The 288,358-nt window shown below is 39.2% G+C and overlaps 1 protein-coding gene across 4 annotated transcripts; it reads right to left on the reverse strand.

Moving 5' to 3' along the window:
- Positions 1-20,186: 20,186 nt before the first annotated feature.
- Positions 20,187-156,266, reverse strand: PDGFD (platelet derived growth factor D). Of its 4 annotated transcripts, none has more exons than XM_053935692.1 (8): positions 155,572-156,266; positions 78,373-78,559; positions 74,223-74,403; positions 73,511-73,552; positions 49,557-49,616; positions 44,137-44,338; positions 33,061-33,275; positions 20,187-23,651 (listed from the first exon to the last, which is right to left on the reverse strand). In XM_053935692.1, exons 1-8 carry the CDS (start codon positions 155,699-155,701, stop codon positions 23,517-23,519), a joined length of 1,152 nt encoding a protein of 383 aa, XP_053791667.1. In that variant the 5' UTR covers positions 155,702-156,266; the 3' UTR covers positions 20,187-23,516. The 4 variants fall into 4 exon arrangements, with proteins under 4 accessions (XP_053791667.1, XP_053791666.1, XP_053791669.1 ...); XM_053935691.1 differs by having other exon boundaries at positions 78,373-78,577; positions 155,572-156,264; XM_053935694.1 differs by lacking the exon at positions 73,511-73,552 and having other exon boundaries at positions 155,572-156,262.
- Between the last annotated feature and the right edge of the window lie 132,092 nt (positions 156,267-288,358).

Here is a 288,358-nt window from a genome sequence, read left to right on the forward strand (position 1 = left end):
CATCACTGATAAAAATACAATCTAATGGACTAATTTTGGAAACAGTCATGGCTCTCGTGGTCATAGAGAAAGCAAGTGTGGTTTTGAGTAACTTGGCCATTATTTTGATTTATGAATTTCTTGTGTTCTTGTTTACACAGAGCCCTGTTAAGGTTCACTTTCCACCTGCTCTGGTTTGAAACAGGAACTGAATAGTTATCTACAACAGAGACAATGCATGTCCCCTATCTACTTCTGCAAGTTGCTTTCCTGGGCACAGGTAAAACAAAGCATCCACAGATTAATTTGTTCCATGCTCAGCAAAAAAGTGTTAATCATTATGAACTAATACGATTTTAATGGGAATGTCATAAGTACCCCAATGCAAATTCTATTTTAATGTACCCATTAATTGTGCTGTAATTTCACCAAATGAGATAGCTTGCAATGCAGCATTAGAGCTGGTGCACTGAAATGATGTGACCTTTAATGCAGATCTGTGTTACTGACAGGGTCTTTCTACATAAACCTTGAAAACAGTGTGGGTCAGGTGGCTGGAAGAGGGTACATACAAACCAAATTTGATTATCTACTCTTGTTTCTTACATAGTAATTAATCCAACTGAAGGAATCAAAAGCAGGCTACTAGAGGATGACTGGCCGATATTTGTGGTAGAGAAACCTAGTTTATAAATCACTTAAGACAAGAATCCCTAATTCTCACAAGGAAAAGGACCTCTGTCTCCACTGACAGAGTGGAATAAGCACGACTTATTCCTTTCCACTCATTTACCTCTACTGGCATTTTTCCATCACTTATAGATTTTCCAAGAGGCATAGACAGACGTTCCCATCTCACAAAGAATTATAGAAACTCCCTCTGTGATGCTGCTGAAAGAAGGCCATCTTCCCAGTGAGCTGGAACAGTAACAATAGCCCTCAGTACCTGCATCAACAGCTGAGAAATAGGTGTTTGGAGAGGTGTTTTGAGGCTGCAATGCTCTGTCCCACACTTCTATGACCACCTTTCACTGAAGCGGTCTTCTCACACCACCCAACTCATGTGATATCAGTCATAGAACTGCAGTGACCTTCAAAGAGAAGAGAGAAAGGAGCATTAACTTTTCACAGCTACTGATAGACACAGGTGGTTGTCCTGTCATTAAGCAATCTGTCAGTAGGAAAGGGAAAGGCTGATGTTCAAGTCACTGGATACAAGCAGGAGTCAGGCTTCCTCCCAGACATATTCTGTCCTGTCAGCTGAAATTTGACTTGCCTTCTTGTGTAATACCCGCAGTTCTGCTAGTGTTGTGGCATTTTTTTGTGACCTAAGAGCATATTCTGGGAAGGGAAGGGAACCAGGAACAAGGAATTCAAACCCTCAAAGCCTGAGAAGGAAAAAAAAATCCCAAACTTCTTTTTCCTAGGCAGCAGTCTGATTGATAAGTAGTCTTCCAAAATAGACCTCTTCTGAGGAGATTTTGAATGGTCAAAAGTGCTACTGTGTATAGAAAGGGTTTAAAGGTAGGTTGCAAATAAATTGATGCTGGCTTATTTTGAAAATATGGATAATATTTCTCCAAGGCAGGTAAGAGTCATTTGAACTCTAGGACTTCTCTGGCAGAAAAATTAATTGGTGTAAGTAAATTGGTTATAAATAAAAATAGGTCAGAATTTACAAGAAATTTCCTAAATTTCTAAAGACTGAGTCTTTGGTAGACTTTTCCAAAGCTCCTCCAACTGGGGAAAGAAGGCAACACTCTTTAAGGCAGAGTTTGTTAAAGATAATTAGGAGAAACTTTTAACTTGGCTGAATGCAACATCAAGAGACTGGACTGAGTGAATCAGGAAAACTTTTTGGTTTATATTCTTATAGCTATCATCTTAGCAAGTGCCTTTGGGGTAAGACTTGGCAGCTTACATGAGAAGATTATGAGGGAATTGCTATTTTTCATCCAGTCAATTTTGCCTCTTGTTTCTGCCATTTCATTTCCACTTTTCATCCAAAGTGATATGTGTGATCAGGTTTTGTTGTTCTTGTTTTCAATCAGGATGAACAGAGGCAATAAACACCTGAGATAATCCCACAGCTGTTAGCAATTGGATTTCTTTTTTTCTTTAGGAGAGACAGCTACTGAATTGGAATCAGAAATGAATTTGGAAGTCAAACAGTTCCCTGACTGATGCACATTCCTGTTTTCTAGATGAGACTCCTGTCCCCCAGGGCAATGAGAACTACACACAACTCATACAAAGTTTGAGCCTTCACTTGTGGCTGTTTCCTGCAAAACGTTTTCAGAGCAAATTCACTCTACAGCATATATCTCAATTACACATTTATTCCAATTGCTAGATGCATTGTCAGGAGGATAATAAGGATAGTGGGGACAGGTAAGATTTATCTGGCTAGGAAAAATCACACTGTGTTCAAACTCCCTGTAAAGCTTTCATTGACTCTGCTGCCAGCACAGATTAGTGCAATGCAAATATGTTAAATACAAAACCAGCACTTCCCATTTAAATGGTTCAAATAATTAGCGGTTCTGAACCTTTCCATTTACATCTTTTTAACAGCTGGCAGACTTATTTTCAGAAATATATTTTCATGGACTTGTTTGCCCCTTCAGCGCTTCTGAATTCAAAGTCTTTTACTGGGCAATCAATAACTATGGATAAACATCATACCTAGTGCAACATCTTCAGAAGAATAACAAAGGCATTAAGTCAATGCCTCTTCACAAAATTAAAGAAGCCACATTTCATACATAAATTAATTTATTCATTTATATCAGTCATATAACTCCTGTACCTACAGGGTTTTACTTTGTGTGGTAGCATGAATACAAATTACTTTCTGATTCTCTTCCAATCTGATTTCTTTCCACTAACAACAGAGAGACTCTGAAGGTATTCAGTCCTATCTTGACTTCAGTATCTAACAGTTTATAGAAAGCTGTCAATGTTTGCTCTCAGGTGTGAGGCAATGCCCCCTTTCCAACAGCCTGGTGTTCAGCACAGGATGGGAAGGAAGTGAAGAAATAATGGGTCTCTGAAGTGTATTACAGTATATTGGGTTTTCATGGACAGGTTTTGGAACTGGGAGGTACCACAGGAGCAGTGAGAAGCCGCCAGAAGCTTCTCCCATGTCTGAGAGAGCCAATGCCAGCTGGCTGCAAGATGGACATACGGCCACTGGCCAAGGCCGAGCCAACTGGCAATGGTGGTAGTACCTCTGCGATAACAGATTTAAGAAGGAAAAAAATGTTGTTACATAGATGTAATTGTGGCCAGAAGAGACAGTAGTGAGAATATGTGAGAAGCCTTGCAGACCCCAAGCTCAGTGGAGAAGGAAGAGAACGAGATGCTCCTGTCACTGGAGCTGAGATTTCCCTGCAGCTCCTGGTGCACACTATGGTAAGGCAGCTGTGCCCCTGATTCCCCATGGAAATCCATGATGGAGCAGAAAACCACCTGCAGCCCCTGGAGGAACACCACTGGAGCAGGTGGATGCCCAAAAGAATGCTATGACCCTGTAGGAAGCCCACATTGAAGAAGGCCCTTGGCAGGACCTGTGGCCCCATAGAGAGAGAAGACCACAAGGGAGGAGATTTTCTGGCAGGACTCCTGATCCTGTGGAGGGACCCAGGTTGGAGCACCTCTTCCTAAGGACTTCACCCTGTGGAAGGGACCCATGCAGGAGCAATTAACGAAGAACTGTAGCCTGTGGGAAGGGCTCACTGAGGAGGAAGCAGCAGAAGAAACAACATGATATGAACTGACCATAAACTCCATTCTTGTCTCTGTGTGAGGGGAGGAGATAGAGAAATGGGAATTAAGTGAAGCCCAGGAAGGAGGAAAGGCTGGTGGAAAGGTGTTTTTAAAATTAGTTTTACTTCTCATTATTCCACTCTGATTTTGATTAGTAATAAATTCAACTAATTTCCCTAAGTCAAGTTTGTTTAGCCCATGACAGTAACTGGTGAGTGATCTCTCCCTGTTCTTATTTTAACCCATAAGAATTTTATTACAATTTTTTTTTCTCTCCTGTCCAGTTGCAGAGGTGAATGATAGAGGAGCTTTGGTGGGCACCTGGTGTCCAGTCAGGGTTAACTCCTCATATACAATTACCATGTTGTCAGCTCTTTTTCACATCCCAAGGGTTATACTTCAAGACGAGGAGGGTACAGAAGTAAATTGTTTCTGTGTGTTCTAGGGTGTTTCATTACTACTGTGTATAAGCAGCACTTTCTCTGCATTGGTTTGTACAGTGCCATATAAAATTTTCCTTCTTCTGTCTTCTTGTCTGGCTGAATGATACTTGAGATTCGCAATAGAAGAGGCTCCGAATTTCAAAGATATGTGGAGAAAACAGTGATGGAGAGGAGGTGCATGCTGTGTTTAAATTGTCTACCTAAGAGCAAGTATTGCTTCAGACAAAGTGGGACCCTGAGGAAAAAAAAAATATATAAATAGAACTCTAAAATATTCTTAAAAAAGGAAAAACCAATGTGACCCTGCCAGGAGCCTACCCACCAAGCAGGTCAACTTCCTTTTCTTGTTTGCATAAGCCCACTTTCCTTAAAAAGCAACAGCAGCAGGATTAAAGAGAACAGCATATACATTGGCTGTAACATGCAATGACTGCAGATCCAGCACTAAGTGCAGTGCTATTTTATTTTTTTGTCTTGCCTCTTGCCATATTCTTTTGAGCTTGATATTTGACTTTAGAGAATAGCCTCCATGAATTTGCAGGAACCTCTTTCCTTAATCTGTTTTGAAGCTGCAGGTGACATCAGGGTGTAAAATGGGAGACTTTAATTGGTAGTTGTAATGACCACATGGCTGAAGTCCAACCCTGTAAAAGTTGCTGCCTTCAAATCCTCCAACTTTGGTATCATTGTGTGTTCCCAGGCAAAAGATCTTTACACTGGTAGCTGTGGAAAATCAATTTCAATTCCCTAAAGATGGAAGTGCTGTTGCTAAATGTCACTGAGAGTTAGCAGCTGCTTTCCACTGGCTGTAGCTTTGAAGAGAAATATTGAAAAGTAAACACTGGTTTGGGGACTGCATTTAGGTTCAAGTGTTTAGGTTGATGTTTCAACTGTGATTTTAAATTTTTGGTATCTTTATCTAAAGAGATTTAGTCTCAGTGTACACTGTTGTCTTTACCTCTCCTAAGTTTTTGATGTCTTTTGGGGGTCATCTGCAGAGCTGTCGGTGTTGTGGGTTCTCATTCCAGGTAGCAAAACTGAGTGGGACTGATGTTCACATTATTTTGGTCCAATAAATTCTCTGTGAATAACTGGTAAAACAAAAGACCTGAATTCATGAGAATATCTTCTTCTATTTAATTTAACAAAATAAAATTCAGAACCAAAATATCTTAGGAAAAAGACCCCCATGAAGATCAATTAGTACAATTGCCAATTAGAACATGCAAATGTGTACCAGTGTATCTATGTGCTTTCTTCTGGGTATAATAAACAGTGATTGAGTTAAATTTTTATATCTTTGTTGGTTTTTTGATGACTGGTATTTTATAAGCATAAATAAATAAATAAAACAAAGGAAACCCAGGAACAACCAAAGGAAGAAAAACAGTACAGGTGATTCAACATGGAATTAATAATGAAAAGTTCCAGAAGTCCCTAGACTCAGCTAAATCCCTATATTTCCGCAGTGTCTTTGGCAACTCCTGAAACCCTTTTCTCTCGGTAGCATGGGCATAATAAGAGCTATTTGTCCAATTCATTGTGAATTTGAGACTTTCATAATACATATTTTTTATGTCTTAACTGTTTAGCTGTTGTTACTCCATTTTTTTAACACTCAAAACAGCTGAAGGACAAAAACTTGAAAAAAAATAGCTATGCTTCTCTTCTATTTGTCTGTAGATATTTCATTTCTCCTTAAATTCTGAGTTGCACACCAGCAAATTATAACCCTGCCCAGATAATCCTGTATCTTCCTTTTCTTCCAATTTTTAGTATTGCAGTTATTAATTTGGATGACTGTTATTTATAATCACTGGTATCAGTCGTGAATACACAGATTGCAGGGTTAAAGGAAAATAATAGTTAAAATGTAGTTGTGTTCTCCAGGATATTCATAAATCCTTTTCACTGTGTTTGATGACAAATACTTGAAGGAAGTAGCCTAAGACCCTGAAAATTGTTTTAAATGAGATATTGCAATTTTATGTTTTAATCAGCAGTATCAAATTATTGCTAGCATTAACTATCTGTCACAACTGACACATTTAAACAAAAAAGATTCACTGAAATGTTAGCCTAGCCATGTGCTTTCTCAGAAATACAATAAATTATTTGACTAATAGGGTGGGATGCAGTTTTCTAAGTACAGGTTTCAAGCTGCCTTTCTGCAAGGGTTTAGAATTCTCCAGACCTTGTTTCACATCTGCTGGTCCCATCTGGGTGTCTCAGATACCACAGAGCACCTGAAAAATGTGTTTCTGAATATCAGTGTTCAGGCAACTGGTCTCCTCTCAGTATGTGCCTTATCAAGAAGGTCATCTGCCCTGGGAGAAGGAAGGTAGAGAAAGAGGAAGAGGATACAAATTAGTTGTCATTTCCATATGTGGTACAGTTTTAAAAGGTCTTGAAATCATTGAATTAATTTCTGAAAATTAAGTCCTCAGTCATTTATACTTTTCCTATGCATCAGGACTATGTGCAAGTCTTGGAGAGTGACTCAAATGGTTGGGAGGAAGTTCTGGGGTCTTCTTGTCCAACCTCTTGCTCAAAGTAGGATTGCTGCTGACACTAGTTGATGGCTATGTGGCTTTAGTGAGATGAGTCTTGAAAGCCTCCAGGGATGGAGGTTTGAAAAACTCTTTGGACAGCCTGTGCCAGGGCTGCACTGCTGCAAATTTTTCATGTCCATTCAGAATGTCGCAAGCCAGGAACTGTGACAGTTGCTCCTTCTTACACATTCTTATATCAAAATGAGTTTCACACTGCTGCTTCTCTAAGTCTCCTTCAAGCAGCCACTGACAGCTATTAGCTTTTCCCTATCTCTCCTCTTCACCAGATCAAAAAAACCTATTTCCTCAGCCTTTCCCTATGGGCCATGAGCTCAAGGTTTCCTCACCATCTTGTATTTTTTCCAGTCTTTCAATGCTTTTTTGAACTAGAGGGACTAAATCTAGATGTGGGATTCCTGGTGTTGCCTCATCAGTGGTAAATGTTGGGGGACACTACCTTCTTTTCAGCTGATGAAAAACACCCTAATGCATGTCAGGATCTAGTTTGCACTGTTTGCACTGAGAGCACACAGCTGGCTGATGTTCAGCCTGGTGCCAATAGTAATTGTCCTTTGATCATGGCTGCTACTCAGCTGGTCATCTCCTAGATTGTATTGGTGGACTGACTTAGTCCACCTGGGCACAGAGATTTTTGCTTCCCACTACTGAAATCTGTGTAATTTCTGCTGGCCAGAAATGGGATCCTCCTGGACTGAGACTTTGTAATGCACCATCTTCACAGTGCCTTCCTTTTTTTTCACCTCCTATATATTGTCATTTAAAGATATGCTAAAGATTTTACTTCTCCATATACAGGACAACAATGAAGACACTAAACAAGACTGCTTTTGTACTGGCCTTTGGGTATCGTGTTTACAGTCTTGCAGACAATACACAACTGTTATCTGGTTTACATTATTTCCCCGTCAATACTTTGTTGTTTGTTCACATGTATCAGATTACACTGGCACTGCATATTCTTAAACTCAATAGACCTCTTAAATTAAAACAGACAATTAAGGTCTAAGTGCTGGGAACATATGCTTTCTGCAGAAAACAAAGACAGCTGGGTGAACTCAGTAATTTTGAAAGAGAAGAGAAAAAACTAGTTTAAATATGGACTTAGGTACTAAATTTTTGTGATTAAATGTCATATTATTAATGAAATTTAGGACTTGTACAGTGTCCAGAGAATACACTAATTTCTACAGTCAGATACTTAACTGATGTCGAAGGTAGAAGCTGCATTTCATTACTAAATTCAGTAAAGGAAGATAAGAAGATAGAAACAGAGAAGCACAACTCCAGTCACATACAACTTTGTCCAGCAGGTACTTCATCCCACCTCAGAGGCACCTTTGACTCCGACAGTGGGATTCACCTCACCTGTTGTTAAAGGTCTACAGGGCAGGTACTGAGCATGCTGTTAAAATTGCTGTAGGGAAATAAGCATTTTCAGGCATAATTCTTCTGACTAAATCTGCCTTTAGGTTGTCTGTTTCTCTCTCTTGGTTATATATATGGGATGTTCTTATTGTTGATTTACTTGTGAATGCTTATGTTATGGACATCTTCACCTGGTCAACTAAATCTCACCCTGTTGACTATAGAGGGATCTCGTGGTTTACACAAATTCCAAACTTCCATGCCTAAATGTAATTTGAATAAATATGTTTCTTCTTTATGTTCTGCAATGAAATGAAAACTGTCTCTTACTGATTTCTGTGACCTCAGATCAAGTGAAGTTCATCAGTTGCTGTCAAATATCTCGTCTAAATGCTTTGTAGCAACTTAAATCTATCTTTGCTGTACTCATTTCTGTTTTACATTTTGGTCATTGTAAGAATGGGAGTGGCTCCAAATATCAGAGTTATCCTTTCTCCTGTACAGCCATGATGAGAGGACACCTCTGGAGATTATCAAAATGCATCCTAGAAAGATATGTAGTTTATCCAAACTATAAAACAAAGAGTGATCTAATAGTAGTTGAAACTGCAGGTGAAGAAAATAAAAATCTTGGATAGAATCAGAGAGGAAAGAATCAGGAGGAACATCTAGAGGGATAAGAGAACTCAATAAAGTTCACTGTCTAAATAGAAAATTAAATGAACCTTGCTTTTACTCACTTAGGCAAGACTGACTCCATCACAGTGAATAAGCCCTTACACAGCTGTCATTTTAGCATTCAAACATATGCACAAGGTTTTAGTTTCTTGTAATTGTACACAAATTACTAGAGATCTTGAATCACTAATATTAACAGGATTGAAGAAGATACTTGCTGCTATTGCCATGTGGGAAGAACAATGGACTGTCCATAGAAATAATACGGTGTAATACCATTAGTAGTATTAGGTAACTACTAGTATCAAAGAATGACAGAATTATAGAATATCCTGAGTTGGAAGGGACCCATCAGGATCATCAAGTTCAGCTCCTGGCCCTGCACAGGATACCCCAAGAATCACATCATGTGCCTGAGCACACTGTCCAAATTCTCCTTGAGCTCTGTCAGGCTGGTGCTGTGACCACTGCCCTGGGAAGCCTGTTCCAGTGCCCGACCACCCGCGGGGTGAAGAACTTTTTCCTGGTATCCAAACTAAACCTCCCCCAATTCAGCTTCATGCTGTTTCCTTGGGTCCTTACTTTTTTCTCAGCTATTTCTTGTTACTTGGGATCTGCTACCCAGAAAAAACTTGCTTCTGCTTGATGTGGAACTTCTTTTGCAACCCTCAGCTATGTTCTAGCATAGAAGAGCCCTGACATCAGCCTGAGAACACTCAGAGGCCTTTCTGTGTTATGGAACCACAACTTTTGACTTCAGTGGGAAACAGGATTCTTCACAAGGCAATGCCAGCCACTAACTAGAAATCATAATTTCTTAGAAATAAAACTATTTTCTACTGTTCCATATTCTGTTTGTTACATAGAATTCTAGTCTGGGAATTGGAAAGTTGCCCAGTTGATCTCAGTGGGAATTTTCATAGTGAAAAAGGAGGCAGTTTATGTAGTGTTGCATATGATAAAATTCCTTAATGAAATCATGCTTTTATTGGCTCTAAAACATACCCCTCCTGGTGTAGTAAAATTCTGTAGGTTCTATGGAAAGCGCTGGTGTGCACTGCTCAAATAGTATTTCTTCTCTGGCAAGCTGTTGAATCTTGCCTCAAAATCCAAAGTGGTAATGTATGCTTTTGGCAACTAATAAAGTGGTTAAAGTTTCACCTCTTTTAAAACTTACAGCATATTTGTTCTGACTGCAGAGTTTTAAGAATCATTTGCTGACTGCAGCACAGCATTACTCAAAAAAATTGTTGAAAAATTGGCACTATTTACTGTGCAGTCAGCAGGGGTGGCAGGTAACATTTAATTACATATTTAAATACCTGCATGTTCTGCTATGAACATTCAAACAAGGAAAAATATCACATTTTATTAATAACACTAATTCCTGATCTGGCTATTGTTCCTCAAAGCAGCTGGTGTTGCTAGGATCACAAAGCTGTAATCAAAAGGGCATTAAAGCAAGACTGATCATTTTCAGAACACTTACTTTTTTCAACTTGCAGGATTTTTACAGTTTTTCACAATTGTCTCACTTTGTACCATTGCAACTCCATGCAAAGGCATAATTTTCTGCAGTTGCAGCTCTCTCCTTAGCCATTGGATTTTTAATTTTTTTTTAATTTATGTGTTTTCTTCCTTCCTTCCTTCCTTCCTTCCTTCCTTCCTTCCTTCCTTCCGCAACTTCCGCAACTTCCGCAACTTCCGCAACTTCCGCAACTTCCTTCCGCAACTTCCTTCCGCAACTTCCTTCCTTCCGCAACTTCCTTCCTTCCGCAACTTCCTTCCTTCCGCAACTTCCTTCCTTCCTTCCTCCCTCCCTCCCTCCCTCCCTCTTTAAATGCTTAGCAATAAACTTGAGTTCAACTAGCTAAAACAATTGATTATTAAAATTACCTCATTTATGATAAAGAATTTACTTTCAACTGCAAAAGTACGAAGCTGAATAAGCTCCACAATATGCTGTCAGAGAACAAGGTGATACTGCCTTCCCCAGCCAGCCTTTCCCAACAGCTTAAAGTCACGATTCTGAGGTTTTGGGTTTTTTTTCTTTTCAGTTAATTTTAATGCAGATACTTCCATGGGGTAGCTTATGAATATGTATTAGCAACAGTGGAGGTCAAGCAGAAGAAGTTAAAGTCCACTAGGCTGATATCAAACCTACTGGAACTTAGCTTTTTGGATGAAGTACAAACCATCCTAAGTCAAAGTGACAACATTAACAAACCTCATTACCTGCAAGAAATTAACTTAAGCATGCACACACAAGCTTTGCTGAAATTCTGCTGTGAGCAAGCCTCTTTGAGATTCAAAGATTCAGAGATGTACCCGCTAGACATGCCCAGATCCATGAAACCAAACCAGAATTAACAACACACAAATTAAGTTGTTTTCCAGCTTATGATGAATTTTCTTCTCAGCTTCCAGCTTTGGGACACTTGTATCCCTCTGGCACTTCTCTTTTTCTTTGAAGTTATACCTTAAACCCAGAATCTTTTTAACTGCAGGAAACTGATGCTTTACATATTCTGTATATAAATATTTCTATGTCATTGTAGAACAGTTCTTGCAAGTAGTCCTTTTGGATAATGTTGTTTTCTGCCTCAAAAACTGCACAGGTAATTATTTTTAAGCTCACTTATGATATTTACTGTCTAAAATTTAAAAAAAAAAATGTTTTGCAAAATAAACTGCAGCACAAATTTCTTTTAGTGTTTAAAATCTGTCTCTGTTTACTGGATCAAAACAAAATTAATCCAGTCTTTCTCTACAGCATGAAAGCAGCATTAAATTAAGTGGTATCTTCTCTATCATTCTGCCAGTGCTGCTAAGAAATACAGCACGAGAAATGAGATGCCATAGTACCTATCTTGTACTTTAATTCTTGCAAGGCTTCTATCATTTGTTTCTCTGCAATCTAGGATTTCTTTAGCACAGTAAGAAACACAGAGAAGATTTTTGAGAGAGCAAAAGCATAATTTATAGCATGATCCTTGACCCATTCCTCAACTAATAAGACCAGTTCTACCCTCTGTGTTACCTGAATGTCATGGGGAGTTAATCATCAGAGCTTTTGGCTGTTACGAAGTTCCCACCAGGCATACTGCACCATGGTTTCTCAGTCTAATATCTCTTCTCAAATTCATATTGCTTATCCTGTCCATATTATTCTGCTAAATTATTTCTTTGGGCTTTTTACTAATGCACCACACACTCCAGTGGGCCCAACACTGAGTAAATGAGCATATTAGATTTCTACAAAAATTATGAATTTCAAAGCTGATTTTAAATATCTAGTTTGTCTTCAATGTGACTGGGAATTTATAATCAGCTATGTTAGACAGCTAGATAAATATTTTTATTTTTCTGGAACTAGAATTAGCATATCTATGCCTCTTAAAAAAATAATCCTGTGAGTGCCAGCTTTCTGTCATTACATCTGCAATATCTACAGTTTCCTGGAGTGCTCTAGAATTCAGCCTCTTCTGGCAGGTTTTATTGGCACCCATTGCGCAGGAGTGAGCACTGGCAGATGACGATGAGGTTTGTCTGAGCAATGTTGCTACAGGGACAGTAGGTGGAATCAGGGGCTGCAAATCACCAGCTGTGCACAGGTTGGAAAGGAACCTGCTTTAAAATTTGTCTGTTTTTCTCAGAAAAAAAATGTTTTAGGTGGGATTCAAAAACTCAGGAAAGTCTCTACAGAAAATAAGTATTTGTGAGGAAGGTATCCATGTATTTATTCTAAGTTTCACTATTTTTCCAAATAATATCACACATCAGGAAATATGGGGAAACTGAAACCCTGAGTTGTGTTCATTTTTCAATGTGTGCTCTTAGAATGTTTTTCTAGCTTGTGGTGATGTCACTTTGATGCATGTAAATAAATACTCAGAACAAGCTGAGAACTATGGCTCAAGTGAAGCATGGCTGCTCTGATTTGCACAGAGAGGTTTGCCCCGTCATTCCACCAAAATAAATTTCTTGCAGTCAAGATCTAATGTAAAAAAATAATCAGCAGGACTACCACAGAAAGAGTAACTTTCTTTGTGGACCAGAATCAGTTAACCTGTCAATCCACTGGGGAAAGCAACTGACATGACATGGGTTTAAAATTAAATCTTTCTTCTGCATACTACCTGATATGGAGGGACCTAAAAAACCTGGAGCAAACAGGTTGTGTTAGAATAGAAATAGTAGAAATTCCAAGCTAAGCATGTGCCCCAACTAAGCTTGGGAGCTTAGGGATTGGTATTTTCCTGTAGAACTACCTCTTGAAACGATAGTAATGATCCACACCACGAATGACATGATATATGACATTGTATGCCTGAATAGAATTAGTACTCTACAAGCATGATAAATCCATCTGCCATCCTTCCCAAAGGAAAGAGGAATTTCTATAGCTTCCTCAGCCTCACACAATCCATTTCAGCTGATTTCCAAACAACAGCTGGGCAGGGTATGTTTCCCAGGCACTTGTACATTCTCATAATAATTCTTTTAGGGGAACTCAGTCTTCCTGCTATTAGTCAGAATGTACTTTAGAATTGCCCATTGCTTCATTCTGTTCTAACTGTTCAGAATTAAGAGACAGTTCAGAATTAATAGACGGGAAGCTTCTGTTTTCTGCAGTTTTTATGACTTTTTTGTTACATTGCATCCTGCCATTCAGTCATCACTGGAAAGAACAGAGAGCATTGTTTGCCAATAGATATGGGAGAGGACTTTGCAGTGATCTGTCATTTATTTTTAGTTTCAATGGATTGTAGTGTGAAATAATGGATGATGTAATCATCATGGCCAGTTTAGTTGGCAAACACTGCCTTGGACTAAGCAGTGTGAATAAACAGCATTGTATGAGTAATTTTCTTCAACGAGGAAAATTATTTATTTGCAATGCAATAGTGTGCTTGTGCTTGAATTTACCTTACTCTCTACAGAACATGCCAAAATATCTGCATTCTAGTCTTGTAAATGCTGCCAAGGCCTGCTCAAGGCCATATTTAACAAATATAACTGCATTTAACCTCATATTCAGTTCAGGCCTGTGTAGCAATAACATGTAAAACTGCTGTTTTAGAAGTAAGAGGTGGGGAATGGTTACACAGTCAAGTAGGAACAGTTAATCTACATGACCTTTATTCAAAGCTCAGGCAGAGGTGTGTTTAGTTACCAGCGACAACTCAGTCCAATTATTCAGCTTTCCATCTACAAATGTGTCTATTGGGACCAGCCTTCAACCTTCATCAAAAAGACTTCATAACCCTCTGTATCACCTTGTATGAGCTACTCTTTCCATGCCTCACCAGTCCCTACTTCTTATGGTACCACCTGCTATTTAGCCACATGCATTAGGAACCGAAGCTGTAGAAGTTGTACCAAAGGGAGCTTTTGGGTGACCTTGACAAGGGAGTGCTTCTTCCTCTCTGTTCTCCTTCCCTGACCTGGTTTAGATATTTGTGCTATGGTCAGGGAAGTTGCCCTGCATCAACCTTATTCCCCCTTGTGACTGTCAGAGGATAAAAGGCTGGGCCAGAGAGGTATTACCAGACATTTTAACAATGCTGGCTTTCTGGGCCAAAGATTCCATTAATTATCCAGTGCTAACAGCAGATAAGCAGTGTACAATCGATATCGAATCGAATCAAAGAGTCTCAAAGCCAGACTAATCTTGCTGCTTTTAGAGGAAAGAAGGTTCACCTTCATCATTCATCCTGTGTGTCTTTTCCCACTCTGTCAAGATTGGTGTAGTACATATTGGATAACTTCTTTAAGGTCTCCTCTCTCCGTAGGTTGTGATCCTATGAACCTGAGACTAATTATCACCGTAGATGAAAATGATAGTGCTAGAGGGTTTTCTAGGAGTTACAGCTCAAGGTTGCTGCTTGCAAGTGAAATAAGGTAAGGAAGATGTTCATGCTTTCATGCAGCTCACCATTTCCCTAGGATCTTCAGGCTTTGCTATATCTTGAGACAGTAAGACCTCAGGGTTCTTCTAACAGAGATCTGAGGTCAACAGCAATGCCCAAGATTCAAAGACCTTGGCAGAGGTATATGTAGCATTTCCTCTTTTCTTGTGCACTGAATTTCTCTATCAAAGGCACATTTCTTTGATGTAGGTTTAAATACCCAAAAGACAAAGTGTAGCTGTTGGCAATCTTCCAAGTCTTGTGCAGAAAAGCCAAACTGCAAAATTCACAGAAAGAAATTCAACTGAAGAGTTTCAATGAACTACAACTAACAACCTTCAGTAACTGAGCTGAGCAGACATCTCAGGATTTCTTCTGTGAACAATGGAAGACTGGAAGAGAAGACTGGGAGAGAAAAATAAGACTGTCTTGCAGAGCACTTGTATTAAAAGCCTTCTGTGATTTTTAAAGAAAGGAAATTTACCTACAGTGTAAGAATATTTCTCTTTGCCTGCTGATGAATTTTCTGCCTATTTTTAGAGTTATGGAATAGTTTGTATACTTGTATATGAAAAAAAATTATTTATATATATTGTGGCTGCATTCATACATACACAGATAAGTTCCCAAGATGCATTTGATCAGGGAAATGTTGTTTTTTTAAATTAAACTGAGGAGAAACAGCTGCTTGGAACAAAATGCAGTTAAAGAAATTACTCTGGAAAATTCCTGAGACCATAAAAATCACTACAACTTAAAGAGTAATTTATTATACACTATTGTACAACAAGTTTCTCTGTTATTTGGTACCTTATCAGGTGCTCTACATGCAGGAAAGTTCATAAAGTCCTTTGCAGTTTTCAAGGACCACCTAGAAAATTTGTTTTTTCTGGAGTATGCAGCCTCCATAGGTTTTCTCTGAGTTAAAGGCTTTAGAATGATCTTTTAAAATTTCCAGCATTTATCTACAGGTAAATTTTTACCTGTTTTATGTTGCATGTGATTTTGTGGCTTACACATATTTTATAAAGAGTAAATAACAATATTGTGTGTCAGCCTTCACTTTGATAAGCTAAAAAATGTCAGGTTGATTCTTTGGTCAAACCAGTTGTCGAGTGTTTACTTGCATGTTCCTGAAGGTCAATGTCATCGGGGATCAGACATCGAAGTTTGTGTAACGTTAATCTGGTTTCGTGTCAGGATGCAGTGGAAAAGGCAGGAAATGTTAGTGGGAGGAACAGTTCACTTAGCAGATGCCTCAAATATGGTTTATAGGTGAGTTATCACTTTCAGCTGATAGGTGGGTTATTACTTTGCAACTTGTAGCCACTGTTGATTATTCAGTAGGGTCCTACATGAATATTCCACATGGTGTTTTGGAAACTAAAAGCAAACTGCTGCCTGTAAACACATCACCCACAAGAAAACTCCTTCAGCACACACCCACAAATCCTTCTATTTTTTTTTTTTTTTTTTTATGTATAGATTTGCATGTCCATGGGAGCTGTGGTCTATCCATGGAGTACCCTTAGGTTTTGCAATAAGCACTTTTGTGATGGGTAAAGAACAGCAGTTTGGTATTTGATGAAAGCTGCATAGCTTCTTAAAATGCTTTTTAGACAGAACTCAGATAAAATAAAAAGCTCTTGGTGCTGGCCATAGCCCATTGCAATCAGCTATGATATTAAAATGCAAGGACTAGTTTTCATTGGCTCCTTGAATTAGCTTTATGTAGAAGGACTTTTCAAGGGATACTTCCATTTTGATTATTAAAATTGCTGACTCATTTGCTCCTGAACATTTCAGGTATGCGGTAGCTGCATTTCCCAGTGAAACTAATTTGCTTACCTTTTCTTGTCAGGGTCCTAATTTAGACCCAAGTGTCTTTATTTTAATTGAAAAAAACAATTAGTCTTCTTCATGCAAGCCTACATGGCTTATCTTCATTTAATAATCACTTGTGTAATTGGTGCTCAGATACAGTTTAACTGAGAAAATTGCAGTGTTTTGCCAGTGTGGGGTTATTTGAGTACTGAAAGCGCAGCTTCCTATAATGCGATCAATTCCTTGAGGGCACACAAATCCTTGCCTGACCTTTTGAAATAAATTAGCAACAGAATCCAAGGGTTGGTATTTTGATGTAAAGGTTGCAACGAATGCCATCTGTCGGGTATCAGAACAGTTTAATGAAGGCCTCTTACATCAGAGTGCTCTACAAGTCCAGGAAGATGCTCTGGGGGCTCTGCTCTGTGCTGCATCTGACCTGCATATTCTGGGAAAGCCGGACAATTTGCTTTCCTATGCCTTAATGAGAGAATCTATCTGGAAGCTGCAAAATAACTGCAGTCTCCAATCTTTCCCTGATGTATAAAGGATCCCTGTGACAGCTTGCTGAACAGTGTTAGTGGCTCCTGAATCTGATGGAGGCTGATCCACTCACCCTCCCATACTGGTCCCCTGGCAGTGACCACCTCTCCCTCTGTGGCGTGATGGGGACCCTGTCCTCTTGGCTTCTGGTGATGGGTATCCTACCTCTCCAGGGCAGCCTGGAGTGAGGGTGTTGGGGTCTCCATTGTTGTAGTGAGGCGACTGGGGTTCCCTCCTGTACCGTGTCCCTCTGCTCCTTCTTGTGCACTGGCAGAAGTCTTTAGTCCTTTAAGCTAAAAAATTGTTACTGTACCTTGGGGGAAAAATCCTCTGGCATGGATGTTTGGCCCTTCTCCCCACACCACCTAAGATACACCTTGTGCTCCTGGAATTTACCATCCTGGTGATGCTGCTGGATATATGCGGCAGGGAGAAAGGCCTGGTCATCACAGACTAGAGAGTCTTCCATGAGCCACAGCCCTCAGTGGTGGTCCAGGGGTTCGTCAGACTTTTCTCTGTCTCCACACAATTTGTTGAAACTAATGCCTCACCCTTCCTCTATATAATCTAGTAAAAAGCTGAATCTCCACCCTTGAAGAAATTCAAAACTCAACTGGATAAGACTGAGCACTGCTGTAGTGCTGTAGATGACCCTGCTCTGAACAGAGGGCTGGACAAGACCATCTGCAGAAATCCCTTCCCAACTTAGCCAGCCTGGGATTCTTCAATGTAAAATGGTCCCCCATTTTTGGGGAGGGGAATCCTCTTTTTTCCCATAATACATACAGGTGGAAGGACAGTATTACCAAACGAAATGATTTTTTTTTAATTATTTGACAAAAAGCGATGAGAATGGGAGCACATAGAAAGATTTGACAGAATTGCATTGGTATGAAGGGTGGTTCTCCAGACCACCTTCATCTCAGGAAGGGTAAAATAGTTTCAGACTGAAATGAGAGAGCTCATTTCAGTGTATCCCCTACTTGAGATGATACTCTCCAAACTCAGAACAAAAAGTTTGAAATGTCTGCTCTTATTATTTTTCTAAGGACATGCAATGAATAAAAATTAAGGGGTTTTTTCTTATGTCAAAGAATTTGATCCTTTATGTCAAAATATTTGAAGGTACCCAGTTGTTTTTATCCTGTTTGCTTTGTACTAGCACTGAAAATGAAATTCTTTCAAGTGAAGCAGAAATCTTTGTCAGCTTGAAATTGGAGCATCAAATACATTAACTGTTATTACATAACTATTTCCATTTTTATTAAAGCATGTCTGTGAGACAGCAAGTTTCTATAAGCAATACATAAATGAGGCTTTGAAACTCAGTTTCAAAAATCAGGTTGTATAAACTCAGTTTTGAAATATCATTTTTTGCTACAAGAATTTCAGACCATCTTAAGTCAAATCAGTATTAGAAGACAGACTAAACCTAGAATATTACCCTCCTATTATTCATGGCAGAACATTTGCTGGTTTGGAAATTCCATTTCTAGGAGAAGTATTTGGAAACCAGATGATCTTTAAGTTCCCTTCCAACCCAAGCCATTCTATGATTCTTTGAAAATAAATGGAAAATTGAATTTGGACTTTGAACATTTAAAGCAGATTTTCACAGCCTGTCAATGAACAACCAAATAAAACTATGACTGTTTATTTCAGCATATTTGACTAAGACCGTCAATAAACAAAGTTAAAACTCCTAGAATGAGAGACAGGAATACTGATTTCTAAATTTTCATTATGTGCTGCACTGGAGCCCCTGGGAGAATAAGCACAAATTGGACCTCTGCTGAATTTACATTAAGGCAGTGTGTAGGGGCAATGCACTCCGGACAAAAGCAAGAGAAATCTTAACTGAATTTACAGGCAAGTATTTTTACAGCTGTTACAGATCTCAAAATTAGTTAGAGGAAGAATCTGTGTTCTTCAAAAAGGAGAAGATGAATATTTAAAAAACCCACTACTTTTAGAAAATGGTGATGGTGAGTTCCTGAATGATGTTGTGAAGCATATACTTTTACAGATGAAGAGATGCAGAGCTGCTTTCCAGGTTTCAGATTTATTTAAGCTTTCACTCACACACTCCTTGTCCAGTAAGCGTAAGGACAAACTAGTGTTAGCTAGCCATTAGTTATGGAGGTGTGTAGCAATGTCAGGTGGGAAGAGCTTTATGCCCTCCTTGATAATTCTGCAGTTGCTGAGTTGCTGTCTATGACGTTTATTCACTGCATTTCCACTGCAATTTTTTTTTTCTCTGAGTAACAGGGACCAAACCAAAGGGGATAAATACACTCATCTGAATGGCTGTTTCTGATCAGTAGCATTACTGTATGGAGAAAGGTGCTCATGCATGTAGACAGACCAAAAAGCTGGGTTCCCAGACTACTGTATACTGCCTGTATTTCCCTTATCAGACAGGAGATCTGGTTCGTGAATAATCAATTGGGCAAAAATTTCATGTTCTTATTCAGTCCAAGATGCAGTGAAGGCCTAAGGCACCTTCAGCTTAACACAAGAACCTTAAATTGAAAGTAATTACCAAAGCTTTGAAGGTGATTATTTGCCCCAACACAGCAAAAGTTGCTTCTGGCAAAGCTGGAGGAAATGCCCAAACTCAGAAGCACACCTCAAATTTGCCCAGCTCAAGAGGCCCTGGGCTGCTTCAGCTGCCCTGCACGCATTAGCTTAGCTCTGCCCTTGCTAAGGTGAGAGGCAGAGCTTCTGCAGCAGCTTCCTTTGGCAGTAAGGAGCAGCTATAGCAAGATGAATGCAGACATCTCTCCTGGAGCCAAGCCAAGCCTGCAGGGGCTGAGATCAGCACCAAATATGAAGGGGGGTGCCCTAATCCAGCTCTAAGAAATGATGTGCTGCTGTCACTCTGCTGCTGCTCCACAAGGAAGCTGTCAGCTCTGCCAGCTCAGGGGTTCAAACTCGATTATCCCAAAATTGCACTTTGGTCCTTCCCTGATGCTCCTAGGAATATCTGCTAAAATTCAAAAGGAGACCTTGTGGGTATGCATGGTGTCATGTTGTGGAAATGACTTTCAGCAAATAATAGGTTTTTCTTCATCCAAATATGAATAATCACTCAGACTATCTTCTTTCAAAAGCAGTATTTATTTTTTCATCATGATAAGACACATTACATACTGCATCAAGTAAAAAGTACTGCTATGAAAGCTGCATTTAACTGAGATAAAAATAATATACATAGATTGCACTTGAGAAAGTAGGCTCTATCCCAGAAGAATATAGTAAATAAAAAGCTGATGAGTGGTTTGAAATTAGGAATCTTTCTGAATTGCCTTTGATAATGTATTTATTTTGGTGCTTTCCAATTCCACAAATAAAACTGAACCAGATTAGGTTTTTTTAATCTTTGCTCTTTAAATTAAAATAGCATGTAAACAACATAACAATTATACAAAGACAAAAGAGGAAAAAAGTATGAAGATACACCTTTGCAATTTCTGCTAATAAATAAAAAGGAAAAATTTTACTGTTTTTTTGGGTTCTCCAGGGTCACTGCATTTCAGGGCTTGGGTTTCGGGGAGTTTTTCTTAGTTCACATGTATGTCATCATCCCCACACTGCCACATGAAGCCCATCCTTGACACTCCTGCACTGGCTGGGAGCATGGTGTCTGTATGGCAGCAGGAAGCAGTGAATGGTTCCATTAATTAGTAAGTGTCCCAGGAGTAATACTTCAAACTTTGTGACAAGCTTAGCTTATATTAAAGAAGGTAAACCTATCATTAAGTAAGAGGACTTTTTTTTGACTTTGCATCTGAATTTTTCTGTTGAACCCTGGCACATCCAATGCTGCCTTTACTTAAACTCAGCTGAATTCTCAGCTGTTCAGTCTTTTAAAGGAGTATTCATATTATCTACCTCTGTGTATCCCACTTAGATGTCCAAATCAAATTTCTAATCTTTCTATATAGTCAAAGGAGAGAAAGAAATGCTCCAATGTGATTTCAACCTTTGGACTAAGGCACACTACGGGAGAGCCTCTCCCAGTTGCCTCTAAGGGTAACTCAGGCTCCCAGCCAAGGCTGAATCCCCCCAGTCAGGAGGCACAAGTGCCCCTCACAACCCGGGGCTGTTGGGGTGGGCAAGCAGTCGGTGCTGCATGGCACGCGCCTGGTGCAGCACTGCCTGCTGCCTGTTTCCCTTGGAGGGTGGGAATCAAAGGACCACTTAGAGCACAAAGCCTTGTGAAAATTGTGTATCCTGCAACCAATGCTAACTATGAAATCAGAGTGCTTGGGCATGATTCAGTCAGAGATACAAACAGGTGTACAGTATTGCAAAAACAATCTGTATCACCAAGGTCTTGCATGCAAATTTATTCCAAACTTAGCTAAAACTTATGGAAGGGCTGGGTCAATCTTGTTATTAAGCTAGAAACAGAAAAAGAATGAGATTTCTTTAAATAGTCCTGAACTACAAAATGAAGGTGGTAATCTTTGGTTACAGGGCTGTTCTTTAAATGTGAATTGCTTTGAAAAATGATGAATCACTTCCCAAGAAAGCATTCAGGAGCATTTTTAAACAGACATCTGGGAGCCAGAGAGGAAAATTAATATAAATAATAAAACCCCCACACTTTCTGAATCTCCAAGGTTAAAGTACAGGAAAGAAAGTAACACAACATTTCTAAGGGCTCTTTCAGCAAAGTTTTGCTAAAATTATAAAAAAGCACTTACAAAATACTTGAGCTGATGAAGACGGAAAATGAGAACATTAGGGTGCTTTTGTAAAAAACCTGTAGAGTACTAAAACATACTGGTTTGAAGGCCTTGTATTTTATAGCACATGCCATTTTCCACTATTTATACTGCATTACTGTCAACCTACTTCACTCCTTCAGAGAGACAGAAAGACAAGAGCACACAGACAAGATGCTTTGATGCAGCCGATGTCTACTATAAAAGATAAACCCTCAGCCATTAAATGTGACACCCTATTCCTGCTGTTACATTCATGATCAAAACTCGAATTCTTTGTGAAACTTAAATCTGCCTCGTTTTTACATTTTTGGAGCAACATTTGAAAATCCTTAAAGCTAGTTTGGAAGGATCTTATTTGTTTTTCAGCTAGAGCACATTTGTAATAGTTTAAAAGGCATAGGAAGCTATGCTGTAGCTTTTAAAGTACTAATTTTATTATGAGGTGGTATTTAGTAATATTCTTCTGGAAGTTAATAAATGATGCACATTTTCCATGACTGGCAGACAGTACTTAATGACTTAATATGCTTCAGCAAAATGCAATTTAAAAAAAAAGAAATTCACTGTCAACACTTTAACCATGGCAATACAGAGAGCTGGAATGAGACAACTAACCTCAGATAACTAAGATTAATGCATATATGACAAAGTTAAAAAACAAATAAAGAAACCCCAAACCAAATAAAGATAATTAAATCTCAAACACAGTTTTGTTTCCCAATAACACAACTGCAAAACAAATCAATATTTTCAACAAAGAAGTGCCCTATCTTCATCCCCTCCAAGGGGAGGGCTTTCTCTCCCTTCTTGTATAGAGGGGGCTCATCTTGGGCAACTGTGGGGCTGCTCTGGGCAAGGGGCAGGAATCCAGATCAGGTACGTAGTGACCAAAATCAGGTCCAGTCCACAGGTATTAACCTGGGGAGCTGGCAGGAGCCCCCTCTTGCAGAAGCACTTGGGTGATGGCTGCCATGTAGCCACCACGGCAATAGTGCCAGCCTCAGCACCCCCTACCACCCTCAGTGTCCTGGCTCATGCAAAGCGTCGACTAATTTCAGCACAAGATTTGCTCGAGTACAAGCAGTGAGATTTGACTTTACTGATGGTGTGATTTTATGTAATGATGGATTTTAAGCATTCTATCTCACGCTGTTGGGCAAAAATGCTGGGAAGTTCCCTCTAAGAGTGGGGCAAACCATTTTGACTCCTACAGGATCAAATTCTCTCCTCATTTATACCCACCATAAAACCCTACCTACCATCAGGAGAGCTGAGGAGGTAGAAATGGGAGCGGAATTTGAGTGTAGGAACTGGTGATTGAAACAGAAACACGATGCTATTTCATTGCCAGCTACCACAAATAACTACATACCTGGTATTTAAATTCAGTGGGCATTGTGTGCCTAAGGACTGCAATTGAGCTTTTCAAATCTCAACCCTCAGAATCTAGCTATAGATAACCACAATCCTAAATTCTTGGATGCTGATACATAAATGTATGATATATCTGTTTAGTTGCCATGACACTAATCAGCACAGCAATGATTTTTACTAATTGCAAAGGCAGGCTAGTAGCAAATTTCAAATAATTACAGAGTAAAGGTCCGCAGAGCAATCCTGCTTCAAAGTAAATGTCCAGTAAGATGGACAATTAGTGTGTCTGGTTTTTAATTTTCTTTCTTTGTTTTTCCTTTTTTATCGGGGTGGTCTTGAACTGCAGACACAATCACAACGCTCATGGTGATCTAGCTGTATGTCTACCAAGGACATGTTGTTCCTGATTCTGCCTCTTCTTCTGGCATGCCCAGCCTCAGGGACGAACTTCAGCACCTGGGAGGATCAACAAAAATGCATTGAATTAGAAAACTGTTGGAGATCTGAGGATTAGAACGCTGGGGCCCCAAGGGCACCAACAGCCCTTAATGGCCCTGACCATCATTAATTTGAACACATTTTTGTTTTATTTCCAGCTTTTTTTTTTTTGCACACTTTGACATCCTGCTATATTGTTTGTCCTGGAGCTTGGACAGACTGTATTTTTTCCTACATCAGGTATCTTTATATCATGCAGTTTCCTAACCATGTCCAGAGCTGCTCCTTTGCATGCGAACTACCAAGCAGGTTTCCTCTGGCTCATTTTTGCAGTCCCATTCCTGTTTGATTTGCCATGTCCCTCCTCTCCCTTGTAGAATATTTCTACTCTTAAGAACAAGGAACGTATTTTTATGCAATTTGAAATTTCTGAAGCACAAATCATTAGGATTGGTCCTAAACTTAAATACTCGTGAAGAGCAGAAGGAGATGAAGGAGCTTGCACAAAATATGTGTCAGATACCACTGAGTTTCTGTGGAATCTGAGTTTTGTTGGCTCACCTTAAACATCTCTGCCTCAACCTAAATGATTTCTGAAGAACTGAATGTGAATAGTATCAAACAAACAAGAAAACAAAATTACTTCCTAGGGAAGTATGCATCATAATAGACACTTCTGAAAAAATTCTGTCTAGAGAAGATGATCTTGAGACCCCTAGGAAGGTGGCTGTAGGTTGTAAAAAAGAGCTCGCTTGGCCAAGTGACTCCTAGATCAGCTGGATTTCTCTTTCTTGTTCAAGGATGGAGAGATGTCTGTTAAGTGCATGACTTCCCTAAGCCAGTGGCCAACTGGGCAGAGGGACCTAAATGTCTGTAACACCTCAACCACTGAAGCACCCACATTTCTGCCCTAACAGTTCATACTGGTTTATAACTAAGAGATCAGTCTGTTACTTAACAACCCTTTTTTTTTTCCTTTTTACAAAGCAGTTTCTGTACCTTGATGTTGTAACACCATACAAGAGTTGAGATGGTTTCAGAAATGACATGGAATAAGAGGCTGTGTGCCAGATCAACAGAGTATTAGCATTTTCAACAGAATTAGTCCCAGAAAGTAAATGTGAAGCAGTTGCCAAAGGACAACCAGAGACGCTGTGCAGGGTGGGTGGGGAAGGGCAGGTAGGTTAGCAGCTCTCAGGATGAGACCATTTGTTCTCTGCCCTTATTGCCTAGAACAGTCATGAGATATAACAAAAGTGATTAGCACTGAACACAGCCTATTATTTTGTTCTCTGTTTTGTGATGAAATTTATATTTAGCCTATTGCCGTGTCTCGTCCCAACTTTGCAAGAGCAGATCCCTTGCTAGCCTCGGCTAGCTCTTTTCAGGGCGAGAAGGGCAGCGAGAGGCACTCCCTGCTGAACCCAGCTGGGCTTTAGAGAGTGCCTTCGTGGGTCCGAGGACACTGCTGATCCCACCGGCAAGGAAGGAGGTGACACCCTTCTGGGGGTAGGTCCAAGATTTATTGTGACTCCGAGGACAGCCCCAGATCCCAACAGCACTCAAAGAGGTCCCAGAAGAGAGTGAGCGCTGGGCCTCGAGCAGGCCCTGATATAGGGAGGGCGGGGAAACTGATCAGGCAATGGGAGAAGCCATGGGAGTGGCCCTCCGAGGGAAGGACACCCGGGGTATCCACTTAGCAGGGAGGAGGGGAGGGACCCCAGGCCATTGTCCAGTTACCCAGCGACCCCGGCAGAAGCTTCCAGACAGAGGGGAAGGGTGGACAAGTCACCTGGGAGGGTCAGGGGCATGAGTCAGGGTTTTTGGGATTGATGGACAGACAGGTGCTGATGGGATGAACCAAAAAGGCACAAGGGGGGGTACAAATGGATAAACCATTTTGAACATACATACAGTGAACCTAAAAACACAACTCCACAGCCTATGTAATACTGAAAGGAAGGACTGTGCCTAAGCGAGGTGCAGACATGCTGCTGTACTGTGTTGGGAAAACAGAATTACTTTGCCCTGTTAGAAATGCAGAAACATAATTTTTTTTTTTTTTTTTTTTTTTTTTTTTTTTGAGCAACAAAAATATAGTATCTTTGAATTGATTTCAAACATTGCTTGCATCCATATATGCAATAAATCCTGATGGACACTAGGAAAATTTGCTGTATCACACTATCATCCCAAGCACAAAGGAACAACCCAATCAGGCTGCTGCAATTATTACAGAGCTAAAAATAGCCCACAACTTCAAAGATTTTTTTTTTTTAAGAAAATGTAATTTAAAAATCAAGTACATATGCTGACACTGAACCCATGATAAATTCCTTATTTAAAGAAGTCTTCCAGCAAATTATGACCAATCCAGATGACTGGCAGTTTGCAAAATCATAGGGCAGGTAGATCTGATTTTTCCCAGCTGAGAGCAAATCACAGTATGCAGTGGGATGAGAGTAAAGATGTGGACTGTATTTAAGCTAACAGACCATCTGACAGCTTGGGGACTTTCCCTGTGTTTTTTGTCAAGAAGCATGAGCAAGGTATATAGGCTTTGCTGATAAGAAAATGAACTGTCAGGCACTTCCTCAGACAGGACAGGAAAACAGTGATTGAACACAGGTGAAATTATAAAATCACAGGGTCCTTTAGGTGGGAAAAGACCTCTGAGATCATTGGGTCCAACCCTCATCCCAGCACCAGCAAGTCAACCACTATCTTCTGTCCCCTAATGCCACATCTCACATGCTCTTTGAATACTTCCAGGAATAGCAACTCTCCCACTTCCCTGGGCAGCCTGTTTCAATGTTTGACCATAGTTGCAGTAAAGAAAATTTCCCTTATATCCAGTCTAAACCTCTCCTGGTGCAACTTGAGGCTATGTCTTCTTGTTATCTGGGACAAGAGGCCCACCCCACCTGACTACACCCTCCTTTCAGGCACTCAAGAGAGAGTGATAAGGTTCCCCCTGAGCCTCTTTTGCTCCAGTCTAAACACCCTGAGCTCCCTCAGATGTAAGATTTGTGCTCCAGACCCTTCTCCACTGCTATTCACTTCCCTGGATTTGAGGTGTGACCTCACCAGTGCTGAGTACAGGGGGACAATCACTGCCCTGGTCCTGCTGGACACACCAGTGCTGATCCAGGCCATTGGTCACCTGGGCACACACTGAATCACATTCAGCTACTGTCAACCAGCACCCCAAGGTCCTTTTTCCTGTGACAAAGGATGGTGAGCAACTCTGGATGCTATTTTAGATAGTGAAATTTGTACTTTGCAGAATTGATTTTCAAATTCTGCTATGCCGCATTATCTAATCTCCTGCACATCTAAAAATAACATCATTCTAGCATGAAAACCAAATTATATTTGTCTGAGATTCATGAAAGAGGAAGCATCAAAAGTGCAAAACATTCAACACAGATCCAAGGTCTGATAGACATAAAAAATCTTACTTTGCAATTTTTGAAAGTTATCTAATCCAAAGGTCACACACAGTTTAGCTGTGCTCTGAGTATAAGAAGCCAAGTATTATGGGAATGTGGTTCATAATTTAGCACAAGGACCTTTACTCTAGTAGGAACATAGCCTAAACCAATGACATAGACCCAAAGATGTATTCTGTCTTACAGACATAATTACAGGGTATCAGGGACAAGAAAAATGAGTTGGCTTGCTGATCAGTGGTAGCAAGCAAACTAAGGGATTATTAAATATAGATGGGATTATTGTTTCTATTTTTTTATTTGTATGCATAAGAAACACCTGGTTTTAATACAAGAAGCATGGGAAAAATTTGGCTTAAAAATCAAGTACCTGAAGCACTCACAAATGCTATGATGTTTTTGACATATGTGACATCAACAAGACCCTCACTTCTGCTGATCTTGTCAGGAATTATGTGTGCATTATGCTACAGCTGTTGTTTTCTCACTGACTAGATACAGGTGTTCCTCCTTCAGGAACTGCTTCTCTGTCCTGACATGTATCACAGGATGTCTCACTCAACTTCCAGATGTCAACCCAAGAACTTAATTTTTCATCTAATTAAAAATGAACCTTTTTTTCTCACTGCACTTCTGTGCTCTCTCTGCTCATCCCGTGACCTAGCAGTCATTTCTGACTCATTTTGTTTCCTTATACTTGCATTCCAAATAAATCCCATTGCTGCTTCTTGTACAATATTCCATGAATTAACTCTTTTGTCAGGCTAATTCTATGTCTTTATTACCATAACAACCTTTTATCTCCTTTAAACATGTGCTATCAACTCCAGGACATACAACAATCAGACCATATTCCTTGCATGCAGCTTTGATGATTCTAGCCCTTTTTAATCCCTTAGCAAATTCCCTTTGTTGTGTCAGCAGCATTTGGATCATTTTTTGACCAGTTATCCTATGTTTTCCTGTGTAAGGATAGGATGAGAATTATTGTCTTCTCTCTCAAGTGCCTCCTTAAGGTTTGCTTCTCATTTCTCTAAAAATAAAAGAAAAGAAGAAAAAAGCCCTGACAGCATCAAATTGTATTAGTTACATTTTTTAACTCCATTGCAGTAACTTTGTCTTACTGAAGTTCCACTTTTTAATTCTCTATTGCGCTCCTGTGTTCTTTTCTCCCATATAATATTCCCTCTGTCTTGCTTTCCCTTTGAAATGTTGGGCTCAGTTGAAGCTGTTTTTTATGCCCCAGCAACTTGTGTCAAGAGACAGTATCGTGTGCTCTGGGGTACCTACTGCTCTCTCTCAAGGCAACCGAAGGTTATGAAATTGCCAACCTAATCAAAACCTTCTCTTTGAGAATTAACTGAATGTATATCCTAGACAAGCTGCAGTCAACTTGAATAGAGGCATAATGCTTCAAAAAGGGATAGGATGAGGGAAGAAGCACCTTATAGACAGTGGACAACACATCAGGCTTTACAGGAGAGACAAACAAGTAGGTAAAAGTTGCAATCAGCTATCACCACTTTTCTTTTTTCCTTATATGTCCCTTAGCTGCGCAGCTCAGCACTGTGTTTGCGGAGTTTAATACATTCTGACAAATTCTGGTTGCTACCTTAAGAGCACTTATTCCCCATGGAAACTCGTTTCACATCTCATCAGTTACAGCAATGAGATGGGGAAACTGATTTCTTATTTCTCTGAGGTATGTGCATGCTGGCTGGATAGCACAGCCACAGTCACAGCCACAGCTGAACTGAGTCCTGGCCTGCTTCCCCCACACCTTCTCTGTGCTGAGTAATCTCCAGGTTTAGAGCCTGTGCCTCTTTGAAGAAAAGCGCCAGGCATTTTTAAGGAAATGAACTGCAATGGGAAACACACTTTTATATCAGGTCCAACAGCCATAGGGCTGAGCTTTGATTAAGGTGTGCTGCATTCATTTCCATGTATTGCTTTGTCTTTCCCTTGCACAGAGCATTGCAACGTAACTCAGTATCACTTAGGGCAGACTATGCCTGAGAGACGTTTTCAGACACTGCCAGGACTTGGCCTGCTTGGTTTGAAGGGTTCATGACACTATGTGGTAAGTCATGAGTATTTGTCCAGAGTATTTGCTCTGCTCCAAAGCAAACCCAGAAGCCATGGAAAACCACAGAGCATCACAAGACTCCTGCAAGGAAAAAAAAAAATAACCCACCAATAAAAATATCTGTTTTCCCAAGTTATGACCCCATCCATTTCTGAAAACTGCTATTTTGGTAAAGTCATGGCAAACTTCCAGGCTATAAAGAAGACCAAAGATCTCATGATTAACATCTCCCAGGGCAAAAAAGAAAAAGCTACCCCTTATTGTGGCCATCTCATGTTCTCATTTTCCCTGCTTTTGCATCACTTCCTACAATCAGACATGATAGAAAAGAGCTGTACATTCCATTTAGGGAACTGGAGCAGCACTCTCAGCTTGGGAAAATTAAAGGCTCCACATGACAACTATTAGTCCTGAGAGGCTAGGCTAGGAGAGAGTGCTCAGTGATTACAGTGGGAGGCTTTGAACAGGAACTGAGAGGGAACTAAAAAGCATTAAGAGCATAAGGAGAAGATAACCTTGAAATCCCTCTGAACTAGAAGCCTCTCTTTCAAGAAACACCCTGGACTTTAAGGTCCCCATGCAGCTACTCCAGCACTCACCACAAAGCCAAAAAGGAGCCTATCGCTTCCGGAAAATTTGTCTCTCTTTCTCACACAAGAAATATTGAGTAGCTCAGAAATGCCAAGGAACTTTTAAGTGATGTCCAGAGATATTTTTACTTTTGAGGACAAGCATATCCATGTGCAGGACACAAAGCTCTTGCAGGTTCAGGAGCTCAGTAGATAAAGCTCCAGGATAGAAGTTAGGGAAAATCAGTCTGGCAAGAGAAGGGGTCTGGGGTCTTCAGGACTCAGTTTCAGCTACTTCCAACACTTTCTTTGCTCCACCACCTAATATTTCCTTCTGGTGTCTTCTGTATATCAAATTAACTGAGTTTTGTGTTTGAATCTGGCCTATGTCCTCCTGCAGTAGAAGACTGAGCTTTTTAACCAAATTAATGGTGCTGGGGATTCATAAAGTGTAAAGCTCCATCCTTCGTTATGCAACTAAAGGCTCTTTGGATAAGGTTAGTGGGTTTCAAATTGGCTTTTAAGAGAGTAAACTGTCTCGATGGTTCTAAAACTGGCATGTGGAGAGGCCTCTCCTCAGTGCTTTTTCCACCTGGTATTTAAGTCAAATTAAAGTGTCAAAGGAGAATAAGAATAAAACTGATTAACTGTGTGTGGCTAATAATAATAATAAAGTTGAAAACATTTTGGACTAAAATTAATGGACACATCTTCAGTATGTCATACATGAATTTATCTGCATGACTTCCACTCATGTTAATGGGAGACACTTGGCTAAATATCTGCTCAGTGAGCTGTTAATTCATCCCTAAGGGATAAAATTTAAATTTAAACTTACAAAGGCCATTTAATGTTAAAGATGAAACACTGTCTTGAATTCATATGGTTTTCAGAGTAGAAATTAGTAGGAAAATAAATTAGCAGTGATATATTTGTGTGAATATTGAATTTCCTGAATTTAGTGATTAATTTAGGACAGTCATAAGTCATGACATTTTGATGCTGAGCAATACCTGGCTACTGTGATATTCTGGTGTTCCAGCACTAGCTGTTTCCAAACACCTGAAAAAAGTAAGTGCTTGACAACATATTTATAATCAGCATTTTTCTTTCTAGCTACTGTCAACAGTTGACTTAATTTCTGATACAGGTGTAACCCAGGATTCCTTGGTTTATATTTGACTTCTATTTTTTTCAGAAGTCTTCTGAATTATGAACAACTCATATTTAAGTGTTGAAATTCCATACAGATTTACTGTGAAAAAAAAAAAATTCCTTTTTATAACTTTAAATTAGTTCCCTTCCAGTCTCTCTCTTCATAAGTTCTTTTCTTAAGGAAAAGATTACTTAGGAAGGTCTATTTTTCCTTTAGCTACTATTCATCATATCCTATCTTTCACTGTCCTCTCTTTAGATTTTTTTTTCCTAAATGAAATAATCCAAAACTTTTGAGCCACTTTCCTTAAAAATGTTTTTGATCTGTATCTTCCCCTGCATCTCTCATGATGTATGCTTGCTGCTTCTATTTATTTTTGCTAGTGCTGCCTTGTCCTTTTAAGCACCAGTGGTCAAAACCTAGTATAAGTCCCCCACCAATTTATCCAGACCACAGTATTTGCTGTGTTATTACCCCTTCATCTCCATTCCTGCAGAAGACCGTCACTTGTCTTTTTCTTATCACTGCACTAAACAACTGTTTTCCTGAAGCTCTTCACAGTGATTCACTCCTTGACCTTTAGCCCAATTTCCACCCCTCATTTCTTCCTCCTCCCCTCACACGCCCAGTGTTATATGGATAAATAGTTGAGACCACTCATCCTTAATGCTTGCTGCTTTTCTAACCTGCATTTATAAGCACTTACAAACACCTGAAATTCCTCACAGCCTTCTCTGCTGTTCAAGTATGTTATCTCCTGTGCCACCTGTCATTTTTGCCACCTCTCTGTTCACCACCCTCCAGACTAAACACACATGAAATAATAATCTTTATACTGGGGGCACCCTCAGATGGCCCTTTCCCATTTAGAAAATTGCTTGTCTCTTCCAACTCGTTGCTCTTTATCTCTTAACCAGCTTCTAATCCATATCTGATCTTGTCTGGCTGACTGTTTGCTCTCTGCAGGAGGTGCCAGTCCTTTTAGCATTCTTGTACAATATTGTGGTGCTGTATAAATAATTATTCACATATAAGGCATTCCGCGTTAATTTTACCAACTCATAGTCATCTAGGTGCTTTATACTGTTAATTTTTTTTCCAATTAACTTTTCTACCACTGAGATAAGGCTTTCTGCTCTATAATTACTAGGGTCATCCCCTGCATCTTGTTTAAAATTAGAGAAAATATTAACTATTCTCCAGTTCTGGCATGTGGAGTATGCTGTATTCTGACGTTATGTGTGAGAAAATATCTCTTACCTTTGAAAAGAGTAACCACACTGCTCTGGCCTTCAACAACCCTCTGCTATTGCGGCCCCAGGGTCTCTCAAGATAATGCCTTAATGTAATGAGCCTATATCGCATGCGGGGTTAAAGTTCCTGAAGTTCATTTTCACTTGGGCCTTAAGCCAAGTGGTAAATCAGTCTCTTACAAGAGATATGTGTCAGAAACAAGTCAGCACAGCATGCAGCTACCCTACCTTCCAGCAAGTGGAAGGCAACTACCAAGTCACTTCCATAGATATGCTCACTTTAGGGAACATTGCTCATGTCTTGATCTGAAAATACTGCGTTAGTCGCAAGAATACAAAATGCTCTTTCATTGTGTGCTCTCTAGATGAATTCTGAATGGATTAAAATAATGGGTGTTGCTCCTACGCAAAAATTTTGCCCTCCTGAAAATTGCTGAGTAGGGAAAAAAAGCTAAGGCTGAGTGATTCAGCTGCCTCCTATAAGTAAGAAATCTGGAAGGGAAGAGAATTCACAAGTGACATAATTGTAATTTCCAAGTGTGAGTGTAAGTTTAAAGCAAGAGGAAATGAAGTCAAATATCTCAAGGAACCCAAGTACTCTGTGTTACTAAAAAGAATATTTCCAGTGGTGTATACATTTACTTTGTATTAGTCCTTGACTGGGAAAAATCAGTCCAACATAAGGCTCATTCTTGAAACAAAGTTCACTAGGATGCTGTGGTGGCATCCACTCAGAGGTGGCAAAAGTTCTCTCTAACTTCTTCTAAGTTAACTTACACATAAATACTGCCAACACCCCTTTCACATATATATTCTATCAAAAAGCAGCACACTCAGGTCTGAGAAAAAGACTTCAGAATCCATGGAAGCAATAAATACCCAAAAGAAGTAACAAAGAAAAATGAAAATACCTCATGATACTTTTTCACTGTTTTCCCTGACATGCAGGTGCAGGATTTCCAGTTTGGAGTCCCACAGCCACAGTTTCCGCCACAGCGCTGGACAAGGAGGCAGCGGGGGAAGAAAACGACATTTGTCAGCTTCAGCTCCTCCCTTAAATTGACAGAGTAGTTCCTCGGAGTGCAGCTGTAACGCTTCACATCATCATTCAACCTGTCCAGGTCAACTGCAATGCAAAAGAAGTTTCATTAGTGAGGTTAGTGTGGGACATTCCTCTGGTTTATACTGCTCCCCAGGCAGTCAATAACACAGAGTGATGGGGTGCTGGTTGAAAAATATGTGAACTGTAGGAATGATTTCTGAACAGATAAACATAAAGCCACCAAATTTAAAACATTACAGGTGGCCATCCAGGCTGTCATCCTTCTCCCACTGACTGCCATAGCACAGATCACACTGACTATAAAGGTGAAAGGAAGGTTTGCCGTAAAATACTGGCCTGAAAGCGGAAGACTGGTCATTTTACTTGCTTTGTCAATCATCATTGGATCCTTGGGCAAGACATTCCACCTCTGCCACTCTCTTCCTTTCTCTGTTTATACCTGGTTTACTTAGATGCTAAGATCTATTTTTTTATTATGAGCAAAAACAAGGCCCTTCCTGTGGTCAGTAGAGAAACATTTTTGGGGAGTGATTCATCCCTTCTGTGGCAAGAGTATTTAGGACAGCCTGCCTGACTTTCTTTCTCAAGTTGTCTGTCTTATGAATAGAATTTAGATAATTCATTTTTAGATGCAGAAACCAATCTAAGCAGTATTAATTTAATCTGGTAAATGTTACTATAATAGGCATATAAATAAATATAATTAAAATTAATAGGCCCATTGAATGGTTGATGTTTAAATGCCTAGTATGTGAGATCGGTCATGTAAACAAGTGGTAAAGCCAGCCATAAAAATAACTTATAGACTATAAAATGTGAGTTAAAATGCTGTTTCTAGCTTTAGCTTGTAAAACTAAAACAAAACCAAAACATACCTTTATAAATATATTTTCCACAATTGTGATACAGACAAAAATAACACACTTAATGAGTTATATTTCTATATGAATAGATTTCTTTTTCCTTCCTTTTCTGTCTTCTTCTTTCCTTAGGTTTCTGTCCACCAACTAAGTGTTCAAAGCTCAGTGATTCATTCAGGAGTGGGAGGTATGTGAACTTGTGTTGAGTTAGACTCCAAACAGTATTTGCTAACAGAAGCATCAACAGGAAAATAGGGATGGCTCAAATAAGAACTGAGGTAACAGGTTGTGAGCATATGAGATTTTCAGAGCATGTTTAACAGGTCAACATAACCTCTGGTTCTGAGAACACTTGTGCTTTAGTACAAATATGTGAAACCATACAACAAAGACACTTCATACTTTCTGTGACTCAGGCCATGTCAACATCACTAAGTTAATTGTGGAAAAACCTGTTGATTTGTAAACATATGCACCTTTACATTAACCTGGAGTTATTCACAAGGCTGATATGCAAGAGGCAAGGGTACATAAATATCAGAAATGCTATTATAGAAAATCGTAGCAGATTCACTTTCCTGACAAGGTGCTATCTCAATGGGAATTTAGCAGATAAACTGCTATTTTATAGCAATTATGATACATTCCCCCATGAAATCTCAGTGGTTCTCCCAGAGAGCTAACATCTCTCCAAAAGAGGTATAGATCATCTTCCTGCTATAAGCACAAAATCAATGGGACTGGTGGTATACTCATGCACTGAGAGAAAAATACACTGAGTGTCCTTAGCCACGACTGGCAAGTCCAGAGTATATTGATTTCTTTGTTTTAACAGATGATATTTTCTTCTCCACTGTCATTCTTCAAAGCCATCTCTTCTCACTGCAGGCTTTCAGGCTAATTCTTTCCACAAGGAAGTGTTTCCCACACCTCTAAACTGTCTCATCAGGACCTTTGCTATCAGCTTTGCTAACTGGTAAAGCAAAGCACTATCTGACTACTATTCACTTCAGCCAACTGATGTGAAGGAAAAATCTACTAAAGGAAGAAGAGGGCTGAAAATTTTCTGCTTCATCACTAATGAGATTGCTTGAGGGGAAAGCCTGGATCATCCACACTGACACTGCAGCAATCCAGGGGAATATCTATGAGATACTCAGATAAGCAGAAAGGTCTTATTTAAGTGATGTTGAAAACATGAAAATAAGTAACCTCAAGCAGAGAAGAAAAGCCCAAGTAAACAATTTAAGAGATACACAAGTCATCCTCCATTAAAATTCATTTGGAGGTAAACACCTACACTCCTTTTTACTCTGGTCTACAGAACTACAGTGCTTGGTGGGAATAAGGTGAGCATGCAGAGTACTCTGTGAATAATGCATCCTCTACTCTGGTAGCACTACACTGACACATAAGAACAGTTCCCATTGCCTAATTAAATCCTTAACTCTAGATCACAGTTTATTGCTCCCCAACAAAAAAAACACATTTTATTCTGAACAACTTTCTCTGCTGAAAGCTTCAATATGCATTTTTTCCTGTCATTGGATTGTTTTACTGTCTGGAGCTAGTCCATTTCCTCATCCATATAAGAATGAGATTTTACAGTACAGTCAGTTTCATGCATCACTTCACTGCTGTGACTAAAATGTAACTGAGCCTTGGTGTGATTGGTGTGAAATCCAGCTGCTTTACTTATCAAGGACTGAAACCACTGGAGTCCTTAATTTAAAACTAGAACTAAAACATTCTTCAGACTGGATGCAAATAATTCCCAAGTATTATTGCAGAATGTCTGCATCAGAGACAGCGTAAAAGTAAGGCAAACATAAAAGAGATGCACTGGAGCACTAAACTGGATACTTGGGGCCCAATGTTTACCCCTTCCTTCCCTTAAATCCTCTGATTAAAACCATCCTCATTTCACATAGCTTTACCTTGAAGCATTCATTAAAATATTCTGTGATTCTGTGATCTTAATCAGAGGTAGGCACTGAAATCAGAGACTGCAGCTAATGCCATGTTTTATTCTGAAAAAGGGAGGCCTTAAAGATTGAGGAGAAAATCTCTGCTGCTGGTCACTGATTAATTTTAAAAAGACAGACAGTCTGTTAGGGTTGCTTTTAACATTTTATCTGCTTCAAATTCACACATAGTCTTTGCATCATCGTATCCGAACATTCTATACTTTTTTCATGCATCAGTCACAGAACAGAGCTAATGTATAAGAGATGGTAGCCACCTTGCCATGGTATTCCTATACTGCATGTCAAAGCCATCTACAAGCAAGGCAAGGAGGATTTGGGTAGCTTTAGACTGGTCAGCCCATGATAAAATTAAGGGGCAAAATCTTCTTGGAAGCAATACCCAGGCACAGGACAGACAAGGGGGTGACTGGGAACATCCAGAATAGATTTAACAAGACCAACCTCAGAGCAGGCCATGATGAGATATCTGTCTTGCTGGATGAGGTGAAAGCAGCAGAGGCATCCACTGATTTTTGAAAGTGATCCATAGAATCCTTGCAGCCAGATTTCTGAGATATAATGGAATAGGTGGACTACAAATTCAGTAGATAACTGGAATATCTGAGAGACTTGATGAAAATGGCCAGCAATTCCAAGTACAACTGGTAGCTGGTTAATATTTGTGTTCCCCATAGGGTAACACTGGGGTCAATACTGCTAAAGATCTGCAGGTAAACTAGAGGCACTGTAAAAGCCATCAAAGACATTCAGAGCAGTGCTGTATCTTACTGAAGCTAAGGTGTGGCTGAACTTGAGTTGGGAAACTCACAAATAAGCTGGAGAGGGACTTTTTACAAGGGCAAGTAGTGATAGGACAAGGGGATATTGCTTCATACTGAAAAAAGGTAGGTTTAGATTAGATATTAGGAAGAAATTCCTTACTGTGAGGGTGGTGAGACACTGGAAAAGGTTATCCAGAGAGGTTGTGGATGCGTCATCCCTGGAAATGTTCTAGTTTGGATGGGTTTTAAGCAACCTGGTCTGGTGCAAGGAGTCTCTGTCGACAGCAAGGGCATTGGAACTGGATGATCTCTAAGGTCCCTTCCAATCCAAACCTTTCTGTGATTCTGTGATCTCAACAATGTAACAAAGAACATCTGGATGACCAACATAATGATATCCTCACAATTATATGGCAATAACAAATGAAATATAATCTCCCAGTCTCATCTTTTGCTGGTTAAATCATCTAAATGCTCTGACACTAATTAAATAATTCTTCTCTATACCAAATTTTGACCAAACCCTGTGGCTTTTAGACTTCAACACAAATGGCTGATGGTTTTGACTGCTCCACTGCGCATGCTTAATGATATCACAATAAGCAATTTGTTAAATATACCTGGAAATGTGGGAGCTATCTAAATCCTCCTCATGGGAGCTAAGAAGATCTTGCAATTTGCATTTACTGCAGAATCACAGCACCAAGACAAACCTCCTCAATACAGCAGCTATTATTTTAGAGGAACGAAAGATCAAGATTTCAGTAGGATTATAGCTGTTTTCATGGAACAAAGGGCAAAATATATAGGCCTATTATGGACTGGCAAACCAATTACCAGCTGTGGTACAGGTCAAGTAGCAAAAGCAGGCCAAACTATTGGACACAGCTTCATTGAAATCAATGGAAAAGAGCAGCTTATTCCAGTGATAAATAACATGGTGTAAGTTTCACTAGCATTTTAAAAAAGGCTTTAATAGGAAAATCTTTCACTGCAGGGACCAACAATTACATCGCATAACATGCGAGGGAAAATCTCATTTGTCACAGAGAGGAAAGGTAAGAATGTAGATCTGAATTAGATTGTGAAATGAAAGAATGTGTGCAGTTTGCATGCAACAGACAACTTGGCTCCTAACTGAAGAAGGGTGGGAGAAATATTCTGGTTTTTAAGCACAGAGAATACTTTAAATTATCAGCTATTTAAGAAGATATTCCATGTACTTGGAATATTCAAATTTGCCATGAGAAGGAGCATTCAGCATTTGTGATGCCTGCACTCCCTGTCTGATGCACTGAAACTTGCTGGCAGCCATCCCAGAATCTTTCAAAGAAGAGTGCATGGACGTTTGCAGTAATTTATTTGCCACTGCTTGCAAGCCTCTGAGAAATAACATTAAAATTTTAACTTCTTGCTAGACCATTTTAAGTAATGACAATTAAAAACTATTGTTAAGGACATGGTGAAACTTGCCTGGTGTTGGGAACTGATTTTTGGCAATGAACAGCAGAAACATTCTGTGAAGACCCATGGTCTGACCTCACTACTCCCCTTCCAGAGAGCAGTGTGGCTATGCCAGCAAGTGTTTATTTATTTAACTTGTAAAGCTGTCACTGGAGACAGATGCTATTGCAAGAATGTCCCACCTGATTAATTTCCTCTGATAGCCAAAGGCTTCTTGTGTATTATTTCTAAAAAAGAAAATGAGCTCAGAGGAAGGAGTAGTCTTGCTAATTATCAGAATGTATCTATCTACATGTGCTCCTGCTTCCAAGGTTTATTTATGGGAAAACAAACCAAAACACTCCATTTCTTTCTAAAGACAAGCCCTTTCTTTGGGTACCAGACCCATGTCATTTGGATTTACTTCTGTGATGAGAAACAGTGACCTTGATCTCTTTCCTTTCTTTCTTCATTTGTACAGAAAACGTTTCACAGATGGAGGCCTTTTTTTTAATTAAAAATCCTTATTCAAGGGAGGTAAAAAAATCAGAGATAACAGCAAAACATAAATGCAAACAAGTATGTGGGAAAAGTTAAATAATGTTTAATTGATGGATTGAACTGCTTGTAATGGTATTTCTTAGAAGTTCTTCTAATACTATTAACTAGATAAATTCATGCTTTCAGCAATTTAAACTAGGATGAAGATGCTTCCTTGAAACATGTCTGAACTCTCCTCACGACTCTTTAGAAGAACATAAACCTGTTTGTGAAGCAGTTCAACATAACTGTGAAGCATGGATGTTTACTTCTTTACCTCTGTTCTCGCCATGAACAGTTGTTGCAGTTTGACAGGGAAGTGATTTTTTTTTTTTTTTTTTTTTTTTTCAGGAAGTTAGTAGTCAAACCAATCAGTGGTCAGGTTTGGATATTGGCATTTAGACTGACCACTGAAGGCATGGACACGCCTCTGAGAACACAGGGGGTTAAAAGCAAGAACTCCCAGGGGAACTCTCTCTTTGGTTCCAGTCAGAGTGCAGTGCAGAGTTTCTCCTGCCCAGCCACAGGCTGGATGGAGGAGGGGAAGCCATGTGGCCTGGGAGAGGTAGGCTGGAGCTCTAGAGGGAGAAGGGGGTGGGGGGTGAAGGGAAGAAAACCAGGCTGGCCCCCGCTCACACAAGACCGAAAGGTAGAAGAACACTGAGATGTCCCAGGCAGCGCCCCCGGAGAGGAAGAGACAGAGAGCCTGAGGCACCTGGAAATCGCTGCAGAGAAGACAGAGGTGTGGGGGGAGACAAATGCCCAGCTTTGGAGTGTGGGAGTTCGGCAGCCTGCTGTGAGATCTCAGCTGGCCTGGTCCTGGGAGCCTGAGACTTTTTCCTGAGAAAGGAAAGCTTTGCAAAACACTATTCCTCCTCTATGTAGAAGAGAAATGAAATAACCCAAAAGGCAGTGATAACTTACTGGACATGCTTAATATTTGTAATAACCAAATTACTATGACACTGAGATAAGCAATATGTTACAGCAATGTAAAATAAACGTACTTCGGTATGACCTGCTTTTTTCTAAGAGCCTAGAATTAATATAAAGCTGAATATTTGTACTTACAGAGTTTCTAAAATGCAGAAATTGGTAGCAAACCTTTATGAGTATATTTACAACCGCAGAGGTTATTTGAAATAACTATAATATTTTCATGTAGGTGTACACCATAGTTTATAGCTTATACAAGGCCTTTCATTTCAGAATTGTGAAAATCTGAATGTATCTTGTCCTTTCTTTTCTGTCCTATTCTGCCAGTCTGGATTGCACTGTGATTTTATAGTCAGCTTTCACTGGAGTGGTTAACAGCAAACCTTGCTGAACATATACAGAATTAAATTTCAAACTTCATGTGTTTATTAGTGAGACACATTTCATACCAATATCTCATTTCAATAGTGAGAAATGCAATAGAAATTTCAATAGAAATGCAATTTTGATTTCAGTAGAAAGAAATGCACTTAACTCAATAGAATTGCATCAGTATTGTGGAGGTGTGACATTTTGTAGACTGAATGGAGTTACCTTAAATATAGATTTAATCCACAGACTCTTCAACTTTTAGGTACTTGCAAGAGATGTCCAGGAAGGGACTGTATATGCATATATTAATGTGTACAAATACAAAAAAAAATCTTTTGGCCTGGAAAAGACCTTCAAACATCAAAAATACAACCATAAATCAAGCATTGCCATAATCATCTCTAAACCATATCCCCACACGCCACATCCACACACCTTTTGAATATTTCCTGGGATGGTGACTCCACCACTTTCCCTGGGCAGTCCATTCCAATGCTTGACAACCGTTTCTGTGAAATTCATTTCCCCAGTATCCAATCTAAACCTCCCCTGTTGCAACTTCAGGCCATTTCCTCTTGTCCTGTCACTAGTAGCATGGGAGAGGAGACCAATCCCAACTTGGCTGCACCCTCCTTTCAGGCAGTTGCAGAGAGTGATGAGGTCCTCCTGACCCTCCTTTTCTCCAGGCTGAACACCCCCAGCTCCCTCAGCTGCTCCTCACAGGACTTGTGCTCCAGACCCTTCCCCAGCTCCATTGCCCTGCTCTGGACACGCTCCAGCCCCTCAATGTCTTTCTTGCAGTGAGGGGCCCAGAACTGAACACAGGATTGGAGCTGTGGCCTCACCAGTGCTGAGTGCAGGGGGACGGTCACTGCCCTGCTCCTGCTGGCCACACCAGTGCTGATCCAGGCCAGGATGCCATCGGCCTTCTTGGCCACCTGGGAACATGCTGGATCATGCTCAGCTGCTGTTGACCAGCACAGCCAGGAAAGCTGGGCAGCTTTCCAGCTCCTGTCCCCAGCCTGCAGCACTGCCTGGGGTTGCTGTGCCCCAAGGGCAGGATGCAGAATTTGGCCTTGCTGAGCCTCATACAGTTTGCATCAATGCAGCAATGATGGGAGGAAGCAAAAACAGAGCCAGAGACTACTTGTAAAGAACAAAAGGTTCTGGACTCAAATTTTAACATAGGAAAATCTATTCAAATGCTGACAACTAGATTTTGGGTTTTTGTTTGTTTGTTTGTTTTTGTTCAGAGAGTGGTTCCAGAGAGATTGAGCAGCCTCCATGCTTGGAGATGTTAAAAACCTGACTTGACATGGTCATTGAGCAACCTGCTATTGATGACCCTGCCTTGTGGAGGGGCATTTAAGTTCCTGAGGTGTCTTCCCACTTCATCTATTCCGATTCTGTGAGTTTCAGGTATTTCTTATTTGATTTCTTATTTGCTTGACTTTGATATTTGTAGATTATCAATTGTCAAATTAAGAAAACATACCATTTAAATATAATTTATCACCTATCCCTGTTATCAGAATTAGTATCCAGCTACACTGCCTCTCTTAGCTCAATTTTGTGCCAGAGTTTGGTATGGGAAGAAGGTTGGATAGGAGTGAGATTATTAGTGATTAATTTATACCATTTATATGGCGTGATCTGAAAATGCTGTGAAAGATAGGCAAAGATTACATCAAATTGTTCTTACCTGCCTCAGGACTGTTCTAACTTAGGATAAAAAAATAAAACCCAAGCTGTAACCTGGTATTTCAGATAGGTATCTGAAATAAATTATGATATAATCTACTGCTCTCTTTGCTGCAAGGTTACCCCAGTGCCTATAAACATTCCTCAGAGTTCCACATTGTGTTTAAAAGCCACCAAGCATTTGTAATTTAAGGATTTGTTAAAGCTATTCCTTACTCCTCACATCCTCCAAGAACAAGCCTTTAATCTTGTCAGACGTTTATGACTAAATAAAAAATCTTAACTGAAATTTTTAAAAGATTTCACAGTGGTGAGGTATTTTAGCCCAGAGAGCTGCTAACAGGCAGGGAATTTGGCCTTTAGTTTGAAAACAAAAGGAAAACTGTTATAAGACGTTTTTTTTTTTTTCTTGTAACCAAACTACCACCAACAAAAAGTCCTATTAAAATAAATCAAGTATTAAAACTGTAACTGGAAAAATGTTATGCATCTGAATTTTCTGAGTGCTATCATATCAGTTTGATACCTGCAGCCTGCATAATTAGCATCAATAAAGCCTCAAATGTTATTTTATATTTATGTGGTTATTTAAATATATGTGATACTGGGCCAAATAGGATCTGAGAATGAAATGGTATCTGGAGAACAGAACCAGTACAGGATACAGGATTTTAATCAGCTTCTATTAAAAACAGAATAGTTCCTTCATTTCTTTTTTATACGTATCTACTGGTGCCAAATCCAGCCTGAATGAATAAGGGACACACAGATCAAGTTCCACACACCCACAAAGAGATCAAAACACTCTAGAAAGTCATGCAGTGACACTTATGTCAAGTTTTTCCCCAACAATGGCTGTGGTGGTTGCCTGAAATTTTTGACTTGCCAAAAGGGAGCAAAGTAAAGGGGTTCACTTTTTGCTGAATGGGTGCTCAGGGCTTTATCCTTTGAAGTGCTGAGTCCAGAAACAAAGAAAGCCAACTTGTCTTGGAAATTGTACACCAGTACTGTGTCTACTAATGCACTGTATGTGCCTGAGGTTATTCTCCTGCTTCAAGGACAACAGCCACAGGACAGCACACATTACTACCATTCACCTCTTACTCTCCAAGTCAAGGTGAGCACATGAATGGCAGATGGCCTCTGCCAGATTCTGGTTCGTGCCCAGCCATGACCAGGCTGACAATTTAGCAATATGGTGATTGCATTTCAGGGCCTGGGAACACTTCTTGACACAGTTTTCCCTAATACAGATGCAGTCTATATATCCCTTTTAAGAGCAAAGCCTCATACTTTGATAACAAGTAAGTTACAAACATGGAACTACAATTCTCTCTTGCTCCTTAGAACATGCTTAAGGCATGAGGATGGGATTTGAGATGTAAATAAATGGAAGACTTCACAGAATTTGAACTGTGATTTGGTAATTATAATTTTAGAGTTACAAATAAGAATGTGATTGCACAACTTGAAAATAGATGACAACATGAGAAGTCAAATAAAATTCTTCACCCCAGATCTGCTCTGAAAACTACAGTGACTGTCATCCTGAAGACTCCTAACAGACCTCCTGCATCTATACTGCACATGAAGGGCAATTTCATCAGGCCCTTCAGTGCACAGTTACCCCAGAGCACAACTGTGACTTCTCAATAGTGTTTCTTTTTCATGATGGCTTTGTACTGCCAGCTAAACACCCCTTTGCTTTGCCATTTGGTGGATGATTTGAACTAACAGAAGGAAACAAGAAACATAACCCAGAAATGCGTGCTTTGCTCAATTATAGACAAAGATGTTAAATGATAATAATGTTCCCTGCCAACATAATGAAAAACAGTGAAATGTTCACATCCTAAAAAAACAGCTGCACATACAGGTGTCTGCACCAGATGCTTCCCTAAGCATAATGTGATAAAAGAGATTATTTCTCACTCAACAGAGAACAGTCCCTAAGCAGGGTATTTAAAGAAGGATGATAACACAGGTAATTAGGAGTCCCACGCTTTACACACAAAGCAAGGATTTAGAGGGTAAATCTGAGAACTATCTGTCTTTACATGTCGACCTGTGTTTTTATTTGTGAATTTATCATAAAAAGGGCAGTTTTCAGTCTGATTTCTCAAGTGAGATCCTACCTGGAAATTAAGTAAGGATTGAACAACACATTCCTGGTTTTAATGGGTGGTACCTTGCCCTGTGACTCTAAAAGGAACATGAGCACCAGAATGTAACACCTGACTAATGGACTTTCCTATGTGGAGTGAAGGAATATCCTGTCCTTTTCCCAAAGTATGTGTAAGTATGTCCCAAAGTCTTTTCCTACCTTTGGACTTCCTGTCATGGTAGCTCCTGCCTCGATAATGGTGCCCACTGTCTGTGTACAGATTCTCAAGATCTTCTTGCCAGGAGTCCGGGTTAAAGTGTTTGAGCAGATCCTCCACCGTGTCAAAGGCAGCAATGGTCTGATCCAGTGCTTCTGCCGTGAGCGTAGGGTCAGTCACTGATGGAGAGGGATAGGATACCCCCTAAGAGTGACATACATCTCAGTGTACTTGGAAGAAATTACAGCACCACTTTAAACAACTGAAAACAGTTATTGACAAGCTTGTTTCATTACTGAGTGAAACAGTTACTTTGGGCCATCTTTTCAAGTCTTTGGGCCAGGACATTTTTATACCTGTGTTTTCTTTTTATAAGAAGAGATACCAAGAAATTCCTAAATAAATCCCAGAGGAGATGTAGGGAGCAAAAGCACTGCCACTGGTGGACTGTCCGTATTTACATGCACTCCTCAAAAGGAATGATGGTTTGCACATATACAAAGATGTAATGAAAATGTCTTTTGAAAGCACTGTCATTGCCATGGCCACAGAAATGGAGATGCCAGTTCTGTTGCTTATTTCACATGAGGCAGATCCGAAACTACAGCAGAGAAAGACAAATGCAAAGAAGTCTACTAGACTATCTTTCTCTGGTCAATTTGGACAACAATTTTGGCATGGTTAGAGACTTGGAAAAATGGCCCTTTATTACCCAAAAGTAAATGTATTACAAAACAATGATGAATTGACAGTGAACAGACATTTTACCAAAAATACAACTTACTAAACAAACAGATAAAACATGATATTTGGATCCTGGAGATGCTGGTGGGTGAGAGGCTGGACATGACCTGGCAATATGCTTGCAGGCAGGAAAGCCAGTGGTGTCCTGGGCTGCATCCAAAGCAGCATGAGCAGCAAGGCCAGGGAGGGGATTCTGCCCCTCTGCTCTGCTCAGCCCCCACCTGCAGGGCTGCATCAGCTCTGGGGTCCCAGCACAGGGAGGACAGGGACCTGTTGGAGCGAGTACAGAGGAGGGACACCAGGATGATTAGTGGGATGGAGGAAAGACTATGACAATTGGAACTGTTCAGCCTAGAGAAGAAAATGCATCAGTGTGACCTAACTGTGGCTTTCCAATACCTGAAGGGAGCCTACAAGAAAGATGAAGAGAAACTTTTTACAAGAGCAGCTAGTGAAAAGACAAGGTGGAACTGCTTTAAAATGAAAGAGGGCAGGTCTGGATTAGATTTGAGGAAGAAATTCTTTATTCTGAGGGTGATGAGACACTGGACTAGATTGCTGAAAGAGTCTCTGGATGCCCCATCTCTGACAGTGTTCACAGTCAGGTTGGAAAGGGCTGTGAACAACCTGGTCCAATGAAAGGCATCCCTGCCCACTGCAAGGGAATTGAAACTAGTTAATCTCTAAGGAACCTTCCAATTCTAGACATTCTATAATTCTATGATCTCAGTAATGTAACAATGAATATTTGGATGACTAACATAGTAGTATCCTCACAATTATAACACCAAATGGAATATTTATTTTCTACCAAGTACTGTTCTCTGAATGTTCCCACTGAACTTCTGGCACAATTTGACTTTGACAGAATGATTGCAGCATTTTCAGTTTTATTGGAGACAACTTGAAACATTTTTAAAATTCTTAATTTAGAATCACAATACTCACTATCCTGACATCACTTTTTCCCTTATTCAAGCACAGGGCTGAATAGTATGTAAAATATGTACAAGAAAAGCTATTAATACAGATCTCTTACTTTCTGAAGGACCACAATCAATTTTGTCCAAAACGAGGCATATTTTAGCACACAAATTGTTTGGTCTCGTAAGTTAAAACACTATTTTAACTTACTTATGAAACCCCATGAAACCTAAATTCTTTCATGGAAACCCAGCTCTGAAGTAATCCAGCAGAAATATGCCAGGTAAAATTAATGGCTTCCCAAAATATTTGTTTTGTCTCATCTCACAGGTAAATGTATATGTTAAATTATTAATCTTTGTGATTAACTTCACTCAATTGGTTCATGATGGGAGGGTCAACTCATTTGAGTAAATTCACTCGTTTGCAGGATTGTGTCCTTCAATTCCTCCTATAATGGTTTTAAATTATATATATATGTATGTATTTTAAAATAAAACACTTGTCTTTAATGGTAAGCTGTATAACAAAACTAACAATTCTTTATGTTTTCCTGCATATGTTTGCTGAAAATATGGACAGTCCAAATTATTAAAAATTAGGAAGAGAAGAAACAGCAAACATAACAATAGTGCAGTCAAGAAAGCATGGCTGCACTTTACAGCTTACCACCAACAGCCCAAGACGTTTCAGTGGGCCCACCTGTGACTGCAATGCCTCTCTAGTGCAGTGCCAAGACACAGTGCAGAGGCCTGTAAAAATTCATGACCCCTTAAAAATGAAGGCACACCTTGAAGCCTCTCTCCTGACTTCTATGTGGCTGTTAATAGAGACTATCAGAGACGTGGAAGTCCCAGCAGTGGAAAAGCTCACACCAGCAGAGAGAACACAGCATTGTTATCTAAAGCAGTGTTGCAGGATAGACTATGCTGCAGCCAGCATCACACAGTGTGCTAACACAGCTGCTGGGGCTACGAAAGGAAAAGGCGCCTAAATGCCACTTTCTTACTGAGGAGAGCTTGGTGGAGCTCATGGCAGTCCAGTAGGGAAAGATCAGCCCCTGACTGCCTTTCAAAAGTGAGAAATATGGTCCAAGGTTGTTGAAGAAACAGAAGCATAAAAATCAGGCCACAGGTGTGTGGCTAACTCAGTGCAGGAAGTTTTTTCCCACTTGTTCAACTGTACATTTCATTACAGAAGGGGAGGTCAAGCTGTGAATATGTAGGGCATTTCAAACTCATACAGGCAGCTGGGATTCCCCATTTTCTTTTCAAGTAAAAGCTCCTACTCAAGAGATTTGTGCAGCCTCGTTCAAACAGAGAAGAAAGCTTAACTTTTCCTCAGTGACAGCCAAATCAAGAGGAATTATTTCAACAGCTGAGATAGCCTCCTGGCAGCAACATCATGTGACAGGCCCAAAAGCAACTTCAAAGTTGCCAACCCAACTGCTTCTCTTTTGTCTTGCCAAGAATGAGGCGCTGGCTTTGGGAGAGTTTGTGCTTGTCATAATCTGACTTCTGAGATCACATCCAAAGAAGGGGCAAGAGGAAATGTAAGGAGCAATGAGGAGTGAAGATCTTCCACGTTATGTACTTCCTTTGCATTTCTTAAAAGCACTGAGTAAGTTTTTAATTTACTGGAACACAAAGGTATCTTTTTTTGGTATGTGCTCTTGCCCTTAATTTCTGTTCACTCATTCTTGTAACTTTCCTATCTCTATTGTGAGCCTGACAGGCAATTCAATGTGCATCACAGTTTTTTGTTGGTCATAAAATTACTTTACATATAGTGGAAACTAACCTTATAAGGAGTTAGATTTTGTTTCCTTTTTTTTTCTCCTGAGTTTGCCATGATGGGTTAAGGGTAGAAGCATTTTTTTAACTTTCTGAGAAAAAACCCAAACAAAAAAACCAAACCAAAACATAACTCTGTGATATGACTTCAGACATGGAAGAAAAAATTTGCTCACGCTAAAATTTTTATTCTGAGTCTTTGGGTTACTTGTGGGTTTGAGAGAAGAAACTCAGACCTGCCATGCTACCTGAGCATCAGCAGAACTGCATGTCATCTTGTCCAAGACTCACAGGTCTGAGTTTGTCCTTCTGCCTCTCAAGACCATAACAGAATCCCTGAATCTTTCTCTCCTGAAGAACTTGGATTTCCTCATTTTCCTTGGTGCCTTTGTGAAAAATTGCTCAATCTCCCTGCCTTATTTTCTCTGAGGATAAAAAGGACTTGTGGGTGCAATGTGCTGGAGAAAGTATATTTTATTAGACATGGGAAAACCAATGAAACCTAGGTTCAGCTTCTGGTTTAGCTGTAGGTTTCCATGTGACCTTGGGCATCAGTCTGCTACCTGTAATATTTGTATTGAACCTCCTTAGCTGCAACACATTAAAACCAATTTTTAAGGGAAAAAAAAACCAAAAAGATGAACTTGATTTTTCAATATGAAAAGGATACTGGGTTATTGTTTGGTATATTGTGCGTTTTCTGATGTTAAGGATGATAACTAACATGGCGTTTACCATAAGCTTAATCTCATTTACATACTTACCTGATGAGGGAGCCCTAGGCTTACTTTTTCAAACATCAGCTTACCATATTTTTAAACAAAATATTCCATCACATTGATTTCCCCCCCCCCCATGTCCACATTAGAATGAAAAATGAACTTGTGTCTTTTAGTAAAACTGTTCTAGCATCTCATACTTGGCACATCCAGTAGATCTCAGCCTTGCTAACATCCCTCCTCAAGACTTTCAGCACAGCTGATTCCAGGCAATCAGTGAATCGTATCATGAAGGTGACAAGTGACATTTGCAAATTCAAGAGTAAACACACATGAGATTGGCTTAACCTTCTAATTTTGGCAGCACAGAGTTTTCTCACTGCTTGCTGCCTTGATTGGACCCTGATCACTAGAATTTACCCATTTTTATTTACTGCTCCTTCATTAGCTACTCCTGGCAGCTACTGTAACAAAAGTGCTATCACTAAGCTCTCTTCCATGAGTGCTTCAGACACTGGTTTCAAGTCTACTTTAAGTATTTACCCCCATCTCATGTGTTTTAAGAGGAGTTAACAAGAATCATGACATGGTGTGGAGCAGGCAGCAAAGCACACAGAAGAGGACTGCCCATATTATGAATTCTCATGCTACTATGCCATTCCCCAGCACTGGGAAACAGCAAAGAGGACACATTTTTTGCCAATGACACAAATCAGATGTAATGAAGAGAAAATTAATTTTTTTTACTAGATTGCTTACGTTTTTTCCTTTCTTGATTTTTCTCCCAAGTTGCAATTCACTGCTGAATATGGAGTGACTGTATATGATTTCAGAAATAATATTTTATTTGAAACACTTTAAAAAAATTCTCAGTATTGACAATGAAATGCCAGATCGATTTTCTTGCCAGCCTGCTTTACATATGGTCTTCCATGTAAGTCAAGACATTCAATGATTAAAAATTTTAGGTTTGTATCTGGTATTTTCATACTGGCAGGATAAGTTCGAAAGCAAGAAATGTTTTGCAGTGGCTGCCTCATGTGTTCACAACAGCTAAGGGCATATTCTGAATCTTTTATCCCTAAAAGCATACTGTTTGCATCCAGTATCAGTTAGATAAAAACTATTCATCCTCTTTCAAAGGTGAATACATGGTTTCTCTGTACAGATGCCATTTTATCGAGTTGGATTCAAGACACCCTATCAATCCATCCATGGGCAAAACAGTGAGAAATTACTTACTGAGACAGAGCTTGTGACTGACTCCCAGTTGGTTTCTGAGGCTGCATGCTGAAAATCATCCTAAGGGGAGAAACACACAGGAAAAATCACCATTAAGGCAATATCCTAAATTAACTCCAAAATCTAAAAAATTTTCAGCATTCAACATCTGTCACTTTTTCTGACCCTTTTTTAATGCAAAAGTCCCTCGCTATGTGTCACTTCTCAATAAAGTTACTTTATTCAGGTTCCTCCTTTTTCAATGTTTATAAACTCCTTGTGAGCTTGCTTGGACAAGAATGGGTGAATATTATTATTGTTACTGTTATTATTATGATTATTATTATTATTATCATCATCATCATAATCATCATCATCATCATCATAATCAACCACAATAACAGTAATAATAATACCAATCTGATATATGCTGCTTTGCATAGCAGGACCTAATCTGGTCAAGGACATTACATTCATCTGCCAACATAAATATTAAACAACATCTCTGTATGTCTACAACCAGAGTATTAATGCAGTTGCCAAACTGATCTGTTGGAAAGAATGTGAACATGCTAATTCCCTGGTACTACTTAGTCAAGGTGAAAAGCAGGGTAATCTAATCCATCTGAAAAGTAGTCCTAACATGACTGTACTGCTTTTGGTACTTGTGCTGAACAGTACACGATCATCACTGCACTATGTTTTGTTGCATAAAAATACCTAGCCACAGTACATGCCTGTTAACAGCGCCATTGCACAGAATCTCCGGGCATTTATGATTAATTTGAGCATAGGGATGGGATTCATATAATCTATCTTTGGACAACTATGAAGCCAACATCTAAGCCAATTAGTCTTGTTTCCATTTACAATCAACTAAACCTGGCATTTCTGGGATGCAAATCATCTGATCTGTTTTAGAAGCTTTACTTGGGATGACAGTGCACCCTGAAAATGCATTTTTGTCTCCATTGTCTCTATAAAAGGAACCTGGGAGGCTGATCTTAGATACAGATGTCAAAACTGTAGATATTGACATGTGGTCACTTAAATCCCAATCCACTTGTCTGACCAGTGATGAGCAATAACTACTGAAATAATGAAGAAGCCATTTCTTTAATCTTTTGGCATCTTTACTCATTTCCAACAGGAATAACTAAGCTGTGAAAAATGGAAAAAAAAAAAAGCAGCATTACAGAATGGTTATTAAACACACACATGCAGTGAATAGCTAATGATTGGCGTGAATATGCAGGTAAGGAAAGTGGGCTGAAGTGACAGAATACCAAGATTTTAATTTCTAATAATAGAATTTATAATGAAGAGGTTTAAGGAAGATGGATCAATGCCTTTGCTCACAATTTCATACTGACTCAGAATCTGATAAGTTTTTTTTTTAAGCTGGCAACTGAAAGGGGAAATGGAAAGGAAACCGCACAGCTGATGCTTGTTAGACTTGATCGTGCATTTGATCATACATATATATATATGCATATATTAAATTATTTCTTAGGAATGGAAAACAGAAAATTGATCTCATAATTTGCTAATTCACCAATAAAATGTTCCTTTAGTCAAGAAGGAACAGAGCTGCTTTCAGATCCAGAATCAATATACTTGGTTTTTTAATGTTTTTCATTTGCTATAGAAAAATATTTATATGTCTCAAAAGTCACAAGACTGTTTCTTCAATACTGTTACTGTTTCTTCTTCTTCAGCATTTAAGATTAATAGAAATTAAAAAAAATCCCATCAGTAAGTGACCACTAAAGCTGCAGAGCAATAAAAACATTAATAATTATGTAGTCATTTTCTGCTAAGAATACAGAAGAAAAACACTGGTAAAAATTTCAATGCAGATTTTTTTCTTAAAAATAGTAAAGAGATATGCAAGCTATAATCAGATCATACACCATTCTGAATATGCCTCCCTTGGCCACATTCTTTATACAATTGGTTGCCCAGTTCTTGACAAGCAACAATTTAAATTAAATAAAAATGTATTTGAAAAGCTCATGAATCCTCTGTTAAAGTCTGCCAGTTGCAGAACTTGGAAATAATTTCCTCTCTGTCATTAGCTTCCATTTAGCACTTCCAGGAAAAAAAGTGGCATTGAGCTCTAAAGCATTATTTTAAAACAGAAACAATTTGCTTCACTGAATGTTTTGAGAAGACTGTAGTCTTGTGTTCAAAGGGATGGGCCACTTGTTTTATCTAAATGCAGATATCAAAACTGTTTCTTTAGTCTGTGATTCTTTGAGTTGGTTCATGCCAGGAAACCCCTCCAAAATCCTGATATAGACACGTGTACCACCTGCTTCTTGGATCTCAAACCTGATGACTGCACATTTCAACTCCGATTATATTCAATCTGTCTAAACTATTCACAACTCTATGGCTTTGTTCCACCGCCACTCAAGGCAGCTGCAGTCATTCTTGGCTTCTCAGCGCTTTCAACCTCTACAGTTTGGAGACTATTATCTATGGCTTCTGCTTGCAGCTATTTCAAATAATAATATCAAAGTGGGTCTCATCATTACAAAACCCTCTCCTCTTTCTCACCATTGCCCCTAGCAGAAGCTGAAGGACAAATCTATTTTCAGTGCTATGAATTCATTCTACCTCATTCTTATGAATTTGACTGTGATTGCTTTGGCTGTTGTTTTGCTGTTGTTTCTTCATTACTTAAAACAACATTAAAACTTTTAGTTCAAACATTAAAAAACCCACCAAAATTGTCATGTTTTCTTACTGAATCAGGAACAACAGGGTGGTAATAATTTGGCTACATCACCTTGACAACAGTGTTTCTATTTTTGTATTTTTGTCATGGTGACATAAAAACTTCACTAGAGACTTCAGCAAATTATTGAATTAACTGTTCTACAAGCAGCAAAAATACAGGCAAAACAACAGAACTACCAATCTCCTTCTGATAGCAGCTACACTATTCACTACAGTGAAGAAAAATGACTTCCAAAATTACACCTCAGCAAGTCAAATTCTGAGTCAGTCCTCAGAGTTAAATATGTATGGACATTGATATATTGTTCCTGGCTCTGTTTTGGACAAAGAAAATCTACTCTCTCCTTCGCAGATGGACTTTATAGCCTATCTCCCATCACTGATGGCCACTAAGTGACAAGGAGTCACAGGGAATAATCCCTGTTTCACCCAGGACTTTTGCAATTGGAGATCATGATGCAAAATCACAGCTATCAATGATATATGAGACTGAAGAGCCAGATAGCACTGGTTCCTGAGGAAGATGATTTGCAGCCTGGGGGACCACGACCTGCAGCAGCACAGGCTCTGCTGTGTTGAAGCCATGGGGCTTGGCAGAGTCAATAGGAACAGAGAGGCATCAGGAAAACACTTGGGATGTGGCTGAGACACTCTCCAGTTTGAGAAGCATGTTGTCATGACTCACTTTGTTGTACCACCCATGTGGCAAAACATGCAAGTCCTCCCAGCTATGCTGAGTTACTGCCTAGTCCTCAAGTTAAAAGCAAGAAGCATTGTGATTATTCACCTTTTTCACTGTAGTTTAGTCTTTTGTCATCTTGGTGCATGACTACTGTGAGGAAGCATGCCTGGGATAGGCAATAACCACCACACGACAGGCACAGCACACTGACAGCTCTCTCTAGTGCAAAGAAGCAGCCCCACATCTCTATAAGCTTCTCTGTCAATTCTTTTCCTTAATCTGCATGTTTCTGGGGTGATTGGATTAGATATAGTAAAAAAAAAATGTTCATCTGACAAAATAACTACAAGATATTGCTCATGAAAGCTGAGGCAATTCTCTCCACTTCAGTGAGTGGGAAAGGTTCTCAAAGGAGGTATGATTAAGAATTAAGAGTCCAGGCAGCACCCCTGATTGATGATTTTGGCCCACTGGCTCAGAAAGGTCCTCTCCTAAAGGAGCCACCATCTGTACTGTGCCCTGCTACTCAGAAGAGAAGTGATGGAGAAAGGGTCAAAATGCAGGCATGTTCTTGGGGAAATAAGCATGAGAAAGGGGAAGAATGAAGTAAACTAAGAAAAAACTAAGAGAAGCTGAAGTGTTGAGCTCTGCCTGTGGTCATTCCATTTGTAGTATTTAGACACCATAATTATAAATGATCCAAAAGAAAAGCAGTTTCTAGAAATTTACAGAAAAACAGGACTAACAGATGTACTGAGACACAGAAGATCCTGCAGAAACAAATCATGGGTGAAATGGGGCATATTAAAAGAAGTCCAGTACAGAAACAGAAAGAAGTTGTGAGCTCTCCCTGTAATGAAAAAATTAGGGATGAAGGACAATGGAAGGTCTGTAGGGAAAAATTACAGTAAATTACAACTTGGAGAAAAAAGAGACAAAGTTATCCTAACATTTAGATTAATAAACAGATACTCAATGATAACCATTGTTGAACAACAGTCAACATGTACCTATTGCATTCAGAGCTATGTGCAGACAGGTAGCCGATAAGCAGATAAACTTGTATTTGTATATAGTAACAACAAAATATAATAACCTGTAAATCTTTCTTCTTTTTTCTGCCACAAGCAATAGTACCTATATTTTCACTAACAATTAAATTTACAGGCATTACATTTTCTCTATAAAGCAACACATATTTCAAGTAAATAAATACCAAACTCAGAACATGCTGTATAACAGAAATGGTGTTATATAAGTTAGAGGTAAAAGAAAAATCATAGTTCCATTAAAAAAAATGCTGCGACACACATTCAAGTTTGTACATTTCAACTGATTGAATTTAATTTCTCATGTAACATTTTAGGACACTCCAATTTCTATAAATATAAGCATATAGATTTACACTTTGAAATATCTTTTTCTTGTACCATACTTTCATTTTGTCACATGTCTGGGTTTTAATTTAGTATCAGATTGATATTTATTAACACCTCCTAAGGATGCTGAAAGATACTTATAGCAGGCTACTAGAAAGCCAGAGGCTGGATTTTTCTTACAGTAATGGTCAAACCGCTGCTGCTCTGTTCAGCTCTGATGACCAGACATTAATAAAAAAAGAAGTTTCTGAATTTGGAGAGTGAGCAACAATGATGGTTTGTAGTCTGGGAATCATGCCTTGCCATGTAACATTAAGTGCAGGCCAGTGTCTTTAACGAAGGTTAGATGTGAATTGACTTTGCCTCTCCAGATAATAACCCATACTCTGCTAAAAGAGACAATTATCAATGTCAACAAGCTCTTTCTTTTGGCAGTGCAAGCATTAACAAATCCAGGTAGCTGTAAGTGAAGGCAGCAGTATCCAAACTGGAAGTATGAGCAAATTTTACCACTGTCACCAGCTATTACTGGAACAGCTAAGAAATTAACAAATAACTTTAATCCTATTGAATTTTCTTTTCTACTTTTTGATGCAGTCCCATAAAGGCAGGGTATCCATGACAACAGTATTTTAAAGTCAGTTACAAAAGGTCAGACAGCCACCAAACTGTCTGATCTCAAGTGTAATAATGTGGTTCTCACTGCTCAAAAAAAAAAAAAAAACATAAGTTGAGTTTCTGAAGCCCAGTTGCCACTACATATCAGTAGTTACAACCTAGTTACAACCTTACCAACCAAATTAATAGTAGTTCAAGGTAACATATAAAATTACTCTTGATTTTTTCTGACACATTTACTAGCTAAAAATGAACAGGAAGCATAAGATACTTAAAAATTCAGAAGTATAAGGCTGTAATAATGACTTAGGTTAACTGCAGTTTGTTACATTTATTTATGAAAAGCTGAAGTAAAACTGAAGCAGAAGAATATATTTAGTAAGTTATGTTTCATCAGTATTCCTCTTCATCCTTCACCTAGCTCTGGAAATAGGCATTGCTGGGTGCATACTGGAAGAATGTCTGAGACACTGATTTTTAAATCATCTGTCTAAAAGGTCATATAATACTTGTTCAAATGAGATGACAGTTATCCCTTTGAGAAATCAGATGTCATCTGGCACTATTATGCCTATGAGCATCCTGTTTGCTACTCATACCCACAAGAAAGTGTGCAGGACTTCATTACCATGCTGTGCAAATTGTGTATTACCTTTAGTTTTCCGTTTATCACAGAGGCCTGTCCTCATATTTCCATGTACAGGGATTTGCTAATAGCTAATCTGCTGCATACTGCAGTTAAGCAATTGTAAACAAAACACAAATCAACTAACATTCATTGCAAATCTTCTGCAATTCCTCCTTTGCCATTTTTATCTGAATGGCAAATTTTGATTCTGCAGTTAAACACCAGGACACAAAACTTGAAAGGCTCTCTCAGGCTGTCTCTTCCAAACCCCTCAGACTGGTTGGCTGTTTCCAAGCTAAATTTATCTTTATTGCACTTATGTAAGTACCAGCTTTATCCTTTTCTTCCCCTCCCAAGTTTGCTTCCTGCAGTAATTCTGAAGAGATGTTATATCTCCTTTCAGCATCCCTTTTATTACACTAAGCAAGCCAAGCTGTCTTGGCCCTTAGTAAGAAATGCCCTCTTCTCCCCCATTGTCCCTGAACTCACTCCAAGAAAAATGTGGTTGCTCTGTACCTTGGAGACCAGAACTGTACAAAGTATTCCAGAAGAGATGCAACTACAGCCTCATTGGTCACATGCCTAGTACACTGAAAAATTTTCTTTTCCCCTCTTCAATAACCAGTGATATGCCATTTAACAGCAAATACTTTTGCTATTAATCTCTACATGAGTGACCTCTTTGCTCATCTCTGGGCTGTTCCATTTCACTGCAAATCAATTCTGTGCTGCTCAAGGTCATCCAGCTTGCCTCTCCGATACTCTGGTTTTCCCATTCATGATCAATGCACTTCAGCGCTGCGTGTTCTGCAAAAACCACTAAAATGCTACTCTGCAGATTGTCCTCTGGTCCCTAAAGCATCCCCAAAATAAAACTGACCATGAGATTAACCTTTTAGAAACTCCTATTAGCAGGCTGTCCCTGGCTGGATACTCCCTTCTGCATTACAGGACACTGCCTGCCCTTTGACTGCCATGTGCCATCTTCTCCAGCACAAGGGACTGTTTCCTGTGTGACACTGGGTGAGATGCTCCTCTGAAGTCCAATTACATTTGCTAGACAGCATTTCCTTACATTCCAGGCTCTCCTTCAGTCTGGATGAGTTTCTTTGATAAAGAGATGTGGAGTTTTACTCCTAGCTTCCTGCATCCTTAACCACCTTTTTTCTGACAAGTGCCCTGTAAGCATTCTAGGTCAGACTTAGAAGCGTGAAGGTGCCCTGGCCACTCTCCTGCCATTGATGCCATAGGCTGCCACCGTATTCACCATCTCCACGTGAGCCCTGGCTCACCTTACTGCAATCCAGGGATGCAATCAAGGTACATTACACTTACATTGCATCTGCTCCTCACTCCCTTTCTATTCCTATTGTGTATAAAGGAGACCTGCTTTCAGAAGTGACTCTTTGGTGCCTTGTGGTCTGCAGGTCCCATCTTTTGGAAGTGGCAGTGGAGCAGTCTGAAGGCAACTGGGCTCCTTGCTCACCTTGGGTCTGTGTCTAAGCACACCTGGGCCATGGTGGCATCTCATTTTGTAGGGCTTGCTGGTCCCCCTGTGATGCCCCATGCTGGCTCTGCCAGGGCAGTGGAAAGCAAACATCCAGAGGGGTCCTGATCAGCATGATGCTGCTCATCAGAGTGGGAAAAGAGCTTGGGAGGAGTGAACCCATGAGCCTGAGCAAAAAAATTGATGTCAGGTCAGTATCTAGTGCCCTTGTGAGGACTTTGGTGAACTTCTGCCATGCTGACTGGCAGGGTTTTGGACGCAGCCTCCTTGGTAATAGGTGACTCTGCCCTGAGCAAAACTGAAAACCTGATACTTCACTTGCCCGGTAGTGTCCAGGTGGGCAAAAAACTCTTTCAGGGTTAACAGAAGGCAGTGACAGCTGGTTATTTCAGGTCCTCCTTCTTGGTGTGACTCATACCAAATGGGAATGTACTGAAAGGCCCCAGTACTAGGGATAGAAGGAAAAATATTAATGAGAGAAAACCTCCTAGGAGCAAGCTGTTAATTTTCTGACTTATTTCCACTTGGGTTTCTACACATTTTTATAGATTTAAACATGGTCCATAATCACAGAAAAATTATCATTAACAAATACAGTGTAATTTTATTTAATATTCCAAGTTTTCCATTGTTCTACTAGGAGGATTTACTAAGTGCTTGGACATGCACATTTACATCTTCAGACGTGATTTGGGAGAAACATGGAAAACAATAATAATAATAATGAAAAAACTCTAATGGAGCTAAGCATATTTAATTCTGAAGCTGAAAATACAATGTAGAAGGGTACTAGTAAGGGACATTAGCTATCCTAGCAGCAATCCCAGCCTATTGATTTTTTGTGAAGGATCCATTTGTTTTTGAGCTCTCTGTCAGAGGATGGTGTTTAATTCTGCAGTAAGCATGCAGCAGGAGCATGTGTTATGTTTCATAGATAATGCAAAACAAAGCAATTTGTTCGCCCTCCTGCTTTGACTGGAAGGCACTACATTTTCTAGGACAACAAAAAAAGGACTGCTATCCAAGCTTTCTAAGATGTTCAATAATCATAAAAATAGCGAGAAAACCCAATCTTTGAAGTAGAGCCCAATCTTTCTCGTAGCTTTTCCAGGTTTTTGACGTGATCAGAAGCAATCCATTTACTGCACACAGCACAGGATACTGCTTTTTGGGGATTTTGTTTAACATGAGTATCATCAAACAGCTAAATTAAGGAAAATTCTAAACTATTCCAACTGAACTTCCAGATCCAGATCTATTCCTCAGAAACACCACTGCTGTTATAGCTAAATACAAGTACTTTAGGAGCAGTTAAGCTTCTTATTTCTCTTATGCATAATTTTACAAATATCAATTGTAAGTGAAACTATGAGTAAAGACCAGGTAAAGAACACCTTACATTTGGCACCTTTTGCAAACAATCTAACTAAACCTTGTTATCAGTTTTGGGATCAGCTTACCAAAAAATGGCCTTGAAAATCCTTCTAAACACAAAACTGAGACCATCATCTCAGGACCAGGAGGGTGTGTACTGGGCCACAATTAGTGTGTGACACATTTTATTTGAATTCTGGCTAAACATAAGCATAACCAAATAGACTAAGGGTGACTGTAAAATTATAATAGGCGAAATATTCTCAAGCAGTGAAAATACAGCCAAACAGTTTAACTCAAGTTTTATACTAATGACCTGGAAAAGGTTACAGAAAACTGAACTGGCAAAAAAATAAAAAGAAGTTGTAAACATCATTTAATACAAAGAAAAATGGTAGGATTACCAGAGGTCAGAAGCGGTGGCAGGTAAGAAAAACAAGCTTTCACTTTAAAGTATGTAAGTGGAGGAAAAGCTGCAAGCCATAAACTCTATTTGATGGCATACATGGACTCTGAAAGGAACTGATGCCAAGAGACTGAATGGAACAAAGATAAAAACCCATGACATTAATCTGAAATGTAACAGTGGCACAGCATGGAGGGTGACTTATGCCTGCATCCACAGAGATCTTCCCCAGGCACAAGGGGATGCTCTCCCCATACCAAGGGGACATCCACTACCACAAATCACCACCAAGGGGATACCACCATAAACTACCACCTCCCAGGGAAGCATGGGTACAGGTAGGACTTCTCGCTGGCAGGGATATGTGAGCATTTGGACATCTTCACCATCTTCCTATGGGTGCAGAACAGGGTTATGCTCAGGAAAAAAGCAACTTTTGTGGGTGCAGCAGCTCTTCTGGAAACTGAAGATGGGTATTCTCAAGACAACAGGCACAGGTAGGTTTATATTACATGGGTGTGATATCAGTATTGATAAAAATTGCAGGAAGTAGCTACATACCCCATCTATTGGAGATGCCAAGGTGACACCAAATCCCTGCCATCCTGGCCTTGCAGTGCTGGTCTGCACAGGCCAGTCATTTCAGTTGCCCATCTCCATCAGCAATGCAGGCTTATGAGGAGAAAACATTGGAGAGGGCTCTCACACACTCTGGCAGAAAGACCTTGCTCTATGGTGTAAAAACTCTTGAGCATTTCCTGAACACCAGACAGCACTTTTAAAGTACCAGACCCACAGACTGTTTAGTTTCTACTGCTGGTTTTTAGCATAGCTCTCCTGGCCACCTTGTCCATCTTTGTCCACTTTGTCCAGGAGGACTAGACCTGGACTGCACCAGCAATAGGCCTGCGCCCATGCAATACTCCTAATTTCAGCAGCTGCTATTACAAGCATTGTCTTTGCTTTTAATCTATTCCTTAATGCACCTGGAAAAAGTGTCTGAACCAGCATGGAACTAGCACTGTCAGCACACAAAGTTGCTGCTAAGGTGGGAAAACACAGTGTTTATTTTCACATATTTCTGAAAGAGATAAATTAGGTGTATAGGGAGCAGAGTGTCCCATTTCTCCTGCCTTACATTATCTTCTCTGAGTTAGTATTTTTGCTTTCTCTTCAGAGCTCAATAATGCCAATTTTTCTGCATAAACTCATGCATATGCAAAAAGAGGTGGAAGGCCTGAACAAGAACATGACCGATACATTCAGGTTCTTTCCTAACCATCAGCATAAGATAAGCACACAAGACCTTGTGTACACCACGTCTGCTTAGAGGAGAGGCAGCTCAGAGATTAATACACACATGTAAGTACAAAGCACATTTTGAAATAGGATCTCATTTCCAGTCAGAGACAAAAGTTCCACCTCATCTGTAAAAAACAGCAATTGCTTTGTGCTTGGTTTAGGTTTCCAAATTTCTTGGGAGTAGAGAAAGCAAAGTTTTCAGCAGACTATTTCTATCACTAGTGGCCTCTTCAGCATGCAACACAAACCACAGAAAGCAGTCAGACTACTTGTCCTTATGATGCTCAGGTTCTTTCAGGAATTTTTTTTGTTTCAAGTTTATTGGCCAGATGTTGGTGTGAGATAAATTTTTGCAGTCCCAAGTTGTTTTTTTTTTTTTTTTTTACCCTACCCTATATCAGTGGAAAAACTAGCCTCATACATTCTAAGCTGTTTTCTCAAGTTTCAGGGGTTTTTTGTTATTTTCATTTTTCTTTCCTCAAAGATAAAATTATTTTTCAAACTTACGCATAAGTCTGCAAACATCAAATCCCAAGGCTCGCAAATGCTGTTAACTGTGTCACTCACAGTGTTGTCAGGAATGACAAGAAAAGGAAGAAAAGATGACCTCCATATAAGAACTTCTGGGCTACATCTATGTTAAGTGGTAAAATGAGGTAGAGGTAGAGATTGACCAGATATGGTGTGACTCATGTCTTCAGACACAACTATTACCCCATAAAACAGAGTGGCCACAACAAACTGCACATTAGAAACAGCCTGGGGCCTGTGCCAGTTCCAAACTAGCCATGCTAAATATGTGGTGGGTGCAAACAACCTTGTGTCTATGCCTTGACTTACATACATCCCATTAAAAAGCCTCTACTGACAATTCTGGATACACAGACTTCCTTATTAGAGGGTCTGATCCTTCAAGAGTGTGCATTTAGGCTTCATTTATATGGTTGATGGCTGGACAACAACAGTGCCAAGAATCAGGAACACAAAATGAGACAACATAGAGCCTGATTCCTACAATCCGAGGAAAAGTTTATTATTGTTTTTCACAAAACATGACCTAAGGAATACATCAGGACACAAATATTGATTGAAAGGAAGCATTTTTATAGCTGCCAAGATCAGAAGTATTATTAAAAAAAAAAGCTTCGGGTTAGGAAAGGGACCTGGGAAGTAAGTTTTATCTGCCACAAAACACCATTTTGTAAAATTAAGCTATATTCCTGAACAAAAACTATTAAAATGAAAAAAAAAAATCCTGTTGTTACAGGTCACAGAAAAATTGGATGTTATTTGATTCTGCTGAAAATGATCTAACAAGAAGATACACTAATTCCACAAATCTAAAAGCTATTTTTAGCTTTCAGTGCTACAGATAAGTTGCAAAATCTGACCCTGAGTTGTTACAGGCTTAGATCTTCTCTAATTAAGCTCTGACTAGTTATCAAACTGACAATTGAGGAAAACAGAACTGTATTTTCTTGCTATTACAAGAGATAGGATTTTTTTTTTTTTTTTTGGCATGCCATGTATGTTCAAAATCAGTTCAACATGGGGAGCAGTCTGTGGGTTGAAACAGAAATGAGGTTGCAGGCAAAGAATGATGATAACAACCCAAGCCCTGGGCTTGAGGAGGTGTTCAATTCAGTACCACAAAGCTCAGCAACATGCAGGGGGTTATTTTATATAACAGTGCCATTTAGCCAAAAATTTTCAACTAAGATTTATCCTATCAAGTCTAAAAAGGACAGGAACCGTGCAACTAATAAAAGATGTGCATGTAAATATACATGTGTAAGGGCAAACCAAAGACTGCCATGTCTGTCACCTATTTTATTATGAAGACATGCATGGACTTGATAAAGTGCTCAGGGCAAAACCAAAGGTTGTAAATTTAATAAAGATGTATGCATACAAAACACAAGTCAGATTTACACAGCGCTGTCTTTGGAAATGTGGTGTAGAGTGAGAAGGTTATTGAAACCAGAACCACTGTGCTGAACAAAGAACAGCAGCAGCCTTCGAGCAAACCAGCTTCCCCAGCAGGGAGGAAGGAGTGTCTCTGATGTCCTGTACCTGAGGCTAGAGAGTCAGAACAAAACTAAGCATTGTTAAAAGGAAGTGTGGAGATCCCAAGTGCTTCAGTCATCATTGCCACCTAAGAAGGAAGGCTGGGATGAGAATAGCGACAAGCTTTCTCACACCCACCAGGCCAGTGGCTCAGTGTGGTCTGAAGCTGATTTTTGTTCTTTCATCTTCCTGGTTTGGAGACCGGGATTGCTGTTCGCTATTTTGTGGGCATGCAATTTCTTCCACTAGAGAGGACCCAGGTAAATCTGGTAGGCACAGCAAAAGTGAGCATCCAAATAAAACAGCACAGCAGACAAACCCCTTTGCTCATCACTCTTGGTCTGGCCACGTGGCCCACCCTGCTGGCAGTGTCCCAGACTGGAAGCTGGAACACCACCTGCTTCTGCAGTGTCTTTTAGAAGTTAATTTTGTGGTATTTTACAATTGATGTGCCTGTATTTGAGGTGAGAAGGTCTCAGGCTGTGAGAAGGTGCTAGGGCAGTGGTGGAGCCTGGCCTGGAAGCCAGCACCCTCCCTGAGGTCATGATGCTACATCCAAACCCATGGAAAATACAACTTCAGGTACAACCATCTTCACTGAAGACATGCAAAAATCACTGCATGGGTATCATAATCCAACACAAGGCAAGTTTGCTGTGGAAAGATGCAACTGAATGTGTTTCTAGATTACGTGCTGAAAGGAAGGAGGTGCATAGGAAACCTGGGAGCCCAAAGACGGACTGAGCTGACAAGATAAAACCCATTAAAGGACACATTCCCAGTGTTAGGGTAGACAGGCTGGCACCTGTCATGCAGACCTGCCTAAAAAGGGTAACCTGGCAGGTGACACTGATGCCAAAATGATTATTGACAACAACACCACCCATAACACAGCCCTGGTGATGCCTGAACCACCAGACCCAGTTCCGTTCACTACTGTAGAGACACGGTAAAAAGTTAGGAAAATCTGGGGCAGTTCTGATAAGAACGTCAAAAACTCTGAGGGGATTAAATAGTCTGAGCTTTTAGATAAGATTAAAAGCTAAATAGGGACATCATTGCTTGACTAAGCAAAAAGCAAAGAAGCATGAAAGCATAGTGCAAATATCTAAGGGAGATATACACCCACAACAAAATGAATAGACTTCTTTATCATAAATCAGTAAGAGATATAATTGCAGGCAATGGCATGGCATTAAAAAAAAAAGGAAATTAAAACTTATTATAAAAGAAAAAATGTCTTTGCTACAGTGATTTATTAGTCCATGGTTAAATGTTCTGTATGTGCTTGTTACATTTAAAAATTATACTAGATGATCAAGCAATGAATTTACAATACAGAAAATTCTTGTCCTGAAGGAAAGTTGACTGAATAACCTCACATTAGAATTCTAGGTTTGTCTGCATTAGACATTTCTGGGAAAAAAAAAAAAAAAAGCGCCTAAATTTAGATTCCGTAATCTTAAAACAATCAGTATCATCTGATCCAAAGATGTAAGTAATTTACAGCAGTTACAGCTGCTGCAACAAACAAGGCAAAGATTTATTATGTAAGCAATTAAACACCCATTATACACAATGCATTGTGTTCCCTGGCTTGCCAAGAGTGACAAAAACACATTGAACAGTGCTAAGGTTGAAACAGACTCTGCAACCCAAACTCAGCTAGAACAGTAGAGCAGGATTGTACTGCCAGGCTTTGCAAGGTGCTGACACACAGTCAAATAAATAGTATTGGAGGAGCAGAGAACATGAAGTTGCGCCTTCAAGCCTCTCTCTACACAAGGCTGTGAAGACATGCAATCCTTGTTTTGATTTAAAAGACAACTTGCAACCAACACCTGCTGTGATGGATTTTCACAAGTTCCTCAGTGCAGTTGGAGGTCTAGCATGTTTCAGTGCACCATACCACTTTTGGTATCTGCTTCTGACAGACTTCCAGAGGAAGCAGACTGACTTCCTACTCTTTTCCAAAACAGTTGGTACACTTAAATTAAGCTGTGCACCTTCATCTTCTGTAGAAAATCTAGAGCGGAGGCTCTAGACTCAACAGGAACAGGGCTTGGGAAGAACAGGCCATTTCCTCTTCCCTTGTGGCCATGGCAGTAGGTCAGACTAGTGTTGCCACATTGAAGAACCAGGATGAGTTAATTAACACCTCTTTGCAGCATTGCAATAGAATGAAACTTTTTACAGAATCAAGCATAGCACCTCTCTTCTCCCAAAAAATCTTCCATTTTAACTAACAGGATCTAAGCCTCCAGATTCACCAAATCAAAATAAGTTCTTCACATGTTATGATCATTTCACATGCCAAAATTTTTCAGCTGTTGCTGAAGTGGAAGTGAAGGACAGAAGATGGATTTACAGAGACAGCATTACATCCACAAGTCAACAGTCTAAAACAGTCCCACTTTTCAAACAAACAGCTAATGTGATCGACAGGTTAATAATGAGTGCTGTTAAAAAAGTCTGACAGTGTAAACTCATCTCATGTTCATGCATACTGATGTGCTGTTTAGGGTTAGTTAACGGGGGAGAATGGTTGGATTTAACCCTCCTCTTTAGTGCAGATACAAAAAAGGATCACAAGTCTACCAGCAGCACTGATTGGGTGTTTATGTTGGCTCAGTTTGCTACTGCATTTGCCATCTCTCCTTCTGGCATCTTAATGGTCAACTCCAAGCAGACAAATTACCTATGAGGCCTTTCTATGTCTTCTAACAGAAACTGAATTAAAGCTGTGACTGGTCTGTGTCTTGTACAGTGTCAAAACACCAGGTCCAAGCTACCTATATTTTCTGTTTGTTTGCACAGACATGGGAAGCAAAGTCAGGGAACAGAGTGGTCTTTGCCCTCTCCCAGGTTATGCTCATTATGGCACATAAAATGTACCCCTCCATTTTATGCACTATGATTTTGGTGCTGGATCCATCCTAACTTTCTGCTACCTACACATATTTAATGTTAATTAAAAATATTGCTTTATAGATACCACAAGAAAGCTGTCCAACACACCTGTAAGTAGAATTATAGATTTTAACAGTGGAAAGCTCTAAAAAAGTCTTAAGTATTAAATATATTTTAAAGCTGACTGGTTTACCTAGAGTAATTTTAATAAAAAATACCTTGAATATTTTCCTTCCATTTTCTAACCAAAATTCATTCTAAAGATTTCCAAACTACTAGGAATAATTGATTTGTTTCCCTAATTAAAACAACTACATAAGACTTTCTCAAGTGTGGGAATGGGCTTAATTTCTTACGTGTCCAATAGAACAATTTTGCCACAACCAGTATCACAAACTCTGGCTCACTGGAAATCTGCTTTTCTTGTACTCTGCATTTTTGTTTAACAGAGATTGCTTGACTGTAACTGAAATTTGAAGAACAAGGAAAAGATTAGCTTGCATATTGAATTTTATGTATCCAGGTATATTATGACTAAAATGTGACTATGAACCAGGAAGCAATATAGGCATGTGTCCTGGTTTCAGCTATGCTGGAATTAATTTCTTCTCAGTAGCTGTTACAGTGCGGATTTGGAAAGACAGTGGTGTTGAAAACACACAGATTTAGATTTTGCTAAGTCATGTTTATCCTAAGTCAAAAACTCCTTTTTTTCTCTCCTAGTCTCATGCTTTGCCAGTGAGGAGGGAGCTGGGACAGCTGACCTGAACTGATCAAAGGGATATTTCACACCACAGAACATCACTTTTTGTTTACTGTTTGTTGTCATCATTATTACTGTATTTTACTTTATTTTCAAGTATTAAACTGTTCCTATCTCAACATACAAGTTTTACTTCAATCCTCCTCCCCATTCCACCAGGGTGGCAGGGTGGAGAGAGGAGGGGAGTAAGTGAGCAGCTGTGTGGTGCTTAATTTCCATCCGGGCTTAAACCACAACAGCATGAAATCTAACAGGCCAGACGATTTACTGTGAATCTTCACACATGCCCTCACTTAGTCAAATACAGTGGCAAGATCATGGCCAGTTGCTATGATACCATGGCTCCCTTCATTCAATTAAAATACTGAAGTCACTATTCTGCCAGTATTACACACTTCCCAACAACTGCAACATTCCTGTGGCTCTTACCTGCTATTCTTACATTCTATGATCTCATTGCTAATATGAATGTGTGCTTCTTGCAATTTGCATTTTCCAATTTGCTTCTGCTGTATTTTGCAGGAAATCATCTTCATACTGAATGAGGCTTTTAAGTCTCTGATTATTTTTGTCTAACACGGGTAAGTAACCCCCTTGTACTGCACATGATGATCTTTTCCTGTTGGTGTGTTTTGTACCTTTAACTTACCTTGGTAAAGTGGAAATTTCTACTGGGTCACTAATTTTGTCAGGAATTCCTTAAACAGGTAAGTTCTGACTGCAGGAAATGCAGTTTTTCAAAATCTAAAGGTGTCCTAAATGAGCAATGCCTCTAAGTCTTGTTAGAATCAATTATTTGAGACAGGATACTGGATTTGAAAATAACACATTTGTGTTTGTACAGTCCTTTGGAGGTGCAAGGTGCTGCATTTCCTTGTTCTTGGCCACCACCACGAGTTTGGTGCATTCTCATCCAGTGAATAGCACATGACTGGGGTTAAGATGTAGCATTTTCAGCAGGAATTGGTTATTAACAGGACTACCGCTATGTTAAGACAGATCAATGACAACATCCTGCAAAGAAGCCACACTTTAACTGAGCTGTCAACAAATCAAGGACAGAGGAGAGCAAATGGCCAGTTCTCCCTCATGCTGTTCAAACAACAAAACTGCCAGGCACACATGCCTGCAGCTGAGAAAACACAGGCATTAAGATCTATTTTCCTTTTTGATTAAAACAGCTTCCAGGAGCTTCTGTGTGTTTATATGGTCCCACTGCTTCTGGTTCTGCTATCTTCCTTGCAAGAAGGTCTGTATTTCCCTGGCCTTAACTCAATTCCTCATTCATACTGCCCGTTGACTCTTTTCACTTTTGATATATATTCAAACCCAGTCCTCAAGCTCACAGCCAGAAGTTTTGCTAAAAGAAGCTGATCTAGTGAAATGGTCTTACTTCTGTCTTGCTTTCTACCTGATCCATACCCGCCCTCCCTCCTTTCCTGGACACAGTCTTTCTTACTTCAAGTATACTGCCTCCTTAATATCTCCCATTCATTTTCCTCTTTTCCTTCTGAACCATGCCACCATGACTCTTCTGGGTTATGCAAATCCTTCCTTCTCTTCATTGCCTTGTTAAAAATGTTTCCTTTATTGCCATTCACCCTTTTGAGTTCAAGTGAAACTGCATTCATGTGACTGAAATGAAGAAGTACCATGTGGACACCTTCCTAGTAAAGAGGGAAGGCTCCTTCTTTCATGGTGTGCTTGCCAAGTTTGATACTGTTAGTCACAGCCTCTCTGTCCTCCGGTTTTGTAATTTTTCCTTTAGTTTTCAAGTATATTTGCTTGTCGGGGGCTTCACCAACCTTTCCCACCATAGCATTTTGGTGTTTCTGCTGCCTTCTCTCTCTCTGTGGACTTGACTCTTCTACTATGTATGTTTGCCTTATCCACAAAAACTTTATTTCTAAACTTGGACTGTATTTTACTGTCCTCCTTTGTCTTTGCTGCTGCCACTGTTTCATTGCAATTCCTGGATGATCCTAAATCAGTCCTTCCCTCTAGCACTTGTAGCATCCTCTAATGCCAAGCTGGTAGGTGATTCCTCTTCTCCCCGAAACCTCTGAATTTTGAATGGCTTTAAAAATTAAGATACAAAACAGAGACTCCTAACAAAGTTTAAAATTTACAGAGTCACATAGCAGAAGGATTGGGACCAATTTTAGTGTCTGAGACAAAAGTAAACATGGAAGGGGCATCAGACCTTCAGGAGACCTGCCAAGAGAAGGACCACGTTAGAACCACAGCCTAGGGAACACTGGGGGACAATGCAGTCTGGGACAACCGACTGTGAAGCACTGGGTCATGCCAGGTTTGGCTGCTCTGGCTGCAGAGCTGTGATTCATGTGCTGCATTCAGCTGGTGCATCTCAGACTTGAAAACCTGCAAGTTTTTCCACTCTGGAGAGAAAGAGATTGGGTGGACAAGACTTCAGAGTTAGTCAGTAAAGGTTTAGGGTTTTGGAAGGTGTGACAGGATGCTGAAGGCAGAAAAAGCTCTTGATTTAATGCAAATGTCAGCACAAATCTTTTAATTAGAAACTTTGACTGTACCTGGAGCAGCCAATGCTGCCTATGAAACTGACCATCCAGACATATCTTCTGAATCCAAGAATACCCTTTCCTTATTACCAAGCTATGTGACTGCCACTTTTGCTTTTTTATGTATCTTTCACTATCTTTGGTTCTGCTCTGAGTGCTGGGAGAACCAGAATTTTTCTGCCTAGCACACTGCTTTGCTTTTCTACCATGTCACCTTCATTTCTTCATCAAATTTTGCTGAAGGACAGGTTAGGTCTTGTGAATTAAGCAGCAGCCTGAGGATTGCTGGAGTCTCAGAAACCTTTATTAAATGGAAAGCATTCCTCCTCCTCCCCCCCATACAAAATTACTTTGATATATTCCATGTCCCAAGATGCACCAAGAAGTAGTATCTCTTTTTAATGTGCTGTCATCTTATGTTGGTGTTAAAAAATTTTGCATCTTCCAAAGCAAAAACAAAAACAAAAAAAAACCCAACAAAAACAAAAACAACAACAACAACAAAAAAACTAAAAAAAAAAAACCCAAAAAAAAACCAAAAAAAACCCCAACCAAACAAACAGAAAAAAAAATTGTGCATAGATAATCTCTTAAATTCCCTGCTTATGTGAACTTGGAGAAGTAATGTTAAAGATTTTGAGCAAGCCTTATCTAAATTAGACCCTAGGACTTAATTACTTCTCTCCTGAAAGATGAGCCTCTGGGAGATAATTTTATGAGGATAGTATGCCTTGAGCAAAACACAGAAAATAGTTTTCTGTCAAAACTTAAGAAAATAGAAGTTCCATCATATAGATTGTTATGTGTTTTGCACATGGGTTGTATTTATAAAAAGTCTTTGCTGTCTAGCATAGACAGGCAACCAAAACTGAAATCAGAGAAAGTAGCAGAAGAATTGATAAAAGGTCACAGTTAAGTTCTTCTTTCTTCATTGTGAAACCTATTTCATGTTCAACCACTTTATGAACCAAGACATCCCACTCCACCCCATTCTCTTTCTTCTGTACGCCCAGCAATTTACTGGGATTCCTTCTGTGGATTATCTAATAGGAGGGAAGGTACAGATGCACCAGTATCACTCCTGTTGTCACATGAGATATATTACATGGAGTTTTAGGCAGAATTGTCCTGGATACAGAAATGAATTATCTGTCCATTCTGTGAAAGAAGTGACAAGCTGAACCAGAAGTACAGTAGCAGACTCGTGCACCTCCCAGACTGGCTTCAGCTTAGAATTAATCATTACTTATGATCTGTATGGATCTGCATTCCCACTGGTGAGTCTTTTTATTATCATATTAACTCTTAAGGGCATTTATTTATTGACTTATTTAAAAAAACCCTTAAGCCTGCTGCTGCACTACTTGTGCAGACAAGTGTAGTAAAATACAGGGAACCCGTCGCTTAATTCAGAGTGATAGTAGTGAGTACAAGTATCAGGATCAGCTTCTTTTTTTTTTCCCATTTTCATTTTCTGATTGCTCTTCCAATTTTCTTTGTTTTCTTCTGAACTTAATAGGCAAGTATTAAACAGTTTAAGCCTAGAGCTTGAGCAAACTTTGGTCAATATTCTTTGTATGGAAGTGATTGAAACAGGTGTCTTACCCCTGTTTGTGACTAATGCTCTCTTTTCGATCATAGGTATGTTCACCTATATACAGGGTGTTTAGCAGAAAGCTATTCCCTGTAAAATTTCACATAAACTCAAAGTTCCTCCCTCCTCCATTGCATTAATTTTTATGGCTCTCTTATCCAAAAAACTTCATTTTTAAACAAGCCAAAACTAATTAGGATTTAACACACTGATACATATTTTGATGCATAAGCTTATCTTGGGACAAATGCTCTTATGTACTCCTGTTTAATACCACATGTCCACAAGTATATGTGTTAAAAAAGAGGTATATGTAACCTTACACCTCTATAAACATGCATGTTTATAGAAAGTACATATACATATATTCCTAGGTATTTTTGGTAGCCCTTGTTTCCAATAATGATTTTAGTCAAAATTCCAAAGTACGGATTTAATTTAGGATTAACCAAACAATTAGTACAGCAATAGGAATTTATTGTTATAAATGTACAACAAATATGTGCCTTTGACAATAAACTTAAAATAATGTTTGTAATTAGCAAATGGAATCCATCATTTTCTAGCTGTCTCATTAAAATGAAATTAGATGCAGAGTTGGGAATTTTAATTCCAAACATTCACCTTTATTGCTGAAACATGTTCCTGAATGAGTTCCAAGACTATTTCACTAAATGTCCATGCAAATGAAGTTGTAAAACATGGGACCGAATCTTGTTAACATCCCTTTCCAGAATTATGACACTGAAAGAACTTCAGAAGGAAAAAGGGGATTATATAAATTTATCCTCCTCTGCTTCATGGATTTCTACACTGTGTATTGTGAATGATTATGTCCTTAGCGTAAAAATAACGTAACAAAAAAAACTTAAAAAATCCAAACCCACCCCCCCCAAAACAAACAAAAACAAACCAAAAAACCACCACCCTAGAATACCTCAGTTCCTTCTATAATACAATTTAATATTTCTAAGGCAACTCAAGAAAAGGATTAAAAAATATTAAGAAATAATGGTTTTAAGTGATAATGGTAGGGACGAGTTTCAAACAAATTTGCAATCACACGAGGCTCATGCGTAATCACTATCTAGGTGTTGCTCCAGACCATTTTTGCTCTAGATCTGTGAATTTTAAAGAAAAAGGCAATTTTTAAAGATCTTCAAGGGAAATAATTCTCTATGTGGATACCCAGTCTAAGCCAACAAACTGCACAGCTACAGCTGGGGACTTTGAACACGAAGCGTCAAGTGTAGAGACCGGCCTCCAGCTGTGCACACCTACCTCCTCCGGCAACCAGCACACAGGAGGAGGGACTTTTTCCACAGGTTAGGACACTTTTGACTCTTAGGCAACTTGAGGTCAGCCATGGGAAGTGGGACACACTCAATTCACTAACAAACTCCTGGAGTCAGGTCCACCCTGGAGCTCCCACTCCAGGAAGTGCTACTGCTTTGTGAGGGAAGAGCAGATCTGGGACAGGCAGCAGGCAGCAGCATGCTGGACCTGTCCCGTGCCTTCAAGACCACCATCACCACTTCCCTTCCAGTCTTCTGAGTCCCTCAGACCCACAGAGGGGAGAGCAGAGGCAGAGGTGCCAAAACACAGAAGATGAGGAAAGAGGAGGAAGAAGGAGGTGGGAGACAGCCTTGGCAAGCAAAAGTTGCTAAATGCTGTTAATTAGATGGTCAGACTTTATTGCACAGATTTTTCTCCCCTGTCCCTTGTCCCTTATCTTATATTGGGACAGTTAAATATTCCCACATATCCTTATAGTTTTCAACCTTATACTGTTAAATACCATTCTTGTATCTTTTTGGTCTAATTTTCCAGAATCAGTCTGAGTTCTGATCCCATCGAGCCCTTTCATCCTACATGGGGTGTTTACTTTCTATACCTTGTTTCACAAAGGCAAATGTGATACAAGTGATACAAGTCTAATTTATGTCTTCTCTAGAAAAATAATCCCCTTTTGTTTCTCTAAATGGTACTGAAATGTGCAGTTAATAGAAAAACACAAATATACAAAGATAGTGAAGGATTTTTCTGCTAAGAAAAATCTCTGGTGCCTTATTTGTGCCTCATGTAGAATGCTGACCTAAGTAAAAGCTTGATCTGCATCAAATATAGTGAACTTCACTGACTTCCTTGAAGATTTATTAATGAGAGGCCAAAGAGTCAGGCTGCAAGGCTGCTTGGCTGCATGAGTAACTGAGAAATTCACCCAGTCATTCTGGCATGATGCACAGAAGATGGAACTGATCAATAAATTCCAAATCACTTGCTTTATTTTCTCTGGGAAATTATCAGAGTCTGGTATACAAATAAACAACTACCATGCAGATCCAAACTCCAAATATTAGAAAAAGCAAGGGAATTAAGAAATTTGCACATATGAAATTTGCACCATGTTTCAAGAAATGCCCCAGAAGTAGCCCTTTGTTGGAGAAGGTTACAAAGGGAAGCAAAAAAGGCAATGTAAAGGTCCTTAATTTAATCTCATAGAAAATACCATATGTTTTTGCATGCTTCATTAATGCTCCCTGGTTTACTGACTAGAAACACACAGAAAGTCCAACCTTCAGGGGTCAGCAGTGCTCAGGATATCTATGAACTGCACTCTAGGTGACTGTGGGGGCTATGGAATAAGGGCTGACTATGCTCAGAATTAATCCTGCACTTTTAGGTGGGATGGTTCGGAATCTGAAGACCAGCTAAATACAAATCACCCCCCATCTCACTAATACCACCAATCACCTGTACAGGGCTCTTCTCTGAAATAAAGTAGTATTTCATTCAGAGGGTGTACTTAGAGATTATTCTTGTAAATAGATATGCTAGATTGCAAATTCTCTGTTTAGTCATAGTTTTGAAATGAGATAAATACAGGAGCCTTTTCTGAGCTTTCTAGTGCAGAGAGTCCTGTGTCTTAAGAGTGATAACATTAATTTTTGGAAAGCCTAATACTATCAGACTATCTGTATATTCTCTGGAATAAAACTTGCTAAATGCAGCAGAGTTTCTGTGGCTGTGCTGAAAACAGTATAAAGAAAGGCTGCTTCTTCACTCTCATTTTTATGCCCAGTGGTCTTTCACAGACTGTTCTGCCTGAATTTGAGTTTTAGTAGATTATCTTCAAATTAGAGCTCAGGATGTACTTACAATTTAATGTCTTACTCCACTAGAAGCCTAACAATTTAAATGCAAGGAAGCAAAATCTTTATAGCTTTGCTCTGTCTTGACAATGTGCTGTTTATGGACTCTTTTTAACACATACAGGCATACATGCATGCAAAGAGGTGGAAGTGAAATGACTCAAACAATGAATCTTTCCTGTTACAACATTATTGCTATCCCAGACTTTCTTATTCTTGTTAAAGGACAGTGGATTAAATAAAAAGGGAACAAGAAGTGTGATGGATAGGAAAATATAATGATGACAGTATAATAAATTATTGCTTACCATTTCCTGAGTGTTTGCAAAATCTGCCTCTTTCGAGCTACACTGCACCAAAAGCATTATAATATTAAACAGGGCAATACAAAGGAATACATATTCGTATCAAAATCTACTTGAGTGTACTCAGCATTCCTGCTCCCTAAAAGCAAAACCAAAATTAGAACAAAAAAAAAAAGATGAGATTTTCATCTCACTGAAACAGTACATGATACACTACTAATGCTTCTGCATATAGAGAGGTATGTTGATATCTGATTAAAAATATAGTCTGAGCCTTAGCACGCTGTCTTGCATGCAGACTTCTACTGAATACATGATAAACTACTCTTTATCTCAGAATCACAGCCATAACCCCTCAAGGTATTTTTATTTGACCTCAAATGAATATGAAAAAGGGGTTCACAGAGCAGCCATTTCTTTGCTATTTCTGCAGCATCTCTCAAGGCAGTGGCAGTGCAGCTTTAGTGTGGAAAGTGTTAGTGCTTCTGAAACACGTTATTAGAGTAAATCTTGAACTGAACTTGACTTTATTTTATATTTAATGACACCATGTCAAAAATACTTTGATCTGCATTAATGCAGTTGCTGGAATAAAATTACTTTCAGTCATTTAGTGTTTTGATCCCACGTTTAGCTACATCATTCAGTCTTTAAGAACTGATGCTCTTTTACACTGCAAGCTGTCTCTTACTCCTGTTAGCCCTAGGAGACTTACCACAAGAGAGTAACATATCTTGAATCCAGGTTTTGCTACAAAGTAGTCATCGGATTTGAAGGTTATCTTAATGTGATTTGTCCTTGATGTTATTCTTGGAGGTACTTCCTTGTGTCCACACCACCGTCCTCGAATAACTGTGCTGGTCTCTGACACATCTTCCACTTCCACAAAGTCATACCTGAAAAAGAGTATGAAGAATCAGTTTCTGCTGATTCTGGTTACAGAGGGTGCTTGCAAATTGACAGGAGCACAGCTGGCAACACAAAGACAACTGTCCCCTGTTCTCCACTCCAAAACATCAGACTAAATATTACAAATGGTGGACAAGTTCGTGGGCCACTAAATATACTGAGCTGCAAGCAACTGCCTGAGTGCTCAAATGACTGATTTCTGTGCTCCTGGAACATGACAGTATTTGCTACCATGTTAAAATAGCAATAAGAGGCACTTGCATGTGCTTAGTATACAGTAAGCATACGCATTGCATTTTATGTGGTGGGTAAATAATTTAGAGACCTGATAAAATATTATTTAAGGCAAGCTGCCCAACCTGAGCAGCTGCAAGCACTTGTGCACTTTCTGGTGGCCACCCAAGTTCCTGCAGCAGCAGCAGCCACAGGCGCCCGCCTGCTCTGTCAGTCAGAGGGCTAGAGAGGGGCAGCCACTGTGCCAGGAGCAAAGGGAGATGCTGGAGGGACACAGGGCAGTGCATTCTACTGAAAGGTGCTTTTTAGGACCCTCCTTGTAGGTGGCACATTGCTCATGGAATTGGTTTGGAAAGATTTATGTCTAGCTTTCAAGCAGGAAAGCATGCTGCCCATCGGGAAGTTCATGTGTATGCTGTCACCAGGGAAAATGCAACAGCACATCTTTTTCTGTGAGAAGTCATATCTTGGCCAGGCACCCATACCACAGCAGTGGTCCCTGAGCCCAAAGAGGGCTCTGCCAGGAGCAGAAGGCACTAAACCCCAGGGATGAAGGAACACAGTGGCAGCACTCACTGCTCCAGTCTGCGCATTCGCCTGCTTGGATATAAATGACCATATAAATAGGTAAATAAATGAGTACAGTTATTGAGCTGGAGAATAAAGGGGGCAGAGAATAAAGTTCTGCTTTTACTGAATCTGTGACAAAATGTCTCTCAGTATCTTTGGAGCCAGAATTAGGCCCCACACATTGCTGCCAGTGAGGCAGAGGTGATGACAAGAGGGACAGCTTGAGTGCCATCCTCACAGTACAGTTAAGCCTTAAAACTCTGGAAGTCTTTACCAGCAATGTTTTGTATTATCAAAGCATCTGCTCCCTCCAAAGAAGGAGTTCGGGACTGTTAAGTGATTTCTTGCTAGCAATGCACTTCTTCCCACCCCCAAGGAGGAGAGCCAAGCACCCTCCTCCTTGCCCAGTTGTGGGAGCTGAATAGCTCTGTAAATAACAGACCTGCTTTTCTTTTTCTGCTGAGAGCCCATGAGAAAAAAACCACAAGCACTATGTGGTTTGAGAATATCAGCTCTGCTGCTTTTATATTCACCAACGCCAAATTGCACAGAACAGAAAATAACAGATCCACCATGACCACTTAAATCTGCCCAAACTCTGCTGAAATATTCTTTTTTGAAGTACACCAAAATTTAGTTCCAGGCAGAGGTAAACTTGTCTCAATCTCTCTCCACCATCTCAAGCTCCCACTCCCTGGTGGTGATGGATGTGGTACCCAGCAGAGCTCCCAAGGATCCACCCTGGCCCCCTGGGAAGCGCGTAACTGAACGCCTATTGCAACACAAGGGGTTGTGGTGCTCAGCAGGAGATAACGTTGTAAGCTTTGGTGAAAGCTGTCCCGACTGGCCTCCTCACTTTTAAAAGCCAGACTAAGCAGCAAAACCAGGGAAAATCCATGGACTTTCAAGGATTATATCTGCTTTCAACAGAAAAGGCTTTGCTGCAACGATCATGGAAGTAGGTGTATTTTCAGTTGCTTCTGTGCATCCAAGGAGCCTCAGAGGCTGGGTAATTTAATTGCTTTTCAGAATCATCTCTTATCAAGTGCCTGTGGAAATGCTAACAGCACTTCTCGAACATTCTGTAAGACCTTGAATATTTCCTCTCCTTCTTCAGAAGCTCTGAAGAAATATAGCTCTGCTAAAATATACCTCTTAATTCCTCAGCCTGAATGAATTTCAATCAGTTCAGTCTTAACAGTATGCAAATTACAATAATTAGCATTAATGAAAAATGAAAAGAAAACACTAGGAAGTTTCTGAAGAAAAAAGCTTAAGGTCAAAAGCAAATACAAAAGCAAGGTAAGGTGCAGAGGTCCTGAATTACTTGTCCAGTATGCCCAGCCTTCCAGCATGTGCTTAGCTCTAGACATTCATTTCAATTAAACAGTCCTGGCTGTCTCTCTAAAGCAGCACTGCAGGGATTGTCAGGGACTGAAGCTGCAGAAAGGATCTAGTTTTGAAAAATATATTGAGCATTAGCAAAACATCCAACTGCACACAGTATTTAACAGACTTAAAGCCATCACAATCTGTCTGACCAAAAAATTCCTCACTCTGGAAGTAATACTACCCAAATAAAGGTCTTCCAGAAACTCTAGGGGAAGTTTTACTGCAGAAAAGGATGTGATATTTCTCCAGCTTCTATAGACACTATGGATGATGGAAAGTCTTTGCTTTTCTCTGCATTCTAAATTAGCTGCTCTGGAAAAATCAAGCAGACTGTCTTCCAAGATGCACTCCAAGCACATAATGCCAGTTAACAGCTTGACTTTCCCTCACTGTGCCACCACCTTTAATGGCTTTTGACAGAGAATACTTCATCTTTTTTTCCAAAGTAAATTACCCCTCTGTTTCAAAGTTGCAATGCTTAAGGTCAGCCACAGTTTATCCACTATGTAAATATTAACAGGCTGCTTCTGTGTGCATTAGGCTCTGAATCTGGGAAAGCATTTGGGGTACTGGGAGGTTACTGTTGTTCCTGACTCTGCTGCTGATCTTGGACCAACATCACCAGAGCAGACCTGCCAAGAAGCAGGAAAGGAGAGCCAATTTTAGGCTGCATTCTTTTATTGCGACATGGAAAACAAACCTGCAGGAATGGTTCCCTCTATCAGTAATGCAGAAAATGTAACAAAGAAAAATAAGGGAAAAAAATCCGTCCTGTAAAATGCCTGCGGAGATGCCAAACCCTACAAACACAAATTAATTGACAAAGATAAGATAAGAATGGGCTGGGTGTGTGGAAACACTAACAACCAAGTTCTGTGCATAGATAAGGTATAAGCAACAACATGATCAGGCAGTGTTGGAGGCTGAGATTTGAGCATTTCAAGTAAGTAGCATCATAGTAATCTGCCTTTTGGAGGGCATGGGAATCCTGAGAATAAAAGAAATAATATAAAAGAAATATAAACACATGGATTTATGCTGTTTTAGTGAATGCTGGCAAGATTCACCTCTGTACTCTACTAATGTAAAACAGTTTATCCACCTAGGTTAATCAGCCAGATCAGCTGAGCTTAAGGTCACTTTTGCTTAAAAGGGGAACCAAAGCAACTGGGATATAGTAGATATAGGCTTTAATAGATTTATAGATACATCAGCATGCATCAGTACACTGATGTTTGTGGACCTATATTTAAAAGTTTTAGAAGGAATTGTACCGGTGAAGAGTAAAAATAAAGATAAGCAAGTAATTTGGAGATAATTATATTTTTCAGTGCATTTTTATCTGTCCCTCACACCCCAGTATAAACGCTTACCTATCACTCAAACCTCCTAGAGCCCTCCACTTACTGAAAAATGTATTTCTTGCCTGGCTGAAATGCAACAGAGGTGATAGAGGACAAAATCCTATTAAAGTAGCACCTATGTTGTTAGACAGCTGGATTTGAGCATACAGGTACCTTGTGCTTAAAACATTATAGAAGGACTAAAACCTGACAAAACTGCTTCAGGTCCAGGACAGCTCAGTTTATTTATGAACTCAAAGACCAATTTCAGCTGGAAGGGCCCCTTAAAGGTCTGTCCTCCTTGCAAGGACATCCTAGACCTGGCCAGAGATGCCCTGATTTCGCTTTGCAGTCTCATGCAAGTGAACTCAAAGGTGGTCTTAAGAAGCCCTTTGCAAACTTTCACTTGGCACTCACCTGCAGATCTCATTTTCGGGTTCCTCCAGCCCAAACTGATTATCAAAAGCCAGTTGGATCCTGGTGCTCTCTGGGGAGTGGAGCCGCCACGTCAGCAGGAGGTTCCTGGGGTAGCTGCTGGGGAAGCGAGGACTGTGGATGCAGTCGTTCCCTGCCACGCTGATGGTCTCTTCTTTTCGGTACAAGTCTGTGAGGTGATTGCTCTCTGTTAGTAGTCACAACTTGTAGAAATTAGTATGTTGTTCCAGTTACAGGAAGGCAAAAAACACAACAGTTTATAACACAGCACAATTATTTGCATTTCAAGTCTATAAAAACTTGGGTCTAGGAGCAGTTATTATTCAATAGCAAGTACAATGTATTTTCTCTTAATCCAATCCCCTATATTAAACAGTAAAAACAACAGAGCTCAAGTATATAGACTCTTTATTTTACAAGAAATGTAAATTATTTTTACATTTATATTGATTATATAAATTCATTTTCACCACTTTGGTTTTAAAACAGAATTAAACTTTAATAAAAGCTTGAGAACAATGAAGTAAGACAGACTGGAATAAAAAATGTAAATAGTCCTGCTTCCCAAATTTTGCGCAGTGGGGAGCAATGACCTCTAAACAAAAGCAGCAATGAAGGGCTGCAGGAAAGTGAGTATGGGTGAATTTAAATTTCTTTACTGTGCTTAAGCATTTCTTCCCAGAAACATGTGTAAGGTCATGTTTTGATTTTATTTGTATGGTTTGAACCATTTTCTGCCTATGGTCCATTTACTCAAACAGCTACTCCATGCTTATACTGATGCAACTGAGGCTAAAACCTATCCCATCAACCATCTTACTCAGTAACTTAAAGACAAAGAGCCTTTGTCTTTACTTTAACTTTTACTTTTACTTTAACTGTAACTTTACTTAATTAAAATTCCACAGCTTTTGCCTGAGCAAGTATTCAGTTGTTCCTAAAGTTTACTTATACCGACGTAAAACCTCTGCTGCTGTAAATCCATGGCTCCAAGGATTACAGGAACTGTGTCAAGACTCATATCTCTAAAAGTCAAAATGTCTTCTCAGTTGCACCATGCACTTGCACTGCCCAGCTGTTTCTGATACTAGAATTTGGGTCAGTTTGCATCAAAGAACTGCAAACAACCATTCTTCCGTGAATTGACAACTTAAGTATGGGGAAATTTTGAGGATGAGAAGGCCCCAAGGCAACATTCAGATCACAGCAGGTTTCAGTTCCCAGTCAAGACATGCACCTCTGAACCTCCACCTGTGGGACAGCTACCTGTGTTCCTTCCCCACATGTGTGGGGATCTACATGAATTTGGACACTTGTTTTCACGTAAACACCCAAACTCTGGTGTCTTTATCTTAAACTGAACATCACTCTGCTGAATGCCACCTCAACCTCCAGTTCCACTGCAAGCAATAGAAATAGCAAACTGGTGCCTTCTCCTGAATCTGGCTACTGACGAAGAACAAATGGGAATAAAATATCTCCACCAGGCCATTCTGTGAATGCTGGAAATACAAAACCAAAGCAACCAGCCGCAGCCATCTGCCACACACACTAAGTCTTTACTTTTAAAATAAAATCTAACGTGTGACTGAATTTTTCTAAGTTCTTTATATGAAATAAATATACTTGTTTTATAAATGCTCACTGAAACCAGGAATCCAGACAAATGGTACAAACTTCTTGATTAGTACATCTATTTTTCAGGTTGCTTTTCACTGGTTCCTGGCTGTAAACACCACCCTGCATGCAGCTATAAGCAAAACATGGTTGTCTAACCATTCATTGTACTCTTCTGACAGCACAGTAATTCTAGCTTCCAAACACTCTGAAACTTGGAAGAAAAAAGTCTGTGTTTCTTATAAAACTATCTCTATAGACCTAATTGTGACATCTTTCTAAGATGCTTTCACACTCTGAGCCACCCTTTCTAAGCAAACACAGTCCTAGCTCACAAAGTGCAGAACTAGCCAGTTTTGTTTTGTTCTGTTTTAACCAAACAATTTGCATTGGAAAAGTGCCAATTTGGTGAAAATAAAGACCACCCACCTATTAGTTTTGTTGCAATTTTCATCAAGGACATCTATGTTGAAGTCTGGTTTTTTATTTGCTTTTATTCAAAAAAAGGAGGGAAAAAAGACATCTGTGCATTTTTTTTTTCCTGATCTGGAATGAAACAAAATGTCCAGCCAACACTACTGAGTTCTTACTGAAATCCTGAGGACCTTTGAACTCTGAAAACACCCAGTACACTAAGAGGACACTATTTCACATGACTGTATCCAAAACGTCCAAGAAAAGAGATAAAAATAGAAGAGATTTGATGATAACAAATTCTAGTAAAAAACAATCATTCCCTAAGTCAGAACAAAAGTTACTGTGTAAAACATGGCAAAACTCATCCTGTGCCTGAGAGTCCATTACTCTTCTTTCTTGAACAGCAAACTATTGCCATTTTCCCTTTGTCACTGCATTTCACTATGTGGTTCAATCTGGTTCATGATTCTGAGGGAAAGGTTCCATTTTCCCAGGCAGTCCTAGCACAAGCTTTATCCTCACGTCATCAGCTGCTGAAATTAGAGTTCTGGGGACAGTATCTCTGAATGTGCTCATACATATACCTCCAAAGAAAACATCTGTGCACACAGCACACCAGCTGAGAATGAACACTACATGCTCTCTTGTACATCAAGAAGAGGGTCTGTCACAGCTTTTCATTTAAGTTAAACTCTGAATCACATGGACTACAGCACTCTGCCTGCAAGGCAGTCACACCTGACCAAGACTAGTGCTGAAATGTCATGGCTGGCACAGCTCTACAGTATCCAAGCTGCACAGGTACATGAAGCAATAAAGCTGCACGTGTTATGAAGCTTAAAAATCAAAGCACAGTGACTTGTTATTTCCATCATGGTAAACATGGCAATTATAAAGTCATTGTAGAGGAAAGGCTGGAGAGAAGCACGGGGATAAAATTCTCACTATGGTAAAACAAGGGATATTCAAATATTCCACTCTGAGGAAAAGTCCTTTCCACAAAGGAATAAAGTGTGTTTGATGAGAATGGCCATAAATACTGTTTCTATAGCCCACATGAGATGAAATCTAAAGCTATTCAGAGCCTTCACCTGATGCTGGAGCAGACTCTTCAGGAGCTCTGAAACAGCCTGATTCCCTCTCACCCTCCTCACCATGCACTAAATTACAACCTGAAGTGGTGTAGCCAGCACTGTAATCAAACACATCAGAATGTTCTAAGGTGATTTTCACTGGGATTTCACAGATAGAACACAGTCAACACAGAGTTGCTCCCAGGAGGTTGGCTCCTCATGAATCAAGCATCTGGGAAACAGCTTGAAGAGATGTAAGCAACTCTTGCACCTTTTGTATCAACAAAGCTATGAGACTAAAGTAAGACCTTTCCAAGGAGACGAGCATTGTCCTCATCAGATACATTGGGGGAACTCGTGGAACACACATTCACCAAGGGGAAAGTCAGAATAAAAACACTTAATAAAAGATACAGGCAAAGGAAAAGACAGTGTGTCTTTCAAGGCACTGAACTGTCCCATGTTGCAACATAACACAAAGCAGCACTACACAGTGTCCTGGATGTCACATTCTAACTGTATTCCATAATGCTTTATGGGAGTAAATAAAACACGACAGTGCATAATGCACTGCCTGTCACATTTACTAAAAAGCATATAAAATCATTTCACAATGAATAAAAGCAGGTGCTAAGTCATAAGGCAAAAAGGCCATTTACGCCATAAACAGAAGGAGGATATTCTAGATGGCAGAAGCCACAAACATATCCTTGCACTGGGAGAGAAAAACTATCTCATAAGGAAGATGAGTGGGAAGGAATCTGGAAGACATCCTTTTTGGTGAGGCAATTTCCTGAGAGAGTCTGAGCTGATTGTAAAGCAGCTTGCTCTATATTTTATTTATCTGAACTAATCTCTCCCTTTTTTTCCCCCTCTTCATTCTTTCACAACCACTAATTTTAAACATAATGGCATACATGATAGTCCAACTGTCCAAATTAGAGGAGCTCCTATGTAAATGCTCAAGACAACTGCATTTTTCCAAAGTGCTTGCCTCACTCCCCCTGCAAGGAGTGCAGCTGGGTGTCAGAGTGGGAACTGGGATGTACAGTTCAAGATTCAGGAAAAGGTGTTTGTCTCAAGACAGTCCCCAACATAGGTGCCCAGTGCATCCAATATTTTTCCCTTTCCCAGTGAGGTTATGCTGCAGGAGCAGCAAGAATCAGAAAGACAAATTTCATCCTGTGTTTTCTCTGGATGCCTGTGCTTCCTTGTGAGCTTTAGCAACATATCAACACTTTCCTCTTAAAGCTACTCCTCCTCGTCATGACATGCCTATTTACTACGGACAGAAGTCTGCTTCTATCATTATCATTCAACAGACAATGAATTCCTTCACTAAAACAACAGTAATAATAATTTAAAAAATCCCAACCAACCTAAAAGGGATTTTCTAACTGATAAAAGCTAATCTGACATCTGTTCTGTAATATATCCAGCAAGGAGAGTCTGTAAGTGTCAAGTCCTTTAGAAACAAGAATTAAGAAAATGACTTTGTCTAAGGACCTAGCCAACAATATGGAATACTTAGCTCCACCCTTCCAAGGTTCCAACACTTCTAACACTTCCTAAGATGTTGTCTTGTGTGTAGGTTTGCTTCTGTCTTTCCTCCCCTTGGGAAAGTTGGCCAATCAAGTTTGATACAGCAGTAAAGGCTGAAAAAATACCACACTCTGAATGTATTATGACAAGAAATACACCCTCCAAAATGCCATGGAGCGTAACCTCATGAGCTCATCCTCTGGTACAGCTGAGGAGAGAGTTTCTGAGAAACATGGTGAAGTTCATTTTACTTATGAAAGTATTTGTTATTTCAGGAAAGGACCTTGGGATTTTGCATGTGGGAGTTTTCCAGATATAACTCTCCTCCCCCACTGCTGTTGTCTTAAAAAAAAAAAAAAATACAGCAGTCAGTGGTTTGCCACCAGTTTTTAAACAAATGAGATAACCTTCAGGGAGAATAATAGCTCTTCAGCTCCTCCAGTTGAAAATTAGCCTGATCTAAATAGCTGAATCCACAGAGAAGCAAAGAACAGTAAAACACTTTTGAATCCAGACCACAAATCAGTACATCTCAGGGACAGGCATGCCAAGTGAGTTGTATTTATGGTAGCCTGTTCAGGCAGTCACTGGCTTTTTTTCACTCCCCACCCTCCTGCAATAAGCAGAAACTTTGTTATCCATAAGGTTCTGTGTAAATCAGATGAAAAGATGACAGAGTTAATTGTAAAAATAGTGTATGCCATAGCTGGTCACAGCTTATTGGGAAGATGTAAGACTGTAAGATGATTTTCCTTATTAAAAATAGAGGGTTTTTTTGGATTTGCTTTTTTATTTTTTGTGGGTTTGTTTGTTTAAATGGATATAAACAATAAAATGAATCCTGGACAGTGAACACAACATCCCACTTCTGCTCTCTAATGCAGAATATAATCCTATATGGTAGTACCAGTCCTAGACATCTCTGTCCTTTTAATGACAGAGGTCCAACTCACTCAGAGGTCAGCTCCCATCACTATTCACCAGTAGTTCTCCCAAGAAGGCAAACCAAAGAAGGGAAAGGATTGGATGGTCATTGATAAAACAGGTATAGCACACTCCCAGCCAGGCTAAAAGATCCAAAATTGTCTCTTATAGCGGCGCTAAACTGAGAAACAGCCAATCTGGTATAAGGATGTATATGTAGGAGTATATTAAAGCAGTGGATCCATCCAAAACATCACTTCAAGTTGCTTTCAGCTTTATATAACTTCAATAACCCCATTTATTTCAAGGACACAACAAACTTACAGTTAAGCTCATACTTAAGGAGTTTGCTGGATCAAGACTCAAAAAAAGAGAACAGCACTTAACACCACCTAGCATGTTACATATCACCCAGCAAATGAGCAATTAAAAAGTGAACCTAAATCCCACAGGAGCTCATGAAAGACTATCAGCTTGGTTGGTTTGCCACTGGACTTCAAAGAAGAAGCTCCAAGTACCTGTTCCTTCTCTTATCAACAGGCCTCTTCTTTTTATCAGGAGCATGAAAGATACTCCAAGGAACATCACAGTTCAAATCTAAAGCATGATCTGTTCTGTCACAGAAGCAATACCAAAAGATGCGCTGTGCATGTTCAGCTAAATTCAGACCTCGCCACGTAATCAACTCACTCCAAGTCCCTGAGCTGTGTGCAGATCTTTGCTAGAAGAATGTATCCAGAGAGGATTTACAAAAGAAACAAAATTGAGCTTTAGTTGAAAGAAACAAAATTAGATAGTGTACAACACCAGTACAGAAGGTATCAAAGAATGAAAACACTTCAGACATCTAAACTTCAATTCAGAGCCATCATCCGTTTGGTAACAGAAGGGTTAGTAGTCTGCCTGTGGTTCTGTGCAGAGTAACTCCACTAGTCTTGGTGGTACACAATCTGTGGTTGAACATGACCTCAGCAAAGACCACTTATGAGAACAGTAAATGAGCAATTGATAAGGAAGTCCAGGCACGTAATTCAATGAGACAGCCCGTCTCTATGCTTCTCACTATAATAAGCATAGTTTTATTTGCATTTAATAATACTATTTTTTCCTGTGGTCACCATCATAACTGCATTTTTCATACAGAACTAAAAAAAAGTCCTGAAATTAAGAACAGGCGGGACTGCATTTTTGTGGGGTGAAGGCTGCCCTTCTGTCTGCTTCAGTGGGGGCCTTCCACAGATGACTACTGAGAAAACAATTCCTTAATTATGTTTACAAAGATACCAAACTCTGAGCAGTTTGCTTTTAGCAGTGATTTGTATTATTTGCTTTTATTTGACTTCTTTTTTTTTTTTTTTTTTATTTTCTTCTACACAAAAGAACATCCTGAATGCCTTATAATAAAGCAAAAGTGTCTTTAGAAAAGTAACATATGTTAGGCCAACATATAAAACACTTTGTTAACTGCTAGTTCTTTCCTGATGGGTGGTAGTGCTGCAATGCACCTCTGTTGGACTCTTAAACCAACAGCAAACTGAATGCTGTATATTTATGTATTTTTTTCCTCGGGATTTCATAATTAAGTATGAAAGAAGAAAATGTGTGTATCAAGAATGTCTAGCTCTAATGATGTGCTGTAAGACTAATGCACATATCCCCATGATTATGAGCATAAAAACACATAAAACCTTGAGAAACCATGAGGAAAAACATACAGAAGGAAATGGTTCTTCTGGTGCTGCAAAGAGCTTAAGGGAAACATGATAACTGAAACAGATGTTTGCAGTGAGTGCCAACATCTTTGTAAGAAGGCTGGTACATAAAACTTGTGTAGTGCCTTGGACAAGATGGTGCCAATTAGAGACACAATTGCTATTAAGCACAAATATCAACACTGGAATCGGCTCACAATGTTTTGCAAAGAAATAGCAAACTGTGAATTTAGACATTCTGAATTTTCCTGTTTAGACAGTGGCTTCAAGAAAGTAGAACTTTATGGGAAGTTTCCTTCAAATTATCCTGAAAATATATTTTCATATATATACAAAAATATATTCCTTTTCCGTTTTCCCTTTGTTATTTTTCAGTTTTTTTACAACCAAACAAAGACTTTTTGCCCATAAGTTTGGCATCGCTCAAGTCTTAAAAGAGAATTTGTTTTAAAATACTGTTTTAGAAACTGTTTCACTCAAGCATTTCTACGTCTGAATAAGACAAGGAATTTTCTTAAAGAAAAAAAAATGCTGATAGAAGGAAAAAGAAAGTATAATCAAAAGGGGACAGTCTTTTCATGTTGAACATATTGTAGCAGATAGATAGGCAATTACAGAGTGGAGGTCACATGTTGGGACATTAGGCAGTAAAAGGAGATCTGTTCCGTAAGACAAATCAAGGCAATTTTCTTTTGTGATGTGATGTTTCCTTACCCTCTGTGTCAGCATTGAAGATCCAAAATCTCTGAAAGGGAGTGAAAAGTCACTTCTTATAATGGAAAGTCTGGCAAAAGTATTCTAACAGACATCCTTTCCTTGGACTGCATTTGCCATGGGCATGTTTTTTGTCTCTTAGAGTCCATATATCAACCAACTGTGCAAAGATAAAAGCTTGTGGGCATACTTCAGTCCCTTTAAGTCAGGTGCATTAAATACCTAATACCATAAAGTTACCTTAATCTTTTTTTAAAAAAGGCAGATTGTTAGTAGTCTGTTCTTTTTTGTACAGTACCCTAACAGCTAAAAAATAAACTCTATTCTGAAAATCAGGACACAGCTTAATCTCCTCCAAGGAAACAGAAGCCTGTGTTGTGATTCTTCTATTTACTCAAGAAAATTCAGACCACTTCTGTCTCCTCTCAAGGGATGGATAGGTTCTGGATATTGCTTCAAAGATGGCTTGTCCATTTTCCAAGGAATGGATGGAGGTACAATGCAGCAGAAATTCTTGGCACAAGGACCAGAACTCGAGATTAAGCCAAAAAATTAAAGACCCAGCAGCTTTTCTACTCTCTACTCCAAGGCACTCTGTCATCAGTCTCTGACAGTTCAGACCAGAGCAGAGCACACCATAGCCTCCTTTCTGCCCCCATGTCTGTTTCCCTCTTCTGAAAACCACAGACAGCACTGGTGCAAGGAGGGCAGAAGACATTGAGATCTTTTCCTGGAATGAAGGCAGAACATGAGTAGGGCCACTGAGGCAGCTTTACATCATTTAGATAAAACCCATGTTGAGAAACTAAATTCCCTGTCTGGAAAGTAATTTAAGTTGTGCATACTGAAAGTACTGAGAATTTGAAAGGGCAGGGGATCTTTCCTGTAAGTGCTTAGGACTTTCTCTGGAGGTTTGGCATCAGAATGCTGCAGAGCTGTCATGTGGATAGATACTGCAATTCAACAAAGTTTCCAGGCACATAAAATTCTTGGCTGTGGCCTTCTTTTATTGTTACGATCTTGTACTAAATGATCATCTAGACATTTCCTTAGACCTTCACCTAGGAACAAAACTACATGTCTTTGGAGTGCAGGAGAGCTCATTCACTGCCAATATTTAGGGACCAGTGGCTGGGAAGATAATACTGGTGTGTATCAGCATAGCCCACAAGCTCAGGAGCTGCTCTACCACACGCAGCAACCATCTCTCATACCAGTACAGACACATCCTGACCACCATAAGCCAAAACCAAAACTGGAAGAGGAACTTACTCCAAAGATTTGATTTACACACCTCAGCTTCCCAAGTCCTTTCTGGAAAAACAGCTGTTTGGCTCATTACCAAGAGGAACTTATTGGAAACATTCCTTCTAGGCTGAAAGGGGGGATTGTTGATGAAAAAAAGGAAGAGCCTAACTTATTCTTAGGTTTGTTAAGTTAGAGGCACAACAGATCCTATGTGAGCAGATGAAAAACACACTGAAACCTGTGTGGAGGCAATGATAACCAAGACTTTGCTAAGACTCCACAGGGAGCAGACATTATGTATCTTTATGTTCTGAGTAGGGCTGAGTACACTGTTGGCAAATCAGGATGTAATTAAATAATCCTTCACTTTCATAGACCTTCAATGAACTCTCACTTTTAAACGGAAAGCTGGAGTCCCCCATGCAATTGCACTGGAGACAAAGCCAAACTTCAAAGTCATCCTTTGACTGTGGATTCAGTGAAATGTTTGACTAAAAAAAGAATGGAGCAGTTACGATGAAAAATTCAGCAGACTTTGCCTACAGATCTAACCAGCAGGAACACAAAGGGACACATTTCACTCCTCCAACTTTCAGAAGACACATGAGATGACTTAAGGTTAACCAGCAGACACCACCTCACATTAAAGCTTCCAGAGAAACACGGTGCACCAGCCAAACCCAGTTTGCTCCCACCTAGCTGAAAACATAATAGTGAGGAGAAATGCCTGTAGATATCATGTCAGAGGATTTAAGGGAGCAATCTCAGGTTCTGCTTTACACTTCCTGATTGCACAGCAAAAAAAAGGAGAGATGCACACAGCGATGGCATGCATGTGCCTGCATAGCAGGCAGGATTTGGATGCTTGGCTGAGGCATGACCAGAATAGGTCCCTAAGAGTATCTGGAACCCAAGAGATCAACACCAAGCCACCAAGGCTTGTACCCTGCAGGTGAGAAGGTCTAACCTCCATCAGTTTCAGACAGGGAGGTCAAAGGGGACTATTTTACTCCTGTGTCATCCCAGTTCTGTGATGAAAATGATGCTGCACATCTGGGTGAACACCATGTGCTGAGGTCCTGTCTGCTCACATGGCATAGCTGCATGTTGACTATTCAACACAGCTCTGAGCAGCTGTTTGGCCAGAGAGGAGACAGATAAGAGGCTTATGTAACGGAGACAAAAAGGGTGAGAAAGTCCAGTAAATACAGTACTCTCACATCATTTCATTAACACCCTGTATCAGAGCTATTGAATGGAGACAGGGACATGCTGCACCATTTCCTGCAAAAACTGTTTTCCACACTAATTCTTGAAATGCATAAGGATACCTTGGCACTCTTTGGACTACCCAAAAAAATGGCTTTTACTCAATTGGCTTTGCATATTTTTTTTGGCATCTAGAATTACAGTCCAGTAAGACAAAAAAAAAAAATCTCTACTTATAACAGCAATGGAATATACAATGTCAGAAAAATGTTTTTGTTCATGTGTTTGACGCAAGAAAGAAAAAAAACACATTAACCTTGGAAGAGTAAATATGAAAGTTGGATTAATGATAAATTTGGTGTCAAAATTGTATTTTTCTGATTTCTATTTATTGACAAGAATTCCAGAGACCACCTTTTTTTTTTTGTTTGAACTTCCAACCTGCTTCATTTATTTCGTCCTTAGCTTATCTCAGTCTTTTCTATGGAAGCCATGGAAGATGGAAGTCCATCAAAGGATGAAATTTTAAACCTTTCTTGATTTAGAGACTTCAGAAGCCCTACTTTACAGCAGACACTCTAGAGTACATAGCAGCAACCATTTTTGGATTTCCTAGGCTGAAATGTTCTGGGTCTTTTTATAGTTTAGACTGTAAATAAGAAAATAACACAAGTATGACCTTAAATAACATCTAGGAGAAACTATAATTAAGTAACTGACAACTTTGGTAAATGACAGCTTCATTGCATGTTACTAAAATCAGTTGTCAGCAGTTTAAGTACTATTTGCAGCACTACTGTCCTATCATTTGCTGGCCTATGGACTGATTTATTTTATTTAAAGTGGTTCACCTTTTTTATTTTCATGGTGCTCCCCATCTCACTCAAGCTCCATCTTTCTCAGACCTTCAGTTCTCATTTGCTACTAAAACAAAGTTCCCACCTGGTAAACCTCATGCGCTGTTACAGACACTGATACACTCCATGATTCTCCTCTCAGATCACAGCTGCATTGCACAGCTGCGAGGACCAGTGAGATGCTGGACTTGGCTACAGTGGTAGGGGAGGGGAGCAGACACCAGCTAAGAGAGGCTCCAAGAGCACTGGTGGAATCACAGCAAGACATTTCACAGCACCTCCTTCCCAAACAGCAGATTTGCCAACCCAGTTTTTGCCCCTTCATTGCCCAAAATGAGGGGCAGCATTTCAGAGACATTGTTCTCACTGTGCTCCCCAAGGGCATCATGGGCTATGGACAGGATGGAGTATGCAATGGCACAGGCTGCCCACATCCATACTCTTTCTTCAATCACAGGTCTGTAGGAGTTTTTTAAGCACACACTGACAGATGCAAACACTATCATGATTTGTGCAGCACATATTTGCCAGGGAGAAGGCAGTCCTCCCTCTCTTTCCCTCCTTCCCTCTCTCCCTCCCTGCCAGGAGCAGCAAGGCTCAGTCCTGGCATGCACTGGCATAAGGTGGTGCCATTCCCCAAAAAGCATCCAGAAACCCTAAAAGCCCAGCAGAACCCCAGGTTCCCACCAGCTGAGAGTTTGTCTGCTACACAGCTGCAAGGTAAAGGCTGAGAGTCTTCCCTGATTCATTCACTTTAATTAAGGGACTGGTGGTCCCCCACCTACCAGTTCAAGTCTAGTCACATACACATTTACTTGGTTATTTCATACATAAAGCTTTAAATTAAATGCTTTTCTTCTGTCTTCCTACTTTTTAATGGATGCAGAGAACCATTCTGTCAAGAACAAAACAAATGCCCCACTAAACCCATCTCAATGGACAATTTGTTTCCCCAATGCAGCCTTTAAGTAATAAAGAAAGAATAAACATAACATTCTCCTAAGAAATAAAAATGAAAACACTCTAAAAAAACGCTGCTTGTCTGAGGCATACTAAGATGTTAATAAACTCAGCTCAGACATTTACAAAAGAAGCTTGCTCACCAAATCCATTTTCATAGAGCAGTAAGACAGCCTGGAACCAGACCACCTGCTTGTGTAAATCAGCAGCATCCCTACAGTGATCACAGCTATTTACACCAGCTGAGGATCTGACCAGAGCCGCAGGTGGAAAGAGGAAGCGAAAACTTTAATCTGAGCAGGACCAGCAGCAGTAAGTGCCCAGTGCTGTGATACACTGAACTCATGAGAAATTGAACTAAATTGGCTTATAGGGAAAATTCAAGTTGTGCTTCTCTGACCTATTAAACAGAGTTGAAGAACTTATGCATGGGTTTTTTTTCTATTTGCAGGTTGAGTTGGGGAAGAATCCTAATTATATCAACATGGACTGAGTTGTTTGATTCAAAGGAAAGCATTTGCATTTGTTTCTACACAAATATTAATATATTGGGTTTTTTGTGATTTCCAAATTATCTTCTGTACATAAACGTAATAGCTGAATTCAGCAAAATTAGTGATTTTCATTCATTCTTTTCACACTTTTAGTGCTGTTAGAATTTGCTAGGATCAGCAAGTCAGGCACCCTTGAAAGTCCCTCCCACATGCACTGGGGACTTCCATGTGATTCTGGAGAATGTCAGCTCCTCAACCAGTACAAACCAGTATTGCTCATGTGACCCAAATGGAGCTTTCACCCAGGCAATTGTTCCTATCATGGTTTTTTCCTTTCCTGGTCACACCTTTTGAACAAATTTGCCACTACTGCACAGAGCTAAAACCCAGATTTTGAAGTAAGAATTTGACATTGAAATACACAGTTTACCATTTACAAAAACACTCAGATGCTATACCATTTGTGGATGTCTGTTACTGATGTAAACACATGGATACTTTCAGGGCCTTACTTCAAAATTCACCTAAAATCTTGTCACTGGCAGTTTCCCTTATATGATACTTTACTTTAGGGAGTTTTTTCCTCCCTTTCTTTAATCATCTGAAATATTTCCATATGGCCATAACAAGACTGCTTTTGAGAAGCGAGTCCTGAAAGAAATGCTAACTAGTCATTAAAAGCCTATGAATCAATTATATATGAACTGAGTTCTTCACATTCTCCAAATACATGTTGCTGTTTTGTCAAGATGCAGAATGATCAGTCTTTATGTACTATAGCAATTAATGAAGAAATCCAAGAGCTGAAGGAGACAGCTCAAAAAAAAAAAAAAAATTGGAGGAGGTGGTTTCAAAAAAGTCCACTGGCAACACCATTTTTAATAAAGAAATATTAACAGAAAAAAAAAGAATTAAAACTCAAGCCAACTACAGGTTTGAAAAAGATAAACAATGAAAAGAAAAAAAATTAAAAGCAGAGATTTGTTTTCTTAAATGAGAATGAACAGAATGGATGTAGGGGTTACTTCTTTCTCCCCAAAAAGACAAGAGTTCAAAAACTGCATCAATTGCTGGAGAAAAAAAGTTTGCAGAGAATAGCTTTCTACCCAAACACAACACATGGCTGATTATGGGGAAACCAGAAGACTGTATCTTCTCTTAGAAATTAAGGAGCAGGACACAAAGACTGTCAAGGCACCTGATGCTACTATAAATATTCAAGGTTAGTGGGAGAACATGAAAGAAAGTATTACTCCTTAAAGTAAACAGTGGCAGATAAGAGAAGGGAGTTTTCTTGGCTGCTGGAAAAGATATGAGACACATTAGAGCTATATATTATTAGCATCATAGTAGTAGCAGAAATATTGCTAATACATAATTACTTCCTGCAGACTAAGACCAAGGAATGGGAAAAAGACTGTAGTCCTAGGAGGCCATGTGTTGAAGAGATACCACCAAAGCAATCTAAATTACCTTGGGATTCAGACAAAATTTGCAGTTCATGGAGATTGGACAATGAATTACTTTAAAAGGAGAACCAATACATTTGTCATTACTCATTTTATTCGTACTCCAAATTTTGGCTGGATCCAAAAATACCACTTGGGCATCACATTTGTTCTACAATTCCGGCAGAATTGTATTTCTTAACTTCACTGTAAAATTACCACCTCTCTTCTTAGATATCTGTGAACATCACACCTTCTCCAGGTCTTTACTTTCCACCTTCTGCCCCAGCCCACATCCAGGAAGATCCCAAAGAGAGACTGACTGGACATGAATTACCCCTGATTCTGTGTTTGTACGAGATAATAGTTATTTTCTGGCAGATCACAAAAGCTTTTCATCAGGCATGCCATGGGGCACGTGTACTGTGACAGAAGTCAAAACGTTGGTAGTTTGAATTTCTGTGCATGCAAAATTATACATTCACAGCCCTTTTTTTGAGAATCTGCATACACAGCTAAGACATTTCTGCATGCATGCCTCTGGTGATTTTTTCCCCTAGATGAGTACATCGATGATTAAATTATAATAGTTTTCTACATAGCATTCTTAATGTCTAGACAGATTGATAGAAGAATATATTTTACTCCCATTACTTGAAAAAACTCTCTTACTGAAAGTAAACAGTGATTAAAGAAACCATAAACACTGCTTCTTCATTCAGAATTAAAGCCACTTCAGCTACTTCTTTCGTAGAAACTATGGAAAGAAGCAAGGCAAACATGGTGCTGTTACTCCATAGAATCTGCTCACAGCACAAATAATTTTTAAATGTCATCATATTTTAGCAGGAAGAAATGCAGTTATCAATATAGGTGTGGATCTCAGTATGTTTTATTATCCCACTCACTTCCATTGCCAGGAATAAGAGAAACCAAGCAGAGAGAAACTGAAAAACTCCAACCACAATTAAGTAGCAATTAGTTATGAAAGGCTCCCTTGCTATAATATTCTTTATTCTAGATCCTGTTTGATTATTGCAGAAGACACCCAAAGGCTTAACCACATTTTGAACAAAAAATAGAGATCTGGAGAGAAAAAGCCCCATTTTCTTGCCAAGCAGAATTAGGGGAGGACAATATTAGGGATATTCGTGTAGACTTTCTTAAGACATGATTTTATTCTTCTTGAAGCTGTGCTAGTTTCTTCAGTAACAGGACTGGGCTCCAATTTTTCATTCATGATGGATTTTGTTTCTGTGCTTCTTTTCTTCTCATCCCTGCTTCATAGCTGGGAAAGATGTAAACCATATAAACAGATGGGATTTTGCTACACTAGTTAACATGTTGATCAATCACATCTGCTGTGTGAGCCTTCCTTCTCCTCCCTCCCCTCCTTTTGCAATCACACAAAAAACCCAGCAGACTGCTTGTACATAATTGGTCAGGATGACAGGCAACACACTTCTCAATCTGCTTCTCCCTTTGAACATAGTAAGGTCTACAGAAGGTTTTCACACCTAACTCAACCACAGATACACAATACTCCAGAAAAAATGCTGCACTGGTTTCTGCTGTGCAGTGTACAATGCAGGACAGACATGCCCACAGCTTCCTGGAAGCCTTCCTCCTGGCCTGGCAAAGGAGCACACCACAACTGCCTGGGGACACCTTCCGTGACAAGATGTATCTCCTTGACATGGCTGTTGCTTTTAAAATGCATCATGGCAGCAACTTCTAGTCCTCAGGATTCAAGGCGTTTCCTGAGCTAGGCACCATATGATTACATAAAACCCTTCTGCAAAAGCTGCTGTGATCACAACTGGCAGGACAGGAAAAGAACTGGAGATGGAGCACAGAAACCAGGTAATTGCAAAAATGACAAGTAATAGAAGAACATATAGAAAGCAAGTCACAGTCACATCCGTTACTAATTATATGCCCATTATTTGCTAGTAGAAAAACACTACGTGGTCTGAGGGTAGAAAAGGAAGTTCGCAAGAAAAATTAACATTTTTAGTTAGACTAATTGAATTGGCTTAAAAAAAATCAAAATGCCTTTGGGCACACAGGATTTTCATTGATCCTCTCTCTTTTTGTGTCCGAGTCCCACTGGTGAGGTTTAGAAGTGGATTTCTTAAGATCTCCCTCCTTCTCATGCCAGACTGGGGAGTGGAGGAAGGGCAGATGAAGTACACTCTCCAGACCACTGGGACCAGAGCTTTTCTCCTGGAAGTGAACACCTTGAGGAAAATGGAGAAGAGCTAAATCACTCCTGACTTAAACAACAGGCTTCCTTACTGCATGCTAATGAGAAGTCACGGATGGACTCCATTTTTTAGCAAAACCCGTAAATAGAATCATACCTACTTTATTATAAGAATTTCTAGCAGTAATTAACACAAACAGTTTGCAAAGCTCTTCTAGGAGCTGTAATGCTGCTGTTCTCTAAAGATGCTCAGGAAGACATCACACTGCTCCCTGCCTTAAAAACTGCTAATAAAAGCAGCCTTTAATTCTGAAGTGCATTCAGAGCACATGGGGGAGCAAAATCAATGCTTGGTTAAACAGATCAAGGAAAACAACTCCTTGGCAAAGTAACCATGTTTTTCAGACTCCTATGTGCCCTGTTCAAACGCTACTAAAGTCAATGCAAAAACTCCCCAGGGAATTTAAAAGATAATAAAAACAAGAAAAAAAAAATCTAATCCAAACCCAAAACCTTGACCAAGTCACATTTAAAATCCAACCACTATACACGTCATATTCTCTAGACCCAAGTGTTTTAGTATGAGAATCAGAATAAGGTGTACAAGGTCCCTTCAGTGGGTTCACATATGAGTGAGAGAATTCTGCCATCAAGATTTCAACAGAAATATCACTTCTGTTTAATGTTATCTGAAAGATAGCTTCTAATATTCAAATATCAATGGAACTGAATATATCCCAGCAAAACTATTAATCTTTAAAGTCAGAATAAAGCAAATATTTCCAACACAATGGGAGATTGAAGATTTCTCTGTATTATCTTACTATTGTTCGATAATCTGTGTCCATTCAGGGGTTGCAACACATGCTTAAAATATTGAAGAAAAAGAAATTGCATTACAGCCATGGCAACAGTATGGATGCAACTGACTCTTGACTTTGTTTCTTTTGAAGGGAAAAGGCTGAAAAATGGGGCTGTATTTATGGAAAAAGCAGTGCAAAAGTAGTTAGAGAAAGATAGGAAGAAAAAATGATGGCATTTCCCTTTTAAAATGACATCTGATCTGGAATATAAAGATTCAATTATTATTTAGAAAGCTGTGATCTCAACAGACCTTTTCCTAAACCCATAAAGGAAAAACACTCCAGCATTACATCAATAACTGTTATTTCACCTTTTTTTTTTTATTTTTGTGATTAATTTACCACTAGAAAGTGGTTGCTAAAAACATATATTAATATCAGAATTTCTTTTAAAAACTTCCAAGCCTTTCTTAAAAAAATACATAGAATACAGGCAAAGAAATTAAAGAGAAGAGAAGCAGTGGACAGAATTCATAGTATCAAAAATTACTGATCTTGCATAAGCATTATTCACTATGTAAGAAAAAGGACTTGCTCCTCTTCAGAGTACATTTTTTTTATGCAATACTCATTCATTTCTGCTAAAGAGAAATCATGGGCAATGGTTTCTCACCAAATGTGAGAAACTTCATCACCAAAATGTGAAAATCTTATACCTACTGTAGTCTTACATGTATTTGTGACTAGATTCAAACCATTCAGAGCACTTTTCTTATAACAGTCAGGTTCTTATGCAACATTTTCAGTGACATTTTCTATGTCTAGATATTGCAATTATATTAGAGAAAGAGACTCAAGACTGACTAGGGACCCAAGATCTAAACTGAACGCATTCTTTCTTGCACTGTTTGCTTCAGCAAAATCTTTGCACAATACCAAATTTTCAGAAATAAAAGTTAACAATTAGCAATTGGGATTAAATATATTTTTGTGACAATCAACAAGCTTTATGGAGCACTAAGATAAATAATTCCCAACGAGAAAGAATTTCTACAGAGAACAATCTAGTCGTAACCAAAGCTCAGAGCAGTATTGTTTCTCTGTGGTTTTTTTACATGTGTCACTGGTACAAGAACTGGTGAATGCTACTGTGAAAAAGAAACTCGATAATGTATGAAAAGAATTATTGTTCATGCCTCTTAGTTGTTCCTAAAGGTGCTAAAACACACTAAGACAGGACAGTAATACCTAGACAGGTCTCAGAGACACGCAGGACTGCCCTCATTCAGCAAGTCCATGGCCGAAGATAGAGAAAAATACACAGACAAAAGAAATAAAATTTGGGATCCCTCTCTTCAAACCTCACAGAAGAGGTGATTTCAGAGCAGTTGTGAGATAACAGGCAGCAATTAGCTATCTAATTAATAAATAAATAAAAATTATTTACCAAATTAAATTACAAACAAAATTACACCAAACACAAATAATTATCTAAACCCAAATAATTATCTAAATCCATGATCTATAGGTTGTAATCACAGTGTCAGTAAACAAAAAGGAAAGAGAAAAATGGGGACAAGGTAAATATTGATATGTATCCAAGAATCAACAAACACATTCTTGCCAGACAAAGAGTTCACAGATGATAAAATCAAAACAGAGCATCATGAACATCCATTTTAACTTTGACAGGATACAGGCTATAGCCCACAGCCAAAATGGTTCTGCAAACACCAGAATGAATGAAGATTGGCTTCCTTCTGTCTCTCTTGCTTGCTCAACTCCTGAACTGAATTATGCTAAGACATTCTGCTATCTTTGCCTTTCTCCTTATTAATTTTACTTCACAGCACTTGGCAACATTCTAAAGACCACTCTGGCAAGGAGGTCCCAAAGATGCTATGCCTGTAGCACTTCATTGATCTCTTCAAGATCATGCAGTAAAACACTGGCAGAATGGGCAGAATAACCTGACATGAGCAGCAAGCTCACCTGACTTTCAAGGGTTCACAGTGAGCATTTTCCAAGGACAGTCCCACTCTCAGTTTCAGACTGAGTGTCTTAATAAGAGGGATCAGAGAGATCTGCGGAAACCAGATAATGCTAAAATTGCCCCTTCTTAACCTCAAATGTGAAGATCAGAGAATCAGGAGTTAAATGACAAAATGCTGTATTCGATTTTGCGTGGCCAGGTTTTGATAGCAGGGGTGGCTTCTCTGAGAAGCTGCCAGATGTTTCCCCCATGTCTGGCAGAGCCAATCCCAAGACAGATGTGCTGCTGGCCAAGGCTGGGGCAATTAGAAATGGTGATAAGACCTTTATGATAAGGTTTTTAAGAATAAGAAAATAAAAGTTATGGCAGAGATGTAATTGTGGCCAGAGAAAAGCAGAATGAGAACATGTGAGAACAGCCTGGTAGACACAACTATTTGTGATAACTGCTTATGGGAAAGATACAGCACTTGGCTACTTACAGGAAAGTATTAACAACTCAACACACAGGAGTTTCCCAGCTTGATTCCAGCAGCAGGATGGAATATATGTTCATGAATCTGACTTCTAGATGCCTCCAGGGATAATTAAACTAATTAAAACTACATCAAAAAAGTAATGGCATTCTTTCTCCACTAAATTCAGGTATAAATTTAATTCTCCAAATGCTGTGTCAATGATGGACTCTGAGAAGGATGTAACTACATCTCAGGAACTGCACATGGCCTCTAAAGTATCTTTCAAATCAGCAAAATAAAGGATGGAAACGAATGTAGAGCAAGTAGTTCCAAGCTGCATTAATTTCTAACCCTGTCCTTCCCCAGAAATTATCTGGCAAAGCAGACAACATCTCTACTTCAGTTTCATCCAGTGTGACAGCATATTTATGTGTTTGACAGGTATGAGGATCATTACTTGTCACCATTCATTTTGGAACCCAACCACTTCTCCTACTTGCTGTTTTGAAAGTACACACATAACAAAAAAGCAGAAAAATAGATCAGCAACTGTATCAATTTATTCCACTTTGGATCCTAAGCATTGGAAGGAGCATGTTTGTCACTGCTTGTTCTGTTGATAGAAAAGGTCAATGTGTACAGAAGGAGCAGTTGCTAATAGAGTATTGTCTGATCTTTCTGTTGTAGGTACTTTTTAGTGTATCCTTCATAGGGAACCCACGTTTAGAGAAAAGGAAGGGTCAACTTAGCAAAAGAAGCCAATTACAATATTGGGTAAAGAAAAGAGGGTTAGAACAAATAATCGAACTCACAGTTACGGTGGCAACATTGTGAAATTTTGTGCAATCTAGACAATGTCTTAAAACAGCAGTAGTAGAAGCAGACAAGCAATAAAAAAAAAATTACTGTGAGGGGAGAAGGCTTTTGTTTGCAGTCTTTTTTGTGAGTTTTATTTTTTTTTTCTCCAAACCCCCCCATTTTATACAAATGAAGCAAAAATTTCCAATTTACAAGACAGGTATGTACAGTTCAACTACAGGGGAGATAGTTTTCTGTGACCCTATAAAAAAATCCAGGAACCTTGCAGAATTTTTCCTTTGCAGCAGCACCTTGGCTTTATAATGTGAGTCAGATAAAACTCCTATGGGACCCAGCAGCTGCTCCTTAATATTCTGAAGACATTCAGATCACACTTAGTCATGCATATAGCATGGAAAATATATATTTTTTTAAATAAGCTATTTTCCTAAATCCATATTCAATAAGAAGCACTTTTGACTTTGAGAACCAGCTAGCTATTCACAGAGCTTCACCCATGCTCAGGGCGAGACTGAGGTGAAGGGAGCTCCTGTCCTTTGCCAAAGGGATCTGAAGCCCCTCAACAGCACTTAGTGCAATCTCTCATGTCTCTGAAGTTACATATGGACCTGAACGCCTGGAAGAAGACAAGTGTCACAGTATTCTCTTTGTTTTCTAACAAGCATGAACAATATCTGCAAAATTCACTCCCTGCACTCTCAGGATTATCTGTCCTAGCAGACATAAGGTTGTGTGCCTTTGGTTGTCAAAAATTAAATAATGGGTTATACCGTATTTGTAGCCCATGCTTGCTGGAAGAACTGTGTGTAGCTAAGCCAGCCCAATAATGGACCATGGGATGGTGGCATTCTGCCACTAATAATTTGTTTTGGTTTGCTCTGGGTCCTGAGGTCCAGAGCCAGGTCAAGACGCCAATCTGACAGAGCTGTCTTGGTGGAAGCATGTGGTGCTGCACACCCATGTCCACATGCACTCAAAGCAAGCAAGGCTCTATAATGTAATTGAACAGCATGTTGGACTTCAGGTCAACCGCTCTGATATGCTATAGTCAGCAAAAAAACCCCAAAAAGAGCAGCTTTAAAAAAGTTATTTAGAGCTACAATGCAAGAAAAATTTTTTCCAAGGTAAGAAATAGCCCAAAAAAGGGGATTTGGTTTTTTGATTTCAGGAACAAATACGACCTTTATGGAAGACTTGCTTTGTTCCAAAGGTAAAATTCTAATAAAAACAACTTCAAGTTTTATTAGTCATGTAAGTCCTTTTGAAGTGCTTTAAAACCAAATTTATGACAGACATTTATTTTAAAAGGCTATGCTCATGGTTTTCAAGGGCCAGAGTCTGAAATTCCTTGTTTGCCTGCTTTCCCTCATTCAAAAGTAAGTTGCAGAGTCAACAGCATGCCAAGCTGACAGAGTTCCAAGCTCCTTTCTGATGTGACAGTCACAAATATTGTACAAGTGTCACATTTCTGAGGATTCAAAACATTGATATTCTGCAATTCTAAACAAGAAACTGGAGTAAATCACCAAAACTGACACTACAATGCTCACAGACTTCTCTGCATAGTTTTTCACATAATACAACAGCAGCCATTAAGAAACCATCACTGCCAGGCAGTGAGACATGCTGCACGCTCCAAGCCTGGGATAATTCATTTCAGTTAACAGCTGACATGCTGAGCTTTGCTGTATCCAATAAAGTAGATATCTGTGACAAAAGATGTACTGATAAGGAGAAAAAGAAACAGGTAATCCCTTACATCTCCTTTATTGGAGTTCTACCATCATATTTCGGGTCTGTAGTGCTGGCAGCACCTTCTCACTCCAGGTCCTCTATTTGTTATGTTTGCCATGCATAAGCTGTAGCTGTTGTCTCACAGCAAGCTGTATAGCTGAAATGTGGTCTAAGCTGTCATCCCTATCTTCATCGTGTGGACTTGTTCACCATTCACATCTATCCTGAGAACTCCTGCAGACATCATTTTCTCAGGCCTATGCCTTTGACCACATCAGGTCACCTACACATCACTTACTGACCCACTCTACTCCGCTGTAGCATGCCCACAGTACTTGTCCTGACTTCCAAAGGCTGTTTAATTTATTATAGCTTACTCATAACCTCTTGTGTGCTATCAGCTCTTGATTACAAACTGTGTCTTATCATCTGCAGTCCTTGACTGCCATAATTAGCTTGCTATGTAACTCAGAAACATGCATGTCCCCATCAGCCACTGAGGAACTGATTTATGCTTACACTCTTCTACATATAATACCTACGGAAACTTTACAATGACCTGGTCAGACCAGATGCTGGCTATTAGGCTAACTTGTTTCAGAATTGCTTGTATTGGAGGGTATCTGGTGACTAGTTAACTTTTGGAATGGTTTGCAATGGAGATGATCTTCCAAAGATCATCTAGTCCAATCCCCCTGCCATTGGCAGAGACATCTGTCATTAGATCAGGTTGGTCAAGGCTCCATGCAACCTGGCCTTGAAAACTACAAATGATGGGATATCCACAAATTCTCTCACCAGTGTGTTCCTGCATCTCACCATCTTCACTGCAGAAATATCTTCCTTACATCCAATACAAACTTACCCTCTTTTTGATTTAAAACCATTGTCCCTTGAACTGTCACTACATGCCCTGGTAAAAAGTTTCTCTTTTTTTTATAAACTCCCTTTATTTGTTGAAAAGCTGCAGTAATATCTCCCAGCCTTCTGTTCCCCAGACTGAACATTTCCCACTCTTTCAGCCTATCTTCATTGGAGTTGTGTTCTACCCCTCTGATCATTTTCAGGGCCTTCTCTGGATTTGCTGTAACAGATCCATGCTTTTCTTTATGGGCTCAGGGCGTCAGAGCTGGATGCAGCACTTCAGGTGGGATAATATCTCAGCCTGCTGGCCACACTGCTTTGGATGCAGCCTACAACACAACTGGCTTTCTGGGTTGTGAGTGCACATTGCCAGGTAATTTTTAATTTTTTAGCCACCAGTACCTCGAAGTCTTTCTCCACAAGACTGCTCTTAACAGTTTGTAAATTTAATCTGACACTGCTTGCATTGGACTCCATCTGGTCAGAGTAACCTCCTCTTCTTTTTCATTCATGCTGCACTCAGGACAAAAAAGATGCCCAACAGTACTGATGGCAGAAGATAAGACTGGATTATCTTTGGGAAATGTGACCTAAGCAGACCCAGGACTGGAATGTGAACATGCTGAAGAAGGTCATACCTTTGCTGCTGAAAATCCCACTAAACCTGTCACATAGGCTCCATTTACATTCAGTGGATTCAGAATTAATTAAGATATTTATCTGCTGGCAGGAACACGTGAATCAGCTCAATTTGGTGCGGCAATGCCCACCTTGAAGTAGGAGGCTGCAGGCAAGGGCATGGGGCTGTTGGTTTCTCCAACTCCTCTCTGGAGACTCTGTGGAGCACCCATCCCATCCACCGAGGACCTGCTCACATGTGGGCAAGGTCCAACAACCTTCTGTGCTTCAGTCCCCTTCATCACAGGTGGGTAACTTGACCAGGACCATCACAGTATCTGGTGTTACCAAAAGGGCTGAGGACCTGGGGGACTACTGCCACAAGTTTTAACCAGCTAGTAGAATTTAACATAGCTTCTATAACAACAGCAAGTGGGATTTCAGGAAAGATTAATTGGCTTTCTAGTCTGCCTGCCCTGCTGTCAATACACTGCACCCACTGGAGTAACAGGAGGCTTCTCACACACAGCTTGAAGTGAAAGGCAGAGAGCTAAACCATCTCAGGAGTACTTTGATTATGCCTAACTGGGGACTGAAGAAACTTAAAAAAGATTCACTATTCTTTTTCTTCTGGACAAGACCACATATTTCAGGTCTTTTTCTTCCCTCCACTAACTCAAAACCACAGAGACAGCACTCATGCCTGTAACAGACTTGACACAATCTGATACACACTGCAATACTTGACAACACTGACAACTTTATCTGATTTTGTAGAAATATATTGTTTCTGACTCCTTGAAAACCAGGTTTGGTTCTGTGTTCTCACCAAGTAGCACAAGCTTGTATATGCAGGCATTTCTTCCCCCTTGTTTATTATCCATAAGGCTCCCCAAACTCGCACAGTTCAGGAGGAATAAAGAGGCTAAAAAGAGTAGGGCTTGATTTATGTTTTTTTCCCCTGCCACCATTTGGTGCTGCTGTGGCATCACAAACCTTGGCTCTTCATCTTTTTTTTTATTAACGTAAATGTGATGGCCAGCCCCCAAACCATGTGGTAACTCTTTACATCTGAAAAACTCACCTGCACACATGAGATGAAGTGCTTAGTTCATCTAAAATCACTCCTGGGGTATATATCAGAGTTACCTCACCCTCAAGATAAAGCTGCTAAGCACTTACATATGTTAGAAACAAACCTAAACAGGGCACATACCAAAACAGGACTCCCACCATCAGGGACCACTGCTGGCTGGGTTCAGTGACAGGAAAGTGATTTCCAGCTTCATGCTGCCAGTTTTGTATATTCTGAGTACCATGACTTGAGAGTCAGGAGTCTGTGAGGAGTGAACCAGAGACCCCAAATGCTGTAGAAGCCAGTGATGCATGGGTGCATGCTCCAGTCCCTGTGCTGGAGACAACACACCCGACATAAGGCAGAACATCACCCACTGCTTGGAGATGGAGGAGCAAAGTGTGGGGCTCCCTCCTGAGCAGTCCCTTCCTCCTGGTGATCACTGGTAAATCAGTGCTTCCCTTACACAAGATAGCACTATTCTACACTATCCAGCCAGTTGGGATGTCACAGAAATCACAGGTAGCCCTGTGTTCCCCACAGAAGCCCTGGTGTGACCACAGGGAAATTTGTCTTCAGAGATGCTCCACGTGGCTGCACTCACAGGAGCTCCATCTAATATCCACTCAGCAGACACAAACACACAGCTTTTCTCTTGGATACAAGTAGGAGTGGCACAACAAAACCTACTTTTTTATAGAAAATTCAGCTCCTCATCCACACCACCAACCACCCCCTGACAAATTTCAAGCCTTCGTCAAAATAAAGAGAAGTTATAGCTACTCAAAATCAACACATTTATCAAGATCAGAAAACAAACTCTTTTCCTCCCTGCTTTATTCTCAGAAATTCCTGGCATTTTCCGGTCATGATTTTTCTAAAGAAAATAATTAAAATAATATGGCTTAGGGCAGATATTCATCTTGGAAAAACTCATCACAAGCTGTCAAAGTGTAGCACAGTCATCAGTCTTGAGGGAAAAAAAAAAAAAGACAAAGGAGGAAGTGAATGAAGTCTTCATAAGAGATGTCATTCCTAAGAATGCTCAGTGGGACTGTGAGTGGACCTGAGCTGAGCCAGTCCTTCCTTCCAAAACACATTGGGTGGTGTTTTGTGGGTGGTGCAAACCGCATGGTGGGTGGTGTGCCAGCCAGCTCCAGAGTGTGCTGAGTGGTGGCTGCCCTCAGGGGCATGGTGATCAGCACTTGAGCTCTCTCTCCAAGCACAGAATTAGAAGGATAAACTCCAGGCCATATAAATGAATCGAGTGTAGCTTTAAAAGTAAATAGATATGAGCAATTATCTTACAGATACTTTTAAAGAGCACTGTAACTGTTTGTCCAGGAGCTTCCCTGCTCCATCTTCACCATAGACTCCCCTCTGCTTTGGTGTGACACAAGGGTTTATCAGCACTCTTCCAAGAGAAGTGCATAGTTGTGCCATGGCTCATCTCCAGCAATACAGACAGACCCCCATAAGACTCACAATAAAATTCTTATCTCATATTCCACAGAATACCTTTTTTTCCCCCTTGTCCTCACCCTTCTCTCTACCTATAAACACATGCAACTTATGAGTGTAATCTGGTATAAAATATGAAAAGTAAGACCACCATGAAGTGCTGATCACATTACAACATTCAGATTTTGGAGATTAAGATTGAATAAAATATGCACACATCCGCACACATCCACACAAACTGAGAAGCTGAACATGTACTCCCAGAGAAGAGACCTTCAAAGGAAAATTGCCTTCATATTTTGTTTCCTGCCAGGCTATAGTTCTAAATGCTGGAAATCTAAGTAGAAAAACCTGCATTACTAACTAATATACATCAGTCTCAACTTATTCTACTCCTCAGGCATTGATGCTTTTGCCCTTTAAGTTAATCATTTAAGAAGACAATATTATGACTTTTCAGAGCACTGTATATTACAAGAAGTGTTGAAGAAAGAACTTCACTGAAAGCCCTTGATGAAACATTCCTCTTAAAAAACCCCAAAAATCAATAAAACCTTTGAAGTGTTGTTTTGAAGTACAACTGGTCTCATTTTCTGATGTGCCAGCATAAAACTGTCTTCTGAGCAATTTTTAAAGAAATAAATAAGTAGGAATTCTCTATATGAAATGAAAGCCATGATAAAATCAGTAGAAAATGTATACAATCTTTTAGATAAATGAAGTTAACAATTTCAAAAATTAATGACAGAGACAAATTCTTGAATTCAGTGAGGCTTCTTGAACTCAATGTGTTCGGCATTTACCTGGAATTTTGGAATGGGGAAAGATTTGAGCTTCCTGTTCCCAGGATCCTGACAACTGTCACAGAAAGAGAGTTTAAGTGGTCTCTTGGTAGTGCCTGCAGCCTCCCCTGCTTTCCCACCAGTGTTGGTGTGGCTCAGGAAGATGACACACATCCCGTGGGAGAGGGCACACCCAAGCCCACAGCTGCAGCCGCCTTGGCAGTCTGTCTGTGCTTAATAAATGTCAGGTTTTAATAGCATGCATCATTACTGTTAATTCTACTCAAACCCCCAGCAGGGCCCGTGCCCATATTGCATTCATCAATTTGTACAAAAGCTAACAAGCTTTAGCCTCCACATGTGCAAAAGCAGCCTGCGTACCTGGCACAAGCCCAGGGAAGCTGCAGCAAGGTGGGAGTCAGCCCATTTCTGCCGGCAATCAGCAACAGGACAAAAGCAAATGGAGTCACGCTGCACCAGCAGAGGTTCAGGTCAGACATCTGGAAGAAATTCTTCACTGAAAGGGTTGACAAGCATTGGAATGGACTGCCCAGGGAGGTGGTGGAGTCGGTGAACACCCTGGAGGTGTTCAAGAAATGACAAGATGTGGCACTTAGTGTCATTGTCTTCTTGACATGGAGGTGCTCAGTCACAGGTTAGACTTGATCTTGGAGGTTTTTCCAACTCTGTGATTCTATGATTTGCACCAATGATCTATTAATTCAATTCTTGACTAGAGTGCTGTATCTATCAAATTATATATTCTCAATTGATCCTAATCAACTATTAATAATTGCAAAGACTACTGGAGTAATTTGGAACCACTAAATGACAATACTACTTGATAGGGCTGCAAAAGACTTTGTCACCCTTCCTTATACAAAATATGTTACGCTACAATGAGAAATTGAAGGTGTCCAGCTCACTGTTTTTCTTCAGAATTTCAGCAACATCCACCCATATTTCCAGGACTATCATAGCACTTATGGGATACTCAGAAGTAACAAAGTAAGTGTTTTAGCTGATTAAAATATCACCACATTTTCATGTTGCATTGGTGAGAAATATTATTGATTTAACATAGTGTTTTTAGGCTTGTCACTCCCCTAATGCATTTTCACACAATTGTTCCCTTTTTTTATTTAATACCGTGATTTTTTATGTATTAAAGTACCTTTGTGAGATTGCTATTCAAAAGGCACTCCTGGAGCGAAGGTTAAAAGCAGTCAGGAGAAGAGACTTCTTCCATTTTCCCCCAAGTATCCATCAAGAGGTGAACAATTCACTCTGACCACTTCCAAGGGACCATGGGCAATGCTTACGTTGCCCCTAAGTATGGATCACTGCCCTGTTCATGCCTCACAGCTCTCACCTCTGCTGAAGAGCTGCTTCTACTCCCCTTTTGATGTTCAAAGTATTTTTTCCTTTTGAAACATAATTCAGCATCACCCCCACACAGCAACAGTCTGTGCAACCTCAAAATTAAATAATTTTGAGTACACCAATGGGCTGGCAGCATTGGCATGTCCATGCCACCCCAGGCTTATGATGATACACAGTGTCCCTCTGTCCAACCAGATCTGTCACTTCAGGCAAACACTAATGTCAGCAACTATTAATTTTGCTAAGTTCATTATGCATTGAGTCTTTTCCTTGAAATTATTCGTTTGTAATCTTGCACTGTATAATATTATACTCAGGAATCTATTATTTTCAGAATGGTGTGGAATCTGACTTTGAATATCATTATTAAAAAAACAGAATAGCCATCTTTTTATTTCCTCAGTTTGGAGATAAATAATTGCAAATGACAGAGAAGAAACAGATGGGCAAACACAGCAAGCAGAAACAGACATGGTCTCTGTTTAAACTGTCGCTGACTCATGCCACCAGAACACCACGTGTGCCAAAATGAGACAACATCCCACTCTTCCATGAGCTACAGGATTTCATGCAATCAGGCAAAATGATAGGAATTATGCAGATATTATAATGAAGTCTCAATGTGTCTAATTAAATATGTCATAATTTCATGACTACTGAAATATTACAGGGCTAATTTGTAAAAGAGACGTGTCCATGCAGGTAGTCGTGGACGTATTAAGATCTCCAGGTTCATGCAGTGGACTCTGTGCCTTCAAAATGATCTTTAAATGCCTAATCTTATAATGATCTCTAAATGCCTTTTAACACCTTCTGCAATATTGGAGGGTCCTGGTAGGGTTAATGGGAAACAACTATTCTGAAATAATGTGAAAGCGCTCTCAATATTTCTGTTGCAGCTTGTCCTTAATAATAGGTCCAGACTGCATTAACAGTTTTTGTGTCTTAGAACAATTCCTAAGATATTCCAAATACTCAGTCTGATATGTGTGAGTGATATAAGGGATCTCACTGTCTTTCACCCTTTTTCATGCTTCTGTGAGGAAAAAAAAAAACTGGCTTGATGCCTTCATTAATATTTTGCAGTTCACTAATAAATGCTATGAAATACAGCCTCAAGTGAGAGGGAAATAAATGAAGTTTCTGAGCCACTGGCAATTAGTTTTGAAAGACTGCGTAGATCTAGTGAGCTCCCAAAAAAAGAGAAAAAGGAAAATGTGGCCTCTGTTTTTCAAAAATAGAGTTAACAAGCACCTGGAGAGCAAAGCAATGTGCCTCTTACCCTTCCAAAGGCAGGCAGCTGAGTCCCCAGCCCCCTACTTAACCCACAGAGTGAACATACTACTTGGGTGTCATATTGAAAAAGCATCAAAAGAACAGAAAATTGACAAACTATACATAGAACAGTGACCAAACTGTGGCATGGAAGGACAGCATTTTTCTGCATCACGACTGCTTTTGCAAAAGCAATAAGGAACATGGAAGTTAATTTACAATGTAGAAAATCACATCCAAGAGGACAATACTATGTCCCCAAAATAAGTGCTCCACATGAAGTATTTGCTTTATTTTTAACCCATTTAATAATTTACAAAGAAAGACTATCAATGAACACCTAACCAGAATTTTACCTTCTTGAGTTTCAAAACCCAGCAAGTCTGTCATTGCAAACCATCTGTTAGACACAGCTGGCAACTCCTCTGCTTATAAATCTGACGCTGCCTTTTACGAGCCCTTGCTGAAGTCATGATGATGAGGTTGTTACTTCATAACTGAATAATGCAGTTTTATAGCTTGTAAATTCCCTGCTGAATGGCTTGAGGTGAACTTGTGGAAAGCAGAGAGAGACAGAATGGCTGAAGAAGACAACTGCTGCAGAAATCTGCCATGCCACTGCCCAGAGGCAACTTCACATTCTTGCTCACCAAAGGCTGAGTCTGCAGCTTGAGAAGGCACTATAAATTTGAGAAATATTTCAGATGCAAGACAAAAATGGTGCAATGTGTTTTGTCCCTGTTTTCTGCATTGGTTTTAGAGAGCATTCAGAGGCTGTGCTGTGTTTGGCTCATTGAATAACATTTTGCTCTCCAAATTAATTTCTGTTATATTTCTGAGTTACAAACCCAAAATTTTTGCAGATCAGGTCTGGGCTTCTAGAACTTCTTGGATTTTAAAACCACCCTACTACATACAACTTCTGTTCAGAATAGGAATTGAGGGTCCTGGAAAAAATACTAGCAGAGAAACTCAAATTATTTATAAAGAAAAGTAAGTGATTTATTGCAAAAGATAAAGAAGTGAAACTGCAATACAGCATTGCAGCAGAGAAATGCATGAAGTTGAATGAAACACTACAGCATAAGGGGGAGAAGAATTCACCGAGAAACACAGTAAAGAAAATTATTACAAAGTATAAAAGATTAAACTGTATTTCTATACTACATGTTAGCCCCTAAGGTACTTAAGGGTATATATTTGCAGACAGTGTGCCTACACAGGAGTCTAGAGAAAATTATTTCTGTCAATGAAAGGCAGATTTTTCTGTCACCAGTGCTGAAGTAGCCATTTTATTCCCTGCCAAACTACAGATTGCTTTGAAAGAAAAGAGGTTTCCTTTTTATTATGAGGACTCTAAACCAGTTACAGCTGTGCAACAAAACAGATGTGGGACTGCAGAAGTGGAGTAAAGTTCACTGGATCGAATGTAAAGGAAGCAATTATGAGACAATACACTATTCTGGAACCTGAAGTCAGTGCAGAAATGCTGACACCTTTAATTGGGTTCCCCCTTCTCAGTCCCATGATCTGCTGACAAATGCAAGCACTGTTGAATTGCATTTCCCCATTCCTGAAAGGCAATGATGCCGCTCCTGTTGCTGGGATGATCTGAATTTTAATGCTGCCCTTTCACAAGAAGAAACAGACAGTAGTTCTTATGATGGTGTCCTGCACTTCCCTCCCATAATTTCCTTCACCTTTTTCATTCCCTACAGTCAAACTGAATACCTGCAAATGGAGAAAAGCACTCTTCCTTTTCCATTTTCCATTATCTTGTCAGGTATACCACATATATTATATAGAATACTCATTCACTGTGTAATCAGAGTACTTTTTCACAGTCAACACTCCAGGAGTCACCAGAGCTCAAGGGAACATATTGGAGCTATCTTTAAATTAGCTATCTCAGCACTGATAGCAGGATAGCTAACATAGCACACAGCACATCACAGCATGCTGAATATTGCAGCTCCTGGAAACTTACCACAGGTATTTCTAAGAGAGCTATAACCTCAGCAGCATTTGTAAAGAGGGTTTCTTTATTTCCCCCCCCCCCATATTTACCCTAACTATTTTAAGTTTACAAATGAAGAAGGGAGAATAATGAAATAAAGAGAAGAAAGGATGCAAACCAACATGAATTAGCTGAAGGGAGAAAACAAAAAAACAGGCTTCTTCATCCCTTAAGTCATTCAGGTTATTAAGTATTATTTTTACCATATTACCAGGTAAAATAATCTTTTGGCCTAGATCTGGCCAAATAGAAGTAAACAGCTAAAAATTAAAAAAGAAAAAAAAAAAAAAAAAAAAAACCACAAACAAAATGAATGGGATGACAATATCAGGTTGAGTGACTTCCCAGGGCTGGGAACTACAAAGAAATGTGATGACAAATGATAGGAAGTTTGGAAAGTCATTACTTTCAGTAAAATTTAGGACTCTGAAAGAAGCTAAATTTGCAGTTATGTAATAGAGTCTTACAAATTTGCTTAAATTCTCCCAGAAAACCAAGAAAGCATATGCTTACTTTCAGGTGAGAGAGGGATGACTTTTCAGGTAACTGAGTCCTGGTCAGTAGAATGAATAGATTTGAGGGAGGCCCTCAGGTATGATGCAAAAAACATCTAAGACTATTTGTTTCTTCAAGATAAGAACATTTCCAAGCTATTAGTGCTGGGAAATTGCCCACATCTGGAAATTCATATCAAGCATCATGTACACAACAGAAAGAATATCAATGAATTGACAACATAACTTGCAAAACAAACTTTGAAGTTTCTTACTAGTCAGCCTTGTTTGACTTAAACCACTATCTCAGTGACCCAGTGTTCTGGATCAGAGGTCTTCACCCAAGGGAGTATACATAGACAGATGAGCTGTCAGTCAGTTCCCTCTCCTCCTGTTTTGAGACCTTTGATCTATCTACTTTTGTTAAAGAAATATCCCTACTGACACATTTTCAGTATCTCATTCACCTAATCTTCATTTTCACCTAGGTAGATAACTTTTTCACCTTAGCTAGATAACTTTAATGATCAATATGTTATGAAGCCAAGAATTATCAGAGTATATTATGAAATATCTGGAAGACTTCAATAATGCTACTGGAAAAAGTTGTTTGAATTATGTTCCCAAACTTGCACAAAGCCTCAGAACTTATGTAAACCTGTATTAAACTGAAAACTCTTCTCATTCCACTGGATTACCACATGTCACAGCTCTTGTGCAACCAAAGTAGAGATATGGAATAAAAATAAGCCCAAAAGCCGAAATCTATCACAAGAGACTTAGTTTAAAAAAAAATACTGCTATAAATACCCATGAAAAGCATTCCTGGCAAGTACTCACTAGAGGGAGTGCCACAGATCTAGGAAGAGATACCAAAGATGAATGTTGAAGCTTAATTTTCTAAGAGATATCAGCTTTTTAATCTCTGTAGCCTCTAGACACAGAAAGTGAATTTGATCATGTAAAAAGACGGTGATCAAAAACTTGGACAGTCACAAAAATGTTCTGGGGGAAAGGGATAATACTGAATAACACAATATTGCCCGATGGTCTGTACAGCTTCTTATCAATAAAGAATTTACTTACCTAAACATATCCAGAGCAAATATTCTCCCCAGCTTCACCAAAGCCACTCAACTGAGGTCCATGAGTTGAGACAAACACAGAAAAAGGCAGGATTATGTTATTCACTGCAATTCATCATTTATGAACTGTGCTAACAATATCCACTTGCAATAAAAAAATAAATGGAAATGTCTATATAGATGGTTAGTGGTTAACTTTTTTATATAAAATTATCTTTCTCTTTTGGAGAAATTAGTATTTTATAAAATAATGCAGTATATTCATGGGTGACTATGTCCTCAGAGAACAGTAACATTAGAAATAATTATGAACCATCTTAATTAATTAAAGCTGGTTTTCCACCCACTTAAGTTTTTAATCTATTGCTGTGGTAGCCAACTGAAAAGTGACACACTGACAATAAGGAACTGATTATATCACCACCAGCACTTTCTGAAAAAGCCAAGAGCCAAACATTGGCTTGTCCTTGGGCAAGAATTCAAGTCTAGGAAAAAAAATCAAACTAAACCTGGTAAAAGCAGTATCAGATGAAAGACTTGAGGTATTTGTGTACTAATGTCTCTTCTCAAAGCCCAGTTTCAGGAAGACATGCCCATACTGGCACAGGTAACAGGCCAGGAAGAGATCAATGTGATAAGCACACACAAAAGACAACAGAACCAACTTAACCTCTCTGCAATGTGAGGGAACAAAGACATTATTTTCCTTATGTCTTTAATTTTGGCTTATCTTTAAAAAGGCTTTTCAGAAAGAATGATGCTCACATACTCCACATTTGAGGCCACACTGTCTCCAAACAATGTTAAAAATTTTGGCCAGGAATAACTATACTGTGGCTCTGCTTCTCTAAGTGCCACTGCATAGAAATACAGGATAATATTTAGTGGATGAGAGAAGTAATGTTCCTTCAATGGCACCTACAAAAACAGAGCAGGCCATAGTACAAATCTTCTGGACCAAGACTTGTGGGGAATGGTGCTGTCAATTTTCATTCATGCAAGAAAAATAAAAAGTATCAAATACAAGATACCAATGGCTCAAGAAAATGTAACTAATTTCACAGACAAACTTTAAAACCCCTGTGTCTGAGGATTATTTAGTTATGTCCAGCTCTGCTGGACCTGATCTTCATCAACAAGGACTGATCAGAAATGTGAAGGCTGGGGACAGCCTTGGCTGCAGGACCATGAAATGGTAAAAGTCAGGCTCCTGAGAAGATGGAACATGGTAAACAGTAGGATCACAACCCTGGACTTTGAGAGAATCAACTTTGGCCTGCTTGGAAGAACTTCATGGGGTATCATCCTGGAGCAAAGAGGTGTCCAAGAACTGGTTGGCTTTCAAGAATCACCTCCTCCAAACTCAAAATTAGTCCATTCCTAAAATGTAGGAAGTCAAGTGCAGGTGGCAGGCAGCCTCCATGCATGATAAATATCCTGCTCAAATATAAAAGGAGGAGTATAAGAGGTGGAAGCAGGGACAGGAGAAATGCTGAAACATCTTGAATGTGCAGGAATGGGGTTGTGAAAAACTAAAGCCAATCTGGAGTTTAATCTGATTATAGGCAACAGCAAAAGCTTCCACAAGTATATTCACAACAGAAAAGCTAGGGAAAATGCAAGCCTGCTGCTGAATAGGAATTGAGATCTGCTAACAAAGGACAAGGAAACAGCTGCATTTCCTAGCTACAAACAGATGAAGCATAGTCTAGGTAAGTGGACAGTGAGTGTGACTGAAAACTGTCAAGCTCACAGGGCTGTGGTCAGTGACATGAAATCCAGACCAGCCTGAAAGCCAGTGGTGCACCCTATAGTTCATGCTGGCATCTACTAAATACTGCCTAGTATCATCATTAATCACCTAGATGATGGAGGAGAGTGCAACAGAAAGATTTGCTGTCATTCAGAGACACCTCAAAAAATGCAGAAATTGGCTGACAAGGACCCCATGAAGTTCAACAAAGAACCTGTGAGGAAATAATGCCAAGGAACAAGACAGACTGATCAAACAACTGAAAAGCAGCTCTTCAGAGAAGGTCCTGGAGGTCCTGGTAAGCATCTAGTTCAACAGAAGCCAGCAGTGTGTCCCTGTGACAAAGGCCAACAGCTCCATTTGGCAGAGTACTGCCAGCAGGTGGCCCTGCCCCTCTGCACAGCACTGCTGACACACTTGGAGTGCTGCACCCAGTTTTGGGGTCCTTAGTTTAAGGGAGACATGCATATACTGAGAGAATCCAGCAAAGGGGCTCAAAAATTATTATGGTCTTGAAGCACCTGTCATATGATGAGAGACTGTAAGAGTTGGTTCTGCTCAGCCTAGAGAAGGAAAGGCTCTTACCAATGAATGTTAATACCTGATGGGGGTGAAAAGAAGATGAAGCTAGAATCTTGTTCCTGGTGCACTATCAAAAAAAAAAAAAAAAAAAAGGGATAATGAGCACAAACTGAAATGCATGGAACTTCATTTAGTCTCTAGAATGGTCAAATTTTATAAAGGGCTGCCCACAGAAAGTGCAGTTTTATCTCCATAGATATTCAAAATGCAGCTGGTCACAGCCCTAGGTCATCTGCTCCAGCTGACCTTGCTTTGAATGGTCTTGAAGATTTTCAGAGGTGCCTTCTGACCTCAACTATTCTGTGACTTCAATTCTGTTTCTCCTAGTATCCTGATAGTTGCCTTCCTACAGTGTGAAAACACACATTTTAAGAGCACAAAAGCACCAAGTGCATATGTGTTTGCACGCACACAAGCAGTCTACACAAGCAGAACAGCAGGCTTGCAATACTGTGTGGAAGTTGTACCACAACCTCTGCTCTTCTGCCAAGAGAGAGAACTGACCCAAGTTCCTACACAGCAGAAAAGCAGTGTATTCATCATTTTTCAATCAAATGAAAAGAGAGAAAGTGTGATGAGCATGCTGCACAGATCAGGAATGTTGGGACGCAAGCGCCAGCCATCAAACCACATCTGTACTGCTGGTGTATCATTTTACACTGCTCATGGCTGGAATGTGCAGCAGCAGCATGGCCCAGTTGGCAGCTGGAGTGTCAAGCCCAGTGCCTACATTCAGCTGGCTGCCTTTTCCCGGAACAGCACAAAGAATGTCTGGCTGAGCAGCCAAATGCCCCCTCCCATGCCAGCTCACAGGCCTGGCTCTGAGGGAGCAGATGGGAAGAGTTTGCTATTTCAAGGTGGAAAGAGAGAAGGAATAATCTTTGGTTGCCCATGGGCTGGGCAGCATACCTAAGGAGGGGAAAGGAGTAAGTGGGTTGCTGCTGCCTGCTGTTGCCTTGGGGTGGTGGGGAAGGCAAGCTCTTGTGCAGGAAGCATGGATATGGGATGATGCTGTTAGAAGAGTAGGTGGTGTTTCAGGGGGAGAAACAGGGAGTAGCCCTCTCTGGGATAACACAGATCCAGCTGTCGAGATCACTGCATAATTGCATCTCTATAAATTCCTTCTAACAGCACTGGTGATTAATGCCTTGTTTCTAGTATCACAGTCCTATGCTATTTAATTTCCCACCTTCCCACTTCAGGTGTCAGCACATCACTGCCCTGCTCTGGTCAAAACCCAGCTTCTCTGCTACACGCACAACTGCAGCCACTCTGCCGTGCAACCACACATGCAAGATCACAAGGATGGAGCTACTAGTCTAGCAGGCCTCTTCCAAACCGCACATTCCTTCTTTGACATAATATTGTTTAAGCACCTTCAGTGCTTTGCCTGAATCCTGTACACAGATAGATTCCTGTAAATAAGAAGAGGCATTAGCTTTTTCTCTACCAATAGACCATTAATAACTTTTACTGGAAGTTTCCTGTTCTTCTCAAGTCAATTTTTCAGGTTAAGTTTACTTTACTATAGCTATGCAAAATGATGAGGTAATTTTCAGCCAATGCATACAAACTTATCTAGATACACGGACATATGAAGTATCAAACAGAAGGGACACAGCATCAGAATTTATGTTAAAATATAGTTAGTAACTTGATTAACCCAAGAGAAAATGTGTTGGACATGGACAATCAAGAGGAAAATGCATTTGAAGCTCAGATTCTACACATTCACTGTGTCCGTACTAACCTCATCACTCCTGGGCAGGGTAGTACTCTGGCCAAAGGCATAACTTTGCTTTCAAAACAAAGGCAAAATCTAAAGCCAACTTGCTTATAAGACAGACTCACAAAGCTAATTCCCCAGAGAGTCTCAAGTGAGGTGTCCATCTGTTCCTCTCCACTGGAGATATACTTCCACAATGATAAACAGCTGCTAGAAAAACTTTGAGAGACAGTAACTGAGAACAATATAAATTTAGACAAGTTATATCAGAAAAGTCACTACAAAACCCCATGCATTTCTGATAACAAACCAAAGGGCCTGCCCAAGATATAAAGAGCTTCTCCAGCTAGTGGCCCCATAATGGCACCCCTAATCCCCTATGATCCACAGCTCCAAGGAATAATTTCTACCCTGCAGGAAAATTATCCATTTCTAATAGCTGCAGGATCCTAGACAGATGGGGAATTAAGGGCACACACTAAAGACATTGAGTTTTGTGTGGCTATCTTTCTTGTTTGTCAGTACAACTGCTATGCCAGACAGGGGGATATGGCCTCAGCTGTCAGGAAGGGGAGAGTCCCTACAGGAGGTGTCTGGAAACAGCTGGGAAACCTCCCCACACTTTCTACCCCATGATAAATCAGCAATAAAACAACGCTTTGTAAACGAAGCAAATACCTGGATTTAGTGTGGGCTTTCTTTCCAGTGACCCTTGCAGTATTGTACTATGATGGGAAAGTGCCACAGCGTTCATTTTACATCAGGGGAACAGGCAGTACTTCTAATGGCAGTAATGGAAACTCAATCCAAAGTTGCAACACTGGCTCCATGGTTATCAAAGAAGTTTTACCATTAATATAATTCTAAATTTCACTTAGTTCCTCTGAGATCTCCACATTCCTTTCTGCCTCCTTTTTTTGGTATGAATTTGCTGTAGTTTTTTAAGGTGTGGAAAGAGCTCTCTTAGCAGTACCTATTTCTTTTTTACAAAAACACTCAGTATATACCAGAGAAACAAAGACCACTTTTGCACTTCTTAATTCAGGAGTTGTAAGGTGGATATAGAGAAGGAGAAGCTGAGAAAAGGAAAAAAGCCTGAGATTCAAAACAATAACCTGCAAAAAATTATTAACCGCTTTTCCTTGTATTTAAACTGGCAATATGCATGCACCCAATGCAAACATTCTCCATGATATCCCCAGAATACTCTATCTCCTGGATCCACTGGAGTCAATTCTAGGAGCACGGGGCACAAAGATAACACAATGCCTGTAATCATTCATGTTGAGGCCTCTGAAGTGAGGCACATGGCAATGTCAGCATCACTATGCCTTGTGCATGATGTAGCACGTCTCCTGTTATTTTCTGTCTTATAAAATATTCATTACTTTTTTTCTATCCTATCACTAACTTCTGCTGGAAGTTCTCCCATATGGCTGACTCTCTCATCTTGTCTTTGATCCCCCTCAAAGTCTGCCCATGACTTTCTGTTCCCACCACGTTAACAATTCTGCCTTCATGCTTCCCAAGAGTGCAGTCCCACTGCCAAGCCCTCCTTCAGCTCCATGGACCCCCATCCTGCCTCCTGGCACTTTGATCCTTTCTGGAGTAATTTTGTTGGTTTAACTCCATTAACATTTACAGAAAAACCATGGGACTATTACTTGAATATGGGCTTTGCCGGAAGCTCTGGATTTGGCTCGCTGAAATTATACACCTCCAGCAGAAACCAGCTCATTGATTTAGGCACAGTGCCAGAACACTAATCCTGATATGTGGATAAAAGGTATTTCTTGAATTAGTGTCACAGAAGGGCACCGACTTCTCTTGTCACCACAGACAACCAGAGCACAATCCCTCCTTATTCCAAACTCAAAACCCAAACAAGCAAAAAAACTCAACCCAACCAAAATCAAACCAAACCAAGCAGATCTTTGACAAGTCAAGAACTGTTCTCAAAGGCATCTATGTCCCTAAAGGTAATACCATACCTTTGAGCAACATTGAGCCACATCATATCAGCAGACCTAATTAATTTCCACTCACCACAGTGCTTTAAAGAAGGTTGCAGGGAACAATCCTTACAGAAGGAAGATCCACTCCATACCTGGCCAGCACTTAGGGCAGGGCCATCACTCACCATCACTTGGAAAAGCAGCAGTGTTCACCACCACCTCTCATCATGGGCAGAGGAGTAAAGTAACTCAGTTTGGCTGATGCCAGGATGCAGATGTGATGATGGCTTGATCTGCCTGCATCCAGTATCGTATGTCATCAAATACAGTCAGCATGCTACAGACTTTTTGAAAGCCACAATGAGGAGACAGCATGCTCTTCAATGATAGATGACCCTAAATAAGCTCATACATAAAATTAGAAGCCACCTGTAGAACCGCAGTTTCCATTCTCTCATGGAATTGAAAGGAAGATGATTATTATAGCAGCAATTGTTAGAGCTGCTATATCAAAAGGTCAATGTGCAATTACCTGCATCCCTCAATACATACATACAGAACAAACAGCAAACCATTCCCATTTCAAGAGCTTGTAACTCCTCCAGACATGTCATGTAGTGTACAAATCTGAGCCCAAGAGCACTCACTCACCATAGTAAAACTAGAAGGTCTATTTGTAGGTATATTTGAAGCTGAGAAGGGCTTATAAAACCTGGGTACATTTTCATGTCAGCTTGTTCCAAACACTTCAGCAAAACAGCTTTTATTTTTTCTTACTGAGAAATTCTGCACCCTATTAACCTTTTTTTCTATTCTATCAGGAACATGAGCACAGCAACATTGTTCGCTTGTGCAGGAACCAGAGGCCAGACTTTGAACAGGGACTGATCCTTGTCATTGACCTTTTCACCCTCAGTACATTTGCAGAATGTAACCCACTTACAAACCACATTCCTACAGGATTGAAATGTCTACCCATAGTAAAAAGTTAACTACTTTACTACAACAAAAACTTTAAACCTGCATTGTCCCTTTAACATTGCAAAAGCTACTTCTGAAATCAAAGCCATAATATCTACTGGTTTTAAGACATTTTTAAAATTGCTAAATGTTTTGTGATTGTGATCGGAGAAAATTAAATTATTTTATTTCACATAAGAGCTTCAACTTCTAAAAATATTATCTATGATGAAATGATATTCTAGTTCAATAAGATGCTCCACTACAATGCCCCACAAGAATACCATTGAAATTTTGGTTGATGAACACTGTAATATTGAAGATTGTATAAGACTGAAGGAAAAAATATGAGGGAATCTTCAGTGCATTAAAAGCAATTACCAACTAAACTAAGATCAATGATGTGACAAAGTACAACATAGGAATGATTTTGCTTGCACTGCTTCATCTACTTTCAAGTTCCAAACAGAAATCTTGGAGCTTTTAAATTTCATGACCTTCTAGTATAATTTGCTTAGTCCACAAAACCTTGCAGATAAATTTATCAGTATAGCTATTTTGGTGGCATAAAACTAGTCTGATCTGTTGCATTTCTTTCTGTTTCAAAGCGACAATACACTACAGATCAGACACTGACATTATCTCAACCTAAAATGTACATTTACTCTTGACACCAAACATGGCATTTATTTTTAAATGGCAGTAGCAGTTAGGTCATTATACAAAAGTACAAGAAAATAATCTCCAGTTTTCAACAGCATCATAGAGCTTGGGGTCGATGGCAAGCTTTCTGAGAGTGCACTAAATCCCACTGTCTCCTCTTGGACACTGAGCCACTGACTGTAACTCTTTGAATGCAACTATCCAGACAACCCTTTTAAAGCAGCCATACTCCTCTCCCACTCTACTTATGCAGATCTAGTATTTCCTACCTTCAAATCTCCTCTGAGCTACCTGTATTTGCCATCTGCATAGAACTTCACAGCAAACTATTATTACAGATCTACTGTTCCCCCATAATTATCAGTTTAAGAAGAGAAAGGGGAACTCATATCAGGAACTCAAGCTTCTTTAAGTTTTTAATGAGGAAGGAGAAGGAACCTAGGAAATTAATGTGGAACTGTATTTTGATTTCCAGTTTATGTCTGGCATCTTTTGCCTTATAATGACTGTTTCTACACTAAAAGAGAAGATACAAAGGCCTCACCTCGGTTACAGTCTACTGCCTAAATGCATTGGGAATAATTTTTGTGAAGTGTCAAAAACTATAGCAAAAGCTAGGCCATTAAAAAAAAGAAAGTACATATCTAAATAGCACAGTTATGTTAAGGTTAAAAAAAATGTATTGTGGTTGAAGTCTGGCATGTGTTTGGGAATGTAAAACAGAGCACACTTGCAGAGGAGACATTGGCAGATTCTCAGTTATAACACACAATTATTTCCACTATAATATAATTTAGATATTTCAAATATTTCAAACATTTATACTTTTTGTACAATTACAATACTTTTGAAAATTCACTGTGTTTGAGCAGTGCATTTATGGGGCTGAAGGACAGGACGTCGCAGGCAGAGATGACATTCATCAGTCACGAAGCAGAGGGATGCCTCTGCCGGAGGCAATGACACAGTTCTAATACACATTTTTACATGCAGCTACAGAATTTCAGACAACACATAACAGAGTCAGCTTTTACTACCTTTTGTTTAAAATAGCTTTGTCAAAAGGTATTAAGTACCCTGGTCTTTTGCTTCGGAGTAACAATTCTTGCACAGTAGGTGCAATTTCTTCTTGATCACAGCTAACTATTAAAGTAGTATTAAATTTCAGTACAAAAATTACAAGGACCTTATGAGTATTTCCTATTTAAAAATGGGACCAAAAAACCTTGAAGCAAACAAAACTTAATGATAACATCTCTACCTATTCCTATTAAAAGACTAAATTAAAAATAAAACCATTTAAGCATTTAATTCATTTAACAATGAAAATCTTACTCAAAAAAAGGAAAGAAAATGGAATATATTAAAAATTGATTCACTTTGCACTTGATGAAATGCAGAGGAAACCTGTATCTCTGAAACCAGCAGGTTTTAAATATGACTGTGCTTTGTTTTCTTTCCATGCAAGGCAGTATCTAAATCATTGCTCCACACTACCCACACAGCCAGACTCTTATGCCCTTGCCAGAACCCAGCTTTATTCTTGTCATCTCAAAGAGAATGAAGGCCAAACCTTAGTCCTATGAAATCAAGCTGAAGCTTCCCTTGCTGTCACCAGAGTACCAGATATACACAGAGGATGGTTCACACCACCCAGCAGAGATACTGATGCTAGGACTGGATGGACCCCCTTACAGAGGTGCATAGCTCTTTGCATCGACTGTGGAGAAAGACTGATGAAGCCTTCCCTAGGTTTGACATGTAATTTTAAAATCTCCCAAACCACATGGATACCAGTCTGGGCAGGAAAGAGATCTGGCACTTGTCACAAAGGAACGTCAGATTCCAGCAGTCTCCTGGGGCTGGCTGGTGAAAGGCCCAGGACAGTCACTGGGCTATATTTCTTGGGGCAAGGACCAACCCTAATAGGACATTTACAACTATGACTTCTCAGAAACAGAGGCTGTTCAGCACAACTCCATAACAACTTAAGGGAAGCCATAGAAGGAGGTGAGGTACAACAGACACTCAATAAAAAGGTGCGTATGAACGTTAAAAAAACAACCCTTACACTTCAAGTCAGTTCCATCATTCCCTGACTAGCCAAAATTGTTTTACCATCTTTGCAATCTGCTTTCCCCTCCCACATGCATAACTGAACAATGCACCATGACCTCCTTGATGCTACTGACACCAATTTCTTTGGAGCATAGGTAATGGATGTCAATGGCACCAACACAATCTTGCAGTTTCTTGTGTTGTTCCCTCTAAATAACCTGAATTCACATCGTGTCAGTGAGGCCACTGTGAGGCCACAGTGAGGCCACTCCTTCCAGTACAAGTTGATCACACAAATAAAGGTCACTTCCTTGACCCCAAATGCAAAAGATGTCTACAAGAGTAGCACAGCAATTTGAGCTGTGAGGCTGTGAGAGCCATATTAGTTTATTAGAGGACTGGAAAGTGCCCTGCATCAGTACCAACTTTCTCATGTCTGACAATATACTGCATAGAGTGTTTGGCTCTATATATTTAAGCAAGAAGAGAAACCTAAGACACACTAGTCACTCCAATTACTCACCAAGATGTGAAGAATCTCTCATCTCATGAACATAAACAACAGTTGTAACACATATTCCTCTGAAAACAAGCCATGGTTATTCATAAAGCTTTTGAATTGCCTGGCAAGTCCTTTCTGCTTACCGACAGGCTGTAATTGCTGCCTCTTAGCTAAAGTGAACCTTCAGCTTGATGCCTGACCTTGTCCCTGACCCCTGCTTTAGTATTTTATATTGACTTAGATACAATCTGGGCCCAACACATTTTGTCAAAGTACCACAACTTGATACTGTTTTGCTTTTGACAGGCTTCTCCTAACTGGCCACTTCTGTGGTTTCGCTCACTGCAACTATCTGGTATTATCTGGGGATTGAAATGTGCAAATGGTATGCTGTTTGTAAAAAAAAAATAAAAAAAAATCCCCAAAAGCCTCCTTCAGGCCAAAGAAAATTCACTGCCTGCCCTTGAGCTGAGCTCTCCTCATTCTTGGTCTCACTGGGCTTGAGTCTGGAGGCAGAGATTGGCTCCAGGTCAGAGCAGAGGCTGCCAGCCCCCAGCAAGGCTCAGGTCTGGCACAGACCCCAGCAGAGACCTCAGCAGCAGGCGTGACAGCTGGGACCGATGACAGAGGCAGAAAGGCTGGAGCTTTCAGAGCAACCCCAATAAAAATGCTGGCAGTTCTGCCGTTAAACAAGATTTGAAACAGATATTCTGGCCACTCTTTGCTCGGACGTTTGGAAACAGAAAGATCATCAATAAGGTTTCTCAACAAGAAAAGCCACAATGAAATCAACATTGCAATGGAGAGGAATGCAGGCCTTTTACAAAGATCCAGGATTTCTAAGTAAAAAAATCCAGAAAAAGAAGGCAAAGCTGACACTTACTTGGTTGCTGATGCTTTCTGAGCAGAAAAATTGAACTGGCTTCTTTATGACATGCAAATATCCCTGACCCAAAAGTCTCCCAGGGGGGAATGGACCTCTCCCTCCCTCTTCCTGCTTTGAGTCCAAGATACTTACCAGCTTGAGCCCACACAGGTAATTTTCTCTCCTCTCTCCCTCTAAGTAGTAGTAGAAAATAATGGATAACATGTTATGTTACCCAAGGTGGGGTTCATCTAAGAACAGTCATCTAAAGCCAAGGTATCTCTGTCACCTCAAGGCTTTTTCTGTAGCTGGCCAAGAGGGGCTGCCTTGGAAAGGAGCTCAACCTCCAAACACCTTAGAACAGGAGGCATTTACTTTTAAATGGACAAAACTGGATAACAAATTCCTACTAGACTAAGTGTGCAATTTTTCAGGTACCTTCTTTCCTACACAAGACAATTGCGAGGAGTGAAACAGTTGCCAAAATCATACTAAAATTGAAGTGGTCTACATCAGTTCAGAGTAATCCCAGATTCAGGAATTTCTGTAGCAGTGAATGGGAGATCTCTGGATTTCACAATGAGGTCTGTCATCTATGTGACAAAGCTACCAAGCTGTTTCTGTGTCATAGGATTGCTCTTCTAGCCCTATTGCAGTGTGTTTGTGGCACTTCTAGGCTGGCAGGAGAGCATACACAGACTGTCTGGGATGAGAATCAGCTGCATTTAAATGTTAGAAAGCAGCTGGCTTCAGCTCTTTCATGCCAAGCAAAGTGATGGAGAAGAGAGACAGAGGGGAAATGCACTACTTTAGCTGTTCCTTGCAGCCTCAATCCTCTGCTGCCTTGGTCCTCGTTAAATGTTTTCTCAATCCGTCAAATTTATTCAGCTATTGTTTCCCTAGCTTGGCTGTTTTGCAGGGACTCTGACACAACCATTCCTGATGAACATCCGGGATCCCCAAAAAAGTATTGCGGAAGAAAGAATGAAACATAGTACAAAAGAACAAAAACTGGCAAAAGACATTACTTCATCCAAACTGTAGACCGCAAGATTCAGAACCTCTCTTTTCCATGAATGGAAGTGAAGAAGGAAGGCTAAAATGGTACCTTGATTGAGCACTACTGTGCAGACTGCTTTGGAGAATACATACACTTTGAGAGTAGTTTTTATGTATCATAATAAAAAGTGAACTGGAGTTGATACATGATCCCTGAAACAGAATTTTAAAGCCTCAGAAAGGATAGGAAAGGCTACAATGAAGAGATCTAAATAGAAAACACTAACTGATTAAAATAAAAAATCACTAGTAACTGAACTGGGAAGAGTCAATGAAAAGCTGTCTAGCAGAAAAGAACCTGACAGTGTTAGTCGACAGCAGCTGAGCATGAGCCAGCAACGTGCCAAGAAGGTGACCAAGAAGGTGACCAAGAAGGCCGATGGCATCCTGGCCTGGATCAGCACTGGTGTGGCCAGCAGGAGCAGGGCAGTGACCGTCCCCCTGCACTCAGCACTGGTGAGGCCACAGCTCCAATCCTGTGTTCAGTTCTGGGCCCCTCACTGCAAGAAAGACATTGAGGGGCTGGAGCATGTCCAGAGAAGGGCAACGGAGCTGGGGAAGGGTCTGGAGCACAAGTCCTGTGAGGAGCAGCTGAGGGAGCTGGGGCTGTTCAGCCTGGAGCAAAGGAGGCTCGGGGGGACCTTATTTAAAAGCAGGTTGTAGCGAGGTCGGGGTTGGTCCCTTGTCTCAGGTAGTAAGTGAAAAGATGGCAGGAAATGGCCTCAAGTTGCCCCAGGGGAGGTGTAAATTAGATATTAATAAAAATTTTCTCACTGAAAGGAGTGTCAAGCATTGGAACAGGATGGCCAGGGAAGCAGTGGAATCACTGCCCATGGAGGTATTTGAAAGACTTCTACATATGGCACTCAGGGACATGGATTAGTAGTGGATCTGCTAGTGCTGGGCAAATGGTTGGACTTGATGACATTAGAGATCTTTTCCAAACTAAAGGGTTCTATGATTCCATGAATGGGTGCTCAGGGTCCTCAAGCCCCTGCACAAGCTTAAGCTGTCTTTGACCTGAGAACTAGATGGAACTTGGCCCTCCAGGGTGCCTCCTGTCCAACTACAGGTGAGTAAAGGTCAATTAAGAAAGGACCAAGGAGAACATAAATACTAAATTTTTAAATTATGCTGTTGCATTTGAATTCACCTGTCTCTAATAACCCTATTTAAACTCAAAATGAAAACAATTATGTCTATTAAAACATATAACATTAACACTGTTTTACTTACACTGGATAATTGAAATAATATGTGCTTGTTGTAAAAGTTTCAAAACAAGTCTAATACCTAAAGCGGTTTATTAGTAACAAGTTAAATGGAAGACAGGCTTAAGCACCTAGAATACAAAGTGCTGAAACCGATTCTGACAGCACTAGTCTCTTCTGCAAATACAGATAATGTATCTTTCTTGACAGTTTGTTTAAGTATTTTTGGTTCACTGAATAATTCATTAAAAGCTGAAACCAGCAAAGAGTTGAGGAAATAAGAACCAAAACAAAAAGCTTCAGAGACAGCTTGCTTTCTAATTTCAACTTGTGAGTAAAAGCACAGGGTGAGAGAATGAGTACTGCAGTTCTGAAGTCTTGAATGCAGTTATTAGAAATAAACACATCAAATCAATAATTAAAATATTCTTTTGTTTAATTAATTACTTTGTTATAAATGATAAAACTTGCAGAAAAAATAGTGAAACATATACATCATAGAGTTTAATTGACTGAAGAAATAGTACTTAAACCAGAAAAAGAAGGTGTCCAAAACTGCTTCTTGCTCCCATAGAAGCAGATTCAAACCTGTAAATGATCACTATAACTAAGTGTAAAAAAGAACAAAATTAAGAAAGTCAATGTGAAAAATTCCTCTTTCAGAGATCATGTTGCTGAAGTATTTGCTTTCTGTTAAAATTCTTCAAACTGTGAATTTAAAATATCACAGGTTCTTTATCACTCTGAGAAGACAAATTTACACTGCTTAATTTGTATCCAGAAGAAATGAAGGCAAAAAAGCTTCACCTGACACTCAGTCATACAGTCTTTTCTTAGCTCTGCTGTACTACTGCACAAAAGAGATAAAATACCATCACTGGTGAAGCTTTGAATGCTTCCATGTAGCGAACAGCCTCCTGAGCGCTTGTCCTTGAATAGCTCTGCAACAGCTTCCCCAAAGCTGTGCTGGAAATGAAGGGCTGGCAGACTCCAGGAGTGCCTGGCCACTATCTGCAGAGATTCAATTGCTGGAAAGACTCTAAACAGTTTTCTTCAAAGAGACCACTTCATTAAAACTTCAATATATAAATGAAGTTTGGTCATGTCAAACACTGTTTGGGCACAAGAAAAAGACTACTGTGGCGACAGACAAGAAAGTCTGCCTGAATTTCATGGTTTGGCACTAGAAAAATCCCAACCCCTTTCTGTACTGCAAGGAGAGAACAGCAGCAAGAAGTAGTCAGTGGTGGGTCACAAAAGCTAAATCAATGCTGGCCTGCTTTATTTTGACTAGCAGAAACAAAAGATTATTCATCCCTTTACCTGTATAAGCAACCTATTTCAACGCTTCACGCCAAAAAGTAAAACAAGAGGGTTTACTTCACAGCATATGGCTATAACAGGACTTTGTTATTCCTGAGATGCTGGAGAGGAGAGGATCAGTGCCCACATACCCCTCCACTCTCCACACACTGAGCTGCCCAGCTACATTTTGGGGGTCAGAAGGAGGATAAGTGGTCCATCAATCGATTCCAGCTCCCAGTGCAAAGAGAGTCACAAACCCAAAACTGGGAATCTTAGACAATCCTAACTCCACCTGACTCCCCATGCTGCCACCACAGGCAACCAATACCTGGCACTTCCAGATACCTGACACAGACCCCTCGCTGCTCGCACAATCTCCAGCATCATGATCGCTGCAATGTTACCCATGCAATGCAGGAGGTCTGAACTCAAGGATCCTTAACTAATTCCCAAGTCCTCAGTGAGGAAACAGAAGCTGCTGAAGCATCTTGGCTTCCCAAGACAAAGCAGGAGTTAGCTGTTTTGTTTATTTTCTTGGCTTCTGCCAGCGTGGCCCTGTGTAGTGTCTCTGAGCACAAGGAGTTGCACAAACATAGACAACATTCCTGCACCTTTGACAGCATATCTGGTGGGTGTGGAGCCATTCCTCACCCAGACCTGAGATGCTCCGCCCAGCTGAACTTGAAAAAGCAGTATCTCCCAAGGCCAAGCTCTATCCTAAATTATATCTAATCATAAATTATCTCATTGAGAATCATCGACTTATGGCAGGATTTAGTCTCTGAGGTGGGGAAAAAAGTTACTTGGGGAGATGCCAGGAGACAGCAATATGGATAATCAGTGCACCATAAAAAAAAAAAAAAAAAAAAAAAAAAAAAAAAAAAAAAAACCACCAAACAAAACACTACAAAGCAAGACAGGCTGTAGCAGAGCAGTCCTGCAGAACAGGTATTCTACATCCAGGACCTACAGAAATGTTAGGAGTTCAAGATTAATTACTCTAAAGAGCCCCAGGATTTATTAGAAGGTGTTAAACTTTCTGTCAGCATTTGACCTATCACATATAAAATACTACAGCTATACAGCTTTTGAAAGTATGTTCCCAATATAATTTTTTTTTTGTTTTGTTTTCTATTAAAGGTTTCATGAGCTTTCAGCAAGCATTTTATTCCTATAGAGTTTATTTGAGATCCTTGTCTGTTAGTCCAGTGGTGGTCCAAAAAGCACTGGAAAGGTCTCTCAATGACATTTTTCCCTGCACCGTTAGATCTTTACAAAAGGTGACACATTCTCCACAGACTGCTGGCTAGCTGCCCAGCACAGGAAAGAGATGAAGCACCCACCACCTCCCCTCCTACTTCTGTAAGGAGAAGAGAAAGGGAAATCTTCTATCCTGAAGAACATGAGCTGAGCTGCATAGACATGCTATTGCGGATGGCTGCTGCGGGAAGACATGAAGGAAGGTCTCCAATGAACAATCAAAAGGAATTAAGAAAAGTGCCATCCTCAGACAAAAGGGAATTCCACCTAAAAAATTAACAACACAGAAAGACCTTGAAATTTTGCATTTAGGGCTTTTGAGCGTTGCTGAGCAATGCTGGCAGACCTGGGAAGATGTTGTACTGCAAAGTTGATGCTGCTGCACTTGTAGGTCCCTCTCCTGCCAGAGGGACTCATTACTGCACAAAGATCTGCACCAGCTCTGCAAGAAGCACCACAGTCACAGGGGGTTTGAGAGAATGCCTTCTCCTCCCTGCTTCTTTCTCTTGTGAAAGCTAAGAAACCAGTCCAGTATTCAAAGACAATACCAAACACACAACCCATCCTGCTCAGCTTTGTATTAAAAAGAAACAATAGAAACCACTCAGATCTCAATGGATATTAATTTTCACCTTATATACTATTGGTATCCACCATTTAAAATACAACTGGTTGTGTATTAAAAAATACTTTACATGTGACTTTAAGCTTCTCTTTTTTAATTAGCAAGAGTAAGTGTGTTTAGGAGGCTTAACTAAAACTAACTGAAATAATTGGCTGGTGGTTTTAAGAATTAAATGCTTTTCTATTCCTAGGCTGAAAATGGGACAGCATGTTAGCAACACAGAGGGTGTGGGGAAAGTCAGACACTTCACTGAATGTAACTTCACTTCAGTCTCTTTCCCGGAAGTGAGCTAAAGTGCCACTGACAACTTTTTCTGCCAAAAGAAAGCAGGCCAAGAAATGGTTGGGTTAAATTTAAAATGAAAAGGATATTCCTTTCCTTTCCTACAGCCAAGAAATGTAATGTAAAGAAGCCACTCAACTCCAGTCACACACAATTTGGCACAGGAGAAGAGGCAAAAGGATGGTCACCGCATGCCCATGCTCAGACAGGTACTCTGAGCCACACTCTCCTAAACCTCTTATCCTCTGCACAGGGACAGGATGAAAGTCACATCACAGTGAGGAAAATGGATATTGTGCAGTACAAGCAGAACATTTACAGACAGCAAAATCAAATAGCTTCCATGCAGCATATAATTACCTTATACAGCTCACTGTAACAGGAAATTGAAAAGGTTTACATGAGTTTAAAAAATATTAGACATTTGTAGAGGATGGATTCATCATAAGCTGTAAAATATGATGGTTTGGATGCAAACTATGGCTCAGCAAGCCTCCATAGTGATATTGATTACTGAAAGTCTGGAGAGTGTAGCAGAGGAAGTGTCTCCAGCTTTCCTCTGATTTTATATTCCTTGGCTCGACCTTCTATTATTGCAGTCTTTGCACAACTGAAAAGGGCCTCTCTGCGTGCAAGAGGCTACACCATGAAAGCCAGAAACTACTTTGTATTAGGCACTGAATGTCTTTATGGCCCCTGGGAAGGCACGTGACCTCAGTTCTTGTTCTGCCATCAACAACATGCAAGCAGTTTGTCAACAAATAATTTAGCTAATGTTTATATGTCTTAATCATGAAATAGAATTATAGAATCATTTAGATCTGAAAATAGCTTTAAGATCATCAACCATTACCCTGCACTCTCAAGTTCATCACTATAAACTGTGTTCCTAAGCACTATGACTTTCAAATACCTCCTAGGGTAGTGACTCCACCATTTATTTCCCTGGAGAGCTTGTATTTCCCCCTGCAGGGTATAGACAAATTCAGTCCCTACAGTCAAAGAGCCTTCTAGGTGAGATAAGCCATCTGAAGCTTCCATACCATCTAATTCAATGTTTGGGTTTCCTCCATAGTCAAAGAGTTGGAATGTCCAAACATGGAATAAGGTGACATTTTGTGGGTAATAATAAATATCTAGTTCTGGACATGAGATTTTCTGGGTACCAGATGTAAACTACATTTGTACCTCCATACTTCATTCAGGTTGTCTGCTGTTCTAATTGAATAAAGTAATAAAACTATCACTGTGCTATGTAAAAAGCCTTAATGTGGCTGCCAGAGCAAATTAAGAGACAAAAGGACCAGTACTTTATCACATCATTTATTGCTGAGAAAAACAGTGCGTTCAAGCTATTACCACTATTATGCTACAAGTTGTAACAGGAAATCAATAAGGGTAAGAAAGAGAAATGTCCACATTCATCCCCAAGGCACAGCAATCTCCTCTTCTTTATGCAAAAGAGGAGAGAATTGAATGACTGCAGAATTACTGAATGATGTCAAAAGGCACAGCTGTTACTCACAGGAAAGTGTTGCCACTGCAGCCATTTAGTAAATTTTGAATATTTTAAATTCAGTGAATTTTCTAGCAGACAAGCATCACACTGTAGCAAATGGGGTGCAGAAGCGCATCCTCTGCCCAGCAGAGCTCTCCCAGCCCTGACAGTGACTGCAGCTGGCACCTCAAGATGCTGACAGTCCAGTCTAACACCCATGTCCTGTGCAAGTGCTTGGAAAGGAGCTCCCCTCTCCTCCTGCTCTGCTCCTACTCCTGCTTTCCTCTCACCAAACCCAGCTATGGCACAAGCTGTTCTTCCCTCCCCAGCTCATAGCTTCCTGACCTTCAGGACCTTTTGCTGAATGTTGCTACTTACTATTATCATCGGTATACTTAGAAATAAATACATATGTATTACAGAATAGTAGTAGACCAGCAAATAACAGGCCTCGGAATGAAAGGTCAGCTGACTCTCCTCGAGGGGAAAAAAAAAAAAAACCATTAAGAATTACTTTTATGCAACTATGTTAGATCCATTCTGGTTATACTGTGGCTGTCCTGAGGATGTGAAGGAGTGAGGTCACTCATGATCATGCCTACTGGAGTCCCTTCATTCCACTCTGAAACTTCTGCTACTGCTCTCATTAACTCACTTTTGCTGCATGATTTTCTTCAGCCTGTGCTGTGCAAGAGTTGAGTCACCAGAGCTGCTTTTGCTGAATTACAAGGAAAGTCCAATTTAACCTAAGATGCTAAAACTATGAGGGATGGACTCTCAGTACACATTCTACATTCCCACTCATTTTTCATTTATCCTCTACTCTGTGCCTTTTCAGTTTTTTACCATTTATTAAAGTATTAACTTCTCTCTAGCAACAAGACACAAACACAGCAATTGGCAGTTTAAGATAGCTTTCAGTTTTTCCAGCCATTTTTGGTCCCAGTTGTGCAACATCTTTCATGTGCTACAACCTCTTCAGAGCAACACATGACCTAGCCTATTCATTTACAAGGACAACGAAAGAAAGTTGAAAAAATAATGTAAATTAATATATTTTCCCTGGGGACTAGGGCAAATAAAATAAGGAAAAGAAGGAAGAAGACAGGTCATAGATCAAAGAAATGCCCAAACCAAAGTTTTTAATTGAATGGAAAGTCAGAAACAGCTAGCATGCTTTGAAATGTTAACAGTGGGACACAGATTTCTGTTGCACAAAATCAGTCCCACAGGACAGTCAGAAACTTAGGGGAAAAGAAAAAAAGGAAAGATGAGGGGATTAGTATCATCTTGCCTTAACATCAGTCTGAGGTGTGGTAAAGACTTCTCAGGATGAGCCTGTCAGTGTTCACTGCCTGCAGACAGAACCTAGATGAGCAGCTTCACATACACACTGCTTAAATAATTGAGTGAGATGAATTGAAAGGTGTCACCAACTATGCTCCATTTCAGTGGGATGTTCTTCAGTGAGGAAAAAAAATCTATCTGTAAGGTGGCCTCAGGGAACATCTGTGCAAGTGTGTGACTCTGAATCCACTGCAAGTCTGTGTTCTACTGCATCTCCCTGTAAACAAGATGATTTCTATTTTCATCCTCTCTGGCAAACTATTTCATCAGCATTTCTCCTGTAATCACTAACTGACAACACATGTTAGCATTTTTTAGCACAATATTTAACATTGTATACAGAGAGCAGAGAGATCTCTGCCAAAGTTTCACTGTCTTATTGGTGTGTTAGATAATGCTAGAAATATTCTCCAGCCAGGAAGCCTGCTACTTCCACTTGATACTCACTCTTTTCTGACTCTGCAAGACTCTCAAACTCTCAGGAATATTACCTTGGTCTTTGAAAGCTTCATTACAACAATTAATAGATTAATATAATTTCCAGTGAACTTCACTACTTCCTTTTTTCATAATGACATTTTAAACCACCATCCCTTGCTTCTGTTAAGCAAGAGGTAACAACTCAGACTAGTTATGTGTAGGGCTAATGAAGTATAAAGCTACACCAAATCTGAAGGATTACCACCACTGGAGACAGTGGTTGGATTCAAATATTTCCCAAACCAAACTTAAACATCTCTCTTCATAATAGGAAAGAAAAAGAAAGGCTTTACATGTATTCCTTTTAAAGTTTTATGTGAGACTTTCTTCAGCAGTAAGGAAGGCAGAGGGCGGCAGATATCAGAGGGAACACAACATGCCCTAACAGGTAGGAGACAAGGAGATAGAGGTCCCCTTTTATTAGTTGGAAAATAGCTAATTCTAGAGTTCCCCCGTACGGAAAAGAAGAAACCCAACTTCGTGGGGGAAAAATTTCTTAAAACAACAACCTTCATGGAGGATTCAGGATATAAAGCAAGGTATGTATTTTTGGCAAAACAGCTGTGTTACGACCATGATTTTCACTGGTAGATCACAAGCTGCTCTGAGTCTGGAAATCATCCTGACACATACCTCACATAAGTATAGCAGGGCTATTTGACTTCATGTCACATCTTATTTTAAAGTTTGAAGTGTAAAGTTACCTTGAAAAATCTGAATTCCAGTCAGTCTCTTAAGTGACAAAACTTTATAAAACTGACATAAAGAACAAGATGTTTAATTGCTTTAAAATGCTGTGAATAGTCTCTCACACTAGAGCAAATTCACAGACTGAAAATTTTCTTAACCAGTATACGTCTATTCTCATGACTTCTATTCTCACTACCATTATCACAAATATTTATATTTGAGGCACAGCAAGCAGCTACAGTTTAGACAAGCCTAGACAAATTCAGACTGAAAATGAGATTAAATTAACTCCAAGCCAGTGGAATAACTTAACAATGGATTCTAGCAAGTTCAAATGTTTTAAAAAATGTTTTTTAAGTAATGAAACAAAAATTTCCTCTAACCCTATTCAGAAATACGTCATTGCAATGAAGTAACCTTTTGGTGAAATACTGCACTCTGTTTAATGAAAAATGCCAGAATCAATCTAGTGCTTTTTTTCTGGTCTATAACTTGCTTACCAGTTCTGCAAGAACTCCTCTTGCAGAATAACTACCCTGTGATAAAATCCCCCACATTTATACCAATCATGTGAGCCCACAACAATGGCATTATTTGAAAGGCCACTGTCAGCATTACAGCTGTAATGCATCAGGCCTCTCCTTTGTAGTACCCTACTTCTGCTGAAATTATTCAAGTTACAGTGGCGTGAAACAAGAAAAAGGTTTCCAAGACTCAAAAAACATAGCTTTTGTTTAGAAATGAGAGATATGGTGAGATCAGTGTTTAAATTCAACATCCACATGGTGATCAGCAACCACAATGGAAATAACAGCAATACACAGATGGCAAAGAAAGATATTTCAGTGTAAGAGAAAGATTCCTCAGTCTTTCCACCCTAAAATAGTATTCAAGTTTCTTTTTTTATACTGTTTATGTTAACCTCATTTTTAAAACATATTACTCCCCTCAACAGAAAAAAAAAAAAAAAAACAAAAAACTACCAACTAATAATATCAATTATATTAGGTACTTCGGAAAAAAATGCAAGTATTGATCACATTTCACCCTGCAGTAACATGCAACTTTTGCTGAGAGCCCCTCTAGTTCTAGCTGCTGGCACATAGCAGCACTGTGATCTCCTAAGTATGAGGATTTGACAGTGCATCTCAGGAGATTTTCACCTTTAGGCCACTGGTTCATATAACTTCTGCTATCAGCCCTTTGTTTAGGATGTACGCATATGGACACAAAGAAGCTTAATGCTACTGAAGTCAATAGGATGGAAGTATGTGCTTAAGTGTTATCTTGATTCAGGGCCAAAAAATATTCCTCTTGAAAACAAGAGGTTCAAAAAATGGGTGCTGGAAGTTGAGACTCTGATGGAGAATTCTTCTAAGTATTTAACACCCAGTAAATCATGAGTGTCAAAGGCTCTTGCTCACTTTCTTCCACTTAAGCCAACAGAAAATCCCAGAGGTGCAAAGCTTTAGAGTTCTAACACTTAACCACCTCAATGAGTTGTGTATGCCTGGTATTTCAAGAGTATCAACATTATCTCTACTTTCCACAAAAAACTGTTATAAACAGACAGAGGTAGGATATCAGCCTTCGAACTGTTTCCACAAAAACTCTTTAGTCATATATATTTTTTGTCAAACTATCTTACTATTTTTAAGTATCTAACACGTTCACTTGGTGAACTATAATTTAGTAATTACACTTTGATTGAAGCATGCACAATAGCATTCAGTAGTCAAAGGGATCCTGTACAAGGCACACATTTACACGCAGAATTTTAGAGCTGGTTACCCATAGAAGCAGACTAAGTCAGGATGCCTCCTTGTCAATACCCACTACTGGATTTTTAGCCTTTAAGCCAATTGGAACCAATGTAAAGTAGGAAAAGAGGCTGCAAAGTACTGGATTTCTGCAAGTTAAGAGAAAACAGGATGCCAGCTAGAAAAAGGGATTCTGCTAATGACCCTGGTTCAGGAAAAGGCTGCACAATCAGAGGACCTTTATCAAGTATCAGGGAATCCATCCAGGCTCCCATCATAAAGGCTAGAAACCCTAAAAAAACCAATTTTATTGGTTCACTGCTCATAAAACTACTTATTGACATTCAGAAAAGCATTTTAATAGCTTAGCACCCAAAATCTAATTCATCTTTCATCTCTGTAAGTCTTCAACCACTTTTAATACGCTGTCCACTGCCTGAACAGTAGTATAGCCCTCGTGTGCTAAAACTGGAGACCGGCGTGCTAATTCTGCATTCCAGAAGAGACTAGGAAACAAAACTACTCAGAACATCTTCCTATTTACAAGGGTTAGTTTATCAGTACACAACATGCTCATTTTCTATAAATACACCATAGTGTTAATTTCAAAGAGAGAGAAACACCCAACATGGAGGGAACAGTTCATGTGGGAGCAAAGAGACGAAAACTTGGCACATACAAATCACGGCCAGAATGGCAGGAAGGCTGCTAAGCAGCTTTGTTACAGCCCCCAAGTAGTGCCAGCAGTAGCAAAGAAGATACTATTTTTAAGATGGAGTTCAGTTGACTTGTATACAGATACTTGGACTGAGGCAACCCTTTCAACTGCAGTGTCAGCAAAAAAAGGGACAAAGGTGAAGTACTGGCACAAATGAAGTATGTGAATTTTAGCAAAGGATTTCATAGAAAGTGTGAAGAGCAAGAAATTACCTTAGGAATATTGCTTAGCAGGAAGACAGATGCAGCTTTCTTAATGGGACTCATACCTCAGAAAAATTAGTTTAATACAGCATAATAAAAAAGGCGTGAGAAGGGAAGGACAACTTGTAGGTAGCATGAGGTGGTACTTACCCCTCCCGAAGGATACGAAGTGGAATGAGCCACACAGGAAAATGAAGGACAGTAATAGTTCAGCTGAAGAATGGGAGAGGGCAATCAAGATGAGGAAACTCCAGGCATAAGGCAAAACAAGTGGACTACTGATTAGGGTAGAGAGACCACAGTCTTGCAAAACATAAAGGACACCAAGTAATCTACTCCCAGGATTCAGCACATTTAAATTTGTTGCTATATCTGAGCCACAACTCGGCATTTTTAAGCCAGAAAGGAGGAGAACACCTAAAAATTGTGAACCTCATGAAGATGCCAAGTGAAAAGATGAAGAGCTGCAAGAAGAAAAAAGAGTACCTTAGCTTTACGTTTAATTCATGTTGAAAGTCTTCGATTTGCAGACTAAAATTTAGATATGAAATGCTATTATTCTCTTCAGTTCCTTAATTCTGAACTAGCCTTTCACCCAGAGGACAGCTATTCAGTCCAAGAGAGGACTGATGCTAAAATCCTTTGGTTCTGATCACTTCCAAGTGACTTTTTCAGTGTGTCAACAGATAATAACCAGATGAGAGGAAAACCAGTTACAGCTTGTCGAAACCATTATCTCCAACATATTACACATATCTGCCTTTGCTTTTCTGTTTAATCTAAGCACAATAGTAATAAGAGCCAAGAAGGAACTCTGATGAAACAGGTCAAATCAGTCATTCAGTCTGATAACTCTCTACTGATAGTGCTTGTGCCAAGTTCCTCAAAGGGCAACTTAAAACAACAACAGGCATAAGCAATTCTGCAACATTAGATAACAAAGGAAAACATCTTTTGGTTCATGGCTTTTTCTTTTTTTTTTTTTTTTTTTTTGCTTTAATTCTATTTGGACTCCTAGCCCTATAAACATTTGGTTAATTTAATGACAGCTTCTATTCAATTTCATTCAAGGTCCAGTAGAGAACTTTGGAAACAAACATTATCTTCCAGGGCATATGGTCAACTCCAGAAGTATCTTAGTATTGCTCAAAATATATTAAACAATTTGTCTCACATTAGATGCAACCAAATACCCTTTAGAAATACCCTTTCTGAATCAAACCTTCTACCATATGAACTTCTGCAAGTGAATTTATTGAGTAAATAAATCCTTATGCGATCTCTACAGAATTACTGCTTTTAATTTAAATTGGGTTCCATCATATTCCCAAAGAGGGTCAAAGAAAGAAACCCATTTATATATGAATTTATAAGAATGCCATTTATACATCCTCTCATTTCTGCATTTCTATTTACTAGGTCTTTTACTATTATTATATAGATATATACACTTTTTTTTTCTTTTTGGTGCAGTTCATTTAACCAAATAAAAGCAGTAAGACAAAAAAAAGCAGCACTCAAAGTCCCCATTGAATGTTTCTGTATATCAGCTTTTCATGCTTAACTTTGAGAAGACAACTAACTAATAGTTATACCACTTAAACTACAAATTATTTGTGGAGACAAACATCCAAGTTGCAAATAGGTTTTTTAACACAAGTAGTTGAAAGAAAATAATGTAAACAGCTCGGTAAGAACCGGCTGTGTGTTTTCTTGAAAATAAAGAAATGGAGCATGCTGAGTTAAAAAATTTTAGTTACGTTGTAAACTCTGCATGTGTGAACCAGAAACAGTATTTGGATGGTCAGAGAACACTCAGTTTCTAGCTGCAATTATTTTGGTCTCAGAGCCATTGCACAATGCTAAACAAACCTTATAGATTCATGGTGTTCCTAATACAATATAAATCTCAGTCTAATATCCAGAATGTGATTTACCTCTTGACTACTTCTCCCATGCAAAGAGCCATTTATAATATTATGCATCTATTCTACTTTTAGATAGGAATTATACATTAACTACCTTTACTGGCAAGTTTAGATATAAAACCTTATGTTCATTCTTAATGGAACAGAAGCTCTCCAGGCTCTTGCTTTCATTATTTTCTTTTGACTATAACCATTTTAAAGAGACATTAATTTTCTCTGCTTGAAAAACAAGAGAAATTCCCTACCTTCTATGACTCTTTGTTCCTTTATGTGTTTAAATTCTAGTATCTGAAATACTCCTAACTCTCTGAGAAATAAAAATATGACTGGATGGGGATTTCTGAAAGCTCCCAATACTCTATTCCCATTGAAGTCACCGCTAGTTTATTCTACACTCCTATGAAATGAAAGCTTAGGCAGCATTGAAGCCTGATTTCATGTTTCCATAAATGGACTTCTAGGTATACACAAAATCTATTTTTAATCCATAAGCACTCAGTAACATCACCAGTGTGGATTTGCTCTATGCCTATATTCCCACTTGTGAGTTTCCCTAACAACTGTTGAACCTGTTGGCTAAATTGAGGATAAAGCCTCAAAGGTATTTCAGTTCTTAAGGCTCTCTGAAGACTAGCAGGAAAAGAGAGAGAAGAGAGACTGTATTAATGTCTCCCAGGGAGCTGGGAAGAGCCTCATCCTCACTGCTCAGCAGTCAATCCAGAGAATATGATGGTATGCCTTAATACTGGGAAAAGCTTAGAATGCAGCTCATGTTCACAGAATCACAGAATCACGGAATCACAGAAACAAGTGAGTTAGAAGGGACCTACCAAGATCAAGGAGTACAACTCCCAGCCCTACACAGGACCATCCCCAAGAGCCACAACATGAAAGAGTATTGTCCAAACACTTAAACTCTGTAAGGCAGCATATCAATGAGGCAAAAAGCCTTAAGTTTGCAATACTTCAAATGTACAAAGAATTACACTTGATGTGAATGAAATAAACTATGTTTAAGCCTCAACACAGTAAGATTTAGACATTTTATATCTGCATTTAGATATAAATGATAAATAAATTTCTTCCAATTTAAGGAAGAAAATGCTAAAATGAATTCTAAATATATTTGGGATTATTTATTTTTTCTTTGCTTCGTATCTTCTGATCAACAAGGGAAAACAGTATCTTACAACACGTGAGTGGCAGATGGGTACCAAGTATCTCCCACTACACAGTCTAAGGTGCAGGAACACATGTAGGAGTCAACGACTACATGCACTACAGCTGCTCCAGGGAGGAGATCTTTCAGTCAGCACTATGCCTGAGTGGGTTTGGTCAGGATGAGTTAAGAGAGCAAAAGGGAAAAGAGCTGGTTGAGCAGTGAGACAAACACAACTGAAAAGATTCAGAAGGTAGAGATGTACTGGCCTCAAAAAATGTAAATTCATGTTTGCACTTACATGTTCATGCAACCAGCCCACACCCAAAGTATATTCCTATGAATGTTACCACAACAAGATTTATGATGTTCTTTGCAGTATTAAATCAATCCCTTCTCCCTCCAGCACTTGCAACTCTGCAGCAACCCCTGGCTGTATTTTTGTGACTATGTACCTTCAAACAGTTGTGGCCAAGAGCTGCTTCCTTACAAGCAGTGATTTTAGACTCCACCAGAAGCCTCTGATATATTCATTCTCCATGAGTCAGAGACTAATACCATTATAAGGTCTAAACCAGCTGGCAGGAGTGAGACATATTAATCTCAGTTGACCTCTGTACACATAAAAAATTGCTAACATAAGATCTGGTGAAATATATGCTGGCCTTAGTCTATTTAATAACTGCCGGAGATCCTAGGAAAAAGAAAAAAAAAAAAGGAAGCCAAATCTAATCCTAAATATTCTCATACTCCAGCAGTAGTGTCAACCATCCACATTTTATCCCAGAAGCAGTGGTAGTGAATGTTTATTCTTGAAGCTTACATTTTGCAGAGTAATGGACTGTTACGACTTGCTAGTCAGAAATAACTACTATAATGCCATTGCTCATCACGCTAAAGAAATCTTTAATCTTATCCTAAAAATGCAGCATTTTGAAGAGATCTAGAAGATCCAAACAGAATAAAATCCAATAAAAACAGAAATATTTTTAGGTAATTTTGTGAGCTTGCTGTGCTAGTGACCTACTTGCCCTAGACTTGCTCTGAGTGCAAAAAGAAGACACATGCAGAAGGTAATTTATCCCACCTGAAGGCGGACATCTAAAACAAATGAGATGAGCAGTTCTCTGCAGGTGTCTTTCTCTCCCCCTCAATTATAAGGGAAGCTTTAGCAGGATGTCCCATTTTTCAAAGCACGCAAGTTTTTTAAAATGAACTTTTTTTTCCCTCTACCAGTTGCATTTCAGGCTCATTTAAAAGGTAAGGCAGACTGAATCTAAATGTAAATGTGTATGAATCCCTTAAGCACACGGCAAACCAACACATAGACACAGATGGCTGTATACATACATATACACACACTTTTCAAAGACCTGCAGCCAAGACAGGAGATGAAATGACTGACTTCATGACAGATTTTCTGATCTGTCATGGAGATAGACAGAAGGATTGAATCACATCTGAGATTTCAGCTCAGTTCTGAAGGTACAGGTACAAAACCTAGCTTTATATCTTAATTTTATTCTGAGTTTTCATTTTTACTTTTCAAGATTGGTTGTTTTAAAATAATATTTAAAGACACCACCATCAAGAACATGCTGTCTGCAATTAAATATAACTTAGCACAAGATCAAGTAGTTCTGCTCCCCAGGAGGATGAGCTATGTTTAATAATATTTAAGTCTATTTTGTCTCATCATGCATATATTGTGAAGCCTGAATTTTGTGATTTTTAAGATGTCAGAGAACATATTCATAATAAAGTTGTTTTGACTATGGTAAGCTCCATTTAGACAGAAATCAGAATTCAATTAAAATGTGTATATCTCAGCATTTTAAATAGTTCTTAGTTAAGAAAAAACACCTAATGGTGTTGAAAATATCAGAAAAAATAATTACCATAATATGTTTGACCTAGTAAACAAAGAAAATTTGCCAATTAATCAACTCCAACTGCTCCTATTCACCAATAGCAGCCATATTTCTGAAATGATTCATGGCCCCCAAAATAAAATGAAAATTCATATCTTTTTGAAAGCATCTGTGCAGGTGTGTTCCCATTTTTATTCTGGATGTTCTTTTCCGCAGTACTGACTTCATACATTTGGTTTTTACTTATGGACTGAAAGAGAAAACCAATTGTTCTGTTTATGATCTGTTTGGTTTGGGGACTTCCATAAGCCCAAACTAACTTCTCAATTTTGAGTGAAATGAATAAAATGAAAAATGAATATTCACTCTACAACTGTCAGGTAAATTGAAAACAGGAATAATGAAAGCAAAATTTCTCTACCGTAGCAATTGAAGACTGCAAATTTTGAAAAAAGAAATGCCAAACCATTATTCAATCTACTGTAAATGTGGTCCATATTGATATTTAATGAACTACATCTCACTGTGTTATAGTTGCAAAACTTGGGCTGACCTCAAGAGATAAAAGTTCTTCAATTCCATGCATAATTAAGAAAACAGCAACATTTCAAGTAGAATTTAACAGATTTCAATGAAAACCTTTTGCAGTTATCCAGTAGTGTCTTACATTTTGCAAAGTATTACATTTTGCTCACATCTTCAAAGAAGCTGCCATGATTTCAAATGGGTTTTTTTTTCAAGCTAGATAGCATGCAGTTTTTATTAAGAGTGTTATTATTACACAGTGGAGCCCTAGGTTAAAGAAAAATAGATATAATCATGAAGAAAATTTTGCAGATTTTATGAAGATTTGTGCAGAATAATCTGCAGAGTGTAGCAGCACCACCAGCATTCAGTTTGCAATGCAACAGATGTAAACAATACAGAAAAAGTAAAGAGACCTTCAAAAAGCTACTAATTTCATCAGGACCATATGATATCAATTCTTCAAAACAACATAGAATTAGAAAGATTTTCATTGAAATATAAACCAATATTATATCTAAGAACAACACATTTAGGATTACAGCATTAAAGTTTTATGTCCGAATAACTCCAGAACTGTAGAAGCAAAAAAAGCATGACCTGCTTTTCAATGTCTATCAGAACAATAAGAAGTCCTGCATAGATTTTAAATAGAAGGTTGTAGGGCCTGTTAACAGAATTGTACCATTTTGACACCTGAATTCAGAGTTAGGTCTCAGGTATTGAGAGATCAGCATCAACTTAAGACCATGCATACGAACAGGGATTGTGAAACGAATCTATAAAATCTAACTACATGAGACATATCAACTTTCTCACTGGCTGACAATGTCACTCGGTCTGTCAGGAATTCTTTACAAAACAAAGGCAAACAGAAAAGGATTATTCTGAAATTGTTCTGGCAGGAAGAGCCAAAGGAAAAATCTAAAATGTTACAGCATAGAGACTGCGTATTATCTTTTTAATGCTCTATGGAAACAGGTATTTGCTCTAGAATCTAGCAAGAGTGCCCACCGTTTGATTACCTTTCCACAGACAGACTAGCTGCTATGCACATAGGCACAGGAATCACCTCTCTTAGACAAACAGGATGTGGGAGAAGGTAGCAGAATATGCTTAAGGTCTTAAAACTAGATCCTTTAGAGCACTAGAAACCAGAGAACTCCAGAGAATTGCTAAAACTTCCACTTGACACCCTCAGCACTGGCATGATGAATGCAAGCCTGAATCATGTTGCAGCAGAGGATTTTTGTATGAGCAGCTGTCTGAGGTATTCCTTTTTCAGTTTAGAAGTTACCAGAATAATCGTAAGGACAGAGACAGTAATCACTGAAGGATAATAAAAGAGTAACTCATCATTTACATACTTAAAATTAGACAAAATCAGCTGCTGCCCCAGTATTGACTGAGTGATCCTCATGAGACACAATGCTAGATACTGTATGCCTCAGTCAAATGTTTCTTTGCATGCAGGACAGCATTCATACACAAAATCTAGAGGGGAGCACACATAAAGACATTCCCTCTCATGTTTTCTGTAATGTTCCTTTCTCCTCTGTCAAGCACAAGGGAGAAAAGCCATAATTGTTATATATACTATTCCTTCTCTTCTCTACTGAAAGTCAAATATGGATTCATAGAGTATGAATGTAAAGATACCAGATAATACTGAAAAGACAGACCTCAACCCATAGTGGCAATACCAGCTTCATTATAGTTTGACTACTTTTAGCAAAGATGTTTAAAAATTGACAAATTTGAGAAACTAATCAGTGTACTGGGGAAATCGGCGCTAATTAAGCATCTGAACTTTTGCAACACAAAAACTGTGAAATAGATTAGCATTTTATTTACCGTTCATTATTAAGAGGTGAGTTGCAGCTGAAATCACACTACGTTAATAAGGTCACAATTACAGTAAATTACTTTTTTGCAAACTGAACACAATCACACAATGCTTAAAATTGAATTATTCCCAGTGGTGGGGACAAGGTGAAGATAGGATCTACACCTAGTGTCCACAGGAAGTAAAAATGGCATGCATTGACAAACAAATGCACAAAATATACATGTATGTCACATGAGGCACACACGGACTGTCTCTCCCACACAGCTCATTGCGGAATACAGAGACTGAACACATAATTTCTTTTTCGTAGAATCATCTAACCATAAACTGGTTGGAAAGGACTTCTGAATGTCATCTAGTCCAACCACCCTACAATGATCAGGGACATCTTTTTCTTAGCAAGAGCTGCAGTACCACATGGAGGAACTGTGAAAAGTTAAATCTGACAATATATCAGATTGCTTGCTGACACAGGGCTAAGATGGGGCTTCAGTTATACAGACACGGGTGGAGAGACAGGAGGGAGCCCCATCCAGTGCACAATGAAACAAGAGGATGCCCTTCCACATTCACCAGCAAGACATGGAGCAGTTACTCCAGCAGGAAGTAAGGAGGAGTCTTAGCACACTAACTCTCTTCTGGCCTCTCTGCCTTAGCAATCATTTACAATGACCCCCCCCCCCTTCCATTGCACTGTATTGGTGCACCCAAGGGGAAGATTATTTGGGAAAATGAGGCAGGGCTGAAGCTCTTCATCTTCCCTATGACACTCAGTATATGGTTGGTGATGCATCTGGCTGAACATGCATGGTTTCACCCTTTACTCCTGCTGTGACTGGCCCTACAATGCATCTAACGAAAAAAACCAAAACATAAAAACCGCCACCACCACCACAACAAAAAAAAAACTTCAAGTTTTTTAGTTCATATGTTTTATTTATTTTTAACATTTAACAAGGCTGCGTAGTCAACTTTGTACCTAATGTGATTTTGAATTTTTTAAAAAGGTTTTCAGGTTTCAGGTTAAACCCACATGTTCAGTGATCTGACAGTGCTTTTATTTTTTGGGTTTTTTAATGCCCTCTCAAAAACCAAAACAAAAACGTCTCTGATGCTTTCTTTCTTTCTGGCTGCTTTCCTTTGCTTTATTTTAAAAGCAAATATTTAGTGAAAAGTCTGTGAGAGCAGTGCTTTGTTTTGAATACTGTAAATGTGTACCTGTACAGTAAATGTACAGGTTCGAGAAATCTTCAGTTTCAAGTATTGCCAGTCTATTCTCAATTTTCTTTTTCTGAGCCACAGATGTCAGCACCAGTTGGAAAATTTACCAGCTTTTTAACAGAAATGCTGTGCATATGTGCAGGAGAAAGTGGACATTCTATATGAAATTATTTAGTAATCATTATGGGTAAGAACTCTTTACTAGTGTCTATCATAAGCAAGCAGAGTGTATGTCTTATGTAGCTCTCTGACAGAGGTTCAGTCAAGCCCCCAGTGGGAGCTCCTTGGGTTTCTTCGAGTCAGCTCTTTCACCAGGCCCAATCATGCTCTGTGAAAAGCTCTGCCAGCTGCTGCTGCACACACAGGAACCACTGTCAAAACCAATTTAGAGAACTGCCTGGTTTCACGTGCTGGCATCAGATCCTCTATTTTAACTGCCAATTTTAAGCAACTTTTAACTGGAAAGAACATCAAGTCAGCAAGATAATGATAATACTGTGGAGTTCAGAGTGGTTTGTCTTTTAAGAGCAGGCTTTGCATTAGCAACAGTAACTGTAAAATAAAAATTTAAAAAATCTACACTACTGATTTATAATAAATAACTGAAGGAGATGCTTCTCTCCCACCTTTGGAAACAGAAGGGAAGGAGAAGCTGCATTAGGTGACTAGGCTGGGTATCTCCCTAGAAAGAAACAAGGCAGCTCACAGTACTTTTGTTCTGGTTTGGCCAAATGCCTTTGAATGTACCTTCAAATACCTTTTTGAATTTGATGTGCTAGCAATTCATTGTCAAAACTGCAATGACATGTACTTAAATTTGCAATCACTTCACTGTAGAAGCATATATAGAAATACATTCTATCTCACTTCTGATAAGAAGAACAGGTGACACTATTTTCCCTTGCCTAAAGTAAGCTTTAAAAGCAATCTGCTTGACAAGGTTTAACTTTAGATCCTGCAAAGGTTGGTGATGGCACAAAAGATAGCAGGAGAATCAGGAAATGGCACAGTCATTGGAGAAAAATTCTGAGACAAGATCCCTGTACAAAAATAAAAGGGAGCTCCTGAGAGCCTTGAAAAATATCCTGCACACATTGATAAAAAAAGCCTTTAAAGTCATTCTTCAAAAAAAAATAAACTGAACTGACATATCCAGTCATTGTGATTTCTTCTTCATGACCTTCCTCTATATCCTTATACACTAGATGAAACCAAACCCAGGGAACAAAAGTGCAAAGTAACAGAACCAGAATAGCTTTCTCTGTTTTGTTCCAGGGTTTCTTTAGAGAAGAGACTGCTATTTAACTCCCATGCCACCGAAGTCATATTCAGGTAAGCATGTGAAAACCAAGATATTTGATTTTTATACAGGACATCACACTGTCATTTTGTGTCATTCTTTGTTCCCCAAAACTGGCTATTCATGTGCCCTGTTATTTTACCTCACATATGGCACATGGCTCTCAGTCTGCAAAAACAGTGGCAGCTCTGAGCAGTAAAGTAGACAGGAGGTAGGACAGCGCAGACAGCAGGGCTACAGCGTTTTAAGGATGGCTGCACTCTGGTAAGGATCTCCAATTTTTGCCCACATGCAGCTGTAGCTGTGAGTGGCACTTCTGCCTCTCCAAGCTGCCAGGGCTCAAACCTGACATTGAAACTAAAGGTATTTACATAAAGTGATATTGCCTGCAGGAAAATATTGTCAAATGCATGTACACTGCCCAGGAAAGGCTTTCTATGTGTGCTGTGACTGGTGAGGAGAATGGGGAAAGAGCAGGCTGAACAGCCATACTGATCCATCTCATCTTCTTTTGCTTGCCAGTTTGGGAACAACAAAGGTACAGGATCAGTCTTCAGATGCATTCTACAGTATAACATGGGTTCCCCTGCGCTGCAAACAAGTTTATTTCTGGAGTGATGCTTGTGTTGTCACATGGCCAAGAGAATTCCTCATTTCTTGAAGTCTGTTGGGAAGAAAGGCTGTATATATGGAGATCAGGCTTTGCCATGCAGGTCCAAGAACAGACACAATACACTTCAACATTACTCAAGGGTTCTGCAAAGATGGGACTGTCAGTGCAGCCATTTCTCAGAGGCGCCACTCAAGACATCCTGAGTATACTGTAAACAGGGTGTGTGTACTGGCAGAGAACTGACTCTGGAGGTTCAAACGTTTGCACAGGCTAATTATGTAAAAGCAGACCACACACATGCTAGGAGCAGCCAGATCACTACTATATATGATGCTAGAATTTTGTATTTTGCTTAAAAGAAGAGTTTAATTTTCCAGGATCTTATAAATGTCAGGAACTGGTGAGAAATTAATATCATGTCAATAAGCTCTCCTGGGTGACAAGTATTAATTCCAAACAAAAATAAAGCCAAGCCTATTCAGGTACAGAACAGTTTTCTTCTATTATTAGAAGGATAAAAAAAACCAAAGAATCCTTTTCCCCTTCTCACAATTTCAAAGACATCTTACTAGAGTAGCAGTGATACATATATACCTGAGGGTTTGGGAACCCCAGGTCACACCATATGGCCAGCAATGAAGCAAACCAGCATCCCCCTGTGCAAACTGCCAAACATTCAGAAACCTAACAAAGCCATGTGAATGTAGCCAATGGAGCACGGGAACAGGCTTACAACCTAATTCACAAAGGGAAACAGTGGCATAACTTTGGGGCTTTCTATCAATTTCAAAGCAGCAAGTTCCCTGTAGGCTTCTGCAAGAAGGTCTTAAACCCTTTTCTGACATCTGGATGCATGAGTGAAATCATTCCTATCAGTGATTATCCCTGCTGTGGTATCATGATTAAGAAGCTGTGTCGGTCCATCACCAAAAAGAATGCCAAGGCATTATCACCACCTACTTGCTGTTCTCACTCAGCGTTACTGCCACTGGTTTGCTAAGGCAAAGGATTTATCTTTCAAGAAAATTGGCTGAAAAATTAAGGGCAGAACAGTACATAAAGTGTTTCTAGGTTGCACAGTACTTCTGGTGGTCAACATTCTGTGTATCTATTTTATTCCTTCTCTTTAGCCAGTCTGGGTCTCTGCTTCACCCTCAATCCAGTTTTTGTGAGTCACATCAGATTAGAAATATATTCAGCTATGAGAAAAATCTTTTGCAACTGATCCAAAAAGAAACAATAACAGAAACTCACGCATATTACATTTGGAACCTCTAAAAACAAACAGAAACAATGCAAGACACTGAAAAATATGGACAGGTTTCCTCACGGTCTTGTTTAGAAATGTACTGCAGCTGAAGTCACTTGTAGGATATCCTGTGGGTGACACATAAGGTAGTCAGTATAGGAGAAAAAGAAACCGGACATTTGAATACAAGGCTTTGTTCTGCATTTTTGCTACACAATCTGTAACTACATCTGTTACCCCTCCATCTCTATCAGTGCAAAGCATTTGTTTGGTTTGTCTCAGTGTATGGACACTAACCGAACATCCTGACTTTGAGTACTGTACACAAACCTCTCACTACAAGACAGAAAATGAGGTGCTGAGGCACACCCAAAGAGAAACAAAGCTCAGGAAGGGTCTGGAGCACAAATCTGACGAGGAGTGACTAAGGGAACTGGGGAAGCCTGGAGAAGAGGAAGCTCAGGGAGACCTTATCACTCTCTTCAACTCTCTGAAAGGAGGGTGTAGCCAGGTGGGGCTTGATCTCCCAAGTAACAAAAAAGCAATAGGACAAGAGCAAGTGTCATTAAGCAACACCAAGTGAGATTTTGATTGGATATTAGGAAAGATTTATTCACTGTAGGGGTTGTCACAAACACTGGAACAGGCTGCCCAGGGAAGTGTTTGAGTCACTACACCTAGAGGTATTTAAAAGATGTGTAGATGTGACACTAAGGGATATGGTTTAGTGGTGGGCTTGGCAGCACTATGTGGCCTCAGTCTTAGGGTCTTTTTCAAATTAAACATTTCTACGAATCTTTGATTGTATTACAAACTCATCACTGAATTCCTCTGCATGTTATTTTATCCTGTATTAATTCATGTGAACTGTGTGCCAGGCCTTGCCACAAGAAGTGCTGATGGAAGTTTTGCCATTGATTTTAGTGCAACAAAAGTCAAGATGGTTATTTTTCAAGTTTTTCATGGACGTACTGCTTTTAAATAGTTTTACAGAGTCTCAACATCAAGTCCCAAGGCACAGCAGAGCTAAAACACATTGGCATGAAGCTTGAACAGAAGGTAAAAGTGTGTCCTCCTACACCATCTCCAAATACACAGAGCTCTAATTAACAAAGCAGAAACATGGGACGTTGGCCTTCACAGCATGGGACACAGATCAAAAAGGAAACATGAAACTGAAGATTACTCAAGTATAATAGAAGCTTAAGATCATAGAGGATTTATTCACCACCAAAAATATTAGAGCCAAACCCAAACTCCCAAGAGAAAGTATCTCCAGTTTCACACTAAACAGGACACTTCCTTAGCTTTGTAAACAGGAGACTGATATGTAACAAACTGCCGAACAACTCTATGCAATCCAGTATTTCAGCCAAGAGAATCCCACCAGAAGCAGTGATATAAGTGCTCTCTTTTATCCAAAATGTGGTATAATGTAGTCAACCTAATAAATACAATAGCGGAATTTTGGAGGCAATTCTTGAATATAGCTTAATAAAGATTGCTAGATTTCCCTGCATTAGTGGGCAAAGTCTTACTACAGAGAATGCCAATACAGAGCCTTCATGGTATTTTTTAGGACTCTTTTAGTATCCTGATGTCAAATCCTTGCAGCTTCACAAAAGCCAGAGCAAGCCAGGGTAGCCCTTCTTTGGGGTTGAGAACATGCTAAAAACTTTTAAGAATTAAAATAATTGAGATTGACTCAATGATCATTCTTGGTCCCTTCCAACTAAACATATTTTCTGATTCTGTGATAGGTGAATATCTATTTTGCTATATTAGATGGTATTCTAAAGATAAATTATATTTATTCTGCAAATGCGTGTATAAAAGACTCATGCCTACGATACATATACTTTTTTATTTTGATAGACAAAGTACAACTGACAAAAATATAGCAACAAAGCCTTTAGAAAAGCCAAAGTTATGTATGCCTTCTTTGCCTCAGTCTTTGTAGTAAGACCAGTTTGCTTTGGGTATCCATCCTCCTGTACTGGAAGAGAGGGACAGGAAGCAAAATGAAGCCCCCACAATCCAAAAGGAAATGGTCAGTGACTTACTACACCACTTAGACACAAATCTATGGGGACAGATGGGATCCACCCAAGGGTCCTGAGAGCTGGCAGAAGTGCTTAGCAAGCCACATTCCACCATTTACCAACAGTCCTAGCAAATCTGGAAGGTCCAGTTAACTGGAGGTCAGCAAATGTGACACCCATCTACAAAAACGGCCAGAAGGAAGATACAGCGAAATACAGGCCTATCAGCCTGACCTCAGTGCAAGGGAAAGTCATGGCACAGCTCATCAATAGTGTCATCACGCAGAACATGCATGACAACCAGGGGATCAGGCCCAGCCAGCACGGCTGTAGGAAAGGCAGGTCCTGATTGACCAACCTGATCTCCTTCTGTGTCTAAACCTACTCAGTGGATGAGGGAAAAGCTGTGGATGTTCTCTGCCTGGACTTTATGTAGTGGATTTACCTTGACTGGACACCAAGTGTTACAGCTTGATGTAAGGCACTTCACTAAACCAAAAAAAGAAGCAAAAATTTTGTGTGTATAAACAAAGAGAAAAAAGTTTATTCTCTACTTTCCATCAGGGGGTGATATCCAGCCACTTCCCAGGAAGCAAAGTTGCAGCACATGCTCCAGAAGGCAAACATTGTAAAATAAAAATATGCCCCATTCCTCTTCCCTCCTTTAGCTTTTATATCTGAGCTGATGTCATATGGTATGGAATACCCCTTTGGTTAATTTGGGCCTGGTTGTGTCCCCTCCCAGGACTTTTCCCACTCCCAGCTGCTTGAGAGGGGCAGAATGTTAGACAGACAGCCCCGATGCTGTGCCAGCACTGCTCAGCAGTAGCCACAACTGCTGTGTCATCAACACCTTTCTAACTAACAATGCAAACCACAGCACTGTGAGAGCCGATGCGGGGAAAATTAACTCTATCTCAGCCAGTTCCAAGACACTTTAGTAATGCTTCTGGCACCATATCCCACAGAATTATCCTGCAGAAACCAGATGCTCATGGCTTGGAGAGGTGCACTATTTCCTGTATAGATGACTGCCCTATTGTCCAAGTCCAGAGAGTGGTGCTGAATGGAGTTCAGTACTGGGGCCAGTCCTGTTCATATCTTTATTGATGCCCGGGATGAGAGGAGCAAGCCTGCAGATAAAACCAAGTTGGGCAGGAGTTCTGGCTTGCTGCAGGGTAGGAAGGCTCTGAAGAGGGATCTGGACAGGCTGAATTGATGGCCCTAGGCCAATTGTGTAAGTGCTGAGTAAACAGTTGGGCTTGATAATCTTGGAAGTCTTTTGCGACCTAAACAATTCTACCATTCCTAATTTTGCAAATACTTAGTACATTTGGTTCATAAAAAATATATAGTTATTTTTACTCACCTCATTTACATATAAGCTATTCGAGCTTTCTTATTACACTGTCCTGTATGACTTGAACCCCTTGACTCTAGCAGAATTATGAAGATGGTCAAAGTTGAGCACATGATGAATATTACTGCACTAATGATCCCCTGTGAATTTTTTATTTATGTCTATTCCTTGTTGTGTTTTATGAAACACAACATCTCTGTGGCATGACAGAACTCCCAACATTTAGATTTTCAGCACTGTTCAGTTTCTACAAATCAAAGCAATACAACTATCAAGTTTTCTCTTCCAGCCCTTTAAGAATTAGCTGGCCTAATTCAGTTTCATAGTAATACTTAAAAAAGCCCCGAATTAAAACCAAGAAGTTTCAAGAGACTGTCTGAAGAATTTATAGTGACTTACACTATGATATACATCTGCCTGATAAAACATATTTCAAGTTCCTTTAGAGAATTCTTTTATGCTGCTTGCTGCTGACTCAGGGTTGGAATTCGCATGCAGTATGCTTTGATATTTCAGTCCAAACTGTTAATTATACAGATAAGAAACATCATCAAAGTCAGATAATTGTAGACCAAAGTGCATTACTGCAGGGAAATTAGTAAGGCTTTTTTTTTTTTTAACTGATGAAGCCTGAAATACGTATTTCTATACAAAATCTAGAAAACAGGGAAATAAAGCCTGTCAAAACCAATTTATTTTGGCCATTTTACAGTTGACACAATTTTATGTTACCAGAGTCCTCTAAAAAATGTATACAAGCCTATTAAGAAAAGAACTCAGTAAATGCATTCCAAAAGTGCTGTTCTATACCACTAGTGATACCAGAGATATTTCATAGACTCATGGAAACATAAAATCACAGAATCATGGAATGGTTTGGGTTGAAAAGAACCCTGAGGGTCATCTAGTTCCAATCCCGCTGCTGTGAGCAGGGACACTTTGCACTAGATCAGCTTGATGAAATCCCTTGAACAGACCTCTCTGGGCAACTTGTGCCAGGGCCCCACCACATCCACAGTAAGGAATTTCTCCTAATACCATAAAATCATAAAATGGCTTGGGTTGAAAGGGACTTAAAACATCTAATCTAAACCTGCTCTCTTTAAAAAACTAACCAAACAACCAGAAAACAACATAATTTTCTCCACAAAACAGACACTTAATATTTGTTTAGTGAGAAAATACTGCCCAAATCACCATATACTTTTTCCCATGATTAGGCATCAGCCAATACACAGAAGAAGAGGGTAGAGTTAATGGCATACATCCATTTGGATCAGGCCTTAAAGAGCCAAAGGCTGTTGGCAGTTCCCCAGAATTATAAAGTAAGAGTTTTTTCTTTGCATTTTGGTGGTGCACAAGCAAAGCAAAGTTTGGAAATTCCAGATTTTTTTGGATTCATATTGAAAACCACAAGAGCGTGGAATCTTATCACGAGTCATCTGATGTTATGGTTTCAAATCCACATCAGAAGATACTGGTTCCATGGCTTTCAGTTGTTTACATATTGAAATGACCTGACACTATGCTGTCTCTTCTGTTCTGTCTTTGAACAGAACAGAACTGAACTCTGGAGTTTGAAGTTTAAAGTATGTATGGTGATGCTTAGTCTGAAGATACAGACTAGACATACTTCCCTATACTACGCAGATGTTTGTTCAACAGCTGATAAGAAAAAGTATGTGATGTTTCAATTAGATATTATATAGTAAATAATATTATTTAGAACTTTTTATCTTCTACTTTTCAACTCCAAGTACACATAAACAACCAAAATAGGAAAAGCAAAATATCAGACTTCTTGTAATTAGGCAGTATTACCTGCATACTGCAAACTGGGAAACTGAGTCAAAATAGAACAATGGAAGCATCTGGAAGACCTCTGTGTTATTCTGATGAACTTCAAAGTACTTAACTTAATAGCATTAATAAACACTCTAAGTGAATACCAGTACTTGTGCTATAAATGTCGTTGGCACCTCCAGGACACTTTAAAAAATTGATTAGTGCTACACAGGACTGCTGAGTCATCAATGACCGTCCTTCAACTAGGACAAGAGGATGTCTTGTAAGCAAGTTATTTATATTCTTAATATCTTCAGCAGAACGTACAGGCTGGTTAGGTTTGGTAGTCATTAAATAGCAATTTTTATATGTGCTGCCCTCATCCATAGATTTCTTATCAGATCAACTTCAGTCTTAAGTAAGAGCAATTACAAATAGGTCAACTTCTTTTAGTCTGAAAGAAGAAATGCAATATTGAATCATGCACACTGCAAAGGTTTGTTTTGGCCAGAAGCAAGACCAAGCCTCCATATTAAACTCTGTGTATGCAGTACCACTAGTTTATCCTGTTTGGTACTGGAACTCAAAAGATTTTTTTTCTTTTAATAAAATGTGCAGGTGGTCTTGGACTTCCCAAGATATTTTATTGAAGCTGAATGGGCCTTGTTTCCTCTTCAGTATTTCTTTTAATCTCAAAACCTAATAATCATGATCATCAACATAATATTAAACTACTTTTTATCTTTGCTGTGTGTTTTGAGAGAGACTGTTGTAACACATTTACCCCAATGAATTGCATGTTCTCAGATCCCATTCTGTATTGTCATATCTGCAAATATTTACAAAGCAAAACATACTGTCTGACTCAGCAACGCAACTCACATCTTTCATGCTGTTCCATATCATTGCTTCAGACCAAAACAACAAAAAAAAACACTGCGAATTATAAAAGTCAGAAATACTATTAGTGGCCTACAGCCAAGTGTGGTCTAAGCATTTGCTTGTGAGCCTGTCACATGCATGTAACACTTGGAATACTGCTCAAAACCTTTGGTTGTACAAATATAGACCCTCAGTCAAGGAAGTTTCATTCGAGTAGAATCAGGGGGATCAGCACCTGATCTGCTTTAAATGTTGCAACCCCACACCAGCTCCACTGGCCACACCAGAACACGTGGTCCTTTGCAGAGAAAAAGCAACAGGATTCCCAAGCAGAAGAAGAGAGCAAAGCTGCAGCATGCAAAGGTCTGCACATAGTCTTCCTCGAAGTCTGTGACCCTTCAGTATATTCGTAACATCCACTCAAGAATTGCAGAAGTGTCTGACTTCAGCATGAACACGTTCACTGTAGGCTACAAGGCTCACTAGCATATGTTCCAGCAAAGATGAAAGGTAGGATGTAAATGCACATAGATCTGCCATCTTCCAACAGCCCCAGAATTAGTCCACCTGGTACCCACAAAGATCAACCACTACAAGTTGCTTCAGGTAATTTTAAAGGTGCAAAGCTTAATCAAATTGTTAAATTATCACAACTAGAAAGACAGCAATTAACTAATCATTTCAAAGGCCTGTTCTCTTCACCACTGCAAGAAGCAATTTCACCACAGGAAGTCTTCTGAGAAGTAAAACACCCACCATACTACCATGAATATGAAAACTTTATTTATATTAGGGATTAATGATTTCTTCATTGACTATACAGAGATGATCAGAGTAATAAGACATTTTGATCCTCTAAGTATGTGAGTTTTCAATCAAAAAACTTGTTTGAAGTTTGAGCTGGATGGAAGCTTGCTTAGCTTACTTCAGAGATGGTCTCAGTTATTCTATGAAGATGGCAGGCTAACAAATCATGAAGCTTGATAAAACACAGAACAATTTTAAAGAAAGAAACAGAAATAACATATATGTACTTTTATTGCAAACACATACTTTTTTCTTTAATGAGATTAAATTTAACTTGTGTATCAGCAAGAACTGCAATTCTGTCCTGCTTCCTGACTCAACATTTCCATTATAAGAAAAAAATCCTCCACCTTCTCTTCAGTCTTCTTTCAGTGACAAGAAAAGGCATAAAAAATATTATTAAGTTCAATATGGCTCCAAACTTTACACAAAAACATCTTCCTAAACCAACTGTATACCCATTACGTGCATTGTATACATGCTGGGAAATAAACACTGGCAAATACAGTCTTGGAAATGGCTCAAGGGCCTGGGTTTTTAAAAAGGGTTTATAAAATATATGACTGCTGTCAACTGGAAGATGTTAACTTGAACACTGATGTTAACTGTTCATTTGCATGGAGAACATCCTGCATTTCCCCATCTAAAGTACAGGGCAATGTGCAAAAGCAAGCTCTCCCACGTGAGGCTGGAACATTCCAAGCTGCTCCCTGGCCAAAGGCCCATTACTCTTCCCAAACTGAAAGTCAAGGATTCTAGAGGTGAATTTCAGGAGCACTATTTTTATGCAGTCTCCCTGTTCACTCCGCGTGGGACCACGGCAAACGACGGCGTTCACTCGAGGCACCTGCGTCCTGCACTGCTGCGCTGCAGGCCCTGGGCAGCACCTCGGCTGTCCAGGACATCCTCTGCGGGCAGCTCCTGGAGGGAGCCGCACCGGAGCTCAGGCTGAAAACATCCTCTCTACGAGGCAGGCGATGTCCGCAAGCCCGCTGCCGCCCTGACGGGTGTGCACCATCCCCGGCCATCACAAGGGACGAGGCCAGTCCCGGTGGGGCAGTGCCCAGCCGCTCTAGGGCAACACCAAGTCCTGGGCTCAGACCCTCCGCTCGACGAAGTTCCGTAACCCGGCGAGCAGCACGCCGACAGCCCTTACAGGAGTCGAAGGCGGCGAGGCTGTGGCAGGGCCGGGAGACGATCCCGCTCCCTCCAAGGAGCCCTAAGGCGACGGCAGCGCCGCCGACACACCGCCCCGAGAGCCCCCGCAGCGGCGCCGGTGCGGCCGGAGACGCCACGCAGCCCCCGCTCGCCCCGCTCTGCCCCGCCGCCGGCACGTCACAGGCACACGGGGGACACGGACCCAGGGGTGCCGAGGGACGCCCGGCGGGGCTCGCCTGGGCGGCGGGGACCGAGCACTCCGCGTTGTCAGGGGCAAGGTGCTCCCCGAAGCCCAGACGGGCCGCTGGGGGTACCTCCAACTCCCCGGAAACCTCCTCGAAGTTGCCCCGAGAAGTTTGGGACCGCCCGGAGGTGCAGCCGCCGGGCAAAGTCGCTCTCTCAGCCCACGCCTCCCTCCTGCCACCTGGCCACACGCTCCCGGATCGGCCGCCGGGACCGCACCCCGGAGACCGACCCCACGACCTGGCTGAGCCCCCCGGGACGGGACCCCACCCGGACCGACGCCAGTCGCCCTCGGGGCACGCGGCCCTCGCTCCCGGGACAGGGGAGCGGCAGCCCCGAAGGCGCGCTTAAGGACTACCCCCGCAAAAGCAGCCCTTGGGAATAAATAAAGCAGCAGGACACCTACCATCTCGCCTGATGTTGGAAGCCCGCAGGGCTTTTATAGATCCGCTCTGGGCAGGGGCGGTGGTGCCCTGACGGCTGCAGAAGTTCGCACAGACGACGGCGTAGAGCAGGAGGAGGATGAGCAGTTGCATTGGGACCAGCAGCGAGCGGGACCGTGTCTCTGCGAAGAAACGGGCTCTCCTCTCCCGCCGAGGGTCCTTCCCTCGCTCGTGTTCTTTTCCCCCTTACCGACTTTATGATTGTTGCGGGTTGCTTGTGTGTTTGGGGGAGTTGGAGGCGGGGGGGGGAGAGGGAGGGGGGAGAAGGCACAATCCCCGCAAAAAAAAGCACAAAACCCCAGAGCACGCAAAGCAGGGGTCACCTCCACCGCGCTACTCTCCGAGCTGCCTCAAAACTTCCTGCATGCTGAACTCTCGGCTGCCCTTCTGGGCCGGCCAAGCTCGGCAGAGGTGCGGAGCGCCCGGGCCGGGACCGCCGCCCACTCCCCTCGTCCAGCACGGCCGTGCCCCGTAGCAGGCGGGGGCTGCCGCAGCCGCGCTCCCCCGCGGCCGCCGCCGGGCTGCACCGCGCCTCGCACCGCCCCGCCCGCCGCGCCGCGCCGCGGGAGCCGCCGCCGGGGTCTGCAGAGCCGGGGGAGGAAAGGGGGCCCGGGGCAAGGGGGCGGGAGCGGTGCCCGGGCCCTCCCTGAGCTACCGGCCTTGCCGTCTCCACTCCGGGCAAAAAGTGGTAGGAGGGATGGTGCGAGGGAGGGGCTGTCCCCGGTGCGGAGTGAACGCCGGGTTCCCGGCGGCTGGGTAGGACGGGAGCCGCGTGCCAAGGGCTCTTCGCCAGCACAGGGGCCACGCACCCGGCGGTCCCGTCAACCTCGGACCCGCGGTGGCCACGTAAAAGTCTTCGCTGGTCCGAATGCCTCAAAACGCCGGGGCGGGTGCGGAGACTTAGTGGGACAACTGGTGAATAACTCGCAGTTGTCCCCGGGAGAAATATATGGGCTTCTCCTGTCAGGCCAAGCACTGTCCAAAGTTTTTCATAAAAAGTTAGTTCTTACTAATTTAAACCCTTATTAAATTGAGTCTAGTTAAAAGATTGTCTTACTGCCTGCAGTTTAGGTCTAAACCAAAAGTATGTGAAGGTTGTAATCAGATTGCTAGTTTAATACTCTTTTTCTTTCCATTAGTTGCAATGAAAATAATCAAAAGGAGGATGCAAAAAAAAAAAAAAAAACCTCAGGTTTTAATAGTTCTCTAGTAAATTTTTCCCTACTCAGTTTATTTCTTACATTTTATGCAGTCTTAGCCAGTCTAACAAACTGTTACATGCTGCCAGATCTTTAACAACGTGAAACATACATCATTAGCAGAAGAATGTCAATATGGTGCTGTATCAGGAGTCTTGGAGGAGTCCTGCTACACTGTGAGTTCTGCCTCTGGCTGTGTGAAGCATTTTCTCCAAGAGTGTGCTAGGATGACAATGGGACTGAAACATCTTGTATGTCTTAGGAAACCAGTAGGGTGCAATTCTGTTATGCATAATTCATGCTCCTTTATCCCTTTCATGTTCCCCAAAACTGACAGCGAACCTAATCCTGCTCCCATGTGGTAGATAATGGAAAGGCTCCAACAGTGCTTCATTTGTGAGCAGATGTGCCTATATTTAAGGTGCCCATTTCAGGGGAAAACTGGGTGAACAGAGGGAAGGTGGCCAATTCAATCATCCTAATAGAAACAAAATGTCAAATAGAGGACACAGAATGAATGAGTATGGGCGAGCTTGGGAGATGTTCTCTGTTCATCCAATGTGTCTCCCCCTCTTCAGTTACCTTACAAGGAACTGCCAGAAAATGCCAATAGAATCCCTCCTCCCCAGCTCACTTCTAACCTCTACCACAACTTGTGGTGAAGTCTTGCCTTTCTTAGTGCCTTCAGGTCCTCCTTCTCTTTTAGATTCAGGATGCTGGAACCTGTAATGGTTCTCTTTGGGGAAGTGGTCATTTTAAGCTGGAAGAGAAAGAAGGACAGATTACTTTCCAGCCAAAAGTCAGACGACAGATGTTTTGACAGTATCTGAGCAATTGCACAATTCAGTCAAGAAATGGCAGTATTTCCCAGGCTGTTTCTCTTTCTGTATTGAAATTCATCCATATAAATTTGCTTATATAAAATTCATACGTCTTCCCAAGACCTGAGTTTAGAGACAGTCTCTCTGGCCCCATGCCTCCCTGGCTGCAAAGGTCTAGCTTTAAAAGAAGAGTAAAAGAGACTTTGTCTTAAACATTCCACAGCTGTTTGGCTGACATGCTCCCTGGCTTGACTATAAGAGACTATAAGTTTAAACTTCCTCAAGCTGACCAGGGCACAGAAGTGAGGTTTCCTCAGCACTTTTTTTTTTTTACTTTTTTTTTTTTTTTTTTTTTTTAAGAGTGCATACTGTTTTGGTGCATAAGATGAAATTCCTGTATATGTAGTAGAGATACCTGGTTGCTTACAGAATTCTCAAGCAAAACAGCATGAGCCCTCATAAACTAGATGATTATGGATATAGGCAAGTGTATTCCACCACCTGTGGCTTTGATACATACTAAGAGGAGCCCTGTATAACTCGTATCATATGCTCAAGGTACATTTCTGTTTCTCCCTGTGCAAAGCCTAGGATAGTGCCACTCTTTGTTCTTAAAGAAAAAAAAATATTTCTGTAGCAGACAAGTCTCTTTCTCAGGTCAGGAAACAGGGAATAACATTGTGGGGTCCAAAACAGAGGCCTAGCTCTATGAATAATCAAATATTTGTTTTAGTATCAAAAAAAAAAAAAAACAGATTTTCTAATTTGATATACAGGTGGACAGAAAGATTTGGTGACAGAGAAGCAAAATTAACATGCATTGGTAGACAGTTAGAGGAAAGGCCTGCATTCCAATGACTGTTGCTTCAGCTTCTTAGTTCACTTTTAAAACCACTAGACCCACTAAAAGCCAGAAAAGTATCTTTATAATAAGGTGTCATAGAACCCCCATCAAAAAGAGAGAAGTTTGGATTATACTCAGACAGTTCTATAAGCATATCACTGAGTCTTTACTTTCTGGCAAAAATTCTAGCACATTGGCTCATCTGCATTCTAAGTGCTTGGGATAATTTAAAGCATTAGGTGGCTTCTATGGGAAGAGCTATAGCAAGTCATGGTTGCTGCACAAAAGAACACACTGATGTATAAGTGTGATAACCTAGGTAATTACAGATTTGTCAGCTCAACTGGGACCCTAATAAAAAAGTCTTCACATGAAAGTCAACTAATAGAAATAAAAAAGAAAATAATATAATTATTTTCTATCAACCTTGAAGCCTTTTTGACTGGTATGCTGTTACTCTATATGGGCAGATGCCTGAAGCCTTCTGGAGAGGTATGGTGTTACTCTGTATGGGTTGATGCTTCAGAATGGGGCTCCCCTATCAGAGGACCCTCTAGCCCAGAGGTTTTAGGCAGTTATGCTTGGGTGGTTTGGAAGGTCCAGTTTCTCTCCACTGACTATGGAGACAGTACAGGGAAAAAAATACATCCATAGTTATAGGATAGAATATTTAATCACTGTTGCAGAAAAAAAATTATGGAGGTGGATTATCAAGAAAGTCAATGGACTGTAGCCATCTCTGTTATCATTTGTTGACTGGGAGATGCTCCAGAGTCATACAGTTTGTTTATGGAGCACTGTATGTCCAGAACATTTGAATTATGTTGATTAAGTAGCAAAATCCAAGATCTCTGAGTTTTCTCTGGGATCCTTGAATATTTATTTAAAGAAGAGAATATCAGTTAAGACTAAGGGCATTATGCCTTCTTCTGTTATTATTAGACTGCTGCCTCAAGTTCCTATGAATAACGTCTTAGAAAGGATCATAATAAAGTGAGAAACACTGAGAGGAAAACCACAGGGTTAGCTGGAGGTTGAGAAACATGCCATTCAGGGAAAAGCTTAAAAAATCAAGGAGAAAATCAGAGGGGTCACAGCTACCTCCCAGAGGTAGGATATTGATTCTAGAAGGCTATTTTCTCTAGTGGACAATGACATATCAAGGTGAAAGCTGGAGATAGACAAATTAAGGTTAGAAGTAAAAGGCACATTTTTCTCTGTGGAAAGCTATGGAAGTATCAAAGTTCTTCGCCACTGAAAATCTGAAAGGCAAGATTTGATGTTTTCCTAAAACCAGTCAATTGATTTCATGCTGTGCTTAGGAACTCTTGGGATCTCTTGATCACTTCTAGAAAGTCTATAAAGGCAACAGAGGCAGGCATGTTTATATGTTCTATACTACAAGCCACAGAAATTTTTTTTAAGTCATTCTGCAGTTTCTTGGAAAACAACAACTAAAAAAAAATAAATCTCCAAGGATTAATTCCAAGTACTGTGATTTTTGTTATGTAGGTAGGCAGTCAAGAGAGGGCAATGACCTCATCCCCTAATTTATAATCTGTGGCAAAGATGTAAGAATGAGCAGAGGTACATAGAGTAGGATGGAGAAACATCTCAAAATTGCTAAAATATGTCTTAAGTAAACAACTGTAACCATGATGGAAGACCAAAAGAATGTAAGGAAAATTAGACCAAAGCCGTTATATGTCTGGAATTAGAAAACACAGGCAGAATCACGTGTTACTAAGAAAATTGCCCCAGGCACCGTGACATGAAGAAAAAAGTGCAGCGTAGGGATCTATGGCCAGATTTACTACCTGAGCCTACAGGCAGTGATTCAACAACACACACAGAAAATCCCCAGTGAAACTGATTACTTTAGGTGACCAGACCTATTGAACACAAGCTCAAGCACTGCTGCCTGGTATCACTACAACGTAGCATTGATTTGTGGAACCTCATGTTAAGATACTGAACACTAGAGTTGGGCCACAGACATGCAAGTCGTGCTGCTGTTTGTCCTCCTCCTGCAACCAGCTGTGCAAGGTCACTTGTCTGGCCCATTCTTGAGAACAGCTGCAGGCAGCTTTGATTTATCCAGTCTTCTGATTTTCCTTTTTGTGCCTGCACTGCTACAGGTTGCTGTGCCCTTCTCCCTTTCATATACCTGCTTCTGGTCCCAACTCTTAAATTACTTTTGCTGACTTTATGTAACTTTTGGATAGTTTTCAACTGCAAATGTTGAGACAAATACTGCACCAACATGCACATAGGAAGGGAGAGAAAAACAATATCCTAAGCTAAACATGCTGATATATTAAATTTTGAGAAACTGCCATATCACTCAGTCTGTCTCCCTGGTACCTAGTGACAGTACCAATTGACTTATGGTGTGCATGTGATATTCAGAATCAAGCTTTCAAAAACTGAATATAATCCACAATGAAATAAGAAATGTTGCCCTCGTGAGGTTAAGTAGGATTTTAACCCCCTATTTATATCAGTGGAACCAGCATTTAGACATAAGTTCAGGTTTAAAAATATTGGGCTGTGTTTTCTCATAAGTTTTTCATAATAAGAAAGTAATAGCTTCAAAAAGACTGCATTTCTTCTGTAGCCCTGTTCCCATGTTTGTAGATTAAAAGATAAAGAGACCTTTCTGACATGGTATGTTTGACTTCTTGCATTAATAAGCCAAACCATTTTGCTGCCTGCTTTTTTTGCTTAAAAGTGTAGTATCTTTTAGAAAAAGAAAATATAAAAACTTGATTTTAAAATAGTAAGAAATCAATTTTACAGTATCTTGAGACAGAGAATCACCCTCTGGATCTTGTGCTGTGAATGAATAATAATGATTTATCAGGATCCTGTTCTTGGTCTTAAATATTTGGATGTAAGTAATCTGAAACTATTGGTTTGGATTTAGTAAAAGAGCTGTCCTCAAATCCTTGTATCTTCTACCTAACCCCTTGTGTTATTTCCATGATCAATTTCTTTGCACCTGTCAAAATTATGTCAGATTTTATTTGTCTTTGATACATTTGAGTTAGAAAACTGACATTTAAAAATTTAGAGAAATTCTAGGAATGTTTTACTACTGGAAGTATGAGATCGCTAGGATCTGAGGTTTCAGACTTGGATTTTTTCATGATAATTCCTGCTTTCTGTCTGCATGTTGCAGATACTACTTTACAAATAAAGCAATGAGTTTTAGTAAGACAAAGAACAGTATGGTGTAGGTTCTCTGTGTGTAATACTGCCCATTCCTTCTGGACTGCTCTGTGTTCTCTCCTCTGGGGCACGATGCATTTGCCTTCCCTTAATTTCAGCGTCTGTTTTCTTCAGCATATTTTCAGCATGGGAACACTTTTCAAATTCTGTAAATTATTATCTTCTAAAAAACTTAGGAGATATCACCCAAGCATTGTTGTAAAGACTGAAATGCATCTTGATGCTGAAGCCTGAGAGCAATAACTTGTGTCTTGGCGTAACCAAGATGGCACATGAACTTCTTGTCATCTACTGTGTTGCAGTTTGTGCTCAATTCAGCATACATGTAAGAGATCAAATACCTTCTTTTGGTGATTGAAGATTTCCCCTCAATTTCCCAAGGCTGAAGTTCTGAGCAGCCATCATACATATGGGTCCTATGTAAATTCCTCTACACAGCCACCTAGATAATCAGAAGTTTATTGAAATATTTTAAGGATTTTTATAAGGACAGAACCTTCTAGTTATGCAAAATATTTTTTCTTGTCCTCCTGAATTACAACTTGTCTTTAATAATCTAAGTTCAAAGGAACATCATTGACTCATATTGCTGACAGTGTTTTAAAACTGCCAAGCCATGATGCTGGGCTTTTTTTTTTTTTTTTTTCCTTCCTTCATGGGTAATTTAATTCCTTTTTGAGGTCTAGGCACACATGTGCAGTGGACATACTTCCTAAATCTGATCATCCAAGAACCTCAGCCCTTATTTTTTTTCTGTTTCTCTTTCCCACTCAAGAATTTTCCAATAACACTTCATAAACAGGGAAGATTCTGGCTTGCAGTGAGAAATGTGCAATGCAGAATGGAGAGCCCTTTTTCCATTGCTGACCCTCTTGGTACTGAGTTTAGTTATGTTAGAAAGCAAACTTGTCATATTTTATCTTTATTTGCCTGTATTTCACAGACATGGCAAAATGAAGCCTTTACAGTCATTTCACAATCAATAATTTGACATCATTAAATGGAAAAATCCAGAACATAAAAGTAAAAAATGCAAAACTCTGAGGCTCAAAATTCAGAGCTTTTATCATAGACTCATAGAAGGGTTTGAGTTGGAAAGAGCAGTAGTGATCACATAGGGAAACCTCTCTGCTATGGGCAGGGACATCTTTCAGTAGATCAGGTTGCTCAAATCCCCATCCAACCTGACTTTCAACATTTACTGTAGTGGGATAACCAGAACGTCTTTCAGTGACCTGTTCCAGTACCTCACCACCCTCACAAAGGAAAAAAAACGAAACAATTATTCCTTACATCCAATCTGAACCTCCCCTCTTTTGCTTTAAAACCATTGCCCCTTGTCCTGTCATTCCAGGTCCTGGTAAAAAGTCTCCCTCATCTTCTCTATAAGCCTTGTTTGGATATTGAAGGAAGTCAATAAGTTCCTCCCTGAGACTTTTCCAGTCTGAATATTGCCAGCTCTGTCAGGCTTTGTCCATAGGAGAGATACACCAGTCCTTGGACCATTTTCAGGGACCATCTCTGGACCTGCTCTAACAGGTTGCTGTCTTTTTTGCACTGGGGCCTCCAGAGCTGGATGCAGCACTTCAGGTGGGATCTCACAAAGGAGGAATTGAGGGGGGAAATTCCTCCCTTGCCTTGCTGGCTATGCTTCTTTTGATGCAGCTGAGGATATGGTTGGTTTTTTGGGCCATGAGTGCACATTGACAGGATATCTCCATTTTTTCATCCACTGAGGAAAGTCCTTCTTCCCAGGGTTGCTCTCAATCTGTTTATTCCTCCAGTTCCTATTGATACTGGGCATTGCCCTGACCCATGTCCAGAGCCTTCCAGTCACCCTCGTTGTTGTAAAATGTACCTCTGCACTTACAGTTTGGGTCTGGTTTTTTTAATGAAGATTGTTCTAGATCATAAGAAACCCAGAACCCATATATAACTGATTAAAAATATACAAACAACCAGATTTTCAAATGGAATTGCTTTATAAATATTGGAGAAAGCACACAAAGCATACTTGAGATTTTTTTTTTTTATATATATTTACAGTTTTTAAATCAGCTTTCTAAGAAAAAATATTTTGAATCTGCTTTGGATGGCAAAGAGAGTCTTCAACTTATCTTAGGGGCACCAGTGAGAAGGACTTATCTCTGGTTGCAGATTAGTGGGGATATATTCAGGCTGCCCAAATCTTTCTTGAGATCAGATTGTCATACAGAGGAGTTGAGTTCACAGTTTTATGCATGCAACATATTAACACAAACTAGTTAATCACCTGGCACTGGTTAAGCAGAATTTATACTGATACTGTGCTAATGACCTTGCACTATCATTAGACTAAATCAGTCTCCTGGGGGAGAACCCAACCAGGCATACTAATTCAATGCATTCCTAGGAAGTAGCATGTACAGTAAAATATATTTTGTCATTTATTGAGCTCGATTTTAATTCAAGAAGTATTAAATTAAATACCAAGGCCTCTCCAGAGACCTCTGAATGGCAGAAGAAGATAAAAACATGCAGTAGAAAAATACAAGGAAAAGAAAGATTTGTGCACACCTACAGCAACTGTGGACATTTTAAAATACTGATGTACTCAATAAACAAATGTCAGAATAATCTGCTCTAAACATAGATTTAAAAAACAAAACTTAGAAGGGTAAACAAAGCTTTGAGGGCCAAATCTGATGTAGACATGGTATATTCCATTTGTAGGCTGAGAGAAAAGGAGGTGCCACTAGAAGGTGCTTGATCTAATATGCCATTTTCATAATTAACTCAGGAAGTGTTGAGTTCCCCTTGCCCTTCCCCCACCTCCAATGGCTTTCTTTTTGCCTCGTAAGACAAATGCAGATGATTAGCACATACTTAGATGTTTATCTTAAGAAAACCTAAGTTACCAACCATCTTGTGTCCTTGTTTATATTAAGAAAACCTAAGTTAGAACATTTCTGAAATATAACACTTTATGAAACTTATTTCAGCCACCTTTTTGCATACATAGGGCATATGTTGTAATTACTATGTGTGAAAACTACTTTTTTTAGAGGATTAAATATACCTAATGGAGATAAATCATGACATTGCAGTACAAAGAGAGATAGCCTATAGAACCTTTACTTTATTTGTTGCAGTGCTTAAAGTCATGAAGTGAGTGGGGCAGGAGGTGGATGGAAAAGCAAACTGAATCCCTGAGGCAGTTGAGTGATGTGGAAGGGTTTCTACACCCACCTGTGTGTTGTTACACAGATGACACAAACCAGATTTCTCACAGCTGGTCTTCAGCTCTATGTTTCTCATTTTTTGGATGCCCAGCTGGAGACAGTAGAGTCTCATTAGAAAAAGTTCAGAGCATGCATAGCTATATTTGAAGTTAACAATTTCTGTTCGCTGTTTTTTGAATATGTATAGTGCTATATAACACCAAACATTATAAATCTTAATGTCTAGAACTAACAGCAACTTAATCTTTCTGCACCCCAATCCTATTTGAGAAAAGGGATGATGTACTTCACTATACACTGTAGCACCCAAATTAGAGACTCATATATGATCTGCCAAATAAAATCCTGCATCTAACCATAGATATATCTGTTACATAGACAAAAGTTGATTGTTTTTGAACAGGGTTAATGTGGCTATCTAAGAATAAACTGAGTTGCACCCTGGAAGTACCTTTTCTTTTTTTTTTCCAGTGAAACTAAGGGAAACACAAACTGTCTACTTCAGCTGTAGACATCAGGGCTGCAGGTATCTGGAGGCAGTACAGGTGAATCCTGCCTTCTGTGCTGACCTCCATTTTGGGCACTGAATGAGGCAGAGACTATAAGAAAAAATAGTCCCTGATCATGTTATTTGTTAGTTGTCTTTGTAATAGCTATACACAAGGGACCAAACTAAGTTTGCACAGAATGTTTTTTGAAAGTTTGGTGTGGCAATTTTAATAGCAGTATAATAGTTATTAAGTGGGAATGAAAAGACATCAACCTGAGGCAGACACTTGGAATGTTGCATTTCAGTTCAAACAGTTAAAGTTTGAAAAGAGAACAAATTGATAATTGGTAATTTTACCAGCTCTCCCTGAGAAGCTTTCATAATTTCTCAGTCCTGTGGCATGCAACAGAGCTTGCAGGGCAGCCCTGTAGGCCCATGCATGTCTCAGCTCTAGTACTATGTTCAGCATTCCTCTAGAGTTAGTAAAGACATTTAATTTTCAAGAGTTTTCACAAAAATGGCCTAATCCTCAGGAACTGAAAACTATCTAGATGTTTGTTAACATTCACACTGTAGAAATAGGGAAAACATCAACTGCAATTATTTGTCCAAGGTCGCATTGCACAAAATTATCAGGTAACAAATGGAAGTACGAGTCAGTGTACATAACATAACTCATTAGGCTAACATTCCTTACAAAGTTTTCTCTCTCTTCCTGACAAGGCTGCATTGTCCCATTGCATATAGGCAATGACTTTGCATGCTGATGTTACAGGCTTGTCTAAGAGGAGAAGGACCTTGACTAAGCCCTGAAAACTGTGTGATATGATCATTTAAAACAGCTCAGGGATTACAGTGTCTGGTAGGAGGTGATTGTGCTGCTTGATTCACAGCTCCTCAGACACAGTTTATGTTAAGCTTACCCAGGCATCTTTCATGTGTTTTCCTGGTGTAAGTCTTGTGGATATTTGATGAGCATTGAAAAGTCTTTGGATCTCACCAACAGCATTAGATACCATTGTACTTCCTAAGTTTTTCATCGGCACTTTGCTTGCTTAGAAGCTGCCCTGGATGTGGGGAGTCAGTAAGATCAGGCATTACAGGCTCTGCTGTGGGGTTGCTCTGGCTGTGTTGTGACGAATACTTACTTTAAGCAGGGGTATGCCATATGAGCTCCTTATTAGCCATTATGAACCCACTGAACAGTGTATGAGAATTTGTGATCTTCCTAGGCAGGGCATAAACATCTAACATATTGTAAAAGGGCTTTGGAGACATCAATTCTGAGTCTGACTTGATTTAGTTTACCACAGGACACCAGAAAACTGATTTTGACCTTTAAATAAAGGTCAAACCCAAAACTGCCTATTAATTTTGGAAATCTGATTTTCAGAAGAGTGTGTCATCTTCAGCCACAGTAGAGTAGATATTCAGGCATTACAATTATATCTCTATTGGTGCTGCAGATTTACTTGGGAAGGAAAAAGAGAAATGGACCATGAACTTTTTAGTCATTCTGTTAACACTGACCAAATCAGCACATTATTAGATGTATTTGCATTACTACCATTCTCCACCCACAGTTTAAATAAGGACCATGGGACTACTCATTGAGTCACCAAGATTTTTTGGAGAACTGCTGTTTGTGTGGCTATACTGGCAGCTAGTTTATATCAAAAGTCACTGGAGGTGGGAATGAATTGTATTTATCAATTTGATATCTGAATTTACCCTAAGCAGACCTGCAGGACAAAAAGTCACATACTGATGCTATACACAGACAGCTGTTTTAGACTGAGCACATCAAGGTTCTGGTGCAGATCTAAGACACCAAGCGAAAACTTCAACAAAGTCATTTACAGATATGTACTGATGAAAGAAATATCCCTGCTTTAAACTACAGAATCTGCAGCTCTAGTCTTCAGTCAGGTGTCAAAGTAAACTAATCTGGAGCAAAATCAGCTGAGTCATTGAGATCTGAAAAGAACAATTTGTAAAAGGAAAAGTGATCAGTCTCTTTCTTGGATTAAAAGATAAAGGAGGCTTACTGCAGGTTTTACAAAAGCATTGAGACAATGTTTTCTGATCAAATCTCACAGTTTTAACAGAGAAGGAATTTGTTTAGGTAATTGAAATGGAAGTTATGTGCCTATTTTTATTGTATTCTTACAGGTGACACTTCTTCACACCTGCACAAACACACACAGAGTCATATATTTGCATTAGAAAGATCCTATGTCCCTCATTGGATCTAATCAGTAATGAAAAGGACCTCCGTTCTAGTAATGTAGCTTTGTGACAGTGAGGCAGGTAACCAGTCTATAATTTACAATCTAAATATTTTTCAATCACATTTTCTTAGTGTTTTCCTAACAAAATAACAATAATAACTACAGAAGCAATAATAATGCCTTCTTCTAAATTTTGTTGCTGAACACCGAAGAAAAAGCAAATGAGGTGGAAGGGGCAATTTTCTGTTTGTCTGGAAGTGCACTTCAAAGTCTGTTATATTTTAAATAGTGTAAACTGAGATTTAGATGAAAAATTAGAAGGCTTGCTCTTATGTTAGGTGTTTGAGAAGCACAAAGAAAAAAAAATGAATCCAAGGAAGATGAGCATACTTAGCTTGGAATTTAGTACATAATTGCAGAGGAAGGAGCTATAGTTTAAAGAAGTAAATCAGCAATGGTAGTTCATAAAAGTTGAACAGTAGGTGATTTTAATCTTGACTTCCTGTTGGTATTTTCAGTCACAGTCTCAATGTGATTGACAGCTGAGCCTGTAGTCCAGGTAAGTAATTGTTAGTTGTAGCCCCACTAGCCAATTATTAATGTATGTTGAACTACCCTGAACAGCATTTATGTGTTACTTTACCTTTACCATGAGTTTTAAGATACCCAAGGTGATAATTTTTCCCTTTCTGAAGGAGTGATGGAAAGGGCCTTGGGCTTATTTACAAGCAGTGCTGATTCATGAGCAGTAGTCTATTTGAATTTTTTTGTTCATCTCCATAAAACCTTATTAATTTTAAAAATGGAAACACATCATATTAGACATGCTTGGTTTGGTAAGAATATATCACATTTTGAGTAAATTAAGCTTTGGGGATCTTATAGCAATTTGTATATTTTCAGAAGTACTGAATATGAAGTGACAATCTACCTGGTAACAGGATGAGGTGTCTCAATATGTTCCATACCCACTGAATTACTGTCTTAGGTAGAGTCTGTGATAGTAAATTCAGACCTGTGTAGTTTGTACAGAGGTGATAAACAGGTGTAGTGAAATAATAATACATTTGTGCCTTCCTTTGATTTATAATTAACATTCATTCATTTTCCTGCTATCTCCCAAAATTCACTTTTTTTCCCTTTTCTGTAGCTATTCTTGAACTTTGTTATGCACATCTTAGTTTTTCTGAAGGCAGGTATATTGGCCTATGCTGCACTAATCTTCCATAATTGATTTGGGATGTGTTCCAGTCTCTTTTATTATTCTGTGCTGATATCTTTATATGACTGGCTTTTATCCAAATGCTGACATCTTTTGCATTCTCTTTATCCTTTTGCTCTTTTTGTGCTGAGAGACCATATTTTTACCCTTTGAGTGTCGCCCCTTCTTCCCTCTAATTTGCAGTGTAAAAGGTACAAAGGACAAACTTTCCAAATATGGAGAACCTCATGCTTGGCCTTTCTAATATTTTTTCTACTCTTTTTGGTTAAGGCCATTGTTGCATGTAGTTACTAAAATGACATTTAAAGGTTTCATTCATTTTATTCTGATTTAGTGCTTTGGTGAACTTATTTTCATTGCCTTATTTTTTTTTCTCAGCATTTTACTTTGTATTTTCCACACTATATTTGATTAATTAAAGAAAAGGATGTGATACATAATCAGAACATTATACTCTCATCATGTTCCCATATAGGTTTCTCGTAAGGCAGCTCCTCTATGACTGCTCTACCTGGCATGATAGGGCACAGACTTTTTAGGAGTTCAGTTGATAGAGTCCCTTGGGAGGCAGACCTGAAGGACAAAGTACTGCAGGAAGGCTGGACATTCTTCAAGAAGATCTAAAAAGCCACAGGGCAAGGCTGTCCCCTTGTGCCAAAAGATAAGCCAGAGGGGCTGACTAAACAGAGAGCTTTATCTGGAACTCAGGAAGAAAAGAAGAATTTATGGAACACTTTGGAAAAAGGGGCAGGCAAACTCACAACGAATGTGAGGATGTTGAGAAGTTATGAAGGGGAAAATTAGAAGAGCAAAAGCCCAACTAGAAGTTAACCTCTCTACTGCCATAAAAGACAACAAAGAATGCTTTTTCAAATACATTGGCAAAAAATGAAGGGCCAAGGAGAATCTGCATCCTTTATTGGATGCAGAGGAACACTTAGCAACAAAGGCTGAAGTACTTAATGCCTTCTTTGCTTTGGTCCATAATACTTGGTTGTTTCCCAAGTATCCAGTCCTCTGAGCTGGAAGACAGGGATGAGGAGCAGAGTGAAGTCCCTATAACCCAGGGGGAAATGGTCAGCAACTGCTACAGCCTTTAGACACACACAAGTCTGTGGAGGTGGATGGAGTTTTCAGTGGGGTGTGGGTCAGTCTCTTCTCCTAGGTAACAGGTGCCGAGGACAAGAGGAAATGGCCTGAAATTGTGCCACGGGAGGTTTAAATTGGATATTAGGAAAAAAACTCCTCACCAAATATGTTGTCAAGCACTGGAACAGGCTCCCCACAGCCATAGTGGAGTGACCAGCCCTGGAGGTATTTCAAAGATGTGTAGATGTGGCACACAGGGACATGGTTTAGTAGAGCACTTGGCAGTGCTGGGTTAAACTTAGAGATCTTAGAGATATTTTCCAACTTAAACAATTAGATGATTTTTTGTAAAACATGTTTTTAAATAGATTACTTTACAATGATCTTTAATGCAATGGAAAATCATCTTGGTTTTGTACTGGGCATCACTGTGTTTTCATCTTCATTATAAGGCTCATAACATATATGACTTCAAAGCTCATAATATATATGGCTTCTTTTTGATTAAAGGAAAGAAGCTGTTCCTAGACAAATGAAAATTCCTGTGTTGCTTATATTTGATTTTTTTTCCATGGTCCAGCTCTTTCTTCATCTGTCATCTGTTGCAAAATGAGTTTTGCTCTAGATAATATAGAAGAAAACTAGTTCCTGGTATCTTGCTATGAATTTTCAGCGGCAATCTACAGAGGAAAAAAAATGTAAAATTCAGTTTAAGTGTGGGCCAAGAGAAAATCACATATAACCAATATGCTCAATGCATATTTTTTTTTATTTTTTAATCCAAATTCCAACCAAACCATTTGTCATTTCAGACCATTAAACTTTGGATAATAGAGCAGCCTTATTCAGCACAGTGCATTATCATTCCCTTAGCCAAAAATGTGTGGCTAATTCAGTCAGTTGAACTAATATGATTAGTAGGCTGTATGTCAGGTTGACACTGATAAATTATTTGCTGGAGAAGAGGGCTTCGCAAACTTTCTTTATTTTTTTGGACTTGTTATCAACCAGATGCCTATCACCAATTTAATGAAGACCTTGTAGCCATCCTTTTCTGTGTTCAGTTCATGACATCATCAGTGATTCATTTTTTACTACTCTAAGACCCAGTTTTTTTGCATATAGAAAAGTTTTCATGGATGAACACAGCCAGACCCTAGGTATTTGAGTAAGTGAGTGAAAAAGACTTTTAGTTAATGTTCTTTTTGTAAGCAGGATTATGATTTTCATGTCTATGGTTCTAAGGTTGTAAATATCAGAGAACATAGGCATAGAAGTTTGAGATCTGATTCCAGCAAATATAAGGATTTTTACCTTGATGCTTTAGAGATTACACGTGGGTGCATTTCTGGAGTGTTAGATTTCCTTTGGTATCATTATGCAAATGCAGATAACACCTTGTAATTGTGTATGGGTTCTTTTAGTAGTACCAAAAATAATAATGAATTACCATGTCTTTAATACAATTTATGTAATATGCTATGTGGAACTGATGCAATTACAATCATTCCCCATCTAATATAGTATCTGAGCCATTTTCAAAATATGTTCATCTCCATAATACCTCTGTTATACATTATTAATTATAACTTGGCATTGTTGTACAGAAGAACTGGAAAACAGAGGTTCTGTGTATGCTGTTCTTTGAAAGTAAATTCACTAAGTGCCCTTGTTATTTATGAGGAGTGATCTAAAGGCCAAGTTTAGGGTAAGCCAGCTGCTGTACACAGTAGGAAAATTTCTAGTACCTCCTGCATTGCACCATGCAAAGGTGCTGTTATCTGCCATGACAGCAGATCCAGCCCAGCAGAATGTGTCTGGCTGTTTTCATATTTCTTGCCCACCTTTGCAGTGGCATCACAGGATTAATATCATGCACTGAAGAGAGAACAAAATTCTTTACAAGGTACTGATTTACCATTTAGAAGAGTGGAATTTTTAGTCAGTCCTCATTCTAACTGCTTACAAGGACAAGGCAGATACCATATCCCATTGTAATATTTTAGATATTTGGCTTTCTGTCCTATAACTGAAGCAACTTATACTTGCCAGCTAGTATTCAAAAATTTTGAGAAGGCAGGAGATTATTATCTTGTGTACACAGGTATTAGCCCTGAACCCAAAGGCTGCAGTGTTTAGCTGATTTAGATCATGTATTTGAATTTTCTGAGCAATTTGAAATTCAAGACATAGCACCACAGAAGATCAAATCCTTGTGCAGTCTATCCAAATGATTCAGGAGGCTATTTTACCATCTTGTCCTATGATTGACTATAGCGAGTAGTAATTAGCAAGGGTGTTTTAAGCTCTTGATTTAATATCCTTTTAAAATAGATACAAGGTAAATGGAACCCTGGACAATCTTTCTGGCTTTCTCTTCTCTAGTATTTCAAAGGCACCTAGAAACTTGGCTTCTTAGCACTACTAAGCAGATTTTAGACCCAAAGGGCATGAGATACATAAAAATTAGTCTGTCTGTAACAGAAAATAGAAAGGGCAGATTGGCAGCATTACATCAGAGAGTACCATTTCTTCAGCAAAAAAGAGGAAAAGAACGTGATACCAGGTTGGACTATCTCTTAAAACTCTTAGACTTCATATGACATTAATAAGCTAATTTTTCTCTCATGCTAGCATTATTATGTACAGGAGAGGACTATAATGCTTTTGTGCATAATTTATTCTTTCCCCAAGCTAATCTCATACTCTGGAGAGAACTTTAAGAGTTTGACTCCAATGTTGAAGTGAGTATAGATGCAGACACATGAAGGTGAGTGAAGCTGACATTAAAAAAAAAAAAAAAAAACAACAAAAAAAAAAAAACAGATAAACAAGAGAACTACCAGTATAACTCATTGCTACAAAATGTACTGAAGCTAAGAATTCAAGAGGAAACAGAAAATACTGGATGATTACTGGTAAGTAAGCATACGGCAGCCTTGTAGTACCTAAAGACAACGTAGATGGAAGCTGGAGAGGGATTTTAAAAGGACATGTAGTGACAGCACATAGGAGAATAGCTTTAAACTGAAAGAGGTCAAGGTAAGATCAGATATTAGAAGAAATCCTTTACTGTGAAGGTGGTGAGGCACTGGAATAAGTTGTCTGGAGAAGCTGTGGATGCTCCATGCCTAGAACTGTTCACGGCCAGCTTAGATGTAGTACTGGGGACGTGGTTTAGTGAGAATTTGGTGATGCTTGGTTAACAGTTGGACTGGATGATCTTAGAGGTATTTTCCAGCCTAAATGAATCAGTGATTTTCTCATTCCTGACTGATAAGTCACAGAAAAGCAGTGTTATCCACCATGAAGTTTAATGTATACTTTCATCTCAAGCCACCATAGAAAGAGACTTCTATTGCAAGCTCTATAAGAGCCCCTGATCATTAGTGTTATTTATTTCTCACAATATAGCTTTCATAGTATTTTCTATCAAGAAGTTTGCTCTGGACTTTGCTTTCTATTCAAGATTTAAAAGGGTGAGGAATTTGGCTCTATTTTGAGTCAAAAATGGTTGATTCAGTTCATTAATAATTACACAAATAATTATTATTCATTAATAAATACACAAAACTGAAGCAAAAATTCTATGAAGATAGGATAAGTGTCCAAAATATTGTGGAAAAGGACTGCAAAAGATCTGTTAGACTGAATTATTATATAAAATTAGTTCCTGCTGTGAAATGGGATAAGAAGCTAGTGGTTTGAACTGGTCTTTCAGAAAATATTCCTAATTAGAAGTAGCTCAGATTTAGTATCAGATTCAATGTATGCTTTAAAGTAGAACAATGTAAGAAAATAAAAACAAATTGCTGTTTATGAAGTAGATGTTCCTTACTCCTTCAATGCAGTTTAATATGACTGATTTTTCTGGGAAATTAAATTTTCACACTTGGTATAACAGTCACTCTCCCAGTCTCAGTCACTATGTAAACATCTACATTTAAATACATGTACAGTGCAGGGGACTGATTCTAGAAAGTATTTGGGCACCTAATTCCTACCCTTGTGTCCTACAGTACCTTTCCTAATCAAGTCACATTCATCTATCAAACACTTCCAATACAAAGATAGGAATCTACTTTGCAAATATTATTTATTAAATTCTCAGATACCTGTGAGTTTGGCAGACTTTGAACAGCTGTTTTAAAGACCAGTACATGCAGGTTCAAAGGTGCTAAATTGGTGATGAGGCACATCAGTGGAAGAGCTGTGTCAAGTACCTATCAGACTTAAATTCTAGTCCTCTGCAGCCAACATTTCTTTATGGAATCACCTGTATATATGATATATAAAGCCCCAAAAATGTGCACTTTTATAAAACTTCTTCTACTTGCTAATCTCTAGTATATTTCTCTGTAGTATTCTCTTGTACTTGAGATTCAATACCTAGATGGCTTCCTAGAAGTCAAAGCAAATATGAGTTTCAGTATGAGTTCCTAAGGCATAAGTAAATGAGATTTTTCTGAAGTTCATCTTGCTGCCAAAGTTTACTGTGACTTTTTAGTTATTGGGGGTAATTTTCAGTCTTTTGTGCAATGATTTGTTAATCGTTATTGCCAGAGAATATGGAGCTGTTCCATGCAGAATTTTTTCTTTATGGATCACAGCAGGAAGACACTGACAAAGATTAGACATGGCAAAATTTACTTTATTTGATACAAAATAAAATAGGAATAATACAAAATTCTATTTTTTCACTCGATAAGAGATATTACAATTTAGCTTAATTGCAAAGTACCTTATCATTGAATGCTAAATGGCATTCTGAACTGTATGAATTATACAAGATACATAAGACAATTTAACAAAGAAAGCATTTTTATTTTAACTTTCTGTGTAGACAAAGAAAAGTTGTATGTAGTTTGTAAAACAAGTTCATGCACACTGCTCAGCTGTAGTAGCTTGCATTCCAGTAAGTGATAGCTAAGTCACCTTAGCTCTCACTACATATCCACTCAAGGGAGGCAGAAATCCCACAGCACTGGCAAGCCATAAAATTGTAAGAGACTGTATGTAAAGGCTTTTCCAGCTGTACTATTTCAACTAAAGAAAAGCTTTGCCATTATTTACAGACTTTTCCATGCCTGTCTTCTCAGGCATCTATGATTACGTTACTGCTGGATGATTTTCTGTGGCCTTTTGATACAGCATGCCTCAGATGTAAGGAAAATAATGAGGCCCTGAGTCTGAAAAATGTCTTGAGCCTTGTTTTAAACCTTGCAGCATCCATCTTCAAATTGAACCACTTTACAAGCCTAAATATAAGCACCCACTTAATTATTTTGTGGAATGGGAATGCTGATGAACCACAGAAGTAGTAGAGAGAGAAATCTTACTGAAAGCTTTTAATAGAGCTTTGCTCTGTGTCCCAGCTTCTCAGCATATTGTAACACCAAGGGTGTAGACCAACAAACCCCCGAACCCCACCAAAAAAACAAAGAAACCACCCAGAAAACAATTGGTAGGGAAAATAAATGGAAAAAAAATTACACAGTTGCTACTAAGAAAAATGCTTAAAATATGTATAAATAAATATTTTCTATTTTTCAGATATGTTATGTGAAACATAATTGTCTTAAGAAATATGAAGGTATTGAAAATGTATTTCAAGTGCTATTAAAAAAAAAGGTTTAGTGACTAAAAGTGGATTATTTTCAAAGAGCTAAGCCAATTTCAAATTCCTCTGAAAACCTACCAGGTGCTCTTTTAGATGTGCCAAGTGTATCTCTCTGCTATTTTTCAATTTATTCTTCATATAGATTTTTTACAAAATTTGATATGTGATTAAAAAGCGATAACTTTTTTTTTTTTTTTTTTTTTTTTTTTTTTGTGGTTGATTGATACCACTGTCAAAATCCAAGTTTTTGGGCTGCTTCACTGCTATGAGAGGGAAAAATCCATTCCTGTTATCTTTTTTTTTATTAATTTCCTCAAGTCAGTATTGTCAGAATTTTCCCAGGAAAGCAACATCATCTGAAATGCAGTGTGGAATTTGTTCAAGTGTGCTTTCTGTTGGATTATTACAGACATTAAAAAATAACATGAAGCTCATAAATGTCACCTGGGAATAACACATAATCAAACTATAACAAATGTTTTTCTGAACAGCTGGAGTCTACCAGAGTTCTTTTATATGACTGGGGTTTTATTTCCCTAGTTTTTGGTAACTGTACTGGAGAATTGATTCCTGTATGGGATCTTCGTCACTAGATGACCTTACTAAGCTTTAAGAGTAAGAAGGAATGCATTAGGCAATAAAAAGAAGTTTTCCACTGAAATAAGTAGAGCTGGTTCTAGCTCTGGAAAGCCAATAATGCACATAGGAAAAAGGCTGTGGTTTGGCAATGCTTAGACCTGAAGTAAAATGAAGGCACTGAAAAGCAGTGCTGTGGTGTGGCAGAGAAAGCCCTTGGATGCCCTGAAGCATTAAGCACACAGCTTTAATCATGTGAAGGATTACTTTGTGGGATCAAAAAAAAAAAAAAAAAAGGCATAATGACATTGTGATAATGTGGCCCAGTAGATATTACATACATTAAAACTCTCAAGCAAAAGTAAGAACTGAAAAGTTGCTGCAGGTACTAATAACAACAATGAAAAATGTGGTCAGTTGTCTTTGTGTGGAAAAAAAAGAACATAATCTTTGGCACCACAAATAGCGACAAATTATTCATGACAAGCATAAAATAGCAAAGAGCAAAATAATTGTTTATGCTGGATACGTAGTATTTAGTAATCCATGTCCGTGACTGGACCTAATCAATCCCTTCCAAAATAGCACTTTCCAGTGGAATTCTAAAGACAAGGACAAAACTGTGCATACTGCCATTATATTAATACAAATATCAAAATCCCTTAGGATTAAAGTTTTTGCAGAAGAAATATGTCATATAACACAAGAGTTAATGGACTAATTATAGAATTATGAAACTTTACCAAAGCATTAAAGCTGCAATGATTAAGTAGTTTGGTGGAACAAGTATTTCAAATGAGATCGTCTGGGAAAGATACTGCAGTGTTGGTTCTGGGACTGTTGGATACAAACTTCCCATCAGGAAGAAGATTATTTAGGTCTATGAAATAGTGAAAAATTAAGGAATGATGAGATATGAAGCTTTCAGTTATTGTTTAGATAAGTCATTACAGTAAGACCAACAACTGTATCTTGCCTTCTGCTCAGAAGATGAAAATACTGGATCCTGAGTTGAGAGCAGAATAAAATTCCATTAATGATTGCTTTGTTATTTACAAGATATTTTTAACTTGAAGTGTACCAGAGAGTTAACACTATGCATAAAATTATTCTTAGATATTAAAATTATGGTATGGAGGTTCATTTTAATATGGAACTATTTACCAACTAAGTGACTGAAATGGATAGAGAACTTCATGCAATTGTGGTGACTTTGCAGTCTGGCCACAGAGATGTAGAAATAAGGGTTGGTGAACATCCTAACACTTTATAAAGCATGTGTATCCAGTATAATTTTTATATATAGAATTATATATAAAAATGTCATATGTATAATTTTATATATATATATTCTGAACTCCTCTCCATAAAAATTAGTTCAGACACAGTTACTCCTGTGTCTGAAGCTGAGTCTATATCTTTGTCTGTTTTAAAACCCTACGCATGACAAAGGCAGTATCAACTACAGACCAGCTTTTATAACACGAAGGTAACTTGTTTCAGTGAGATCATCATTGTATAAAAATACGAATTCACAACTAAAATATATGAAGTAATATAGTCCATTTGACCCAACAGTCTATTACTTCACTTCAAGCATTAATATTAGTTTTGATTGGATTTTGTCTTGTTTGAGGTTCCAGTGGCTCTGGTCTTTTGGATAATGGTCAGAGTATCTTCCTCACTCTAACAAATTGTAACTACAGCACTTAAAAAACCTGGATGTAGTCATTATATTGCACAAACCTTCTCGTGTTATCTAGGAATTACTATTTCCTTACCTCCTCTGATGTGTCTGAGTGGAAAACCTTTCTCTTGCTTCTGTCACTGCAGCCTAATGCACCCATCTCCATAGAGAACATCCAAAGGACAATTAATGCAATCCTTTAACCATTGTGATTTGACAGTCACTACTATAAAATTTCCAGGTGGATGTTTTTGTACCAAAGTCCAAGTGTTGAAGGTTCACAGTACCTTCCACTGAGAGCTCTTCTCTGTACATTTGTTCTCCAGAAAACATACTCATAAATGAGCTGAAGAGTTTGAGCTCTGAGGTCACAAAGTCTGCTGATGATATGAATCTATTCAAAATAAACAAGACAGGAGACCACTATGAAGAACTACATAGGGAGCTTATGAGATTGAGTGACTGAGCAATAAAATGAAAGATGAAATTTGGTGTAGATAAATGTGAAGTGATGCATGTGAGGAGAAAGACACTCAGTTTCCTGTATAAAATGATGGAGTCTGAGGTGATCATTAATGCTATAAAAGTAAGACTTGAGGTTATGACAGATAAGTGGAAAAATGCACTCAGTACCTGACAGAACAACCAACCAACAGAAACTAAAGAATCACCAAACCAAAATCAACAGATTACATCCTGGAACTTACAAGAAAATAATTTGGGATAAAAGAGAAAACAAAACTATATCAATGTATAAATTTGTGGATCACCCTCATGCTAAATCTACAGGGTATTCAGAGCAAGAGCATTCCTGTCTACACTAAGCAATGCCCATTTTGTGCAGAAACCAGCACTCCAAAGGAAACAAAATTACAGCCTGATGCAGGATCAGTTTGACAATGAATTGTGCTAACAACCATGATCAGAAAGGATCACTGAGTAATAAAGCCTTTTTTCATTTGTCTATGAAAAAAGACAGAAAAGCATTTAGTAAAATGTTTGTGGGAATGAGGAATATTTGTATTTGTCTAGTTTTTGTGTATATATGTATATATATGTATCTAAAGGAAGACAAGCTTTCAGAGGAACCAACTTTTCACTAGGAGTAACACAGTAAATATCAAACTAAATTGCAACTGTGATCAATTAAGATGGATATAATTTTTATACTAGAGAAAAAACAGACTGTGGGCAGAGGGAAGAAGAGACTGGAAAATTGTAAAGGGTTGTGAACCCATGTTCATATTCAGTCTATGACTCCACTAGTTATGAATTTTAGTTGCCAAGATTGTAGATGACCTTTGAAGAATAATACTTAGATGTAGCAATTGGTGGACAAGAAAGGGATTGTAAAAAGCCCATGTCTGATCAGCAACTTGCCTTTAGAAAGCAAGAATGTGATTTTCCTCTCTAAAGAGATGAATTCGCTTTAAACTGTACTCTTCTTCCCCAAGGATTTAGGAAACCTTCATCTGGAAGAAAGAGACTTATAATCTTAAAAAAATTAATCAAATGAAGTGCTTCTCTGAAATTTATTTCACAAAACATGGCTAAAGAGCTACTCAATGTACTTCATTCAAAGATTCTTAGATTATTGTACTCATCCAACATGTGTAAAACATTTACAGCTTCAGTTTAGTCCTCCATGTGAGGGAATTGTAACAGTGTCTTACTATGCAAATTAGAGATATTCCTGAATGGGGTACTCAGCCTGATACTTTAGTGAAGCTGCTTCATGTTGTCTGAGATAGGCAGGTAAATTCTGGGCAGGACTTGGAATATCCATAGTGGTAACAAAGGCCAAACATAAATAGAAGGGCCAGAGTTTTATTTTTTTACTTAAAGAATTATTACAGTATGAACAGTTTTCCAGATCTTTGTGTTAGATACAGCTCTTTCCCTTAAATATTCTGGGATTTTTTTTTTTTTTTACTTTGTGTGAAATTTAGTTCAGAATGTGTCCTCAAGACCTCCCACTTCTGCCAATTCAAGCTCTCACAGTCACATGAGCAGAAGAACTAGTTTGAGAAACTGCAAAAGCACAGGCTTTCTCCAAAAGTCTGTTTAATACTTTCAAGACTGAATTTATGCTGGCCATGGCAGTAGTGACATTTACATCTTCTGAGGGGAAGCTAAACAGCATTATGCATAATTTTTGTACTAAAATTTATGAATAGGTCTCCAGATGAGATGTGCTCAAAGACAGCCAGAGTTTGCACTGATACATTGTACTTTGCATTACACAGATGAATCCATAAAATATGTGATGGAGTTTTAGATTTCATAGTTTGGACTGGAGGGGACTATCACAGAAAACTTAGTCCAACCCCCTTGCCATAGGAAGAGATGCCTTCAACTAGTTCAGGCTGCTCAAAGCCCCATCCAACCTGACTTTTAACGTTTGCAGTCCTGGGGCATCCACAACTTCTCTCAGCAGCCTGCTCCAGTGTCTCACCACCATCATCATAGGAAATTTCTCCCTTATGTCCAGTATAAACCTACCTCCTTTAAAACCAGCCCTTTGTCCTGTCACTACAGGTCCTGTTAAAAAGTCTCTCTCCATCTGTCTTGTAAGTCCCCTTTACATTTTGGAAGGCCACAATAAGGCAACCCTGGAGACTTCTCCCAGCTGAACAACCCCCTTTCTCTCAGCCTGCTTTTCAGGGCACTGTTTCTAGTAAAGCCAGCTGAAAAAATTCCAGAAGTATTCCAGGGAGGGGAACAGACTAATTGTTAAAGATGAAATTATTTTTTGATGTTGCTAATGCAATGAAATAGCATTGAGTGTTTCCTGGTTTTCCCCTTAACCAAATCTTCCATCAGGAAAGAGCAAGAAACTGAATGAAAGAGAATATAAGTATGCCTAAAGAATTTAAACAGATGAAGAATACAGTCTTTCTGATTGCCTATACATTTCTTTCCTGCAGTGATGTGCAAGCTCACTAGGGAATAGGGAGGAATAGTGAAGAAGAGGAAATTATATGCTAGGGAAGTAGAAATTATTAATTATTTCTGTTACTAGAAGCTTTTCATGGAGTGTCTTATATTGGTCTACAAAGAAGGAAATTCATTTGAGGGGCAAGGGCATGAAAAAAGAATGACTGTAATTTCCTGTAATAGATGAGCAGCTGGCACACAGGTCAGGTACAAAGAGTTACGGTAAACGGGGTGACATCAGGCTGGCATCCAGTCACTAGTGGGACTCTACAAGCCTCTAGCCTCAGCCCAGTTCTCTTCAATATCTTCACAAAAAAATTGAATGTAGGGCTTGAATGAATTCTAAGTTTGTCAGTGACACTAAATAGGGAGGAGCTGTTGACTGCCTCAAAGGAAGAAAGGCCCTGCAGAGAGATCTTGACAAATTAGAAAGATGGGCAATCACCAACTGTATGAAATTCAGCAAGGGAAAGTGCTGGATTCTGCACCTGGGACAGAGCAACCCTGGATGTGTGTACAGACTGGGGAGTGAGAAGCTGGAGAAAGGAAATGGAAATGCCATGGAAAGGAACATGGAGCAAGTTGGGCATGAGCCAGCAGTGCCCTGGCAGCCAGGAGGACCAGCCCTATCCTGGGGGGCATCAGGCACAGCATGGCCAGCTGGGCAAGGGAGGGGATTGTCCTGCTCTGCTCTGTACTGGGGCAGCCTCACCTCCAGTGCTGGGGGCAGTTCTGTGTGCCACCATATAAAAAAGACATTGAACTAGAGTGTCCAACGGAGGGCCACAGGGCTGGTGAAGGACCTTGAGGGGAAACCTGATGAGGAACAGCTGAGGTCAATTGATGTGTTCAGTCTGGAGAAGACTGAGGGGAGATCTCACTGCAGTCTACAGCTTCCTCATGAGTGGAAGAAGAGGGGAATAGGCACTGATCTCTTCACTCTCATGACCAGTGACAGAACTTGAGGAAACAGCATGAAGCTGAGTCAGAAGAGGTTTAAGCTAGATTTTGGCAAAAGCTTTTTCACACAGAGTGTAGCTGAGCACTGGAACAGGCTTCCCAGGGAAGTGGTCATAGCACCCAGCCTGTCTGAATGTTTGGACAATGTTCTCAGGCACATAGATTCTTTGTGTATTCTGTGCAGGGTCGGGTCCTCCATGTTGAGGACTACTACCAAAATATATCTGCCAACATTCTCCCATAAGCTTGCTGAAATAAGTTGTAAGTAACTGGTCACAAACTATTTGCTATTAATGGTGAAGAAGACTGTTTTGTTCTACTGGTATTGTGTATTAATTAAATGGCAAGATCTGAATTGAAGGTACTGGGAAATGGCTTACTCCAGGTCAGAAGGCCTGGTCAGAACACCTTTTGGGTTTCACATACTTTTTCTGTTTCCTACCACATGGTGTTTTTCCTGAAGGGAAGGAAAAACCATGGGGAGTGAGAAGATGAGAAATATTTGTGACCCATGTTGAACTGCAGCCAAATAGGGTACAGTAGAATAGTGGACTTCTGTAAAGTGAGTTATGCACCGTAACATACTTTGTGCCATGCAAAGGGCAGAAGGGATGTTGAGTTGCTTGGTGCCTGGAGAATGACACGCTATACATACCTGGGGAGAAAAAACACTTTTTATTGACATGTGTAGGACAATCTAAGAAAGTTGGATTTGGATAATCTAAATGGTGCTGTTTGAAAAGAGATCATAGGAAAATAAAAGTCAAATTTTCTGTGACTAAAGCTACTAGGAAAAAAAAAGAAAAAAACCTAACACATCTTTTCTGTTAAATCTCTTTGTGTGAAATTTGGCTTCAAAAACCTGGAATAGGTTCTCTTTTTCTTAAGATGAGGTCATGGTAAGGGGAGAACAGTAGATTTGGCAAGTCTGAGAAGCAATCTATTGCTTATTTTTGTTGACCTTTGCATTTACCTTGCTGCTGAAAGAATATTGTTTCAGTATTATGCAGAGAGGAAATCTGTTCATAATAAAGTCCTGACTTTTTCCTTTCCTGCTCAGATTTTATCCTTAATAAAGGGTGTTGCTACATGGTACAAGTACCCATGGGAGCTATAAACACAGTACTGAAGTATTTTTTGCTGTTTGGGACCCTGAATCATGTTAGAGTAGAATAAGAAATACTACATTAGAAGAAAAAAGGCTTTTGATGCTACTGTTTATATGTATTATTCAATAAATATCCCATGCAGACTGCATAAATAGCCCTGGTAACTCCCAGAACTCCCCCCTTTTGTGTGAGTGTTTAAAATATTAGTGTACAGCATCAAGGCTTTGGGAAGCAGAACAGTTCATGCAGTTAGGCGACTTGCTCCACAACCACCAGTCTGTGATGCTGAAGAGGCATCCTTTGTCCTTAGGACTGATTGTGTTAGACTCTTGTTACAGTCAGTGGAGAGAAACAGGAACATTTAATGTTGCTATTCATCTTAATCAAAGGGGTCATCTACTCTAGAAGTACTGATCACTCTCCATTGACTCAATTGTCTACGTACCTATACAGACAGACATCTCTATATATGTCAGTAGTGTATTTTCCTGTGGTCACAAGAGACAACTACCAATCCCTAGGGATTTTGCTGGTACACAGATGTTACAAAAACAAAGTCAGTTATGAGGTGAATGATAAATAAAACACTATGGAAAAGAGATATGCGCAAATAAAAACACAATTGAAAAAAACCCAGAACATTTGAAATGCAGAGACCAAAAACAATTGCACTGAGATGAAATGAGGTGCAGTGAAAAGGATCAAACTTGCCAAAATTATTCCCACTGAAATCCAAAAATCAGGGAAGAAATCCAAACAAAGAGACAGAGAAAAAACTCAAGAAATTAAATACCACCAATAGAAAGAAAAAATACTGAACAAAGCAAAAACAAGAAAAGCCAATGGGATTATGTGAAGAGCAGGGAAATGGACCAGAGCTTGCCCAATAGATCCTCACTGAAATCACAAGATTTCATTCCCTTTTTTAGGATAAGGTAAATAAACATAGGTCAGGAGATATTTAGGCAGAAATAATTGTGCTCAGGGACAGGATGTACTACATTACTTCCCCTTGTGAATTATGTCATTATATGCCTCTTTATTGATGGATGACCTTTGAAGAGTCCAGGAATCATGTCAGTATGGAAGTGAGACTTACCAGTATAGCTGCAGTTTATTTTAATGGTGCCTTTCTTTGGAACATGTCTACAAAAGACTATGACAGAATTTATGGTTTTTTTATAAGCACTTTAGAAAGGGAACACTGTAATTTTTACAAGAGAGTAATCATAATTTTTGGCAAGAAAATGAAGAGCTTATGCTTTTTTATATATGTTTATAAAAAGTACAGTCGTTCTCTTTATGTTAGAATTTCAGGGATGAGTCTCATTAGGGACTTGAAAAACACTTATGGTGAGATCTGAAACTTGTTTATGACAGCAGAAATTTTCATATTACTTCTTAATTGGCTTCATGTCAGGCTTTTTGTGTGCTGTTCATGTAGTGAATGCTGTTTTCTTACTATGAATGAACACACAGTATGATAAATCTTCCTTTTACCTTGGTTAAAGGAAGTCCATGTCCACAGTCAGCTGCACGTGTCCAACACCATGTTTCTGGGATGTCCTGAGGAAAGTGATATATCTCTTGAATCAAATCTGCCTGCCTCAGTGACTGCAGGAGACTTTGACTATTTTTGCCTGCTAAGAGATCATGATGCATCTTACGAAAAGACAAGCTGTGCTAGCAAAATACTGCTAGCCACACAACCCCCCAAACCCCCTTACTTAGTTTCTTTAAATGCATCTCAGACTGAATTTAATGGTGCTGCTATTTTTTCTCAGACATATTTCAGACTACACTCACCCTGCCTGAAATAGACAACCCCCTTAAAAACACAAAATTAATTTAAAAAATTATCTCCAACTGAAATCATTAACATTTGTTAACATGTCAAGACTAGAAGTCTGAAAACATGTAAGCACTGTTTAAGATTGCTACACAAATGAGCATTTTTCCCCCTTCCCTATGTCACCAGGTGGGTCTTTCCCCTCTTCCCTCCCCCTACCAAATGCAGTTACTAACTGAATTTTTAAACTAGAAATATCTGTTCTCAATGCATTTTAAGAAAATAGTTACTATTTTTTTTTAAAAAAAGTATAGAAGAATTACAGTAAGATGAAGTACCTGGAGTGTCCAGACTTAAAACCAATATAACTTAAAAGTGTTTTAGGAGGAATATTAGAGAACTATGAGAATAATTGTTACTGAAGAAAGTATAAACATCATGAATTTGAAAGTAGATGGGTTCAGACTCTGTATAGCATTTTGGAAGTTTCTCCACAGTCCAGTAGAGTTGTTGTTATCTCTTCAGGTACCTTGTTGGTATCTTTCCCATGAAAAGCAGGAAAATTTGACAAAATACACACTTCCAAGTAGCAGCATTGCCCAAGGCCACATTTATCTTTTATTGTTTCTGATAGTGAGCCAGTGAGTAATCACACCTTGAAACTTGGATGGTTGTTCTTCAGCAAAATCCAGGAGTCTACAGGAAGGAACCCCAGGATGAACACAGCCTGTTGGTTGCTGAAGGCAGAACCTGGGGGTCACAGCTTGAGGGTTTCAGAATTCCTTTCCTCAGAAATGCCTGATGGTTTGCATGGCCAGAGCTTTGAATATCTGCCTGCCTCCTCCCGCTGGCTTGCTCTTCAGTAACACCCAACACCTGTGCCTACTGTTAAATTACAATTTCAGTCAGGTTGCAGGAGCTAAGCAGTTGATGACAGAATGTTACTTATGGTTTTGAAGGAGTGACAGGAAGACACCTTTAATGTGTATCAGTGATGCAGGGAAGAGGTAAAAGCCAAAGGCTATGAGGGAAAGACAACTTTGTTTAAAACTTTTTTCTGACTAAATAACTGGTGAGTGGCTTCCATGAGGAGTGATGGGTTCTTCATCTTTTTGGATATTGAAAGTCTGTATACTTTATTTCAGGTAAATAATGGGAAGTAGAATCATAGGAAGAACTATAGAAAAGGTTGGAAGAGGGGATCATGTATCTTGTTCTGGCTTTACTTAATTCACATGTAACAACAGCTCATTTACTGCATGCCTCTCAAGTCTGCTTGTCACAGGCTGCTGATAAAAAGCTAATGACTTTTTGTAAACTGGAGTATTTTCTGCCAATATATCAAATACAGATCCAGCCTCTTCTGCAATAGTCCCAATAAGAGAAGTGGATTAGTAAATCGAGGTGTATGGGGTTAAAACAGCTGTGAGTCTTCTTTAGTGCATTTGCTGGAAGCACAGAAAAATGACGATAGGCATTCTAAACCATATCAAATGTAATATAAGGATCAGGATATTTTTTCTTCATGGGGAGAAAGAGGGTTTTGATGCTTATATTTCAGTAAAAGCTACTCGTTCCATTGCAGTCTTGATAGTTAAAGTTTCTTAGCTGCAGTCTGAACATAGTGCACATAGATTTACACTTGACTAGTGGTACTGTTATGCCATCTACATGCCAACTGTTTATGGAGTTGCACTATAAACTGCTACCAGCTCACTGCATTTGTCTGTATTCTAGATATGCTAGACAGATTATACTTAGGTTGCCTTTCCCACCACCCCACCCCCTCAATCTCCACACTCCACTTTTAAAGATATTTTTTACTTACTTTTCCTAAAATTTTTGAAGTCTAGGAGTAAGAATTGAATCTGAACATTTATGTAATAAGGAGCAAATAGTTTAATAATTTATCATTGTTTCAGTCATACTGAAGTTCACAGTCTTTCAACAGTAATGCCAGTTAGAGTGAACTTAAATAATAATTTGATTCTTATCAATAAACATACTGAAGAAGCTGTAACTCAATAACTAGTAGAATGTATGTCCAAAAAAAATGGGCAGTTTGACAAAATTAGCTACAGTATTAAACCATAGCCAGTTATCTCTCCTTGTACGTGTCTCCTTAGATTCATAATCTCTTAGACATCAATTTGCAAGTGATTTTTAAAGTATGTTTTTTCACTGAAGTCTACAGTATGATGTAGGGTATTTTTAAAACAGATATTCTTTGAGCAATTTAGTCAGCTTCAGTTACTGATAAGAAATGGCTGAAACTCCTACTTGCTCTGTAGAAAATATTTCTGAAGAAACAGAAACAGAAGGTGTTTCTGCCTACAAAGTAGTCTTGTTTATCTCTTATAAAATAAATATATAAAAAATATCCTTCTCACCTGCTCAGTGTTGAGGGTTTATTTTATTAGTGCTTTTTAAAAATTATTTTCATTATTTTGGGCAACTCTCAAAGATTCACTAGAGCTGTTTAACAGCAAAATAATGCAGCCAGAGCTACTGGGCAACTACTGGACAGGGCCTAGTGTGGGCATTAATGTGCTTTCATTCCATAGCCCTTTGCTAGGGCATTTGCAAAAATGATGATGTGGTTTTACTTGGAAGCAGAGGCAAGAGCAGGGGCTTCTGAAGCCCTGGTTTGTTTTCTCAGGTGACACTGAGCATGACAAGGAAAGACTTGGTCTTCACAGGTTTGTTTACAAATGAGAAAGTGTAACCCACCCCATCTTAACCCTCCTTGATTGTATGGCATTATTAGAACACCTCTTGTTTCTTTTTTCCTCTGAGGTAAGTCTGCTCATCCTTCTTTGTGAGTTTCTGGGTCTTTTGATCTATTTGCTGTTCTTGTGTTTTGCCTCTCCTTACTTGTAGAAACCAAGAGACAGCAGAACAGAGGTTTCTTTCTACCACGCTGTTCACTGCCATATCCATATGGGAAGTGCATAGAGTAGCTTTTGAACTGATGCTTTTTTTCTCTCTATTCTACAACATAAAGAAATTTGGTTTTCTTCTGCATAAATCAGGCTATGTGTCTTGGGGATTGTTTATTATCCCATCACATTTTTGGGGTCTTTGATCAGTTTTGTTTGGTTGTATGCTCAGGGTTGATGGCTGTCCCTGCCCCACCCCCCAGCCTCCCTGGCTCCGGGGCTGTCGCGACGAATGGAAGCTGAGCTGGGGAGAGCTGGGGGCGAGGCGAGAGGCAGTCTGCTCTCTTCCAGCGGGTGGTTTGACTGGACATGCGCAGCCAGTGTCTCTGACTAGGGATCCTGCTGTTTCTGTGGGGTTTGCCTGCTTCTCTACGGTTTTGGAGTTTTTTTATTGGTGTTGTTTTTTTGCTTTTTTTTTTTTTTTTTTTTTTTTTTTTGTGTGTGTGTGTGTTTTTTGTGGGTTTTTTTTTGGGGGGGGGGGGTTGGGTTTTTTTTTTTTGGTTGTTGTTGGTCTTTGTTTTTTGCTTTGGCATTGTGACTGAGCTTGCTGGCTTGGCTTCTTTTGCTGATCTGCTGTTGAAGAGCCCAGAGCCAGTGAATGCCCCACTAGGACCTGGGACTGCCAGCACCAGTGAGAAAAGCTTGAGGAGCCTTTCACCACATCCTGGAGCTGGATTGCCATTGCCCAACCCCCCCCGTACCTCCGCCATTGCTTCAGGTTTGTGCTGCACTGTCCCTTTTCACCCTCTGCTTGCTGGAGGTCCTGTTGTTCCAGCTTGCTTCTCTGGGGGTTTCCTGCTACAGCTCCTTTTGCTATCCAGGGGCCTCTGGAGGTCCGTAGAAGAAGCCCCTTCTCCATCCCTTCCTGCCGGCGGCTTCCGCCATCACCGTGTGCTCCCCGCACCCACACCACAGCGCCCCCTGCAGCCGCGGGGGAATCACAGCGCCTGCCGCGCCCACCGGAGCCAGCAGCGCCCCTGCTGGCTGTTCATGGAACTACACCAAAGGGAAGGTGCCACAGCCAAAAAGGCTGGGACAGAGTTCCTGGTTCTGTTTGGTGTGAGTGACGTAGTTGTTGTTGTTTGTTTGCTTTGTTATACATACAAGTAAAGAACTGTTATTCCTATTCCCGCAGCTATGCCTGAAACCCCCTTAATTTCTAAATTATAATAATTCAGAAGGGGTTAATATTTCTCCATTCCAAGGGGTGCTCCTGCCTTCCTTAGCAGACACCTGTCTTTCAAACGAAGACACTGTGCCATAAATGTTTTGAGACGTTAAAGATCTATATTTTTTCTGATGAGTGCCTGCAAAATATTCCAGTTGAATTCCAGTTGTTTTGGAACTGAGAGAGTGTGCTCACCACCCAGCCAAAACCATCCCTATTTTGAACATTTCTGATTGACATTCAGAATATATTATTGGAAATGATCTAACAAAGAACTTTGAGTAGTGACTGGACCACTGAAAAAACTCCATGATCTGCTAATAATAATTTGTGATCATTTGTGAGGATATAATATAAAATAAAGCAATCTCCATAACAGCCACAGTCAGTTTTCCTATTTGGTATGCATTTTGTTACATTGCTACAGTGAAACAGCCAAGCTAGAATAGCAGTAGCAGGAAATGTACAGATGCTTCTGTTGAGCATAGTTCTGCAGAGCTCACCACATTGTGCATCAGCTACAGACAGCAGGAGATCACTCAATTATTTTTTTCAATGTTTTTCCAAATGTCTCAGAAAGAGGCTGCTAATATTTTGCAAGTTTCTTAGAGAATTCATCTCTGAGGTCTAGGTAGCTCCTCTGGTACCACAAAGGAAATACTATATTATTGGGTCCCAGCAGTGCAGAGAGCAGTCAGCATCCCATCATTTCCCGTTGCTGTCACTTGCCGCAGAGAAGCGGCGCTGACAGGTTACTGTAGAGAGCAGAGAGCTATTGGTAAGCCTATTTGATTTTCAATTATTTTATACTATGTGCAGCGTAGCTGGGTACCCTGCACTCTCTTCTATATTGTGAATAATTCCAATGAATTTCATAGATGAATTAAAATGTATAGATCCATCTCAAAGGATGAGATGTAACCGAAGAAGGAATGATTGCATTTGAGAAAGGAGGTTTTAGTGCATATGACTGTGGGATGCTGTGACCTGGAGGCTATTTTTTCACTGGCTGCTGATAAATATGTCTGCTGAGCCCACCAAGGGGACAAACAAGTATTAACACCAGGAGAGGGCAGGAGACCAAACCACTCCTCTTTTTCCTGCTGAAAACAAGGGCACATTCCACCTTTATCTCTGCAGAAGATTTGGTTTCTGAACTGCATACTGCTGAGAATTGAGAATTGCTGAGAACATATGCATTCTGCTTGATGCACTGTATGAGCCCTCTGAGCTTCATGTTTGCACCAGAGATATTTTTCTTCCTGGTGGCTAAAACTCAGGTTACAGAGTCTGAGCACCAGCTTCACCCCCTATGTCTACCATGCATCTCTTGGTGACCTGGGCTTTTGGTGAACCCCCATTCTTTGGGGCCTCTTGGTGACCTCCATTGTGCCAAAGGGGGCCTGTCTCTGTCCGTGCTTATTGTCTTGAAGATTTACAGCAGATGCCTCTTACGAGGTGCTGCTATGATAGGTCACTGCTATTAACGTTTGCTTCTCTGACCCATCCTTGACTTACACTACTGTGCATTTTCAAGACTATAATCATGTCAGAAGGCTGATGTCATTGCAGGACAAAACAGTGGAAAAAATGGGGTCAGAGTGAAAGCTTTTATTCCTGTATAAATACCTGAAATAACACAGGCACTCCTAAGTCTTAACAATGCATTTCTCTTTCCATGTGTTTCCTTTTCTTTTTAATAAAACATGCTCTGTTCCCAAATTCCTGCTTCTGTGATCAAAGTGTTAGAATTGGATGAGCTACATGTTAACCTCCTGAAAGATTAGTGATCCTCTAACACAGATTTTAATGGCTTATTGGTGTAAAAGGAAGGGTTGCTGGACTAGTGTGACATAAATATTATTCATACTTAAAAATAATATCTTGCTCTGAGTTCACTTGCTAGCTCCCTCTTGGCAAAAAGGGCAAAGTGCAGCTATTAAAAGGTAGAAACCAAGAAAACACAGACAAGTGCTTCTGACCTGAGTGATATGCAGGCAAACTCATCACTGAAGGAGGCTAGATTGTTTTACAGGTCTGAGTGGGTGCAACTCTCTGGGATTAAGTAGAACTACTTGTCTTTACAGCAGCAGAGCATGTAACATCAAATGTTTAATAGTTCAGAGAAAACAAGTCCACATCCATCACTTAATTTTATTGAACATTTGAACCATCCACATGTTTTCTGATGTCTCCAGTTCACATTGTGACAACAAAAGAAAACACCTGTAATATAAACAATGAGATGTAGTCTAAAAATTAAGCATTGGAGATGGGTTTTGAACTCTTTGCTTTGTCTGTTTCTTCTGTGGGCATCCCCTGTGTCCATCTGACTCAAGTCCCTTTGGCAGAGGTGTGGCTGTAGCTGTTTTAAAGCCCACATTGCCTGTAACCACTGATAAGCTAATCACCACTGGCTATATACCAGGAGCTGGTGTAAAATACTTTCTTTGGCATTGCTCTCTGCTGAGAGCTGCCTGAGTTAACCTGGTTACTTCTCTGATATCACTGTTCGACTCTAGAAGCACCCTTGTAATAGTTCCTTTGGCACTTTGGAGGAGGTACTTATATGTTTGACACCTCCTTTGACATTTTGAGGCAACTGAGGGAAACAAGACGCCCTGCAGGGCTGAGCTGTGAGTGCCTCTGAAGTGGGATAGGGTCGTGATATCGCCATGCTAACAAGATGTACTTAAGAATGTTCATGTCTTGCAGGTACTCAGTAGCGTTACTTTAAGTTGTAATTCATTCAGGAGTAATTAATTTTTTGGCTTGCCAATAGGCTTCAGTTTAGAAACTACTCATTTGGGTTTTACCTGCATTTGGACCAGTGATCTTGATTAAATAGTTCTTCCCTGATTTCTAGTGCAGTGATTCATTCAGGAAGACTTTTGCCACTATCAGTAAGTATCTTAAAATGCCATCTTTCATTTTTAGTACAGTCAATAATGGCAGATCATGATGAAGGATCAACAATTCTTTCTCTCTACCTCTCCCAGTGAATCTACAAATATGTGCATACTCTCTTTAACAGCTCAGGCAGCATGCCTTTTGTTGTGTGAATATTTACACTAAAAGGATTTTTTGTTGAAAAATTAGTTCTAATTGACAGTACTGCCCCTCTACGTACTTACATTATCTTTTTTCCCTTTCTGCTGGTTTTCCACTTCAAATTTCAAGTATTTGTAGCTCTAGTTAATGTTTCTTCCTCAAGATAGATTATAGATGCAGACAATAGGTTACAGTGGATTAAGAAAGTTTCTTTAATCCCTTATGACTGATATAATTGATGTATCCAAAGCAGTCTCAAAACAAATACATTTAACTCATGCAATAAAGTCTTCCTGAAATATTTTTTTCCTATCCTGTTCATTTCAAGGATCAGTAATAGCAGAGGTTGCAGGTAAATAACTGGTTCTGTAAAAGAAAAAGAGTGCATAATAGGGAAGAATGCTTTTTTGAGAAGTTGCAGTAGGATACAGGATGATACATGGAGAGCCAGTGGAAGGAGGAGGTGATGCATTTATCTGACCAAATTCATATTTCTTGTGGTTTCTTACACCTAAGGTGGCTGTTGAACCTTGTTTTGTAGTCAGTGGAGAGAAACAGGAACTTCTGAGATTTAGCTTGTAGACAGCTCAAATAGATCAGATGAACCAAACTTTTTTAAAAAAGCCCCATTTTCTGTGTGTTTACAGGGAGATCCTTGAGTGACTGGTTTCAGAGCAGACATTTACTGAGGTGTCCCACCACGTGAATCTTGATGTTACCTGGCTTAGTTTTACAGCAATGGCTGTGACAAAGGGAAGGTGCTTTGTTCCAAATTCACCCAAGTGGATGTGGCTCTTTCACTGTGCTGATGCCATGAGATCTGATTTGTGGCTGTGTAGGAAGGCAATGCTGTGTCCCAGGGTGGCATTGGAACCTCAGTGCTACTTCTTGATCAGGTAGCTCAGGTAGCTGGCTGAAATTAAGTGGATAAACCTTAGTCCAACATGGTCAGTGTGTCTGTTTGGCTACTCCAGTTTCATGAGGAAAACTGAGAAGCCTTGGTTCTGATGAGGAACAAGAAAAAATATTTGAACTATTCATGTGAACAACTCATGGTAAAACTGCAAAGCATCAGGAGAGAACTGAAAAGATCTGACTTTAAAATGAGAGATGAATTTTCAACTACTTGAGGGGATGGCTAGAAGTGAGAATGTTAGTCTTTGGAATATTCCTGTAATCGAAAAGTTATTCTTTTAGTACAATTGCATAGTGGTTTCTTCTATTCATCACCATTATTAATTTAATATGCACACTGTGTCTGTATCTGTTCCTTAAAAATTATCCTGTTTTTGAGAGAGCTAAATTATCTGTTTTCTCTTTTTACTATCATTACCTGTGCTATCAATCCCTGCATGCTTTTTTTTTTTTAAGAAGACTGAATCTATTTGTGTCTCTTAAAGTCTCACCTGACAAATAAAGCTGGTCTCCAAATGGAATTTCCAAATATATGAAAATAATGATGGTATTGTGCCTAAATTTATTTTCCAAAGATTTGTGTTCCCTCCAAAATGCGAGCTGTCTAGATAAAGAGAGCTTATGGCAAATAGCTGAAATTAAATTTTTCTCTAAGAAGTTCAGAATCAGCTAAGGAAATGTAGTTCTTAATAGAATGGTGGAGACACTGCTGCAATTGATTGCTATGATGTTAGCCTAGGAGATCAAGCTGACTTCACTGTGTAATTAATACATTGCAATGAATGCACTGGATGATATCGCTTAATAGGAGGAACTTGTGCTAAGCATCATTATCAGTACTGCTTTTTCAATTTCAGATTGTGGTTAACTGATTTGACATTAAATTCCCCTTTACTTTTGTCCTGCACTGCAGAGATTAATTGTTTTGTGGCCAGAGATCAACAGAATATTGATCCACAAGTCAAATCTGTCTACCCACCTTTTACACGCTTTTTGCTTACTACATGGTGGAGTAAATTAAACTGATCTGCTACTGTAAGCTGCTATTTCAATATAAATCTCTCCTTTTATCTTAAGCTCTTTATCACAGTTCTAACAGTGAATTCTGCTCACTCAGTTACTCCTGTCTGTTCAGATTCACCAGCCTTAGGATCCTTCATGCCAGACAGTATCTTCTTCAGTAGGATTGGAATAATTTAGCAGCTTTGAAAATGCTGCTGTCATTTATTCTAGGAGTCAGCTGTCTTAGAAGGACCCAGGAAAGGCCAAAATAGTTTGCATTTATTGGCAAACTATTACTTATGTTAGTACTGACTTTTAATTTAACTGCAAAGATGAGAAAGTAAACATTATTTTGGAAACTTCAGTCAATAGAGATAATTGAGGAATTTTTTCCTTATTTAAAAAAGAATAAACCAAATGTTAGTACTGGAATTCCAAATTAATCAAGAAAAGGCTAATGCTCTAAAAGGCTGGAATATCCTCAAAATGCTTTGGAGACAAAGCTGGTCATTGTATGCACATATTTACGTAATTGAAATAGACTGTTTCATGAGCAGAGGACCGTGATGCATTAAAAAAATGGCAGAAAAGAAGCTATCCAACATTATCCATGTTGGAAAAAACACAGGGTCAGTCTTTAAGTCAGAATAGTGACAATTCAAGAAAATACAAATATGAATCCATAAAGATCCAGTCTGTGCGTCTTATGTTTTGCCAAGGAGGTTTGTGAAACCAGGCCTGCCCCTACTTAGAGAGAAACTTGTGAATAAATCCAAAACACAATTTTACTAATGACAAATGTTACTAGAAAGAATCAACATAATTCTGTGAGTTGTGCACCCATATTCCTTTGCAATTACTGCAGGAAAGCCTTGGAAATAAAAATGACTATTTTGTTGAGAACTCTGAAGTCTTTGTACATAAATTATGAGAAAGCCCAAATTCAGTCTTTAAATTAACACCACCACACATCTAGAAAGATGCAGGCAAAATGAAGACAGTTTCTGCTGTAGACCATATACAGTGCAGAGTGGAAGGGAAACACCAGTGTCCCCTTGTTTTAGTAGAAATGTACCTGACTTGCCCTTCCAGAAAAATAAGTTGCAGCCCCACCTGTTCATATAATAAAATTAGTGATATGAAGGGGACTTGTTTTTTTAGGAGCATATCAATTAAAGCTATAATGAAATTTAGAAGTCTCTAAACTCTGAAGCACAATGTCTATTTTAAGAGCTTGACCTATCATGATATATCAACGTGGCCTGTAATACAGCAGATAACCCTCACTAACCCCACTCCTTTCGCTAAACATTGATTCTGTACATACAAGTGTGATGGAGGGATAGTGGTATTGCATATCAGTGCTCAGTCCTAGCAAGACTTTATAGATGTTACACAAATTCATTTGTATTAGAATTGTAAAAAATGTTTTTGCTGCTGATTTTGACTGCAAACATTATTAATAAAACCTTTTAAAAATATTTAGCAGCACAGATTAGAGATGAAAATCCTGAGTTTATAATGGTTTCTGGGATCCATAATTTTGCATTAAGTGTTTTGCACATATACTTTCAGCCAGGTTGGTCAAAATATTCCACTGGAACTGGAGTATTCTGGAGTTGTTATAAGAAAAGAGCTAGTAAGCAAAAAAAAATTGACCAATGTTTGAATACAGTAACATTTTGAAATATGTTAATGGCTTTAGAAGTGTTGAACAATTATTATTTTGATATTCTTTCTAGCAGTGTTTATGAGTAGGAACAATGAGTAATTTCTCTGCCTCATTTACTTGGCAAGCATCAGTAGCTGTCTCTCCCTTCACTCTGAATCAATGTTTTTTTTGCAGGTAGAAGAGAAAAAGTTTATTCCCCTGCAATAAATAGAAAACCTTTTAAGCTCTTTAGTGTGCTTCTATAATGGACAAAAGTTTTAAATTTTTTAGTATTGTTAAGTCTTGTGTTTTTTGAAAATTATTGGGGGGGTTAATCATAATAAACTTTAATATTCTCTTTGGATTTTGAGATCGGGGAGTTTGGGACTTATATAAAAATCTTGGCTTGTACCAAAGGATTTTGTTTTTGGTTTGGCTTTTGCTTGTTTTTGTAGTTTTCTTATTTTTGTTTTTGGGGTTTCTTTTTCTTTTCCTGGGGATTTAAAGTGTGATCCCTAGAAGCTCCATGTTGCACAAAAAGAAATTAAAAGCACTCTTCACTTTTATTTCATGCTGTTTGGTCACAAGAGAGGAAGAACAGAAAGCAGAGCCAAGCTTGATTATTTAAGAACAAATGCTAACTTTCAACATGTTCAGTCAGAAAATAACTCTTTCACTCACTCTGACTTCTCTGTGGCATCTCTCTGGTGGACAACACAGGTATCTTCTACAGGAGGTAAAAATAACACCATAGGAAAAGTTTAGTCTTGAGGTCTAAGATTCTCAGGGAATCTCACTGAGATCATCAGGGAAGCTCACCAGAAAGGACGTGGTTAGTGAAACCATTGAATACCAGAAAGTGCACACACTTCTGGAGGACGAGTAAAGAGGGCACTGACCAGAGCAGAGAGATCTATGCTGACTACTAGCAGTACTTTAGGATAGTGTCTTTTCTAAAAAGTCAGTTTACACATGTAAGATGGTTGCAGTAGTGTTGTACTTCCCCAGCACAAACAAGAGCTACTTCCAGTAACTTTGTTTTCCTACAAAACTGTAGGCAGCACAAAGGGACACTATGTCATCTCAGTGACATTTTTAGAATCATTAACATTTAAACTTGAAATTCTCAGTAGCTGAAGAGAGGCTCAGTTGCTGAAATAAAAGTGTCCACAACACTGATTAGAAGCTGAAAGGATTAGCTTGATGTCTCTGATGTTAATGCTTGCTGAAATGAAAAGGAAAAAAATGTTCAAAGGCCCAGACGTGATGTACCTGACTTCCTCAGACCTATCAAAGGGTTAGCATCAATAACCAGGTAATGGCTGCTCTATAGTTTGAATTTTCTGACCCAGTGTTTTCAAAAGGCTAATAAAAAGCCACACTGCTGAGACAAAATTTTAGGTTGGAATGACTATAAAAATAAAATAGTAATGATAGAGCAATTTGTCTTGGTCTAAGAGAGGAAGTTAAACCTGTAACTGTGCCAGTCTTGAAGAGAAAGCTGGAAAAAAATAAGTTGCATGTTTTCATGTGCATAGCTTAGCATACTAAAAAATAAGGATTGCGTAGGAATTAAATTTTTTAAATGCTTTTTTTAAAATCTCTGCTTCTCATGGAAAATGCCTCTTTTTACTCTACAAGAGGGTCTTAAATGCTATCAAAGTCTAGATTGTTGAAAACAGGCATTTTAAAGATGTTGACTGCATTGTTCTTTTGAGTGTAATGTCAAACTACACTTAGGCTACATTTTAGGCCTTAGACATGCAAATAATTGTTCAACTATTAAATTTTTATGTATGCATCAGCCTTCATGGAACTGGAAACAGAATTCAGAAAATTTAAAGTCTGTTTGAAAAGAGAAGATTTTTGGGCCTATGGGAATGTGATAACTCACTCACTTGAGCCATAGAATCATTGTTCAAATTAATTTCATTTCTGTACCTGCTTCAAGTTTCTGTAGTATTAACAATAACTTTTAGAGAAGGGAAATAAATTATATTGGTTATATTGCAGCTTAAATATTTTGTATTTTCCCACTTTAATTTTTGGGCAATACATATATACAAGTATAAAGGTCATCTAGTAGAAAGGGTTTATCTCTCTTAGATGTAATAAACACTTGTTCTCTTTCTGTCTGAAGCTTAAAAAATCTTCCATCTAGAAAACATAGTGCAGGAAAATAGTTGGTTAAATTATGCACAGTTTTTGGAAAACAAGCTTCTGCAGCTCTTATGTCAGATAATGCCATCAGCACATCTGGAGATTGCACCTACCTTTCAGGTTCTAAAATCTCACAGTGAGACTCCTTTGGATCTCACTGGACACAGAGAAGATATACCAAAATTTGAATTATCAGAAATCATATCTTCATATATAACAATATATGTATAACAATGTGGGTTTTTGAAGACTGTGGTGTCTCTGAGTTATTATCCCCCATTCTATACTCAGAAGCCAGGTCACATACTGCCAGCTGTACCTTCTTTTTTCCTTCTCTATTTGGGGTTACATCCAAAAGATTTATTTTCCCTTCATAAATGTAGTCCATGGAATACTCAAGTGCACTTATTCACACAGGACAAATAATGTAAAATAATGGGAAGAGAAATCCTTTAACCCTTCCTTTCACAAAGCAGATTATTTTCCCTCTTGTTGAATAATTTTTTATATGTATAAACCAAATTTATCTAGTTGTGTACTGTGGCATTTATTATGCTGGAACTGATAAGTGATATCTGCCTTTGCAAGGCCAGAATTTGTGGTGCAGCAAAGTTTCTTCTGCTAGTCTATTTTCCACACCATCTTTCTAGGTGACTTCTCTCAAATACTGCCAAGAGTTATATTCTTCATTTTTTTAGCTTGTCTAGCTTTTAAATTTCCATTATGTTTGTTGCCTGTTTTGTCCAATTTTTTTTTCTAGCTTGTAATCTCAGTGTATAAGGAATGTTCATTTAGATTTATACACTTCATCGAGACCGAGGCTTTGCATGCCAGTTTTTTTGTGACACTATAGGAGAAATAAAACCCCCCAGTCATAATGAAAGATTACAGAACACAAGTGTTCTTTCTTAAAGTTGTGCCATGTGGGATTTAGTCATAGTTAGTAAGTATTATGTATATTCCACTGTCTTTTATGTGCCTTTTGTCAGCTCTGTTAAGTAGACAAGTTCTGTTGTTAACTGGCAGCCAAGGTCATCCTATACTGAATGACAAATAAAACTTGAACATCAAATAGGCTGGAAACCTTGGAAAATTTCCTTTGAGAATGACAAGATCTGTTACAATAGGCTAAATATCTGGTTTGATTTTATTTCAGTGAAGTTATATCTAATCACTTGCACAACACATGAAATAAAAACTGTCTAAGATGCTAATTGTAACATATTTAGAAATATTCAGAAATAATTTAGTCCAAACACTTACTGTTCAGCCTAAAACTCTGAATAAAACCTCCCTTCAATTTTTTTTATTTGCTTTGCTTTTTCTTCCAATGATTAACTCATGTTTTCAACGCTCCTTTCTTCACCCCATGCAGAAAATTTGAAAATAGCTGTTGGGTGAGTTATGGGCTTCTGGCATGAAAAGAATTGGTCTCTGACATTAGTATGCACAGGGAGAAAGATGTGCTGAGAAGCTGTATTTCAGCTGAAAGACCAGTGGTAGTTTTCAGTCATTCTGTGATGCCCATAAGGTGATTGCTTGTCCAGGATTTCATCTGAGTTCACCTGACTCTGCTCCAGTAAGCCATTGGCAGTTCTAATGTTTTTCCCCCCATGCCCCACCCCCACCCCCCCACCCCCCCAAAAAAAAAGATGAAAAAAAATGGTAGAGCAGTAAGAAGATATTTAAAACTGAAAGTTCAAATGCTATATGTTCAACTGTCCAAAATATGTGGTTTTCAGTGAGGTCACTGCTCTCATGATGTGTTTCACTGTGAAACTGTACTAGAGAAAGGACTCAGTTAATTTTTACATGGGTTGACATTTTTATCAAGTTTGAGCTTGTCTAGCTGTGGCATTGGAAAGATTTTTCTTTGCTTTGTTTCCCTAAGAACTTGAGAAAAGCTTTATGCTTGGTCAAAAAAGAAAAACCCAACAAACTCTCAAAAAAAAAAAATAATAAACCCCAAAACTAGAAAAGAAAACCCCATTCTAGTCCCTTCTAGTTTTTTTGACAATAAAATCCAAAATTCATTCTCCTACTTTCTCTGTATGATCACATGGGATCTGGATGATTCAGAGGGCCTGTTCTTTCTGCTGCCCTTATGAGTTACTGTAGTACTTTTATTTGTATATTATTTTAGATGGAGAGTTTAAATGACCTCTGTGTTGTACAGATGATCTCAAGAAGAAGCTAGGTTTTCCCAGAAATGTTGAGGTGAGGGCTCTTCCCTTGGCAGAGCTTTGCTTTGGGGCCCCCAAACCGGAGCATAAATGCAATAGGGCTGAAACTTTTCACATTAAATTCATGAGTATGAAATCCTCCTGTTGCACCTTTCCTTTCATTTTGTGTTTACTGAGTTTAGCTTTGGAACAATTTATGGATGAAGGATGCCTGATACAGAAAACAGGCATCTTTTTATTCTGCAGCTGTGGCTGCAAATTGGAATTTATAGTGCCTGTAAATTGATAAAAGAGATATGGAAACCAGGTTCCTCTCTATTATTTCCATCCTCTCAGAAGGCCACTTAGTTGTCAAAGGCCAGTAAAACTGCAGTCTTTTCTTCCAGGAAATATGGTAGGCCTAACTCCTTTAGAAGAAGCCTTGGGAAAAACAAACTTTTTTTTTCAATAGTAACCCAACGTTAAAGAGTAGTACTTTGTCATACATCTGCTCTTGCTGGTTTGCAAGGACTGGTGTTTCTCAGCATGCATGTTGAAAAAAGTGTGACTCCTGTGTTTCCAGTCTCTGCTCATAATCAATGTGCTTTATGATCTCTTAATTTTGCTTTCATTTTAGGAGGTTACAGGGATAGAGAGAGCAAAGTGTTGTAGCAGTGCATCTGTGCATCTGTCAAGGTAACTCAAGAACTAAACAAGCAAGCCAGAAAATTATTTGAAGAACTGGGACCTTGGTCATCTGTACTGTTTGTTCTTTCAATGGCCTGGTTTGGTGGTATTCCAACTGCTTTGCTCCTAGGTAAATAGAGAGGGCTGGTGCTAAGCACTGTAGGGTTGAGCTGCTTGGACTGGCTGGCTTCACAGTCTGAGCCAACACCCAGAACTTTTCAGATGGGCACTAGACACTGCTGGCCTCTGACCTCTGGGAGTAGCACACCAACAAGCAAGCTACTGGCTTTCCTCATCTCCCTGCACAGGCATCATGAATGATGATTGCATTATGCACTACTGAGTCTGCCTGGTCCTTCACAGTAAGAGTAATAACTTCACCAATGCAATGTAATTCAGCATCAGAGGAATCTTGTCTTGTTGACTTTTGTAGATTTCTTGTAGGCAGAACCATGTTTTCCTCTGATTTTGGAAGAAAATGTAGCACTGCAGATCCTACTGAAACTGAAATAATTGAAAAAGGAGTTGTATTTTGAATGTTTGGAAGCCTTTGCAAAGATGCATCTTTAAATGAAGCACTACAGGCAACTGTTGCACTGCATGGGCAGTACCTCAGTGGGATGAGTAATTCCTTAGTTTTTTACACTACTCCACTTTAATGGAGTGAATGAAAATCAGTGAATGAAAAATCAGCCTGCCACTGGTGTCTTTTAGAAAATTCAATATAGTGAGTTTTAAGGCCTTGTTTCCTGTCTTAGCAGGAGAAGAGTGATGAGTTTCTACATGTTACCAATTATTACATAGAGGTGAAAAAATCCTAAGTACTGAAAAGAAACGTTATATTGCTGTTCAATAAATATATATTTTCATGGCTGAGACAATAAAACGAAAACATTCCATGTGAATCCAAGGCAGAGTACATAATTCCTACACTCACTCATGAGCAAAGTAAGGCAATGATGAAGCATCATTCTTTACTAAATTTTTGCTTTCCACCACTCAAGGCTGAAAGCAAATTTTAAGTTTATTTGTAAACAAGCTTGTTAAGGTACACATTGAGTATGTCTGTTGCTTCAGTTTTGCCTTTCATTACTTTATCCATTTGGCCAACCTAAAAAGAAGAGGTCTAGTTAAGCCCCTGGACATTTAGTGATAGCTGTATAACTTTTAGAAAGCTCCTTTTTTTTAGTGTCTTCTCTGTTCATCCTCTACTATACACCTGTACTCAAAAAAAGAAAATCTATAAATCAAAAGATTTTGTGAACTTTCCATCCCTGGAAGTGTTCAAGGCTGGATGAGGCTCTGAGTAACCTTGTCTTGTGAAGGTTCCTTGCCCATGGCAACAGGGTTGGAACAAGATTATACTAAGGGTCCCTTCCAAGCAAAACTATTCTATGATACTATGATTCTATACCTGCAACAAACTGAAATGCTACCTCTTTTTTTCTCTGGTATTTCATATGGTGGCTTCTTATGTCTTCTTCTTTTTTTCTTTCTGTGTTTTTTTTTTTTTTCCTTCTTATTTTTGCTGTGAGAAGTAGGTAACCTTATTTCAGTTTTTGCTGTCAAAAATCCCATTTTGATCTTGTTCTTAAATTCAGTAATGGGTCTACTTCTTTTTCTTCCGATAGAAAACCAAAGCTGTTGTTATATAAGCTACAATTTTTCTTAACATTTGTTGCTTTCTGATAACCCTGATAATCTGTGGGTTTATAAAGTGCATTTGTCTTTTTAGAACACCTGCTTTTAGGGGCCAGAACACAAAAGTACAAGTGTTGGCCATCATCCTTCCAGCTGTATACCAGAACATCCTGTTTGACTAGCTCTAAGGCAGAAAAAGTGAAAATATTCAGTGAGGCATTTTCAAGTTATTCACTGCAAGTTTGAAAACTTTTTATGCATCCTATGAAAACATGGGATTGATTGATTTTGTTCTATCCAAAGGAGCAGCTACAATTAACTGTGGGATAACAGATACAACCATTTACTCTCTTGTTGCATCCTGGGGTTCAGGTTTAGATTAGGGTTTATTATTTATGTTAGATAGGTCAAGTTCTGTAATCCTGTGCACCCCCCGTGTTTCCCCTCCCCGCGGTTGTTTGCTCCTAGCTGCGTGCTATTGGAGCTTACCCCAATCACTCAGGCGGACACTCCCCATCCTTGCTAGAGCGTTCCCCGCCAATCTTCCTGATGCTGCATCCCTACTAGCCCTGAAACCCAGTAACCGCCCCAGAGCCGTCTCGGTTGGTCGCTGTTGCTGGTGTCACCGCCATGGAAGCCGCCCCTATTGGACGGCAGGCCATGGATCCTCTCACCCCACCCCTCCATAAAATCCTACCCTGCCGGCACCAATTTTCTCCGATGTGAGTGCCGGGAGCGGTTTCGTCTTTCCATCGAACTGCGCCACGTGACCAATAAACTGTTCCAGCCCAGCATGGAGTAAATGGACAAATTCCTTACTTCTTTACCGGATCCTTAGTGCACGGTAACAGCGGCTGGCCAGCTCACGTGCCCGAGACACGGTAGCCGTGTCTGGGAACCCACGGCAGAAAACCCCGGCAGCACGTGGAAACTATGCCACAGTCGGGCTCCCAAGAGCTGCGTGGAGCCGGGGAGAACAAAAGCTAACGCCCCAATTGGCGCCCAGTGTGAGGCCAAGGTCAGCACTCAGCTGATCGTGTGGATGGAGGTTCACCGCAGAGCTTCGGAAACAGCGCCTGGAGCCACCGCCGCCAACCAGCCTGGGGTCGCGCCGCCGCCAAGGGGGGAGCGCCGCCACAGAGCGGGCAGCAGTCCATGCTGGATCACCGTTCCATGCCGGACGGAAACCGAGATCAGGGGCTCTCCAAAGTACATCAGTGAAGTCTCCATCACCCACGGGGGAGCAGACAGTGTGCCCTGTGTGGGACAAGAAGTGCAAACTTTCGCAGCAAAGAGGGCAGCAGAAAGGACACTTCCTGGGACTCCTGGACCCTGGTGGCAGCTTTTCTTTGCAGAGACTTCAGTCTGGTAAGTATTAGTCGTGGAAATGTGTCCAGCTAATACGTGGAGCGCTGGCTGTGTTCCCGAGGTTGGAACGTGCGGAGCACAGCACAAATGGCAGCCGCTGGAGTCGCCTGCGGTTTTTTGATTTTTTTTCTTTCTTACTGCCCCAGGGGTGAGGTGGGTTGGGTGGAAGAAGCATGGGGACCGTGCTATCTGCCCAACAAAAGGAGTTTTATACCCAAGTTAAGGAAATCCTTGCGATGAAGGGCCCCTACCCAAAAAATTTAGTTAAGAAATTTGTTCGGTGGCTGTTCTTTGCTTTCCCCCGTCTGTCTACCGAGGACACGCGCAAAACAGAATTTTGGGAGCAAGTGGGAAAAAGGCTAGCAGAGGGGATCGGTAGGGATCCCTCCATAGACGACTGCTTCCCTAAATTCCATTTGTTGATCTCGGATGTGGTAAAATCAGACCCCATGTGAAACTCGGTTGGGGAAAGGAAAGAACCATCCAGAAAATCTGTTACTCCCCCTGAATCCGTTTCCCCATGCCCTTCTCCTACCCCTTCGTCCCCTAACCCGGGTGGGCGGGGGGGGGGGTACCCCATCGATCTGAGACGCAGGGCAGCTCCACAAATGTGGACCATGCTCCTGGCTCCCCCCAAGCCATCCTGGCGTCCCCACCTTAGTGAGATTGGCCGATTCACTGAGGCAACGACCCTAAACCCCTTTCCCAATCCCTTTTCCCCAATTGGAAATCCCAGTTTCGGTGCTACCCTGCGCAGTTCTGTTTCTTTGAACCCCTTTCTTTGTCCTTTTGAGGAGGCCGAAGTCTCATGGTCGATCTCTTTGTCTTCCCAAGATGGAGGGCGGCCACATGGCAGGGCTTCCCCTTCCCACAATCCCTTTCTTCCCTTCGCTCCCTACGACCCCACCCCCTCCTGCTTCCCAGTGGGCACGGGCACCCCCCACTCAAGGCATCGTGTTACCACCCCTCCCCCTGTCCCTCCTCGGGTAGGCGTAGGCGTTCCCTCTTTACATGTTTTGCCTGCTGCGTCAGCAGCCCCGCCCTCTCCCAGTCAGGAGGGGTCAGTAGCCTCCTCCCCACTTTCCGAGGAGGAGGATTCTAGTGCGAATGTGTGAATATTCTGTGCACCTTAAAAAGGGAAAACTAGCTGGTGAATTACTTCATTAGTAGGAATCTGGCTGTGAATTGACAATATGTGAGCAGAACAAATCAAAACCTTTCCCGTAAATTAGCTGTTGACAATTAGTCCTTGTGCCTACATGATGGCTGCTTCTGATACTCTTTTGTGAAAGTGTTATCAGGAATAGAGTGATCCAAGTTTGAATATAGGAAATTAAAAATCTTGGCTTCATGCAGATTTTGGTGTGTCTCTTTGTGACATCTGAGTGAAGTTTTCTCATGGTTAGTACATCGGGGAAAGGAGAAGAAAAAGGAGGAACTTCATCCCCTTTATGTTTTCTAGCACCAATGACATCTTTAGTTCCTGCATCACCATACCATTTATGTGGAATGTTAACAGGTTCTTTCTTCTCTGCTTCATCATCTGCTTGATGATCTGCTTGATCACTGCTACAAGTGTTGTATATACAGATGTCATTCAGGTGTTGACCTTTCCATGAAATAGGTTTTGAAACTAGACAGTGAACAGAAAAACTAATGGTGAGAGAAAGGAGAAAAACATAAACTGGGACAATACAACTTCAGAAGGGCCCCCAAAGTCCTTTCCTGCCCTGCAGCCAGGGTGACAGAACAAAGATGTGGTTGCCTGGCTTCAAGAATACGATTGAGACAAAACTGAAGAACAGTGAATGGGGAAAGGTGGATGTCAAAAGATGAGATTTGCAGCAGTGTTTAGTAGGCTAAACAGGGAATGGCTAAATAAACAAAGAGGGAATGCCAAAGGGGCTATATCCAGTAAACCACCTTTCTCTTTGATTTCCATGCCACTACAGCAGGAACATAAGTGTAAAAAGTGTGTAAAAATCACACTCTATGGGAGAACAAGCCACTTCCTGCTTTTTGCAGCAGAGGTCTTCAGTTAGAGTGTTCTCTGGCAATATGTACGTAGGCTTGATTCCTGAATTTTTTATGGAATTAAACATTCTACTTCACAGCAGAGGGCCAAACTAAAGCATTTTGCTGAGGTGGAGAGTTCTAGGCTAACATTGGAGCCAGATACCCCCATCATTCAGCTGAAAAGCTGTGTCTTGCACTCTAAGCAAAGAACCTGTCAGCTTGCTTGCTGTCAGCTGTTGCCTGTCTTCAGTAACCCAACTTCAAGCACCTTCAGAAAGCTTAGTTTCCTGATAAGCCATAAACAAATAAACTGTATGTAGGAGACATGGGAAAAGTTGTCAAATTCTTTTGCACATAAGCCATTAATGCCTGCACTTTTGACAACTTAGTGCTTCTTTAGATTCCATGCAGGTTTTCTGCAAAACAATTTATCTAGTGAGTGAGACGAAAGGAAGGAAAAAGTGACTATTCTTAGTTTCTTGAAGAACAAAATGTATATCAAGCAATTTTTCATCTATAAAACTGAAAAGTTTCCAGAAGAAATATAAATAGTTTTTAAGAAGCTAAAGATAATAGAAAGTGCACTAAAATGATTAAATTAGATTAAATAATATATCTTTTAAGGATGAAATTACTGATAAGAACCTAAATATTTAAGTGTCCTGCCTCTATATTTACCAATCCCTTTTGCTTATGCTATTTCTCCTTGGAGCTTTAGGCAATTTAATTTTTCTTACTGACTACTTTAACTCTAATGGGATACAGTGAGTTTTTGGGGCAATATGATTCCATCTTAGGGAGTGTCTGAGACTAGAAGAACTTGCAACCAGCTGAACCCACTGACCTTAAAGTTAAGACCTATGTAGGCAGTTATGCATCTGTAATTATGTCACTCAGGAAAACTAAACATTAAGAGACATTGTCCAGAACCACAGAATCCAGAGCAGTCAGGAGTAAAACCAATGCTTCCTAGATCTAATGCTGATTACTAATTGTATTGCAGGTTGATGTTCAGTATGCTGCATATGAGGTTTAATTAACCTGGTTGGTATTTACAGTTAATATAAAGTGTTTTTGCACAGTGAAGGACTGTACAAGCACTGAATACTGCACAAGTGCTTAGCAGGTGAAACCACAATGCCAGCTGTAACAATACATGCAATACTGTAGATATCAAGCACTTACAGTATACATATTCAGAATGTCACACACGTAGTTAGTCAAGGAAATTATATCTGACTATTGGCATGGGTATAGAAATACATGAAAAATTCTGCCTCTATGCATACAAATAACATCAGCATTAAAAACGTTAATATAACATTTGCTTTAGCAACTTATCCTTGAAAATAATGTCTCCCAAAAAAAAAAAGTGTTTGAAAGACCACGTCTTCATAACACTTCCATGAAGCCTGAATTTTTTATTCTGTCAAATTGATAGAACTGGTGTGGCATGTCTGTGATGTGGAATCATAAGAAGACTATCTAAAGAATATAATTTTGCTAGCCCAGTCTAATCTTTGAGTTATTAGTATCTATTGTAATGGGTCTTGATGAGAACAGTGATCTACTGAAACCATAAACTCATTTTTGTGAAGTTTTGTATCCCAGACAAGTGGTCATAACTTACTGATATTTCTATCTTGGCTGGGTTTGCACTGTCATTGAAAAAAAAGTTATTAGTCACACAGCAATAAATTACTGGGAAAGATATGATGTTTGAAACTTTACTATATGATAAATTGAGCCTGAAAAATCCCTGGATTCCATTTTATGAAAAGGCTTACAGGGACTCACCGAGAGAACTGAATAAATGGAAGACTTAATGGTGAGGATGAGGATGGATTGACAAGGCAATAAATGACTACTGTACTGCTTATTATATGATCTTCCAACTCCCAGCAGTATTTCAGAAGTTTGGTAGAGTATTCACTTAGGTGAGTTAAGATATCTTTAACACATTATAATACAGTTTATATTTTTTCCATGTGGCTATTATGAATTTGCATTTCAGAGTTAATGCTGTCATCTTTAGACTTCATCTTTCAAAGAATGAAACCAAAAAGCTGCTGGTACTGCATCCAGGCCTATTGTTAAACATGGTAGTAAAAAGATGCATAAAGTCAGTCAGAAGCGCATCTTCTCTACAAGGCTGTTTCATGCCATACCAAATTGACATTGTGCATTGAATTAGTAGTGATGGTGTCTGTTGTATTTTTAGAACTTTACACATTCTTAATGAGGGCTTCATTCCTTGAATAAACCTATACCTAGGTAATTGTGGGATTTCTGCAAATATGATCATGAGCCACTCTGATTCATGGCCTTTCCAAAGAAGTGGGAGTTAGTGGGAACTTGCAGCAGTATCAGGGATAGGAGGAACGTGAATGGATATTGTCAGGTTATCAGTTTCTCCTAAATATTTTTTATTATTTGAATGAACACTCGGAAAACTAAAAGATTAATTGCCAGTGTGACAGTCTTTTCTGGAAAAAAAGTCTGTCCCGGCATGCTCACTACTACCTAATAGAACCTTGAACAGACAGATTTTTTGATTCTTATTGACAGCAATTCCAAGGCCTCTTGGAACAGCACATGCTAACTGGAGGCAATAAATTAGTAAATAAAATAAAATTTGATTTTTGCTCTGTAATCCTTCAGAAGACAAGTTAATTGAGATTCAGATATTATTTCTACTGTATTAAATTCATTTTTCATAATAAAGTACTTTTCCTTTGTGCATACCCATGGGTAATTCAGTCTTAAAGGATTGCATAGTGTGCTTTAATATCACCTGCATATGAGTGTTGACTAAAGGAGAGGCATACAAAGAAAGGCCAGATTTAAAAGAATTTTCTTCATTTTGAAAACAAAGCAATGGCAGGCAATTCTTTGTGGATTATTAGTAGCTGGGTGATGAAATGTGATATTCATCAATATAGAAAGCAAGATTGGTATGGCAAGTGTAGGTTTGCAGTACTGAAGCAGTACTATGAAGTGCTTAGAAAGGGGTCTTTGTTTCTCGATTGCTGACGATTATCCGGAAAACTTCCATGAAAACAGTTGGGAAAAATCAAAGTACTTTAGGGGTAAACTGGAACTATGGCATTAATGCAGGGGTTTCACACTGATTCAGAATAGGTTGTACCTCTGTTTTTGTATTCCTTTGAGTCCATACAGATCTGCCAATTATGTCAGAGGAAGTTTGTACAGAGAGACTATAGGCAGAACAAGGCCTCAGTGTAGTAGTTAAATTTATTTGTTTTGTTAGATGTAACTGAATAGATGTAACCTTACATTGTCATTTTAAAGCTACATGAAAATTTGTAGCTTCCTTCTGTAGTTATTGCAAACAGGGAAAGACATCCAGGGAAAATTTATTCAAGTTTCTCAAGTATCTTCTGTTCAAGCTGGATCATAGAATCATAGAAGGGTTTGGATTGGAAGGGACATTAAAGATCATTTAGTTCCAAACCCCCTCCCATGGACAGAAGGTGTCCACCTTTTACTAGATCAGTTTTCTCGAAGTCCCATCCAACCTATCCTTGAATACTTTCAGGAACTGGGTATCCACAGTTTCTCTGGGCAACCTGCTCTGGTGTCACACCACCCTCACAGGAAAGAGCTCATAACTCTAGAGTAGTCCTGAAAGCAAATTCTCCTCTGCTGCTTCAGAACTATGGAATAACTATTCTTCTATATTTTGTCTAAGGAAAGACCTAAAGTGTTTTCTCAAGAGCCTCCAACCTGGGCATTGCATTGCAAGATGATGTAGAGGATCTGTAAAACAATTCTAACCTTTTTTTGCAGTCAGTGGTGAACATTGGAGGTTTTCAGATGAACCTCATATGTGTTTTGGGGCTTCCTTCAGGTAAATAAAAGGAATTGATGGCACTACAGTGGTGTCTGGACTCTCATGTTCTGGAGTATATGTGACTGCAAATGGCTGTACATAAGGTATCGTTGTCCATTTCATGTTTTTTCAGTGAATGCCTCAGTTAAACTAGATTCAGTCTGGAAATCAGAAATCAGACGCCAAGTCCAGTCCTGACTGATGCCACAGGAGTTGGGTAAAGACTGCAATAGGCAAGCTACCAGTGCCAGCCACAGGGCACTGTTCCAAGTCAATCTGGACTCCATTATAGCCTGGGCCTAGGCCCAACAGAAATCTTCCAGACAGAGGGCAAGAATGATTTTGGAGTTTGCAGGGGCTGGGGGTCACCCTCAATAAGCATTGGCTTAATTGGCTCTGGCCACCCCATTTTTGGGAGTAAAGAGTGACAATTCCATACATGAACAATTTTTCCACCTCAAGAGAGCCTTCAGAGGGGAGTTTAATGCTGTGTGTGATAAGTGATGCAAACACCAACAAGTAGATTTTTGGGTCATCTAAGTGCCACTCATGCCTACATTTTACTTTCTGGACTACAGGCACTAGAGCTTTCCCTAGAGACCAGGGTTAAAAGTTCAGACTCCCTGGACGGCTGAAATCTCTGCCCAGAACTCTCAACTCCCACACTGGGCATCATCCCCCCCACCCTTCTCCTTCTCCTCTGCCGGCAAATTTCCAGGTGCCGTCAGGCTCTCTGTCTCTTTCCCTCTGTAGGGGAGAACAAAGGCATCTCCGCTTATTTCCACCCTTCCATCCGCAGGAGCTGGCTTGGTTCCAGTCCTTCAGCCCCCTCGGCCTACCTGGACCAGGCCACATGGCTTCCCCTCTCCCACCCAGCCTGTGGCTGGCAGGGGAGAATCTACACTCTCCATCAAATGGAACCAAAGAGAGTGTTCCCCTGGGAGTTCTTGCTTTTAACCCCCTGTGTTCTCAGAGGCGTGTCCATGCCTTCAGTGGTCACTCCAGGTGCCAATATCCAAACCTGACCACTGATTGGTTTGACTCAACTTCTGGAAAAAAATTCACTTCCATGTCAAACCACGACAGAGGGGGAGAGGTAGTCCACTTCATCTTCTAAGATATATCTTGACAAATGCTTAGTTATCTTATTCTTAAACAACTTCTCCCTTTCCTCTTTGCAGTTTATTTCAGCAGTTCACTATCTTTACCAAAGGAAAAATGTCTTTAAAGTCATTCTTGAATTTTTCTTAGTACCATTACAATCTTCTATTTAGCTATCCTAGCTCTCATTAGCATGAAATTCACTCTGTTTGGCAGCCATACTTAGTTATCAGCTACCTCCTCAATCTTCTCCTCTTTAGACAAAACTATTTAATTTTTTTCAGTCTTCCTGATTTTAGATCACACCATGAACTAAACAAATGACAGGTGAATTTCCAGTCCTCTCATCATTCTGCCAATTCCCTCTTGGACTTTCTTATTTAGAAAGTTTTGATCAAAAAAATGATCCAAATGCTGCAGCTGTCTCAGCATGAAATTTCAAGAATTGCAGATTCCTATTCTTTTAGTATGACCTGCAGACGATACTACTTTTTTTTCACAAGTGTGGCACTGTTGACTCATATTCAGCTGTCATCTGCTGTAATCTCAGACCCTACTCCAAAGTATGTTTCCTAAGCAGTTGTTCTGTATTCTGTTTAAATGGATTGTTCCTGCACAAGTGTACAACTTGACCCTTATCACTCTTTCAATTTTATTTATTATTTCTACTCCATGTGTCCAATTTGTCAAGATTACTTTGAATCCTGTCCTCCACTCCCACTTTCACATTTCTTGCAGATTTCATAAGCATAAACTCTATTTCATAATTCATGTCATGAAGGGAGAGATAAACCCAAACCCAGGTGAAACTTTATGCTAGATATTCTTCTATTTGATTGCTGGTAAAAGATATTATTAAAAAAAAAAAAGCAACAAAAAGTATGATCCTTAAATCTAGATCATATGTTCATAATTAGATTGTGGAAGCATCATTTGAGCTACCTGGAGTCAAAATTCCTAAACATCAGATAGCTCATGTCCAGACTTGAGTATTTTCTATCTGTGTATTCTTGCTTGTAAAAGATTATTAACTCATTTAACACAAGATGTTATTGAAAAGTACATGATAGCCATTGTGCATGTCTTTTGCAAGCTGTTTGCCAATGTCTAGATTATTTATTTATTACAAAATCTGCTGGGAATTTAAGTCAAAATGGTCAGTATATAGTTCATCTCTTATTCTGCTCCTCATTTTAAAAACAGCACAATATTCATTCTTTTTTTCACATTCCAAGTATTTTGCTGCCTTTTCACTTTGTCATTTCTCAGAGAGAAACATTGATGGCTCTGATACTGCTTCAACTATTTCTTTAGGTCCTGTTGAATTTGATTAGACCTAATGAATGTGCATTTGATACAAAACTTTAGTAGCAGCTGGGTGGTGTTGGAGTCAGTGGATTTCAGAAGTTGATACCAGGACGAGTCTGTATTCCTAAGTGAAGACACTACAAAAATGCAATCATGCATTTAGAACATAGTGGAAGAGGTTCAGTTCTGCTGTTTTTGTAAAAACAAAGAAGCATTAAAGCTGTGGCTGCCCTCATAGCCCCTGTGAAATTCTCTTTATTCATAGTGCCATATGCTGGGAAAAGTTACTGGCATGATCAAGGGAATGGAACATCTTTCTAACAGGAGTTTATGGCTGAGGCTTCTTTTTCTTGAAAATATAAATGTGGAAGGAAGACAGGTTGCTGTTGATATTACAGATAACTGTAATATTACAGTTAAAGGACAGTACAGCGGTTTTGTGTTTGTAGGTCACCATGGTTATAGCTAATACTCCTCTTAGGATAGCTGCTTTTGATTAGCCAGAGGTGAAAATTTATGCATTTTACCATCTTGATTGATTGAGACTATAGTTTAGACTGATAACCTTGGCTGAACCTGCAAGCTGTACTAAGTCCATCCACACTCCATGAAAGAAAAGTGAAAAGAAGGAAAAGTGAAAAAAAAAAAAAAAAAGAAAATAAGAAAGAGAATGAGGTAAAGAGTAGAAGATCATTTGAAGTCAGTTCTCCTTACATGAGCCCAGGATAATTACTGTAAGGAATATTTACAACATTTATTATAAGATGTGGATGGCCAAAGAGAAGGGGTCATGTATTCTCTATATTATACAAACTGCAAAGCAGATTAATAATTCTTAGAAAAATAATTATCAGAAAAATTATAAATATTTTCTTTCTAATAAAGATAGAGACAGACAGTTTAACCTGCTGCAACAGCATTGCCAAACAGACAGGAACATCTGTTCTTGCTGGTTTGACAGACAATGGTTTTAAAAGCACCAGGTGCCAGGATTATGTACCACTGAAAGATTCACTTTTCAAGTCTTCAAGTTCTATGCTGGCAAACATCCAGAAGGATCAAACTGAAAGGTAGATTTCCTATGATGTAAGTGGCACACATTTATTTAAACAAAAGATGTGAGATGTTCCAGTGCTGCTATGACAGCAAAGAATTCTATTTCCCTAATTATGGATAAAAGTTTTCTCTCCTGAGTAACTCAACACTGCTGTTGAAAGCAACTTACCCTCACTATGGTAAGACTTGTCATGTTGCACTACTGAATCTCTGGGTAAAGAATAGCCTGCCAAAATTTAGAAAAAAAATGACTGAATAGTTTAAATAGTCATTCAATGTTATTCAGTCTATCTTGATAAACTATTCTCCAAGAATAAGATTATATGCTTGCTAACCAGTAGAAGAACATTTATGTAAAGTCAGAGCTCATTCAACTAATTTGGGATCAGGAACTGAAATTTGCAGTGCATATGGCTAGTGAGGTACTGTTTGGATATATTGTCTGTGTTACTGGTGAGCAATAGAAGGCCACAATTCCTAATTTTACAGTGTTCTGGTTCCCCATAATTTCATTTGATGTAATATAGCTAAGGGCTAGTAATCCAAATTCTCTAGAAAGCAGTACAGAGCAGCTCTCTTACTTGGGGGAAAGACCTTTTTTTCGATCTGCCACTCCTAAAATAATGTCTAGAGGACAGTTTGAAGTACTGTAAGTCTCTGTACCAGCAGATTTTTCTCAAATTAGCAGGCCTTTAGTGGAGTTCTACCTAATTGATTAAATGGCTAGGATAAGTGATTTATGAGAAAAGATTAAAATAACTTTATACATATTGCTTGGTTAAATTACAATTACTCTGCCTTTAATAATGATCTACAGGCATTGTTTGAGAAGCATATGTTCCTTGAATGGAGATGAATTGTTCATTGTTATCCAGGGATTAGAAAACTTCTATATAACTAGAAATATAGCTGCAAGAATTATACAAAACCAATCACCAAGATAATATTTGTGATCCCTTTAGTCACTTAAAATTAAGATTCATGCAAAACCAATTTCCTTGGCAAGCAAGTTCATAGAATATTCATATCAAAGTATTCCTACAAATGGAGCGTACCATTTGTGTGCCTAGATGCCCTCCTTGTATTGGCAGCAGCTAAAAATCAGCATAAAAAACCTTTAGGATTGAAACTCATCCATTGCACAGACAGAAGCAACAGCATATGGCTAGGCAGGCACAGCAAGTAGTCAGCTATGAGTGGATGATATTCAAAATAGTAATCAATAATCACTTAGGGAAGCATCATCTGCAAATGTTAATATTAGCCAAAGAAACTATAGCTAAGGATGGGGAGAAACACAGCAAAACAGCTCGTTTAAGATGTAGAAAATAATTTCCTGAATTTTCTCAGTTGAGGAACTTGTTTGTTTGTCCCTAGACCTTATTGGCTGGTGGCATTCTCCCCAAGCTACTGTTGGAGTTTATTCACCCCACTCTACTGTCTGAAACAGGCTTGTTAAAACCAGTCATCATGCAAGAATACAAAGACAGAGCTCTCTCTCAAACACTGTAATGGTGTCAGGGTTCATTCAAATATGACTGCTGCTCAAATTTATATCTGCTTTCTTTTGGCTTTGTTTTGTGGTGGTTGGATTTTCTTGTTGTCATTGGGGGATTCTTTTTTGTTTGTTTCTTTCTTTGGTGTTTCTTTGGATTGATTCTTTGTTTTAGATAAGTGATGCTAGGAAATGTTTTGTGTAGGTCTTGACATGTGGTTTCCTGGTACAATATTAGGCTGGTGCACTGCAGATTGTTTTCCAAACAAATCTTACTGCTGAAGTAAAGAACAAATGAAAATAAACCATTTTTCCCTCCTGTTTAATATTTTCCCTCCTGTTTTGGTGGTGTCTCAGCCATGAATGACACGGGGTAGAGGGTTGCAGTACAACTACAAAACTTACTCTGGATGGTAATAGACCTTTGGAAGCAGCACTGAGCTTTGTGACCTGTAGACTTTACAGGATGATTAGAGAACATAGGACAAGGAAAGGTCATGAAGGTAGATAAGAGAAGTGTCAGAACATAGTCAGTTCTGTGATTCTTGCAAGAGCATTTATTTGTGCTTGTACACTGAAACTGTTTCCAGTGACATCAGCTGTTATTCACCTGTATGCCCAAAATATCTTGAAAGTGTTTTGACTTATATGGGTGTGTTCCTTATATCTACAGATATATCCATACATGCACCTCACCAACAACATCTGTTATAGAACAAGAATCCCTCTACTAATATTTCTGATTCAGGACTTCTTCATAAAGATTTGATCACATGTTCCTCTTTAAAACCTGTTTTTCTGAAATGGGACAGGAAGATTAAAATGAGAGTGAAATAGCAGAGTCCCTTCCTATTAAAAAGCCTGCCTTTGTATAGTGTAGTAATCATTACTGCCAGACCCAGGGATAACAACTTGGTACCCTATTCAAACCTAATAGAATCTAATAAGATGCAGGATTTTATATCCTTTTCTGAAAACTCTATTAGCCCTGCTTTTATAGACAGACAGTTCAGTGTGAAGTGCTAGAGGAGACAAGACACAGTTACTATGATGTGGTTTCTTGAGTTGTAGGTTCCCTGAATTTTACACTGTGATAAACAGCTACTATGAGATTGAGTGTGTTTTACACTGAGATGGGAAGTTTTTACAGACATGACCATTGTCTTTTTTTAAATGTTTCTGACAGAAGAAAGGAGCTTAATAAGAATGCAGAACAAGAATTTGTACCCACTTCAAAGCTCCTTTATACTGCCAAAGTGGCGATTAGTGGCTTTTGTGCAAATGGCAATCAGACCCATGTGATTTTGAATTGTTTTTTGATGTGTGGAGGACAACTTAGTAGCATTATGCTATGTGGAATGGCTTCTCATAGCTACAGATTCATTATTTGTTTTATGGTTAAATATGGAAAGGAGTGGGGGGTTAACTGTAATTTTATTTAGTTTTTCCTACTGGTTGCCAAGTCTGCAAGGATTTTTGGGGAGAAATGGAAATTATTTCCTTTGGTTAATATGCTGGTTTTGGCTGGAATAGGCATTTTTCTTCATAGTACCTACTACAGGACTGCATTTTTGATTTTTGCTGAAAACAGAACTGACAACACAGGGGTGTTTTAGTTACTGCTGAGCAGGGCTTACACAGAGCTAAGGACTCTTCACTCTCTCACCCCATCCTACGACTGAGGAGGCTGGGGGTGCACAAGGAGTTTGGAGGGCACACAGCTGGGACAGCAGAACCCAATTGACCCAAGGGATACTCAGGACCATATGGTGTTTTTGCTTAGTAATAAAAAGCTGGGTGAAGAAAGAACAGAAGGATGTTTGGGGTGATGGCATTTGTCTTCCTAAGCAACTTTTATGTGTGATGGAGTCCTGCTTTCCTGGAGATAGCTGCACACCATACTTTGCCTATTAAACTGTCTTTATAACAATCCACCAGTTTTCTCACTTTTCTAATCCTGTGCCCCATCCCACTGAGGGAGAATTGAGTCCATGGCTCCTTGGTGTTTAGTTGCCAGCTGGGGTTGAACCATGACAGTTCAAAAGATGAAGAAAAGTTTGGATGTAAAATATCCAACAGTCTCTTATTTATTTTCTGATATGATCTATCTCTGTGAAGCCTTGTCAACCTTTTAAAATGTGTTGTTCAAAACAGTGGGTGAGGGGGATTCTAGCATTTTCTTGTTTGATTTGTTCTACTGCAGATGGTGTCTTCTTTCTTTCCTTGAAAGTTGTTTAGGGCAGGGACGTGAGCTTATTAAATTTAGAGTGTAGTAAGGACTCAGTATCTCAATGAAATTTCAAGGTGATGTAGTAAGTAAATACTTATGACTACAGTATTCTGACTGCTAAAAGAATAATCATTTTGGTGATGTTCCAGGTACAATGCAAAGAAACAAATTAGTAATTGTACTGGAAAGAAAGTCATAATTTGGCTCATAAAGAGTCAACTTGAAGGCTTGTTAGGCCACATGAGAATGAGGAATAATTTGTTATTCTAGGGGAAATGAGATATGAAGTTGTAATTACTGATAATTTATCTGTTGCATTTCAACCTCCTGTAGTTTATTCTGACTAAACCAGGCTTCTTTTCCTAATGCATTAAGTACACAGAGTAAGTAATGTATTCAGGCCAAGGTAAACTCAGGGAGCAAATGCATGTTTACTCTGATTGGCAGTTCAGTTAAATTTTCAGTGACATTTCTGTGTCTTCTGTGAAGGCTTAGAGGATGTCATGCTAATTTCTGGGAGCCTTAGAAACTCCACCACAATGGTTCAGTGCAGTGATAATGTTTTTGCTGGTGGTATCACCTAAACACCTGCTGATGGTTCTAGATCCCAACTACAGTGCCACCACAGCAGAGGGCTGGCTCCTGCTCCAAAGAGCTCAACAGTCAAAGTGTAAGGGTGCAAGAAAGCAGAGACATTTTACAATGATAGAGCCAGAAGATACCTAGGCATGATTTTGAAACTTTGAAGGATAAGGAAGTAGCTTTGATAATCACAGGAAACTCTTTCTAAAAGGAACAGCAGTCATGGAGAAGGTATGAAAATGCTTCTCTGAAAATAAAGTGAGAAATAGTCTTGGACCATCAGGAAAAGGAAACAGAATGTTTGATGCAATAGAGAGAAAGGGCTAGGACACTTTATTAGACCTGGTTGCTTAGAGCTCCATCCAGCCTTGCCTTAAGCATTTCCAGGAATGGGGTATCCACAACTTTTTCCAGGGCCTCACCAGCCTCACACTAAAATATTTCTTCCTGATATCTAATCTAACCTATTCTCTTTTTCAGTTTGAATCTATTTCCCCTTGTCCTGTCACTACGTTCCCCTGTAAAATAGTTTCTCTCCATCTTTCTTGTAGTTCCCTTCAGGTACTGGAAGGCTGCAACTAGGTAACCCCAGAGCCTTCTCTTTTCCAGACTGAACAATGACAACTAGCTCAGTCTTTCCTCATGTGAGAGGTGCTCCATCCCTCTAATCAACTTGGTGGCCTTCCGCTGGACTCACTCCAGCAGGTCCCTGTCCTCCCTCTGCTTGGACCCCAGAGCTGATGCAGCGCTGCAGGTGGGGCCTGAGCAGAGCAGAGGGGCAGAATCCCCTCCCTGGCCCTGCTGCCCACCAGTGGATGCAGGATATCATTGGCTTTCCAGGATGTGAGTGCACATTGCTGGGTCGTGTCCAGCCTCTCATCCACCAGCACACCCAAGTCCTTCTCAGCAGGGCTGCTCTTGATCCATTCATCCCCAGCCTGTGCTGATACACTGGGGTTTGCCCTAACGCAGGTGCAGCACCTTGGCCTTGTTTAAACCACATGAGATTCCCATGAGCCCAGGTTTCAAGCTTCTCTGGGTGGAGCCCTAAGTGGGATTAGGTGTGTACAAGATTCCTCCTGACAGTTATTTTAACTGGTCTTTCTTCCACCATGCTGCACTGGCAATGTTGTCAGAAACCATATGTCAAACCAGCCTGGAGGGAATTTTTCTGACTTCTCATCCTTTTAAGGCTGGGATTTAAAGTAGGAGCTAAGATACAGATTTAACTATTGCAATCATTTTGAGCACTGCTGCAAGCTAAAGTGTCGAAAGAGACAGATAGGTAGATGGATTGATAAAAAAGGCTTCTGAATAGCTTCTAGACTTCTGCTTTTTCCCATGACAGACTCCTGTGAGTGATTGTATGGATTTACATTGCATACAAATTACTCAGGACTTTGGCAGTACATACTTCAATTATTTGCTATCACTTGCAGGATCAATGATTCACATGCACAAGCTTGCATGCAGAACAGTATTTTAAACCATTTAGTAGCAATAAAAAAAATATTAAAAGCAAGAAGAGGAAAAAAAGGTAGAAAATACTGATTAATAGACATAAAGGCAAATCTTAAGTAGAAACTTTTGTTAGCTGTGAGCTTATGCTATGAAGGTAATTTTCCTGTGCACAGAAAATATTTCTTTTCCTATCTTTGTAACTAAATCCTTGAGATGTATTTCAGACTTTAAGGAAAGTCATCCTGACAGAAGGATTATATAAAAATCTGGGGGAAGGGGAGAAAATATATAGGTTTTACTTTGGAGTCATCTAAATGATAAAATGATCATTACAGGGTGTAGTCTGTTTACTAATGATATTTATCTTTATTTTTTTTTAATAATAGATTCATAATTTCAGCACAGAAATAATTGCAGGCATCTCTGAATGTAAATAATATTTTTCCTTGGAAGTTTAAAGAATAAAATCTCAATTGCATAGCTTCATTTCATTTATATGCTGAAGAAATTCATACAGTAATTTAATTGTGGTGAACTTTTAAAAATTGCTGAAATAAATTCATCACATGACTCTTCTTGATTTTCATTCTTTCTGGCTCCTCTAAAGATAGACTGTACCACACATTGCTGCACAGGCAAGAGGTGTGTGAGCATGAGACTAAACTACTCTGGCTAGCTGGAGGCAGTCTGGCTAAGCAGAATAAGGGTCTATTCAGGCTGATTAATACCAGTGAAAAGCAGAGAGATTTGTGCTGCAATGAGTTGTTTGCTAACAGGATTTAGGATTGCAGTCCTGAATTCAGGATTGCTTTGGTGTGTGTGCTCACTCTCTGACCTAAATGACAATGGCTTGGCATAACTAACCATGCTCTCCCCATGGCTTTGCAGTAGTTCAGTATCGCTTTTGCCGTGACAATCTCTGCTGTTTTCTCATCTGAAAAAACAGTTTGATTAAGTTGTATTGGTTTTGTTTGTAAGTGTGTGGGAGTTCCGTGTGTTATCCTGGAGAGGCTGCAAGGAAGATAGGTAAAAGATTGTCTAATGTTATTTTGATTGTAATAAATAATGAAAAAAAGAGCAGAAATTTTTTCTGTTGAAAACAGAAGAAGCAAATTGACAGAATGTTAACAATGTCAGCCACCTGTTGGAATTGCAAAACACTAGGCAAATTTCACACAAAATTATGATCCTGGTTCTGTGATCCATATGTAACTAATAAGTTTAATAGATAAACTATAGCTTTGGAGTAATTAATTTCTTCCTTTTCACACACAGCTGCATACATATGGACAATATGCACAAAAATGATACATTAGTATGCATATTATTTACATTTTAAAAAATGCAACAGAAGATTCACAGAAATGCTTAGTGAAAATGAAGAGCAAGAAGATGTTAAAACCAAATTTCTTCTTTAATGAAATCCTTGAAAATATAATGAAAATTATCTTTCTATAATAGTTTGAAATTACTGAGCAACCTTGGGAGTTCAAGTAGAAAATCAATTTACAGCTCTTGTGGATGAATGCATACAATTCTGCTGGCCACACCAAATAGCTCTGCATACTAAAATGTGTCTTAACTTTAAAGTCTATGAATTGCATTAATTAAATATATATACATACATATATATATATATATATATATATATATATATAAAATGACTTCATGATTTAAACATTGACCTTATGATTTGGATGTAGGCCATAATCTGAGCACCTGTTTAAGAGCATTATAAAAGGTAAATGCAGAATGACATGTTACCAGATGGCATATATATCTCTCTACAGTCTTGCATGTGAAAAATCTGGCAGCCAGAAAATGACAATTTAAAGAAATGATTGAAAGTCTAACGCTTTTTTGAAATTTCCACTCAAGAACTTGATTCATTAAGTCCTTTATTCAGTCAAGGGATGAAGAGCTATCCCTGGGACAAGACTGACCCAAGGTTTTATCTTCTGGTGCATCAGTTCTTAAAAGAATATAAGGGCAGAAACTATAATTCCCTTTCTAAGTGGCCTGTGGAAAACAATTCCTATATGTTACTGGGCTGACAGGATTGACCTATGTGCAATCCCATTCACTTGCAGCTGTGCTTATGTGACTTTCTCTTGAACAAGGGAAAATACTTCCTACAGTAACTTTCAAACAGACTTTTTTTTTTTTGGTTTAATGTGCATTTCTATTACTGGTACAGTTTTGATTTTTTTTAAACCTCTGCTATTATTTTTTTTTTATCAATCAAAACACAGCCCCTGACTTGGAAGGTTTTCTCAAGCTTTTTAAATTTGTGTACAAAATATCCCTATGGACTGTGTTATCCATAAGTTTCAGGCCATGGTGGTGTAGCAAGGCAGTTCTGCAGACTCTTGCATCATATGAACCCAGTCCTTTATTACTGTATTGCTTTAGCAGAGTATCCAAGGCGTCTTTAGCAGAGTATCCAGAGCACCATTTCATATTGTGTAAAGTAGCCAGTTCTCATACAGCAAATGTGTTTTAGTGGTCCTTTAGTACTTTCATCCCATAAAAGAGAAAAAGAGAAGTGAAAATCAAGCCCTTGTTGACTGTCACCTTAAAAAGGCACTGACTTTTCCATGTAATGGTTATTCTTGAGAGGACATTCTGTGATTTTAAAATATTTTTAAACAAATGGCATATTTTTGCTAAACCGGTTTTAGAAAAAATCACCCAAGGCATGCAAGTTGCAGACAATACAAAGTCAAAAGGAATTAAAAAGGTTATTAAAAAGAAGTAAAAGCTGTGTAAGAGAAGAATTCCTTTCCCATGATTGCCTCTTTCAAGTCTATATTTAGCATCCATGGTAAGATATTACTTTGCCTAGAGAAGGTTCAACTGCAATGTGTTGAAGGAAGTACCAGGTGCCATATACACTTGTTCTCACTTCATTTTGTATGTCTAACACCTACCTTAAGATTTTCCTGTATAGCTTGTTCTAAATCAAATATGGTGTCATTTTCTTTTTCTCTTCAATTCCTGCTATACAAAGAAATCCTATTTTTAACAAAACCAATGTTAATTAGGATAATTACTGCCTTTTCCTTTTACCTTGTCTTTTTCATATTTTTACATTTATTTTTACATTTATTCTCATTATCTGAAGCTCCCCTCTAACATGTATGGAGTTATATAATATTATTTTATTAATGTTTTGATTAATTCATTGCTCAGTGTCCACAGCCTTGCTATATGCCTCTGACCTATTGCTGTGTAAGATGCTATGTTAAATATATTGGAATTAATTATCAATTATTGGGATATCAAGAGGTATCATTCTGCCAACAGACTTCTGAGAGACCTGTTTGTATTTGTGCTACCAAGTTACAACCATTGTTTATATAAATGCACACTGTGCAGTTATCAAAGCAATTAACTGCACTGATTTCATGGGGAATATAATGAAATTTAGTGTGAAATCTTAGGTATGTGGATAAGTTCATTTTTTTCTCAAGTGCCCAAGATTCAGCTAGATGATGTGGTGAATCATGTAGTGTACTTTGCAATATCAGTGGTGTTACTTGCAGCCCCTTCTTGTACTTAAATAGGTATAATGTATGAGTTAAGGAGAATTTACTCAACACCTGGACAGATTAAAGGCTAAAAATTCCATCTGTTTGTGCAAGAAATCTTTTCTTATATGTCTTTTATCCCATTTCTCAGCATTTTGTAGTAGAACAAGTCAGGACCAAGGCTTTAGCTGATTTAAATTTAGGGAAGCTTTTTTGATTTATCCGAGTTGCATGGGCTTAGAAAGAGCCAGGAACCTCCCTTAATTAGTATGCAATTTTACTTGATATCTAGGAAATGTGATTCAAATTAAGTTGGAATTTTAAAGCTTCCAGGAGCCCTATGTGACGCAAATTGAAAAACTTCAGTGCCAGTTGTCCTCTTACCATCTGTAAATGACAATTGAGGTGATTTCCTTGCAAAAATAAAGTTGCATTGAAAAATGGGATGCAGGGATGTGTTCATGGCAAAGGGCAAAGTGGAACACTACAGAGGAAAAAATCAGGATCAAGACTGACAAACTCTTCCCTCTTTTCATATGGAAGGTAAATAGAAAGATATATTGCACACAGATGCCTGAAAACTCTGTCTCATGGAGCAGAATTAGGCACACATGAATACTTAAATCAACAGAACTTTTATGTGTGACTAAACCAAACTCATAATGGATATACTATATCAGCTATGTTGCAGCTGTCTCTGGCTATCAAAGCTTCCTTTTTCTGACCTAAGGGAACAATACGTCACTTATAAAATGCAAGATTCAGGAAAAAGGAGCATTCTTTAAAATTTTGGGAATAAAAAACCTCAAACAGCCCCATTCTGGTCACAAAGTGGAATATGATGTCAGGTAATACACAGATCATCTGTTTGTAGATGGCCATCTATTTTCATCCTCTTACATTATGTGGGAGGAAACAGAAGGACCTAAATCTTGTTAAGTATCTTAAGTCTAGCTGATACGTCTTTCTAAGAGCTGTTTTGATTGAAGCAATTAAGGCAGACCTAAGATGGGAGAAGGAAGGATGATGAAAAGTGTAGCTATTTCAACATAATGCAATTTCTGATGTGTACCAAATACATTTGTTCTTAGGAACAATAATGAACTGTGGGAGGGGCCTGGGTACAATACTGTGTCTTTGCATGAGCAAGCAATGCATTTGTATCTGACAACTGAAAGAAGAAGAGTAAAGATGCTTGAAATCTTCATCTCTTATTGTGCAGAGATTGTGCTTCTTCCCCTTTTTCATAGCTGCTTCACCACTAGGCATGGACATACAATGAAGTTTAGGGGCTTTCTGCTTTCTTCCAGTTTGCATCCTGCTGCAGTAGCTGCCAGGGTTGGGCAAGACAGTTTTACCTCATTTCTGCCTCCCCAGGTTGCACTGCATCCTGACTTGTAGCCTGCTGGCTTCAGAGAGATGATGCCTTGGGTAGGCAGGGCTACCAGTTACCTCATGTCTCTCCTGACAGTTCTGTGAAAGAGACTTCTGTGCCACAGTGTTTTAATGGTTCTTTCTGTCAACAAGTAATAGTCATTCTCTTCTATGTAGAACAGAAGTAAATGAAATGAAATTTAAAAGCTCCCAGGCTTAGATGTCAATGAAATTTTCTCAGAACAATTATCTGGCCCATGAATAATCATATCTAGTCTGTTTGACCTGATAACACAATTTAGTTACATCCAATTTGTCTCACTAAGCTCAGGGAGGCAGAAGGGAAAAATAGAAGCTTCTGAATAAGAAAATTAAGGCCAACTGACTATAACCAATGTTTTCTACAAACATGAACACTTCTCATTTTGCCTGTCTAAATCAGTGTAAATGATCCAGAATACTAGCAGGGCTCAGATATTACCTGCATCCAATACTTACAACACAATGTGTGAGTCTTTTGGAAGAGCCAAAACAGGCCAGACAGGAACAAAGTTAGGCTTCTTAAAAGAACACAAAGGAAGAATGCTCAATAGATTTTGAGATTACTTTGAAGGTAGGAGTTGCCTTTGAATGTGCAAGAGTATATGTTAGTAAAATCATAAAAATCTGTCACTTTCATAGTGCTCTTCAGTATTTTCCTCTCTACTTATGTGGTAGTTTCCTACAGTTTTGGCACAGACTGGAGCTATGCGCGTGCAACATTGCTCGGTCTTCTTCAGATTTGGTTTTCTGATATATAAATGTGCTTTTACTTTGTGCTGATATTTTGCTGTAGTAACTAGAATTACATGATCCAGACTGTTATAATCATTTGCTTGGGAAACATCCTCTTATTTCAGTTATTTTTATTGTTGAATTGCACTAAGGGGAAGGACTCTTTATAGGCATATTTGGGAGTAGAAGATCTTGTGCTATGAGATGATAATGGAAGAGAGGGTGGTAATAACAGGTGGCATTCCAACAGTGAGCAAACAAGTTAAAAAAGGAAAAATGTGAGCCCTTTACAGATAAGCAAATTAAAATCCAATGTTTTTCACAGCTTTTGAAAAAGTAATTTTAGCAGTTTGTGTGAAATTTACATACTAATTGTGAAGCAGATTGGCTAATTAATATTAGTTAATAAAGATGCAATTTGACATCCCAATGATTTTTTTTTTTTGGTAATTTACAATATGATCATGTCAAGGAAAAGATGGACAAAAGTGGTTTTAGCTTCCAATCTCAAATTCAGAAATTACTGCCTGGCTTCTAGGTCACACTATAACTTACAAAATATGATATTTCAGATTTCATACATGAAATATGAAGTTGTGTCTGAGAGTGATGAGAATATTTGAATTCCTCTTATTTAAGGGTGCAAACATTGCTGGTCAGTACAGAAAAGCTTGCTCTGATATTATGTTTGAGAAACACACTTGTATGGAACAAGAACTTTATTTTTCTGTATTTGAATGCTCCTTTAAAGAGCATAGAAGACTTCTATCAGCAGCTTTTTATGGGAGTGGCCATAATTACTTCTCACCTTCCTGTAATTTGTTGAGCAAGTATCAATTTTTTTTCCCTCAGATGCCCTACCTTATTGATTGACATACCTGCTTTGAATTAGAACAGTTGATCCACTCCACAGCTGTGAAGTCTTATGCTGCTTTTTTTTTTTTTTTAATGTGAGAATATCTCAGGTACCCCAAGTCAAATATCTTTACCTTTTAAAGATTATACACGTTCGTTTAATGAAAGATATTATCTCTACAGACCTTAATTGACTTCAGTTAACAAATAACACTCTAAATTCTCTTTCTGACACTTTTGTTAGATTGCTCCAGATAAACACTGCTAATACCCTTGACTAGGTTTTCCTTATGTCTATATAATCTCTGAGTTGACTTGGACATTAGGAAAGAATTAATGACAACTGCTTTTTTCTTATAAGGAAGTTTTTCTTAGCAAAATATTCTAGGTGTTTTTGTAGGTCTTGGGTAGGGCCTTGAATATCTCATGCTGCAATATTGTTTTTCTCTGGAGACAGTGATTACTATCCTTTTCATTGACAGAAGACCATGACAGAGAGTCATGTGCCAAAATCTACCAAGCATAAGTCAGGCTACCTTCTGACTCCTTGATTATGATATTTCACCAGGTTGTGAAATATCTTTCTTTACTAATATAGTCAGGTCAAGTTTTGCTGAAAGTACCAAATTCCAGTTGGTTCCAGTTAAAGAGCCTCATTCAAAGAGTTGTAACCATTACAGCTTAGTCATTCATCACAGCACTATACTGGAAATGTTTGAAATGAGCTGAGGAACAGTTTCTGCAGAGAAGAAAGCTATATTAGAAGTGTCATCACAAGTGAAAATGCAGGTGTTGACCAAATACAGATAAGGCTGAAAATAGCATCTACTTATCTATGAAACTGATGACAGAGAGGCTGAACCTCACAGATTTCAAGGCCACTGTGAATCACAGTTGTCATCCAGCCTTGACCACTCACAAAAGCACTCTGCAGAATTTGGAGAGTTGAAGAAAATTATTCTGGAAAAGAATAATGCTCCAACTCCCAATAGCCCAAATTATAATTTCAATTTCTTGGAAAAGATAAGTGCTTTCTTGAGCACCTCTGTAACAGATTCGGTCACAATTCCCTGGAAATTCTTGCAGCCCTTACTTTATTGAGAAAATTAGCTTCCAGCTCTGTAAATGTGCAAAAACACTCCCCATGTTGTGTTTCCTTTGCACCACTTCCAGCTTTATCTGCTTCATCATGGTAATCAGGGTAGATGTAGTTGCCTTCCCTGTGGAAAAATCTTACATTACAAATGATGTCCCTCAATTCACCTTCTTTCCTGCCACTCCCTGTGTTTTCCCCTAGCATCTGACATGCTAATGAGTGACCTTACAAGTCTCCTTGAAGGTAGAAGGAATGTTGAAGCTGCTGTTTGAGGACAAGAGACTGCAGCATTTCTTAGACTAATGGGATCAGAACTTTACCTTCTAAAGTAGTACAGGAGTAGAGTGGGTTCCTTTGTAGGAAGGTGGTGTCATCCTTGCAAAGTTACAAAATCAGGCTCCTTCTTTTCTGGTCCCTGGCTCCACTTTTGAATGGAAAATGGATGGTTCAGGCCTTGCCTTCAGCTCTTCTACAAGAGTGTTGATGAGGAGCTACAGGCTTGATCTGTGGCAGTAAATTGCTCACTTCTGCTACCTGTGTGGCTAGTAGGCTGTGAGAGAGATTAAGGGGAAGGGATGTGGAAATTCAAGAAAAGTTTTCAAGCTAGAATTTTTTTCTCATAGGCATTGAAAGAAGTAGTAGAGAAAGAAAATATTTTCTCTCATTTCTTGTTAGTACACACAAAGCTGACATTGGAAGCTCTTTTGGCGTCTGGCTTTCCCCAATGGCTGTATATGAAATTCTGGTACTTCCCTTAGGTTTTTGTGTCCAGTACACCTTGGGAATTTGGATCCACAGGTACTTGTAAAATATCTAACAATGCAGGATAATCTACATGTGCATTTATAAAATCCAAAGTGTTGAATAAACCTTCTTCCAAGAATGCCAGTCAGAAGGATGTCTTTTAAGGTGCAGGAACTTCTAAAAAGAAAATGTAAATTCACTCCTGTGAAAACTGTGACTACTAGTAATATTACTAGTCTGTAAAACAAGAGCTAAAATTCCTTTATTTTTAATTGTCTAAGAAACCAATGATGATTCAATATGCTTTACTGCATCTCTTTTCAGTTTTCTCTGCAAACAGTGTCTTCAGTCTAAATTAGAAGACTGTTTTCCAATGCAGAGCTAAAAATTTTATACATTACATTATTCTGTCTCTAATTAGCCACACTTTTAACACATTGTCAAAAACATTAAGACAAGAGGCATGATGTTGTTCTAATCCTTTAGAGTATTTTCTTAGGTTGACATGATTTTTTTTTTTTGTGTGTGTTTTTCAAGTCACCAAACAGCTGATATATAAAGGACCTTTGCATGACATCTGTACTGTAATCTGTATTGACTGAAACATTCATGATGGGTTGCTAGGTAGTTCAGCCTTGTCTGTACAGTATCACAGTGATTCTGTGGTGTCTGTGAATAGCAGTAGCAGTTATTAAAAAGTATCAGCTCATTTACACTCACTTTGTATTATGTTAGCCAACAGTCTTTTTTTTTTACCTCACATCATCTCTGGACATCTTATTTCACTGTATTAATTTTTCACTTTAATGTACCTAATTCAAAAGATAACAGGACCAAGGATCTGAAACTAGCTCATTTTGGTTATTTAGGCCCCACCATTTAATTTCATAGACTGAAAAGAAATTATATTTGTTCTCTGATTGGATAAGCATGTCAGCAGTTATCAAATAAACAGTTACAGAAGCAAATCTAGATCCATGAAATTGAAATTTGTTTTGCTATGAACATATACAGAAATTAACTTAAGGTGGGTGAAGAAAAGTGTAGCTGGAGAAAATTTTAAAAATCACCTAAAAATACCCCTCAAAACAAAAAGATCTGTAATTGAAATTTTCACAAGACGGAGATGCTGGTGTTGATGTTCTCAGTTTGCCTAATAGATTTTGGAGTGCAGAGATCCTAGTGTATCCTTATTCAGAGGCTCTGGAGCCTTTGGAGCTAACACTTCTTGATCAATATTTAATACTTTGGTAGGTAAAGAGTGAAAGCCTCATATCACACTGAGCAGTGTGGTCAGAGCAGACACCTTATCGTGATTCTGAATGTGCCTAATGTCACATTGTATCAGAATTATTATTACCGTGATATCCAGCATATTTGTTTTTAGCGACAGGCCTATATAACATGTACACAAAGGAGTACTGAAGTAGAGAAGCCCTAACAAAGTGTGCCAGCCTTTGGCAACTTTAGCTATGGCTTTCTGCCCTGCACTGATCTAACAGCCAGGCATGGCCAAACACAGTGCTGCAAAAAGCAGGGGGAAAGAGGGTGGAATGAAACTGTGGAATGCTTGGATTACTATATCTCAAGGTCACACAATTTCTTTTAAACAACTGACATATTGAAGGTAGTTATCCAATGCATATCAAGAGAAGGGTAAGTGCATTGATTTATTTGATGTTTGTTATAAAAATATCAGCATATTCCTGACACTTTCTCTATCTGACCACCTTTTTATTGTCATTGTTCCATACATGAAGTGTAAATCTGTTCTATTAAGGAGAACTCAAGACAGGATTATTTAGCAGGAGAATCTTAAAAACTTATCAGTCCAGTGACCTTTTGACATGATTATGCCACACAGAACACAACTTGGATTGGGTGTGTATTCTGTTGTGACAAATTGAGGTCTCCCCTGTCTCCTCCTCTCCAGGCTGAACAGACCAAGTGACCTCAGCCACTCCTCATATGGCTTCCCATCATGGCCTTTTTCCATCTTCCTGGCCTTCTAATAGTTTTATCTTTCTTACATTGTGGCAGCCAGAACTGCCCCCAGCACTGGAGGTGAGGCCACCCCAGTGCAGAGCAGGACAATCCCCTCCCTTGCCCTGCTGGCCATGCTGTGCCTGATGCCCCCCAGGACAGGGTTGGCCCTCCTGGCTGCCAGGGCACTGCTGGCTCATGTTCAACTTGTCACAGACCAGGACCCCCAGGTCCCTCTCTGCAGCACTGATCTGCAGCATCTCATTCCCCAGTCTGCACACACAACCACAGTTGCCCTGTTCCAGGTGCAGAAGCTGGCTCTTGTCTTTGTGAAACTTCATGTGGTTGGTGATGCTCAACTCCTAATTTTTCAAGGTGTTTCTTCAGCGTCTCTCAGTCTTCAAGGGAGTCAACAGCTGCTCCCAATTTAGTATCTAAATGCTTCAGCTTCCTTTCTGAGATTGGAAATTCTTCAGAGCAACCCTACCCCAACATTCATTCCTCCTTACTTTCCATGAACCTTCTGTACATCACAGTGACTGTGCAGATTAGGGGGCACAGGTAAATATAGGAATACGAAACAATTAAGATATTTTTGTATCGGTCCATCAATGCTTTCCATATTCTACCACCATGATTCCAAGGATATCCTCATTGTGTGCATAACTGTAGCAATGAGAGCAGTTATGACAGTGAGTGACGTCTAAATTGGGAGTGAGGGAGGTGTGTAGTTCCCCTGTACATGCTCCTGGAGACTTCCAATTAATATTTTCAATTCTGGGGTGAATTTTTCAATTTCATTCAAGAAACTATGTTTCTTGTAGAAATGGAGCAGAGCCTGTCTGAGGTTGCCCTTAGCTAGTGTGCCAGGGAATGATCTAGAACCTGCATGCAGCAAGAGAAGCCTCGATTGCACAAGGACAGGAACTGGAAAAAAAACTGGCCTTCATTCTGTGAGACCATGGATGGAAGTCCAATTTTAGCTTCAGCATCCCAGAAAAATGAGAATCTTTAGAGACAGGTAATTTTAGTTGTGTGGAGTCCTTCCATGTAATTATCCAATAGAGAAAATGTGAAAATCTGTGCCAGCAGTTAGCCTGCTGAGAGTCAGCAGGGGAGTGTGTGTTTTACAGGCAAACACAGCAGCAGGCAGACAGGAAGGGCTCAGTGGAGAGGGAGAGCTGGATGACTTCACAGAAAGTGTGTTGCAACCGGGAAACAAGAAGTGTGCTCATCTAGGGTCAAGAAAGAAAGTCAGAAGAATTAGAAGAATGGGTCTAATTCTCTGTTGCTGTTTCACTGCTGTGGTGTTCAGGAAAAGAGTAAGAATAGGAAACTAGTGGGAAGAAGTAAGAACAGAATCTATGTAGCCCAGAGCCTGGGCTTCAGATCAGATTGTAGAAAGCCAGATTCTGCTCTTTTGCTTTCTACTGATCTAATACTTGGCTTTTTTTATTAGATAGTATCAAAATACAAGAACAACAGCAACAACAAGAGCACCCAATAGAAAAAAAAAGGTTTCTTTTACGTTTTGTAGGAAAATGCCCAAAGGCCAGTAGTATGACACAGGCTCAGGTCTGACTGCCATTGTGTGACACATGAAAACTCTGTTACAAGGCTTGGAGTTAAGCTGAAGAAGCCCTTTGTATTTTCACTTGCTTTCCAGTTCTGACAGTTGGATTCATCTCACTTTAGGGTCCTGATGCAGTTCCATGGCCAGCAGCATCTAGGTCTGTTTGAAGCTGTTGTACACTGCCATGAAATTCTACATAATGATGGCCAAGGGTTCCAATAGATCTGCTCCTCTCTGAAATGGCTACGAGAGGCACCAGGAGATGTACCATGGCACCTAACATGACATGAGACATCTATACTTAGGTAACTGAAGTTGTTTGCTGGGGATCTGTATCTGAAGTAATCATCCTGTTCTGCTTTATAGTAAAGGTTGTTGGGGAAGATGAAATAGGAAAGCCTTATAAATATGATAGCCTGGCAAAAGAGTCAGAAAATACAGATATTGAGATGAGAACAAGATTTGAAATACCAAACCTTAATTACTGAGCATCTCGAAAACAATAATACAGCCAAGCTGAAAACAATCCCCCCTTCTGATTAAACAATGCCCTTTACCTACAGATAGATCCAAAGGTCAAATGGAATGCTCTGTCTCACCCCCCAATGTATGGTTCATCCCATACCTGTAACCCTCCCTGAAGTATCAGGTATCTGTAACCCCATTGGCCCAAGTCCTGTCCCAGCCCACCTTGAAACCCCCTGATAAGGTGTGGCTGAGGGACGGGACGCTCTCTTGGACCTTCCTCTTGGGATGCTCACCTGGAACCCTCTCTCTCTCTCTCTCCCTCCGCTCTCCCTGGGCCTGCCACGAGTTGCCGCTAGCAACTCCAAGCAGGGCCCTTCATCCCTTATAATAAACCACATGTTCTAAAGACCTGGCTTCAGAGATCCTTCATCACCACCCATCCAAACTGTCCTGGAGCCCAGCAGTCCCCACAAAGGTCTAATCAAACAAACTTTATTGACTACCTTGGCAGACAATGAATTGCATTTATACTCCACTGACTGCGTTAGCTCAATTTCTATTGACAGTAAAATCTCCATGATTTCTGCTCAGATGTGCATGCCTGCACCATGGGCATCCAGAGTGAGTCAGGCAAATAATGGCTGTGCTCAATGCATTTACTAGAGGATGGGGAGTCAGACACATAACTGTTGTTCACATGAAAAATTGAGACATGTAGCACCAAAAAAGTTATGTCCAACTGATGGAAAACAATGAAGTTTGCCAACATTTTTGAACAGTAGGTGTCATGGTTTGACACTGGCGCAATGCCAGCACCCCCATGAAAATGCACCTTCCCTAAATAAATGCTGTGAGATGTTATCAGGGACAGAGCAGAGCAGGCCCAAGCTTAATAACAAAGGAAAAAAAAACTTTATTAAACTACTGCTAATACAGAAAACACATAAACTAAATCCAGGATGAAGACCTTTTAAAACCACCCCTCCTCCTCCCAATTCCAAACACACCCAGCCATGAAACATCACCCGGGATTCTTGATCAAATTACCACCCTTCAGGTAATCTATGCTTAAACTATCAAGGGAGAGAGAAGTCTCTCTTGCACTACAGGCCCCCCAGGAAACACAGCTGCCCCCCTGTGTTTCCCTGTCACACATGGCAACCGCCCGGAAGAAAAATCTGCCAGTGTGACACTCTCCTTTCCATGTCACAGTGCTCTCACCACCGTGCATGGACAGACTGCTCGTAGGGCTCCTTTAAGGATGCTTTGTCATGGACCCAAAGATATAACAGTTCAGTTTCTCATCCTGGGACTACAGTCCCCCCCATTTTCCCCTGGGGCCGAGGGGTCCAAAAACAGGACTCATCTTCTTCCTGAAGACAGAGGGTATCACCATTCCCTCTTCAACTCTCTTCGTTTCTCGCCATTCTTGTGCTGCTCGAAGCTGAAACAGGTCTCCCTGGGTCACCACCGCATCCCCCTAAAATGCAGTCTCTATTGCAGGAGATTTTGGTTCAGTCCATGGCTAATAAGAAAAGTCCAGCTAAAAGCTACTTCATCATCTCCTCCCACCTAAATATTTCTTCTTCTAACATCTCAGGTCCCGGACTATCTCTCTTCCACTACAAATCAAGGAGGAGTAATACTTTAAAAAAAACCCCTCATTTCCTGGAAAGGGTTAAAAGTTCAGACTCCCTGGACGGCTGATATCTCAGTCCGGCATTCTGCCCCCACGCTGGGCATTCCCCCCGCTTCTCCTTCTCCTCTGCCAGCAGATTTCCAGGTGCCGCCAGGCTCTCTGTCTCTTTCCCTCTTGGGGGGGGCAAAGGCATCTCCGCTTCTCTCCACCCTTCCGTCCACAGGAGCTGGCTGGGTTCCAGACCCTCAGCCCCCTCGGCCTACCTGGACAAGGCCGCGTGGCTTCCCCTCCCCCACCCAGCCTAAGGCTGGGCAGGGGGGGAGTCTGCACACTCTGACGACCGGAACCAAAAGAGAGAGTTCTTCTGGGAGTTCTTGCTTTTAACCCCCTGTGTTCTCAGAGGCGTGTCCATACTTTCAGTGGTCACTCCAGGTGCCAATATCCAAACCTGACCACTGATTGGTTTGACCCAACTTCCTGGAAAAAATTCACTTCCATGTCAAACCACGACAGTAGGGTTTTATATTATTTTTTCTCCTCATTTGATTTGCTTAATTGCTCTGGTAGCCTATATTGTGAGATGAAACTGTTCAACAGTTGTCTCTTTAAGGATTTCAGTTCAAAGTATGTATAGGATGAAGTAGAAGCAAAGGGAAAAAAGAAATAAATTTTTAATCAATTTTATTTTTTTTAAACCTTTGTTACCAACAACAAAGCACAGAAAATTAGTCTAGAATTCTTGTATTATGGTATGCCAGCAATCACATGGAAACCAATAGGAAATCTAATCTCACCATTAGGCAAACTACTAATTTTCAAAATATGTATTCAAACTTTTCCCTCCATTTGAAGCACACATATAGTTACACATCTTACCTATGAGACATTTTGAATGTAAGCGCTCTTACACTTAAAAATGAAAATTTGAAAATCCATACCCTTGATCTCAAAGGTGAAGTTTGACAAACTTTGATCAGTGATTACAGGATATCTATGGCTCAGAGTATTAGTAATTTAAAGGAAGTAATGCTGAAAATTCTTTGGACCTCATTCTGTACTCACTTTTCTTTCACAATGTTGAGCTTTGATTTTGATGGTCATCGAAGTGAAATCTGGTAGTACATGTTTATGATTGTTGATCTGACTCTCCGGTACAGTCTGAAAGTGTTAGGGAAAAAATATACAAGAATACAGTAGTGGAGACTTTTCTTTGCTACAAAACCAAGGGCTAATCATCACACCAACATTTTAGTCTCTTATTTGCTAAATAGTGTTGTGTAGGTAATTTGTACTTCTCTTTCATAACCAAGCACATTAAGGAGCACAAATTATGCCTGCAAGAGCTTTTCACTACAAATCTGCCCTCTTTTCTCATTCATGTGTACCTGAAGTGATAATTGAAATCTGAAGTTCTAATATGCAGAGCTGTGAAATGTATGTCAGCCCACTGAGTCCTCTACTCACCAGTACAGAACAGAAGGCAGCTTCCTGGCTATTTGAAAGCATTATGCTACTAACAAGATTATCAGTCTTACAGCAGAGGCTGTCATCTGTTCTCACCAAATACAGAATTAAAGTGTATATTTCAGGGTAGGGAGTAGGATGTTTAAGTTTGAGGCATGAGAAGAAATGTCTGTTGGTATTTAATTCCCATACCTTTTGCCTGGTTAATCAAATAAGTGGTTTGTTGCAGATTTCTCTAGACACACACCTCATTAAACAGAGAGAGAACTTCCATTGAGAAAGGGCAGGATCACAGGTTAAAATTACTTTAATATGGTTTCTCACATATTCTGGTGGTATCTGCAGTTATTTCAGGTTCATGCCAATGTCACTTACTTTTATTTACCCATTAGACAAACAGAAGGGCCTCCACCGAGCAAGATGCTGGGTGAGATGCACAAAGGTCAAATGACTAAAAAACACCTGGAATATAGCTTTGAATCCAGAAGTTCAACATTAAAGTCTCCAGAAAGGGATTATGTGGAAGAGGAAAATTTTTTATTGTCTATTTTTTATTCCCTTAAATAATTTTTGCATTTTCCTCCCTTTTCGTTTTGCTGCACCGGCAGGATTACTCCCTTTCATCCTTTTCTCAGCAGCACAGAGAGGTTTTCCTCAAGTCTGCATGTGTGTGGGAGGCCAGTGCTGGGTGAGTGCCCAAAGAACTCGAGCCTTGCTGGTGCCCTGACCCATTACTGCTTCACCAGTAATGGAGACAGCCTGCTGGGGACAGGGACAGGGACACTGGGACCAGGGCTGCCTGGATTGGTGGGAAGGGCTAGGGGCATGGGGCTTCTGCATGCCTTACACCGGTTTTAGTGGGAGGAGAGCAGTACTAGGATGTGTCTGAAAAGGAAAGCTTGGCATATCTGCAGAGAGAGACAGAAAATACTGAGGTAGAGGAAGATCAGACTCCAAAATCCATAATGAAGAGTGAAGACTGTCAGTCCTAATCAGGAACTGATTGTCATGGGGAAGGATGGTTGTTAGAGAAAGTTTCTTTTGAAAAACATTTTTCAACCTGCATTTGTTTGCATTTAGTTTTGAACCAGATTGTACTTGCAGAACAGAGTACATGTTTAAACTCTGCTGAAAGCCTGCAGCCAACAAAGGAGATAAAAGGCCTTCTGTTCCTCACATTACACAATAATAGGAAAGGAATTAATAATGCTGCACTGAAAAAAAACCCCTCTATTTAGATAGCTTTATGCAACAATAACAGGAGCCTGCTGATGAGCTCAGTGTACTCTCTATTTACTATGTATACTGTATGCAAATTACACAGACATGCTCGAGCCTCTGGAATTGCAAAATTCACAAGCTAATTAATCAGAGCTTGACAACAAAGCAGAGTCCACTTCACCTCCCATCCAATGTCAGAGAGGAAAGATAATTTTGTCATTCAGGAAGAAGCCTGTGCTAGAAGACAGATGATTTTGACTCCTAACTCTGTTCACTCGGTTCTGCTTCAATTCTTCTCGGAATAGTATTTCAGATTGACCAAGCTGTCAATGTTAATAATTAAAATTTGAAATTGCGGTTTTGGGAGGTCGAGGGAGAAGCATGAGTACCTTTAAAATAGGTGAATGCTTAGCTCAATCCAGAATTACTTTTTAGACTTTATCTTTCTGTAATATAAATAATTACACATCATATCCAACACAAGAAATGGATTACTTACAGCTAGTGCAGAGGCAACATCCTCTATAAAAAAGAAAGTGTCAGCTTGTCTTCAGAGTTTCTTCTGTAAGGTTTATTTTTTTTTTTTTTAATTTCTTGGAGTTCAAATTATTTGTAAGATCTGTGAGATACAGTCCCCATGTAAGATATTGTGAATTTCTTAGTTGTTCCTGGGACTGGGTAAGTTTCTCTCTTTATATGCCAAATGGAACAGCAGGAGCATTTTCAGTAAGGAGTTATCAGCCAGTAGCTACACTAAAAAGCAAATAGTTGGTTAGTATTGTATGTGATGATCATAGGCTGGCAGGCTGAAAAGCAAAACTGTGCATAAGCTAAAGCTAGGAAATCAATCACTCAAACTCCATGAAGAATATTTCTTAAGTTGTGGAAATTCTGAAACAAACCAAAATCTTCTGTGAGAACAAGAGTTTGGGGTATCCTATCTGTCATAAAATTTTGCCATGTTGGCCTTTCTAGAGATCTCACAATAGTGTTACCTTTAGCTTTAGTTTTAGGCTGCTTTGTTCAGTCACTCTGGTCCAAATTAACCACAGAAATGTGAAGTATGAGCATTGTTGCATGTTGTGAGCACTGTAACAATAGTCAACATTTGCCTGTATCAGAGATTTCAAAGTTGTTTTCGGGTTAATGAAACATCTCAGAAGCTTCCCAATGTTACAATTATCCCATGAAAGCTTGTAATAAAGTTAAACACATATATTACTTGGATAACCCAAGTTTTTGATGGATGTTCACAATTTTTAAAGCATATAACGTATATTTTGGTTTTCTCTCTCTGTCTCCCAGAGGTGTACCTTCATTTACGTCTGTAAATGAAGAAGGATATGAAAAGACTTGATAAGTAATTTCAGAGATGACATATTTTGAAAGTTGGGTAGAGTTTTTTTTTTGTAAATTATATGACCTACATAGAATAAGTGATAAAGGCAGAAAGAAAGCTTTACTGGCACAACCTTTATATAACTCTCTAGTGTTACTCATTTTTATATATCTTTAATGAAGAATGGAGTATGAACTGGATTTTATTGCTGTTTTGAAAATGCAACATATGGAATTTTTTCAGCCTTATATTCTCTGAAATGCATGATCAAACTCTATTTTAGATTTCCTTTCTAAAGATCCTTTCAAAAAAGGCTCAATGGTGGAAAACATTTTTCCAAAAATGTTTTTGTAAAGGGAAAATTTTAAAGGGGTTGGAGTCTTTGTGCATGTTAACTTATCCTGTTGTTAATACTGTAGCATTTTCATGTAAAATGATAAGGAAAATATTCTCCATTTCTCAGCATTTTTTTTCTGTAAGAACAGATTGCTATTCTCCTGTCTGCACAGAACTTGCACCAGCTGTATCAGAAATTTAGCACAGGAAAAGAAAAAAGGTCATTTACATTGCAGATCCAACAGCAGAGAGTACTGCTCAAGTCCTTGACTAGAGATGATCAATATAAAAAAGAGATAGCTTCAGGTTATCTAACATTAGATGATGGGGTCACACAATAGGAACTATTCTAAAAATAAAAATATTTATAAAGAAGAAAGAAAATAATGAGATGTTCTTTCCTAGCCCTAAGAAGGGAATTGTTTTTCTTAGTCCAACATGAGAAAATCTTCTAAAATATCACATTTTGATACTTTAGCTTAAAGCTTGATGCTTCATAAATTTGATCTTCTAGAGGATGTCCTTTCAGACAATGACTATTTTTGCAAATTTCTTTACAAGAATGTAAAATATTATGTTTAACTTCTATGTGGACATACAGTTTCCTTGATGTCTAATATATTTCTAAAAGACCCTCAGCTGGAAGTAATAGCAGCTGCTAAAGAAAATTCAAGTTTTCTTGCACCAAAAAAAAAAAAAAAAAAAAAAAAAAAAAAAAAAAAAAAAAAAATCAGGGAGTCTTGCTCATCTTCTCCATTTTCAAGGATCTTTTTCCCTGAGGAATTTGAGAAAGGGGAAAAGGACTAAGGTAGGGAGACAAAAATATGATGAAACTGTTTATACAGTAAACAGTTTTAGATACATTTTCCATGGAAAATATCACTATTTTCCTTTGGGGGAAAAAAATCCTTGATAGAAGAGCATAGATAATTTGAAATATTTTGTGGCCACAGAACCTCAGGGTAGAGGTTTGGTTATCCCTATCTGCATTCCTTGACAGCCTCACCAGCTCTGAAGCTCTCAGGCTGTGAGGAACTGTCTTCTCTCACAGTGCTTCATGGAAAGTGTGGTCCTATTTGGAGGTCCAGACCGTAGAAGAAAATGGGAGTGTGACTCATTTCCTTGTAATGGCCTTGAGTAGCCATAAAAAAAAAAACCCTAATAAATTTATGTGTATCATTTGGTTTTCTAACCAACACATTTTTTTACTTTTAGCTAGAAGAAAAGTTGCATGAAAAAAGTTCTATTTTTTCATTCTTAGTCATGTCTCAGGTTCTTGTTGTTTGGGTGCACCTGTCTATTTTGGGATTTGAACGTCCTGGGTTTTTATGACTTTAGTTTATTTGTGACCACTGCCATGGATCCTGCTCGCCTAACCCAGAAGCTCTCATCTCTATTAGGAATTAGTCCTTATACTAGTGTCCACGAAGAAAAGAAAAAGCCCAGATGGGCAATGATTTGAAAAACTGACAAAACACTGAAGCAATATTTCGCACACCCATCAGTTCACAAAAGGCAATGGAATTTCTGGAGGGAGTAGTAGCCATCTAACTAATTACTTTAAGCAAAAAAAAAAGCTCACTGTCAAGGTCAGACTAGAAACACAGTGAGGCAGGGTATATTTTATTACAAGGAACCTCTCAGTGTTTTGATGATGTTATTAGTTCCATTTAAGTGTATTAACTGAAAAGGCATGATTAGCTGAATAAATTTCAGGAGGGATGTGAAAGCTGGTGTCAGCAGTTAGAATGTAGACACCAATTTTTTGTCTAGCAAGGCAAGAAAGTAAAATTTAAGGTGGAAGCTTCCAGAAAAGACACCAAAAAAAAAAAAAAAAAAAAAAGGAAAGGAACATTTATGTGATTTCTGCTTGTCCAGACAGAGGCAAAGCCTCTGTGATCAAATGACAAGAAAAAGGACAGATAACATAGTCTTTTGAAGGTCAAGTCAACCTTTGAAAATTAATCTGGAGAACACAGTTCTAAAAAAAATTTCAGTAGCACAGTTGTGAGGCCTTGTCTGAAAAATTTTTGTACACTGACAACTACCATTTATTTTAGAGAAAAAAAAGCAGAAAAAAAGAAAAAAAAACAAAAATCCAACAAAACCATACAACATTTATTTTGATACTTTAACAATAAAGAAAGTTGACTCTGCTTCAGGGTATATTTGAGGACTTGAAAGGTAAGACTGAAATTTCATTAGATCACCGTTATATTCTTTTGAACAATTTAAAGACAAACACTTCAACCATGCTGCCACGAACCAAGATATTCCTCCTTTCTTTTTCCCTCTGCCTCTCCTTGTACCTCTGGGTATTCATTTGCCCTTTATGCCACTCTTAGTATTTGAGCTAATCTTCTGATCTTTAATGTTGGCACAGCGGAAAGAAGAATTTGAGAACGTTAAGAATTAGAGAGACTACATCTCTCTGGACACCAAATGGCAATTACTGTCTGGGCATGACATTAGAAAAAAGTAGATTTTTTTCAGTGATGCAGAGGAAGAAAAGCTGAACCCATGCAGGAATTCCATATGTGCATAACAAATGTGTTTGTGCTCTTCTTGGGTGAGAAAGGTCTCTGGCTATGAACAAGGCCTTGATGTTGTCTTTGACTTCCTATTTGCAAGGAGTCAGGACTGCTCACTCTTGGTGCTGCTGGCAGAGGCCATGCTCCCACCCACGCCTGTGCTGCAAAGCTTGCAGAAGAGAAAGCAAGGCAGAATGAGGGAGGCCTATTAAGAAAATACTGAAAATACACTCCCTGAACATAGGAGCATCCTCTAAGACGAGGAGGCAAGCACTCAAGACCAGAAGCCTAGGGGAACAACTGCTGTCCCTGGGTCATCAGAGGTGACAGGAGTTTAGTCCCTCCAGCCTAGTGGGCTGTTCCCAGCTGAGATGTGAGCAAATGCAGCCCCAAATTTTTTTCTATTGCCCAGGACCTGGTGTAAGATTTTTCTGCAAAAGGTTTGGTTCTCATTTTCTTGAGAGATGAGATAACATATCAGGAGGGATTCTTTGTCTCCTTTAAGTTTAATGTGAGGCGCTATAAATGGATCAGACACTTCAGAGTCTCTTTTACAATGGCACAAATCACAAGTGTCTGCCCCTCCAATCCTCTCTTCCTTCCTGTTTCTTCTGGATGAGTTGGCTTTTTCTTTTCAATACAAAAAGGATGAAATCTGGGCTACCTGTTTCAGTACTCTATTTTTGTCCCATTTTGACTTGGATTTTCATTCCACTTGTGCTGTTTCCAGAAAAAAAAATTGCAAGTAACTTATTTCTTTTACCAATTTTGTGGATATATATAGTTGTAAGAAATCACTGATTCAAACTTTGTTTATTCAATATATGGGACAAACACCTAGAAATGAAGAAATTTTATGTTTTCCTTTTAAATTGATTGCCTTTGTCAATTAAAAGATGTTTTGAGAGATAACTATAACAAGTTAGTTTTGCATCTATAAGATATATAGCTTAGCCATTTAAATTTACCTTTTGGAAGCCTACGAAAGGCTGGGACTACAGCACAGAGGCAGAGGTGAATGAAAAGCAAAGCTTTAGAAATGGAAAAACATGCACCAATCATACTACTGAGTTAATGCCCAAATAAAGAGTGCGTGCATATACTGTTTTTAAAAAAAGTTTTTAAAGTAACTCACATGACCATACTTTGGCCTCTTGGGAGGCAAAGAAAAAAGAATTATCCTCCTATCAGCCTAGGAATTATTGGATGGGAAGGCATCAATTGTAGCCAAACTGAAGTCATGGGTTTACCAAGAAAAGATAGTTCTGAAAGCTCTCACTGTTTGAGGAAATCCTGTTGAAATAATTGTCATCACTACCACAAGTCCCTATTTACAGAACTAACTAGACACTTTGCTACAGCACAGGAAATTCTTTATAGTTAGTGTGTTTATTGAGACTTCTATGGTGTATATAGATTGAAATAAAAGCACACTAATCACTGTTATGAATAGAACACATCAAACTCCGTATGAATTACATTTATTATAAACTTTGCTTTTGTATGGAAAAATGAACTACCAAAATCCCCTGAGTGAAATTATTTGATATCTCTTCCTCAGACAGTGATCCTTTCTATGGATTATTTTAAGGTTAGTTATTAAACTCTAAGCAAACACTTGACTGATATTTTTGGATCCTGGGAGAGCAGGCTGTAAGGAGTTACAGCTGTGAGCAAAGATTCTCTAAACTGGCTTCTAACGGTGTTTCAAGCTTACCAAGACAACCAGCAGTTGGCACATCTAATGTCCTCTTCTAACTTTGTTGGAAGTGAGAATGAGACCTTGACAGGTTCAAAACAGCCCATCATTGCATAAGGGGAGGAAGGCAAGGTACTGCTCCAGGGCACTATTCCAAGGTCAAAACAGGAGATGGAAATAGCCACCTCTACAGTGAAATACTTTAGATCTATACTAATAGCCTAAATTCTACCAATTACTCCCTAAAATTGTTTGTTGATTTACTGGTTATAAGGCAAGGCCAGATGCCTAGAAATAGACTGCCTTAGTTAGATTCTCCGTCCATATGCCTCAGGAATGTTCTCTTTGCTATTGATCAGAGTAATCTAACATAGTAAACAAAAGCATAAATGAGTGTGCTCACAGCAGCATTGCTTCTTGCATTTTATAGATTCTCTGAGATCCTAGTCCCTTTGGGAGGCACTTAGTAGCAGTATTGGTATAATTTGTTTTAAACTTAGTGGGGAAGCTCCTATAATATTGTTTATCATTTTATAGAGTCACTAAGTTGGGAGTGGTCTTGGGCCTTGTTGACATGGAAGGAAGTCTGAATCTCCAAATATGGGAAGTAACAGACTAGAAAATGTGATGAGGTGGATGCTGATTGGATCTCAGCTCAATGTTCAGCCAGGTATTACTCTGCAACAAAGAGTTTGGGAATCTATTGTCATTGCCCACTTATCAAATGCTACTCTTGATGTCTCTTCCTCTCAGGCCTTGGAGAGGTGTGTATCCCAGACACCTGAGGTTTTGAAATGAGGTTTGTGAGCAATGGTAGTCACTCTTGCACTAGAGAGTATGCGAATGAAATCAGAAATGCCATGCTGGTTTACATAAGCTCTACCACAGACACAATATCAGTAGCATGCTATTAAACAGTGAAACAAAGATCATTTTGTCTGCCTAATCAAATTAGCTCAGGAAACTGTACCTTTTTGGACCTGATATTGTGCCCAGGACATTTAGGGTGGGTTTCTTTTAGCAGGTAACATGGTAGGAGCATCTCAGAAAATACTTCATAAAGTGAGCAGATTAGTGTAGTAAATGGTATGACCAAGTGGCTTTCCTATTGTTTTCTTGCTCATGGCTTTTCTGGGTCAGCTGACAATGCAAAAGTTATTGATATTTTTTGTGCATTACTATTCCTGCACCAACCATTTGTTCTCATTTTTCAGGATTTTGTAGCAGTTAATCTAACAGTTTATACTTTGGCAGAATTCCCATTTAGATGCATGCGTATGGTAAATGATTAAAGGATTGAGCATGCATATTGAGAAAGCTGATGACTTGCTTCTTTTGGTAATGACTCTTGCTGTTTTTTTATCCTCAGCCACGTGGCATTAGATGCAGCCTTTACAAAACAGTCTTGTCTTTGTCCTGCAGGAGATAATCTGGAACCTCTTTTTTAACAATCTGTTCTTTGCTGAAGCCTTGTGAGGTGCCCTGGTGTCCTTGTTCTGACTCTCCTTGCAATGGTCTGAAATCCTCAAGCATCTTTAGAGTTCAAAGAGAAGCACATGGGAGTACATGGTGTACATTTGTCTGCTAGATAAAACCCTTTTTTTCAAGCTGTTCTTTCTGTTTGTGTCTCTAATGTTTCTGTTTGCTTTTCTGCCATATAAGAAGAGAAATACCTACAGGGTTATGAACTGCAAGAATATTTAGTCCATTCACATACTTTCTATACCTTAGATTTACAGGACATTTCTTCTGGGAATAATTAGATCCTTTGTACATTGGAGAAGCTGTTTGCAGATTGTGGTAATCAGAACTAGATCAATTCAATTAATGCTCAAAGAAAATTGCTAATATTTCTTCTGTATTATCATTTGTAAGGCCAAAAAGAACTTCCCACTGCTATAATACATTGCTGTGTTAATGTGGGTGAGAGAAACTGATTTTTCCTATTGCCTATTTTCCCGTCTGATGCCAGCACTTTTAAGAAATGATAGCAGCAGCTGCCAGAAGTAGTCATTTGTAGTACACAATACTGAGTTTTATCAATCCTGAATAATCAGAAGCTATGCTGTGTAGCAAAACTATTTTTCTCTTGAAAAAGCATTTCAACAATGATACAAAGCTGATACCAGCATTATGGCAGGTAGGAGGCCTGTCAGATGGATAATAGGAAATGGTATAGTGCCAGTCCAGTTGAGAAATGTAAACTTTATGACTTGGTCCTTGGGCTGCATAGCTGTGTCCAAGGTTTGAACCACTGGAACAGCCTGGGTGTTAGCAGTATGGAAAATCCGACTCGTGACTGTCTGAAATCCCAAATTAAGGTTTGGAATGAAACCTGTATTTGTTTAAGGATATGTATCTTGGCAGCATTAGCAGGACATTACCACAAATTACTTGATTTCAAGTTTTCTACAATGTAATGGTAAAAAGTTTAAGGTCAGACATCACACAGAATGTTTTTCAGGAAAAGAAAATTAAATTTCTTTTTTAATATTAACGCTTATTAAATATTCACAGAGATATCTTCTAGACCTTTGCTAGGAAACTTTTATTAGTTTTGAAAACTTGTAACAGTTTAGTGCTAGATCGAACATCTGCCATCAGCACAGACTGTACTGGCAGCGTGGGAGACCATGCTGTGGAAAGCAGCAGCCTGGAAAGAGTCAGCTGAATAAGGAGCAGTCAGTTATGGCTGAGGGAGTTAACATACATAGGGAAAGTATGACTGAGGAGGAGTACAGATCTGGTACTTCTACTCTGTAGGGAAGAAATTAGGAATGGGATAGAAGCCCAGGGTCCATTTTGTGGCCAAGAGCTGCAAGGAGATGCACTGAGTTAGGGGCTCCCTGAATGACCTACACTGTGATTCCAGTGAGGCTCTTTTTACAGTTAGAGTCATAATGCACTCACCCACTTTAGCCAACCTGAGAGAAATTTTAAGAGCAACTTGATAATAGAATTTAAGTGTTTCTGTTGAAGTGAAGTCAGATCAGTTCAGAGTGAGATTATTTAATCCATTCTTAGCAGGATAAGAGAATATTGGAAGTGAAAGGTACAATGCAAGAGTACCTTTTGAAAATCTTGAGGTACTGCAGGACTGTGTGAAAAAAGCCTTTTCTGGCCTTACAACATGTGACTATATACTTCTCCCTACCTCCCCATACCATTTCAATTAACAGATGTGTTGTTGATCTTTATGGAGAAAAATTATTTGGATTCTTTTTTTCAGACCCAGTACCACTGAGTTGAAATGGAGTCATTATTAAATTTAGACACTGCTATTTTCTACTTTTCAGAGGCTTCCATCATGTTTTCATTAAATTCTTGCCTACATGAAGGTACTTGGGAATAAAATCTCCATGTGGTATATTCCCTGTTGAATGAGAATGTTTGCACATTGGGTAAGTTATGAATAATAAACTCTGTTTGCAGATATATCTGGAAAATGCTTTACTTCAGTTTAATATTGTGATATCTCTAAATATTGACATATTTTAGGCACATATTCATATGTCCTGAAGGATTCTTCTTTCAATGAATAATAGCCATTATTTAAAAGAACAGTGCAGCCCATCTCTGCTCCTCCCTGGCATTTTCAGTCTATGCCAGGTTCCACAGTATTAGGGTCAAACTGAAAGAGTGCCCCATGGGTCTGGTTCTGACCTGCTAATTGAGACAGTGCCCAGCTGTACCTTTGTAAAACTGGTGAGAAGTGGCTGAGAGCTGAACTACAGCAAAGCTTTGCTTTATAGAAATCCAAAGATAAATCAGAAGGTAAGAAGTTAATTAAAATTCTTTTCTTATAGCCATCTGATTGTAGTGTTTTTCACAAGCAGTTTGGTCCAAAATATCTTTGGGTGATCATCACAAAGTTTTAAAGGAAATGTTTGGGTTATTTTTTAACTTTGTTTGGTTTTTATATGCTGGAAAATTTTAAATCTTTTTAAATAATTGCATTTGCACACAGGAATATTAAAATTGTTCTTAATAAAGTAGAACATAAAGAAATAGTAAATTTAAGAAAAAATTCAAAATTTCAAAAGTTTCAAAACTTCAGTGATAATCCTAAGTGTCATCAATAATGAAATAAACTCAAGTCAAGGCTCTCCTCTTTATTTTCCAGAGAATCAGTACTTCCTGTTCTGTTTGTCTTATGAAGTACTATGCCATCCATCTACCTCAACATCTTGCTGTAACCTGCTTAATGACTTAAAGATGAACAGGGAAGGTGTTTTGATTCTGATGGCATTACACAAACAAATTATCAGGAGCTTGTGATGTTCACAAAAACAGGATTTCCCAACAAGGTTTTGTATGAAAAGCTAATACAGCCCCTTTAATCTCAGAGCAGAATGGCTTCCTCATTAATCTGCCTTCTCTTCATCTTAATAATACTTAGCAGTCACATAATGCTTTACATCCCCCAAGCACTGTACCTAAATTGAGAATACTTTTTAGTAGTTAGGCATATACCTGCTAAAGGAGTGCTATAAAAATCATAATTGCAGGTGTCTATACATTGAAAAAAAATTAAAATATGGAGAAGGGGAAAAAGGATGGGAAAAAAGAAATAGTAAAACTAGAGTCTTAAAATTGAGCTCACAACATTTTTTGTCTTTTACAGTACTTAGATTTCATGTTGATAAATGCCTTGGTACCTCTGAAGTACAGTAGATCATCAGTATATGGTAATTTTGCCTGAATATTGAATCTGAAAGAGCAACAGGATAATAGTTTTTATCTAGTCATTTTTCTTATACTTCCCTGGGTCATTTGGTGACTTTTGCTAAGTCTGTATTATTAAGTAATGTGGACAAGTAGGATCTGTAGAAGTAATGTTGATGTTTAGGGCCCGACATCTGCGATATGCACATTTCAGTGGGTTTATATTAGGACTAAACTGGTCCCATGACCGGACTGTCCTTTACAGCTGAAGTGCATTAAGTGCACTCCCAGGAGCACATCTAGTTTAGTTCCATCCAGAAGGAATCCAGGTCATTTGCTCTGAGACCATTTTGTGGTGCAAATCAAAGCACAACAAAAAGAGACAATAGGCATTTGTTTCAAAATCTCACTCTTCCTTTAAATTGAAACACCAAAATAGGCATCCCTCTGGGACTTGGATGGAATGTACTGTTTCTAACTCAACAGAAGATCCTGTACTGGCACACACTGAGGAGCTCATATATCATTTTGAAGCACTGAATGGCTTGTTTTTAGCAGCAAGGAATATTCTTATTTCATTATGGTTTGCAAGTAGGAGCTAGAAATAGAGGTGGGAGAGCTGGAATGAAAGACATTGATTTAATAAAGTACCTAAGGATATACAGTTCCTAGAGCTCACATTATTTAGTTCTTTGTTGAATCTGAACCCATGCAAAATTCAGACTTTTAAAGGCTGGGGCATCTACAATAATGCTTTCCTGTGGTAGTCCTCACCTATCTATCCCTACTGTGTATTTGGCCATATGTTGAGATGTGGATACCAACAGGGAGTCTGCTAGGCCCACGTGCTGCCTGCAGTGGTGTTAAGCCTTCCCCAGAGCAAGGCAGAGGCACCCCCTGCAGTAGATGGCTGTGCACCCGTCTGCCCCTGGCATGAGATGACCAATCCTAATCTGAGTGAGAGAGATCAGATTTGCAACTAATGCATGACTGACACCTATTCCAGAGTGCTAAACAATAGCAGTTCTACCTTTGGGTACAAGCCATATTTGAATGGTGTGTTAAAGGCCCTCCCTAGCAAGAGTGACCAGGGGTAGCAGACTCTGTAAACACACATTTAGACAAGAGCTATCAGCCAGTGACTGGCACATCGTGGGGATTGCCCAAACATAGACAGAAATGTGCACGTGACCGACAGCCAGCTAAAAGAGTATATAATTACTGGCAATAAATATAGAGAATCACTAACATTGGAGAAGAGTATTTTGATGTTATTATATTATAAACTTGTCTTGAGTTATATGAGACTGGAAATCTTAAAAACTGCCCCTAAGGAAGAAACATCTTTCTTATTGTTTTGTTTAAAGCTGGGAAACAGCCTGAGGCAGGAGGCTTCTATCCTTTCCAAATTTTTTTATTTGTTTACAGTTTATAAGCCTGTAACTTTGCATGGCCTCATCCATGCAAATGTTCAACCCCTTTTTCAGTCATGCTGAGCTCCTGGCTGTGTTACTGTCTCATGAGCAGGTGTTCTAGAACCCAAGCAGGAAAAACACACTTCCTTTTACTGAATTTACATCTTCTGCCTTTCTCCAGATGTCCCCTTGTTACAGGGAAGTAATGAAGAAGGTACAGATCAACATTCAATTTACCACCTGAATACTTCTCATTATTTTAGCATGTCTTTTAATTTGTACCTTCTTATTTATCTTCTCTTTATCTTTCAGTAAAATACACTTTTTTTTTGTTTTTTTTGGGGTTTTTTTGGTTTTTTTTGGGGTTTTTTTTTTTTGTTTTTTTTTTTTTGTTTGTTTTTTTTTTTTGTTTTTTTGTGGGTTTTTTTTTGGTTTGTTTTGTTTGTTTTTTTTGTGGTTTTTTTTTTTTTTTTTTTTTTTTTTTTTTTTTTTTGTTTTGTTTTGTTTTGTTTTGTTTTGTTTTGTTTTAGCTCCTGAAAGCCATTTTCTCTGGAACCACCTTTTTGCTGTTGTACTGTTTTTGCTGCAGGAAAACCAGAACTCAGTATACACAACTTCAGATGAGGGACTTGCCTCCACAGAATCTATCATCCTTACAAGCTGTCATCATATAACCCCACAGAAGTTCCTAATCTTTGCATAGGTCTTCTGACACAAGAAACCTTCATGTTCCTCTCAGACTGCTCTTGTCAGTGTTTTACTGACATTAATGTCTTCTTCCCTGCACACAGCCCAAGCCCTGTATTTGTCTTACTCCATCACACTCACTTAATCTTCTCCCCTGTTTCCTTGTGGCTTTATTGACCTCCTTGGTACCCTCTGACCATTTGCCCAAGTGTTTTATAAGAGGGCATGAACTGCCAGAGATTTTAGCTTGGTTTCTCCCTACCACATGTGTATCCTGTTACCTTCATCAGCTTCTAGTCATAGAATCACACCAGTGTTTTTAGTCCCAGTTTGCATATCCAATATATATTCTTCATCCCTCTGACAATTTCCTCTCCTGTAATGCCTAAAAGTAGTTTCTTTTCTGCCCAAATCTTTGTTTCTTTTCACACTTGAATATCCTCCCACTTTCTACATTCTTCCCCATCTTGCTTTTGCTTTTCTGTATTCTCAAAAACGGCTTCTCCATCTGAAGAACTCTGGTGCCTGAGAGACATTCACAGAAAGGACAAAATACATCTCAAACTCAGTGCCAATTTCCTGCTGGTATGCACGTGCTCATCTGATCTCTAGTCATAGCACTGGCATCCTGCGCCTTGTACTGGTGAGAGGAATGGATAACTATGCTGAGTGGGGAAGTGATGTATGGCTCAGACAATATCAGGAGCTGAAACAGATTCAAGAATGTGTCTTCTAGTGTGTGTGAAAAACAAATTTGAAAAACTTCTTTTTGGTTAAAATTTCACTGGGATGTAATCTCTTGCCCCATAGAAAGGCTTTACTGTGGCTCAAAGAAAACACCACCATGCTCTGTTAACATGGATCACATATTATCATGTATTATTTCTCCCAGCTATAGCCTTAATGCAGATTGAACTGTTTATCAAAAAGAGAAAAGGTCAGGATTATTTTCATTATTAATAATGAAAAAAGAATTTACAGTTAAAGATATCAACCAGGCTGGATAGAGGAAAATGCAAAGCACAGCCACAATATGAAAACTGTAATTTAGAATTTGAACTGAAAAAAGAAAAATTACAAACCCAAGTAAAATACTTCTTCATTGAATGCAATTACTCAAATTCAATGAAATTATTCATCTAGTCTTCATGAAGCACTTTAACATCACTTGAATTAAACTGAGAGATTTAAAGACTGACTTTAGATACTTGTTTTTTAAAATCAATAAGTTCCTGAGGCAAGTTTAGGTTCTGAAGGAGCTGACTCTTCCAGTGGAAAAATATTCTATTAAAACCATAACAAAATGACAACCAGCTCATCTGTCTTCATTTTTTTCTCATGATAAAATCTGGCAATAAACCTAGGTACTTATTCCAAACTTTGCGCTACTGTCCAAGTTGATAATAAGCCTTTGTGCAAGGATAGGCTGTTTAAAAAGCTTCAGTTTTTACACAGCAATCAATGTAGATAATTCCCCTGTGGTTAAATCATTAATATATTTGAGGAACAGAAAACTTATGTATGCAGAAATGGGTTATGAGAAGCAACAATCTGTCTTCAGTGCAGTCCTGTTCCTCAGAGACAGTGTATTTCTGCTAACATAAAAGGTTGATTTTTTTAGGTGAAAAAATTAATAATAAAATTCTATGTTGTAAGAAGCAGTTTGCCTTCTCAGGATTGCTTGGTGCATTCCATATGCAATGCTTCAGTAATGTTTTATATTCAGGACTCACATTGCTCTGCACAGAGTGGTTCAGTAACTATCCATTGGGTGTTTTTAAGTAGCAGGTTGGAAAGGAGGCTGCTCAAGTTGAATCTTGATATCAATTTCACCTTATTTCAGATACTTTAGAGGTTTTTATATGAGCTAATTCTCCTAGGACACATTTATAATGAATGTTTTTACTGCTTTAGTAGTCTGTTGTAGACATGCCTCTTTCTTTCTTTAGTACTTTGAATATTCAGTGACAGCAAGCTCAGATAAAGACTGTCATATGTAGTCAGATGAATGTTTCCTGGCTCCTTTTCATCTTTAGATGCTCTAGTGTCCCATAATTTCATATACAAACTTGAAAATTTTATTGGAAGTTTCTAGCCCCAAACCAGATGTGCCATTTGTAATTTTCAATAATTACAGTTACAAACCTTTTAGGAAAAAATACAATTTACACGTGCTGATACTTGCTATAGCTTCACAGTTAAGTCTCCTGAAAGAAGAAGACTACTCTGTGTGCAGTCCTATATAGCTGGAGTCTTGGCCTGTTGCTGCCCTCAGTTATCCCGGGTCCCCAAGTGGGCAAGGCTGCAGCATCAGCATTGCAGTCCTGCTGGCCCCTGGCAGCACAGGTGTGACACACCTCTTGCATTCCTTTGCTTCCCATTATAATGTTTTCCAAGGAGTGAAGGCTTTTCCTGCCCTGTTCCTTTTGAGAAATGAAATCAATTGCATAAAAATAAGAACATGACATCATTAACTTGTATCAGTAAATATATTGCTCTTAAACTTATGATCACAGTCTAGTTTTCCTATTTCATTAGTTCTTACATGTGTATATATACTATTATTATTATCTGGATTATTGCAGCCTAATACACTATTTCTTTAAAGCACAGAATTAATATATAATGTCCCTAGTAATTTTTTACTGACAAGAAAAATAATCATTAAAAGTTGAGCAAAGATGATGATGTTTGTCCCACAGAGATGTATGGAGATAGACCTTTGCCATCGGATCTTCCATAACTTCTTGGAAACATTCATTCATAATCTTAAGAGGTCACCTTATTGGAAACCTGCAGATATGGAGAGAACCACAAAAGGTGCTGCATCTGACAGGCTTGTACCTTGCACCAAGATTGTTGTGAAAGGTGCTGCTGAATCTGCCAAAATGCTTAGTGCCTGAAGGCTGGGCTGCAGTCCTGGCCACTTCTCTTTAAATTGGCGTGTTTCTTGGAGAACTTGGCCCTGTGTGGACCTCTGAAAGCACAGCAGGCTGCACCTCTGCAGCCCTTCCTGTTAACATGGAACAAGAGGTTTTATGGAACTGCTATGGTTACATTTGCCATGTTTTTCTTCTGGGATAAGGTTTAGGCTTTGCTTCTTTTTTTCCTTTTTCCTGTGAAACCTTTGTTCACGTGGGAAGAAACAACCAAACAACCCAAGATGCAAAAAGATCTGGAACAGAGAAGCCCCTGAGGTGACCAGAGCCTGACAAAGGCAGCAGGCTGATGAAAGGCTCTAGGACTCTGCTTTGCATTCTGCTCTCATCCTGAGCATCCTACGGAGACTAGCTGTGAAGGATCCTGGGAAGATGCACCTTGATTGTGAATGAAGAGCAGCTCTTTCCATTTACAGCCACTTTGGTTTGTATCCCTACATAAGCACAAAAATAACCATTTTGGAGCTTTGGTGAAGGGAGGGGGCGCAAAAAAACCCTCCCAGAATTATCTCAGGGAAAGAAAGCCAGGTGCCCATCGTTGCATTATATCCAAATGAGATGCAGCTGTTTAAATGTAAATGTTAAACAAGAGAGAAGAATGCCTTAATTAGCCCTCAGAAGGAGACAGGAAAGCTGTAAGAATGCACCTGACACTAAGCAGTATGAGATAAACTCATTCCAGCTGTCACTGAACTGACTGTTTGAAGGCAGAGCAATGCTATTTTGTGCAAACAATGTAAAATGTTTAGGGAACTGCAATTAGCATCAACATGCATAGTGTAAGTGAATGCAGCCTGCTGGTGTTTACTTGGCTTTGAATTGCTAGGGTTTGGAGTAAAAAAAATAAAATTAGTTATGCATTACACACTGGAGATTTTATTCCAGGCTTTTATGCGTTACTGAGAAAAAGGCACAGGAGAGTGAAAAGAAGGGAAGCCATCAATCTGACTTTAAAAGAAGGTATGATACTCAAAGGTCATTCTGAGTTTTCTCCTTCCAACTTGAACAATAAAATGTTCGGATTCAATCTATGAGAGAAATTTTCATACAAGCTGTCCATCACATAAATAAAGCTGAAATGTCCCATGCAGCATGTCAATGTTACATATCCTGCCAGGTGAAAAAAGTAAAGATTTTATTTTATTTTTTTATTTTTTATAACACTGGCAAATAACAGAATTAAGGTTATTTAATATAACCAAAATCTCTAGTTTACTTTATGTCTTTATAAGTAAAGTAATACATATAATTTACTAGCATATATAAATTACTGATTGTATGCCAGCGCATACAAGACACTGAGATGTATAGAAATATAGCTCTATCAAATATATCCTTGTATAGGACATAGTCTCCTTTCAATAACCTTAACTATAAGCCAGTTTTTTGTATGTTTTCTATACTTCTGGGAGTTCACCTCAATACTCAAGGTTTTCTTACCTAATCTCTCACCAGACTTGCCTTATTAAAACAATGGGATGAAGCTGTGCCTAAAATGCCTTCATTATTTTTTGTATAATCTTCTGTAAATAAATACCACTTATAGAAAAGTAAAACCCCAGAGGAACTGTGTCTACAAATTAGAGATCTACCTAGTGACTAAAATAAAAATCCAAATCTAAAGACATTTGAAAGGAGTAAAAAGCAAAAATGTAAATGGCCTTTTAAAACTATGCTTGAAATCACTCATATTGCTTATTTTGATGCAAAGCAAAAGTTTGGACCCATTAGGCAAGACTGAAGCCAGACCTTTTGAAGTTGCAGAAGAGGAACCATATAAGGAAATTCAAGTGCATGAGTCCATTGGGCATGATGAAATGTATCTGTGTGTCCTGTAGGGACTGTCACTCTTCATCATATTTGAGAAACTGTGGCAATGAAGTCACCACAAACTGGAAATATGCAAACATAATCCCCATTTTTAAAGAAGGAAAATATCATGGAGCACATGCTTCTGGAAACTATTCAAAGGCACGTGGAAAATAACAACGTTATTGGTGACAAACAACATGACTTTATTAAGGGAAAATTGTGCCCAAAAAATGTTATGTTCTGATGGGGCTACAGCACTGGTGGATGAGGGAAGAGCTGGAGAAGGTCTTTTTACAAGGGCAGTGTAGTAATAGGAAATTTGTGAATGGCTTTAAACTGAAAAGGTTTAAATTAGATATTGTTGAAAAATTCTCTGCTGTGAGGGTGATGAAGCACTGGCACAGGTTGCCCAAAGAAATTCCTGGAAGTGTTCAGGAACGGATTGACAGGGCTTTGAGCAGCCTGGTCTAGTGGGTGGCATCCCTGCCGATGGCAGGGGAGTTGGAATGAGATGATCTTTAAGGTCCCTTCCAACCCAAAACGTTCTATGGTTCTATGATATGATAAACCTTCTGAAACATCAGCAATGGCAGAATTAGCCAATTTTTACATGCTTAGGATACAGGAGTATGATGCAGGGTAGATCAGTGCTAGCAATCAGAGGTGCCTCTGGGAGAAAGAAGTTGATGTGATGGGCCCAGGGTAACACTGGTCAGAAATAATGACTAAATTATACTCACCTCTGGCCTGTCGTACCAGCTGTTTTATCCTAACTTCTCACTAGACATGCTGTTATAGTTTCGAGCATGTTTTACAGTCATGGCTTTTTTTTTTCCTTTGAAATTTGACAATCTCTCTCATATATACTGCAATAACTAACCTGGAATACAAAAAATTATACCAGTTATTGTTCATTATCAGATATGTGTAAGGGATGGAATGATGAGAGGAACTTTTATTGTAAAACCCACAATTCAGTGGCACACCTACAGGAAACATCCATCTGTAAACACAACAAGAATAGCCACACTGTGATCCCAAATACAGTGTGCAGTGACAGTATCACTCTGCTTACTTCTTGGTTTGCAGACTTCCCAGACCTATCATTACTGCAAAGCATCTGTTCTGCTGTAGAACAGGCTGGCTCACTTGAGGGGAATGAGCAATAACATTTATGAGACCCAGTTACTCATACTACCCATATTTGCATTTAAAATGGATCCTCAGCTTGTAAACTCTTGATTTTACTCATGGTATGTAAACAAAGCTTTATATGAACTATATTACTATATAATACATTCATGCGTATTAACAGATCCCCATATGAGGGAGCAACTGATAAGAGGTAATATCAACAGGCATATTCTCACAAAAGAAATCTTACACAGAAAACTCGGGGATTTGAAAGTATGTGATGTCTCTTGATTGGCATGGAAAAAATGAGGATGCTGAGGGAAGGCAACCTCTAACTCTATCCCAAATTATGTTCTATTACTATTATGCAAAATACTTCAAAATACTAGAGAGAGAAAAATAATATATCTCATGTAAACTTTCCCTTAAAGATTAAATGTGTGAAGGAATTTGGGAGCTGGTGATTTGGGTCCTAAAGCTGGTATTGGCAGATGTGGGAATGGAAATGAGGTCTCCTAACTTCCTGCTAATATACCATACCCTGCTGCCTTAGACAGCATGGACTTCAGCACAGGTATTTCCATGGGGTAAAAGTGGGTTTGAACTAGAGCAAAAGGCACCATTAACAAGAAACAACTGAAGGTACCAAAAAAAACCTGAGGTGAAACAGCCAATGAGATCTTTGCAAAACTGTCACAATGAAAGATGTCATATTGGCCATTTAGGCTGATAGATCTCCAACAAATCCAACATTTTCCTAATGATGCATCAGAAAGCAAGAAGCTTCCTTCTTTCCCAAATAAGCCCTATGAAGGTTTGTTTCTGTTTGAGCAATTACATTGCTTTGTCTGAAAAGTATGTTATTCTGTTCCTTATTGCCACAAATGAGTCACATTGCAATGACTGCAGTGTCTTTCTGTATGTTCTGTCTGCACAGACTAAGAGATCTATGCTTACCTATTTTTAGTCATTAAAAGTGGCACTGTAGTCCCTCATTAGTTGTTTGCAATACCACCTTCAGAAGTAAAACATTCACATTGCTTTGTAGAAACAACCTCAAGTTTGCCAATTGCTCATGCTGGTCAGCCACAGGAGTACCTTCCAAACATCTGTTCATGTGCTCAGCTGCCATGTTCACCCTGACTGTCCCTGGCCTTGCTGTCTGATATGGAACTCCCAGAGAGATGCTCATGGATTTTGCAGTCCACCTAACCAGGAAATAATGCCAAATTACATTTTGTGGCTCCTCAGAAGCTGTTTTGTATCACTCATATACTGTCTTCCAGCATCCAGGAAAGATGCCAGCTGTGCTACTGAAGACCTGACCACTCTGGATGGATGACATAGTGGTTGTGGCCTGCCCATCCATAACTGTAAAAATGATCCACTGATTTGCACTGTGATGAGCCTACAAGACTGTAATCATGCTGTTTAAAAGTGTCTAAATACCCCTCATGGCCAGCCAGTCCTATTTGGATACCCATCTTCTTGAGACCCTCTATAGGGGAGGCTACATTTAAATGAATAACTGCACAGGACCTCTTCATACCAGGAGGCCAAGCCACACACTGTTAGGACACTACTTGCTGGTAAAGATAGTTCAGACAGAAAAATGAATTGCCTAGGCCAGGCCACAGACTGCTGTTTGAGGAGACTGAAGTGGTTCTTCTGCCCTGAAGTTGATGGGAGACTGCTGCCATGCAAATGACCTTTTCCAGCTGAAGCTCAGCTGTCAGACCTTGGTCTTTGCCATAGACAAGGTACACAGGACAGCAGGTCTCCATGTACCTGTGCCATTCAGAGAATGGTTTGCTCTGTCCCCTGCTGGCCTCCAGGAACTGTAAATGGGTGCTCAGAGTGTGCTGGGCAAGAAGGATCTGTCTGGGTAGACACACAGACATACACCTTGGCAGACTTTTAGCCTCTCTCCACAGGAAGCACATTCTGACCTGAAAGTGTGCCAAAGATGGTGAAGAAAATGTGCGTAATCATACTTGTGCCCTGAGTGGACTGCTCTGCCAGGGACAGAGTGACATTCCAGATGGGAAAATCTGTTTAAAGGAGTTGACGAAGATGAAAAAGCAAAGTGACTGATAAAAAAGAAGAGCTGCTACATGTGACAGCAGGAATACTCCGGGACAGTCAGCTGGCCAAAGAACCCAAATTATCACCTAGCTCAGAGGAGACTTCAGCTTCATAGCATTATCCACAAAAGGAGTTGTGGGGAAAAGAGGGGTTGGAGGGAAGGTTGGAAGATAAAACAGTGATAGGGATGGGTAAAGGCAGAGAGGGAGCATCTGATGTTAATACCATGTCATCTAAGGGTGCAGCATAGCTAATTTTCAAAAATTACACTACTCACTCTCTTCTGGACTTTGAATGATAGTTTTGCTCCAAAGAAAGGTTTTCCTAGTGTAATAGACTAAGAACAGAGTGAAAGTTCTATCGTGCCTTAAGGATTCAAAGTTTTGAGCAACCTGGACCATTCCAGTGCAAGTGTTATAAGGCCATGTTAGACAGGATGCCAAAGGATGCCCTTTTTCTGTAGGTAGGTCTGGAACAAAGACAGTGATATTTACCAGAGAGACTGTGGTAGATACAGATCCTGCGCAGCAAAAAGCTAGAAGGCAAAATCTTGCAGAAGAGCTGACAGCCCCAAGGACCTTTCATTTGGAGTGCATATGTGAAGCAGAAATTAAGAGCATCAGCCAGGATTGGGGGACAGCTCTTGAAAACTATAGAAAGAGTAGTGTAGATGTTGCTACTGATAACAGCAAGCTCTTCCAAAATAGTCAGTGGGATCATATTCCAGATTACTACAGCTTTCTACAATATGACATTACTATTAGATTGCAGCCTGGCATCTGGGTTTATAAATCAGTTTTTCTCAGCTGCTATATAATGCATTTAGTGGTGATTACTCCTGGCTTCATGGAGTAGATTTGCTATTATTAAGTAACATTGAACAGACTAATTGTTATTATTTACTTCCTTCTTTGATGAACTTGAGCTCTTCACTGGCTGATGAATAATGCATGGAATTATTAATGTAACATGTAATGAAAACCATTATATTCACAATTTCTAATACTTGAAAGAAAAAGCACTGCTCAGTACTTTATAACAAGATAAACACTGGAAGGTTCCTACTCATTCCCTGTCTCTGAGAAAAAGTGATGGTTGTTCTAAAGAGAGGCCCCAAACATGCCTCCATTCTTTGCTCTAGCGAAGTAAGACATTGTGCTTTCAAAATTTTGTGTCAAAATCTTGTATTCCGCTTGCCACAGTGGAACTCAAGAAGGGGCCAAAATTAGTCACATTTCATGAAGAATGAAGGAATTCTTATCCTTTGGCTGTCACAGAGCAGGTATCATTGGCCACTTTCTCCAAAGAAGGTGTCCCAACAGCATAATGCCTTAATGAATAGGGAAGAGTCAGAAATGCCCGTGGGGTGACTGTTGCTGTTGCCGTTTGGATAAGAAATGTTTGCAAGTGTTACCTAGGGTGATGGACAGCAGGATACAGCTGTGAGTACAATTCTATGCTGTAAAGATATCATGGGCTTTTGGCTTTCCTAACTAATATGTTCTGAAGGAGTAAAAATCCTATTTTTGTCATTTTTTATGCAGGAGAAAGGTTTTGGGGGCTAATGAGGACATTTGCATGGTGAAGAAGACTTTGTGGTAGTGTGGAGTATGTGGCAAGTAATAAGGGAATAGGCTCTGAAGGTTGTATAACTGTTATTGACAAGGTTTTGTATAACTATTGTGAAAATTGCACATTAGCTTGGGGATTGATAGTACTACCTTTTTTACACTCTGCACGGTATCTGAAGTGTTGGGGTTTTTTTTCTTTTTTTTTTTTTTTTAATAGACAAAAAAAAACCCAACCCAGTTGTCCTTTCATTGACTTTCTGGATTTTGGATAAACCCCATAATTCTCTCTGAGACACATCTACCATTTTTCAAAATTATAGGCAGAATAATCAATTGTGATTATTCCCTAAAAATGAAATTTGAATTGTTATTTAAAATGAAAAATGTGGGGGTTTTTTGCCACCTTTCTATTCCTTCTGTCATCACCACCTACACACACGAGTGTAGGTTCAACTGCTGGTTCAACTTCCAGTGTTCTCTCTCATGCAGTCCACAGACTGAAACAGAATGAATATAACATCCACTATTATATATTCTTCAGCATACCATTTCAAACAGTCTATTTGTCAAAATGATTAATTTGTTTAGATTTTGGAGGGATAAATGTTATTCCATAAGGCCTCAATCATACAACCTAGGCAAGCCCAAAATGCTTATTTGACTTGAAATTGTGCGCACAGGCAATGGAAAGTCTGGTACATTTACCATTGAATATTTTTTAAATGACTGAGACTTGGCTTTGGTAAACAGGAGAGTTTAGTGTTAGGATTTGGCTACATTTCAAGAAAGAAGTACATCAACTAGAATAAGGCTTCTTTTTTTATTGCTTTTTTTTTGTTTTTCTTTCCGTGTCTAAATTGCAATACAAACTCTGTTTTATGTACTTCATTATAAGATTTTTAAATAGATGAGAAACAAACTCATCTTCTATGACATTTCGCCTCATGTGAAAATGCAACTCTGATGTGTGGATAAAGCTGCTAATGATGAGCCTACATCTTACATAGTGCTTCTCATCTATTCTCAGAATATTTGACAAGTGGAGTCAGCACTGCTATTCTCTTCGTACACACTAACAGAAACTGAGGCAAAAAACAGAGAATCACAATACTCAGGATTGTTTAATAAGCCGTTATACAAACTAAGATTGGAATTAGGTCCCCTCTGAGTTAAAGAAAACATCAAATTAACTGCTAATGAAAATTGTTACTATAGGGCAATTTAAAGCAATACTCAGAGATACTTTTAAATGTGCTCTGCATAGCAGAGCCTTATATCTCTATTATTATATAAACAAGTGTGTGTATATTAACGTATTTCAATGTGTTTTGAACTGAACTGTTGTCCATGGGGTACAGAACTTACATGTAGGCATTTCAAAGGAAAGATTAACACTATCCAATTTTTATCTTAATGAGCCAGATAATCCCCTAATATAAATAAGCACAAATATAGTGAAGTAAAAATCTCAGCCCCTTTCCCACATCTGACAGAGAGAGTAGTCAAAGCGTAAATCTCAAAAATGGCTAAACTCATATTAATTTGTCTTTATCCAACATATCTTTAACAACTGTCTTCTTTGTCAGTGTGGAAATCATCAACCCGCCCATCATCTGGACTCAAAGCTGAGGCCCTGTCACAGACTCTGACTTATCTGCAGGTCTTCAGTGTGCATGCTCATTTATTTCCTGAAATTCTGGTTAAAGCCCATCTTCATAGCTAAATTTATCTAGGCTAACATGATTTTATGACTCAATTCTTACAATATCCTTTTCTCTTGCCCTAAATAAATGAAGTTTGTCCTCCTGCTATCAATGCAGAATGCCATTGCAGTGATAGACTTATATTTGGCTATATAGCCCTTCCAATAGCAACAACTACTGCATTAAGCCTGGTCAGGTTATCCTCACATTCAGTTTTTCACACAATATTTTCTCCCTAATCCTAAGGGTTTTGGGAGGTCACACTGTCATTCTCAATCAGTTTATGCTACCATTCTCTCATGCACTGGTTAATTTCCAAACAACCCTACATACCTTTTCCTCCAACTTTACCTTTCATGCCTTTAAACAAAGCTGCCTCACTATCTTTTTTCCAGTCCCTCACAAAAATCCTGTAGAGATGCTAACAAAATTCACATATTTGACTAGATTGCAACTATGTTATGATGACTCCCCAGCACATTCACCCGCACTGCCCCATGGCTACCTCATACTCCTTTTGTGCCTTCCTGTTGTCTTCTGTGTAAACACCTGTAGTCAGTGTCACCTTGTTCAGTTTTCACTCCACGCTTTGGTCCTGGTTTATAAGCACAGCTGAGGCACAGCATAGTTGTCTTGGCTTTGTCAATTCTAAGAAATGAGCCTGCAGGATAAAAACACAGGTGGTACATATAGCTGCTGTATCACACTCCTCACCCTCAAAACTTACTAATGGAGGTAAAAACCTTTGGTGTGTAAGTCACACCTGGGAAATCTGCTCTATGTGATGCTAAGGATTCATCTGTTCTTACTAAATTGCAGATGCTGAAGCAATGCCAAGAGAATGTGAAGTATACAGAGCTTTAGCAAATGTTTTGAGGGTACAAAGAACTCAAGCCTGGACTTTTGCCAAAATCAAGTTAATACATACAGTACCATAAAGAGCAACTTAGAGACTGGGCCATAGGTAATTAGTCTCATTATATTTGATTCACAGAAACATATTGAGCTTGTTTTTCTAACTAAACTTCATACCTTATTCTTGACTGTATTAATGCCATGACTGTGTTGCCAGAACTAGAAACTTGTAACAAGGGCTTACCTGGATTACCTTTGTTGCAAGCATCCTCCAGCAGATGTGACTTCTGTTATCTGCTTTAGGCTGTCATACATATTTTCCAAACAAGCCCAAGTATATTACTCCCATTAATTTATAGATAACTGTCAGGGCTGGGAACTCTTCCAGCAGACCTTATTATAGATGTGTTTTATCAGTGGAGTTTAAATTAAAACAGCTGTAAAAGCACTAGGATTATTCTCTCACACACACAAAGATACAAGCATGTTCTGAACCGAGATCAATAAAGATCCTGACTCAGAGGATGTGTTGAGATTTACGTTAATGTGTATTATGGGAAAATGATAGTCCTGCTTCTGCCTGGTAGCCTCTACAAGAATAAGTTCTATGCCTTCTTTCAAGGATGAAAAAGGCTACAAAGAAAATTTATTTGGCAGCTCATAACACTACTTGACAGTATTTTTTTGCTAGATTAAATTGTGACAATTGGTAACTGAGTAATGTGAAGTCATTTAAAATAGTCTAGGTTGTTGCACCTGCAGAGTAATTTCTACAGCTAACAAGAAAATGTGTTGTCATGCAAAATCTATCTCATAATAATTTAATCTAAAAGGTCATCTGAATCAGGAATGCCAGTTCTCTCCTTCAAAGAAGAAAATAAAAAGGAAAACAAGAAAATGGAATGACACAAGGGGATTTTTGTAAAATGTTTCTTGAACCAAATTCGTGAATTCTATCATTTGCCAGCAAAGAAAGAATAAAAGCTTCTGGAAGCTTCCTAGGTTCTCAGTCAAATTATGACACTATTTTGTGCCCTGAAGAAAATTGTAGCCATTTGTTTAAGCAATGAAGATTCCATCTGTTCCATCTTGGTTTAAAGAGGCCATATATTTTCAAGAACCTCAAGGCAATGCTTACTGAAATCATAAAATGTTCCTGAAGTGACATCACAGAAACAAAATATAGATGGCAGAATTTTAAAGTTCACAATCAGAGGAAAATGCAGTTACAGTTTCATCCAGACACATAATTATATCTGTATATATAAATAAAGAACAAATAAGGACAGAAGGAGCACCGTATTTACTTTAAAAATAAATGACCGATTTCAGCTGACTTAGCTGGTTAGCAGGGAATCACTCTAAATAAAATAAATGCATTTTTACTTCATGTGACAAGCAGAAACTAAATTAAACATCAACTTACATGTACTTTATGAAATATTCAAGTGATGTATTCCACTACAACTTTACCCAACATATACATAATATGCATGCCGACAATTTTGGAACAATGCAGAATGTCTTGAGAAAAATTCTAAAGCTGGTTAATTGAGACTCATATATACTGTACGCCACATACAGAAATGTTAGTAAAAAGAACCTAAGTGCAGCCCACCAGTGCAAGTCTTCACATAACTGATAACAAATATCTGGTTAGTCTTCTGAGTCTTTTGGGACAAATTGGCTGGGACCAGAGAGTGCTAGTGGTCACTAGAGGTGTTCCCCAGGGCTCAGTAGTTGGGCTAGCCCTGTTTAATATTTTTATCAATGATCTAGATGAGGGAATCAAGTGCACCTTCAGCAAGTTAACAGACAACACCAAGTTGGGTGGGAGTCTTGATCTGCTGGAGGGCAGGAAGGCTCTGCAGAAGGATCTGGGCAGGCTGGATAGATGGACTAAGGGCAATTGTATGAGGTTCCACAAGGCCAAGTGCCAGGTGCTGCCCTTGGGGTCACAACAACTTCATGCATCACTACAGGCTGGGGGCAGTGGCTGGGAAGCTGCCTGGCAGAAAAGGACCTGGGGGTGCTGGGAAACAGCAGCTGAGCATGAGCCAGGGTGTGCCCAGGTGGCCAAGAAGGCCGATGGCATCCTGGCCTGGATCAGCACTGGTGTGGCCAGCAGGAGCAGGGCAGTGACCGTCCCCCTGCACTCAGCACTGGTGAGGCCACAGCTCCAATCCTGTGTTCAGTTCTGGGCCCCTCACTGCAAGAAAGACACTGAGGGGCGGGAGCGTGTCCAGAGAAGGGCAGTGGAGCTGGGGAAGGGTCTGGAGCACAAGTCCTGTGAGGAACAGCTGAGGGAGCTGGGGGTGTTCAGCCTGGAGAAAAGGAGGCTTGGGGGGAGCCTTATTGCTCTGTATAACCACCTGAAAGGAGGGTGTAGCCAGGCACAGGTCTCATATCCCAGGTAACAAGTGATAGGACAAGAGGTAATGGCTTCAAGCTGTGCCAGGAGAGGTTTAAATTGGATATTAGGAAAACGTTTTTTCACTGAAAGGGTTTCAAAGCATTAGAACTAGCTCCACAGGGAAGTGGTGGAGTCATCAACCCTGAAAATGTTCAAAAAACATGTAGATAAGTCTCTGAAGACATGGTTTAGTGCTGAACGTGGTGGTGCTGGATTGATGGTTGGATTCCATAATCTTTTCCAGCCTTAACATTTCTAAGATTCTATGATTCTGTGAATATAGTCTGTCTCTCAAGCTAACTTTGCTTTCATAATATTAAAAATAATGTAAATTCTCATACTCTGCAGCAACAGAAATAAAAGAATGTCCAGTATTTTCCAGAGTCTCAAGTATTTGGGGGATCCATTAGGAGCAGTAGTTGAGGTGTGAATTTGGGGATTTCTCTCAGCTGTTTGAAAGGCTTTTCATCAATCATTTACCAGAACACAACAGTCCTCTGTATTCTGAATGCTGAGACAGACTTTCTGCTTGTTGACAGGCATACACTTTTAACTAATCAGGGCATTATTCAATCCATAATATTATTTGGATTCCTGAATAGTAAGTTCCTGATTCCTTTCTTGTCTAAATATGGTGAGGACTACCAGCATTTAACCATGACTATGATGACTGAGTCATAAATAAGAGTCCTGATGTAAAATATAAGAGTAATAAAAATCACTAAGACAGAAAATCAGATTAAGTGGAACATTGCAAAGGAGCCAGAGGAAAAAGATGAAGAGACTGAATATAAAACTTAAAATTCCACACAGGAAGAAGAAGATATTCAGCTACCTTGACAACAACTGTTTTCCACAGCTCCTAATGGGAATATCTATTTAGTGATTAAGGGAGAAAACAGGAGGCGGGAGGAGCAGGATAGAAAGACTGGGTGTATGTTTAAAGTAGATAACTCAGTGTTTAAGGTAGCCTGAAAAATGTGTATAAGGACGATCACCATTACTGCATTTAAATAGCTTGCCAGCATGCAACTGTGTCTTTCCCACATCCCCACCAGTCTGCTCCTTTCACCCAGTCCTTCAGCACCAACTGAATTACTGGCTGCTCCTCCTGCTTCCTTCTCTGAGCTCCCCATCCTTCTTTGCTCTGTGCTGCTAGGAAAGAGTTAAGTTGTTTTGCTAGATATTTTCTGTTTCCTCTCTCTCCTCTTTTTGCCTAAGGAGTAGGCTCATGGGAGCAGGGGTTGAAGCTCTCTCCACCTTTTGCAATGGCCCTCCTGTCTCTTTTGCTCCTGGGCAGGCGGCAGCAGGGCAGCCAGCCAGGCGACTGGAAATTCTCTAGAGGGGAAGCTGGAAGTATGCAGTGACCCACTTGCTGTTTCCAATCTATGTTGCCCAGTTCTCTGTTCTGCCACAATCTGGACCATTTTAAACACCACTAAGTACAGTTAGCATACACTGCATACACACTAGAGGGGACATCCAGTACTGTGATAAAGCTGGCATGCAGATTTAAGTTTAGTCACTATGGCAGCAAGACTGAAAAAGTTATGTTTATTCCTTATACCTTACACCTGTTTATTGGTGATATTATGTCTCCTATTGATCTATGCATCCAGAGATCAGCCTAACTCCCTAGGCTCACATATTTATATGTTTTGTGACTGTGCCATGTTATACCACTACCTGTTTCCTCAATAATTTCCATTACATTCATGATGTAGAGCAAAACTAGTAGATAAAGGCTAAAGAAATAGTGCTTGATTCAGTGCTTTAAAATAAATTAAAAATATTGAATCAAGACATTGAAGTTTTAGGTCTTTGAGCCCAAACAACATTGAAATATTTCATAGAAAAAATGGTAACCTTGGAATTATATCCACATTTAAACTTACCGGTAACTGTTCTGTTTTTGCAATTGCTCTGTATTACACATTTTCTGCCATAAAAGTTATATGTTAGCCTATTTAGAGCTGTTTTGTATGAGGCCCGGGTATGATTTGTTAAGTGGCAGTAATGTTACCAAGCGTATTGATTTTGCAATGTTTTCCATGCAATGCTTGGCAACATTTTTTCAGATGAACAATTTAATCTTACTAGTTTAGAGGTCATAGCTCATGTTGTGTTAGGCATCATAAATGAAAGGCTTCACTGAAAGTACATTATATTTAACTCACAGCAGTCAAGAATGACTTTACGTCTGTGTCTTCTCAGACAACTAAATATACTTCATGTATTTGGGAGCTGCAGAAGTTTGACATCATTTGCAGCCTATCCACTGTATCAGTTGCTGCATTTTGTACAGCCTATCTGGTACTAGCAGCAATGAGATATTAAAGATTGCAGTGTGAGATAACCTACTAATCACATACAATTAATTATTGATAAATAGGATGCTGAGGATTTGGGTTTTTTTTGTAACAGGAGAAATTAAGAATAATCACCTGTGGTTCTAATCTGTGAAAAGAGTTGTGGTCAAGACCTCATTGTCCACATAACCAGCGATGTGTGGTGTCCCTCAGAGTTTGATACCTACTGGCATGCATTCAGCATTCATCTTTGTTGGTGATGTGGAAGGGGACTAAATGCACCCTCAGCAAATTTGCCAATGACACAAAGCTGTGTGGTCCAGTTGACATGCTGGAAAGAAAGTTCCCATGCTGGAGGCAAGGAAGCCATCCAGAGGGACCTGGACAGGCTTGAGAGGTAGGCCTGTATAAAACTCATGAAGTTCAAAAAAGCAAAGTGCAATATTCTGCACCTGTGATGTAACAAACTCAGACATACCTATAGGTTGGGCAGAGAATGGATTGCAAGTAATCCTGCAGAGTAAGAATTGGGGTTGATGGCTTATGAAAACTCAGCAGGACCCACCAATATGTTCTTGCAGGCCAGAAAGCCAGCGGCATCCTGGGCTACACCAAAAGCAGTGTGGCCAGTCAAAGGAGGTGATCCTGTTCTACCCTGCTCTTGTGAGACCCCACCTGGAGTGCTGCATCCAGTTCTGTGGCCAGCAGCATAAGAAGAAGATGGAACTGTTGGAACAAGTCCAGAGTAAGCAGATTGGAGAACCTGTCCTATGCAGACAGGCTGAGAAAGCTGGGGCTGTTCAGCCTGGAGAAGAGAAAGCTCTGGACAGACCTTGTAGCAACATTTCATCTGAAAGGCATCTATAGGGAAGTTGGATAGAGACTCTTTGTCCTGACAAAGAGTCTGTAGTGACAGGAGAAGGAGTACTGGGTACTGAAAGAGGGGAAATTTAGCTTAGATACTAGAAAGAAATTCTTTACTGTGAGTGTGGTGAGGCACTGGGACAGGTTGCCCAGGGAGGTTGTGAATGCCCCAGTCCTCAGAGTGTTCAAGGCCAGGTTGGACAAGGCCTTGAACAGCATGGTCTAGTGGGAGGTGTCCCTGCCCATGGCAGGGGGGACTGGGACCCAAGAACCTCCCATGATCACTGAGTCCTTTTAAAGATAATCCAGAGTGGCCTTGCAATGACATAGTGCAGCAGCATCAGGACTGCTGGGTGTATCCCATTAAGTCCCATTGACTTGTATATTTTGTTTGTTTGAATGTTCCCTAACCTGATCCTTCTTCACTGAGAAGGAGTAATCCTTGCTACAGACTTCCCTTCTGGCCTCAGGAGTCTTGAATTATTGATGGCCAGTCTTACCAGTGAAGACAATGGTGAAGTAGGCATTGAGTATGTCAGCCTTTCTTGTGTCCGCCAGGTCCCCACTCTCACTCAGCAACAGACCCACAGTCTCCCTCGTCTTCATCTTTTGCTGCTGATGTACCTATAGAAAACTTTCTTATTTCCCTTCATTCTCCTATATCTGCCAGATTAAACTGGCAGATATAGATTTTGGTTTTACAGCATTGCAAAGGTTTTAATAAATTTTACCTGTTAAAAAAGTAAATGTTCATCCTCCTTTTGAAAACAGGGATTAGAAATTATTCTGCCAGAAGTGGACAGGGAGAGTATGAGCATCTTGAGTCTCTGAGGGTACAGTCTTGCAAAAGTTTACATCCCTGCAAAATTTTAATTGTGTGAGAGATGATTTTACTGTTAACAAATATGTGAAAAGAATGGAGTTACATTTCTTCTTAAGCTAATACTGAGAATTTAATAGTCTTTTATTGCTGCTTTTACTTCAGCGACTTCAGCAAGCATTCTGAAATTTTGTGTTTGCATTTCAAAGCATGTAATTCTTATGCAATTGCTGTGTTGTTTGGTGCAAATTTATTCTGCATAATGAAAAATCATGCAGAGGTAACTCACTTAGGTAGTTAAATATATTCAGGCAGCTAAACAACTCTACAGATAGGAGGCAAAAAATATCCACAGCTAAATGTACCATGCAAGCTACTATCCCTACATGATACTGTGATGACTAAACACCCATCTGGAATCAGGTTGAGTATCTTTATTAAAGAGCTTATAAGCAAAGTACATGCAGAGAGCTGGTTGCTTCATCCTAGGTATTACTTTGCACCTAGGCAATAAATAGGTTTTTCTTGTCCAGTATCTCAAGTATCTAGACTTTTTCTTTCTAAACACATCAGCTTCTAATGCAAGTCTATTTTACCCTCTTGATTTGACCATTGCACATTCTTTTCTCATTCTGAACTTGATTCACTTTGTTGCTGAAAGGAATTTTCTCCATATGCCACTGCTGAAAAATAACCCCAAAGCCCAAAGTGGTGTGTCCCTCTTCACATAGACTTCCCATTGTCAAATAAAATCTATTTATCATTAAAACCTTTCACAGCCTGGTGCTCTCCAGCTATTGTCTTTTGTTGAGTCATAGCTCTCATCCTTCCTCCATCTGTGATGCTACTTATTGATGTCTAATTCAATGCACTGTTATCAATGGCTTATTTTCCTGGGAAGTCTTGGTTTGTTCAGGAAGAATCTGTCCTAGGATTATTCACACTCAATACTTCAAGGAATTACTTATTCAGTAATTTGCATTAATGTCTGTATGATACCAGTCTGAAAGGGTGGGAAGCTTTTGAAGAGTGGAGGCAAAATCCAAAAAATATAAACTGGAGAATGCGTAAAAATCAACGCAATGACATTTGTTAAGGGCAAATAGAAAGCACTGGCTTTAAGGTAATCAAAACCATCATCCTAACGCAGGAAATAACCACTTCTGTAAGACTCCAAGAGCGTAGGAATACGAGTCATCAGCGTCAGGTGTCACTGTGTGCATTGTGCAAATGTCACCAGGGCTGTATTAACAGAACAGAACTGTTTTATTTAACATGCCAGCTGGTTTTTCTCTTCAGAAGGTGTTCATTTGCTCACTCGGCTGTTTTCATATCTTAAACTTCATAAAATCTATGAACTGAGTACTGAAACTTTGAGCTGTTGCAATGGCAACAGCAATGGTAAAGATGTATGCAGAGCACATAGCTCAGTGTCTTTTTGTCCCAGGGTCCCATAGAAAATCCATTCTGACCTCACTTCTAGAAGCCCTCTAAGCTTTTTAAGCTAAGCTTTTTAAGGATTCTCAGGTCCCAGATCTGTGTTCTATGACTGTGTACCCAGAGCCGGTCAAGAGAGGACTGGCTATTCACAAGGCCTTCCCCAGAAGCTTGGCTTATTTGAAAAGGCCATGTAGGCTATGCAATGTGGGGAGCCGTGACACACCCCAATGTGAGAGTGGGGCTGCAGTGCACACTGCACGAGAACACCAACAGCTGCATTGTCTTTCCTCAAAATATCTCCTGGATGGGGCCTCAATGAAATGAAGCACTCGGATGAAATAAAAGTATGTAGGGACAGCTACGTCAGACCCAATGACTAGGGAAGAGTATATGGAAAAGTTCTTGAAGAAGAGTTATAACCCAGTAACAAATTTCAGAGCATATCACCCAGAAGGAGGAAAACCAGAAAAACAATGATTTTGCATTAATAGATCTCCAGCAAACACAAGCAAAGACAAAGGAACTGAGGTTTAAGGATCTCACCTGTTGGATTTTAGGATATCTGTTTTTGTCTGTAAATAAACTAATAGTGGTTTTATAGGAATTTCACACATTTATCATTGATTTGCTCTAGTAGAACTAAGGCATACTGCTGAAAAAAGTGTACCTACCCTGTAGATAAGAATTGGCTTTTTTTCCCTCTCAGCTCTTCACTTTCTGTTCTTCAGTTCAGAATTCACCAGGGAAATGTGTCAACAATTTTTAACCTTCAGTGGGTTCCTTGTATGAATGTGTGAGTTTGTTCACAAGGTTTTTCCAGAGTCTAGAACAGGCACCTTCCTTAAACTACTAAAATATATATAACCTACTCTTATCTTTAGAGCTTCCAGATTTCTCAACAAGTGTACTTACTACAGAGGTGAAAAAGCATTAAAAATAGAAAAGAATATACTGAATTTATAGCCTCCCTCATAGAGCCAGAAACTTATTATGCAAACTCAAAGAGTAAATTCAGTGGATATTAGCAAAGAAGTACTATGTTTAAATACCAAAAAAGCTTATTGCTTAAAATATTCAAATATACATAAATAAGAAGGTAGACAAAACATAAAACACATTATTTTTTTCTCACTCTCTCATTATCTGGAACTCTTTTGAAAACTGAATTTAGTTTTCTGGCTTGAACTCCCAAAGAGATTCAAGTGCAACTCTGTATCACTGAATTCACACTCTAATCCTAAATTTTAACTTTCTTTGTATTGGTAGGGATTACATTACAGCCAACCCACCAGCCTTTTGTTACAGTCTGTGCATGTAGAAGACATCCTAACACAATAAGCCAGAGTTTTACAGCATGAGTATTTAATGTTCCTGATTAAACTGAGCTCTGGTGTCACTACTGTAGTGCTGTGCTTGCCCACTACTCTTGATCTTTAAGTGTTCTTTCAGGATTTTTAGGTCTAGAGATTTTGAAGTTCTAGGATTCTCACTGTCAGCCATACTGTCACTGCCCAGGTCATAGTCTAATCACAAATACTGAAATATTCCTGTAAATGAATCTATTTCTTTCACATTATCCAAAAGGTGAAATATTAAGTCCATTCCTGGTGTAACCTTGGTGAAAGATGCACTGGTGCTGTAGTGCAGCTGTAGATACTTGATACTTTCTTGCAATGCAGAGAAGCCAGACAAACCAGAAGAAATGTGCCCAAACTCGTTTGCATTTTGAACTAAACACAGGAAGCACTTGGTATCTTCTTCATATGGTAGCTCATTTAGCAATGAAGCACATGAAGACACTGGTATAGAGGCGGGGGCAGGGCATCCACCATTCAGCCCAGTGATGAGAAGGAATTGGACATTGTACCTACAATGACAGTTTACCTTCCCATTTTAACTGCTCCACCTAGACTGACTAAAGAAAGAGGCTTCTTTGCCTCATGTGTTACTTTGTGGCATTCCAGGAGAATTTGTCGAATCATAGAATAGTTTGTGGGGGAAAGGACCTTTAAATATGTACTCTACCCTCCTGCAATGATCAGGGACAAATTTAGCTCAATCAAGTTGCTCAGAAACCTGAACAACCTCACTTTGAATGTTTCCAGGGATGTTACCACTTCTCTGGGTAACCTGTTCCAGTGTTTTACCACCATCATTGTAAAAGACTTCTTCCTTATATTTAATAATGTGGTAAGTTATACTGTGATGCCTGAACCTCTGCTGAGAACGTATCTGCTGTTGAAGAGCACAGAGAGGATGTTTTCTTGGGGTTATGCCAGCTAGACAGAATGCTGCGCCAGTCTTTCTGAAAGAAGAAAGAGATATTATCAAACCTTACACATAGAAATAAATGGTCAATAAAAATTCATTGAAATACTGTTTTTACTAACTATTTGCAATGTAAAAAGCCTGGTGCTAAATTATACATTAAGATAAAGCTTGTTCAGAGTTCCCATTTGTTATGGCAAATTTTGTGACAGATGGAAAAACGTTTCATCAGAGATTGCATTAATGCAATGTGTATTTTTCCAGTGACACTTTGCTTGTATGCTTACTTGATGGATGGAAGACATTTATTTACAGATGATGCATAACTACCCAACTATCAACATATCTAACTGCCTGTAACATGTCAAAATACAATTATATTTTTTCATATGTATTTCCACTGCTGTACAAGCAGAATTTTCCACAGGCCCCACAGACATAGTAAAAGGCCTATAATAAAGACACAACCCCTCATTTTACTTACAAATGCTAATTCTCCTAAAAGCCTTTCAAAGCCTAAGGTTGGGATTCAATTCTGATGTTATTGGAGTGGTCTGGGGAATGATATGCTTCCATCCATATGGAGGGAGATTTCCTCTGCCCAGTAAATAACCCACAGGCAGTTCCTCGTTTCTCAGGTCAATTTTGCACCTTGGGCCAAAAATCTCTAGTGTTGTGGTGGTGGAAAAAAAAAAAAAACAAAACAGTGCCATGAGGAGCAAGAAGAAAGTGCTTTCAATGCTTCCACCCATCACCTCTCATAACTGATATCCATATGGAATTAATCACTAAAATCAATGATCCTCATGTCTTCTAAATTCATAATCAGCCACTCAAACTGCACCTATTAAAAAAAGGAAGGGGCTTTGCCTGCTAAGAACACAGTACTGCTTCACACAGTAATGGTGAGGAATGCCACAGTATTGCTGCATCACTCCCACCTGGCCAATGTTCACTTCTGAGCAGCTCTGAAGGTTGCTATAGAAAAGAATTACTGTATTGGCTTAATGTAATATAAATTCACAGTCAATGTGATCGTTGCCTTGACCTGGTAATTGGTGCACTGCATTTAAGGAAAAAAAAACTTGGCAGGAAATTGGAAAGTATTCTCCTAATCAATTAAGCTGTGTGTTCATCAAAAACACCAGGGAACTTAGCTGTATCCTTGGGGAGGGAATTGAAGTGTTGAATTTTGGGTGACATTTTTAAATGGCAAACAAAACAACTTGCAAATCCTGTAGTCTCTTATTTACATAAATAATTGATGTTTAATTAATAATTTTCTGAGAACACTGATCATGCCCAGATGCAATCACATGTATGCCACCAATATTTTAAAACAGTTGGAAAACAAGGAGAAGCACTGCTCTGACTGAAGTATTTGAGCTATTTCTGTCTGAGGGGAGGGGAGGGGAGAAAAAGAGGAAAGGGGAAAGGGGAAAAGGGGAAAAGGGGAAAAGGGGAAAAGGGGAAAAGGGGAAAAGGGGAAAAGGGGAAAAGGGGAAAAGGGGAAAGGGGAAAGGAAAGGAAAGGAAAGGAAGGAAAGGAAAGGAAAGGAAAGGAAAGGAAAGGAAAAACTTTCCTGCTTTCCTGAGGAGGCACAGCAGCATCTGACTACACAGAGAGGGTGGTGTGGGGCAGGTGGGAAGTGAGATTGGTTATGGATGCCTGTCTGTGAAACGCGCTTGACTCACTCAGATGTGGTACATCTGTCCATGTCCACCCCTTACTGTGTACACCCTCACCAGCTGTCATGGCAGATGACATGGGGTACCAGATGATGACTAATTTTTCCAATTCATACGACAAATCCCTCCTCCTCTTGACCAACAGAAAGTTGGATTTAAGTCAAAGAGAATGTCCTTTTGAAATTTTAATGATGTCTTCCCAAATTCTATGTGAATACAAGCTATATCTGAAAAAAAAAAAAAAAAAAAAGAAAAAAATCAAATTCACATGGATAAAACCCCATAGAAAATCATTGAAAAGAGAAACACATACACCCACAGCATCTCCTTACCTTTCTGCAAGTGTTCTCTAAAGTCCAGGTTTCCATGTTTGGTGCTGTTTTAATTATCCATCTGAAGCCTTGATGTTTCTTTTCCACAAGGAAGCAAAGATTATAACTCCCAAAATGGCTTTCTACCCATATAATTTGTCTTCATTAGATTTTTACCTTCTTTCTTCATATCAAGTATTTTTTCTGTTGCCCAAGTTTCAAGACTGTTCTCATCTACTGTTTCTCTTAGTCAACTCACAGTTAAGTTATATATACTTGCTGTTCAGACAAATGGGTTAGAAGACATATTTCACTGTGCTTTGGCTAGGTTGTCTTCTGCTTTTAATGTTGAGGAGATGGGATGACCTACTGCAAACTAGCTTGGCTTCTGAAAGTACTGCCATTACCTAGTTATAAAGCCAGTCAGCACCATAAATGTTTTAGAAGAGTAACACAGAAAGCATGAGCAAACAAACATGGCAAGATACACCAGCTCTGTTATACTTACTCCTGGCTCCTCTCCACCAGCCATCCTCCCTTAAGCTGTCCTCCTCTGGCCTGCCAGCTTGACAGAGGCACCATTTACAAAACACACATTCAGTAGTTGGCTCATGATACCCATCTATTGATTAGCTGGCTGCTGCCAGGAAGGTCTAATCAAACTTAATTGCAAAGAGGATGTCAGAGAGGGCATTAATTTTGAGGTCTCTCTTCTGCCCTCCTACTGGTTTTATCAAAATATGTAAGAAATTATTTATTAATTACAGGGGCGGTACAGGCAGGAATGAGCCCTTTAACATTCCTGCAGTAGTGGACTTGGGATAGGTAGATGTGCTACTGCAATGAGCTGAGAGGGGTTTCTTATGTTCTTAAATGTGAGACATCTGTTCCTGTCAAACGTGGTTGAAGTTGCCTGACAGCTCCAGAAGTTATGGGGACTGTGGGGGAACTAATGGGAAGAGAGACTGTAAAAGCTTCATTTCCTTAGAAACCAGGCAAAAATATTCCAACCCATTATCTCTTTATGAATTATTTCTGTAAAGATTGTCCTTTGCGTACTTTAAATAGCTGAGCTACACCAGTAGAAATCTAGCAGTGTACAGGCTTTTCATAAGCATTCTGATATAATATCTTGATTTGCTTGAAAAACACAAGGTAAGAATGTACCAATAAATGTAACAATTTTTTTTTTTTACCTGTTTAAATCCAAACAGTGCATTTCTCTGTGCAGCAATCCAACTCTGCCTGCTGTGCAGGCAGAGCAATACTTGCAGCTGCTCTGCTCTCCCTCCAGGTCACCACATCTTCACAAGAAAAGCAGGATTGAAAGGGTCACCTCTGAGGCTGTCACTTGTGGCCAGAAATTGTAACAGTCCTCACAGTGCATCAACTCTGTAAGGTGTAGATTCTTCCCATGTGGCAATTCCAGACCGTTTATAACTTTACTTCTTAAAGGAATATTACTGCTGCAAGAAGACCATAGGAATTGGCTTTTAATCAGAAAACATGTTCAGCCTCCCTCTGCAGTTTGTGGTACATCCGTGGAGATATGCTGTGCGCTTAATTAAACCTCAGGATTCTTTTGTTTTTCTTTTGTTTATCTGACAAGATATGAACCAGCTTTGTGGTTTATACCAGTCTGGTATTTTCATAATATACTCTTCCAGATGCTTGTGAGACTTAGCTAAGGTCAGTCAATCAAGGTCAGGGAATCTATCAAATACATCAAGGTTAACGCTGATAAATCCAGACACTTAATAATTTTATGCAATTAGCTTTAGTAGAATTTCTTCTTATGACTTTAGGACTTCATATGAAATACAGTAGCGGAAATATAAGCAAACCAGAACTCTATTAACCTAGTTCTTGGTCTATATCCTCTTGCTACTTATAAAAATTACTAAATGTTCAATATTAAAATAGTGCTTGGAGTCTGGGTGATTCTGCAAACTAAAATCTGGGAGATAGGCAATACTAATTTTGAAAGAGAAAACAGATGTATAAAGATTTAGTGGTGAAAGTGAGACACTGTGAAAACCTGGAAAAAAACAGCACTGAAAAGTGATTAGTCTCTGCTGAGAATTTTTAATGATCATCCTTGTATTTTTTCAGTCCAAAAGTAATTCTGGCTTTATTTCATCTTTGAAATGTGTTTCAGAAACATTCATAGTTTGTGTAATATCAAGCCCTCAGAGCAGAGGAAGTATAGCCAGTAGCTCAAGTCAGTAATTAATGCTGGTTGCTGCCTTATGGGTTGAGTACCTCAGATTCTCATGTGCTATCCTATGACTTCTCACTACATGCAAATACTACTTCAATAACAGCAGAGATTTATCCTTGTTTATAGGGCCATTGAAGCTTTTGCTATCCAACAATATTCATGTTAACAAAGTCCAAATTTATTTAGTACAAACCATCACAATAATAGAAATGAAGACATTTCAGTGGTGAGAACAACCAGGGACCTCTGTTCTTCTGTATCTGTAGATTAAGATTAGATCTCTGTTTTAGAAGATATGTTGCATCTTAAATTCAATGTAAAGCCTGAGGGAAAATATTGGTGGGTGAGGTTCTTCAGCATGAGCTTTTTACTACCTAGACTAGTAGTCTCCAATAACATTTCTGGATTGATGTGAAGTTCTCTTATAATTTAAACAAATGACTTCTTGTAAGTGCATATGGATTAATAGAATATACTGCGTTTGAAGGGACCTACAAGGATCATTAAGTTCAACTTCTATTTTGGTCCAGCAAGATATAAATGTGTGCAGTAGGCAGTTTGTCTGAGGTACTCATGTTCAAATAACTGTATGAGGTTTTTCTCTTCATCATATTTGTGTTTAAATGTACAGCCTGTCACTGCAAAATTAACACAAAATTTTATATTTTGAATTCAAGTATCCCACACCAAGCTGGTTATTGAACTTGTTTAACAATCATAAAAAGAATTTGAGGCATTAAGAATTAAATACATAGCACGAATCTTAAATCTTTATGATTTCTGCCTGAAGTTTAAACTGGTCTTAAAGCAGGATAAAGAGCATTTATTTATTCAGTTAAAATAGGTTTTTAAAATTGTGTAATAATTACATTAAATACACTTTTATTTATTATTTAAAGAAAATAATTAATATTTAAATGCAGAAATGTATTTCCTAATTTAAAGGAAAAAATAGAACTATATGAAAACTAAAATAAAAATGTGTAACATAAATCAATGAGTAACCCCTATTCTAAATAGCCCACCATTGCTAATTATTTAAAGATCAAACCCATTAAAATTATATTATATGAAAATTAACTTGTGGTTAATTATGAAATAATTATTACTATTTTTTGGACATTGATAATTTTATAACTCAGCTTTGTAATGGCTGTGGTTACTACTTCTCCTCAGATCGAAAACTTATAGCTATCTCATGTGCAAGAGAAGTTATTTGGCAGCATCTGTAATGAACAGAAATGCTTTCTTAAATTTCTCATTTTACTATGATTTTTTGAAGAAGTGTTGTTCAAAAATAAAAGTTAGTTTCCTGGCACATATCTTTTGATTTGATCCCTCTTCTGCAGTTGTTTCTGCTTCTAGTTGTTAGGAGAGCCAAAATCTTTTGGATCTTCAGAACTCGAGCTAGAAATTGTAATGAGAATATTTATGTTGAAAAATCCAACATGCTGTTCTTTCTTTCATTCTTTCCCTCATTGGTAGATATTTTCTGAAGTATAGGACCATTTTTTTAATGTCTTACAGCTCATGGGTAGAACAGCCAAAACACACAGGGTAGAAAAATTCTAAGGAATATACTTAAAAAAATAAAATCCATGCATTTGGATGAAGTCATAATATTCTGGAAGATTATTGTTGAATTCCAACAAATTTGACAAGATCTAGCAGTGGTTGGGTATGAATTACTGCACCTTTATTACACAACTGGTCTTTATTTGTTGTCAGATTCCTTGGAACCCTTCAGTGTCATTACATGTTTTAATGCACAACACAATGCATAAATGTAGGGCATTTGTAAATTCTCATTTTCTCATGTTTTTCCACTGTGGTACCAAATCTTGGAATCATTCCTACTGAAATTAGGGAAAAATCCCCATGGTTGAGGACGGCAGAGAGCGCAGCATTATAGGAGCAAAGTCTTGCTTTCGGAGGCATCGTGCTGCTCTGGTGGATCCCAGAAGGCTGTCCTGGGCTCTGGCAGATGCAGGTGCTGGTGGAGAGGGGAGGAGCTGTTTCAGGGCTGACTCCTACAGATCCTCTTTCCTCCAGAGGTGCTGGCTCTCATGCCAGACCCCAGCCTGAGCACCCTGGCAGGGGTACTTGGCTCTGCGTAGAGGTCAGCTTGCCTCTGAGGGACCAAGGGCGCAAAGCTGCTCGAGATGTAGGGTGTGGGGTCTCTTTCTCATCACCTTCAGGGCAATGGATAACGGTCCTGCTAACATGAATCTTCCTTGATTGTATGTATGAATGGTGTCCCCTGGATTATACTGTAATACTCTCTAAGGTGTAAGGGAACAACTCATTGCTTAATGACCAGAAGAATGATCAAACATTGTGTACCCAAACATTGTATGTGAGCTGGTAATGATCACCCAGGAAATAGAGGATGGGAAATAAAACACATTTTTCTCCCAAGGAGAGAAGAAATATAATTTCAGGATAAAAAGAAAATACAAATACATATATAGTTAATAAGAACAACAAAGTTAACATAAAGAGTGATAAAATAAATGTAACCCTTTGATCTTTTAACAGACCGACTTTTTTATTCAGTAAAATTTGAATATTTAAGAGATAATATTTCCTAATTAGCTCTTTCTTTAGCCCTTGGTATGAATATATAACATTTTCATGCTGGGAAATATAATCCAGTGAGATTCACGTGGCTGATAGCCCTCTCTGTGTTCCCAAGTGCCTTCAACTACGTGTGAGATTGGGGTAAAGTTTGTGCAGTCTGAATCCACCTGGAAACCAGGTGTAGCAGATGCCAGAGAAAACTCTCTATGGTGTTTTATAACTGGGTATTTTGCCTCAGCAGAGAAAGAATGAAGAAGATATAAAGCAAAGGTTGACATTCACAAATCCTGTCGATGATAACAGCAGAACAGCCATGCCTGTGCTAAAAAGGGAGTATGCGACATCTCCCCACTCAGCCTGAGGTGTCCTGGCAGAAATGGTCTGCTGAGACAGAAGACCCAGGGGCTCTGAGGAAGACGTTTAAGATATTTGTCATTTCTTCCCCTAGACAAAGGAACTGTTGCTCCATGGTGGTTATGAAAACATATGAAAAATGGCAGCATATATTACTGAGTGGAGATTTTCTATGCCACCATTTCCTATAACAAGTAAATGTAATTTTCACATCAATTTATCACTGGAGAGAAAGTCAGTGTTCTTAACTGCAAAATGCTTTGGAAAGCAATGTTGTATGGATTCCATTAATGCAGGCAGTGTTTGAGCTAGGTGCTCAGGCTACTTCTGCGACCCTGGGTGGTAGATCTTTCCAAAAGAAGACTCCTCTCCAAGCCATCCACAGCCAGAGGACCTCTTTGTCTTCACTGAATTCAAGGGGAACTCAGCCTGCCAGCTCAGACCAGATGCTGAACTTTTTGGCAGTTAAAAGGAAGCAAGATAGTCCCACAGATAGTAGGTGGAATAAAAATGCCTGTGACAGAGATACCAAAGTTTTACAAGGAGACAGAAGCAAGCAGAGTGGGCTTGTGTAGGCAAGCATATAGTTTATTCCAGATGGTGTTTTGCTTCAGTAAAAGCTGCAAAGTCTCTTAAAGACACTTCTGTGCCCCTCAATGTAGCATTTGAACAATTTGCAATTGATGTATTCATAAAATTTATAAAAGATGTTGCTCATACAAAAATGTCATGAAGCACTGGTCTTGGCAGGACAGGAGGAGAATTGGTGTAGCTGTATTTATAGTGAGAGGGCTTGGGAACACTCAGGAAGTGGTGCTGAGGACTGCAGCTGGGAGTCCCTAAAGGAAGAAGTTAATGTGCTCACTGGCCACAAATGCAGCTGCTTCTGGGACTAGCTGACATTCAGGAAAAACCTCCAATGAACATAAAAGACATTCTGGAAAAAAATTCCTGGTATTTTGCATTTCCACAGATTTTTGTGGAAATTACTCTGTCAATGCCTACAATCATTTCTGTCTCAAAAGTGCATGCATTTGTAGCAAGTGCCTGTGAAGTTTTCATTTGTTTTTTTGTTTTTTTTTTTCTGTTTTTCTCTTTAAAAAAAAAAAAAACAAAACATACTGGAACTATAAACAAGGATTTTAAGAGGGCAAATAACAGAACATTTATACAGATACTCACGCACATTCTCACTCCAAAAACATTTGGCCATCTAACAGGTGATGTGCCTTGTAAGTATTTTGTTCCCAGAAAATCCGATATCTTGAAAACCATGATATCTTGTTCAATTCTAATCCTGTGTTTCAAATGTGGCAAGTGACTCTGGAAAATACCAAATTATATCCTTCTCCCCCTCTTATTCTTTTAAACAATACTTCATTTATTCAAGTTTCCCAACTCCTTGCATGTAAAGATACCATATGGAAGAGAAGTCCAGCACAGACATGGCAATCCTTCTGTCCTTTCTACCCAAATTAAAGAAGACTAAAACAGAAGTCCTTTGTCTTAACTGAAAAAGGTAGGCAAGCATCTTTAAAAATTATTAGTTACATAATTAAGAATCCACATTTGCAGCTAAAAAAAAAAAGGTTGTAGAGTCACATCTGAGATTTTCCAATGATAAAGAACCTGATCACAAAAATATTGTATTTCTAAATAGAAATTTTGAATAAAAATAAACAACTAGACAAGTAAACTAAAATTTGAATTGAAACTCAAAAATAGTACGGATTAGGGCTGCACAATCATGATCCCGGCACACAGCATGCAGGAAAATCAGCTACGTTGGAGATACACAGCTTTGGACTTCATGGCCCCAGCAGCCTTAGCTTTGACAATAAATTGTCAGGTTGTGATATAAAATTATTATTTCTGCTGAAATCAGAGGCGCTCATTGACCTGTGTGTTATGAGTCACTTCACTTTTACAGAATTTTTTTCTGCTCTTTCTTTGTCTGTCTTCTCTTATACTCCAGACTAACCTTGGATTAGACTTTATCTTGATCATGGGTGCTGACATGAGTGCAATGAAGAATATAAATAGTAAAACAATGTGGTTTGTACACAAAATTGCATGGATTCAGACCAACATGATCTACATGTGCTTCAGGCTGTTTATTTTTAAAAACATGAATAAAACTTTAGTCATCTTGTTATCACAGTTTGTCTTTTTTAAAAGAATAAACAGTGAAGTTTCTTTCTGTTATTTCTGGCAAATATGGAGCAAGTGTGACTTGGCTCCCTTAGCCACAAAAGCATAACATGAAGAAAACACCCCACGATGCAACATTCCTAATGAGTTACATGTGTCTTTGTCTGACTCTGCCAGCATTGGGCTATGTCCTTCCTCTGGTTCATCCAAAAGAAAACAAAACAGATCATTAAAGGTCCATGGTGCTGTAATATGGTCTTATTTGACGTATGAAGTGTTTATCAAGTACTGCTGTGAAGAGATATTGTTCTCTTTAAAGACAAAAAAGCAGAGATGACTCTGCTCTATGACTAATAACAGAGTTCTAAGGAGATACTTCAAACTCAATTTATAAAAGCCTTGCAGCTCAAAAGGTGACATGAAAGTTGAAAAGGATAAAAGAACTGGCATTTTAAAATGAAATAAGAAAAAGTGCCTTTGATAAAAATGACAGAATAGCAGCAATTTCTGAAACACAGTAATTCTAGCCAAGTAAAGATATTGTAATGGTTATGGATAATAACAGGTAGGTTTCAACCACAGAGTCAGTCAGGTGCATATTAAATTGATCAAAATAGACCTATAATAGTCACCTCTGTATGTGACAACTAGAAAATAAATAGAATTAAAATAAAGATGGAGATTCAAATAAGCTTTTAAAAAAGAGAAGGCAGAAGAGTATTAATAATGAAGTAAAATAACAGAACCTAAATAAACTGAGAATAAGGGTTGTGTGGGATCTCATTTTACATATTGCCATTCTTTGTAAGCAAGAAAAGAAGAGGAAATAATGCAGTAATAAGATTTGCTAGATTTATCTCACAGGCAAGTTGTAAAGATTCATTAAGCAGTATTCCTATGGTAGTTGAGGATTGAAAACACTATGTAAGCATAAATTATAGCCCACTAATCAAGTGGCTGAAATCAAGCCTTTATATCCAGGCAGAAAACTAACATGGCACTTCAGAAAGGGGGAAAATGATGTTTAAGACAAGAGAAAAACTAGCTAAAAGGCAAAGAAGATGTCAAGGAGTACAAAAAAAAAAAAAAAAAAGCTTTCTCTAGGAAATGAAGACAAAATTCTCTCACCTAGAAGATATAATGGAGGAAAAGATGAGTGATACTAATGTTACAGTCTGCTTACTGCTGAGATTTACTCACTGAACCAAAGTGCCCCAGTCAGGGTCCTAAGCTGGCATCCAGACAACTGAGCTGGCAACTTTAGCTTATCAGTTAGCCACTGAAACCATCCTGCTGAAATAAACACCTGAGCTGTCTGACTGTGAGGAGGTAGGAGTGTGTGTGCAGCTTCCAGAGGGAGGGCCAATCTGCCAGGATCCATTTAAAATTTCAGGTGAAGATTCATGTTGGAGGTAGGGGGCTGCTTTCCTTTGTCCTTTCCTTATTTAGATTGTTGATGAAGTGTCTGTATGCCAAAGGCCCTGAGTCTGACACCTGGAATTAAATAACACAGTTACTCTCCTCTTTAATCATTACATTAACAAGTTGTGTAGGTGCTATGTGTAAACAAGGTCACAGTTTTCCTCAGCATTGGTGGCCTCTTTCAGAAACACTTATCAGACCTTGAATTTAGGGCTGGATGACAAGTGAATTTTTCCACCTGCAAGCGTCTGTGTTGGCAGTTCAACAGCAGAGACACACCTTGGGGATGCCCACGTTGAATTCCATTAGTGACATTGACTGGGAGTCCCTGGTTCCTAACAGACTTGGAACTGTCTTCTCTGGATCTCCAAAGAGTCCTTCACTTTAAATTTATGTTGATGAGTTACTCTGAAGACATATGTTATCCTGCTTTAATAAGCAAAACTAACTGAAATACTGACTTTCCTTCTAATATAAGGTATAAACAATTTTGATAATTTTAACCTGAGCATTTAATTATTTTCAAAATACTTACCACCTCCTGAATGTATTGTGTAAGTGGGGGCTTTTGCCTCTGTATAAAAGTCAAGATGAGAAAAAAATACTTAAATTGTATTAAAGCATTTTGTTCTAGTCATTGTGGTCTGCAGCAAAACAATGCAGAAAGGAAAATATAAGAGCTAGAAAAGTACAGTATCTGCACTTTTATATTAGTTTAAAAAAGAAAGCAAAGAAAGAATTTCACTGAATAATAATTATAATTTGAAATTATTTACTGAAGTATGCATCACTGCAGGAGGGATATCTTGGTGTAGAAAAGGAAAACCTGCATGAACTCAGACTTGTCAGTGGGGTGATGTGGAGAATAACTGTGCAAGCTGGCACAGCAGCCTCTGCAAATTTCCAGCTCAAAACACAGAGGTTATATGAGGAACACGCTTATACACCAAGCAAACTAGAGCACGAATGATTGAGCCATCATGGGTTTGCTCATTTCTAAATACTTACTGCTTTTCTTAAATTGATTAGTCTTGGTATGGACTCACATCAGCAGGGCCTTGTTAAAGCTCTGTGTACATAGGTTAAATCTTCATAGAGAACAGAACTGTTTCTGTTTGACTGTTTCTGCAGCATGTTCCCATAAAAAGAATGCATGAGAATGTTAATGTGACAGCCCTTCAAGGCGAAGTCTATTTCATCAGTCAAGAGGAAATCTTTGTGGAATACAACTGGAGGAGATGAATGCATTTTAATTTTACGAGACTTTCATTATGAAAGGAATTTAAATAATTTAATTTGAAAGCTTTTTCTCAAGTGATTTTTTAAAATAGATTTAAGTTTGGGGCTTTTTCCTTTTTATCACTGAATGTGGCCTAAAAGAAACCTGAAAATAATTTCCCTGTACAGCCTTCTTTCTCTTCTTCCCACATGGCAAATTTTATTATTTTGCTCCTGTTTTTTCAATGAAGTCAAAGTAATTATGATGACTTTTATTTAAACTCAATATCTCAAACCTCTGTGCAGAGTACCTTATGTGTGCCAAAACACTTTTGCTGTGAGAGCAACCAAAATAAAAGCATTATTTTTTGTGCTAGTTGGTTGCTATGACTTCTACATGAGAATCACAAAACCAGTGATGTTTACACTGTTTCCATAAATCTAGCATCCACTATTTGTATTGCTTAAGGCCAAAGCACATGAGGAAGAGAGGGGCTTGTCTCCCTTACAGCCTTCTAGAAATGCATTTCTCTGGTTTAATGTGATGGCAACAGCAGGATTTCTGGCTGTGTTACACTAGTAACACATGTGCAGTGAGGAACAGATAATGTGATGTTATCATGCTGTTCTTGTTACTTGAGCTCTGGGTTCAGTCAGAATACTGATAGTCTTTAATGGTGAATGCTGGAAAATTTGAGATTATTCATACCAGTTTGGTCTCTGACAGCTTTGTGCATCACTGTCTGAAATTCTGGTTTTATACTACACCATGTTCAGCAGCAACACTCATCTTTTCCCTTTCTTTTACTTATATTCTTTATTTATTATAAAACCATTTTACCTGTAAAACTGTCAGCTCTCCAGCCTAGGTTTTTGGAATTCAAAATCAAAAGGTTTAAAGGACAAATAGAGGACATTTTTTCCTTGTAGTTATTTCTCCCTCACTGAAAAAATGATGATTCCTTTTGGTCTGAATAAACTGCAGTACGTGAAGATTTGCAGAACTTCTGCTAAAAGCACTTTCCCAAATGTAAGCCAACATCAAGGCATCATGGTTTTGAATTAGTTACAGTAACAAAGAGTTTCTCAGCATGACTCTGTTATGCTGTTTTCCAGATGGGATGGAGTTCTGTGAAATCTCTGTTCTTTTTGTACCACTAATCTTGCCTCATGACTCAGAAGCTGAAAGCCCTAAATAGTGTTGATAATCCTCTGCAGTCTCTTTTCAGTCTTAGCAATGCCTCTTCTCTAATGAAACATGTTATATGCTTTGCAGGAGAGATCCCAAGATTATTTTTGATACTAAGCCTTCAGTCCATGCTTACTGGCATTGCAAGTCATTCCTCTGATTTCTATAATAGAAAAGGATTTGCACATCCAGACTTGCCATACATTAGAGGAATTGTATATAATAAAATTATAATTTTCAAGATCTACAGAATAATAAAATATAATTTTCAGAATCCAAAGAGTATTTTTCATGCAAACCTTACATCCTTCACAGAGAAACCTAGGTTTCTCTGTGAAGGATGTAAGGAATTCACAGATGGATCGCAGACTCGTACCTTTAGGTATCTACATGGGAGTGTGCAAATAGATAACTAAGCTGTCCCTATAGCTAGCAAAGACCTTCCTTAACATAGAGGGTTACTGATGCCAAAAGACAAGCAGGATATCTGTAGGTAACTGGCAGATGGAACATAGGCAGGATCTTAGGGAGCCAGAGCCTCAGAGGCAGCAATTGAAGGCTGGGCAGCCTATCTGCACTGACTGAACTGATCTCAGTGAGACCACAGGAACATGTCATATACAGGCACCTACCTTACCTAAGTTAACTTATTCCTAAACTGATTCCCGTTCCAGTCCTCCTTTAGCTCTGTTCAATCATTCTACTGCCATTTCAGAAGGTGTCTAGCTGCTGCTGAAGCAAGGCATGGATCCTGCTGGTGTTCTGTCAGCCAGCTCTTTGCAGGTGTCTTAGGTGCCCTGAATGTATTTCAGACATCGGTGCATGACAAGGAAGGCATGTCCATCCTGTGTGTCCCTGGCAGAGCTTGTGTGCTGTGTGGGTCCATTGGCATTGCTCTAACATCTGCAGAAGATAAAAGGTTGTCTATTGCTCTATTTAGGCTCATGCAGAGATTAATAAAGCAAACCATCAGCTTTGTGTGTGTTAGTTAAAAATTAAATTTGCAATCACTGTGCATATAGTGTTATGCATTATAGTACAAAGCAGCTCTTCTCATTAATATACTGAAAGGAAATTGTCTTCTGTGTTTTTTGCTATGTGACTGTAATCTATAGATCCCAGTGAAGAAGGCAGAATTTTCCCATGCTCCTATTGAAGTGTATCAGAAGTAGCTGTTCTCTACATTTTGATAAGAGCCATGAAAAAACCCCACACTAAAATTGTGCACATCCACACACACTTGCATGCACACACACACAAACACATAAGTGCCATCCAGCTGGGGATGGATTTAACTTCATTTTATTTCCCTAATTTAATGAAGTTTTAATTTGTATCTTCTCTTTTGTGACTCAAGTTTTGTAAAAGTGCAACTGTGTAAACTACAACCGATGACAGAAGGAGCTTTAATGACACATGGCACATGTTGAAAAGTAGCACACATTTTTAAAGACATGTGTTAGAGCAGGGAATTTCTTTTATCTTGATTTTCTCTGCAGCAATACTAAAGGAAAAAATAAATTCTTTTCTAGAAACTCATAGTAAGAATAATTTTCTTCTTTACCCTTTTTTATTAGTATTAGAGATTAAGGCAACAAAAACATTAACTTTCTGCACTAGCTGAAGAGGTGCTCATAAAAAAGTCTAAATATCTATTGACCCTATGGTCTCAATTGCAAATAGCCTGTACATAATAGAATTGCACTATAAACCTATTTTTGTTATGAAAACTCTCTTAATGGATACATAAATTATTTATATTAGCAGTTACAGTTCAGGATAATGAAGGGTCATATCTTCAGTAATGCTAAAGGTCGACTAAGAGGAAACATTTATTTGGTTCCATAAAACACACATTTGAATTATGTCTGTGTGGTTACATTATCCATAACACTCTTAACTTTATTAAAGTTATGGAAGAAGTTCACCCCAATGAATTTGAAATGGATGGAGTCTCATAAATAGGAGTTATGTAAGATCTGGAAGGAACCTAAGGAAGAAAAGTATCATACAAGAAAGTTGGGTAGCCCTTTCCATTGGAGAGACATTCAGGTAAAGTAGCAGGTTTAGGGCTTGGAGTCTATTCTCAGGTAGTTGTCTGGCTTTACTCTTACAAAGACAGGTTGCTAAGACGAATGATTGAATTTCTGTCTGGAGGTGCCCCACAGATGCTTTGCTTTGGTGCAGACATTGTCATTGCAAGGCATGCTGACTTCAAGGGTGTCAGAGCAACACGATATTTAAGGAACAGCAACAAACCCAGAAGGACTGGTTATCAAATCCATATTTAGACTGAACGGCTGGGGCACCTTTTAGTGAGCCCCTGAGACCTGGTGTCTTCCTTATTGTCCCTGTAGGGATCCCAGCTGGTGTGTGGACTCTAAAAAGCCATGACTGTTTTGTTCCAGCCTCCTTCCAGCTGAATGAGAGATAGGGCTTAGGCAGGGTTTTGCTGCTTCTTGAGCCTGGTCCTTATGGATCAGACCATTGATCTCCCAGCTGTCCGTGGGGCTTTTGCACTTTTGCAAGAATAAGCAAGTTAAACTTTCCCAGACTACCAGCATGGCATGATTCACAAGCAGATGGGCTCTGTTCTGTAAGGTAGCAGATGCCACCATGGAGCAATGAGCATGTCTTAGTGCAAAGAAGAATCACTGGCAATGTCCTATACTTTCTGGGAAGATTCATATTTTTAGAATTTCATAAGCACACCCACATTCACTGGGGGGTGTTTGGGTTACAATTTTATAAGAAACGCCTGTTTCTACTAATTCCTTTAGAAGCAAACAAGTTACTGCTCCCCTGCTTTTAGAAAATGTGGGAAACTAATGTACAAAATAGAGTTAATTTGCTATATGGGTTATATTGATTCTGCACCATTAACAGACCAGCTTAATTTGGTGAGGGATAAATAGTGTAATTAATTAATGACTGTTTCTGTCCATAAAACTAAACAATTGGTTTCAAACCACTCGAGACTGCAGTGTTTTTGAAGGATCTATGCAGTATTTATGTGTCAGGATGATGTTTAAATTCCCTATAGTTCAGGACTGCCTAAATCCAAGTCCTGAAGTACAGCCATATCTCCATTTTTTGAAAATGTTTCCAAGGTGCTTAACCTCAATCTCTCTTGGATGGTGAGAAGGGTCTTGTTTCAACATCTCGCCTTTATAGAAAACATAAAATTCAGTCAAAAAAAGGCCCAGACACTGAGACCTCTGGTCCCAGCAGGATCATCCCTGTAAGTGGGGAGACTACAGGTGCAGGCTCCCCCTTTCACATGTTTTCTTTCTAGCCTCACTCATTTGTTTCTATGTAGAAGTCTGGCTTCATCAAAGACAGAGTGGCCCCATGTCCTGTGCTGAGAAAGTGACCATTTCAGGTTTTTACCTGTGATTCTGCCCTAGATGTGAGAAACAGTTCTCTGGCAATATTTCATAAAACATGCTGTATTTCTACAGAAAGAAAAGTTCTGGTTTATATGAACCAAACGTTTCCAGGAAAAAAAAAAAAAAAAAAAAAACAACCTAACAGTTTTCTAAAAGATTCTAATCTCACTCTTCTAGCAATACTGTACAAATTTTAAAGCTGGAGGCCAAATGCCTGGCACAGTAGGGTTTATATCTCAGGATATTCACTAGCTCTTTGTCCAATGTAGTCCTGGAAATCAGATTTCCCACAGTTGTATTTGAGATTGCTCCTGCCTTGCAGACCTCACACATTTTCAGCTCTTCATTCCAAAATATATTTTTTCCTAATTTCACTCTATTACTTAATTTGTAATCATTACCCCAGGTTCATAGCTAATGGTTAGAATGTCAATGCAAAATCACACTGATAAGATTGACAGTATCAGGGCACATTACTTCTTTCTGAATATCTCCCTCTACCCTTTGTGAAAATTAATTTATGGCTGATTGGGGATGTCAGGCTCCGCAGCAAAGCCACACAGCTACATCATGTTCTGACTCCTAGCCGACTTGACTCATTAAAGCATTTAAAAACTTGGCATTAAACTGTACTGGAGCTGTGAATTGCTCTGTTGTAGCAAAACAATATTTCTGTCAATTCTGTTGGTTTTAAAATGAGCCTGTTCTAGTCAGACCTTTCACATATAGAGGTACACAGCTGGTTCTGCTGCTTTCAAGTGCATCCAGAAATATGCCCACTGGGCCTTCATGGGGCTGAAGGGAAAATGTTATCTCATGAAACAATTTTACCTTCTGAGGTAAGATATTTCATCTGTAGAAGATATTTCAGCTGTAGCTCTGTAGAAACAAGAGAGCTAAAGCATGCTACATAGATTTTTTTCACTATATTCATATTTATTTAAACTACAGCTTAAATGCTATGTCCTTTGAGAAAAAAAAATTCAAAAATGAATGAAAACTGAGAAAATAATAACTTTGCATTGCCTGTAAACATTTAAAAGGAAATTGCTCCTCTCTGATGAGAGGAGCTCAACTAATACTTTAGTTATGGCAAATGTTCTTCCACTTTTAACTCTGCACAGATGACAGATGATGCTGGATCTGCTCCCTGCTGCATTAATTGCAGGGTTATGGCTTGAGCACAGCGGCTTTATTTTCTACTGTTGGGGTCACAGCATAGGCTGAGGTTATTTTCCAAGGGAATAGACATATGCATGAGCATGTATAAGTGCACTGGCATGATGTCCATAGTAGGGATATTAAGGCTGTCTCTTGTACTCCTTAATTTACTAAAATATCCAATTTAGCTAATGTATTTCAGATACTCAGGACATAATATTTTTCAGCACTTGGGACCAGGACCTTGTCAGGCTGCTAAATGCTGAATGGAAATGAAAAGGATATTTAAAAAAAAAAAGGGAAGGGGGCAGAGGGAAGTAAAAAAAAAATGCCTCTAACACTTCTTGAATAAGATGATCAGCTGCTGTTTATGCTGTGTCTTTATGAAATGTGTGCTGGTGGTTCCATGTATAGCAAGAGACAGGATTCAAGAGTTCAAGAAGAATTTGGACAATACCCTCAGGCACATGTTGTGACTCTTGGGAATGGCCTTGTTCAGGACCAAGAACTGGACTTTGATGATCCTAGTGTGTCCCTTCCAACCCAGCATACTCTGTGATTCTGTGGTAAGTGGGGATTTGCTTACAC

This window comes from Vidua chalybeata, chromosome 2 (genome assembly GCF_026979565.1).
Source record: "Vidua chalybeata isolate OUT-0048 chromosome 2, bVidCha1 merged haplotype, whole genome shotgun sequence".
Classification (NCBI taxonomy): Eukaryota; Metazoa; Chordata; class Aves; order Passeriformes; family Viduidae; genus Vidua; species Vidua chalybeata.

Coding starts and splice junctions, on each gene's coding strand:
- PDGFD (XM_053935691.1), bottom strand. CDS start 155,701: ATGCAACTGCTCATCCTCCTCCTGCTCTACGCCGTCGTCTGTGCGAAC. Junction 44,339..49,556: donor CAGTCACAAGCTCTGTCTCA/GTAAGTAATTTC, acceptor TGTCACTCTTAG/GGGGTATCCTATCCCTCTCC. Junction 33,276..44,136: donor CCATGACAGGAAGTCCAAAG/GTAGGAAAAGAC, acceptor TTTGCATTGCAG/TTGACCTGGACAGGTTGAAT.